This window comes from Musa acuminata, chromosome BXJ1-4 (genome assembly GCF_036884655.1).
Source record: "Musa acuminata AAA Group cultivar baxijiao chromosome BXJ1-4, Cavendish_Baxijiao_AAA, whole genome shotgun sequence".
NCBI lineage: Eukaryota > Viridiplantae > Streptophyta > Magnoliopsida > Zingiberales > Musaceae > Musa > Musa acuminata.
Genome location: NC_088330.1, coordinates 2,788,363 through 3,059,474, shown reverse-complemented (window position 1 = coordinate 3,059,474; position 271,112 = coordinate 2,788,363). Strand labels below are relative to the sequence as shown.

Here is a 271,112-nt window from a genome sequence, read left to right as displayed (position 1 = left end):
AAACAAGCAATCCTATCATTATTCGGGGAGAGATTATTTTTGACACTTACAATTTAACCTAATTAGGAGACAAAGCATGAGTTATATAAGTTGATAGAAATAATAGAAGATAAGAACAATAATTGAAGAAGCTTTATTGTAGAAATGAAATAGCTTTAGCTTTAATCTATTAACATGTTCCTTCTCCTATTTATACAAATTATGAGGGAAGATTTCCCTAACAGAATAGAGGATTTTCCTCAACAGAATGAGAAATTTCCTCATATAGTTAAGAAAATCTTATCTTCTATCATGCCCCCGTAAGATGGTGCTCCTGACAAGGATACCAATCTTGAATCGATGCAAAGAATTGTTTACAAGCGAGAGGCTTCATGAGTAAGATAAGTGTAGATCGCTGCTGCTGCTGCTACGATTGCTGTTGCTGTGATGGCACAGGCGTTCCCTTCATTCTCCTTAAATCTGCCGAATGTTGACAGATCAGCGCGAAGACTACCGCGGTGAGGAAGATGAGGGAGCCTCTAAGGAATGCAACGGCATTGGTCGCTAGCCGAAGGGTGAAGCTTCACTTTTCTTAGCGACGTTGGTCACTGGCCGAAGGCAAGAGCGAAGCTTCACTTTTCTCAACGACGTTGGTCGTGATCGGCTGCAACGGTAGAGAAGAAATCTACAGCAATGTTGCAGTGATGCTACTACAGCAAAGGAGGAAACTGCAACAAAGGAGGAAGCTGTAACAGAAGAGGAAGGAAAATAGCTACAACGAGGAAGAAAGGTGGGCAGTGCTGATGAGTAGCACTAGTGATGCCGTAGCGGAAGGGAACGGACGTTAGCGCAGACCAATGATGAATTGGCAGCGAGAAGAGAGCTTGCTCTAGGCAAGCGGCTCTAATACCATGATAGAAATAATAGAAGATAAGAACAATAATTGAAGAAGCTTTATTATAGAAATGAAATAGCTTTAGCTTGAATCTATAACATGTTCCTTCTCCTATTTATACAAATTAGGAGGGAGGATTTCCCTAACAGAATAGAGGATTTTCCTCAACAGAATGAGAAATTTCCTCATATAGTTAGGAAAATCTTATCTTTTATCATGCCCTCGCAAGATGGTGCTCCAGACAAGGATACCAATCTTGAATCGATGCAAAGAATTGTTTACAAGCGAGAGGCTTCATGAGTAAGATAAGTGTAGATCGCTGCTGTTGCTGCTACGATTGCTGTTGTTGTGATGGCACAGGCGTTCCCTTCATTCTCCTTAAGTCTGCCGAATGTTGACAGATCAGCGCGAAGACTACCGCGGTGAGGAAGATGAGGATTGACCACGGAGCCTCTAAGGAATGCAACGGCATTGGTCGCTAGCCGAAGGGTGAAGCTTCACTTTTCTTAGTGACGTTGGTCACTGGCCGAAGGCAAGAGTGAAGCTTCGCTTTTCTCAACGACGTTGGTCGTGGTCGGCTGCAACGGTAGAGAAGAAATCTACAGCAATGTTGCAGTGATGCTACTACAGCAAAAGAGGAAACTGCAACAGAGGAGGAAGCTGTAGCAGAAGAGGAAGGAAAATAGCTACAACGAGGAAGAAAGGTGGGGCAGTGCTGATGAGCAGCACTAGAGATGCCGTAGCGGAAGGGAACGGACGTTGGCGCAGAGTGGCAACACCAATGATGAATTGGCAGCGAGAAGAAAGCTTGAGGCAAGCGGCTCTGATACCATGATAGAAATAATAGAAGATAAGAACAATAATTGAAGAAGCTTTATTGTAGAAATGAAATAGCTTTAGCGTTAATCTATTAACATGTTCCTTCTCCTATTTATACAAATTATGAGGGAGGATTTCCCTAACAGAATAGAGGATTTTCCTCAACAGAATGAGAAATTTCCTCATATAGTTACTAAGGAGTAAGTTCAATGCCTTGCCAATGTGAAGTCCAGAAAGATTTATATAAGCAATTGTTAAGTTACTAATTTTCAAGTTAGATGTTAATTTAGAGTCAAGTGAGGCGTTTTTCAACTTCAGTTGAAAAATAATTCATTCTCATATGCTTCGAAAACTTAAAAACGTATAAGATTATATTACGAATATTCCCAATAAGATTTTTCAAAATATGTCAATTATTTATACGATAGACAGACGTTAGTTATAAAGATGATAGTATATTTTTCTCAAATTTAACTATGGTTATAGTATGTTGAATATGAAGATGATAGTGTTGCTAGTCGCATAATGATAAAGTGTCGATCATGTCATTATTCTTATATCAACAAATCATTTTTATTTAAGAGATTATTTTCAAAACTCAAACTTTAGATCGAAATAATTTTACCATTGAAATGACAGCAATTAGGAAACAAGGCATGAGCTTATGTTTCTTTCATATTGTTTGACAATGTATAATATACCACCACTCTCGTAAAAGAGCCGAAGCAAACTCTCACGACTTCCTCCGTTCCCACCAATCGAAAGCCCAAAAGGTCATTCGAAGCTTGTTCATTTGTTCCTTACCCACACCGGAAGGCAACGAGCAGTTTCTCTTCTCCTTTGTCGTCTTCCATGTATTGTCTCACGTCTGACTCGTCTTCTTTCCAATTGAAGTGTCAAAAGTTCACATGGAACCTCCACAGACATGGAGGAGTCTTCTTGACTTGGTGACTTGCTTTGGGCACTTTAACTTAGCATCCAAGATAATAATAAGCTTTGGGATCTAATGTTGCAGCATAGGTGGGGATTGGTTCTGATACAGCAACAGATATCAACAGTGAAGCGTGTCTTGATTCGAAGATCAATCATGTCTTTTTCGTGATCATTGGTAGCAAATGAACCCACCAATCTATTTGTCAGCTGTGTAGAATTTGATTAGTACAGACGGATATGCTAAGATATATATTGAAGCCGAACGACATCAAATGGTTGGCCATTGTTTGATTGGTAGAATGCACTCTGTCAATAAGAAGGACCACATCAATATGATATTGCTGGTAAGGGTTTGAATCGAAGCATTCTCAGATTAATAGTCTGAACAGAACATAAAAGTCAATATGATAAATTAAAAACAATTACTTGGGTCAAAAAAAAAAATTATTGTTGTGAATGATTTGAAGCGTCAAACTTGCAACCTAAAAATGCTTTAACTCGTCTTAATGTATCATACGATTAATTAAAGAGAAAATTTGCTTTTGAAGATAATTTAAATAGTATAATTAATTCAAAAGAGCCTATTTTAGAAATTTTTTTCTTTTTTATTGTAAAAATAAAAAAGAATTATTTCTAAGTAAATACGATTTATTAAAAAGAAGATTTGGTTTCGACTAGAAATATTAACTATAATTAAATGAAAATTTCATTTCAAAGACGTTAGATTTTTAGTTGTTTAAAAAAAATGATTATTAAAAAGAAAATTTATCAAGTATGATTAACTAAAAGAGTTGTTTTTAGAAAAACTTAAATTTTATTATTCAAAGGAAAGAAAAGAAGAAATTGCTTCCAAAGGAAAATATGATTTACTATAAAAGAAGAGTTACCTTTAAACAAGAGATTATCAAATATAATTAAATAAAAAGGTAAATTTAAAATATATAGTTAATAAAAAATGATATATACTTCCAAATAAATACGATTGATTTAAAAGAATTTTTTTTCAAACAAATAAAATTAATTGAAAAATAATTTCAAATAATTATTAATTTTTTAGTTGCTTCCAGAGAAAAGTATGATTGATCAAAAAGAAGAGTTGCTTGCGAAGAAAATTTTACCAAAAATAATTAACCAGAAAGAGTTATTTCTATGAAAATTAAGATTTTGTTATTAAAAACAAAAAGGAAAAATTGCTTCCAAAGTCAAATATGATTTACTAAAAAAAAAGAAGAGTAACCATTAAACAAAAGATTACTAAATATAATTAATTATAAAGTTTTTAAAAATATAAATAATTTAAAATTAATATATACATCTGAATAAATTTTTTTTGTCAAATATATTTAATAGAAAGAGTTATTTCTACAAACATTAAATTTTTATTATTAAAAAGTTGCTTCCGAAGGAAAAAATATGATATATTTAAAAAGAGTTACCTACCAATAAAATATAATTAAATATAATTAATTCAAAATTTATTTTCAACTATATTAAAAATATAATATTAAATTAATTTTATTTTTTAATATATTATTATTATTTATATTTAATTCAAAAAAATTAATATATTAAAAGCTCTTTTATTATTAAAACAAAAAAGGAAGAATTGCTTCCAATAATCAAATATGATTTATTAAAAAAGAAGAGTAATCTTTAAACAAAATACTATTAAATAATTAATTATATATATATTTTTAAAAAATAATGAATTTAAAATTGATATATACATCCAAATAAATAATTTTTTCGAGTTATTTCTATAAACATTATTTTTTATTATTAAAAAGTTGCTTCCAAAGGAAAATATGATCTATAAAAAATGAGCTACTTATTAATAAAATATTATTAAATATAATTAATTCAAATTTTTATTTTTTAAAAAATAAAGTTTTATTTTTGAGCCCTTTCAAACCTACGACCTTCACATTATTAGCATAACACTATGATCAACTTAGCTAATAGGCCATTTGATAAAATGTTATAATTAGGTTTTTATAAACATATACTATAACACATTACTCTTATTCACACTCATATCCTATATATATAACTAAAGTATGATATTATTTTTTAATTCTTTTACTACTATCAACAAGAGTATAGATAATCTTAAAAGTAAAATATACTAATTTACTAAATACAATTATAATATTTAACCAAAAGAAAAACATACCCATACAATATGTCCAAAAGTTATACAAATACAAATACTCATAGGTATACTTACTTCTCGACCCAATCACTTGGGTCAAATACTAGAATCTTTACCTACAAAATAGGATTTATAGTGAGTAATCACTTAGTAAGTATAAACTTTATGATTTTATTTATATAAGTATATATAATGTCATATTATGATATTTTAAAATCGTTGGTATAAGATATTTAATGGTAAACAGACTTCTTTAACAAACATAACCCTATAATATAATATATACAAAAATAAAAAAAAAGTAAATTTCTATGTTAAAATAATTCAAAATATTTATATGTATATATAGGAAACATAACAAATTCATTGACTTCTATATCTCATATCATAATATATACTTATACTCTCACACTAAGCGTTATTGTAATATATATGTTCACTCTCACACTGCATATCATAATATATATGTGTACTCTCACATCGTACATTATAATATATATGAGTACTCTTACATCGCACGTCACAGTATATACATGCATTGCATATAGTAATATATTTGTGTACTTCCCACACTACGCATCATAGAAAACAAGTATACTCCCACACCACACATGATAATTATATCATTTGAAACCCGTTTTCCATAATACATTATGAATATGATAATTTATACGATTATTATTTTACAGTAGTGTAAACATATACTTACCTAATGTAACTAAAAAATGAAGATGTTAGTAAAAGACTGATCCTTAATAATCGAGTATGTTAGAGAGTGGCTATAAAATTAGGAGCATAGGGTCATAAGATCCATTAATTATGATCCCTATATCTTGAATTGTTGATTTATTATAATTCAATAAAAAATATAAAATAGTTTTGATAAAACCCCTAATAAAATATACAATACTCAAACTAAAAATTTATTTAAATTTCATAATTAATTTTTCATTAATTCACTAATGAACTAGTTAATATCACTCAAACCATTACATAAATCTATGAAGAAATTTTATTTTATTATTTTAGCTGACTAAACAATCTTGAATTATCATGAAATTTTATAGAAAACTAGGAGACATATAAAACTAAATACACACCAATTTTTAGCTTAAAATAAAATCATTTGGAGGCTAAAAGACTCTCCTAATTCACTACTAACACCTATTATGTTCTGGCTAAACTATTTTAGAACTATCTAAACTTATAAGCATCAATGTACAGATATGGTATTCAGTCAATTCTAAATCTCATATAATACTAAGGGAATATTTTTAAAACATATCAAAAAGATAAAACATAATCATATCCCTGGGGTCAATTCAAAAAATAAAGAATTATAAGTACCTAAGGGACAATAATAACTCTATGCAATAATATCAAATTAAAGTTATACTAGAGGTTTTAGAATCATAAGAGATTCATACAAAATATATCAAAAAATTAAAGATAAATTCAAAATCTATGTTACTTAAAAATAACTAAAAAATTAGTTTATAATTTATAAAACTGAAACCCTAAATATAGTTGGGAAAGAAATGAGTTTTTCTTATATCAGGTTGGTAAAAAAATATGGTACAACTGCTTAAGAGATTACTGCAGGGGATACATTCCGGAGGCAATGTGAGATGTAAGGAGAAGTGCTGGGAAGCTGCGGCGGCTGTGTACCCCTATAGGAGTTCTTAAGAGTTCTTAAGCACTCCTACCATACATTCCGGAGGCCAAAATATGGTAGAAGTGCTTAAGAGACCAAGCACTTCTATCCTTTATGGTAGGAGTTGGATACATTGAAGGAAATGGAAATACTGTTAACTACAAAATTACTGCCATAACTATATTAAAGAAAGAAAATTCCATTAGCAGATCACTCATCTTTGATTCAAAGACGATGACAACCCTTCTTGATGGACTAATTCGAGTAAAAGACAATGACAACCTACACTGAGTTAAATCAGTTGGTCAGAAGCAATTCCACTAGCAAATCACTCATCTTTTAAACTGAATTAGCTTTGTCTCCACACGGAAAACAAATTTGCTTTCCGGTCGCCTGAGCACAAGGTAAAGTTTCTCTAGATAATTTCATCGAACAGCTGTTGGGCGCAGCTCGACAGAAACAAGCAAGATCGAAACGGAGTACAGAATTGAAACCAAGAAACGTATAAAGCATATCTAACCAATTTCCATGGAAGGCGGCATAAAGAGGAACCGGATTTGCTTGCAAAGACCCAGAAAACTTCTCGTGCTCTTGCGTGAGAAGTTCCGGGGAAGAAACTCCTCCCACCGTCCCATCTAATGGTGGTTCGCCACAGAAGCTTCTCCGAGCAAAAGCCACTCATGCGAAGGCACAGTGGCAGAGAATTGCTGTACATCGGATGATTAATCGTGCTAAAATTAGTGCTTCCATGCCTTACACATTAAACCTCAACACACCGAGGAATTCATTGTACATGAATTGGGAGCCATTACAAATAACTGATGATAGACATCAAATCCAGCCTGTTTCCAGCTCTCCAACTGCTGTTTGAATCCCACGGGTTTCCCGCCGCCAAATACGGGAAACGATAACCGCGACAGTTGTCCCCTTCTCCCGCCATCTTCTCCCCCCGCGTTATCTCTGTTCAGGAGAGAGCCGATCTCTCCCTTCCCCTCCTCCAATGGCGTCGCTGAGCCCCGGCGTCCTCCTAAGGCTGCTCCAAGACATCGACCGCTCCGACAACTCCCCTCGCCGCCCGCTCCACCACGCCCCCCTTGCTGTCCTCCAAGTCACCGGCATCGTCCCCGCCGTAGCCGGCTCCGACCTCTCCCCCGACCGGGGCTTCTACGTCAAGGTCTCCGATTCCTCCCACTGCGCCTACGTCTCCCTCCCTGCGGACCTCAACGACCTCATCCTGGCCGACCGCCTCCAGCTCGGCCAGCTCATCCATGTCCGCCGGCTCGAGCCCGCCTCCCCCGTTCCGGTCCTTCGCGAGTTCCGCCTCCTCGAGGGCCGCCACCCCTGTCTCCACGACACGGTCGACCTTACTCGGGGACCGTCTCGCCCGGCCGCTCCGAGCGCCACCCCTCCTCGGCCTCCGCCCGAGAAGAACAAGCGGCAGCTGCACCGCAGGAGCAACTCGTTCGCGGGAGACAGGAGCGGCGCGGCCGGCATGAGCTCTCCGTCCTTCACCGCCGTGAAAAGAGAGAGAAGGAGTTCGGACGTCCTGAACGAGCTGAAGAAGTTTAGCGTCGCGTGCATGGATGAAGACATTTACGACTCCGACGATTCGCGGATATCTTACCCCTCGTCTCCCGCGTCTTCCAGATTCTCATACACCTCCTCCTCCTCCTCCTCCTCCTTCTCCTCCTCCTCGTCATCTTCGTTCTCCTCCGCATCGTCGTCCTGCACAGTGAGGCCGAGGAAAAGCTGGGATGCCACGGGGAGGATTCCAGAGAGGAGAAGAGGGATGAAACCCTCAGTTCCGAGTCAGAGTGCCAGTGTAAGTTGTGATTCGCATTGCAAAGATTATTCAGCGTTAGTCATCTATTTCTTGTAGATACGATGGTTCTGCTCCATGACTTTGACAGGTTTCTCCGAATAGGTTGGCTCGGCATGTAAGCTTAACGCCACAAGATGATGCTTCTGGTGCCCTTTCAGCTTGCCCAACAAACACCCAGAGATCTGTCAAAGCACCTGTGGGTTCTGCTAAGCGGAAGCTCCCTGATTCAGATAAACCATGCACAGAATCCGATAAGATGGGCGTCATCTCCGCATTGCAACCTCCCAGCTTGATGAAGCATGCCAAGGTATTCTTTTCAGTGCATGCTTTCTTGTGAAAATGCGGGCAGCCTGCTCCAGCGTGAGTGGCTTTATGGTTCCACCTCTGCAGGTAGTGCTGAGGCAAAGGGACTCGACACTGCAGGCTGCCGTAGATGCGTTGCTAGAGGCATCTGCTGCAGAGAAGCTAAGTGAATGCTTCAGGTGAGTCGATGTTGGATTTCATTCCTGTTGATTCATCTTATACTGCGTAATGGTAATAGCGGCGACCGTCACATTTGATGTTCTTATTGTTGGCATTCGCAGCATGTACTCGGAGCTACAGTCGGGCAAGGATGGCGATCCACGACACACGGTCAATGGATCGTTGACTTTTCATCACAAGCTAGCGCAGACAAGATTAATCGCTGAAGCATTGTCGAGATCAAGCCAACCGAACTCATGCGGTTGCAACTCATCCAGCCCTGCTCCACTCACATCAGTGGCGAGAGTTGCGTCGGAGAGACAACACTGTGCCACTTCATGGATCAAAGCAGCTCTGGAGTCGGATCTCTCGCGACTCCCGGCGCAGCAAAAGACTGCTTCTGAGCCCCAGGAAGCACCTCCAAGCAATGCAGACGTGCTAAGCCCCACCACCCACTCTCACAGGCCAAAGAATACCGCTTCGTCCATGGGGAGCAACAGCCTGCTGCTGGCTTCGAGCGCGCTGCAGCACGAGTACAACAGATGGTTTCTCAGATACATCGACAAGTTCCTCGACTCCATCCAGGGCGAAACTGGATACGGTGCATGCGAGTTGGAGGTCGCCAGTTTGCTGTGCCAGCTGAAGCGAGTCGACGACTGGTTGAACGACGTCACCGGCAAGGAGGTAACCGAAGACGAAGCAGAAGCGTGCGAGAGAGTGAGAAGGAAGATCTACGGCATTCTGCTGCGGCATGTGGAGAGTGCTGCCATTGCTCTGGAAAGCATGAGCACGCCCGAGGGGGAAATGGACAGGGATCTCATGCTCTGTGGCTAGTGGGTTTCTTGAGCCTGGATGAGCCAAAACCAAGTGTTGATTGCGGATTTATACATTACTTTGTGTATCGTGGAAGCTTAGGAGGGAAAACTTTTGGCTTCGGTTTTCATGGTGTTCTGTTCCACTGTTTTCTAACTAGCTTTTTATGCATCTATTTTCCCAAATGTCAGATCGAACACTATCAAATTAATCCTATGACTAACGAATTAGAAAATGCTACTATGGCATATATATTATGTGGCCATATATGTCATTCTGCTAGGTTTATCTACATTGTTATCTTAATTATTGGTGAATGTACCAAATGCGTATGTCTAAAATAATTAAAACCTTTACTAATATGATAAGATAAAACTATATCTCTGTGAAATACTTATTATGAATATACAAAGTTAGGTTAGTAGTTAATATTAGCATTCACCTGAATATTTGTAAATATAATTGACACTTAATCGGATGGCATATATGACCAAATATGAATTTTGCCAATGACATCCAGGGATCACAATACTAAAATTTTGGGTGGGTGATGCACAAGAATCCAATAAATAATGTCATTTTAGAATGCTAAAGTTATTAGAGTGGAAGCTAAATAAATGAATGCTTGATTGTTTGAAAGTGGTAGTTAGCTTAGATAATAAAGATTTTGACAGATCCAAGGTGATAGGCTTAAATCCTACCAATCCATACAATGAAAGAGGCAAAAAAAAAAAAAAACTATGCATTCATATTATATGACTCAATTGCTTACACCCAATCAGATAGTCAAATGATTGTATAATCATACTAGAGCTTTAAATGCACAGGCTGTTATGTGAAGAGAAATCTGCAATCATGATAAGGAATTCAAGCAGCATTAATAAAGTTTTGTTAGCAACCCAAAACCTCTCAGGATTTTGAAAGGTATCTGATGCGTTTTTCCAATCAATAAGTTTTGGTACAAAGAGAGAGGAGAAAAAAAAAGCTTCCTCGAAAATGTAATTGAATTAACTAATTTATTGTTTCCCAACCTATTGAAGTATCAGAACATAAGCTCCCAATCTCCCTGAAAATAACATAACCTAATTTTGATCACTTAACAAAAAGGAAAGGAAAAGACCAACAAGGCCCTACAAACTTGCCCGGCGATCAACCATGTCTCTTCTCACATGATGGCGGTCAACCATCATCATGAAGATGGACTACCAAGACTGCAATAATAGACATGATTTCATACCATCTCAGTTCCAATCCAAACATACAAGGCAAAAGCACTGAGATTTAAGATAGATCCAAATTGCTTACATTGTGTATCAGTTTTCCTACATTGATGTATTAGTAGCGTCTTTACTTGAATCATTGTGTCCTTTCTTTTCCTGAAAAAGAAAATTGGGGTAGTTCATGAACTCGGAGGATAGAGCACATAGACATTGTTTACATAACCCAATGATAAATGGTTTGCAAAATCCATTGATATGAAAAAATGGCTTGTTCATGAAACATTATTGCCAAGTGACTGCTGGAGACGGACTTGCTGGACACGGTTCACAGTTTGAGAAAACAGCCTTTAAGGATCTGAGCTTTGTGCATAAATACTATGCAATTTTTTTGAGTTCTTTGTGTCCGTGCATGTTGTTGATGCTTATAGGAATAAAATTCTGTCATGGATTGCCCTGCTCAATTTGCAAGGGTTAATCCTTTGAAGGATATTTTGCTTCGGAAATGTGACAGTCCTGCTTAATTGCTCTGCAGTTCTCATTTTATCACACAAAAAAAAAAACAGAAGGAAAATGTACTCGACTGAACATATAGATAAGCTAATATGTTTTACGTCAGAAAGGGTGTTTTAACATAATGGTACTCTTAACAGAATGTCAGCAACAATAGACTGTGACCAGGCCTGCTTGATACCTGGTAGTCTATGTACAAATGACTGTGCTTTACCAGTTGATTCCATCTAAGAGAGAATCACACATTTTAACAAACCATTAAATACAACAGACAGTGACTAAAGATTGGAACCTATATAAGAAATTCCATGACCAGACAATCAAGACAAACAACATATCAATCTGCAATTACATCTTCTACCATAGAGGCCACACTCTTACAAATTATTTAAATGTCGATTTGTCTGACTATTCATATATTTCTTAGAAATCTAACTACTCATATCTTATTATTGTGCTAGATGCTTCCAAGTAAGTACAATTCCTTTTAGTTTCAATTCACACAAATAAGAATTTATGTCAAATATAATTGTTTGATTCAACATAAGCTTTCCAGTGATGACTGGGTTAAAGCACACTAACTGAAACTATTCAATAAATGATTAAATATTTTGGTGGATAATACACTTTCATCTGTCAAGTGCCACCAATTAAGGTATAAAAATTGGAAGAACCAGCAATACGCACATGTACAAGCCTCAAAATTATTCTGCAACTTTATTGCTAAAGAACAAGATGTAAGTTCCTAAGGTTGATTTGGACATACTGAATCAAAAAAGAGAAAACCAGACGGCAATTTAAGAGACAATATTCTTCGAATGTTATTGGCAACAGGTCAATATTAGATGAAGCTGGTATTCCATGGTAGAAACAAGTATTCAAAATTTACAGATAGACTTCACACCTAATTTCGGAAGAAGGCATGTAACTTCACTACCAAAACATTGATTTGAACAAATTGCCATAGAAATATGAAAAAAGTGGAAGACAAGGACAGTTACAAGGAAAGAGTTTGCTGTAATTAATGGTGTCATAACAATTCAACATAATACATCACTCAGGATATTTCAAGGAAAAAAGAGGATAAGCAGATGTACCTTTTTTAACAGACCTTTTGCATGCATGAGCTCATACAGTTTCTGCATAAGCATTTCTTCCTCCACCTTTCACATGAAAAGGAAAATTAATCAGTCAACCTTGTAGAATTAATTACTAAAAGTCAGTCAAGATATATAGTCTAGTAGAAGCAAGAAAAGATGAAGCACCTGGAGACGATGCAACTCATGTGACATTGAACGATATGCATCCATGAGGACATCACTTTGTTTCTCCAAATGCCTGAACAGCGTTAAATCACATCGAATTGATAATTCAAAAGAATACAATAGCAGCAAATATCCAACCATGCACCCCCAAACTTACTTGAACATCTCTGCCGAGTGCTTGGTGTCCATCTTGACAAAATGAAGCTAAGAATCCACTACAAAATATGCAGCGTGTATTAGACACATCTGAAACTCTAATAAAGGTCTAAAGATATTGTTAATAGAAAAAAAATCAACCATTTGGGTTTCTTTTTAACACACGGTGGGCTGATTAAAAGTGAAGGTAAAAGTGACCCATCATAAAGGATAAAGAAAAAGAAAAAATTGCAGTCGGAGAAGGTAACGTTTGGCATTTTATTCGAAGATTTACAAGAACATAAACAAACAAAACAGATTGGAACCGACTTGCTCTGCACAAATCTGTCGAGTATGCTCAGACGCTCTAGATCACAACACAAATTGAATCCAACCATTTGCATTAAGTAAGACAAGGTTAGAAGGGATCGATCGATGCCTTAAACCAAAATAAAGGGGAACGAAGAGGCGAGAAACACACGGAAAGACATCATATCAAGCAAAGAATTATGCAAAACAGGTGATCTAGAAGATTCGGATGCGAAAATACCTTCAAACAACGATTTGAGATCGGATGTGGAGCAACAAAAAAATCCTATTCAAGTGCTCCGAGGGAACTGTTGCAGCAGCGGGGACGGAAGAAAGCGAGGGTTTGCTCCCACGCCCAAAGAAACGAAGGGGAGGCGCGTATAAGTAGCGTGTGCGCCAAACCCGACTCTTATCTGGGGATGAGACCCACCGAAGATAACAGGTTTCGATGGAAAAGCCCCGACCCAACTTCTATGCGAGTTCGAACTCGCCCGTTAATATCGACGCCCTCGAGCCGTGCTGAACCTAAGCGGATTCTGATGTTGTGAATGGATCCGGATCACATTGGATCATATATGATCCTACCCGATAACGCAATAGGATCCGCGAACGCCAGATCGTGAATCACTGGATAACGAAGCAAGGCTTATCACAATCCGACGTGGCAAATGCTTGACTTCATCGTAGCATTTGTTCGATCGGCATTTAACATTTTTAGAACTTGACACTCAACCAATTTGAGTAAATATGATTTAATTAGTTTTATTCATGATCTAATGTATCAATCGTTGATAGAAATTAGATTGCTAGATTATTTTGAAATTAAAAAACATGCTTATGCAAAAAAAAATAAAATCTGCAATCTAAATGCATAATAAAATCGAAAAATTAATACCATATCTATATGCATGAAGAATAATCAAATTCTGACTACGACTATTTGATTGAAAATATCGATATTAATCAAGAATAATCTTCTACAAATATGAAGAATCGCTCAATCCAATTAAATCAAACTAATCATAAAATGCCATAGAAGTTAAAACCCTTGTTTTTTTCTTATTTTTTATAACCATTGGGCAGGATTTTTTTTCTTCCTTTAAAACATTAACAAAAGAAATAAAAGTCTATAGAACTTGATAAATTGATATATACATACATACGTACATATAAGAGGCAGCTATTTCTCATATTCGAGGACCAGTTTATTATGAAGGTGGTGCAGGCTATGCCTTTGGCTTTGGTTTTACTTCGACTTCGTTTACATTCCGCACAAAGATGGCATCGAGCTCATGACTGCATGTTTAAATATTCAAAGTGGTATCAGCAACATCAAAAGATCCAACATATTCCCAGAGGTGACGAAAAAGGTCTGATAAACTTACAGTGTGTCAGCCTCCTCAAATGTGTAGCTAGATGCTACGGCAAGCAGATGGCCGTCTCTGCTGAAAGATAATGCAGCAATGCTTGTTGGGTATTTTGAATACTATCAGAACAAATAAGTATTGTCAATTTTGAGTTGTTTCTAAACACCAATGTTAAAGGTTCGCCATTTCATGAAAAACTTCTTTTCTTATTGTTGCCATCTCATAGGTTAACATAACCGTCACAACCTCCCGTTGCAAACGTCCCTTAGCTGACCAAGACAAACCACAAAATATAAATGACAACATTATTGATATAAGTGCATTGACAGGATAAAACCAGCTAAGTCCGTGACAATACGTCAATCAATTCATCATTGTATAAGATTCATAAATAGATAGGACATACTTAATGCACGAGACTCTCATCAATACGTGATCTAACGAGGATTAGTATATACAGTTTGACCTTTAAATATTTAGAGAAATTATTTCCATAATTCAAACCTCGATCTGCCACAAAAGACGGATATTGATCATGCTAACATACTACATATATCCATCATGAGTATTATAGAGAGTTCACCACTGTATAAGATTCATGCTAGCACATCACATACTCGGTTCATCCTGAGTACAGTATTACAGAGTAAGAAACAAAGTAAGTTGAGATTACATAGAAGATTAGTGACAGCCAAGCAGAGCTGGGATCAAGGAGACCCCCCATGCTTGCGGTGACCTGGAGGGGTCGGCCGGGGGATATAAGGCATGAGAGGAATTCCATGTTCGATCGGTCCGGTTTTAATGGTTGCTTTCGAACTTGGAGCTGGATCGAAGCTGGGATAATCCTCCACGTTCATACTTGTTGAATCCTTTCTACTTCTGATGGCGCCGGCAATGTAGCTGTTAACCTGAGAAGGACGCATGCCTGTTAGGCCATGTGAATCAGGTGAAAAACCATTAAATGATCAAATTGGTTGACAACAACAAAACATCCTCAGAAGAGAGGAGATGCACCAGCAAGGAGTATAGTTATGTGCTCAGGTCGTTTGTTATACTTGTGAAGGAAAACCAAGTAAAATAAGTTTGCTGATTGAACAATGTAAAATGTTGTTCCTTTCTTAGAATAAAAAAGGAGCCTATGAACTCTTACAAGCCATTACTCTTCGGTTCCTAATCGACGTCGCACTATGTGGTATGTCATACGACAGAAAAAATCTGAGCTTGTGAGCTCTTACTAGTCATGACTCTTTAGTTAAGAGAATTCTTTTTCTTTTTATAGAATTATTGATTATCATATAAGCATAAAAACTATGAATATGTTATTGTTATACCAAAAACTTTAATGCCAGAATCAAAATCAAACAACGATAGATCAATGTTAGGAAGATTTTGATGTTATTAGAAAAATATTTATTTGATCTGTAAACTCATCGTCGTCTGATCCGAAAGCTATAATGATAACGATTTATAGGGAGAACCAGACTTATTTTCTTCTTTTTTCCTATCATTTGCAGGACCATAAGTACTGAATTAAAGACTAAGAAAGATTGAGAATAGATCTATAATATCAATTTATGATATTTCACCCATAAGATGTCCTACCTTTTATAGATGAGAGCATAGTGTCTAGGATGGTAATTAGGAGAGTCCCCATATCAAGATCCTAAAGAACTCTACCATAATTAAATTTTTTTTAATTGGTCGATAACCGTAATCAAAATCCAATCAGATCCATATTATATCTTACCTAATTAGATAGGTCCACATAATCTAACATTCTTCTACTTGGTTCATTAATTGATAAGACATAAAAAAATAAAATCAAAATAAATAAAACATAAGTTTATTTAAAAATAATTTTACCTAATTAAATTTAAAAATTTTTGAAAAGCATTTTATACATAGTCATGAATTTTAAAATAAGCTAATAAGTCTAATAAATATAATAATACTACATTAAGTCAGTTACCGATGCAAGTCATAACAATTGTATATTATACTTCCTTCTATATACCATAACATTGTTAATTTTTCTTTACGTAGTTTATAATGACCCATGTAATTTATCTTTTCAAGATAATCCTGTTATCACATTCAATTATAATATACATAAACATAAATGTAAACATCATAACATAAACAAATAACCTTAATTAAGTAAAGAAGAATATCAATATTAATATCCACCTAAACATGCATCATCATATTTTTTTATGGCTTGCTCATAAGCCTCATTCTAAAAACAAGTTCTTTAAATACTTTAGGTTACAAAACTTTAGTAAATGAATTAGCAATTATTAAGGTGGCACTTAGGTTCTCAATTGACATTTGTAATTTCTAGACTCTTGCTCTAACCATTAAGAAATTACCCCTCTAGTTAATATAAATATAAATCGTGAAATGAACTTCCTACTGCCAAGCCAATTTTCAAAATCAACATATGAATATATCATCATTTCGAGATGTCTAATCTCTTGTATGTGAGCATATAGTCTTTCGTCCTCTTCAAATATCTTATCACTTTCTTTATAGCTTTTCAATGTTTCATTCATGAGTTTGAGCATATAATATAATTCCAACTGCGTATACATAAGAAATATCATTCATTTGATTTATTTTTAAGTCATTCTTAGGACACTAGCTCTAACTTAATTTATCACCTTTGATAATAGGTATATCATTAGTTGAGCAAAATTGTATACTAAATCTCTCCAGAACTCGATCAATGTATCATTTCTAGAATAGATAAATCAATTGCAAATTACATCTGTAAATAACATGCATACGACAACAACATTCAGTGTTCCAGATTAAACATATACGCCTTGCATCATTAACCCAGCAGAATGGAACATTCTCTGTGCGATGGCACAGAGCACCACTTTGAATCATGTTTATGAAATGCCTCAAACTACCCTTTGGTGGGATAACACTACACCTAGCACTGAAGTCTAGTTGCTTTGAAATACAAGTCATACTTGCATTCATTTAAGTCATATTCCTAGTCTAGCATTAGAGTAATCAACACAAGCAGTGGATGAGTCGGTAATCTGTTGGCTATCATCAATCATTTCATCTGTTCCAGAACTAAAGTTACGGGCATGTTCCATAGTCAATTGAAGACAGTGCTCAAGCCACATATCACATACCTCCAGTTTCCTGTGGGTGATGACCGTCGTGACTCTTCCACCATGCATAGGCATGGCTGTTGTGCCTCCTTCATCAGTTGAGGCAGAGCCTGAAGATCCATTTAATGATATGTTCAGCAAAAGAGGAATCCGGTCAATATAAACACTCAGTGAAAAGTAAAACAAAGCTATAGCATCCAAGATAATAGTAACTCATCAATGTGTTCAGCACAAAAGGAATCTGATCAATCACCGAGTAAAGCAAAGCTATAGCATCTAAAAGAATAGTAATCTATAGATACAGCAACTGACGGATACAATAGCTACGATCAGACACTGACAGCCCGAGAAAAAAGTAAACGTGAACAAGGAGGATCAAGCTAATGAATTGAATACATCATTGTCCTTTTGGCATGCCAAAGTGAATTATAATCCCCAGATAACTGTGATACTCCATCAAGCAGTTCAGAAGCATGATAAGATCGTAGATAATTCAGACACTAGTGAGGCATACAAAGGTTACAAGTCGGAAAGACATGCTAATGTGCTCAACTTTGGTTCAGGCATCACAAACTTTGCTCGACAGATTATGACATCGAGTTTATAGTTATTTATATGCGATGGCTCTGGTCACTCTGTGAGTGCAGCGTCAACAGAAACACCAGAGTCAAAGAAAGATAAAAGGAATTTATGGATGGTTTTAAGTAACTACAGATTTTGAAGTTAGATTAATCATGCAACAATACAAATTTAATAACTTTACACAGAACCACAATGGCAGAAATGGATCAAAATGCCATTTTTCCATGTACTAAGACTAATCGATCACAAGTTCTCACAGCTACAAGTAACAAAACAGTTTATCTAAGAAAAAGGACAAAAAAAGGAAGAAAAATACCTGCAGCGATGGAGATGCTGATGCTGGAGGGAATGAAGAACGCAAGCACGGCCCCAGCGATCCAACCCATAGCAAAGAAGCGCAAAGATTTCATCTTTCTACCAAACTCTTCCGCTCACTCCTGCCTCTAAGCTTTGCTTCTTCCCAAATCCTGGACCAGGGGGATAACGAACCGGAGCAGCGAGCTTCACCCGCCACGGCTGGTTCCCGTCCATTTATTAGTCCTCACTCGGGGAGCCTGGCCGGGGAGGGGATTAAATGCGAAGAAGCGTGAGACGTCGAGCCGGCTTCGCGCAGAGATGAGAGTCGGTGTACGTCTGGGAAACAGGGCACGTCGATCTCGGTGGATTGCAGCCAAAGTCTCTGAGGACAGCAGTAATGGCTTCTGCTGCCTGTATGTGATGCGGGCTTCCTTTGCTTCTTCCCAAGAAAGTGTGAAAAGGATTCATTGTTGCAGCCATAATTGTTAGGGCTATGGGTTGGGCGCAACGCAAAACTCACAAATGCTAGCGTAGGAAATTAAAGTAACTGTTTGATTGGGCGCAAATAACGAGTCTATTTGCTCTCAAATAAAGCATTTATAATTAATAATTATATATATATAATGAATTGAATATATATATATATATATAATGACCTTGCAAGGATACATAAATACATTAAAACAAGTATTTATATTTATAGTATTTATATTTATAATAAAAAAAATCATATAATCATGTCAAGATAACTAGCTAATAACTCTATTTTGATCCTTCAGATCAAAATATTTAAATAAAAATTAATATAATATATTCAGGTTCATATAAATCAATCATACATATTATCCACTTTCAACGTTGGACTAATGGGATATTACAAATCAACCATAGATTATTTGAATATTATGACTTATCATTATTATTATATTTACGTTTGCCTATAATTAATATTTAAAATATTTATAAAATAATTTAAAATATTTAAATTGTTCTCATCTAGATTGATTTTGACAATAATTTAGAATCAATCGCATGTCTCTTCCATACCCTTCGTCACTAATACCCATGTATAAATGCAATAAAATAGTATATCTAGTGCAATGATACTTGTACATGCATGAAATAATTGTGAATGGTAGGTTTAGACAATCAACCGATTCTTCAATGCTCTTTGTTTAAATAAATATTGATTGACACAAACACACATTGATTTAGTTGGGGTCATTGCTGCCTTCCGTCAAACACTTGTATGATGGTGAGATTTCCAAAGTAGATGATGTTATCAAGGTTTTGGTCCAAAGTCTACTAGCGAAGAGCATGGGGGTGGGGGCAATCAGAGTCTCTTGTTCTCTCTCTGCAATGTTTTCATGGATTTAGTATGGTGGTGGTTTTAATATAATTCACATACAAAACTTTCCAAAGATTAAACCTTGTTTTTTTCAAAGAATATTACACTTATTAATACGTATATAAACAGAGACTACGATAAGAGAGTATAGAAAATATAATGGACTTAGAGGAAAGAAGAAAAACTTGACATTCAAATAATTTCAAACTATTGTTTATCTGAGCATAATGCTAAATGTAGAAAGAATTTTTTTTTTTTTTTGGAGCAATTGATGGACAAAAACCATGTGGACATTGAAAAATTAAGCAAATCGATTAGAAAAAATTCACATATAATTCATCAATTTGTCCATTCACAAATTGCATCTGGTCAAGGCTATAACAATCGTTCTAATCATAAATTACTATAACAATCATACAGAATTAACATTTGAAGTTTGGATGGATAGAATAGTTTGTAAATATAAAAACTATTCTTATTCTTGTATTTTGTAAAAAAAATTAATATCAAAATCTAAAATTAAATAACAATAGATTAAATTTTTAAAGTGTACATTTCAATACTATTCAGAAACCTTTTATTTAATATAAGGTTTTATCTAAACCGAAATATAATGAGAACTAGGCTTACCTTTTTCTATCTTGATATCTTTGACAGGATCAATATAAACGATGGATTAGGGACAAATGAGAAATGAGATAGAATATATAATCTCTCGTTAATTGATTTTACTAATCGTGCGTATCTCCAAAATGTTATATCTTTTTTTATATGAGAGTATAGAGTCTAGAATATATAATTAGGAAAGTCTTTGCCATCAAGATCAATTTCTAAAGAATTATACCAAAATAGCATATAGTGACACTGCACAGCCACCATAACCATCTCATATAGTGATATTTTACAACCATTGCAACCGTCACAGTCACCACAGGTAGTAGCATTGTATCGCCATCTCAATTATCAAAGATAGTGGCATTGCTATAATCGTGGCATGCATCAGTATTGTGCATACATAGTAAGGTTGTCACATCTTACAATGATTGCATTGAGCACACAATCATTGCTCACGACTAAGCTAATAACTATAAGGAAGACATCGCTCTTAGCAATACTATTACCAATAATAAGTTATTGACAATGATCCATCGATCAAACATGAAAAACCTCATATTATTTATAAGCAAGTGATATGATGAACTAAATAAAAAAATAGATCAACAATACAAATAAATTATTTATACATTATAAATAAAAATTGAATAATACCTTTCTGCAAGCAAAAGGTGTTAACGAATTGATTTAAAATATTTGATTTCATAAACGTGGTTCTAATATTAATTATAAACATAAAAATTATCATACTTCTATGCGAAAAATTTTAATGTCAAAATCTAAAAATCAAATAATATAATATTAAAATAATGATACGTCTTTCGATGCTATTTAAAAAGTTTTATCTGATCAGAGGGCATACTATCATCAGATCCAAAAGCTATAACAATACCAATCTGAAAGAAGAACTAGACTCGTATTCTTTTTTCTTCTTATCTTTCACAGGACCTCTATAAGTAATATACTAGGGATAAAAATGAGATGAGAGAATATTTGTCATATCTCATGAATCAATTTTATTAGTTATACTCGTCACTACAGGCGACAGCAAAGGGTTAAGAATAAGTAATTATATGAGTCTGACCCATCAAGGTTATCTCGTAAAAGATTATATTATAATTATATTTTTTTTTTTCTATTGATCAATAATCGTAATCAAAATTTAATCATATCCATAATATATATTACATAATTAGAAAAATCATATAATATAATATTACTCGATATTTTTCACAATCGAGTTAAATTTTTTCAAAATCCTTAAACTTAAACCTCAATGCACATATTTATGAATATATATATATATATATATATATATATATATATATATATATATATATCTAGAAGGAGTAAAAGTTTTTCATCATTTGTTAAAACCAAAGCTTTGTACCATAAGATGATAGAATGATTATAAAAATAATAATTATTAAGATATTTTAAAATAAATATATATGTCAATTATGCCCAAATGTGTGGTTACCTACGAGGATCCATCCCGAAAGCGAAAATAAGAGGTATTATCTATTATCCACGTGGATCGAGGCAAATCTAAGGTTCATTCTAATTATTAGCACCGAATCCAATTAATTTTCCTAAAACTATCCTTAGAGCTCTAAAGATACAAACTAAATATTTTCACGACCAAGAGAAGGAGCGATTGAAATGAAAACAAGAGCTTAACCTATAGACAATCAGAATTGTTGAGGATGGATAAAACTTTATTACCAAGCTTATTATTATTATTTTCAGACCAAAGAAATTCCACATAAGCTTTGTTGATTGATGTGTTTGATAATTTTGATTAAAATATGAGTTGACATAAAGCAAGGCAAAAGTAGGGAGGGATGCCATTGATATCAGTATTTATTAGGATAGATTTCTTTTTGTCAACCTTAAATTTTATTCAAAACTCTATCAACTATTTAATTTTGAGATCTTTTATGGCATTCTTTCAAAGGATACAGACTAAGAAAAGATACATCTGAGAAACATAATCTTCTTCAAAATGGATCTAAATTAATCCTTAGATTTTGACAATTAAGATGTTCGAATAATTTGTGATCCCCAATATCATAATTTGAATCAGGAAAATAATCTCACTATCAATAAAGAAAAAAAATTTACATCTCACATTGACTTTTGATGTTAACTTTCTCATACATCTACATTTCGAGACCATATGATAAAGTCGAGGAGATGATACGATCCATTAGCAATTTTACTTTAAATTCTCTAGTAATAAACATCACAATAGTTTATCTTCAAAATGAATCCTAATAATTCCATGAATTATATTCTCTTTAGGCACATAATCTACCCAATTTAAAGGGTAAGGTGTGTTTATTGTGGAGAATTAAGGTAAAATAACCATAGCTCAAACAATAAAAGTCGGCCTTTGTATTGATGGTAACCACCTTGCTTACCTGCCTCGTCATTGGAGCACTCATCGGAACCCCTTTGTGGGGTCCGCCCTGCGATGCCTCCGATAAAGCATTTTGGTCTGACGTTGCCGGGTAGAAACGGATAGACCCACCGCCTCTTGTTGTCGTGCCCTTCGTCGACGCTCTCTGCGCTGCCGCCGCTCGGTCTTCGCCGCCGATCCGCCTCTCCTCGCCATGGATCCCTCCATCATGAAGCTCCTCGAAGAGGACGAGGTGCTTCTTCTTCTTCTTCTTCTTCCTTGATTCCTTGGTTGCTTTCTAGGAACTTCCTTCTCGGTTCTCTCTGCCCTAAGAGCAAGAATTAGAAGGAAATTTGTGTGTTTGCTTCTTTGCAGGACGAGAGCATGCATTCCGGTGCCGACGTGGAGGCCTTGTCGGCGGCGCTGAACCGCGACATCGGAGGCGATCCCGCCGCGCTTGCCCGGCCCCCGGAGTCCGACACAGGTCAAGCCCTTGTTGTTATCTTTGTGGAAAACTCCTCTTTTTCTTAGTTTCTTTTGAACTGCATGAGCACACCGTTGTGAGCCTCTCTACCCCATGATTGATCCGGTACGCATACCATCTGTATGTTCTGGTGACCTGCATGCTACTCGGAGAGAAGGGGAAAACAATTCCCTTGCAAGATAAGTCTAGGCAATTGCACTCGCAGATACCGTGGCCCTAGGATTCCTTACTTAATTTTCATCGTATATTGTCATTCAAATGCTTCAACACAAAAAAAGGAACTGAATAGAGAACAGGGCGTCTATAATAGTACCTATATTGGGATAAGATGGGTGAATGTGGATGATACAGTACGGGGATCTGTTGCAAGCTGCACACTTTTATCTGACTGTGCCCAACCTGTGGATGAAATGGCAGCAGCGGTAGCCTTTCTATTCTCTGTAACATAACCAGGATGCGACTAAATGATAAGATCTTCTAATTAAAGTCATATTAATAACGTTGCTAGGATGTGTTATGATGTTGAAAGGAGTTGTATGAATAGGACTTTTGGAACAATGTGTACGAAACAATGGAACTGCAGACTTGTGGAGTGGTCTCTGGAGACAATGTTTAGTGAATAGCATGTAAATCGCAATGGAACAGTTAAATGGTAAACTACTGAAGCACAGATCTTTTATGATTTTTAATGACTAGGGTTGGTCCTGCAAGCACCATCCAACATGTATAAGAAATCTTGAAGACACTACTGACAAAGAATATGCTGCTTTCTGTAAGAATCTCAACAAATACACAGTAGCATTTGGATGTAAAGCACTTCTCTGCCATGTGGATTCATAAGCCTTGCTTTCTTTGGGCAGTGAAGGCTCTTTGGTAAGCTTGAAGAAAGCATCGAGTGCTTTTCATGGTCAATGCAATTAATTATTATTGTGTATTAGCTTAAAGAGCTTTGGGAGATGGAAGAAGGTGCTTACAACAAACTAAGGCTTGAATCTTGACAAGAGCGAGCATGAATGGAAGAAAAAGCCTTCCCAAAGAGAAACTCGAGGGGTTTTGCAAAGTTAGTCAAGGTACCACGCAACAAGGTCAGAGGACTGCGATGTTTAATCATTCGTGGATCTCTCCTTGCCAATTGTTCATTAGGAAAATGAGTGGGCTGCTAACATGGATCACTTCCTCCAGGGTGTTTATGCCTACATGTTGAGCCAGAATATTTTGTTACCTCTACATGCCTACTTATTGGCTCTCCTCTTGTTTTTGCTTCTGTATCAAAGCTTCTCAGTGATTTTTTTTGCAAATAATATTCTTCTCCTAGTTAAGTAGGCTGATGCTGCTCTTCTCTCCAATTTCCTTTTGCGTTGCCGTTTCTTTTTCTTTTTAACTTTTCTTGTCTTTGTAAATGCATGGGCATGGTGACTGGTAAGGAAAGAAAGATATAGTGAGGGAAAAGTGGAGTGAAGAAGGAGAAAGAGAAAAAAACAATGGATCATTCATGTGAAAACCACTTGACTTCTTTCGATCTATGTTATAAATGTCTCATGGACAGCAAGCTCAATATAGATATCTAACACTAAGATCAAAACTTTTATAATGCAAGGGGTTACTTTGCAGAATGCAGTGATGCACCCTGTTATTTCATGTGAATCTGACTTTTGAACGTGGTTGGCACTTGGTTGGATAATACAAACAAGAAAGATGGGAGGGACAAGGAGCCAACTATGAGTCTTATTTCTGGCTTCCTGTGTACGGTGATGTTGATTGAACATTGTTGATCCGACTTTGTGAGATGCAGCATGAGATCGTTATCCGTGTGGAGTATGACAATTAGATTAATTTGCAGTTTCTAAAAGCTTAGCCAAAGTCTATCACATGTTTCATCTCATTCAACTCATTTATAACACACTAATACTCAGACCTCTTTTGGTTAGCAACCCAATCCATAGTCAAATATCCTATAATTTGTCTTTCGCTATTTAAATCATATCCACTAAGGTTCCATTTTGGTTGTTTCGAATAAAGCCTAGGTTTAGGTTTGTCACATTTATCCTTTTTCCCCTTTTTTGTTTATTATTCTTTAGGAAAATTTTGTAAATGTTGTTTGGTCCTATTAGAGAATAATTGTGATTAGCATATCTATTTTAGGTAGGAATTTAATTTTGAGTGTCTTTAAAGATTAGGAGTCCAAGTTTCTGGAGACATACATGTCTTTTTAACTTAGGTTTCTACGGGATCTTGAGTTTCTTTGAAATATCAATTGTTCTCCCATTAATCTTCTTTAGTTGAAAATTTTAAATCGATAAGATTGGGCTCTTAAGGAGTCTAAATGAAGAGTATATGGTACGTATCAAACAAACCTTGTATTGTATCATTTGAGGTTAAATCTTTTTCGGATCAATTTAAGTGGTCATCTCTTTCTCCTCTATTTCTCTTTTACTTCTCTTTTTTTTTTCTTTTCTTCCTTCTTTTTTAAGTTTTTTCTTTGTCAAGGGCAAACCAAAGTAATTATTTCGAAAATCAAAGTATTGAATTTATATTTCCAAATGCTGCTTTTTCTAAACAGCAAACATAGACCTACTTTTTATGGAACAGCCATTTCTTTGTTTTTCTGTTGTATATCACTAACCGTTCCATTTTGGACCTATATACATTATTTGCATGCCATGCGCCTCCCCATTTAATATACAGAAATATCGATTGACTGAGAGCAGATAGCTTTTTTCTCCATATGAGCTGGTGGCCTTGACCAGCTAGCTATCCAGCTTCCTTCATAATGAATGCAGCTTAAGTATGTGTGCTTGAAATTTGCAATACACACAATTTTTCTTCACTATTGACATAAGTGTCTGTGGCCAATCATATTCTGGATCAGAAACACACTGTTTCGGCATTCCTTTTCTTCCATTTTGCTTCTTTTATTATGAGCATAAATTAAGCATTTGTATTTCTTTGGGTCACATCATGATAAAGATCTTGATAAGAGGATTTACATGAGTTAAAGTCAATAAAATCACAACAATTCTACACTTGCTGTATCTTCTGTGCTTCGTCACAACTTGAAGCAGTCATGTAGGTTATTTGAACAATTTTATTTAATTAATGTTTTAGAGTAATGAATATGCTTTGGAGCCAAATTCCTAATTTCTGGTGTTGGCCTAAATTTTGACAAGTGCTGTAGCAAAAAATAACACATGTTCATGCTCAATCACAAATGGTGTTAGCACATAACTGATACCATACTTTACTAGCCAAATAATCAGCACCTCAACAAAACCTTAGCACAAGCCATAAGGTAAAAAGTTAATGTTAGTCAATATAATTTTGCCAAGGGAAGAAAAGATATTTTCTGAACTTAAGAGGTTACCAATTTTTGCATTTGTTATGTGCCCACCATAGCTTTTTGGCAAATTTAACTTGTAGGTCACTTGTTTGAGTGATTTTCTTTTATGCTTTCATTTCTTTTGGTTTTTTGCTTTACTCTACAATCTATTAGCGAAAGATCTTTTTCAATTATTTAATCTGTAGATAAAATAAAATGCACTTCCAAGCAATTTTTTTTCCTTGTTATGTCTGACCAAGTATCACAGTCTCTTTTCTTGTTTTCTCTCAATTCTTTTCTTGCACTCCTGCTGCCTGGAAATGCCACTTTTCCATTGTCCTATCTGAACTGGAAATTAGTTTAGCCTAGGAAAAGCACCAAGAATGTTATCAGTAGGATAGTAGCTAAAAGAATGTTGATTTTGTCTACTATATTTCTTTTCTTCAAAGATATTTAATTGTCCATTTCCTAGTAAGTTGATAAGTCTACAAAAGAAAAGGTAGCTCAGTGCACGTGGCTCCTGCCAAGGAGGATTTGGGTGGGAACAATGTATGCAGAACCATAGTCATCAATATTGCAACGGAGCAACCTAACCTCTATGCATATTGATAACCCTAAAATCTCAGTTTCTACAATATATTGTAATGCCCGTCATGGTGACAGAATTACCTTTTAGACTGAAAAGCAAATGCAGATGTATTTTTCTTTTCTGTTGGGCCTTTTCTATTAGGAATTGATTTGTTTTTACCTACTCATGAGCTTATTAGGTGTATCGATGCTAGGGAGTAGTTCTGCATCAAAGCAAGTCCTTGGGCAGTGGCAAACTTCCAGTGAGGTAGAAAATGAGCAGCAAATCCAACAAAAAGAACAAAAACGTCACTTACAATCCTCAGAGCAGCATTCATCTGGAGGAGAATTGATTCAGGCAGGGTCTGTTTCTCAACCTCAAGATGAACAAATCAATAACCAACCACAACATGATTGTCCCACTATTCAACAAGAAGCATCTCATTCAGATGACCTCCAACGACAGCCAGAAGCCAATTTACTTGAAAAAGAACAGGTAAAGAAACCTGAGCAAAATACTATCCAAGCCTCAGACATAGTTGAGGGCCGAAAGCAAGAGGTTGCTCAGCATTCTGAGAACCAGCAGCAACACCTAACACAGCAGTCAAATAGTCAACAAATAGCTTCTGCTAACATAGCAAACATGGCTGTGCAGCATTCTGAGAACCAGCAGCAGCACATAGTGCAGCAGTCAAATAGTCAACAAATACCCACTTCTAACCAAGCAAATATGGCAATGAGGAGAACAAAAGCTGCTTCTTCCATACCATTCCATTTGCTGATTCCAATTTTACGGCCTCATCTTGACAAAGACAGATCTATGCAGCTACAGGCTATTTTCGCCAAACTTAGGGTAGGTCATCTCTGCCTTTATTTGTTGGCTTCTATTTTCTATTGGATTCTCTATAATGAGAGAGTTTTCCAAGACATGTATGCCTTGTCCAAAACAAGGAATTGCATGAGACACATTTTGATAATATTCTGGAGATGCAATAGGAAAATAAAGGTTGAAGGCACATATTTTACATATAAAATGGGAGAGCGAACTGTATGCAACTCATGTTATATAGACAATCCATGGAAGCATGCACTTATTTCCTTTTTCCTTTTCAATAAATCATCCAGTATTATGCATTTCTTGTCCAATATGCCCTTTTCTTCTCTTTCTAAGACTTATTTCAGTTGAAATACATGTTATGTGTCAGATTAAGTTGCTTCAAAATTTTGACTGATACCACATAGCTTCATATGTTTTGCCTTTTTACTATAAAATCTGAAATTAGCGTTTGCTGAAGCAAATGAGACTTGCATCTTAGAACCAGGAGAAACTTGATGAACTAACTTATAGAAGCCGAGTTACTTGTAAACTCAAATTGAAAATTGCAATTTTCTTTTTTTAGAATAATGAAGTCAGCAAAGAGGACTTCTTGAGAGTGATAAGGAACATTGTCGGGGATCAGATGCTTAGACAGGCAGCTCAAAAGGTCCAGGTGCAGGCAAGTATATTAAACATATTAAAGAAAGTTATGTAGTTGTATTTTGCTAGTATGGAAAGATATAGCCTCGTCATGTGTTTAATTTGACAACATGTTTTTTGTGTAATCTATCAACAGCTTCAGGCTCAGGCAGCTAGGGGAGCACAGACAAATACAAATTCTTTCTCATTACAGTCTCAAGCTTCCTCTCAGCAACTTGCTTCTAGTGTTCCTCCACAGATCACTGGGGCACAATCATTTCCAGCACTCCATTCCATACCATCATCTCAGAGTCTAAAAGTCACTGGATCACCTCCCCATCAACCTTATGTGCCCCCTTTGACATTTCAAGCGCAGCCTGGCACAGGTCTTACAGCTCCTGACAACAGCACTCAAAAGCCACGAGAAGTTGAGACTAAATCAGATGGAAAGGGTGCCCAGTCTGTACAAAAATACACCAGCAACACAAATATCACCAATCCAGAAAGAGATGTTTCAATGGTTTCATTACAACCAGTTAACAAGCAGCAGCATCATGCACAACTTCCACAATCATCTTTCTCGGTATCTGGAGCCACAAGTAGTTATAATACGCATGCATATCCCAGGCCATCTATGAGTTCCTCAACTTCTATTAGACCACAAAATCTAGATTCACATGCAAGACAAGTTTCAGTTACTCCAGGAGCTGTTTCAACACAATTAAGGCCAACCCAGTCAGTGAGTGTAATAAATGTGCCTAAATATGAGCAGAATCCTGCCAATGAAGCTAAGAGACAACAAGTTGGTTCAGTCACAGCCTCCCAGCATAACCCAATTGCATGGCAATTATCAGCAAACAAAGATCAGAAAGGTAACACTTTCCCATCAATGGCTGTAAAGCAGGAGCTTGTTGATCAGTCATCCGAACCCCCAAACAAGTCCCACTTTGCATCTTCCGAGAGCACTTTATTTGGTTCAGCACATGTTAATCAAGGAAATCATGCACTTGGATCTTCAAGTACAACAGGAACAACTCAGATCTCAGGTTCTGTGCCTAGCCAAGTGGATCAAATTGTGCAGGTTAGCTTTTGTAAATCCAATGCTATTTCATAAGCAACAACATCAATTTGAAATCTGTAATCTTAGTGCAGGTTGTTTTATGAAGAATTAAAAAGAAGACAAATAAGAATGATATTTAAAAGAACAAATTTAACTACTTATGGAAAAGAAGCCAAGATTTGTTGGAAATAGCAACATTTGGAATGCCATTCTAACTAATGAAATCCAAAAATCTTTTCTCAAGAAAAGTGTTGATATCCTAAATTTTCTTTTCAAAATCGTCTAATGCATAGTAGTTATACATTCTAATTCTTAATAATTGACTGCATGAAGAATGACCAGTTATATAGAGGTGCTTTTAAGGTGCACTGAGTTCTAGATTTTGAGCTTCACCCTAATATGGACTCACAGCTTTCAGTAAATTGCATGTCTGATGAATCTCTTTGGCAGGGTGCATAAAAAAGGTGAACTTTGAAATTGTTACATGTATCTAATGCTGTCTCGATTATTGACTTCCTTTTTTTTATGTAAAAGACAAAATTATATGTGTCAAAAGGAGTATGGTTCGACTGTTTGTGAAATGGAACCAAACTAGCACTTCATTTTCTAAAAAGTTGTTGCCAACTGGGTGGCTGAGTAAAGATACCACAGAATGCACATGCTGGGTGCAGTAGTATGTTAAACACATATGTAGTACCATTATATACTAACATCTGTCGCTAACATTATGTACCATTTTATGGCAACTGCTGAACCTCTTCTCTGGCAGTATGTTAGCATAAAGCTATCTTGGCAACATGTATTATCCTGTGAATCAGATGAAAAGACATTAGTGCTAGGTGATGCTGACCCTTTGATATCTTTGTTACCTATAATTTGACTTCCCCTGTGATTATGTAACACCAGTTGCACTCTCATATTTCGTCTGCAACTCCACCACTTGGCGGGGCTACTGCAAAAACTCCCTCAAAGAAACCATCTGTTGGGCAGAAGAAGCTATTTGAAGCACCAGGCTCATCTCCACCCATGCCCAGGTTGTCCTCATTTTTCACTTTTTTGATGTGATTCATTCAGCTTCATACACCTGTTTTAACTATGTTCCCAGAAAAAATTTTGACGAGTTCTTCTCAATTCTGCCATTAGTAAAAAGCAGAAGACATCTGGTACTTCTCTTGATCAAAGCATCGAACAACTGAATGATGTTACAGCTGTTAGTGGAGTTAATTTAAGGGTATCAAATTTTATTTATCTTTCTAATCATGGTTTTGGTATGTTAAACATAATAGTGATGGACTATCAGACTCTTAATCGTTGCTCATTCTTTGCTAGGAAGAGGAAGAACAGCTATTATCTGGGTTGAAGGAGGAGAGCCGGGCTTCAGAAGCAACTCGAAGGATTGTACAAGAAGAAGAAGAGAGGCTGCTTTTGCTGAAGGCCCCCCTTCAGAGAAAGCTATCTGATATCAGTTATTTTTTTGTCTCACAGTATAAATTTCTTCTTATTATTTTTAACCTAAGATAATTCTGACTAGAGATGCTTGTTGCAGTGCTGAAATGTGGTTTAAAGAATATAGGTGGTGATGTGGAGCGATGCCTGTCAATGGTGAGATATCTTTTATGATTCATTTTGGACATGATCTGTTTACTTAACTCACTCACCATTCCTCAGTGTGTGGAAGAACGGTTGAAGGGGTTGATATCTTATCTTATAAGACTGTCAAAACAGGTTAATCCTATTTGCCAAAAGTCTGGGCTGATTATTATTTTCCATGTTTTCTGTTCCTTGAGTTTACTTCCCTTTTCAGAGGGTTGACATTGAAAAATCGAGGCATCGGTTTGTCATCACTTCAGATGTCCGACGCCAGATTTTGTTAGCGAACCAAAAAACCAAGGAAGAGTGGGACAAAAAGCAGGCTGAAGAGTCTGAAAAGCTTCGTAAAGTAAATGAAGTGAGTAGACAGAATCTTTTTTTTTTGTGTTAGTATTTTGCTGGTTTTGTCTCAACTACACATCCTATTAAGTTCATCTTTTGAACCATATGCTTTGTTTCTTCTTCATTTGGATTTTTTTTCTTCATTGAGGTATTTAAAGATTAAATAATTGTTGTATATTTTTGTATATCTTGTCCAGCTAATAAGATACTTTTGTTTGAAAGTTAAAAGAACTTTCTGCAAAAAAAATCTTTCCTAGCAGTATTTTTAGTTTGTTTACTTTGCGCATGGACTTCACACTGTGTTGTTTAAGCAGTTTCAGACTTGTAAAACCTATCATGACCGACAAGTATGTAGTTGCAGATGGATGGAAACACAGGGGTTGATGCTGAAAAGGACAAAGAAGATGGTCGTCCAAAGGCCCTTAAGGTAGCATTGATCTTTAACAAAATTGTTGTGTGTTACCTTTTCCCCTTCAATTATTTGTCCTGTAAGCAGGCTAACAAGGAAGAGGATGACAAAATGAGAGCAACTGCTGCAAATGTTGCAGCCCGAGCTGCTGTTGGTGGAGATGATATGCTGTCGAAATGGCAACTCATGGCTGAACAAGCTCGGCAGAAACGCGAAGGACTCGATGGGGCACCTGGTAAAACTGCAAGCAGCAAACCATTACTGAGCTTAGGAAGAAGCTCGAGAGAAAAGCAAGAATCTGAAAAGAAAGGCTCTTCTGCTGTGTCTGCATCAGGTAAGTGTGTTACATACCTTTGCAATGTTCAGTATAAGGTCTTGTAGTATAAGCCCTTTACTACAGCTGAGACTAGGGATGTTAAGAGTTTGATTCGACCTGATATCGTCTAGTCTAGTTAGAATCATAAGTTGTTAGGAATGATTACATCAAATCCAATCATTCTGGAAAATGCAGAAGGATTGCATTGAGTTCAATTATTCACTATAATTTCCAGAAGATGTCAAGAATGATCATATTGATAATTTATTATTATTTTTAGAATGACATATCAAAAAGCATACATGTGATGAATTTTCATTTTATTATACTATAATTATAAAATGTAATGATAAATTATGGAGATCTTATATCCTCCCTCTTCTGTAAATTCACACTACAAGAAGGAAATATAATGCTACATGTTAATCAATCTTTGGGATATTCTATTTTTGATAATTGAATGCCATTATAGGTGCATTTAATATGCATTTCTCTATTACATTACCACTGTTAATTTATACAAGAAGGAGGAGACAAAATCTATGTAATTTATCATCACTTTTCATAATTATAAAAATAAAAAATAATGTTATCTATATATACATGATAGTATAATAAAATATAAAATCAATAATTACTAATATGTCATTCTGAAAATGATAATAAATTATTGATATAATCGTTGCTGATACCTATTCAAAATGATATTATATAATTAGATTTGATGTAATCCAAATGATAGTGAATGATTTTGACATAATCCTTTTTGACACTCCCCTCAAAGTGTATATCCATAACACCCAACTATCAAGTAAATAATGAAACTGGTTTGAACTAAGAGCCTTAGTAAAAAGAACAGCAAGTTGTTGAGTAGTATGCACAGCTTGAAATTTCTAATGAACCAGATGATAGTTAATCTCAATATATTTTGTTCATTATTGGTAGTATATGTTCAATCACCAAGTCTTCTAATAATTGTTTCAACCAAGTAATTTTGCAACAAGTTATTGTCATTGGTCTATATTCTGCTTCAACTGAAGAACGTAAGACGGTTATTTGCTTCTTAATCTTTGAAGAAATAGGAGATTGTCTGAGTAGACGGTTATTCGCTGCTTAATCTTTGATCCATTTGTTGCATTTGAGATCTCATATTTTGACCTGATTGGGTTCTATAGTGAGAGAAGTATTTCAATGCATAGCAAATGGCTTAACCTGATTGGGTTCATTGTGTTGTTAGTATGCTTTGCGCTCAAATGGCTTTAACTTGATTTCACTCTTAACTATATGCTTCAGGGGGTACAAGGAGATTTGGCAGGAAAAATGCACTGGAATCTCATCCGAAAGTGGCACGTAATGTTTCTCTCAAAGATGTGATTGCAGCCCTCGAGAGGGAACCTCAGATGTCAAAATCATCTTTGATCTACCGCCTGTACGAGAGACTGTCAAGTAATTCATCTGCAACATGATGAGCTCAAAGTTGCTTCCCTCCTCTTCTGACTCAGGCCTGGTCTTGGAAAGCAGCCGGTCAAGGTTGTTAGAACTCTGCCCCTTGGAACTCTTGGGATCAGCAAGCTTTGTTACTCCTAGGAAGATCCGTACCGAGAACATTGTTTGTTATTTTGTATAATTGTAAATGTAAGTTATGGCAATTAATCTGTAATGAAACTCTTCTTTGTTAGAAAAAATATCGGATGATGTTATTCTAATGGTCATGATTTCAATGGAAATCTTCGTGCAGAGAGAATACCTTTCGATAGGCTATTGCTCCAACAAACGGAGGCCAACATCCAATAAGATCATGGCCAAAAATGGTCAAACCAGGGACATGTCCACTCTTATCCCTCGCATACTCGATCGCCTCTGATTCAAGTTAAGACGATTTCTTTTGTGTTGAACTGGCATGAGCCCGTGCACCGTGCTTCTATCTCATCGTGGATGTTTGGACTTGTAATCTTGTCGTGTACAGAGAGCTCAATGGCAGAAACTATTCATAAAGCTTATCATTAGGGTTTGTTGTTGCTGTTGTCTTCAACAAGCAAATAAATTGTAGATGTCATATGATGCTTTGGTTGCATGCTGATAAGATACTTCGCCTCATCTGAGCTTCCATTTGAGCTCACCGATATGTCTCGGAAGAAAAATGATGCCAATTTTTCTTGCGTGGCGTGACTGTGCGTTACCATTTGGATACGTCTCAGAACACAACCCCTTGTACGACTGAGCTTCGTCAAACTTTAGGTTGTGATTCGGAGACGTAAATGTGAAAATGGACCATTAGAAGTCAAACTGTATTCCCTCTGAACCCACGGGATCAAGCCGAACCACTTTTGAAGTTGATCTGCCGAGTCAACGCGCCGACTTCCAGTTGGGCGGACATCCACCGGTGACGCGTCGAGTCACGTCGAAGTCAACCATGAGGTCACAAGGATTGGTGAGAGTTGGATCAATCTTCCATCAAGTGGTGTAGGTAGGATCTTATTGTACGCTTATGATGCTCAATAGATCCCTCTCTCATGCAAGCAATTAATCGTCCTTGGATCAACCCAGCCTAATAATCCAAAACCAATACGTTTCTAATATCATGTTAGATTTTTTTATCGTTGCTGTTCCTATCATCTGAGTTTCTTTTGTATTCTTATTAGGGCGTTTATTCTTTAGAAAAAAAAGATCTCATTTTAATTTTTTTTTGCAAACAATGTTCCCTTTTCATTTTCTCAAACAATAATACAATTAAAAAAAATATTCAAATCATCCCTCAAAAACTTTTCTTATGTTTTGTTTGTTATGATATTTTTAAAAACATTATAAAATCTACTTAAAAATAATATAAATAAGCTAAATAAAATTAAAATATATTAAAAAGTATTTTATATATCATATTATTTAAATAAAATATTTATAATAATTTAAGAACATTATAGTGTTTTGATCATTATAATAAAAATATTACAAAACCTGCTTAAAAATAATTTAAATGAACTCAATTAAACTAACTATAAACTCAAAAATATGATATCATAATAGCTTACCAATAATGATAACTAAAGAGATGATGTAATTTATAGTATATTTCAATATCATTTATAATATTTTCAACACTTGATAAAAATATCTGTAAATATTATTAAATGAATCAAATAAAAATACTATAACAGTACAAAACTGATTAAAAAAAGGAGAATTTTTTTAAAATAAGTTTTTTTAAAAAAATTAAAAATACTGTTTGAAAAAAAAAACCCAAAAGATCGAATTATTTGAAAAAAAAAAATCTAAAACGTAGATCTTTTCTGGTCAACGGGACAAGCCAACACGAAACCCGGTGGGTGGCAAGGGAAGTCGGCTTTGTCTCACACAACCTCTGTCTAATTAGTTCTGATCGTTCCGTCATTATAGTTCGTCTCTTTCTTTGTCTCTTCTTTTGATATTATATTCCCGTCTTTACGGAGGTTGACATGACGATGCATGGGATAATGGCAACTACATGGAATGACGCATCATCCCATGTATTTCAAAAGAAAGCATGGAAGGTATCTGATGCATTAAAATAATAGTGGGGAGGGGGAGAAGATGACTTCGATAAAGACTTAAACACCATCACATTAAGTATTCTAAACACGTAAAACATGACTCTATATAAAATTAGCAGAGCAAAACTACGAGACGGTCAAACATCGATTTCTTTATGTTCTTTTCTATTTCTTTTTTCTTCCTTAGGAAACGGACTTCTCCTTCCTTTCCCGACACGCACGTTCGTTGACCAGAGATTTGACTTGGAAGGTTGGTCGGTCGGTGTGGCCCCACCAGTTTCAGTCGGAGCGGTGCGGGGACCACTTGGGCGGAGCGGGGCTGAAGTGGGCGGAGACGACACGCGAGTCGAGCAGCTCGAGGATGGGCGGGAAGCTGACGCAGCGAGGTACCTTGTACTGGTTGATGGACGCCCCCCGGGATATGGCGTAGTCCATCAACTCCTCGAATGTGCCGCCCCGCACAACCCGTATTTCCAGCGGCCCGATCGAGCCGTCCGCCACCCGGCTCTGCCGGTACACCGAGTTCAGCGCCTCCTCCATCGCCAGGCAGCACCGCTTCAACACCCCATCCCGCACCAGCGCCTCCATGGCCGCCTCCGCCGCGGCCGGAGACGACGAGTCCTTGACCAGCAGCTCCCAGTATATGACGTAGTGCCCCGGGATTGCCTTCGTGTACGCGTGGCTCGTGTACTCGACCACGTTCGCTCGGTACGGCCGGAGCAGCGCCGACGCGCTCTCCACCGCCCGCTGCAGCTCCGCCTCGTCGGTCTTGTCGGACTCGATGCTCAGCAGCACGTTCTTCCGGCGGACGAACCGGAACTGCGGCGCCGCGTTGTAGAAGCCTGTCACACGCAGGATGTCCCCCACGCGGTACCGGTTCAGCCCGGCGTAGGTGGTGATCACCAGCTCGTACTCCTTCCCCACCTCCACGTCCGCCAGGTCCACCAGCTGTGCCTTGTCCCCCATCGAGAGGCCGTCGCCTCCGTGCGGCAGGAACTCGAAGTAGGCCATGTTGGGCATGATGGTGTAGGAGACCTCGGAGGGGTCGCAGATGGGCTTGAGGTTGAGGCCGAAGTAGCATTCGGACGACGCGTACATGGTGCACGCCATGGGGAGGCCCCCGCTGTAGTACTCCAGGGTGGGGATGTACTGCGCCATGGCGCCCGTCACGATCACGTCAAGGTACTTGGTGTTGGGCCAGATCCGGGTGACGATCCCGGACCACTCCCCCTTGGAGCACTCGGCGACGATGAACCGGGCGAGCTCAGGGTCCGGCTTGAGGAGCTCCGCGACTGAGTCGCGGACGGACGGGTCGGTAACCTTGACAGAGAGAGTCCCGGTGGCGATGTCCTGCGAGAGCTCCTGCCAGTTGAGCTGTAGGAAGCGGATAGCGCGGAGGAGGCCGGAGGCGAAGACGGCGCCCACTCGGAGGACGTCGAGACGCTGGAGGAGGCCGCAGAGCATCTGCACGTACATGCTCTGGAACGCGTCGGCACAGAGGATGGCGGCCGTCGGACTGGTGTACACGTTGTATGGGTCGTACGGGCGGCTCTTGAAGTGCTCGCTCTTGTAGTAGCTCGTCAACACCGGCCGCGCCGTTAGCCCGCCGGGGGTCTTGGTCTCCGATTTCACGAAGAGGAAGTAGAGTCCCTTCCCCTTGTCGAGCCCCGGCACGTAGCTGTTCCATTGCCAGAAGGCATTAAGATCAGATACAGATCAATGAATGCCTTTGAGACGGGTAAAATGGAAGATCACATTTACTCACAGGTTCATCACAGGCATGAGAAGGCTGTAAAGGAGCTGCCGGCGATCCAGCTCTTCTTTGATTGTGGGCATCAGCTTCCTCTCGCCAGCGGACGTCCCGGAGCTTTAGATGAAGCCAGACATGATCTCACGCATTTATACACCAACCAGTTCATTTAACTACGAGCAAACATGAAAGATCTGGTTTACCTGGTGAGGAACTCAGAGATGGGATGAGCGGAGAGGATAGCGGAGCGATCGCCATTAGCGATCCTCTGGATCTCCGGCTGCAAGTCCTCGTAGGTGACTACGGGGACCTTGGCCTTGAAGGTGACACGGTCGGCGGCGCCGCCGAGAAGGTACCTCTGGAGGTACTCGGTCTCGGCGTTGCGCATCAGGATCTCCGCCAGCACTGTCTCCTGCACCGCGTCGGCGTTCGCGGTCATCTCCTCGATGAACCTCAGCTTTGCCGCGTCGGCGTTCTCAGAGTCATTAACGTTGGCTGCCGGCCCGAGCTTTGCCGCGTCTGCGCTCGTAGCGGGCAGAACGGTCTCTACGGCCATTTCGCTCGTCTTCACAGGCGCTACTTGGTTGCAAGAAGCAGAGGAGGGGGGGGGGGGGAAGGAAGCTCGAGAGCTCAAGAGACGCAAGGGGAAGAGGGAACGATGAGCGTTGTGGGCAGCGCGAGGACCAATTTATAGGCGAAGCCCCAGACTTAGATGGACAAGGGTCCACCGGGAGGGGGAGAACGAACTGAGTCAGGGCGTGCAGGTCAGCAGCGCGACACTGTGGACCAGCGGTTGCGTCGGCTTCCGGACACCGCCCGACATCCGGGCCCAGTCGCGTCGGCCCCTGTCGCCGTCCGACTCGACACCGGCACACGTGACGCCCCGAGGCGAGCCCGGGCGGGCGGCGCAGCCCGGAACTGCGGCCGTGGTGACCAAGCTTCCCACGGTTTTGGATGTCCCTGGCGGAATCACTCCAAAGAAATCTTGGAAGGCGTTTCAAGTGCGGTTCCCTAGGTTGCCAACCATGTAACATCGTATATGAGAGTTCCCTGTGTCGCGTCCGGTAAGGGGGGAGCCTTCTTCTTGGCCGATCGGGACTTTTCTCTTAACCGATGTGATCATCTCGAGTAAATACGGTTCCTCTTGGCTCCATTTGTCTACGTTACTAGATGGGGGGAGCCTTCTTGACCCGATCTGATCATCTCGAGTGAATACGGCTCCTCTTGGCTCCATTTGTCCGTCCACATTACTAGATGGGGGAGCCTTCTTGGCCCGATCTAGCAAGGGCTTCTCCTTTAACCGATCTGATCATCTCGAGTGAATCCGGCTCCTCTTGGCTGTGAGGATGACAGGTGTGATATGATACATACTTTTTTATTATTTTATATTATATATATATATATATATATATATATATATATATATATATATATAATGATATCCATGGATTTGAATCATGATGAGATCGATTCACCTTTAAACATATACCCTAAATAATCATAATCATAAGTTACTCGAAAGAAACATCGAGATAGCTTGACATACTAGTGTGCTATATACTCATTCATATGATGGAGGCAACTGGTCTCATAGTTGCTCGTGTGGGGATATTAGGGCTATAGTGCTAGTACTAATTAGAAAATGAGTTCAACGATTAATCCACTCACGGAATGTTAGAAGGTTAATGATACCTCATTGTTAGACAACGATTCTATTATCCCAATGGTGTATTTGGTCCTTAAACTTGAGACATCAAGGATGTCCTGTATGAGTACTCCACTCTTTGATACCAGATTATAGGCTTGGAAGTTCTAGATCTAACACAACCGGTCATCGGGAGTGACAACCAAATTTTATGAGGACTATTAAGTGTCAATAGAGGATCATCCACTCTCGGTATCATGAGAGAAATATCCTATGCGTTCTTGCTCAAACAAATCCCTAGTCAAAGCCATTCAGATTGAGAGAGAAAAAGTTATTCAGGAGAATCTGATTAGAGCGAGACTCTAATAGAAACCATATAGGTCTAATACCACTATGCCCAGTATACGGTCTCTGAGATATTAAATGGATGAATGACTATAGGTACACGATAATTAAGGACAGATAGGACTAAAGGATTGGATTTTCCTATATTGTCTAGGGACTACAGCGTAGTGACATAATACGTCCACAATCGATGAGTCGAGTGAATTATTATGGAGATAATAATTCATTGAGCTAAACAGAGTTCTATCTCAATGAGTCAAGTGACTCACAACCAGCTCGATATTTGACATAGAGAGTCACACATATATGGTAGGTGTTGCGACGAGTAGAGGTTCGAACATGAGATATTCGTCGGAGCCCCTATCTTATTGGATGTCTAATAAGCCCCTGAATTATTTGATTCTATGAATGAGATATAATAAGAGCCAATAAGAGATTATCGGATAGAGATCCACTAATCTAAGAGGCTCTATAAATAGGAGATCTTTGACCGAGAGGGCATAATCCATTCGGGTTAAATTGACATGGGGCCTCTATAAATAGGAGGAAACCAAACACCCATAGACTAGATGTTTCTTAGTTGTCACCTCCTATTCTCTCTTCCATTCTTCTTCTTAGATAGCAGGTGTAGAGATTTAGGCAGCGATTTGAGGAGCATCGTCGCAGCCCTATTGTGTGGATCATCGCTAGAGAGAAGGACGCTTGACCTTTTTCATCATCTCCTACAGATCTGTAAGGATTCAAAGATATGTAATCTTTCTATATAACACAATAATATCCCCTATGGTTTTAAGTTTTATAAGTTTTGCATACCAATCTTCACACGACGATGAATACCTTGTTGAGAAATTTGGGTTTTTTATTTTTTCATTCTTCTGCTGCACATGTAATGTTATCCCTAAATTTTCCTACACCTTGAAGCGGAGAGAATGCAAGTTGAGTCGATCCCACACCTACAAAGGTGTGGAGTATGTTGGTTGATGCTTCTTCCCGTAACGCTCTTGCACCCTTTTTGGAGGACCATTGCTATGCATCATATCGAGCCATCCTTGTAGGACCTAACCTAATTTAGGCCTTGGATGGAAGTAAGCTGATCTATCATGAAGCTATTGGGGATCTAGATAGTAATTGGAGAATTGTTGCTCCTCGAATGATAATCAAACACTTGTAGAATATCGATGTTCAAATTAATAGAGCCTCTGATAATAGTCTTTCTCTCGGTCAAAGATCCCCAATTTAGTTCCTCCGATGTTCAAATTAATAGGGTGTTCAAAATATAGTAAAATTAAGAGAAAGACTATTTATAGTTTAAAATCTCTAATCGTCGGAGACTAGGACGGTTAGAGTAGTTGCTGATGACATAATATAACTGTCTTTAGGGTGGTAAATTCACCATTGAGATAGTCGATGAGATAATCTAATCACATATAAGGTGACAGTTTTGACCACTAAGATGGCATAAGTGTCATTGGAATGACTAGCTATTGTCGAAGTAGTTGGTGACAAATCCTAAATGTCTCTGAGGTGACGGTTTCGACCATCGACGTGACATAACTACTATTGGGATAACATAAGTATTATCGTAATGGTTAGTGATTGGCCTAACCACCCCTAGTTAGTCGTTTCGACCACTAAGGTGATGTAACTATCATTGAGATGATCGATATCATGATACATATGATTTCCTTATGCCATCCTCCTAATTTCCTAATAGGAAAAAATAGGGGTGCGTGCCGGTTCGCTAAGTTCACGGAGTTCATGATTACAACAGATCCACGCATTGAGTTCTACTAAACGTCATGCAAGATTTTTTTGAATCTTATGTTTTCCGTGCAAGCTTCTCAATCAATATTTGTCTGTATAACGTGATTGTCCATCGACAGAAGTTCAATCAACAAGTAATCTCCAGGCCATGACAGGGACCTTTGAACGACACAGCAGCCTTGGAACTCCTATGTGCATGCTACGTTGCCTCTGATATCACCATGCATTAGAAAGCTGATGAAGGTGCTCAACTTGGTCGCGTAGGAGATACAGTTGGAGTGCTTGGCTTCATTAGGAAAGCCGGACATCATGAAGTCCACGGCCACATCAAATCAAGGAGGTGATCCTTGACCGAGAGGCCACCTAATACGAAGAGAGAGAGGACGTCGTGTCCATCTCAAATGGCGAGGTCCATGGAAGTTAGGCACTTGCTATCCGTTCCTCAAACCGGTGTCCCAAAAGAAAGAACTACGACGTCAGATGCACTTTGCTGGTCCATGGCAGATAGCTCCGCGTCCATCTTTACTTGGTGAATTAAAGTCAAACACTTTGCTTGCTGTACTTCTCTCAATCAAAACCTCAACTCCAAGACAAAGCTGCCTTACAGTAGGGGCTGGGATAAGATCACAGCAATCTTTGACCCGAGCCATCTCTTAACATCAACTTGGCACGACAGATCTGACTTGTCAACGCTTGAGCTCTTAAACCTTCCCCCGCATTCCAGAGAAAGCTCACGGAAGTTTAGGAAGTCAACTCTACTTGCACAAGTAACACGAGACATCTCCATAAGTCATTTAATACACGCATTAGTGATATGCCTACACGGAGATGGAGAGAGAGAGAGAGAGCTGTGTGGTTTATCTTATATTGAGTTGGTAGCTCAACGACTGTACCTTTCCATGGCTCCTCCTCATCCTGAGCTTCGCTGTAGAGGTAGTCTGAGACCACGGTCCATGTCTACAGAAGGGTAAGACGCAACGATCCATGTAGCAGCAGGCAACATCCCCCGCATCACTTCCAAAAACACATCTGTCACCATAAATGCGACTTCAAATCCATGGCATCGACGCAAGGATCAATGGCCCTTACAGTAATTGTTTAATCATTCCAGCTCTTAATTGGTCTCCCCAGGTGGTGACCACCGCAGTCGCAGGCTTTGCCGGTGTCTTCAGTCACCAGCTGAGTCCCACTGTGTGTACGTGATGACAGATTGCAGCTGCTGCCTGCTGCTGCAGAGGATTCTCAAAATGAGAGCCAAAGCAGTGGCCTTTTTCGAGGGCAAAGTGATACTGCTATTTGAATATTTCAACTGAAGAGTTCAGATAAGCATACTTATAACAAGGGGTTGACTTTTAAGGCAATGGATCAAAAGTTTGTGGCACTAAATCTCATCCAACCTCTTTCTTATCTCCTTTTTACCAAGACATTCTCGCTCCCACTCGGACCAACCTGTTCCTGTCTCACCTGCACGAAACTTCAACTTTCCCCCGCTCAAACTGTGGGAGAACTTTGACTCACATGGTGGAATGCAGTGCGTTAATTAATGTTTAACCTGAGACTGACTTGTGATGATGACAGCCATTTGCAGGTCTAGATCTCTACATCCAGATGTTTGGTCTTATGGTCTCATATTCATAGTCAGAAAAGAAAATACAAGAAGAACAAAATTGGTGTGGTTAGCATGGTGGAAGAATGCACATTAAAGTATGTCTAATTGTTTAATCTGCCACTGACTGATACAGCTAAAGATGGTGTTTAGATGAATTCTTTCTCCTTCTTCCTCTGTGCTCCTGTTCTCCTGTCTTTGTTTATTTCTCCCTCTGTTTTCTTTTTCTTTTCTTAGTTGATTGAGGTTAGGCAAAATGAGTGACTTGTGATGATGACAGCCATTTGTAATTGGAGGTTACCTTTCTACATCCATCCAGAGGTTTGATCTTATAGAATCATCCACAGTCCAGTCAAAAATATAAAAAGGAAAATATAATAAGATACTTCATTGTTTGCTGTAGTATGCATGTTTTTGTATCTTTTTTTCCTTTGTATTTCTAGTTGGACATGTCAAAATCTCACATGTTTATCAAGAATTAAATCGATGTCGCAAATTGGCTCACAAATTTTGCTAGATAATATAAATTGAATAACATATCAAATGAGGATCCATTTTGAACTTTGAAGCTCATGGCTTAGGCTGTATTAAACAGTTCAAGTAATTTAGTTTTCTTTTCTTGCTAAATAAAAAACACACAAAGAACATAATGGATAAATTTTCTTGTGAATTCCTAACAGTTAATTCATGCTATCTGCATTGGTAGATCATGTGCCTTCAAGATCAATTTATAGAGTAAGCGTATGCATCATAGCTACTAGAATGGTTAGTCTGTTCTTTGAACTGCAAGAGCTCAACCCAAAGGATGTTTTGGATCATGTCTTGTGCTGGTTGTTGTATGAGTATATTTGCATTGAAACATTGGACTAATAGATGTTAGGTCAAGAAATCCAGCCCATCATTAAGTGGTCTTCTCCATCTCCACAAGTTTCACAACCATGGGTTTGGGTCTCCCACAATTCTTTTGAGGATGGGCAGGCCTGGGACTAACCAGTTTCTCTTTTCTCTTGTTTCCTCTCCTTGATTTTGGAGTCATGAAAATACACAAGGAAACAAGATAAACAAGACAAATGTCCAAAAAGAAAATTGGGAGAATATTATAAGGCTTGTATGAGATTCATTTAGCCAATGTTGGGATTGACCAGTAACTTGGAGCTTCTAGAGCCAGTATCCTATGGGATAAAATTCAAATATGAGAAGGAATCCTAATGAAAGAATAAAATTAGATTTTGATTCTTCTATAAATATCTCATGTATATTTATGTTTTGATGAGGTAAAACAAGATGTGTGGAATACTTTTAGTGATCTTGTGTTTCTCTTTAGGATGTCTAAAGAGAATATTTTATAGGATTGTTAGAGAAAATTAAAGAAAAAATATAATCATTTTTTAGAATTTATGTAAAAGAGTATATAAGTATATTGTGCTCGAGTAGAGACAACTCAAGAGTGTTGTAATTGATCTTACATGATGAAAGAAATTAGTTTTTTTTCATGAATATTGATGAGAATCATCGATCCACGTTAAGTCTTATATCGATTTATTTATTTATTATTATTATTATTATTTAAATATATATCTTTTGTCTTTGAGGTTCTTCTCTCGCCCCCAATACAATGGATTAAGCTCTTGAAGTCCAATAAACTCATACACGTTATGAGTATAAATATTTATAATCACGCCAATCCGATAGCTCATTGGATCTAAATCAAAAATTAGGATTCGATATTTTGGATGGTTGGCATCATCAGCATCTAATTGGAATTCTAGGACTGTCGATTGATCTTCAAAGTCTCATATCAACAAGATATTTGTGCAATGGATCATGATTTTAATATTGATTAGATCAGACAACTCCATGTCCCGAGAGCCAAAAAGATATAATATCAGAGACTTGGATTCACCAAATCCGGAAGGTGAACGGGTGGAAAAGACAGCAGATGGATAGATGATGGGCAGTTCTATTTTAGATCTTGTCATGATAACATGATGGGCCTGCCATTGTTATATCTCCAACAAAGCCAAAAGAAGGAGAGTTCTACAGGTCATCGGCCATCCTCAGCAACTTTTGTATTCTCCATGAGCTAAATAAACAATGTGATCCTCTTTCTATCTGAAACATTCTCGGTCTAATGGTACGACTCATGTTTTGTTGTTCAGAGCATTTGCTTTCATGTCTAAATGGATAAGAAAGGAAAAAGACGAGGAACAAAGATTCTGGTCAGTACATGAAAAAGGGAAAAGACATATGGGACGTACAAGTGGCCAGTGGTGGCACAACAGATATGATCTGATTCCTAGCAATCTTGATCTTGCTCGTGTGGAAGTGTAAGTAGAGGAAGACGTCGGGTTGTTTTCAGAGGAAGCTTTTGGAGATAGTAATGGAGGTCACCGTTTCTTTGGGCCACTGACAAAAAGAACAATGTGCTTTTAGTTGCTTTTGGGAAAACGATAAGAGTTACTACACCAAACACTGTCACTGAGAGACACAGCTGCTCCAGATCATGGGTTGGAGTGAGCAAAACTTCTACACCATCTCCACTAATAAATCAGGCAACCTTTTGTCTTGTTGTAAAGATCACTATACGTGTTTCAGCAAACATGGTTGGCATCTTGATCTTGTAGGTGATTCAGCTGCAACTTTCTCTTCATGACTGCTACTCTCATGAGAAGAAGATTTGATCGGCACGTATTATGTTCCTTCTCAGCTTTTGCCAACAGATTTTTCTTTTGCTCAGAAGCAAACGTTTCATGTTCATGGACCATTAAGAGTATCCATGGATCTACTGCTCTCTCCAGATTTGTATGAACCTGTGAGCGTATGAACAGCAAGCAAAGCTAGCGCAAAATATTGCTTGATCAATAATTCTTCGTCAAAAATACAATATAAGTATGAAGGACAAGTCACAAAACATGGTGATTTAGTAGCCTGCATACTCGTCCATGGCTTCCTTCTTCATCCCTACACGGAGAACTTTCTTAACAGTGAAAACTGAACTTTGGAGATGCAGCGAGTTACACTAAAGCCTGAGGCTCAGGTCAAGCTTTTGTTGCTGTGGAAGCTCAGACTCCATTTGGAAGCTCTCGGTCCAGCTCGAACGCGAAGCTTCGTCGACTGCGAACGGCGACCACGTCGCCTTGGTGTGATCAAAGCTGGCCGCCTCTGGCTCGCGGAATTGCTCGTGAACCATAGAATGTGGACGAACAACATTAAGGGAGTGGAGAAAGGGTACATGCAGGGGGGAAGCCGCCATCATCATCATCATCATCCTTTGTGGAGTGTTAGACCTCCGAGCTGCGCACCTCTCCCTCTTGTGGGCATTCTGATGCCCCCCCAAGGCCTGCGAGCTGAAGAACTTCCTCATGCAGTAGTTGCATGAGAACATCCTGTGGCTGGGTGGAGGTCTGGGCTGGGAGCTGGAAGAGCTTCTTCCACCGAGTGTCAGGTTCAGCCATTCTTCTCGTTCGTCACCAGCCATTGCACTGCCATCAGAAGCAGCCGGATCCCGTGGTGGCTTCTGACTGCTTGCTGCTGCCTCCTCTCCCACCTCACCCGGTTCCATCTGCAAGTGAACAGTCCTGTGCTCAAGAGAGGTGAGCTGTAGGGAGGCCACAGGGTGTGGGATGGGAAGGCATATAGGGTTTTTGGAGTTATCGTGGTGTCTCTTAAAAAGGAACCCGAACAAGGAATGAAGTGGGAATTATTGCACGACAAGATTCATCAGCCAGAAAAGGTGTGTCAGTGGATGCTTTAGTTTATATCTCTCTCTCTTTGCATCATTGGCCCACACTGTGGTGTTTATTATGCTACAGCCAATTCCTCTGTCATTCTCACTATGGCTTAGGGCAATTTTTCGGATTCTTTACTATTTTCTCGTCAGGTCTTCCCAGCTGACATTGGTTGTCTTCTCTGAAACCAACAGGGTAGGCAATCTAACATGCCCATCCACCTCCACATCTCGAAGCTACTGCAGATCTTTGGTACAGCTTATACGTACCTTCACCAGAAACATGTTTATGGTGCACAAGATGCCATCCATTAGAGGATATAGAAATCAGGAACTCAAATTGTGTCACTGCTTTTTGCTTGAATTGATGAAGCAGGAGAATGTCTTCTTGCAAGCCATAAACAACCATCATGTTCTTTTTCATCGGATGTCAACCATCTTATTTGATTATTATGATATCCTTTTCCAGCTTTTGCCAGCAAGATTTTACAGAATTTATGATCACAACACTGCTCTGGAAGATGGAGTGGCTTTCGGAGTGTTGGACAAACTCTTCACTACAAATCATCAAGTATCTCATCAAAAGTGTCTTCTTTTGGACTCCAAGGTGTGTCCACAAGGGTCATGTCATGTCTTTGGTGCTTTGACTGTGCAACAAGCTCTCATCGCAGGCAATGACCTGTGAGGAGATTGATGCCTGCCTTTACAGCATTATCATTGCTATCATCTGAAAATGTTAGGTCCCCGCAAAAGTATCAACAGTGACATAAAGTTAGGTCAGGCTTTTGGTCTTCATTAACATTCCTTCATCATGTTGCTTCTTCAGTGGAATACCTTGGTGGAGGTGCTTCGGCAAAACCTGCAGGTCCAACTAGTGGAGTATGTTTCAACAGATGTGCCTTAAGAACCACTTTATGATCTGCAAGTAGGGCTTCTTGCATTGGAATGAGATTGCTGGGAAGACCATATAAATAAGCTGCTGTGTGAGTCCATGCATATGTGTTGCTTTCTGCTGGCTGCAGATACAAGCTTTGATGCTGATGGTTGCCACTGGTGGAATTCTAATGGATTTGGATGGGTGACTCAGACAGTCTGATCTAGAGAGAGGAGACATTGATTCTCTTCCACACATTCCCCCCAGACACAGGCAGTCATAGAATGATGGTGTCACAGGAAATGTGTTGATGTCACTGGTACTGATCCATCTTGTTTGTCCACGCTGCTTGTGTTGAATTCTTGAAAAGCATTGAACATTGGAAGCATGTTGCCATCTCAGGAAGCTGGAGAAGATGCAATCAATTGGACAGAACCAGTGCCAGAGGAGTGAGAAATCTTTTACCAACTTCTGCAACTTAGAATGAAAAATCTGGACGCACAGTTATAACTTAGATAGGTGGTGCTTCTGCAGATATGATTTATGTGTACCTAAAATCTTTGCCCACCTGAATCAAATATGATTTATGTCACACACTAGCAATGTGGTACTTCAAATCCAATCAGGCTATGTTACAATATTCGCAACTCCTACTGATGTTAGGTTTTTGACACAGAATATTATAGAACAAATAAAGCTTCATTTACAATTGAATTGCCAGTATACACATAGCTTTTACATCATAAAATGCTCATTGATCAATTCAACGCTGCTGATGCCGAAAAAGGTATTATGGCTCTCTACATTGATCTATAAAGAAACTTGGCCTCCATAACCAGACTAAACATCCAAGAAATTTGATCTCTTTCATCACCTCTCAACCAGTAGAGCTTCAGCGATACCAGCAAACCAGTCAGCTGAATCAGATATTGAATCAGTTTACTTACAAGCAGGTAGTGTAGATTGGTAGTAACGACATTTTTATGAGACGCTAGTCTCTTCTCACTAGCTGCTTGCATGGAGATTGCTGTGGCACTTATCCATCATATAGCATATAATTGCTGGGATCAACTTGATGTAGTTCCTTTCATGTGTGGAAAGATGTTGGTCAGATAATTTTCTCAATCCAGGGTGTTTGTTTTGATTTCATAGGCTTCTACTCTAATATAAAAAAGCAGCCCTGAAATTCTATTTTCCCTGCTTTCTCCCTGTCACTGTAAACCAGACACAATAAGAACCAATTCCATTTCACTGTAACAAGAAATTGAATGAATAGTTTAAATAAATACTTCTCACTATTCACCAACAAAACTATCCGAGATTGAGATAAAAAGATTATAAGCAGAGAAAATTATAATTAAGCCTGCTAACTGCAAAATTCTTTGTTCAAATCAGAAATGAAATGTCAAAATGGCATTGGTTGTAGATTTGTGTAATGTCATCAGCAGTCTCAAATGGAGCCCTTAAAAGTGATTCTTCTAAAATTTAGATTGGACAGGTTTCGGCAGAGATCCATGGTCAATCTAGATCATAGGCACCTAAAAAATGAAGGAAGAAAATTCTAAATGAGGCATCGTACTTGAGTGTGGCTGTGGTTGTTCCAAGAGAAATGCATCCAATCTGGTGAGACTGTTGTATAAATAGCAATAAGACAAAACTTCCCTGAGCATGCAACTTCAGATATTTACTAATGCACAGACACAATAGGTGAAAGCCCTCTGGGGTTAATGGGATTACCGCTTGTTATTACTAGTGCATCTCTGCCTAGATACATTATATTTGAATGAACAATGAAAATGGGATCTCAATATTACCTCGTTGGATCCATGATCTCCTAACTGCTTGGCGAATATGACGCTCGTGCTGCTGCAGAAGTTCATCAACCTTGTGGGTTTGAGATAGCAAAGGCCCTGAGAACTCAACTCTGTCTTGATCATGGAAACCCTGAGATTTATCAAGAGAAGCTAAGTCACAGTTTAGACAATAAGGACTAGAAGGTGCTTGCAGACAAAAATGTTACATTTCATCAGCTATTGATCTACCTTGTAAAGGTCTTTTGATAACTCCTGAGAGTAGTATATATCAGAAGAGTCGAATGATTGTGGATGTTCTAAACGTGTCCAATTTTTCACAATTGCATGCTTGGCCAACTCAATTGATCCATGGCCTTTGGAACCAGCATGCACGTTGTGTGTACTCCCATTTACTTGTCCCTCAAAGTAAAGCTTATTTTTAACATTTTCAATAATGGATGGATCTCTTGCAAAAGAGAGACGAGTTTTTGAGTTACTTGTACCACAAGATCTACCATCTGCATGATCTTCTTGGGAGTTGCACTTAATGTTATGTCCATCATCTGGATGGGTGATTGATGGAATCGGCTGGAGATCTACAAATAGTCTAGTTTCACCATCTACTCTCAGATGATCTTTCTTTACATTATTTCTATCAATTCCAGTAACATTGATCCAAGACTCCTGAAAATTATACCAAACAACAGAGATTACGCACTCTCTAGCAAGTCAAGTCATAATAAATTTTTCTTCCTCCTACTGAGCTTTTTTAACAATAAGAAGGCAAAATACCTCTTTGCTATCTGCTATTTTACTGAGCCCTCCTGGTTCCTGTGAAGTTTTATTTGATCTCAATGGTCTCACTATGGCTTCTGATCCATGCCCTCTACCGGCAACTTTTCTCCTGAAATGACAAAAAACTGTGAAAATGATGGCAGAATGACCAGCGGTCACATGCTTCAACGGATAGATCTTCTTTAGAGAATCGGAAAGTCTCAGAACAGAAGAGTGAGCCTGACTTCAAGAACCTTTAGATCCAGTGATAAATGGATTAAATGCCATCAACAAACATGAAGGATATAGCTTCCTAAATAGTCCTCAAATAGACAGAGAGGAAGTGTTTTGATATGAATATGAAACTTCTACCTTTTGCAAAATCAAATAAACACTAATAACTCTGTGCAGCAGAAAATTTTATATAATATTTTTTAGCAGCTTAAAAAGGCTTGTACAGAGATCAAAAGAACAAATTAATCATCTTTATAGTTTATTCTAGATCTCACCAAGTGTGCAGATGGTTAAAAATTACCTGTGCAGCTCATCATAATTCTTTGTGTCAATCTCTTTGGTGGGTGGGTATTTTGGCAAATCTGAGGATTCACAGGCATAAGGTTTCGTTCTGAAATACTGTAAATCATATAAAGCAAACATAATAAGTAGAAGGTACAAAATGACTGAATAATTTCTATAGATCTAACTCAGAAAATTTGAAAATGAAAAATAAGGTGACTTATATTTAAGTCATCAAACAATTGATTGCTTTTCACAGAACAATTTACATTGAACAGTTACTCCAACAACTTAGATCTTAAGAAACATGTATGCATAAATATGACATGACTATTGCCAAGAAAATTGAAGTTTTTGAGTGATCCAGAATGGAGAGGCACTTTCTAGTTCCAACTATCCTGGTTTTCTGTTTTGCATAATTTATGACACTGCAACTTAAAATATCCTGGTCCTGCTTAATAATTTGTTGGGTCATTGCAACTCTGATGGAAGTCAACCAAAGTTGGATCTCCTGATTAACACTGTCCCCCCTAATCCTGGAAAGGGAAAAATTTTGAATTTGCAGGACAAGAGATGGAATAAAAATGTAATTAACATCTTTCACTTGTCACTAGGAAGTAGGAACAATCAAATGAGTTCAAGAAATATAAGAGATTCTATTAATTTAATTGTTAAAATACAGCTTGAACATTTTCTAAGTATACAGATGCACAATATTACATTTCTTAATTGGATCTCTTGCATTATTGCTTTCTTAGTTTACTATCCTGTCTTTACATATGATTCCATGGATGCCAATGATGATGTGAGACTCATAATCTGGACTCTGTTATCATGGTGGTATAATTCCAAACCAACAATCCAGAATCTACTCAGAAGAAAACAAGTTTGGTTGTGGCAGCTTTTATGTGGATTACTTTCAGGCAACCAAGTTTAATCTGACTTTACATGTTTTAATAGGGTTCACTTGAATGTACTGGATCAAAAGGTTAGAAAATAACACATTTAAGCAGATTACTTTAGACACTCCCAAACTTATGTTCAAGTATGCATACTAATCAAATCCACAAATTAAGCTCTACCTTCCCTTTTCCACTTCTTTATTGCCCGATGAGATGTAGTTTATTTTGTTGCAATATTTCACTTATGTTTCACTGATGGATTTATTTTAAAGTACATTAAATTTTAATCACCAAACTGACCTGGACATGAGCAAGTTGGATATAGGTTAACAATGCTATACTAATTACATATGAGATAAGATTGGGTTAAGAAATTTTAAGATAATTCATAATGAACCTGAACCAACCCTCCAAATTTCCCACCCTACACAGGATATCAACAAATTTGCTGCTGTACCACCATCCAATAGTTTTCACATAAGAGTTCCAGACATTAGTTCACAAAAACTAGCTAGAACCGTTCTGTGATCTTCAAAATGACTGAAATATATAGGTCAGAATTTGTTGCATACCAATGTCAACTAAAGGAGCATTACTATCAGAAAACATCTACAAGGTGGAGAGTACCAAGAAACATATAAAAAATTGTCTTGAAGTAGTAGCCTAGAGCTGAAGCAGATGGTCTCTGGTGGTACTCCACCTCCTTCCTTTCCTTCTTTTTGCACCTAATTATTAGCTATGATACAAAATGCTAGTTTCAAACGTCTACGTATGACTCAAAATTGCTATTTTTCTTTCTCTATGTACTCCATGTTATGATTCTACTCACATAATTATATTGACAGTTTTGTTTTTCATTTCATAACCAGATAAACATGCAAAGAGACACAATTTACATCAAGAAGCTTACAGAATAACATGGAAAGACCAATAACTGTAGGAGGACTCATGTAAAACAACTTTGAAATGCATACTCACTTCAGATGCAAGAGCACTTGAGGTAGTACCACGCTTATAAGGCTCAATAGACAGAAATTTTTCTAACAAGCTAAAGGTACTTGCTGGTAAATTTTTGAATGACTCCTGGAAACTACTCTTATAGCGATTATGAGGTTTGAAGATTGTAGCATGGGGCAACTTGGACTTCTTCCAGTACTCATCCGGAGGGGAACCACAAAGCCTGAAGATTTTATGTAATTGTTCAACCTGAAAATGAAGAATATTGGCACTTCAACATAGATGAATAAGTTATGAATAGTCTCTTAGCTATCAGAGTGCATGATAAAAATTATTTGCACAGAATTTTAGTGACAAATAGTTGAATTGATAGATAACTATGTAAGCAGCAATAAAGATGACAATTAACTTGCTCCATTAGATGTGCCTGTAGTATCCACGTCTTGAACTTGAAGTGGAATACTTTGATAATTATGAATCTTCTATGAACAATCATTCGAATCTAGTCCATAATATCATGCCATGAACACATTTCTTGGATGAAGAACTAGAAAACACCAGAGTTGTTTTTAGTAAAACAGTGTAATATCTTTGAATGTTTGATGCTGGAGACAGTTGCATTAATTACTTGATTATTTAAGAGTGTATATATATATGTGTGTGTGTGTGTGAGTTTCTTCATGTATTCATGCATAAGGAACTTTTTGCATGATCTTATAGAAAATAATTCCTAGTCTTTTTCACATCCTATGCAAATGTGACAGCTTCAAACTGTTTATTATTTGAACACCAGCAATGACTCCTAAGCTGCCTGGTGTAGAATTTATCTTGTAAGTAATAGCTCTTGATTCATCCTGAGAGTGCACCATTCACGTTCAAGTTTGACAAAAATGAATGTCATCTAAACCATCTAGCAGCCACTTCAAAAATTATGTCTAGGAAATAGTTTTAGTAAAGTGTACTTTCTGGAGCATCTATCTAAACTAGTTTGCTAAAATAATTCCCACGCTAGCTCCCCTCAGAGACAGTAGCCTTCTAGAAGATGGAAAAACTTTTTACAATATTTTTCTTCAGAAAAGAAAAAGCTACTGGTAACAGTATCTTATAAAGTAAACCCTCTTATCTGCAATGACATTTTCTTAAACTTACTTTCGCTTTCCCAAGTAGTGGTTTTCCATATAGAAAATGATCTGTCATAGTGATTCATGCAGTGAAAGAAGAAGCCCATGTACATTTTTCAAGATTCCAAGAATCATGCTAACATGTTATCAGAAGAAGAGCTAGACACAAAATTATTTTTTCACTTAAATGGGGGCTAATATTATTATCAGTTAATTTCTCCAACAGCATTTTGTTTATTAGCTTTCCCTGTGCACCCAAGGCAAAAAATTTCTTCCTACCAGAAAACTTTTCCTCCTATTTCATGCCACCTTAGTTTGCTACTTTGACTTCATATGTAAAAGGAATCTGTAATGGAACCCCACTTTCTCTTTCTGAATGATTATAAAACCGTAACTCCATAACCTACATGACAATAGACAACAACAGGAACCTACAAATCTGCAATATAGGAATGCCACATTCATTTCTCATCATTCTACTGGGCATGGCTTTATGACTAAAAACAGCTAACCATGTTTAGTTATAATCCTAGTAATTTTGTAATTACATTGTTTAAACCATTTTCTTTACTTTTTTTGTTAATAGCAATTAATAACTAATTGCAGTTTCTATAATGTGGACTGATGTACTTGTTCATCATATGATCCTTTTCTTTCTACCTTATGGTATAATAGGATCACGAAACAGTTGCATGGTCAAAGAAAAACAAGTCAATCACTGTAATGATTTTATGGGAAAATTTGAACATTAATTTACTACTGTTACAATTTTTTGGAGGAAATGCATTTAAGCTTTTACCTCAGTTCTTCCTTGCAAGATAGGCCTTCCAACAAACATTTCTGCAAATACACAACCAACACTCCACAAATCTACAGTTGCTTCGTAGTCAGTTGAACCCAACAGAAGTTCAGGCGGCCGGTACCATAGAGTCACAACACGGCTAGTTAGTGGTTGCTTGTGCCCAGGACTGTAAAAATTTGCAAGACCAAAATCAGCCATTTTCAGGACCCCCTCATTATTGACTAGAAGATTTGCTCCCTTTATGTCACGATGAATGATATTATGTAAGTGGCAATGTTCGAGTCCAGATAGCAACTGTCGCATGTAGCACTTGACCTGCAATTTATAGACAGAACATGGTTACATGTTCTAATATGTTCACATAGTTATTCAAAGGATATGAACAAACCTGTGATTCACTAAAGTTGATGTCAGGACAGGAAGAAAGTCCTGCAAGATCATGTTCCATATACTCAAATACAAGGTATAGACTGCACGATAACCGAGAGGTTATCAACCCTTCCAACTTCATGATATTTGGATGGTCAAGCATGCGCAGTATCTTTATTTCTCTTGCCATAAACCTGATACTCTCCGGATCAGAATTGTCAAAGCGCACCTTCTTCAATGCGACAATCTTCCCTGTGTCGAGATCACGTGCTCTAAATACAGTGCTATAGGTACCTTGTCCAATCTACACATGACGATAGAACAAATTTAGCAAAAAGAATAGTCAATAACAAATTAAATTTATGGTATAAAGGAATTCTTGATTTAATTATCGATAACCAATATTATGTTTAATCAAGCAATATTGAGCTTACAGACAACAGCCATTGGGAGTAGAATGTCTCAAGACCTCCAGACCAATAAGCCTCAGATTTATGTTTATAATAATGTTCACCTGAAGATGACTCAGTAATCGTATGTACGATGAAGATAATAAGTGCGTAAGCATCTTCTATTACAGTTCAGTACTTGATTGAAAATTAATCTTAACTAATTAAAAAGAAAAGTGTTGAATGAAAAATTGTCCTCATGAAGTAATTCAATCATTTATATCTGTCTCAGAAAAACAATATGCAAATCTTTAGTTAGGATTATTTCCCAAAATTAATTGAAAAACAATGAAACAGAATCTTACATGATCCAACATGGTTGTAGAAAACTGAAATATAAGCATTTTCTCTTTAGAAGAAGACAGCTATCATTGTTAACATCTTGATTATGCATTTCTTGAAGTGGCCCTCCTGTCCCTTATCCTTCTATTCTTTCCCTCTTTTTCTTGGCAGAAGCAAGAACATGAGTACATGCAATGAAATAAAAGTACAACTTGGAGCAGTAAGAGGTTCCTCCTTCGGTACCAATGATGAAAAGATTATCGGTAGTTAAGTCAATCTCATTTAGATTTTGATGACGCTCAGCACATCATGTAAACATATCACTCGAGATGCCTATGCAGCAATATTATTGAATTGCATTACTGAGACAATGGCTATCGTCCAAAAACAGAGAAACACAGATGCAGAAACACACGTAATTTTTGCGTTACCTTCTCCAATTTCTCAAAGGAGTCGGCTTTAAGAGGCACCCAACCTTGAATAGCTTCCCCAGCGACGGCACTGAGCCAAGAGGGCCATCCGGCAGCGACCTGCTCGCCTTCGATGTAACTGTGAAGATTGCCTAACCGAAACTTCTGCAACCTGGCACAGTCCTCGCTTGCCTTCCCATGTTCCTCCAATTCAATGCGGTCCTCCTCCTCCTTGCTCCCGCAATATCCTCGCCTGGAACTCCGTCCGCTCCGGTGCTTCCGCGAAGACGCCCGTTGGTCCCTTAGGATGCCGGCGGAGTCGACGGCCGGTGTCACCGAGACGGCCTCATTCGATGCGGCGCAGCCCATTGTTGCTGCTGGCGGCTAACGCATCGACCGGGCCTCCGGTGACCCGGGACGGCCTGGGATCGAGAAAAATGGGGGATGAATTGGGGAGGGCAAGGGAGCCCTGCGGATATGAGAATGAAAGAGATCACCCCACACCACCAGGCGAAGCAAAATTGGGTGGCCCGGAGATCCGACAGCGCTGTACGCACCTCTAAAAATAGAAAAAGATGAGATCTTTGCTACAAATCTCTACGATTCCTTCTGCACTGCGAGATTAGCGGTGCAGAACAGCAAAAAGAAAAGAAACACCGAAATCAACGCAGAAACGACGGAGAAAGGGAAGATACGGTGAATAATTATAGCCCTCGAGAGCAAGTATCTGAAAGGTGGCATTAAGCATTGCATTAGAGACCAATCTATTGGTTCCTTGTATTTGTTGATGCAGCTTTTGGCTGCTTTCCACATATGGCTGGCAAAATGGTGGAATAGGCACCGGAAAATATTCATGCCATTTGTGTCACGGCGAGGAGCAATCGAGACTGCATCATCATATTGTTTCGGTTTCCATGAGGAAAAGGAGGGGAGAGAGATAGAGATGGTAGATATGGTGACTCCACTAACCATGGGTCTCCTTCTATTAGATTATACATGAGACGAAGGATGTTGTCTCCGAGAACAGCAGCGCACATTCTCAAGTGTACAGTAATGGTCTGCTTGATCACCTCAAATGTTCTCATAATACTTCATTTGGGAGACCATGACAGAGGAACGACAGCCCCTACTCAAGTCATCATTGTCCTTCGGAGATGCCAAATCTTTGCTTAGTCTGCTCTCTGCTAGTTTCAGGCTTGAACCAAGATTCACTGAACCTTTTCGGTGGCCACAACCAGAAATCAAAACACCAGACAAGATTGCATCTCTGCAGATCAGTTGACCAAAAGTTCAATCAGCTGGAGAATCTACTGTCGTCGTGCAGGCATGGTAACAAGCAGCATGCCAGGGAAACTTCAAATTGAAGCTCTTCCCACATTGACCAAGTCAGGCAATAAGTGCACTCCATCAAGCAGTAGCTGTTCTCTACATTGGCTCAGTACAGAGTCTGCCACCCAGAATCACATTTAGGATGCACACCCATAGGGCTAGTCTGCAGCATCTCATTTGACAGGCCAAATTCCCTTCTCTGAGGCCATGGCAATGGCGCTCTTAATTCTCATAACTGCACTGTTGGCTACAGCAAGCTCATGAGGGTCACCCTCTTTAACAGTTACAGTCCTTGGAGCAGGTGAATAGCAGGCTCAAATGCTCCTCATGCATGAAATCAGTAAAGTGGGCATATCCCGGTGACCACTGCTGCATTGTAAACAGCATCCTTTCTTCTCCATGATCTTCTTAAATGCCTGCTGCAAGTCCTTAGATCTTCCAAAATTTGAAGTTCAAACTAGCGAGAGAAGAACAACAAATTTATTATCAATATAGACCGATGTCTGCATTCAGGAGCTCAATGCAACTTTCCAACCTGAAAATGATGCAACAAAAGAACATCATCAGAATGGCCGCATCTAAAATATCCGACAATTGAGAGCTCCAAAGAGTAATGTTTGTGTTAGTCACGTTACAGATTACCCATCTAGATTGAATCAAACAACAGTTCAAGCATGGATCTTCCTTGGAGATCTGATAACTGCACATGCTTTGGGACAATAAGCAAACCCCTCTGCAGCATAGAGTTTGTGAGATACTGATCCTTGAATGAGTACTACAGGGCAAAAGTCGAAGGTTCCCTCTCTTTGGATACCAAATTTGCATAGGGAAATGCTGCATCTTGCTTTTCTAATTTATGAACGAGCTTATCTTCATACAAATAGCTTTTCTATAGACAAATAGCCAGGTTCTTCCTCCAACATAAATGAACCACCTAAAATACTGGCTTAGAATCCTTCAATGGAAATTTTCGATCTCCATGACTGGTTTTATGATTTTATGTGATTTTGAAGAGGAGACCTTCTATCTACCATATTCCAAGTTCATGAACCTGCCACCACACACACACACACACAGTCAAGTTAATGAAGTTAAGAGAAAAACAGTGAAGTTAATGAAATTTTGAGAAATCTCTTTGATATCATCATTAAAACATCATCATTAAAACAAGAATATATCTGTTTTTTTAGATGTATGATTGTTGATTGCTAGATCTAATTGTTCTTTCCAACAATAATACATCTGTTTTTTTTTTATGCCATATTGACTGCTGGATCTAATTATTCTATAGCCCTAAATGTTAGGGATTGAATCGTATGTCCGAGGGACATCATTACGTGGCAAGCAATAATAATCATAAAATCATAAGTTTTAATTATTTTTAGTTATTGAGAATATTTAATTTTTTATTTATAATTTTTATAAAAATCTTTTACGTCTTCCTCCACCTCTCCTCATTCCATTAACATTAATAATTTAGTCTCCTAAGATATACTCATCTCATCTTAAGTGATTTATTTTCATCTTATCCTTTATCGAAGTGATATCTAGTTTGTTATGAATAAAAATATTTTTTTATATTTCTTAATAACTCTATATATCCATCTCAGTGTTCTTATCTCAATAATATAAATTTTTTATATATGTTATTTTTTATTACCCAGCACTTATATCCATAGAGCATTGTTCGTATCATAATTATCTCATATTATTTTTTTATAATCTCAAATATATTCGATGATTATATAAGACTCTTAATACTTTTCATCATTTTAACCATTTTATTTACCTATATGAATAATATCTTCATCAATTTCTTCATCTTATTGGATAATTGATTCAAGATACCTAAGACTTTTACTTAAAGAGATTTTTTGTCCATCCAACCTAACTATACTTTTTATCTATTCTTAGGTAACTAAAAATTTATTTATATATTTAATTTTACTTAATATAAAACTTTTAGCTTATAAGATTTACCTCTATGATTCAAGTTTATAATTAATTCCACTTAAGCTCTCATCAGCTAAAATAATATCATCAATAAATAACATACATTAGGTAGATCTATCATGTAAGTGATTAATAAGTTCATTCATTATCTGTGAAAAAGTAGAGACTTAATACATATCCTTGATATAATCCTATGTTAATAGGAAACTCACTAGATACTTTCTATAGTTGTAACACTAATAACTACGTCCTTATACATATCTTTAATAGCGTCAATATAATTAGTAGATATATCTCTATGAACTCCACTATAATAAATCTTTAGAAACTCTATCATAAACATTATCTAAGTCAATAAAAATCATAGTAAATCTTTATTTTCTCCCTATAATTTTTTATTAATTATCTTAATAAATAAATAGTTTCAATGATTGATCTTTCAAACATAAAATTAAATTGATTTTAAGATATATTTATTTTAAGTCTTATCTTACTTTCGATAATTTTTTCTAATATTTCATAATATACGACTTATGATTTTAATTTCTCTATAATTTAAATAATTTTATATGTTATTTTATTTTTATAAATTAGTATTAAGAAATTTTTTCTTCATTCATCAATCATCCTTTCAAATCTCATAATTTTGTTAAATAAATTAGTTAACCAATCTATTTCCTTATCTCATAGTTTTTTCATACTTCAATATGAATACCATCAGTCCCACACCCTTAACTATTTCATCTTCTTCTTCCATGTATCTTTTGCATCACAAGTTTTAATTTTATGAATAAATCTATGGTTATTAAGTCTACAACTATTATTTATTATTAAATCTAAGTCTTACATGATTTATTTATTAAATAATTTATAAAAATACTTTTTTTCAACTTTTCTTAATTTCGTTATTATTAATATGTATTCTTTGATCTTCAACTTTAGTGCATCTAATATTACATAAATCCTTACACATTCTTTTTTTAATCTTAACATTTTGATATATATCTTTTTAACACCCTTACCTATTTAGCATCATATCCAAGCATCATCACTTTGGAACGATGGTGAAGATACCTTACATCACTTTCAAGTAATGGCTTATTTCTATAATAAAATCGATTAAAATTTATATTCATGAGATTTGATATAATCTTAGATTGATCATCAATGACCTAACATAATCCTCCACCACCTTTATCATGCAGGTGGAGGATTATGTATTGAATCGAAATGTCCAACACTAGACCAAATTTCAACACCTTTAAACTATTTTAAACTATAGAACATTATTATCAATGAGTACATACAAGATGATGTTTTATAGATGATACAAACATAAAAGATAAATTATATGATCAAGGAAACTAAGAATGGAACGAAAAAGGACTGAAACTTCTATTATGTACAGAAATTTTCTAGTGCTTCAACTTAAGTTCGTCCATAGTATACATAGGAATAGTTGGAGGTTCACTAAGTGAGGGCTCGTCGAAGTGAACCTGTGCATACTCACTCACCATCCCTCGTCTCTCGGTCCAGAATATTTCCTTCCTCTCCTCTTCAGCCTTGTCCACGTTCTCCCAAGTCTTCATGCCAACATCTTCAGCTGCCTTCACTACCTTCCCAAGTGCACTGGAGATCCACGATGCTCCTGTTGACACAGCGGTTACTCATAATGACCGAGCCCGACCCTCTTATCCAGAGAAGCTACAGTTGCTGAGGCAGTGGATAGGAGTTGGTGCTGCTCGTCGAAGGCTTTGGCTCGCTGTAGTGCGTCCTTACCGAGAGCAAAGCCCTTGGCCAGCATGCTACGGACCACATCCTTTGCCTTCTTCACTGCTGCATTGGTAGGTGACAGATCCGATCCTTGGAAGTTGCAACCATAAACATACGTGTAACAGTTCAAATTTTAACACGAAAGAAGGATCACTTAATCAAACAATTACTGATTTTTTTCGGCATACATTATGTTTTAAGAGAAATTGGCTTTCAACATGAAATCCGATGTTCGTCACATTTTTTGCTTCATAGGTCTGAAATTTAGGGACATGGGTGGACAAATTGTGCTACAATATATCAATATCCTATTCTCAGCTTCAGCTGTTACAGAGAAGCATGATTATGAGAGACTTAGTTTTATCACAAATTTCAATTCACTGAGCTACATATATGCCTAGGAAATTGAGTGCCATAAATGACACTTTTTTTTCTTCTATCAAAAATAAAATACTAGGGACGGGAAAAAAATTATAAAATATTATTTTTTGGGTTGCAGTCATGTTCTCAAGCACACATCATTGTAAACAAAACAGAGAAATGGTAGAACTTACCAGCTTGTGTCGGTAAGCTTCAGGAGGCAACTTGTACTTCTCGACTGGTGTTACATTAACAGAAAGATCAACAATAGTTGCACCCTGTATTTGTATACAACAAACAGTTTACATAATTCCTGGATATGTGATTGAAAAAAACATGGGCAAAAACCATTTTGATTAAGTAAGATATGCACAAGAAAGTAGCAGTTTATGTCTAGAGTCAAGACTCCAACTCACCGTGAGAGGCATTGCAGTTTCAACTCCCTGTGAGTCTCTGAAAGTGACATAAGCAAGTTGAGAATTTTCTGAGTCACTGCCGTAATCACTTCCTTATTCCTAAATATACATATACGTGAGGTACAAATAGAGGATAAAAGAATGACCTTTGCATTTCAACATAATCAATGACTCCAGAGAAGCACAAAAATTCTTGAATATCCCTTTGAGATGCAGACAAGGATATGTTGCTAATTTTCACAGTTTTTACCTGCAAAAAAATTAAGGAGAAGAGCTCAGTTCCACAATAGCCATATACCTTACAATTTAGATGTCTCAAACATTGGTAACCTAATAATTCATCACATCTCAACATAGTGTGATCTGCTTAAGTCCAATTTTATTACAAGATGCAGCTCTAGTATGAGTTACACATTCAACAGCATATGCAATTAATTGACACAGAAACAGAAGTCATTAAAGGCAATGTAAACAAAACTACAAATTACAAGCTACAAGACAGAGAGTAAGGAGGTCCATAGTACACCTTTTGTCAAAAGGCTAGAGTAGTCAGTCTTCTGTTTGATGTTCTACAGATAGTGTAATGGCATTAGTTAGCTCTTGCAGCAACAATTGACATATCTGTCTTGTTGTAGCAAGTACCTCAACTACTGTATTCTATTCTCAGACACCTGATATAAAAGTTTATCAATTACCATAAATTCATTGCAGCTATAAGTATGATAATTATTAGTCACAATTGGAAATTGAATTTGATCTAAAATCACCACGAAGTTCCATAAGCAGTAGCCAAGATATATGACAAACGAATAATCCCCAAAAAGAGTAGCAGAAGCATCTCAAGCCGCATACTCTTTCCATGTGGTGTCTAATTGTGCTCAGTAGAGACATTTGACTGAACTATAACATGTTGACTAGCTCATTGATGAATCACACTGAACAGCCTAATCCCATGCTGCAAGAAATGAACTCCAGCATTCATTCAACAAGATCTTGATCTGCCCATTACAGAAAATATAGACAGTCGACATTAAGCCACCATCCAACAAACTACTGCATCTTTTCCCTTAACATTCTTCATAAATTTTCTCTTACATCAAATATCCCTTAGTGGTGTATCAGAACAGTAACTTCAAAGAGCTCAACATCCCTAATCAAACAATTCTAGACTGTGAAGTCGGGATCCTGTCATGCATTCGCACAACCACATTGCACATCGATCAAATCACTTCGGATCCACGACAAGCAACACCGGATCCGACAATGACTCGATCAGGAAACAAAAATAAGGATAAAGAATCGACGACCGGGAAGAATCGCTAAAGGGAAGGGCGAGAATGTGGCTGGATCAGATACTCACCGACACATTTTCCTGGATCTGGAGATCGAATTCGTCGGCGAAAAAAGAGCAGAGAGCAGAGAGAGAGAGAGATACCAAAATAATTTTGGTGAGGGGATTGGGTCCGGGAAAAGTTTCTGTTGCCCCGAGATTCGTGTACATCGTCTGATTGACGATGGATCTCTGGACACGAATTTTAAAGCACGCGCTCCCTATCGGCGCTTGTTAGAAGTCATCTGGGATCAAAAATTAGTGGTCGATTTGGCTGCACGATTTCCGCAATTACCGGTGGACGAGCTCCAGTTAGACGCCGCCACGTGTTATGGAACTGACCCAATAATACAGGCATTTCTACACATCCATGCTTGCAAATATCATATTTGCCCCTACATTTTCAATTATAATATAACATATACGTCCTGTTAAGATCCTCCACATATATGTTGATCCATTAATGCTCTTTCCAAAATACTCAAGTCAAACACTATCAATCACTCAATCACCGAAAAAGGATATACATAATAATAATAAAGCTAAGTTATTTTGATATTCTTATTATCATATTTGAGTTTCTAAAGATTCCTTATTCAAATCAAAGATATTAACAATATATCTACCTAAAATATATTTTTTATGAAAATTAAAAATATACTTATGTATTGAATAAATATGGTGATTAAGTAAGTATTTAAGGTTTTCTATGGATAATTGATTTATTAAGCCTTATAAAGTCACTCTTAGCTTCTCATATTTTTAATATAATATTAAAGGTTTTAGAAATTAATAAAGAAATATCGATAACCCTTGGATTACTTTAATTTGATTTAGCCCACATGTGGAAGAAGTCTATTGTCATCGATCGGATGGCTCGAATGCTTGAACCCAACTACATGCTCCGCGATCTATTTGTTTAAGTAGCTAACAATAGTGAAATAATCTTTATGAACCATACATCTTGATTTTTATATTTTTGTGGATCTTTCTAATGAGTTTAGTTGTAAAACAAAATTCTAATATATAGATAGAATATTCTCTTGAAAAGCTTTGTTCTCCTATTATTGATTAGGCTATCACGTGTTGAGCTATAATTGAAGTAAATAATTTATCTATCAAAAGTTTATTCTCTTGTCCTTTAGTTTACAAACGATAATCTTCTTTTCATAGTTGAATTAATAATCAAATAATTTATGATTTATTTAAGTAGAATATGTGTTATGAGAATAATGATGTGATCGACACCTCAGGGCCACGCGACTAATACTTGGACACTACATGATTGACATCTTAGTGTTATGAGATCGATACCTTAATCGACACCTCATAATCATGTAATCGATCCGCTATTCGATGTGACATAGTTATACTTCAGATTCGATGTGACATAGTTATACTTGAGATTAAATGCATTTGATATCGTGACACATTATTAAGTATAATAGTCTTGAAAATCTTTTATAAAAGACCGATAAGATACATATCTCATCTCTCTCAAACTTTTAAGATTTATAATATATTCATGTTTAAACTAACTTAAATATAAGGTACACTTTTGATATAGCTATTCAACACATTTTGAGATTAAATTGATACAGATCTAAAACAAAACCTTATATGATTATGAGTCGACATCCTATTTAAACAATCAAAATTTTTTTAATAATTTGTTTTATTGTAAACTTGAACCAAAACTTCATAGGTTAAAGGAATGACTTTTTTTTATTGTGTTTATTACCTTGTAAATGTCACATTTGTTTTAACACGAGGTTGTTAAGTGTCACTAACACAATGCAAGAGGATTTCAACCTAACCTCATATCTTTGAAGATATTGGCATCATGCACGGTTTTATTCTTACAAATAAACAAAGTGATCGTTTTGCTTAGGCAAAGTGATCAAAGGCTAAGACTAGCTCTTAGTGCCAAAGAAAGTGATTGATTTAGATGGCTAGCCTTTAGGTATCTCTCCTCCATGTTTGTGGGAGTATAATGAATTAAAATTTTCTAGTCCCAACTTTCATGTTCTCTAAAATAATAAAAAAGAGGTTTCTTTATCATATTTAATTCTTTTAGGATTCATTTAGTGATGTGAAAAGTTTGATGAGAATAAGAATAGGATTCATCAGTTTTTATTGGATTGCGGTGATTATTCCAAAAAACAAAGTAGTGATCGACGATATTATGATCTTATACATGAGACTAATAATAACCATATAATAGAAAATATTAACATGTGAAGAATAAAAACGCATCACATAATGTAAATACAAAACAATGTTAGTATATTAAACATAGTATAGAATATAAAAATGGAAACGCATATCACATGAATTAGGAAATTATTTGTTCTAATTGGTATTAGGACACTTTGAAATCTCATTATGATGATAAGTTTCTGGAACATTATAGATGATCTATTGGCTTTTTATATTTCTATGTATAAAGCATCAATTGATGATCATGGTTACTAATAATTCAAGTGTTTTTTATTGGATGAATTCTAACCTGAGGTGTGCATATCAAAGCATCATAAGATTTGGAGCAAGAACACCTGATGATGATGATGATGATGATGATGATGATGGAATCTGTCTTGGGAACAAAATCTAGTATCGAGCAACCTTCTATTGGCGTGCAGCTGTTGATCTCAGTCGAGTGGCTCAGAACAGAGCAGAGAACGTATCTGTGTCCCCCGACACAGCGTAGCCACTTAGTTTGCTTTCCTCTCTCTCTCTCTCTCTCTCACTCGCTCTCTCGCTTAGATTGTCGAATCGGATGGTCTTGAATTCGTGAACTTGACGAAAGTGCCCCCGGAAGAGGACAAACTCTGAGGAACCTCATGGTGTCTCCGTCATTTCTTCTGTGCTCCGCGAGGGGCTTTTTCTTGACCCGCTGCCATTCTGTCGCCAGGGGAGCTGAAATGGGATCCCTCTCATCTTGACTCTTGGCTCCAACCGAGGGATACACAACACGGTTGGTTCCTGTAGGCGAGGACGGGAGGAAGAGAGTAAAGGCTTTGTGGTCCAGGTGAGAGATCTGCCCAGTTTTATGCATGATTCGCCTAAAAAGTCGTTTCTTTGGTTGATTTTTTGGTTTTCTGGCGACGGGAGTTTGCGATTGTTCGTCTCTGTGTACCCTTCTTGAAGCTGATTTGTCTCGATTTGACATGGCGCACCGCACGCGTTGTGGAAAACGCTTGGGTCAAGGAATCATAGGGTTGCTTGGAGAAGAAAGTGGGTACTTGGGAATTAGACGTTTGAAATCAGCCAGAAGTTGGATGCTTTGAATTAGACAAAGATATCGGATTTTGCTCTATGATTTATCAGATGAGGATTGAAGGTTTCTTTTGTTCTCTTTACTTTTTTTTTTTTTTCTATGCTGATTGGAGTAGAAGAATTAGGACGGAATTGTTATAATAATTCACAATTAACAGAGTGAAGAACGAGTCCATGGAATTTTTTGCTTTGGCATGATCACCTGGATAATGGTTAGGTCTTTTAAGTGTAGTTCCCCGTGAAAATGAGTTTCGATATGAAAAAGGCCATTTTCATCCAAAAATTTCACATTTTATGTTCATCTGATTCATGTAAAGTGATCGATTCATTTGACTGAAACCAAAATGTCTCTCAAACTAAGCGAAATGCATAGCTCTGGATCCTTCAGGACATGCAATTGTAGAGTATGGTAGTGGCACTTGCTACTTTTGTGGTACTTCGGTGTGATCGAATTGTTTGTTCTTGTTCCTAAGACTTTGTATCTGAAAGACGGTTGGATGCATTTTCTAAACTAAAATGAAAAAGATGGTCATGAAACAGTTATTTTTCTTGCAGAACATAAGCAGGTCTTCTTCCAATCACTGACATAGATTTGCTTCTTTGCTGGGGAAGGATCCAAGCAAGAGAGAGTGAAATCTGTACTTTCTTGCTGACAGAATGTTGGTACCGAAGCAGTATCGTTGCACTCATTCAGCTTCATGCATCTGCATCAAAGGTCACCTGAGCGAGGATGCCATCTATCTTGTCTTCCGACATCTGAATTGGAATCCCAGATTGATTGCTCTGATGTCGTGTGTATGCAAATGGTTTGATGAGATCGCCAAGCGAATCCTGTGGAAAGAGTTCTGTCGATCAAGGGCCCCAAAAATGATGCTCGATCTACAATCCTGTGGAAGTCACAGTGTTGATGGAAGCTGGAAAGCACTCGGGAAGCTTCTCATCTATTGTTCAGGGTTCGGCCATAGGGGTGTCTTCAATATCACCCACATCCCAGGTCATTTTGTTTACAGGACTAGGTTTTCTAGGACTTCTGGAAAGAGCTTTCTCATCCCACAGTGCAGGACGGATGATTTGTATGTTTCGGATCCTTGTGAGCATCTTGATCAAGGAGATGATGGTGATGTTGGATTTTTTCGTGGTGTTTTCAAGTCATTTCCTATTTCAAGCGTCAGAAAGATGCTGATCGATAGGCAAGTCATACTCCATCCCACGGAGGTGTGTCCATATTGCAAGGCAAAATTGTGGAACATGCTGCAGGCAAAGATGATACCCAGGAGTGCTTGCATCAGGTTGGGTGCTTATGATGATAGCATCGAGTGTTATGTTTGTCTCAACGGCCACATGGTTGGAGCATGCACTCTCCTACCACTCTCTGATTCCGAGGAGGCATCTGATCTTGAGCAATGCTGAAAATTTAACCGAGGCTAGTTCTCTTCTTCATGAACTTATCTGTTTGCCCTGCTAAAAAATTTCTGGTGTTGATAATTGAAAATCCACAAATTCATAGGTGTATACATGTAATTATTTTGGATTAAGTTATCAAAATTCCCACTAACTCAATATGGAGAGAGAAACTCAACATTGGATTAGCTTTTAAAAGGGCCATAGATAAGCAGCTTGATACAGATGCAATTCAAGCTACTTGCATGTATTTTGTTGTTTGCTGTATTTTAATTTCAAATTGGATATTTGATGTGTTAAATTTTTCAGGGCATTACATCTGCTAACTCTTTTGGACTTTTATCTACTAGTTTGTCTTTTCTGATCTCTTCTTCCTCTTTTTTTTACAGGATCTTCAAGTTCAAAGACCAAAATTCTGTCTCTTGGTAGTGATTTTTGTTCTACTGGGTTAAAGCTAAAAGAAATGCTGGTTGGATGATCCATGGATTTCCTCTCATTTTATCACGTGCTGAGGAATCAAATCGAACAAGAGTTTTTGTGACTCTTAAGTATATGGCAAAGATGTTCTTGAGCCTCTCTTTCTAAGATTAGTGGAGCTAGGTCACTCTAGCTATCTCTGATATCTGAGCTATATGGCTTTTCCAGGTCAACGCGTGCAAACATCTGCTGCAAGTGTATCCAGTCGTTTCTGTCGAATCGCTGCCCAACTTTGAAGGATACTTACTTTTGAGCATGAAATGCTCTACAAGTTTATGTAGGAATCCAAGAATAGTTTATATCATTAATGTTGTCTCTCGTGCTCAGACAGAGAGGATTGAAAGATAAATTTCTTTGAATTCTGCAGCTAAGTATCACTCACTCTAAACTTCTGCTTTGTTTTGTTTGGTGATATTTCAGTAGCAGCATCAAGATTGAACTGTTCCTCTTGATCAAGTATTCTTTTGTGTTTTTTCTTTCACTGATCATTTCATTTCCTTTAGTCTGTGATATCTCTTTGGTCCAATCACTTTCCCTCTGTGCTTACATGTTGAAGAGTCAGTTGACAAGTAATTATCTATAGTTTACTATAAAGAACATAAATGGAAAAAAAAAAATCAAAATTGGTCATTTGTTCACTTCTCTTCCAACAAATAATATACTTCTGTAAAACAAAGTATTAGTTTTGCACATCAACAAGAAATTATACTGTATGACACTAAAAAGATTGTAATGTAACACATGAAGCCAACAGAGAGAATTATCAATTTGGAAAAGGAAAAAAGCATTAGCAAAACCATGAAGCAGTTTCCTACTCTTCCTTCATGTGTCCATTTTTTCACAAGATTATTGTTTTCTAAATGTTTTTCCCCTTTTCTTTTCCCTTTTTTAATGCAAGAGTAAAGTCTCATCGATTTTCTATAAAATTCCAAAAAAATATTATGGAAAATAAGGAAAACTTTGTGATTAGGCATGTCTAGATATAATGGGAGAGTGAAAAAAAGTCTCATGTTCTTCCGAAAAGGAGGAAAAAAACACCTCTGCATTTCAAGATAAGAAATAGAAAGTTTTATTTTCCTTTTCTCTGAATTCCTAATCTCAATCCAAACACTTCAGAATCACCCAAATTACCCAAAGTGAAGCTGATATGTTTGGACCTAAAGCTAGTCCACTTACAGCCATGAAACAGAACAAGCAAACATGGCCATTCCAGATTGCGGAATTCTCTCATAGCACAGCACTCCAATGGCATGTTCTTTATGTTCAAGGAAAGCAGAACGTTGCATCAGATTCGCTGCGTGCGACATACTGCTGCGGACAAAAGCTTTTTGATCTTTTGATGTGGACAAGACTTTGTTTCGTTGCTTCGAAGCATCACCATATGACCTGTGTTTGTCACCAAATGTTTGGGATGCCAGAAGAACATGTAATCGCACACTAATTGTATCTCTATCTGACCATTGTATCTGCACACGAGAGAGGAGGAAGGTAGGAGAGTGCACATATTGAACTTGAAGCCATGAGGAGGAAGAAAGGAGGAGATCAGAATTAGCCTCATGAAACAAATATAAAGAAGAACTTCTTAAGAGAATATGGTTGTCATGTAAACCTGCAAACTTATTTCACATGCAATGCAAAGACCACCAAATAGATCCATCCATGAATTGGCTGCACCAGTCACATATTTCAATCAGGAGGAAGCTCGAGCAATCTGGCAAACGGATATCCCCTTCAATCTCATCTACTTCTTCTGGTTCCTACCTCTTCGATCTACAGTAGTTTAATCTGAAAGCATTGAGTTGTCACAATGGCTCAAGATGAACAAATTTCCTCTGAAGGTGAGGAAATTGTATACCGATGAAGGTTACTTGAGATCATCAGTGAGAATAATCATACTAAAATCAAGCATTCAGATTTCAGAAAAGAAACAAATTTGTTTACTAACATTTCCATCATCCAATATATTGTGTTTGGCCTCATAAGTTTTAATGAGACACTCCAAGAAACACTGACATGCTCAATACCAAATGGGAAGAATATGAATGCTGAACTGATGCCTTGTCAGTAAACTTGATTATGAAGAGCTGGGCTCTTTTGGCACTTTGATCAGCTACTCCATTGCAATTGCTTCCTCTTCTTCTTTCTTTTCCTGTGATAGAAAATGCTTATGCCTGATTATACAATCTACTTCAGAATGATCTTTTTTCCCAGCTAATCTGCCGCGGCAATCGCAACCTCTAAGGCAAGTATTCCTCATACTGGCTTCTTTTTTCTCTTATTTTTAGGGAAATTTGTACTAATGAAAGGTGTAGAACTCTTCATTGAGGAGCAGATTTGGAAACTACAATTCTAAAAGATAAAGGCAAGTAGGTGTGACTTTGCCATTGAATCAGAAGAAACGAATCAAACAAATCCGCGGTAAGTTATTCGATGAATCTGTACACCCTGCATCTCAATTTGAGATCAGACTTACTAATGGCTCATGTTCTGCACCGCTTTTGACCCACCATGCCTCAATGTTATCGGTGATCAATTTAGGATCCTCATCAACCGAAGCTGGCACATTGAGATCAAGCATATCAGGCATCATAGAAGGGTGCTGTTGGATCACCATGGCCTGTTGACATGAAGAAGACCCTTCATAATTGGAGTTCGGCAGAAAATGAGATCTTTTGTGACCACCCAAAGCTTGGCCAGATGAGAAAACCTTGCAACAAATCGGACAGTTGTATTCCTTGACCTTCTTGGAAGCCTCAGAGCCGGTTCCAGTGCCAGCACGCCGACCGGAATCTTCATCGGTCTGTTTTGTTGCTGTGTATGCATTGCTCTCGATGCTGTTCTTGCAGGTGCTGCTACCATCCGTCCCTGCTTCGATGGAGGCTTTCATTCTCATGTGGCTCGAACGATGACCTCCGAAGGCTTGGTAAGAATGGAATGACTTGTTACAAATAAGACATTTGTATCGATTTTTCTGCTTCGGGGGCTTGTGGAAATCAATGTCTACAGGTTTTGTGCTTGATTTGGCATCATAAGCATCGAGTCGATCTGCATTGCAGTTCAAGCTCTTCTTCTTGAAACAAGTCGTCGATGCTTCATCGAAGTCATCACTGTCATAGGACTTTGGCATCTTGAGATCATCATCTTCAGCAAATCCGGCATCGGATGCATCGGATTCCAACTTCTTTAGCTCACTCCTCTCGTACACATTTCTTGAAGTAATCAGTTCTTCTTCCTGTCCATCCATGCCTTGGCACGCTGAATCGACAACCAGGTTCCTTTCGAAGGAGTCTTCGGCGGAGCTGACACTGCAGAAGGAGCCGACGCCCTTCGACAGCATCACAAGGCTCAGTGCTACGTCCTCCTGCTCTTTGTCGAACTCGTGTGGCGAAGAACTCCAACATGGGATCGACGTCACTCTTCTCGATCTCCTCCTCTTCCGGAGCACCGTCACCTCACCATAGGATTGGGTCTCGGAGAAGCCATCCCTCTCGTCTACTCCCTGATCTTGCTGCTCCATATCTTCCACCTCCTCCTGCGCTGCTCTGCTGTGAGAACCATCACAATGGCCCTTCCCACACTTGTTGCAGCCGTTATCAAGCGTCTCGCCGCCTCTCTCGGAGATCCTCCAAGTCCTCTTGGGATTCTCCCTTAGACCGTAACCGGTTCCAGCTGCAATTAAGCCTTTCCTGCTCTGTGGCTTCTCGCCCACCTCTTGAAGGGGGGAAATCAAGGACATGTGGGATCGCATATGCCCACCCAATGACCTTCCACAGGGGAAGCTCCTCCCACAGACCTTGCAAATGTGCGACTTCACTTCCTGCTGATCTGTTCCCATTGCCGAGAAGATAAAGCAGAAGAATGACCCAAGCCAATCGAGGAGCTCAAAGTGGATGCAGGAGCTGAACCAGATTCCCCCAGTTCTTGCCTTGTCGGATCAATCTTAGATCCCACGAACACAAAGATCTGTTCTTTGATCTCCAACCGAGCTCTTCTATGGATCATCAGCTCTGTCTCCTAGATCCTTTAGGACAAAAAGATATCAAATCTATCAGTCATGGGAAGGTTCCTCACCAAATTCAAGTCTTCATCGGATTACTCTCAGAAGACTAAATCTACAAAGCATCAAATGCTTGGGCAACTAATGAGGAGAAAAAGTGAAGCTCTTTCCGATTCTAGAGCAGGAACAGGATTGGGACACTTGAACACTGACTCAATCACGTCTGCTGCCGTTTACTACAAAGAAAAACCAGAAATACAACAAGAATCTAATAGAGAAATAGCAAGAGCAGAAAAGAAATCACACCATTTCCAGTTCTTTTGGAAGCGACAAGATTTCGGCCTTCCATCTGCAAGTATCTTTGATGATGGTCACTAAATTTCCCTCTAAAAGACCAAGGAAAACCAAGAAAAAAATCGAACCTTTGGGAGGTTCACTTCATGTTCCGATCGCTCTCTCGTCCTCCTCTTGATCTTTTCGGGCGACAAGTTGAGCGAAGAGGAGAGAGATCGCCATGCATGGAAGCAAAGTTGGAAACAGAGAGATAAAAAGGGGGGAGAACGAGAGAGAGGGACAGCACGTGTACTCGATCTCAGGATCCTGCGCGCCCGATCGGACGGATCAGGATTCGCCGCGTAGGATGATTGATCACTCTAAGGTGGTGGGATCCACTGCCATCACTAGCTTCCATGAAACAAATCCGTCCCCTGTTTTTGATGCAAGAGCTGAGGGGGATCGGCTGTTGTGTACAGTTCTTATAATGGCGTACGTGGCAGCCGGAGGGCCCTTCGTGGGTGTGTCGCGAGGGTCGGATGAAAGGAGAAGGCCGCGAGCCATGAAGTCAAACCATGTTCACGAGCATCACGGAGAGGGTATAGGATCCGTTTAAATGGATTTGAGCTCACACAGTCCATGGAGAGAATGTTTTACCAAGACAAAAGGGGAAGGCAGCTAATTATAGCGATAAGGATTTGCATGAAACATTGGATCGTTGGCATGTCCAGTGGATTGTTCTTTTGTCACTGGCGACACAAAGTTGCTTACGAGCCTAAACGTTTTTATGGAAGCACGTCTATTAAATTGATTTGATTTTAGCAACCCAGTTGCAAGATCTCCTTACATGATTAGTTATCGACATATATATTTATGTATGTTATCATTAACTTCGATTAAAATATTTTGTGCTAATGGTTCCGATTCAATAAGTAAATGGATCAGCACTTGAATCAGGTTTTAGAAGTCAGTAATACTGGTAATGGTGTATTTTGTGGTTTGATCCAAAATAAAAGGAGAAGACAGAAGGTACAGACAGTCTGGAGGGAAGACACAGTGATGCAGATGTCAAATATATAGATTCAAGAAATTTGGACATGTATATGTGTTCCTCACTGCCTTGTATGATCAGCTTATCTTTTGTAAGAACCTGTCTGTATTCAACCTTCCAAAACAAACAAAAGAAAAGAAACGAAAAAAGAAGAAGCAGAACTCTCTTTTTCTTCTAAATTTTTTTTCTTCTTATATTGGCTTTTCTCTCTTGATTTAATCTTGTTATTTCCTACTTTTCTTTTGCTCATACGTTCGGTAAATTGTGATGATATACCCTCATAAGTTGTTGTAGTCTCTTATCAAAAGGGACACAGTATTGAGCTGCACTCATTCTTCTGGCCATTTAACAGTTCCAAATCTCTTATCATGGCAGGTTTAAGAGTTTGCTATTTATTTGAATATTGGTAGGAAGACCAGATTGCTCTTTGGGGGCATGAGAGATCATAGTTTGGTTCAAGTCTGGGAAATAGAGGAAGACAATATAAGGCATATAGCAACCAAAATCTATTAGTATACAGCATGCCTACTTCAATGTACATATAAAGTATCTTAGTGAACTGTCATTCGTAAGAATGCTAATATGCTAACTGCTAGCTAGATAATTAAACACATACTTAACGACTTTGATTGAATGCCTCATGGAAGGTCGTAAAAAAAATTAAGTCAGTCAGAGTATAGGAGGTTGTCTGAGAAATACAATAATAATAATAATAATAATAATAATAATATCAAGTATACGAAGTTCTCTCGGGAAGGGTTGATGATGATGATGATGATGATGAGATGACGATAATAATAATAATATGGATTACTCAAACTCTGATCATCCGCCTTGCAAAGGAACAACTTACAATTGGTAAACAAGAATTTTCATCTGGATGAAATAAGTAGAATTCTTACACAACTGGTGACTGGTACTTTCCTTTCCAAACTGGGAAGAGCTTTACTTGAGAGTCGAGTTCCTCCGAGGCCCAAGAAAGCATGATAGCACAGGACAGAGCTTAGTGACTAATGCACAGAAGGTGGGCTTTCCACGTCACATATGTTGTTCCAGCGCCATTTATTTGTCTTCTGTCTAGAACTAGGTGCAAGAACTGCGAAGGAAAAAAAAAATATGAGCAAAAGATAAAGCAAAACCAATGGACAACTCAAATCAAAATAAGATTTTTTGTCAACTCTCTCTCTCACTCTCTCTCATTAATTTATTTTACCAGAGGGATCATGATGGACAAGGGATTAGGTCAGATGACTTCTCAATGTCAATGCTATAGAACTAAACTTGCTTTAATTCACAAAGAATAGCACTCGAAACTCATTCTGTCATCTTGAGGAGCAGGCTGAGTACAGAAGGCAAGGAAGAAATAATACACAAGCAAAAATATCTGCAGTTAGCGGCGTTTAAACGGAAAATTTCAAATTATGAACATATAAGAAAGTCAAATGGATTCAACTGCAGTAATCTGAATATGCTGCAATCCAAGCACAAATTATTGCATTTACCCCACAACAAACTTGAAATAACTCAAGGTTCATCTATCATAAGTGTATAGTACATAAAGAGTTCTCTAAAGTAAACTCAATCATAGACAACAGATAATCCAACAGTTGTTTCTGTTGAGTGCAATTAATGAGTCTCAGATTCGGTTCAACTCCATATATGAGCATTTTGTACGTTGTTTAATGTAACAAAAAAATAGTTCTTAAAAAGAAAAAAAATAATGTCACATGACATTTTTGGTGCATGTGGATGAAAATATTACATGTGATTTCTTCATAGCAGTAGTCTATCGTTAAGAATATTACAATTTCATTATAATAATTAAATTTTAAAGAATGGTAATCAAACAACTATCCATTATTTTTTGATAAAGTGGTTTACCTGATAAACAATCAGTACATAAACACGTATATAGCTACATACTACAGAGAATTTCTATGGGATGAAAGAAAATCTACAAATATTTAAAGCTATTTGATCAGTCAGAAATCGCTTGGCAAGAAGTTGAGAGATTCATAAGTTTATTTGGGCGGATCATTGCCAACTATAAAATTTTCATAGACTAAATATAAAAGAACTTCATAAAACAGGCAACTAAGACGAGATTTATACATACCATTACCATAAAATAATTATCGTAAATCAAGACCCTCATCCAGTCCAGCGGAGTTCATCATAACATTTGAATCAATTTGCTTGTCATACTTCTTCTTTCTCCGTGCTTCAAATTCTTCGAATCCTTTCATCTACATCACAATCAGAAAATTTATAAAGAAATTCAATATCATAAATGCACCAATTAACATAGGCTATGGGTGCTAACTTGCTGGAACTGATCCATTGATATTGGATTGTCATGAAGAGAAACATTCTGTAGAGCTTTGCAGTCTTTTAGAAGATTCTGAGGAAGCTGCCAAAACTACCCTAAATCAGTATATTAAGACTGATATATACATGCAGAAACATGCATGTGCCCAAGCATATGCAGATATGTAAATGGAAGCATTGTCCAATGGAGGAAAAAGCAAAAACTATATGAAAAAAAAATAATAGATTGTCGAAAAGAATGTTTCTAGAAGTTCCAATACAATGCCAAACATGCCATACACTGAAATCTCATAATTATGCCATAATATCTTATACCTGCCTTATGGTGTTGCTGTTTAAAGAAAGGAACTTCAAATGAAGAAGATTGCAGACTGAAGGAGGTAATTCTTCAATGAAGTTGCCTGCAAGCAATTCACAGAACATATTCTGTAAAGCATGAAATGTAATGGAGGTTAAAGTCACCTGAAAACATTTTGATATGGTTGCCTCCTTTACTAATAGAAGATTAGAACTGAAGAAAAAGCACACATTTTACTAGTCTATCCTAAGTACTCCAAATAAAAAATCCTGGTGAAGTTGAACCAGGTTTATAAGTGATGACAGGTTATATCGGTTTGGAAAGTTAACCAACTAATTTGTAACTTAAGCAGATAGAACCTGCAGAATCGTTACATTATAAAAGAGATCAACGTTATAAAACAAACACTTTCCAACAATGCATTGGCCAGTTATCAGAACTTGACTGAACTGAACATTGATCCAGACAAGTTTCAGTTCACTAGTTCATTAATTGAACCAATGGGTCAATTGGTTGGATTGTTGGTCTAGTATATTTTAAAATAAAATATAATTATGTATTATGTAAAAAAAAAACATAACAATAATATTGTAGAAATATCTTCTTATAATAGAAATATATAAGAGGATAAAAGTAAAATAGCAGCAGACACAATGAGAAGATGTGAAAGTAATGGATATAAATAGTATTTTTCTTCTCAATAAAAATGACTCAAATGCCCATAGGAAAAATTCAGATACCTCTTTCATAACAAATAAAGAGTTGAGGACATTTCAGTCTTTTAAGGCTCAAATGGTCTTAATTAGTGAACTGAAGTGGATGAGAATCTGTTTCCTGGTTTTTCTAGTCCAACCAACCAATCTGATCCAAGTTTTATCACTATGCAAGAAACCACTCGATCAAAAAGCTTTGTGCTGATACGGCAATATGATATAGATGTATATTATAGACATGCTACTCAAATCCATGTAGTATTGATGGTTGAAGATGGAGCAAATATGATTCGGATCCTGTTTCAAAGATTTTGCCAACCAAGCATTCTTCAATTATTACAATGGGATGCCTCAGCTCTAGTATGTGCTTCAGATAAAAGTATCCTATAGTCCAGAACTATGAGTATTCCGTACATCCAACCAGGAATATTGAACCTTATTTTTTCAGTTTCACAATGATTTCAAGATGAAGGATTTTCAAATGATAAATAATTAAGATAATATAGTCATTTGTCAAAAAAAGGAAAAAATGTAACATCTTTTGTGGCTTGCGAATTTTGTTGTTTGCAGCAACAAAAGTTCTTCCTTCAAAAAAGGCCAAATAGCAGTTAATGTAAATTTCTCATAAAAAAAAACAGTTTATACAACCATGTTTTAGAATGTTTTATAAACAATACTAGGATAATCAGATAGATATCATCACTCACGTATCTGAGGAAGTTCATATAGCAGGTAAATATTGAACTCCTATTGCAGACTAATCTCCTTCAGTCTTCGAAAGGCCCAACGATGGGGCAAGTGCATCGGAATCCAAATAAATCAATAAGCAGCAAAATATGTAGACTAAATTATAACAAAAATGACAAATTACATCTTCAATTTCATGAGCAAAAACCTGCATGATTAATCTATCCAATGAAAAAATAAAATACATAAATTTGATAAAAATGAGCAAATCAATAACAGTAAGTAATGAAAACTACCATTTGCCTGCAATTCTTCGAGGGCAACACAGCCTCCAATTGATTCTGGAAGGGACTTCAATTTGTTATCCGAGACATTTAGCAACAATAGCTGGAATCATCTGCAACATGTAAGTAAGTGCACCCACACCTAACATACTAAATAATTTCTGCCAATAAATGGTTCAAAGATGCACTCGAACACAGTGGCTTGATGGATATCTGAAATGAATAAAGCACTAAAGACACATCAATTTATAGAAACTTAGATGCTCGAACATTAGACAACACAAATCTTCACGATCATAGCACCTAAAATAGTTGCTCTAACCATGGCTGTAGAACTACTGTGTTAAATTTTGAAACAGAATTGTATGCTTGCTAACATCAACAAGGAGTTGACCCACTACAATCTTATCCTGAGGTTAAATGTGACCAAAGTAAAGATGTGGTGTGCCTATTTCTAGTCATGGAAACAAGAGGAGGTGGCAGAAAATGAACAATGTTAGTTTGAGGCTAAGACTTTGCCTGAGCTACTTGTTATACACCATAAACATCTAATCAGTGAAAAACCTTCAAAAAGATAGAATTCAAACAAGTTAGTGTAAGGACCTGATTTCATGTATCACTCCTCGCTACAGATGAATAGAACACTAGTTCTATTTACACTAATTTATTTGATATTGCATTAATGTTCAATTTTTTTTAGACAGATTTAGGTGCATCTTCTGCATAAGTACAAGTTGTGTTTCAATTGATGATGTGCTAACTATGGAAAAGCTCAATTACAAGAAATGCATCCTTTTCTATAGACTCTTACCAACTCCAAAAAGGTTATGCTTAATCCTGGATGGATAATTAAAAAGGGATAAAATTTCCATGCACAGTGATGTTTGCAAAAATAGAACCCACTAACAAGGTAAGATAAAAGGAAGAAGCAATAAAAAATAAAAGCCACCACTTGTAAGTGAAAGAAAATTATATTTATCAGATACATTTAAGTAGTTTTACAAGCACAGTAACCAATACAAGCAATAATGGAAACAAATTTCCTACTAGAACTAGATGGAAGCAAACCCAAGACTCTATTTCCTTAGTTTTACATAACTGCCAACTCCAATCTATATTTATTTGATTACAACTAGAAATTTATCATTCCTGAGATTGATGCCAACATAAATCATTTGAGAAAAAAGAGAAATAATATAAAAAATAATTTGTCCATGTTTTTGTTACCATAGTAAAGATTCAGGATACTGGCTTCCTTTGGATATAACAAGCCATCAAGCAATTGATAGACCTCACAACTGTAATTCTTTAGTTCATAACATGCCAATGCAGTGATCCCTATGGAATAATCTTCAATCAAGTTTCTTATTACACTAAAGGCAGAGGAACAGGAGTAACATATAGCCAAAAGATCTAGGATTAAAAAGATACTGCCAAGAAAACAAATAAAAAATAATTGGTCAGTATAGTTTTATGTACAATTGTGTGCTTTCTTCTTATAAATCTTGTACGTGCAGTTCAGTACCATCTTATCTTACTGTTCACATCTTGGAAGAAATACTTATAGCCAAGGTTTTCAATTTCGAATAATACCGTCCGGTATGGGCGGTACGTACCGGTCCATCAGTAGACCGGTACACGAACCGCTCGTTACCGGGTGGTATATATATATATGTGTGTGTGTGTGTGTCTGTGTGTGTGTGTGTGTGTGTGTGTATATGTGTATATGTGTATATATGTGTGTATATATATATGTATATATATATATATGTGTGTGTATATATATATATAAAAGGCGACGTCGCCTTTCCCTTCTCCCACACGGGGCAACGTCGCCTTTTATAAAAATATTTATATATAAAAAATCTTATATATATATATATATATATATATATATATATATATATATATATATATATATATATATATATATATATATATATATATATATATATATATATATTATTTATATTTATATATATTTATAGATAAATATTTATATATATATATATATATATAATTTTTTTTACTTATATATATATATATAGGTGACGTCGCCTCGTTTTTCTACGACATCGCCCCGCCTGGGGAGAAGAGAGAGGCAACATCGCCGAATTTTTATTTTATTATATATATACATATATATATATATATACATATACATATATATATACCGAATGGTATACCGTTCGGTATACTGTACTGTACCGTACCATACGGAGCGAATGTCGAAACTCCGATACGATATGGTATTTCAATCCTTGCTTATAGGTAATATATTGAATTAGCTTAATTGAGAAAACTTACATTACACAAATCCCCGATATTTTTAGGCAGGCAAGTTAATGAATTCCCTGTGATAGATAACTTCTCAAGCCTGTAAAGAGATCCCACTGCATACCAAAAAGAAGGTCATTAGTACAAAAAAGAAGGAAAAAAGGTTGACAATGAGAAACAAATATGAGTACAACCACAAACATTTTTGAAACAAGACTGGCTCAAACTAGCTGATAGCAAGGAATATTTTGATTTTAAAATCATAAAATAACTTACCATATAGGCTATATCCTAAAATTGCATAGAATATTAAGTCACTAGACGAATTTCGTCATTTACATTTAGATCATGTTATAACTCTAAAAGAGATAATTACATTCATCAGGCAAGTTAGTAACCCGATTGCCATCGAGTATGAGGACCTTCAAAGACTGAAGAACCCCAATTGTAGTTGGAAGGCTTTCGATCAGATTACCAGCCAAAACCTGAAAAAACACAAGTATTTAAAGGCCAAGGGAAGGTTTTTTTGCAGGTGAACACCATTCAATGTTTTAAAACAGGATAAGAACTGGAAGTTGGAAACTTTACTGCCTCAAAATTATCACATGAATGCACAAAATAAATGAGAACCAGAACTTCAAGATCTCACCAATCGCTGCATGTTAACCAATCTACTGATTTCTGGTGTCACCTCATCTGCAAAAGAAAGACTATGAGACAACTAAATTTTGGATGTTACATCAGCACTAGATTTTCCAACTTGGTAGCTTGGTTTAGTAAAATTTAACAACCATGACAAACCAACTCAACCATAAAGAAACAACATTCACAACATTCCCTACACAGCAATGATTAAGGATGTCTAGCAATGAAGCAATGGTTAATTATTTCTATTTACAATAAGCTAGACCACAATATAATAATTTATGCCTTGGTGCACAATTTTGCTACTCTAAAAGGAACTACATATTTAAATATTCAGACAAACAAAATTGATATTTTTCTTTGGAGAGAGTAACAAAGTTGATTTTTCTTAAAGCATAACCAAGTTGCTAAATCCTTCACAGTTTAAGTTTAATTAAGTGTGGTGCAATTATTTTCAGGTCTAGCATATCAAGTAGATCACAATTTGGTGAATCTACAAATGTCCATGTACCAAAGAGCTAATAGTACATTTTACTAGCTTGGAGAGGAACATTCTAAAAGCAAGAATAGTAGGAATAAACGAAATCTTAAATTTGTGATTTGGTCAATGTTTCAACAAGATGTGAGACTAAAAAGGCCAAACGAAACAGGAAATGTGTTTGACCTAGTTTTAGTTGAAGATAAAAGTAGCATAAAATAGAATAAATAAAGAAGTTACAAGATAGATAAAAAGATTGAGATATACTCCAGACACTTGACATAAAGAAACTTCTCATCCAAAGCACCAAACAATACTACTTTGGTAAGCATGCAGTAGTTTTAGAAAACCAATATTACAAGTTGAATATGATCTGATCCCAAAATCAAATCAGTCCACAATATGTACTTACGAAGCCTTATGATGGTCATTCCACATGTGCTAGCATGGACATGCACACTATTTTTTTTGACACAAATATACTGTACATTTCACTTAATTGAAACTTGACATGCATTCAGGACTTCTAGAAACAATGTCGTAAAATTTCCATCTAATGTGATTTCAATCAATTGTCATACATAAATCAGACAGCAAGTGCCTGAACTATGCATCATGAAATTATCAAAATTATGTGAATCTCTTGCAAAATGAATAAACAAGAAAATGAGGTTAAAAGATGCAAACATGATGCTAAGATATTAATATGTATGGTTTTATAAGAATAAAAGTATTCATGATAGATCAATACAATTTCAATAAATTCATTGAAGCAATTACAATTTAAAAACCCTGACTTACTTATTTTGTTGTTCGTTAAATCAAGTGTACGAACAAAACTATCCACCACAAGGACCTCACTTGGTAATGCCTGTAGAAGAAAGATAACTCAGTTTCTATCAGTATGGAACAACTAATTAGAAAGAAAGAAACAATACAAAAGTTATTAGGTGCAAAAGTACATGTAGTAAGATTCCTATCTCCTACATATGGCTTTCTTCATATAATCTTTCAAGTATGTATCCGTGTAAGTTTTAGGTAAATAAAGGACATCCGAGAAATACTTTTCCTCTCAAAGTCAACCTTGTTCCAGGAAAACATAATCGACATGAGAGCATCGAGCATTCCCAATTACATTAAGAAAAAAATCCGAAATCTCACCTATATTAGCACAAAACAAGCTGGCGAAAATTTCTGCAAAGCATTGACTTTGCATACGAAAAGAGAGAAATCGGAAGAATCTTCAAAGCATCCTAAGAAACAACTCGATTAAAGGCAATAAACCAAGCATCTAGTTCAAAATTAAAGATTAGGAAGGAAATATACTCTCAGTTTGGAGTCTCTCAGGGCAACGATGCCGGTCGATCTCCATCGAACGATCCGATTAGCGCTGGAATCGCCACCACTAATGCTATTACAGCACCCCATCAACGGATCCTTAATTCACTCGAATTCACGCCCAACAAAATGGAGTTCGTCAATTCGTAGACGAACAAGAACAAAGAAGAGATCCCCCCCTCCGCCGCTCGCAGTCTACGGTAGAGGGCAAAGAAGTATTCCCGTATCCGGCGACTTAAGGATCGAGGTTGTTAGCTAAATTTAGCCGTCATTTTCTTTAATCCCATCAGCAATTGGAAGCCTTTTTCGGATTCATCCCTCCGAAGCTTGGCTGGAAACAATCTTTCGAAAAGGTCCCCGTCGAGGGCCTTAACAGTAATTATCAATCTTATTGGGGGCTGGCGCTCATTGCAAGGCTTCCAGCTTTGCAGGAATAAAACTAATTTGTAATTTTGCATTTTACGGGGGTTTTGATGAAATTATATTTTACAATTAGAGACATTTTTTTGTCTTCAATTGAGTCCGAGTCGGCCCTCAACTCGGGCCCGAACTGACCGAACCCAACCTGAGCTATTGACGTTATGATAGATGAAAGATTGAGGGATAATGTTGGAGACTTCCACGATATAAAATATAAGTATTCGATTTTATCTCTATAATTAAAAAAATTAATATAGTGATTTAAATTTTAATAATCTAACAGTAGTTTTGTTTTTAACGATGATAAGTGGCCAATGTTAAAAATAATGATAATAAATTAATGAGCATAAAATAATCTAGATCATAGTATCAATCGATCTGATTCAATTATCTGTTTATAATATTTGTTTGATATTATTTTTTATCATTTATATATTATTTTTAATTAGTTTTAATATTTTAGATTCTTAATATATATTTTAAAATTATTTAATATATTTAAAAAAATTATTTAATCATGCAGTTCAGCAGTTCATCCAATTTCTCGAATCATTGATAGAAGATTCTCTTCGATTCATGATTTGTTCAGGCTTACAAGCAAACAACATTAGATATGGGATTAACATTGCATATATTTGACCCCTCGTGATCTGAAGTCTGATGCTTGTTCAGGTCTTTGCATCACCAAGTTTATGGTCACACTGCTTGACTGTGCATGCTGAAAGATGAATTGGATCCTCTGAAGGCTTTGTTCTCGACACTCTGTCATCTCACTGTTTGGTCGAAGAAGGATCATAAAGCAATTAACTATGGGCAGAAACTTCTGGTTGAATGAAACAAAATAATCACTTCACAAGCAACCTCACGGTGAAAGGAAACAGAAAAGTGCAACAATGAATGAACTTAATTTACATACACACTGATGCATAAAGGCATTCCAGGTCATAGAACTCAAAGCCATAAGAAGATCAAGTTAGAAATTGGAAGAAAACCAGAACATTTAAGTTACAGAAACCCGAAAAAGAAACTACCAATGATTCTTCTTCTTTCAGGATTGAACACATCAAGTATAAGAGATAAAAAGGTATCAGTTCTTTCATATAATGCAACAAAAGACACTCGACACAGTACAATAGGATTGGAGGCACGATAACAATGCAACCAGCATTCCCTGGCTAACTAGAAAATGAAAAGCAATAGGCCATCAGAGAAAATCCAGAAAGACAAATATTATGAAAGTCTTCAGTTCTAAACCTTAAATTTAACCTTATGATCTAATGTATTCCTCGCTCTTTTAGGCCACAGCAGGCATGTCCTTCAGCCATGGATCCAATGGCTTCCCAATTGAGTAAACGATGAAACCGATCTCCCTAAGCTTATCAGAGTCCACCACATTGCGTCCATCAAAGACAAAAGCAGGTTTCTGCATGTTCTGGTAGATCTTTGAGTAGTCCAGTTTCTTGAACTCATCCCACTCGGTCAGGATGCATACCCCGTGTGCTCCCTTGGTGGCCTCATAGGCATCCCAGGTCACAGTCACTTCCTTCACAGCTGTTGGGCTCATCGGCTGGAGGTGGATAGGGTGATCCCAGTCAAACTTGTTCATCGCAAGATCACGCTGGATCTGGTCCTCGGTCACTTGGGGATCATAGATGCTAATCTTGGCCTTATCACCCAAAAGGCCCTTGCAAACATCAATGGCTGGAGTCTCCCTTGTGTCTCCAGTGTCCTTCTTGAATGCAAACCCGAGTACAGCAATCTTTTTTCCAGCCACAGTATTGAACATGGAGGAGACCACACGGTTCACAAACCTGCTTTTTTGGTAGTCATTGATCTTGATAACTTGCTTCCAATAGTTGGCCACCTCCGGGAGACCATTGCACTCGCAGATGTAGACCAAGTTCAGGATGTCCTTCTGGAAGCAAGAGCCACCAAATCCAACACTTGCATTCAAGAACTTCGGCCCGATCCTGGAGTCCTTTCCAACAGCATAGGCCACCTCAGCCACATTTGCTCCTGTGGCCTCACAGAGTGCCGAAATGGCATTCACCGATGAGATCCTCTGAGCTAAGAAGGCATTAGCAGCAAGCTTGGAGAGTTCCGCAGACCACAGATTGGTTGTGATGATTCTATCCTGAGGGACCCAATTGGCATAGACTTCTTTCAGTGCTTGGACAGCCTTCTGGCCCTCCGGGGTTTCCCTGCCTCCAATTAGGACTCGGTCAGGGTTGAATAGGTCCTGAATTGCCGTACCCTCTGCAAGGAACTCTGGGTTGGAGAGGATCTGGTAGTTGATGCCTTTGCTGTTGTGGGTTAAGATCTTCTCGATAGCCTCAGCAGTCTTAACAGGGACAGTGGACTTCTCGACCACGATCTTGTCAGATTTTGAGACATCGGCAATCATGCGAGCTGCACTCTCCCAGTAGGTAAGATCAGCAGCCTTACCTGCACCAAGACCACGAGTTTTGGTTGGGGTGTTCACCGAGACAAAGATGATATCAGCCTCACAGACATGCTTCTCAACCTCAGTGCTAAAGAAGAGGTTCCTCCCTCGGCACTGCTTGACGACATCTTCAAGGCCTGGCTCATAGATCGGGAGCTGATCGCTGTTCCATGCAGCGATGCGAGTGACAGAAATGTCTACAACTACCACCTCGATGGAGGGGCATTTCAAAGCAATGACAGCCATGGTTGGGCCACCGACATAGCCGGCACCAATGCAGCAAATCTTCACCATATTTGTGTTCTAGATAGCCTGAACCAATTAAATGGACAGTAACAAGCAGTCAGAAAATTCAAGCATTTCCAGATCTAAATCATTCATATCGTTAATCCCCTTCAAGACATTAAGATGTATAAAAGGAATAAATCAAGAAATTGTGAAAATTACAGATCTGCAACTACCGTAATATTCCAAGTAAATAGAACTACAATTTCGTCCAATTTGAAGAGAATTAAACAATAGAGTTAGAACCGAAAAGAAGTCAAAATTTAGGGCATGGAAGGAAATAATCATGAAGATCTAAAGCTTAAATAGAAGATCCTGAGAACACATGACAGGAAGATAGATCAACCACTCAAGCAGCTAAAGATTAGCCATGCAAATCTGGAAATCGAAAATTCCGAAACCCTGCAGAATTAAGTCGATTAAGATCCAACCACATAACCCCAGCTGCTACGACGTCAACGTACGCACAGATCTACACTGAAAGTGTTGCGATGCGTCCAGATTACAACCCTAAAAGTTGAGATAGTCGCGTATCCGGTTCCTAGCATTCCCTTCCTAACAAATCCGATTAATTTCAGGATCGCCCTTCATTCTGCAGCTGTGAATAAACAAAATTGAAACAAAAGACATCCAAGGTATGCTAACTAGATCCACACAAGATGCAGAAACTGGCGACGATTGAGAACGCGGAAAAGAAACCCAGAAGGGCCAGCACAATCCATCAACAACAGAGATTTATCGATCGAACCAAACTCAAAACTTCATATCAGTAGAACACATTACCTTCTGAGACGAGACACAGTGGTATCCTGCCGAAGCAGAGGAAGATCTGAGAACAGAGAGAAAGAGCGGAAGTCCCAATGGAGAGAGGAGGAGGGGGTCTGCACCTCCTTAAATACCAAAAAGAGCCTTTCCTTCATCAGATCAACCCCTTCACTGAAGTCAAAGGCGACACATTGGTGAGCTGTGCCACTCCACAAGCACCGCAAGATCTACCAAACTTCACATTATTTAACACTCTGGAAAATTTAGGCATGTTTTTTTTTATTTCTTGACAAAATTCCTACAATATTCCAAAATCCAAAATTTTCACCAAAAAAAAAAAAAGTACAAGCATAAATTAAATAAAGAAAAGGACTGATTCTTCTGGCCAAAGTTGAGAGATTTGGAATAAAAATCTCCACTTGAAAATTTTAATCGAATTATAAAAAATTAAAATTTCGATTATATATAAAATTCGAATCTTAGCTTCATTATTTATTTTTAAAATAAAAAAATTAAAATCATGGTGAAAAATATAGAGAAAATTCCGAGAATGTCCATTGCAAAAGCTGGACCTTTTAACCCAACCCAACCCAACCAAAGGAAATAAAAGAAAATAAATAATAATTAACAAGCCTAAAAAAAATGTCAATTATGTTTTATATAAAAAAGAAAAGAAAAGAAAAAAAGGGGGTGGAGAAAGCTTAAGAAGCCAGGAATGACAACTGACCGCCAGCTCGAGCAATTTATGTGTGACAGAAAGAAAGCTAGCACGCAGGGCCATAGTTAAACAAGAAAAGGAAGGAAATTGACATCAAGAGACAGTTTCGTGGAATGGCGGCACCTAACTTTGGCAAAAGAAAGAAAAGAAAGCAGATGATTTATTTTTGTTTTCTCTCCAAACAAAAAAGATAATATATTACCTAAAAATCATATTACAGATAGTTCCTGCTCATCCAGGTAAAATAAATAAATAAATAAGGCATCCTCAGTTCAAATCTGATCAGATGAGGCCCTATTAAAGATATATGAATCACCCTCCACTTGATAAATAAGTTTAGGCTGGTATAGAGTTGAGCTATCATACAACTATCATACAACTCTATAAACAATCAAGAAAGTAGATGATATTGATCACGATATAAAGCACACTGCTACCAAAACTTTACCGATGAAGGCATAAAATACAGATAAAATAGAATAAGAAGATAAAAGAAGAGGGAAAAGAAGAAGCTAACAGAGGATTTTTTTTTTTTTTTTTTTGAGATTTTGATGTATTATGTAAAACTTCTATTTCAAAAGTCGCCTTCAGCATAAATTACTAACTCAAAATATTCAAACTATCTATCAAACTCAAACATACATATGAGTCATAGTCTATTAATTGTCACTATTGATCTTGATGAGATAATTAACATGTTTAATTTTATTTAGTTCAAATTAGTAGTCAAAATATTTAAACTAACGTTGACAATAGAATACTCATCAAACCCTTATAAGTAAATCTTAATTTTGTTCACTTCTGTATATAATTAATCAAGGTATTACACATATAATATTTTGATCTAATTGATAAATTATTATTAATTTTAATTTTAATATTTTTTAAGTTCGTGATCCAAGTTTATTTTTTTCCGAATGATTTTTAAAAAAAAATCTTATATTTTTAGTTTTTCAATAATAGTCATTAAAAATTACCTCTATAGTTTGACAGTCATTAATGTTGAAATTCTCGGCGAAATACAGCTAAATTAGACCGATTATTCAATCAAATTAGTCCGATTATTTTGATACCTTAAGTTTTTGAGATTTATGGTTATCCAATCAAATTATATCACATGAAAATTATTATTATTTCAATGTTTAATTAAAGTTATACGATTAGGTCTCTTTCAGATGTGAAGGTTTGCACTTGAGATGATATATCGAGAACTTATAAATACAATTTTGCTTTTTATGATCACCCAATTAAATCTTTAAGATATATGTTATATTTATATGCACCAACATCATCCGGCTGCTATCGGTAGTAAACAAATTATTATTGTTCTTACCCGTTGCTTGTGAGCCATTTGGTAGAATCTACGTCATAACACATTAATTGATCGGCCAAATGATCAATTTATTTTTTTTTTGGACTCGCTCTAACTTTAAATTATTTACAATAATTGGGTGTTTTTTTTTCTTAGTAGACTCCATCTTTAACGATATATCTTTTCATATTTTTACATGACTTTGATCTTTTAGTCAAAAATAGCAAGAGAATCAAGCTTTCGATAAATTAAGGATTGCCGAACCCCCTATTCTTTTTTTTCATATACCCAAAAATTGAAGTAAAACAATTATTTTTATTTTAAGACATATTGTATTTTCACGTTTAAGTTTCTAAACTAGTAAAAAATAAAAAAATATATTCTATTTATTTACCTTTTTAATAGAAAGAATTAAATAGTTGTTAGATTTTATAGTTCATAATTCATTGTAATACTCGATTTAGTCCTACATAAAAAATAGATTGACTTATAAATATCATATTAACACATTACTATTAATTTAAATTTAAATATTTTAAAATAAAATAATAAGTGATAGAAAATGTAAAATCAATGGATCATTCGCCACACCAATGTCATATAAGACCACACCAATGTTACCGAGTTATCACGCTATCTTATATATGAAATATTAGCAAAAATATTTTTGAAATCCCATAATATAGTTTGGGTCAATTACGAATTAATTTTTTTATAAAATATTCATAAGAATATTCTTGAAATACCATAAAATAGTTCGGGTCGATTATGAGTCGATTCACTCGTGGAATATTCATGGAATACTAAAAGTCAATTCGTAAAAATATTCCTAAATACCAAAATATATTTCAAGGTGATTATGAATCAGCTATGTAAAATATTTGTAAGAATATGTTTAAAATATCATAAAGTAGTTCAGGTTGGTTATAAACTACCTTCCCTTACGATCTTTATAAGATATTCTTCCTCCTTAAGGTTAGCATAAAAATATCATTAACTCTAAATTAAAAGAAGAGAATAAAAAGAGTAAAACTTGTATTAATTTAAGTATCGAATGGATCGACTTAGGCGACTCATCAACCTCGCACAGAAAATAAATATAGAGAAATCACACTCTATCTTAAATGACTCATCGCATGAGAATCAGGACTATATAACGCTGACATAAATATCAACAATATTTTTCCTAATAATATATATGATCATATCAAATCGAGTCATAAATAATGACATTCATAATTTATAACATCTATTTGTTAATTCTTTTATCATATTATGATCTGATTTTAGGATACGTTAGACTTTGATGATCATGAGATTCATAATTTATAATATGCATTTGTTATTTTTTTTATTATATTATGATCTGATTTTGTGAAGTGATAAAGAATTTGACGAGTATCATTAATAATTTAAGTTTAGATTTTTTTATAATAATTCCACCTCATGAGGTTGATAGGTTTATTTATTTTTTATTTTTTTGGTCCAATTCACCTCATTATAACTTTACGAGTAGGAAGCAATGCTATAAATTGACCGATTAACCCTCCGATAACTTCGTATCGATGGGAGTCCGATGCAAATGAACTGCCAACCATCGTCAATTCAAATAAAATGCGACACCGCCACAATTCAATTCGATGTACCAACCACATGCTGTCCACAGCTTTCTTGTACATGGAGCATGTGCAACAGCTGTGGCCCTCAATGCCACATGATCCCATAAGTTGAGCACAAGAACCACTACTTCCATTGTCAAATTCTACCTGCACAATGATTGATGACAATACATTTGATTTCAATTTTTTTTTATTTATAAAAAAACCTAAATACCTCTAAAAATAATATTTTTTTTAATAATTAATTAATTAGAAGAGTATTTTTAAAAATAAAAATAAAAATCAACTTTAGTGAAGGAGCTAAAATTAATTGAAGTTGGGAATTACACAGCAATTAATCAAGGTTACTTTTCTCATGAGAAGCTGAAGCTCATAGTTGACCAAAGGTCACTTGCATGTGAAAAATTAGACAATGTTTCAGTTTGTATGTTTCTTATGGCGACTGTGAATTGTGAAATATCTTAATTCTCAACTACTGAATTGTTTTGTGATTCTAAGAATGGCTCTTTTGTGGCTGACTGACTCCTCTAGCAATACAGTTTTAGTGTAAAGGTATATATAAACTCCTCAAGTTACATTATAAAATATTTAAGTTTTCTTGGAAAAAAAAAATATAAGCTACATGGAAATAATTTCTACCAAAAGAAATGCATTACAATGTATAATTTTCCTTTTTATTGACTTGTAATGCTTTTTTTTTTTTTTTTAACGATGAAGCTTCGTAGATCAAGAAAGGTAATGATAAGACCCTTAGAGTTTTATCATAAAAAAAAAGATAATCATTTTAAGAGGATCGACCTTTTAGGATTTGTCAAAAGACTGAATAATATTTTATTGATTATCGAAAAAAAATAAATACATCTCTATTTATAGAGTTTCACTAAGAATTCGGACTCTTAATAAATAATTATATATATATATATATATATATATATATATATATATATATATATATATATATATATATATATAGAGTTTCATCATATTTTTAATAAATAATTAAATATCAAATAAATCTCTATCCGATTTTTATTGAATTAGATCAATTCAATAAAATATTATTCAAAGCTTAAAAAATAAAAGAATCCTAATAATTAGATACTGCTTAAATCATCAGTTGCCACTAATTTGTAAAGCTTGGTGTGTCTTTTCTTTATGAAATTGCTATTTAGGTGGATCAGTTCCTATGATATCTCAGTTCATTTTATTTATAGCCCGGTGAAATCTTCCGAGTAAAAGATTTGTTAGTTATTCTCCTGCTATTTGTACCATTGATACCATCAAGAAAATTTCATTTTGTTATAGCTCGAACGATGTGATTTTGGTGACAAGTTGTCAGTTGCAGAATTCATGTTCTTTGTCTTTGATCTCAAATTCCTCTGTCACCATTCATCCAATAAGCTAAGTTGGTTGGAACGTAACCTTCTTTGTTTAGCTTCGAGAAGGCATGCAAGTCAAAAGAAATTAACTTCATGCTGCCCGAGTAAGACCTGACCATAAACACATTTTAATTAGCTGGAGATAGCAACAGAAAGATGCAGAGTAAGTGAGACTGAGGCATCCCATCAAGACGTCACCGGAACATCAGCCAGTGTTTTATAAGGAAACCTCGACTGCAGCAGAACTCCACGTCGAAGGAAGGAAACCGATAGAAGAAGAAGAAGAAGACATAATGACCACCTGTTTGTTATGTTTCGTTTATTTAGCTATGGTTTTTCTTTCTATAGTAAAATCAGATGATGGGAATTTTTAATTTTAATATACCCTTCCTTCTATACTTAGTATATTAAGTTGAAAAAAAATCATATAGTATATTAACGTATGATAGAGAATTCATACACATGTAATTGTTCAAACATTAGAAAGAATAATAATTTTTATTTATTATGTTAATAATTCAAGTTCACATTTCGTGTATTATTAACTTAAGCATCAAAGAGATCGGATCGAAAAACCTTTTGAACGTCGATCTTTCTCGATCTCATGTATCACTTCAAAGTCATCTTAGATTTATCTCAAATGCACATCGACTATCTGGAAGCTCTATCGAGATCATCATAAAGGTACCTTAGAGATTTTTGTGCATACGATTCTGGACGTTAATGATTTCTTTTTTCTCCTAACAACATATATTATCGAGATTTGAATAAAAATCCAGATAAAAATGTAAAACCCACAGTCTCTTTCGTCTAAACGCTTAATTTTGATCGACGGTAACAGGTCATCTTCTCTCGCTGCGAAGATTCCAAAGTTCCAAATCGGCAAGGCTGTTGGCCTATTTTGCCTTGGAATAGAAACGAAAAGGGCCCTTCGAAAGGCGTTTCCCTCCCAAGTCTTTTTTGCTTGCTCTTTCAATTTCGGAGACCAACGAGTGGCGATCGAGTCCCTTTATCTCGTCTCCAAACCCTATCATCTTCTTTCCCTTCTCCTCGGACTCTTCTCCCCTCCATCTCCGATCCGTCTCCGGGATGATGGCGGCGTCCCCGGATGACAGCCTGTGGCCGCGCGTCGGCCTGATCTACGACGAGAGGATGTGCCGCCACACGACGCCAGATGGCGAGGCCCACCCGGAGTGCCCTGAGCGGATCCGCGCCATCTGGAAGAAGCTCGAGTCCGAGGGAATTCCTCGGAGGTAACTGGATCTCCTTCTCCCGTTCTTTTCGTGTTCGAGATTCTTCTGGATGGCCATGGTGTCTCTGTTGTTCCGATTGGGACGTAACTCGGGTGGAGATCCTCCCCTTTCCTCTGGTAATTTGGTATGGGTTTCAAAACCCCTAGCCTGCAATTGTTTTCCTCTGTAAGTGGTAGTGTCTTGGAGGAGATTTCTCGGCCTTTAAGTTTTACTGTTAAAATCAGTTTAAGACAATTGCAAGATTAAGAGACGGCAAGTATCCACCTCAAAAGGGTCTTCGGTGCATCTGTGCGGGGCGTGAAGCCACTAGGATGAGCGTCATTTATCTCGAACTATGCTTTGTTGTTCCTTTTTAGCTGTGAATAATTTACGCTTCCGCAGTCTGCAAGCTGGTTTCGTACTCTGTGACGTGTACCTAAAAGATATAATTACCATTGGCTGCTTGTCGTTGCTAGCAACTCCTTTTAATCATCATGCTTCTGTATTGACTCAGAGTTTTTTCCATAAAAGAGTAATGAATGACTCGAGAATAAAATTTATTTAGTAATGCTTACTTTTGTATCACAATCACTTAGTGGTCATGTTTTGTGACCTCTGCTGAGCTCTTTTTTTGGTGTCTATAACATGTGAAAAATACTGGATAATCTCGATTGAACTTAGTGATGCTTTAATAAAGATCCTGGCAAATATGTCTCTGGACATGAATCGTGTAAAGTGCTGCTTCTTTGATTCTTCAATTTCTAACCTTTATTCAGATGGTCCATATTCTTTTCTTACTTTTATTTTCTAAAATTTCAGGTGTGTAGTCCTCAATGCTAAGAAAGTTGAGGACAAGTACTTAGCATCTGTTCATACCCAGAACCATATTAAATTGATTAAGAATATCAGCTCTAAGGAGTTTGACTCCCGACGTCAAAGGATTGCTTCAAAGTTCAACTCTATATATCTTAATGTGGGTTCATCTGAAGCTGCTTACCTTGCTGCAGGTTCAGTCATTGAAGTAATACGTCATATACTACTTAAAACTTTTGTGCTAATGCAATTCAAAGTTGATCTTTCCAAGAAATGTTATTTTTTGAAACAATTATGAAACATAAGTATGCTATTGAGAACATTATTTTGCTTGTAATCTAACAATATCTCTACTATCATAATATTGATGTTTACCTTCTTTTTCCGAATTTCAAATAGGCATCTGAGAAGGTTGCTAAAGGAGATCTTAATTCTGTGATTGCTATTGTTCGGCCACCTGGACATCATGCAGAATCCAATGAAGCTATGGGATTTTGCCTTTTTAACAATGTGGCAGTTGCAGTTAACTATCTATTGAATGAGAAGGTTTGTCACATCACTCATTTTCCTATTGTGTGACTTTATTTTCCCCGTAAAACAAAATTCTCATCTCCCTTGTTGCAGCCAGAGTTAGGCATAAAGAAAATACTAATTGTGGATTGGGATGTGCATCATGGGAATGGTACCCAAAAAATGTTCTATAAAGACCCTCGTGTGTTATTTTTCTCTGTTCATAGGTATAACATCATCTCTTGCTTTTGGCTTTATAGCACGTATATCATTACATTCATTTAAGTTCTAGTTATATATTTAACATGCCCATCAGTGACATGTTTTATTGCATGTTTTTGTTGTATAATGTTTGATATATCTTACTCATTCGTTCCATGGCACATCTGTTAGTTGTAGCATGCAATTAGCCTTGTTACAACTAATTAATATTTGTCAAGTTCACTTGTTGAGTTTTGTTAAAAGACAAATTGTAGTCCTCTATCAGAGCTTTGTCTTTTTAATCCTTTTTGGTCAAATAACTTTGTGGCTAGTTTCACCATTAATGCATTGATTAATTTTAGGCTTTTTGGTACCATTGTTAGTTTAGTGCCTTGAGAATTAGTCAGGCATCATCTTGAACTTGTTGTTTCATTTCCAAGATCTTATATTAATTGAGCGCATCAATTTTATTTCTAGATTTTATACACACACTTTGTAGAATGATATCTTTCTCAGGAAGTGTAAGCTTTTAACAAATTGTAGTATTTATCTTCACAGACCTAATTGAGCAATAGGCACAATATATAATAAATACCATATGGATTGAAAATCTTTATCTTTGTCCTATCTTTGAAATATGTCCTGAAATAGCATTTTAATATTTAACAATCTACTATTAATTGGATCACATAATTGTCATACAATGATGTTAGACCATCCTATAGATACTTCCAACTATGTTTAAATTTTATCCAATGGAAATCACCACAAATTTAAACAAGTCAGCCAATATGGACCATAAGAAGTTTCTATTGGGTACTTTGTGATACTTGTGTGATGGTTTCTGTTATGATTTTTCCTAGTTATTTTAGTAGACCAAAGTCGTATGTCAAAAGTTCATATAGATCTGTGTTAATTTTCAGTAGCTCAATTTTAACACCACACTGTTTCTTGAGTTAATTGGGTCAAATTTATACCCTAGTTTGAGTATACTACAGTTAGAAGCAAAAATTTGTTGATGTTGCCATAACATTATTAATTGGCTTATATTCACATGATGCAACCCTATTTATTGCTCCTTGTGGGAAAGATTCTGCTGATGCTTTGGGGACATCATCTTGTGCTCAAACTGAAACCATTGCTTTCTCTAGCTAGGGAACTGTCATATTCCTTTTTGACACATGTTCTAGTTCTCTAAAGTGATTAGGAAACTTTTTGAAACCCTCCTGATATGAACTAGTAAAATAGTATGGTGCTGAATGAAGTAGTATTTTGCTTTGGTTAATTATTTATTTTAATGCTTAAGCAGACCTAAGAACATTCATCTATATTTCTGCGTGGAAATTCCATCTATTGCTAATGGTATATTGAACCAATTCTTGTGTCGCACGTTTGTTCTTCGTATTATAAATTTCAGTTATCATTTAGCAATTTAGAAGGCAGCCAAAACTGAAAGCCACCTAATTTGGATTATTATCACTCTTGAAGATATATAGCATCTCATTGCTAATCGTTCTTAGTTTATTACAAAGCAGGTTTATATATGCACAATTATATGCGAACATAAGTAGAATATTCTTGTTTTAGGTTTGACTTTGGATGCTTCTATCCAAGTGGTGATGATGGCGCGTACTGTATGATTGGAGAAGGACCAGGTGCAGGGTACAATATCAACATTCCCTGGGAACATGGTCAATGCAGTGATGCAGACTACATTGCTGTTTGGGACCATGTATTGATTCCTATAGCCAAGGAATACAATCCTGACATTATTTTGGTTTCTGCTGGATTTGATGCAGGTTATCTTTGTTTTTGCTTGTTCAAAATTAGAATACAAGCTGCTATTTCATGTTCCATCATTTCCTTGTGCATAATCAACATACATATGAGTAACTCGGTTAATAAAGACATACATGCACTAGTTTCATACTTGGCGTTAGAAAAGATTAAGCTAGTGGAGACAAAGAAAGCAATCCAAAGTGTTTGACACTCATTTAGGAATGTTAAATACAATCATAGTACTGGGAGTCTGGGATAACATCTTATTAGCAAATATTGGAAGAGCTATGATTGATAACTTCTTTGTTCGGTGCAGCAACATGTTGTAGTTGAAAATGTATATTATTTGATATTTATCAAAGGCTATGAAGGGACTGATTCATTTATGGCAGGTTCTTCGAATTTCATGTTTAAGTAACTGTAATAAGCAACAACTTACTATATCATAGGGTCTTTGTGGCTTGTAGAGAAGTGTCTTCTGTTATATCAAATTCTTTAATAAGTTCAGTCCAGCATATTACCTTTTTGAATGCAACTCAAACTTGTGGCAGATCTTTGGATATAATAATTGGAGAGTTTCAAGGCGTATTTGAATTGTTTTGCGAGATTAAAGGTTGAAAGCTTTTTTACTAATTCTAGCAAATAGTTCTTTCCACCTAGGAATTAAGTAACTTTATTAGCTTGACAAACCTGCTAAAACCATAACACATAGAATCCAAAAATATATGCAAATGAATTCTTGATTAATTATTATAATTATTCATCTTTGCTTTACATTTCATACTTTATTCAATATGCTTTAATAAATTAAGCAAGGAAATGGAAAACTGCTGTATGGTTGCAAGCATTGCCGAGGACCTAAATAGTAAGAAAGTACTATTTGAAACTTAACTGTCAGAACTGAAGTGTGAATATTTTAATGGTTGCCTAATTCACTAGGTTAAAAACCTTAGATTTCGGGAAGCTATTTTTGGATGAAAATCATAATCAGTTAACTAAATTGTTTTTAGTTGTTAGTCATGGAGTTTTATCATCCTTTTTCTTTTCATGAAGGGATGTGATCCTTTACTTTCTCTCAAGCTAGTTGGTACTTTGTAACATTTGAAAAGAAAACTTATACAAGCTTTGTCATAGTTGTTTGTTGTTTGTATTTTTGCACCTAACATGTGGCTCCTACCATAAACTTCTTTGTGCATGTCACACAGTCGACCTTAGACTCAGTCACATCAGAGATTAGTGCACTATCCACGTCAATTGTAAAGATAAAGAGTCATCCATCCTCTGTTGAATAGAGGATGGTTGACTCTTTTCTGACATTACTATAGAAAAATTTTGTTAAATGAGGTCATTTCTATCTTACATTACTGCAGAAAGAATCATTCTTGATAATTAAATAGCTAATATCTACTCCAGTAGTTCAAGTATTTAAGCATTCTGCTGCTGTGACAGTTCAGAGGTCATCTGGTATGCAGGAAAGTTTTGTTAAATAAGGTCATCTCTTTTTGACATTACTGCTGAAAGAATGATTCTTGATAATTAAACAGGTAATATCTATTCCAGTAGTTCAAGTATTTGAGCATTCTGCTGCTACGGCAGTTCAGAGGCTAAAGCTCAGACTTATTTGACGCTCAATGTATGGTCATGCTTCATACAGACACAAAAGCCTAGCTGTTACTTTGCAGAGTTTCCTGCTTTTTGAATGCTCTTTTGTTTGCTGAAATTATTGTTTAATTAAATATGATAGTTCGATATCAGTTCATCCACTTTTTCCCACCTTGAGATTTTTGCTAATGTGCCTTGAACAGCCATTGATGATCCACTTGGTGGCTGCTGTGTCACACCACATGGGTATTCACTTTTACTGCAAAAGGTAAATAATTTGAACCACTGATTTGTTTCTTTTATTCTATCTGTTTGTGTTGATCCACCAACCTGGTTTGTGGAAACGGTGCCATTTCTTCATCTACATTGTTAAAAATTAATAATTCATTGTTGCTTCATATGTATTTCAACCCTTTTTATGAACTATACATTCTTTTTCTGATATTAACTGACATTATTAACTCATCGATTTCCTTGTTACTATTTAAGTTGATGCAATTTGCACAAGGAAAGATAGTAATGGTCCTCGAAGGCGGATATAATCTGAAGTCCATAGCTAATTCTGTTCTTGCTTGTGCAAAAGTGCTGTTGCAAGAAGAATCTGTTGGATCCATACAGACTGCAACATTCAAGTCCACATGGCGTGTCATAGAGGCGGTAATATGTTGTCACCCAATTTTATTTCTTTTGGTGCTCTTTTTATCTTTGGAAATACATGTTCTCTCACTGACAAATCAGTTTTGTTCAGGTTCGCCATGAACTTAAAGGGTACTGGCCTGTACTGGATGTCGAGTTACCTCAGAACTTATTGATTACCAATAGCAGACCTTGCCCAGCTGAGGTGCTTAATGTTTTCTTTCACAATTTTGCTTTCTGCTCTAATTTGATGCTGGCAAAATTCATGGATTGTCGATGTCTTTCCACAAATATTTAGTAAAATAGAGAGAGTTGACTTGAATCCATTCATCTGATATGCTGATTTGTGATGGTTAAATTTACTCTTAATCTTTCTCCAGCTTCTAAATTTACAATCTTTGGATACATGTAAAATTCTAGACTGAAACATATTTAAACTTTTTACTATCACCTTTTTTCCCACATGTTACTAATTTTTGTTAGTGTAAAGAAATATGAAGGTTGGGATTTGTTAGCAATGTTTTACAAGTTGATTGGATCAAAGCTCTTGCAATTGGATGGATATATAACATGAAAATGGAAAATAATCATTAATTCTCTTTGCAGTGTCCCAGTGACAATTTAGGCCAGAATTACTGACAGTCCTCTGTGGCCTTTTAACGATGTCATTGTCCAGAATACATGAATGCGCCTTTATACATGAATTATAGTTACCTTTTTAACTATAATTTAATCCTAAACTGTGACTTGGAGGGTGGTCTGACAATGGCATATTTTTACTTGGTTTTTAAATCTTAGGGAGCTTCAATATATCTAAGAGAAAACTCAAGAGTGCCTACTGGTATCCTGTTGGGAATTTTTTGTGGTACTCTCGTGATAATAGCATTATGCACCTTGGATGTACGCAAGCTTTTCACTGGTTTGAGCCTTCTTCAGCTTCATCTTTTTGAGTCTATCATCTTCATTTACATATAAATGAAAGCATGATATGCTGGAAAATATCATACCTCTGATGTCAGTTGGACGAGGCAAATGTTATTGCCTATGAAGTAAAAACTGTTGGGAAATCTTCACTAATACTTGGTTACATGAGATCTTGAACCGAGACTGAGAACTTGCTTATTAACTACCAACAACAGCAACAACGATAAGCCATGATGTCCCAATTATTGGGTTCAATACATCAATGTTTTCCCCTCATTGAACTCTGTATAAGGCTGCTTATTTTTTACCTATATTTCTTTCACATGTAGCCTCTATTCCCATTTTGCATTAAATGTTGTTTTGTCTATTGGTTTTTATCCCTAAAACTTAAAATTTCAGGTGACCTACTCTAGTTCTGAGTCTGATGTGGAAAATGATGAGGGAGCCGCTCGCACTATAAATTTTTCAGATTTTGTTGAGGATGATGTGCTTCTACCCCTTTCGAAACTGAAGATTGATGAAGGTAACCATGGGAAGGTAATTGCTTCAGATCAAGTTCAAGAAGAGGAAAGTTTGTCTGCATCTGAAGCATCTCATGATGCAGAGTTAGTGACATCTAATGAGATTGTTGATGGTTATATCACATGGAGATCACTATTATCAAAAGTTGAAGTTTGGTATGCCAGCTTTGGGTCAAATATGTGGATGCCAAGGTTCCTGTGCTATATAGAAGGTGGGAAGGTATGCAGATTTACTGTATGAGCAACCAAGGTAGCTATCCTTACATTTTGTATGATTGTGAGATACTTCTGATTTATTGTACTATTATAGCAAAGCCATTTTTTGTATTTGCTGAATTATGCATTACCTTTTGCTGGTGGAAACTAAATTTAGTTGTGTATTCTGTTTTTGGCATCCTTCTCTACTTTAGCAGGAAAAGAATGTTTGGTAAGGGAATCTCAGCAAGAGAGAATTTTTACAAGTAGATCATACCTTGAAGATAGTATGTGCAGCATTTCACGTGAAAATTTAAAACCATACTTATCCCTTTTTATGAACCAGCAAAACCAATTTAGTGTTGATATATTTTGTGCTTTTATTACCATCCTTTGGTAGTCATTTTTCTACTATGAAGAGGTTCAAGTGGAAGAACTGAAACTTTATTCTATGAGGCCTCTTTTCCTGAGATTGTCACTTGAGACTAGACTGGAATAATGTGCATTGTCTCTCAGCAAGAAATCCGCTAGATGAATTATTTGACAACTGCAATGGCTTGTCATTTGTTATCAAATGCATTGGTACATTTATTTGCAACATTCTTTTTCCTTCTTACACGTGAAGATAAGAAAACAAATCAGTGTGTTGGAACCTTTCTTAAATAATGTTGTATCTAACTCTTGCAAACTTTGATGTTATAAAATTAAGTTCAATAGTAAAAATGCAATGCTATTCTCTTATATGTTCTAATATTTTTTTTTCTACCATCATAACTTTCTGTAAGTTCCTAAAATGTTTCTTAGTTATGAGTTGTTTATCTTTTTCCTGTCACTCTTATAGGTGGAAGGCATGAGTGCACCATGCTGTGGATCGCTAGACAAAAGTTCACCAAAAGATGTCATTTGGAAAATTGTCCCTCATCGTTTACTCTTTGGAAGATCTCACACCCGCACATGGGGTGCAGGTGGTGTTGCTTTTCTTGATCCTGAAAGGAGCACAAGTGACAAAGCCTACTTATGCATGTATAGAATAACGTATGTTCCTACACTTCTTTTTTACATATTCAAAATTTTGTTGATTTTTCTTGCTCCACCTCGTGTTTTGTTTCACAATTCTATTTTACAGACTTGAGCAGTTCAACGATGTATTGCTTCAAGAAAATAGTTTGCACCAAGAAAATGGTATTATTAAACAGATGGCTTCTCCTTTACTAGATTTACACATCCTCGAATATGTTGCTAAAAACAAGTCTTTGCCTCTGAAAACCCTCAAGGTACCATGCTGGACTCTTGCTGCACTTCAAAAAAGCAATTGCATATCATTGTTAAAAAATTTGTATGAACTTGCTTAATTATGTGTAAGCTCACATATATAAGAAAAGTTGTTGTCGACGTTGCTGCAGGATGGATGGTACTCCACAGTTCTTTATTTGGGAAAAGAGGATGATCTTCCAATTTTAACAATGACGTATGCTTCTTGTTTTGCTACTTTTTGTTCTGCATGTTTTTGACATATGTTTTCATTCTGTCCAGAACGTTTACTTCATGAACAGAATACACCACTGTTTAGCTAGTTCTTATATATAATTTTTGATACTATCATGACACAAACTGAATGATCGCACACCTTGCCTTTTTTTCCCAGAAGTTTTTTTTTTTAATTGCAAAGGGTAATGGCTTATACTTTCAGTATCGTAACTCATAGATGAGAGACTATTTAGGGCAGTGTCAATCTCTCCCATTAGATAACCAAGATCTCTGAGTGACAATATTCAAAAAACATCCTAAACCTATTACACCACCATCATTGTCGACAATGTCCTCTCCCTTCATAACCAAAGGTCACTGCAAACAGAGGCCTCCTTGCTCATTGAAAGGCAACATTTTTAATAGTCTCATGCCTGAGGTATCAATGTATAGGCTGCCTGATGTTACATCATCTACTGGTTTTTTAGGTTTCGATCTATGCTTGAACCACATCACCACCCTTGTTGGAATGATGCAATGGCCAGATTGACATTAAGGCGCATTGTTTCTGAAATAAATCATTCTTTCCACATATCATTATGTCATTTTTTTTGAAGTTAGTGTTAAAGAACATAGAACAAATTCCATTTCTTCCAGTGAATAAAATCCTTGTGTTAGAGGTTGAGCTTTGGTGCAATTCCACCTGAACAAGTTATGGAATCTTCCAACAGGATTATTTACGATAAACATTCCAGCCCCTGAAATTGTGTCACTTTGTGTGACTTATCATCAAGTATGGCACAAAAGTGATTCTAAGATGTCAGCTGAAGGGGAACATTCAGTCTCTGGAATTGGGGTTGAAGTAGGACTTAATGACAGCATTATGTGTGAATGTTTTCCAAATTATATGCTAACTGAAGTTATTTTCAAATCCTTGACACTATGAATAAATATCATTCATATGCAGGTGCTCTGCATCAGATGTTGAGCGTTTTAAATCTGGAGAGCTACCAGCATCCGTTCCTGCAAAAGACTATATGAATACACTAGTGAATGGCCTGGTAGAAGGGAAGCAACTGACCAGGGAGGAGGCTGTTGCATATGTCAATGGTGCTGCCACCTGGAAATTATGAGCCTGATCCTGCTGCTTTTATCCTCTGAACTCCCTCAGTACCAGATCTTCTGGTAAAACAATTTCAAATTAGGAGATGCATATTTTGCCTAATTCTTCTATTTATGGTAAGTTACATCTTGTAAAATGCTGTTCTTCATTCCTACCTGAAGAATCTAACTCTGTGATTCCTAAGTAACCCAGGTGATGTATTATTGTTGAGTGTGTTACGTGATGAACTTAATCCTTGTTAGAAACACTAGGTATGCTATGTAGATAACTCAATTCTGCTGGCGTTGAAATGACAGAAAGATGTTAATGCCTCCCGTGATTCTGCAAGGCATGTGGAAGGCCGGCACTATAGATGCAACAGAAGCATAGGTTACTAGCAGCTTGTTGTCGCTGTTAAGAACTTTAGCTGATCTGTCGAAAGAGTTAGTGAATTAAATATCATGAACTAAGAGGATTGCAGTTTTTATATCAGGAAGTTGACTAAGCTGCAGTGAGGTTCGTCGACCACTCAATGCACGAGGATGGTCTAGGTAAAAGCCAACTACTCATGGGTAAATTGGCTGACATGAGATTCTTTTAGATTGATTGGGTTAGAAGAAAATGGTACTACTGTATCTCATGACATAAGTTGTGCTTGATACTTTGACGTCCTCGGTGAAAACATAGCACACAAAGTGAATGCATGAACACTTGGGGCAGATACGTTTGCATCCCATTGGGCTTGGACGGCCATGATGGGCGAATGCAAAAGAAGATGCTTTGGGTGCTGTTGGATCTTCATCCGGGAGAAAGCCGCTAGGTGCTTCAGGTCTCACAACTGGATTTCAGCATTAGGTTTTGCTGGATGGAAAAACATCTTTTCGCCATGTCTAAATGGCGGTGAGGTATTCGAATTTTATAATAAGTGTAGCATATTCGAATTTTATAATAAGTAGTGTTTTTTATATTGGGTTTTTCTATCTATGGATGCCTCTTTGAAGTTATTAGGCTAGTCCATAAAGCTAAACTAATATGCAAATGTGCATCATTTGAAAAGTTCAAACTTCCATCATGAGCAAAACTTAGTTCCAACAGTTGCTGAGTACTTTCTCCAGCTTTGGGGGGCAATTCCCTAAGTCACTCTTTACAAAGTCATTGTAGGGGACGTTTACATAGTCCCCACTCACCACCTGATGCATTGCCATTGGTTAAGACGAATTAAGAATTTGGTAGCTTCTCGACGACAAGACTACGCCATCCTCATCGATCCATTCTGGCCATCAATGGGACCAGCTTACAGCGTTTAATAGTCATCACCCAAATATCTTGGAAATAAAGGTCATCATCATAAACTTATTGGGTTTCATGATCTTCGAACGATTGAGATCTATGGTGCATTAGTTCTTTTGTTAATATTTATCTTGGCTCTCGCTATTATTTATACCTATTTCTTAGTTGGTCAGATTGATTTGAATATCAATCATGAATAATCCGAATAAAAACTTAATATCCTATATAGTACGGTTGATTGTACCTTAAATACACATAATATTTTTAGAAAATTGAAATCCTTGGTTCATTTGTATGCTACTCGATAAGAAGCAGGAATCCCATCTTAAAAAAAGAAGAAGCAGGGATTCGGGGGGGACAAAAAAAATAACAACCGCAATCTAAAGAAAAGTGGGACTTGGGAAGATCATGGATAAAGTGATTCACCACTTGTCGGTTCAGGATTAAAATCTTCATCCACATGGTTCATCAATATGACGGTTCTTTGTTGGAGACTGAAACCTAATGCTATTGACGTAATCCAGTTCGAATGTATGGTAGTTCACATTGTGTTTAGTTCTACCAGATTGCCGTAAGCTACCCACTTATACCTATTAGTTGTTTACCTGAAGAAGATGTGATGGGTAGTGTTGGTGAACCTTATGCCGTGGCCGATGAGTTTGTACTGCTTGGTCCGATTGGTGATGTTCAAGATCATCTCGAGGATAAGATCTTCGCTTGATCGGGTTGAGCTCGGGATCGATTGGGATGCACCTCTTCAGCGAGCTCGTCCGCCTTTGTCGCCGCCTGATTCCTGAACATCGACTTAGGTCGGGATGGGGAGATGAATCCCGACTTAGGTCCATCCAAAGATTAAGTTAGTGAAATTCTTTTTATCAAAAATCCTCTGCCCCTTGCCATATGTTGGCTGGCAAAGGACTTTTATTATAGTGCCTGAGAATTGACCATACGTGACTTTCGTACGACGGTCGACTCCATGAGCGATAAGTTTGTACCTTCGAATGTTCGTCTCCCGAGATGTGTGAAATGGTGTCATGCGATGTCGTCCCGAGTTTCCCGATGCAATCCTTGTCAGGGCAACACTGGTTCGTGCGGTCTTGGCATGAGAGGAGAGCGACGATCATTTTGAATTCATGGTGGCACATCTAATGTGGCGTCGCGTCTTCCTCTCGAGGTTCCGTGCTTGCATTAGCGTGGTGGGGGATCATGTCCACGTGAAAGAATCTATAATATGTCTTATCAAATTGATTACCCAAGTACATGATCCATTGCTTAGGTCATAATTTACATATTACCTCGTATAGACAGTTGATCAACCATTATAGATGTACGCACCAAAAAAAAAAAAAAAAAAAGGAAAAAGATAACCACAATGCAATCAACAAAAGTTAAAAGTCCAACTCCTGCTTAAAAAATAGTTACTTGAATGTAATTCTTTAGTGCAGATCAAGAATAAGGATAAAGAAAAAGATTGTTGCATTATATCCGTAACCTTGGCGTGGTCCAATGTCAACGTCATAAGATCGACCATCGTCTCGAGGATCGCAAACCAACCATGGTAGTCTCCCTCCTATATCTGAGGAGAAAGAACGAAAAAGATCACCTTAAATAGTGGAATCAAATCAAATAAAAAAAGTCGAATGAACCTTTGTAGACTACTTTTCAAGTGGATTAAGGAGTTCGAACTTGGCCCCCATTTTCATTTATTAACGCATACTCTTATTCCTACACTCCACCTGCGTTACCCACCTGCCAGAACCTCGGAACTAAAGGCCCCACCAAACTGGGTAGGGGATGATACAGTTTTTCTTGGATCCAACATGATCCATTCCGATTCAGATCCGGATTAATAGATGGGATAGTCTGGTTATATTTTAGGTTGGGTTGTGACTGAGAATTCTCAATCCAATTCAGATCTGGATTGGGGAATGATTTAAGCCTAAACCTTAATCCGATCCAATATCCAATAAGCCTAATCCGAAATTATATATATACATGTATGTAGTTTCCAAAGTGCTGCCGTATGTAATTATATACATGTATGTAATTTCCAAAGTGCTGCCGTATGTAATTATAATCAAAACTTCACAACCTATGAAGCCGTTGGTAATTGTGTACTCTCCATCTCGATAACTGACAAGTTGGGTTTGTTGCCCAAATAGGTGATCCGCTGCCGAACTCCATCTGTCGCAAGTTTAATAGGACAAAAACTTGATGAGGCACAAACGGCGTCGTTTGAGTTCTTTATCTGAAAGATCAGATGGAACTACAAAGTCAAATACAAAGTCAAAATCTGGATAGACTAGAGACGTCTTTGGTATAATGCAGATCCAGAAGCAGAACAACATCTAATATAAACTAAAGATCGAGACGGAAGCATGGTGCAAATCAAGAAGCATGATGAGACCGAACCGACATATCAAGTAAAATAATCCAATTCGAATAATGAATCGGGCCATGGAGCGTAAAGAAGACCCAAGTCGACTGCAAGGACAAAGAACAAGACCGGCATCTATTGCAGAATCAAGAAGCTCAAGGAAAAATAAACGAAAACTATTGCAAAATCAAGAAACGCAGGGAAAAAAAGAACCGACATATCGAGCACTAGGATCCATCGAAAGCTTATACGAGAGTGAAAAGGGAAAGAGGGGACCGATACGAGGTCGTAGAGGATGATGACCTGGTCGACTAAGAATGCCGCGGCGTCCCAGAAGTGGTGATCTTCCTCGGTCGCCGATACGTCCCACTCCCCGCTGCTAAACGAGGCAGGGACGAACTTGTTGCAGTATTTAATGACCTCAGCGAAGATAAATAACCAAAATCAAGAAGTATAAAGAAAAATACCAAAACCTATTGCAAAATCAAGAAGGAAATCCAGAATAGAAACACCACCTTCCGTCGAACCCGAAAATATCGAGAGACGGAGAGAAAGAGAACGGTCTGGTCGGCCTGGACGAACGCGGCGTCCCAGGCATCGACGTAGTCCTCCGCGGCCTCTCCGTCCTCGCGGGACTCGGCGCCGGCAGAGGCGGCGACAACGTTCTTGATGCTGTAGTCGATTACCCGTCGATGTCAGTCGACGTAATCGGGATGATCGCCTCTCTGCTCGCTTTCCAGAAGCCTAACGAGCCACTCGCTCTCTGTCTTTCCCGCCCCCCTCCCTCCCTTCCCAATAAGAGGAGAAATGGGATGAAATAGGATAAAGAAATTTTGAATACAACTTTCTAGATTCTTCCATGAAGAGCACGGACATTTATTATTATTATTATTATTACTATCTTTTTACTCGCCTACCCACGTCCTACCTGCCTCAGTGACCCACAAAAGGGCCCCACCAAATCACCAAGGTGAATAGCGGTGGACCGTGAGCCACATTGTTCTGTTTGTTGGCCTCAAGCCGAGATTTATCAACCCAACATTGATTTGAGGGTAAACCTAATCAACAAGCCTAAACCCGAAGGACTATACATGCATGTATTCATTTATACCTCTACGATTTCCCATTTCATTTATATTTGACTATATTTACATCTATGTATATGTACATATAATAAAATATTGAATTACCTTGACGGAGGGTCAATTTTCAACTTGTATTCATTTTCCTTCTGTTCTCACCTTGGAGGCAAAGGCACTATGTGACATAACGACAGCAAATCCACTTTTCATGATATCAAAAAATTACTGTAACATTAATACAAAGAAATTGTAACATAATTTTTTGTACTATGTTATAATGTTTTATATTATTAAAAATATTATAACGTAATATAAAACACAATATTTTTGTACTATAATATTTTCCTTCTAATATTGTTGAAAACAATCGAACGAAATATAAAAATATTATATTTATAATATTTTTATAAAATTTATATAAAGACACTGTATTACAGTATTATCGTAATATACTATAACATTTTCCTAATATTACTGAAAATATTATAATACAGTATAAATATTTACATTAAAATTTGAAAAATCTCATTCCCAATTTTCTCCAATGCCAAAAGTAGGGCCAAAGGATAGACGGGAGAGTGTGGAACAAGCAAGTTATTCAAGGAACATAATATCAAAGTCACTAACAAGCTAAGGAATCCCACTATTCTGCAGTGTAGGTTTACACATGATCGTGCCTTACTAGAAGAATTGTGTTGACTGTTTGTTCCTCTTCCAACCAGCTTGAACTTTCCATGCAAGAAGATTGTTCGAATTGTTAGAAAGAACTTGATAATGGTCATGATAGCAAAGGCAACTCAGGTGCAAGATTCTGCTTCTTGAATGTTAGGGCTTGGGTCTAGTGATAAACCAGTGACTCCATTGAATTCATCATCTAATTTCTCATTAAAGTGATCTCTTAGGAATTCCACAGCCATAAAGGTGAGGGCGGAGGCTGGGACATACCACATTATTCTCGGAACACTGCCTCTAAACATACCATTAAAGCCCTCAGCCATCCATATTCTTTTTAACGCATCCAGCCATCCGTTGTACCTGCCAAATGCATGCGGGGAACATATTCTTTTTAATGCTCTATGTAAATGTTAAAAAAGAGTTAAGAATGTACATTGCTTCATTCATTATCAGTAAATGAGGATACTGTCAACATTCTTGAAAACAAAGGATATTGAGATGGAGAAGATTGGTGTGTTTTTGGAGATCAAATGCAATATTCTAAAAGCATATATCAATTGTATGTTTGGTGCTGCTTCAGAAGTTATAGGTGCAGCAGGAATTAGTATCAGCTAATTTATTCTTATGACTCAAATGAAGTCTTGTACCTTATGGTCGATCCTTGCACTTGCAATCTTGTCTTGATCACATCCAAAGGAGTTGTAAGGTATGCACTAAATCCTGCAAAACCACTAGAGATATAAAAAATTTGCAGTATATGCCATAATGTCAGATGTTACCAGCTCTACCACACAGACTCATGAGCTTATGGAAAAAACTCACACACTATAGAATAGCAGTGGGAAGAAGACGTTCATTTCTTCCAGCAGATTTGAGATATCTTTCATTTTTTATACATGCAACATGAAGATTAGTAGCTTACCACCAGCTAATCCTCCTAAAACCAGACCTTCAAAAGAACTGCCAACATGCAGGTTACTATTGGGTAAAAAACTCTGCTTTCCATACTCCGTGAAATCTTTTAGTGCTTCATAAAAGGTTACCTGAAGGTGGCAAAACAAGTATTGGTAGGTAGACTTGAAAATTTTCACAGTAACATATACAAGGATGCCAGTAGTTTATAGAGTCATAAGCTAATGTGATGAGGCAAGGTCCGAAAAGCCTAAGGAACTCGGAGATAACGGAAACATAGTAGATGAAGAGCACAATTGCCTATGTAAAATTTTGGATAGAGGTGGATATTACTAGGTTGAACCAAAATCTGGCCAACAATTGGAACTCTAGCTATTACAGAAAGTAACCACATCATTAACAAGGCAATACCAATGGTGTTGGAAAATGTTAGATAGAGAGGCTACTCCAAACATACTACAAATGTAGAAATTGATCTACTTCAAACATAATGCAAAAGTTGAAATTCATCTATATGCTAAAACCAGAAAGTGTATATGGAAGAAACAACCCACATGGAGAACATAACCAGCATTTCACCATACTTACCATAAGACCAGCAAATGGCACATCCCTCGCAAGTGTAGACCAGTACCTAGAAAAACATTGGGACCATGAGAAGGAATTCAATCTACGCCAACATGTTTGACCAAAAGAAATTGTAAACTGACATGAGAAAGATAGTGGTATATAATGGAGAGAATCAATAAACATGCTCAGGTAGTATAGAATCTACTCGAACAACACACAAGCAACTTGGTCTGAACATGAAAACATGCATTTGTGTGTGTTTCCACACTTGCATGCATGAGTGTGACAAATTTAGACATATGCAAATGCCCTCTGAAATCAAAATAAAAATGTTAGAAAAAATAGTACCCGACATATAAACCTTTTAGACCATGTTGCTTCCAAATTGAATGGCCTGCTTGAAACATTCCATTATAATAACCATACATTCTCTCCCCTGGCTTCTGAGAAATGTTCTCTTTCATAATTGTTGATGCCCAAGATTTTCTAGTGCCTTGCACCTGCATACGTTGTTTCATGACTTCACATGGCACATAGACAAAAGAACCAAGTGTATCTCCTGAAATGGAATGAATAGAGATTAAAATTCTTCAAGGCAACTATTATGTTGCTATCTAATATCAAGTTGATAGTAAAAACTGGTAAACTACTTTCTTGAAATTTAATGAAGTCAGTTGTAAATAAGTTACATGTTATACTGTGCATGCCGGTTCTGGGGAGGATCGTCAACCACATACCATGTGAAATTTCAAGTTTAATAACATGTGTTGAAATCCATATGTGGCACAAATTATAAGCAAATTGTGTATCTGAGGCCATGAAAATCATCACAATATTCAACGAATATGCAGAAAGCAAAATTACAATATCATTGTTGTCAAATTATTACAAGGAATAGTGATTCCCTTGTTTTCTGGTCATAATTCTCTGATTATTCTCACTAGACTAACTCAATTGGCATGGAGATTATCTGCAATCAATGGTAATTAATTACATATGCATGGAAAAATAAACGTTAAGATAATGTGCACTTGCATAGGATAAGCTAACAATTAATAAGAAGAAAGTTTACATTCTTAAAATTTTCATAATTTTCCTTAACCTAGCAGTATTCAACCAAGTTTTGCATCTCACTGATTATCAAAAGGAATAGGAAAATTTAACATTTACAGCTAATTTAAAAAAGTCCTGTTAAATTGTGTAATCTGGCATCTAACAACTAGAGTTTATGAAACAAAGGGTCAATGAGAAAAGTGACATTCAGAAAGAATCTTGAGATTTTGCTATTTGAAATACTTGGATGGCACTACACTGTTGCTCACCGATTGCTCCCGCAATGAAGTGAGACCAATGACCACTAAGGCTAGGATTTACTTCTTCCAACCATTTCTTGGTAGATTCTATCACACCAAAGTAAGTTGCACCGGTTGCCAGTGATCCAGTCACACCTGGAGTGATTCCTCTGTAAAATCCTGGAAAAGAGAGTAAATTTAATGCACATGGGTGTTAATAAAATCATAATATTTCTTAGCCTACATCACACGATATTTCAATTTGTTAGGTAATCTTTTCCATGGTAGAAAATTTTTCTACATAAATCATCTAGTATTTTGACAAGTTACAGGCAAATAGTCTCTCTGGGACACACTGATGCGTTGAGATATGAATCACTACTACAATGAAGGCCTACCATTGTGAGCATCAGATTCATATTCCAAGGTACAAGGGCCATTTTTTTGAGAAATCACCAAAAAGCATGTACTTCTTCCATCAAGGGATAATAATGCATAATATCCAACATCTTACCATGCCAAAGATACAATGCACTGATTAGGTCATCAGTAACCAATGCATCCATTACAAGTAGATTAGGAGGTATTGCCAGGCATTTTATCACATTTTAGACCATTATTTTGTTAATAACAAACTAAGAGTTTCATCATATACCCCTTTAGTTGCTGTGTTACTCTATGCCATTTGTTTTGATAAAGACTGAACTTTTTATATACCATCATTTGAGAAAGCATACTAGCCTAGCCTAATGACACCTTTAATATACTTTGACAGTTAAAACATATAAACAAAAGTAACCAAGTTATGTGAAAATGGGAGAACCACATGAATAAAAAAATGATCAAGTGTTCGATTCATGGTTCACATTACCGGTCCGATCCGGTGTACCGACCGGCTATTAGTATGGTACATACAAGGTTATACCGAGCATACTGACACACGGTATACTGAGATGTACTGATGTACCACCCGTACCGATCCTCTATCGGACCGGTACATACCACCCACACCGACTAATATGCTTTGGTACGTCAAACCTTGGTTTGACCCGACATTAGACTTATCATATGAAGAACTGGTAACATACACTTCACCAAAGAGGTCAAGTGTCCATAAGAAACAGAGGGAAGAAAGCAATGAGCTGAAAGAGTGCAACAAATTAATGTGCCACTGTGAGCTCTGAGGATTAGGTGGGAGCTGACCTAGAATGCCCAGATGCTACATGTACCTTCTTAAACTAGAAATACATGTGACACATGACCTAGACATTTTGTATACATACAGAAATGCCTTCTAATAAAATGGTTTTATCCTACATAAAAAATAATCCAAACAGACAAACTGAAGCATCCTTTGTTGGTTGCAATAATTAAGAGGAAAAACAAAACCACCTTATACCACAAAAAGGAACTCAACTATGGAGTACATCAAATGGGTAGCAAGCATGATATACCTCTCAGGCCATCTGAAACCCAGACATTCCTGACCATTTGCAGTATGTTCTTCTGAGCCTGATTAAATCAAGTAATGAGGTTCAGAAACATATCCCAAAGAATTTAAATCTAAACTAAGCTGTTAAAGTTATACATGAGTGCTACTAATAACAGCCTGACTCTGCATTCTTGTTTTCAGAGTGTCAATCGGATGCATCATACCCTCTCCAAACCCACCAGCCAATGCTCCCCAAAAGAACTCCCTCCCATGTTCAAGAACCTAGATAATACAAGAAGGCTCATTTAGTCAAGAAGCCTGGATAAAGATACCAAAATAAGGACAATTACCATATATCTAGGGTAGCACAACTAGATAAGAGTCATGATTGCCTACTAATAGATTATAATGTGTGCCAAAATTTGAAAATTAATCGAATCTAATTCTAGCAGCATATACAAAGATCTCTCTGGTCCATCCACAAGCATGCTAATTGGGACCAAAGAGCTCCAAGCTATCACATGATTTGAGAGGGAATGACATGATGTTAAAGCACAAAAATGCAAGCACAGAACAAGAATTTTAAAATAAAAAATACCAAGATTTTCTAGAACCAATATAAGTTTTTAACTTCAAAACCAGTAAATCCACATTAAAAAAGAGATGAAATAATAAAATTGATTGTTTGTAACAATCTAAAATAAAAAACAACCTGTGTCCTTTTAAAATAAAAATGTATTGCTGGTCAGATTGAATGATACCAGACCATATGATCTGACACTAGTTGTTGGTCAGAATGAAACTACAAGTAGATATTCTGTTAGGTATACTGAGATAGATATGCTACTGCTAGGTATAACATGACTGAAGTAGATTATCGAAACTGGTACTAAGTTGAGACTTAGATCCTTAGCTGATAATCCCTTTGTTGAAAAATAAAGCATCTGGTACTAAACTTTAAGCATCCAATGATAAAATTTACGCATATAACTATCAATGTCTGTAAATTAGAAAATTCTCATGTTAAGATTTCTTATAACCAATATCAACAGTTAATATTAACAATATTAGAAGATTTAGAAATCTATGGAAACCCTAAAACTATGAAACTCTTCAAAAATCATAGTAAAAATTTTCAGACATAGAAGTATGTAAAAGCCATTTGGTTTCTTCCTCATGACGCATTGATTATATCCAAGTTCCATATATGGTAGCAGAAAGCTTCTTAAAACTTTAATTTGCACATGTCTCTCAGTAATCAACGAATTATTTTGTTGAGTCTATATAAAAATTTTCAAGAGGAACAAAATGTAATATTTAAACAAAGAAATTAATGCACTTTCTAATATTGCTCATGAAAACATGAGCAATGATAGCCAAGTTGGAAGGCCATTTGGCTATTCCTGTTCATTCCAATTGCAAGTCATTCCCAAGGAAGTTGGCATATATTTCAAATATCATCCACTCTGCAAGCATTCTTTACCTGGTTCAATGTAGGATCGCCAGACAAATTTTGAATCGCTTGCAAGCCCACATCCACTTGATTGACACTTGTGATAAATATGTGAAACAACCACTCTGCTAGCTAAAACCGTTACAGTGACATATTACCTGATCAAATACTATTATCGATTCCGCTAGTCATAATCATGACTCTGCCGAAGTAACAACTTTTTCAAATAAAAAACAAAGGATTTTCAATGCAAAGTGATTCCTTAAGCGGAAAAGATCAATTTATCACAAGATTAACATAATTTCTAGATCTGGAGAGGTCAAGCAGCAATTCAATCAAAAGAAACGGAGGGCTATGGGAGATCCAACCGGCACATGTACAATAGGAGGCGGCTGATAAGGGAAGCGAATACCTTGATGGTGCGCGCTTGCTCGGAGATGAGGGAAGCCTTGGCGAAGGTCTCCTTGTCGACGAAGACGGCCTTCTTGGCGAGGAGTTTCTGCATCGAGTCCGGATTCGCCCCCATCTCGGAGTCCCCGCCGCCCTTTTCCGCCATCCTTGATTTGCCGCCTGCGCCGAAAGCGCACGATTTCAAACCCTTAGGGGATGGACGTCAGATGTCATTCAAAGAAATGAAATCAATATGATTAACGAAAATAGGGATTAAAAAAATGACGCCCTATAATTAAGTTTTTACCCAGGTCGCCAATTTTTTTTCTTCGACTGGACGAAAATACCCCTCCACCACCGGCTACCCACCTTGAGCGGCGCCGACTTCCTCGCCACTGTCGCTGCCCCTCCTCCGCCGCCGCCGCCGCTTCCTCCCCTTCCCCCTTCTTCCCCGCCTCCCGCTCTTCCTCGTCGATGTGGGATAAGCGGGTAAAGCGGCGGCGGACGGCGAGAGGGACAACCGCGGAGGTCTCCGCCGCCGTCGCCGCTACTCCCACCGCGACGGAGGTCCTCTCCGCTTGCAGCGCCGCCCGCGGTTGCCTCCTCCCTCACCAAGGCCGCCTCCGCGGAGGCCCGCTGCTCCCACCGCGACGAGGAAGGGCGAGCGGCGGGGATGAGGGGGGGAGGTGGAGAACGGGGAAAGGAAGGGAGGAGGGGGCGGAGCGGGCCGGCGCCGACGCTGGAAGACCAGGGCCGAGGGGGGGGGGGGGGCGTGCAACGGCAGTCGCGAGGAGTGTGGGTGGCCGGTGGAGTATAGAGGGGTATTTTCGTACAATCGATGACAAAGGAGCGACCTCCGGTAAAAATGTATTATGGGGCGTCATAGGTTATAAGTCCGGATTTGTTTTAATGTAAAATGTCCAAAAATATATAACAAACGTCAGATGTATCGTCTCGAAATTTCAAAGCCTCAGTTTAGGGAACTTGTTCCTCAGGAGCAGCGAACAATTCTCTCCCCCGGATGTAGTGGATTTCTTCCATCCAACGGCCATCTGCCCTCCATAGCAAACGAACGGATAGATTCCATCACCACCAGCATAAAAGATCAACTGTCGTCGCAACTTTAAACCCTCCGACGAACGGAAGGGTTTTAGCCGCACCCTAAGAGCCGCAGCCGACGAAGGTAGCTAAACCTACTTCTCATCTCTTCCGATCCTTTTCCTCCTCCGTCGGCCCAACCGTAGGATCGATCCGTACGGTTGCTTCTTCATGATCATCTGTCATTTCTCGTGGTTGCGAACATTAAATGTTTTTAAGGTTTTTCTTGATTTGATATATTCGTTCATCAGTTTGTCGTCTATATTCTCCTTTCCCAATCTTTCTTTGTTGATGTATCGAGTTTGAGTGTGCGTTTTCAGTTTGGATTTCTCATGTAAACTTAGTCAGCTACAGGACAACACGAGGGTTTTCATTGGAGGTCTGCTTTATCTGTTGAGTGTCAGATTTGTACACAAGTCTGGCTCTTTTATGCGTTTAATTAATTTCTCCTTCTGTCCTCTGAATGGCGCTAACTCTACTTTTCCACTGCATGTGCAATCATAGTAGTATAATGGGTCTTATTGGATATTGGCGTTGTTTCTATGCTCAACATTTGTCCATTTGAGTTAATCCATACATGGATAGTTTAGAAAACTTTTTTACTTTCTTCTGAAGTTGAATATGATGCTTATATTTATTTGTCCGATTTATTTTAATGACAGATGTGTCTTCGCATATCAATAATTCATTTAGTTGAATCATCTCTTGGATATACAATGAGATGTGTTGGTATAACTAAATAAATTTTCTATGAGTAGTTGATGGCGCTATGTTTATTGTGTGTTCTTTTGTTGAGTAAGTTTAACTGCTTAACCAAAGGATTTGCTTAGCTACTTCACTTGTTCCAATTAACTTTAACAGTCTGATCTTATTATACTTGATTTGATCCTGGGTCATATGGGTAACGTATAAGCCTAAGGCCAATCCAGTATGTTAACTCAAAAATGTATCTTATATAGATTAACAATGCTTTAATAGAAAATACATATTGTCTGTGTTATGTTGCATAAAATATATTTTTCTAAAAGGATTTGTGAGAGCGTGATAGTCTTGATATTTTTACCTTAGAATTTGATTGTATAATTAATTTTCTTTTTTGATTTGAGTTATTTGCATTTGTGCAACGTGTCTTTTTAGTTGCTGTTTCCCACCATATTTATTTAAAATTATATTTTTTATCGATTGAATGCAAGTATTTAAGCATTCTTTAAGTGAATATTAGTTGATTAATTTTGACACAACATGGTTTCAAGCCATTACTTGTTTTGGCATTCATACTATACAAACCACAATATATTCTTGTATTACCTACTTTGACTCTGGAACCAACTTGAGGGTAAATAGATAGGTTCCAATTCTAATTTTCCTAGAGAAAGTAGTGGCATAAAAAATGACAAACAATTATGCAATTGATCTATAATCCATTTGCAGTGACCCAGATCTTTAATCTGGATATGCTATCAGATCTTTTCCTAGTCACCAACTAAAGGGAGTAGCGATGCATCTAGTCAGGTTGCATGTTTATAAACACATGCTCAACTTGGTTATCCTATGCCTGACCATAAATGTACACATCCCAGTTTGATGCAATCTGATTTCATATCAGATCGGGTCAAAATGTGATCCATTTACAGCTCCAACTTAAAGCCTTGATCAGGTAGTCCTATGGGCTTACAGTACCAGATTCTTATTTTTAGTTGTTCTTTTGTCCAAATGGAAGTTAACTTGCTGGTAGAGTTCCACCTACCAGACAACTTTAGACTGCATGGTAATTCATTTGAGGTTTGGTTTTCTAGAACATTTTACAATTGTTCCAACATGACAATTTAATAGCTGATTCTGGAGTCTGGAAGTTAAACAACTGTTGGTTCCTACTGTGTCTTGCCTCCTGAACCTACATTGGGCACGAAAAATTGGAAAACAATTTGTTCAGCTTGTTTGCATTCTTTCTTTTTTGTGTTGCATTATCATATTTTCTTCAGATGTTTTCCTGCCCTTGTTATTCTCAGGAGTGAAGAATGGCTTTTGCAAACAGAATCGGGAATCTCTTAAAGAAATCTATAACTTCCAGCCCATCATTGTATCAAGCAATACGATGCATGTCATCATCAAAAATTTTCATTGGAGGTTTGGCATGATACAACCAAGAACATCTTTCAAGTCTGGCAATTGATTTAATGCTGGTGCAACTTCTAATGTGATTACTACTTGCTTTGTAGGACTCTCAAATGGCATAGATGATCAGAGTTTAAGAGAAGCATTTACTAATTACGGTGAAGTTGTTGAAGGTAAGTGGTTATTTTTCTTTACTGAGAAAATAAATAATTTACTTTACAAGCAAACACACATGTTCTCCTGTGCAGCTAGAGTTATCATGGATAGGGAAACTGGACGGTCCAGAAGTTTTGGGTTTGTCACTTTTACATCTAATGAAGACGCCTCTGCTGCCATATCTGGCATGGATGGGAAGGTACATATATTGGACAGTTCATTTTGCTTACTGTTAGTTTTGTTTGCTATATGATGTTTATGTGTAATTTAATCAGGACGTAATCTTGTTGCAACAAGAAAGTGATAGACCTATTTAAGGGAAAATTATTGACTCATCGGCTTTACAAGTTCATGGAAATTTTTGGGTGTTGATATGGTGAATAGTGCATATAATATATCTCATCACATGGCTGCATAATCATTCTCTGCCAGTGTGTTGCTTTATTTAATCACCACTCCACATGATGCTGTTATCCTCTTGAATTGTTATCCCAATTTTTCCCCAAGAAATCCGAAATGTTCTCAATCTAATTAATTGGAGATTGTACTAGTTCCAGGTTAACTCGATAGAATGATTTTCATTTTTACTTGTAATTGGTAATTGTCAACATAGATTTTGAGTTCCATTCTTTTATGTTCTTCCATATATTAACTGTCAACATAGATTTTGAGTTCCGTTCTTTTATGTTCTTCCATATATTAACTGTCAACATAGATATTGGTAATTGTCAACATAGATTTTGAGAGAGAGTAATTTTATGAAAATTGTAGAAAGATGAAAAAGGAAATCCCAAATTGTACTTTACGTGGGACAAAAAATGGCCTACTTGAGATTTCATATGATCTTCTACAATAATGTTGTGTTAGGTAAAATTTTCCAAGATTCATTATCATGGGATTGTACTACTCGTCATTGAGCACTCTCTAGAAAAAGTGTAATTTGTGATTGACAAGTATCAAGGCTGAATAAAGTAACTGTAATTTTCTATCATTGGGAGCTATTCATGAAAGAATATATGTTTTTGCTGTTAAGCATAATGTTGTTTATCAATTTTCAAGATGGAAACGTTTAAAAATAGAGTTCTACAACTTTATGTCTAATATCAGTGATCACTCTTACAACTTCATCAGGATCTTCATGGTCGGATGATAAGGGTTAACTATGCCACAGAAAGAACAGGTGGATTTCGTGGTGGCTTTGGTGGTGGAAGCTATGGGGGTGATGGCTATGGTGGTGGTGGTGGTGGCAGTGGCGGTGGCGGTGGCAGTGGCTATGGCAATATGGGAGGCAGCTACAGTGGCAGCAGTGGTTCTGGTGGTGGCTATAGCAGTGGAGGTGGGTACGGTGGTGGAGGATATGGAGATGGTGGCTCAAATAATTATGGAGGGAGCTACAATACAGGCCCCGCTGGTGGCTATGATGGTACTGGTGGTGGGTATGATAATGCTAGTGTTGGTGGTAGTTATGGAGTTGCCATTGGTGGTGGTGGTGGCAGTTATGGTGGCCGCAACGGTGGTGTTGTTGCAGAAGGTGGCAGCAATGCTGATTATGGTCGTGGTACTGGGTATGATAATGCTAGTGTTGGTGGTAGTTATGGCATTGCCAATGGTGGTGGTGGTGGCAGTTATGGTGGCAGCAACGGTGGTGTTGTTGCAGAAGGTGGCAGCAATGCTGATTATGGTCGTGGTACCTATGGTGGTAGTGAATCCACAGGCTTCGGCAGCAGCTTCAGCAACAATGGTGGATATGGTAACAACAACCAATAGGATTTCAAGGACGACGATGATGTGCCTAATCTGTACGCGCACAAGCGAGGCTAATGGCCGAATAAGCAAGTGTATCTCAATAGTTGGAACACTAGTTGGGTGTCCCATGATCTTGGAAACAAGAGGATGAATACTTTGATCCATGTGGATAATTGGGATGCTCATATACTCTTGGATTTGGGTTCATCCTTGCTAACAAGACACCTTTTGATTCATGCCGGTAGTTGGGATTCTCATATTGCAAGGAAAGAGAAGTGCAATTGCACTCTGACGGTTAAGAGAAGTTGGATGGCTAACAAGTAGGAGGAACACTTTGTGATGCTTCTTATCCAGCATTCGATGGAAAAACATAATGATGAGCTGAAATATCCCGATTATTTGAAGTTGCTTCAACCAGTGAATCTGAATCTTCAATGCTGCATCCCGTCATATCTGTTCTATTCTTCCTTTTGACAGCGTTGATGACTCCGCATTGCTCCTATCAACCTTTTCTCATTCTTAAATTTTCTAGCATGTTTATTTCTATTTAATAATACAGTGAAAATTTGCCAATAGATACTGAAAACATGAAAACCTCATGCCTTAACTTGAAGAACATTATAAATCGATGACTGACTTCAAAAGTCCTTTCACTCTTGTAACTTCACATTCTATAGTTGATAAGTTGAGGAAGCCTCCATGCCAAGCAGACCTCCAATGAAAACCCTCGTGTTGTCCTATAGCTCACCAAGCTTACATGAGAAAAAATACCTTCTATTTGGAGGTGCGTCAGTTGCCGCTCTTCGGAAAATGCCGACTGTTGACCTTTTATATTGGCGATGATGGAATCCTATCCGTTCGTTTGCTATGGAGAGCAGATGGCCGTTTGATGGAAGAATTCTACCACCTGGGCGAGTGGGAGACACTTGTTTCGGCTCTTGTTTGCTGCTCCTGAGGAACAAGTTCCTTAAACTGAGGCTTTGAAATTTCGAGGGGATATATCTGACGTTTATTATATGAATTTTATCGTTATTTTCGCTAGTATTATCGATTTCAATTCTTTTAGTGACCTCAGACGTCCATCCGCGAAGGGGTTGAGATCGGACGCTTCCAGCGCAGGCGGGCAGAGCAACGATGGCGGAGAAGGGCGGCGGGGGCTCCGGGGGAGAGAGGTGGAAGGCGGCGATCATGAACCTCTCCGAGATGGGGGCGAATCTAGACGCGATGCAGAAACTCATGGCCAAGAAGGCCGTCTTCGTGGACGAGGAGACCTTCGTCAAGGCTTCCCTCATCTCCGAGCAAGCGCGCACCATCAAGGTATTCGCTCCCCTTATCAGCCGCCTCCTATTGTACATCTGTCGGTTCGATCTCCCATAACCCTCCGTTTGTTTTGATTGAATTGCCGCTTGACGTCTCTAGATCTAGAAATTATGTTAATCTTGTGAAAATTTGAGCTTTTTGGCTGAAGGAATCACTTTGCATTGAAAATCCTTTGTTTTTATTTTTTAGAAAGTTGTTACTTCGGCAGAGTCATGATTATGACTAGCGGAATCGATAATAGTATTTGATCAGGTAATATGTCACTGTGACGGTTTTAGCTAGCAGAGTGGTTGTTTCACATATTTATCACAAGTGTCAATCAAGTGGATGTGGGCTTGCAAGCGATTCGAAATTTGTCTGGCGATCCTACATTGAACCAGGTAAAGAATGCTTGCAGAGTGGATGATATTTGAAATATATGCCAACTTCCTTAGGAATGACTTGCAAATGGAATGAACAGGAATAGCCAAATGGCCTTCCAACTTGGCTATCATTGCTCATGTTTTCATGAGCAATATTAGAAAGTGCGTTAATTTCTTTGTTTAAATATTACATTTTGTTCCTCTTGAAAATTTTTATATACACTCAACAAAATAATTCGTTGATTACTGAGAGACATGTGCAAATTAAAGTTTTAAGAAGCTTTCTGCTACCATATATGGAACTTGGATATAATCAACGCGTCATGAGGAAGAAACCAAATGGCTTTTACCTAGTTACTTCTATGTCTGAAAATTTTTAATATGATTTTTGAAGAGTTTCATAGTTTTAGGGTTTCCATAGATTTCTAAATCTTCTAATATTGTTAATATTAACTGTTGATATTGGTTATAAGAAATCTTATCATGAGAATTTTCTAATTTTACAGAAATTGATAGTTATATGCCTAAATTTTATCATTGGATGCTTAAAGTTTACTACCAGATGCTTTATTTTTCAACAAAGGGATTATCAGCTAAGGATCTAAGTCTCAGCTTAGTACCAGTTTCAATAATCTACTTCAGTTATGTTATACCTAGCAGTAGTATATCCATCTCAGTATACCTAACAGAATATATACTTGTAGTTTCATTCTGACCAACAACTAGTGTCACAGATCATATGGTCTGGTACCATTCAGTCTAACCAGCAATACAGTTTTATTTTAAGAGGATACAGGTTACTTTTGATTTTGATTTTAGATTGTTACAAACAATCAATTTTATTATTTCATCTCTTTATTATGGTGGATTTTCTGGTTTTGAAGTTAAAACTTATGTTGGTTCTGGAAAACCTTGGTATTTTTTTTTTTAACTCTTGTTTTCTGCTTGCATTTTGTGCTTTAGCATCATGTTCTTCCCTCTCAAGTCATGTGATAGCTTGAAGCTCTTTGGTCTCAATTAGCATGCTTGTGGATGGAGCAAAGCAATCTTTCTAGAAGCTGGTAGAATCAGATTAGACGAATATGCAACTTTTCTTCTGGCACACATTATAATCTATTAGTAGGCAATCATGACTCTTATCTAGTTGTGCTACCCCAGATTAATGGTAATTGTCCTTATTTTGGTATCTTTATACAGGCTTCTCAACTAAATGTGCCTTCTTGTATTATGTAGGTTCTTGAACATAGAGTAGAGGCTTTGGAAAAAGAACTCGATGCTGCAATTGCAGCTGCAGCTCGTGCACGTTCTGACAAAAGACAGGCTGAGGCAGCTCAGCGGGCTGCTGAACTACATGCACAGGATCTTACAAGAGAACTCGAGAACACTACAAGTATGGATTTCCTTCTTTTTCTTTTCATCATTTAGTTGTGTAATTATAATTTAAATTGATTACATGCTTTATAATATATCTGCATATGAAGTTCCTTTCTTCTTTTTTCTTTCTTTGTTTGAGAAAGAGATATCCGCATCTGAAGTACACTAATCAATATTTATCACCGTAAGATGAATCAAGTCAAACAATGGTCCGAGTTTTTGGATCCTTTGGATACGATTTGAATTGGCAATGACATATCCATTTGTTTTTGCCCTTTTCTCCAGATGTGTTCAAGCTACACATGGAAGAATTGCGCTCTCAGAAAGAGGAGATATCAAAGAAAGAAAGTGAGATCAAACTATTGGAAGCTATAATACAGACGATAAGTAAAAATGGCGTAGATTCTGATGACTAAGTTTGTACTAGAGATTTGCTTAAGTGAGGAAAAGTTCTGCTTTCCTGTAGTCTTTTTTATTTTTTATTTATATTAATCCACCAGTTGCATTATTTAGGCTACCATGGTTTATCCTATATTTTCCTCTAGCATTTCCTATACTGTAGTTATCCTTGCATGGTTTCCTCTAGCTTTGTTGCCCTGTTTACCACTGCACCACCCTCTGTTACTCGAGTGGGCAAGGAAGGATGATGTTCCACTTCTTCTCTTGGAGGGATAGTGATTTCAATTCACTGGTGGAGGCAGAAGAAGCTAGAAAGTGATGAGTTGCATGACATCTTTGAGGTTGCATTCTATGAACAAATCAAGTTGGTCAGAGGTTGGAGGATTAAAGAAACATGAAATATGTGAGCTTGGAGATAACAAGTATATTCTGTTATTCCTTTAGAGAGTGAAAGGTGCATATAAGTAACCACTGGTGGATGGTGATTTGTGCATTCATAAGATTGTCATTATTATTGAACCTGAAAGACAGCCTTGATACATGGTTAAACCTTTTATGTGCCTCGATATATCATCACTCCTTTTTGGAAGAATTCAACTATGTCACCATCATGCATGATTTACTCTTCTGAAATATTATTTTTATAGAATTAGGTGAAATATATTCGATTCTTAATGCCGCTAATGCATGCTCATGCACCTATTGTGATAGAGTAATTTAAAAAGTCATCGTCTAGAGAGAGATAAGCAAGAGATTGTGCATCAAATATAATCTTGCATTCCTTTCAAGACCTGACTTGTATGCTGTTGATGAGCATGTATTATGATGTGACATCACAGAACAGAGATCTTGATGAAGAAAAATGATCAGAGACCAAGGATGTCTATTTTTTGGGGTATTTTGTCAAGTAATATCTCCAGTATTCCTACAAGATACAGAATAATTATGGGGTATTTTGTTGTCAGCAACTGCATCTCTGTCCTCTGTTGCCCTGACAAGCCCCACCCTGTAATAATTCCAAGGATTACAACGAATGAAATGCTTTCACGTCGCTTATGCTCTAATGTGGAACATGATGACCTTGCTGAGGGAGAAGATTCTCTGAGCACAATTCAGAGAGATTCCAATACCTTCTCGTCGTATCAGAGCGCATAGTGTTAACCCATCCAAAGTGAAAGGTAAGCATTTGTGTTTTAACTTCCATTTAACATTGGTAAAATTGTCCTCTATGCAGCACTTTAAAACAAAGCCTGCTTAAAAGCTTCGATGAGGTGCGTTATTTAATGGGTGCTGATTCTATGCAACTCTGCAAACATGATGGTGAGACTAAGATGTACTCACCAAGCATCACAAGCCTTGCACATCTTGATTCTTAGATAAAATCCTCAGGTTTTCTTTGTATATATATTCTTCACGAGAAAGAAAATATAATTAAACATGCAATGCTACTTTTACATTTCTTTGTTGATTCTTCTCTACAAATTCATAAACAACAAAATGCATTCAATACTCTACTTATTCCTGTTCTTTTTATGTATTTTTAGAATTTTTCAGCAGATCATTTGAGAATGATTGTAGAAAGTGTGGGCATTATGCTGTTTGTGTCTTCCACTGTGTCTATCATGAGGCTCGAGTCACAAGCCCTTTCTACTTGTACAAAAGCATGTATTAGTTGTTCCTCTGGTGGAAGACTTTTGTCTTTTCTGCAGCTGAGAAGCAGTTTTAGAGTGAATTGAAAGTGATTACTTGGTGTAGAGAGGTTCTTAGTGATTTCTCATGCCTTCATCATCATATGTAAATTTCTTGTCTGAAGCTCGTCGTGGCTTTTTTTTAACAGGTCTTCAACATCGAGCATGTCTTCAACAAACAAGGTCAGTAGATCTTTGTATTGAATTGGCCATTAATTTGACATGATCCTGCTGAGGTCCTCACAACTAGCAAAACATCGTGCACATCTACATACACTGCCCAAAACTTTGGAGTCATCGATCGATGAGAGCTTCTCCAAGTCTACCATGGCGCCGCCATCTGTAGCAGTAGCAGGGCGAGCAGGGGCGCCGCGAGGTTGTGCAGGATGACCCGAGCGCTGACAGGGGAAGAGTTGGGCAGGTAGGGGTACACATCCGGCGGCGGCAGCATGCACTCGTCGCCATTAAAGTAGACCTTCCGAGGGAACGCCCATCCTTGCTTGAACGTGAAGGCGTCGGCGTCCTTCCGGAGCAGCACCTCGGACTGCACGTTGCCATACGCGCCGGCCTCCATGAGCACATCATTGTAGTACTTCATCCCGTAGAACATGCCCGTGTCATCTGCAGAGAAGAAAGTATGTCTCAGACTCGTCCTTGGGCGAAACCTCCAAGGGGAACCCCTCTCGACTTACTGATGGAGCCGTAGGCGACGAGGGGCTTGTACTCGAAGCTGAAGACCTCGGTGACGTTGTCGAGGTTGGGGTGCTGAACCACGAGCGTCCATTGGGTGTAGTTCATGCGGTAGTTGAAGTTGGTGATGGCGACCTTGGCGCGCCAGTAATCCTTGTAGTTGAGCTTGACGTGCCAGTGGACGCGGACGGGGCACATGTGGTGGGTGCACTGCAGCAAGGGCGTGTTGTCCTTCTTGGGCGTGTTGATCCCCGGCGTGCTCAGTATCTTGGAGTCGCTCCTGTTCCAGGGTCGAGTGGGTGGAAGGATGGATGAGAGATTGGGGATCGGGGATTTGAAGACGGGGTGGGGAGGAGTATGTACGTACTTGACGCAGTTCTTGTTCTCGCAGCCGCAGGCGCAGGAGGGGCAAGGGATAATGGTGTCGTTGTAGAAGGACGAGAAGGAGACGCAGCAGGATGGGTGCTTGGAGGCCAGAAACTGTGAGTAGGTGCAGGTAACATTCCAGGTCACTGCATGGGAGCTCTAGAATCCATCAGTCTGCTGTAATCTAAAAGCTTAAATGAGTGGACGAGACATGAACTTACTGAGAGCTTGCGTCTTTCGACGCTTGTCGGCCGAGAGAAAGGTCGTGGAGGGCACCACCTTCGCAGGTCCGCAGGTGTAGCCGAGACCAGGGCCGAGCAAGGTGAAGTTATTGGGCAGCTTCACCGTCTTGTTGGAGGTGCCGGAGAGGCCGACGCTCACCTGGAAGGCGGAGACCGCGGCGGCCGGATCCTGGCCGTAGGACGCGACGACGCCTCCCTTGCAGCAGTTGGCTATCTGCTGGTTGTAAGGGACGCCGGGGAGCAAGTCGACGACGGCGGGCGTCCTCTTGCAGCAGTGGGGGATGTTGCCCTTGAACTTGGAGCAGTCTCCTTGCTCGGTGGCCTGAGCGCCCACCATGGACCAGATCACCTCCTTCTTCGCCCACGTCCACCCCATGGTCCACCCCGGGCTCATTATTTGCCGGTACATTTGGAAGTTGTTCATCGTCACCACCGCCTGCGGTCACAGAATCGATGTGTAACTTCAAACAAATAGGTAGAGATGAGCAGAAACTTACCACATATCCATCAGCCGTCCATGACATAACGTCCCACTTAATCGTGATGTTTCCGGTCGGGTCCAATGGATCATAAGCCACTGTTCCATGAATACCAAACAACATCGGAACCCAAGAAAGCTGATGCTCAACTCACCTCACAACTGTCTGAGATAAAAAACGAAACCTGCATGAGACGACAACAGCAGGACGACGGTAATGGAAAGAACACAACGCAGCTCGGTTCGGTTCAGCTCCATCCCCAGCAACCCACGTCGCCAAAATACCAGCTTGAGCGAAGGAAGCAGGAGGTGACTCGTTGGTCTTTATGGAGAAGAAGACCGGAGCGTCCATTGTTTGATCGCTCACCAACTGGTTTGTTGGCGAAGATAGGCGGACAGCAAAAATAAAAGACTTGTATCACTCTCAGATCTTCCCATTCCTTCTTCTTTCTCCCGTTTTCCTTCTATATTAATTCCTCTGTTCTGAAGCAATGTATTCGGTGAGGGGAGGAAGAAAGGGACGCGGGAAAACTGAAGAACACATCTCAACGGTTGGCTGTTCTTCGATAGAGACTTGAAGCATCTCAAGAATTCAATTAAGAGAGACAAAAAAAAAAAGGTGTATATATATATATATATAAATACAAAATCAAATCCATAGTGTTTCGCTCATTATTCCATCGCATGGCTGAGTGAACAGATCCAAGATCAGAGAAGCTGGTGATTGATACATGTGTGATCGAGCAGTGGTTGGACATTTCCACAGAATCCAAATGGCAATCCAATTTCTCCACCTTCAGATTGACCCTGCAGGAAGGCATGCTTTTGTATTGTTAGGGAAGGAGGAGTTGGCGGCAAGTAAGCAGTCCCTATCTGAAGGTTAATTCTACTTGGCTTCCAAGCCATGAAGAAGATGCCATTTTCTTCCTCTTCTTTTAGGAGACGACCAGCCTGTTCATCATATAATAATGAGGAGTATATATGTACTCCACTGTCTGCACTGATATTACGAAGAAAATAATAAATGGTGGAAAATTGTATGCTTATCTCGAGCTAAACTAATGATTTCGAGCATTGACTTCGATAATGTACGATCCAAGCAAAAGATCTCACAATTCTGGGCTTGTGATTACTGATCTGGAAGCAACTAGTTGTACTTAGTTGACCAATCATTTCATAAACACGACAAAGAATAGAGTTAGTTGCATTATAGGAAAAGAAGAGGGGAAAAAAAATTCCAAAATCTGCGCAGCCAATTCCACATCCACACATGAAGATTAGGATTGAGTTATAATAATTTAATAAATATATTATTTTTAATCTCAGAGGGTATGTATTTTAATCGATGATTCAGACTCAACGAAATTAAAAGATCAATTATCCCATCAAGTCATATCATGATAATATTGATATGAAAAAATAATTAATATAATTGAAAGAAAAAAAAATCTTAATATAAAAAGAATAAATGCAGACATTAATAGTTACACAAAAATCAGAATTAGCCGTATAAGATTGGCATGGTTCAGGCAGCATAAAATGCCATATGTATTATTTCACATAGATTGTGAGGAACTTCTAATAGATAATCTCATGATTATATGATATAAAATCAAATCCTAATTCACAACACTTATTTCCAAATTTCAATTTCTTGTCTTCCAAATAATCTTATTCTTTAAGTAATTTGAATCATATTATAACTCTAAAAAATATTTGCCAACCTATTAGAGTTCCAATTGGAAGTCCATTAGAGATTAGGAATTTTCGAAAAAAAAAAAATTCCTCTTTTAAGTGATCAAAAATATAAAAAAAAGATATATTAAAGATAATTATGTATTATACAGTATTATTCTAATTCATCTTATTTCATCATACTCTGGATATAATAAAATTTTATTACATTGTTGAATCGGATATGAACATTTGCATAAAAGAATGACGAAGGAAGATACGAGGGAACAAATACTAAAGTCTCTCCTATATTTCAAAGCATAAGATCGAAAAAATGGAACCACTATTCTAAGGAAAAGGTGTGTAAATATTTGTAACAGCTATATATTGCATCATCATCTGGCAGCAATACGACGGTAAATGAGATCTGATATCACTGATTCATCTAATCCTAGCAAGTCTCAACTAACTTAATTAGTAAATATTTATAGATTATCATAAGATCATATGTTTGCATCCTGTCTTCGTTATTTATATTTTACAATAAAAATTATAATCTTTAGTTTTAATAAATTTAATTTAAATTTGATTAACATCATCATCATTCTTTAATATCAATTTTTAAATAAAATTCTTGGTCCATAACTTGATGCTTCCGTCAAAACAAAGCTAGAACTCATATTATGATGGGATGGGTTTTCATGAGTGCATGAATCATAATTTTTAAATTAAAAATTAAAAATATATTTTAATATTTTAGATATCTATATTATGTAATGAATCTCATTTTATAGTTTAACATATATATATATATATATATATATATATAATATTATCAATTAATTTTCATCCAACATATAATCTTTGTGTGACATCCAAACCGGAAGAAGACAAAAGCTGCCACCCATTGGTTTACCCATGTGGACATGGGTCTAAGGTAAGCAACACGTTATCTCCTATCTTGTCACCCATATAAAAAAAAAGAATCAAGGGAAAATTGTTAGAGGTGGTTGAGGGTTGCCTCGTCTTAAAATATTTCATTGAATATTCTATCCTTTTACGACCAAGTATAAAAATATATTTTTAGCACAATCGAGGATCACTTTTTCACTACTCGTGTCCATATATACTTATCTTGAGTTATTAATTTGGGTATTGAATGGATTGGATTAGGAAACCTCTCCTGACCTCAATCTTCATGCAAGTGGTATCTCGGGAGTTTGATGTTTACACCTCAGAGGCATCGTAGATAATCTTGTGCACATGAGTTTGGATGACGTCAAGCTTACTAGGATGCTAATGATATCTTCTCGTAATATTTTTGGCAAGAAAGAGAGCCCAATATTATAAGAACACTCATCCATCAATCCTCTTAATGAATGCTCGATCGAAGAGGTTTTATCCTTGACCCATCATACTTTCACTTAAGGGGGGCAACAATGACGCCTTTCACACATCGATGCATCCACCTTATCGCAGACACTAATGAGATACTGGCATCTATGTAATGACTTAAGTCTCTTACCCCTAAGGACAGTCCCAAGCAATCTACTCATCCACTGAGATGTTCTAAAATCTCACTCAACAAGTAGATACTAATAGACATGATACAAATCGTCACTCCTCTTTTGTCCTAGTTGGTTTAACATGTGGTGCCACCAACTCAACTATAATCCACGACTCTGTCGCCACTAGCACCCATCGAGATTCCCTAACGTGATATGTTGCGACATCCTAGGAGTGTATGAGGCTTATTGAATCATTGGCCAAGGGGCTCTTCGATCATGGATTTTAGCGAATTGCACTGCCTTGAGATTCCTGCTTGAATCCAAGGCCTAATTAGCGGACTTGACAAAGAATTCTATGTAGATCCAACTATAGTAATTGAATCAATGTTTGGAGGAGATACGATGACAACTCCAACAATCAAAAGGGGAAGAGCTAGTTGACCCCACCTTGGGTCAATCACCATTCATCCAAAAAAATCCAAGAGAAATTGATTCCAACGAGCTTCCATCTCCTGCTTTGGAAACGTTTGATGGTTAGGCTGCTTTGTATACATTCTCAACTATGTTAAGAGGCTTAGCACGAGAATGGTACACTTGCTTGGATGCCCTTTCCATTTTCTCTTTAGCCTATTTGGTAAGGGAGTTCAAACTTCACTTAATGTCAATGACAACACTCCTTAGACTTTGTCATTTGATTCACCAATGAGATCCGAGGCATAATAGATACTTATCCATCACTCATAATACAAACATTCATGATATGACTTAGGCCTTCTCGTCTCTTTTAGTTATTGATAGAAAGACTACCAACAATTATACCTGAGATATTTTAAAAAGCCAATCTATCTATGTTTATTGAGAAAATGGTCTTGAACAAGAGTGAGAAATTATACAAGAGGTTGAAATAGGAGTTGCCATAATCAACCCTAACACCAAGGTCACCACAACGAAGGAGAAATGAACAACTCGAGTTACTTCGCCCAAGGTTCGAGATGATCCCCCTAAATATAATTAGAACTAAAGTTTTTCAATAGATAAAACAGAAGGGGCTTTTATATGATCCTTACTCAATGAATACCCTATTGATGAAAAGAGATAGATCTAAATACAACTGTTCTACCGAGATTATGGCTACAACACTAAATATTATCGCGACTTGAAAGAGTAATTTGAAGAACTCATACGTCAAGGACACCTTAGGCGGATCGATCGAAAGCATCGAAAACCCTCACCCTGATTTCATAGGTTGTTGGTGAGATAGATTGATGTTTTCATTAGTAGACCTGCCTCGAACTAACATTGAAAAATGTCTAAGGATAAAAGGTAGAGTATCTCAACCTAAATCATGATAATGCCTTAGTAGTTTATATGAGAATGATCAATACCTAAATAAAGAGAGTCATGATTAACACGGGTAATTATACTAATATCCTTTGCTTTGATACTTTATGAAAGCTTGGGTTATCAACTAATGACCTAACCTTAATAATCATTGACAGCTTCATCTTGTCTTTGGAGACTATGAACCTGTGTCACATTCAAATACGAGCTTTACTCTAAAACAATATTGAGTAAATTCGTGATGATAGATGTTTCCTCAACATATAATGCAATCAAAACCAACCCATACTAAACAGATTGAGGGTAATGGTGTTGACTTATCGTATGATGACAAAGTTTTCGACGAGGGCTAGCATCGAAGAGTTAAGAAGCAATACAAAAGAGTTGTGCTAGTGCTACATAATATTTATAAACCTTATAGCTTGTTGCAACAATTGTTCCTTAGGAATCAAATTCGAGTCAAATTGCTATATAGCATGAGAAATCATTATCTTAGAGGAATAAATGCATTAGAGAGGAATAAATGCAAACATCGAGAATGTTAGAGATGAATCCATCTCAATTAATCCATCTCAATTAGTAAGGAAGATTCAACAGTTAACGAGTTGGCTAGCAATGCTGAATCATTTTTTATCTCAATCCAACAATAACAATAGGTGTCTAACTTTCTCTTATGGATATTAAAGAACCCAAAGAGCTTTCTATATACCGAGGAGTGCTAGAATATATTTAAGAAGTTGAAGGGTCACCTTGCTAAGCTACTACATCTCACTTGCACTATCTCAGGTGAAATTCTAAGCCTCTACCACGTTATCATTGACCTAACTATCAACTCGATGTTGGTATAAGATAACTCAAGAGTTGAAAGACCCATCTATTATGTCAGTCATATTTTAAGTGGACCCAAGGAATGATAACCTTTATCAAGATGTTCAAATTTGTACTAGTTTTAGCGATAAGGAAGCTCCACCTTTATTTTCAAGCACATATTATATAGGTGACCATCGATTAGTTATCGAGATAGGTTTCCTCTTGGTTCGATGTCTCGAGTTAGTTGGTGAGATGGTTAGTAGAGTTAGAAGAATTTGACATTTGATATATCTCGATAACTGTCATAAAGGCCTAAGTATTAGCGAACTTTATCTTAGAACTAACTCCTCTTTTGTTCGAGATTGACAAGCACACTCTATTTGCATTGACATTTGTTCGTAGATGGCTCCACCACCTCAAATAAAGATAATGTCGATCTTATCCTGAAATGCATGGACAAACAAGTTTATGAGTAAGCTCTCTAGTTTGGATTTAAAATATCTAACAATGAAGCCGAATACGAGAAGAAGGCTTTGGTTTGCCCGAGAACTTCAACTTCAGGATTTATTCAGTTCTTATTCAAAATCTCCAATAACAAAACCTCTCCTAACCTTGGTCTTCATACAGTTAGCATCTCAAGAGCTCGATATTTTTATTTCAAATATACGTTGGTCAATCTCACGCATATACGTTTGGATCACATCGACCGAATAAGATGGCAATGATATTTTTTCTTAACATAAATAATCATTTAAATTTGGCTCAACTTTGAATCTCATACTTTTATTCTTTTTCATGATCATAACTAGCTGACCAATCTGATCAATCATTTTGTGTGATGTTCCACCGCAGAGGTAGAGCAAACAGTACTCAGCATTTGACCAGCCGTTGAGATCATATGACAATAGAGGCCAAGATTAGTGGCAGGTCAAGCAGCAACAATAAGAAGCAACAAATAAACTCATGGACTTCACACTTCTCTTCGTATAAGACTCTAATCAGATCAACACAACCTGTGATCAAAGATTTATTAAAACATATTCTTGTGTAAAAGATAAAGATAGTTAAATTGAGATGAAAATGCCATACTGATTTGACTCATAACTCAATAGTTTAAGCTGAACGCACGTGTGGATGCTATGCGGTCATGAATCCACATAAAAGGATGATGACCAGAGGCTGCAGTGGCGATGCAGCACTGCGTGTTCATTTGCTGTATGCACAGTATACTGAAAAAGGATAATATACGTATAGACTCATGAATCATATACATTTATTTTGTGCTCCTCAGCAGGCCACGTCTCGGTTACTCTGAGACCACGTGGCCAACGTCGTCTCCTCCCAAAATTCCAGAGACCGATAACACGTGTTTTGTACCACCACCTGTCTGGTGATTTAGTTGCTTCAGTAAACCTCCATTTCCCTGACCCAAAGTTGGATGAGCCGTATGCATGCGTTGTGCATGTCCATCTCCAAGGAAACAAAGTTGACGTGATTTGACAATGTACGTATGTCTTGTTTATGCACAATGTACGTATTATCTTGTTTATGTTTTAATATTTTTTAGATGATTCGTTTTGTAGGAATTGAAATTGAATCGTATGGTCCGATTTTGATTTGATTCGAAACTATCAAATCACTCATTCGATTCGATTTTAGATCGATTCGGTTCTTTAGGTTCAACTTTCCACTTTGCGATAGCCCCAACACAAATAGAGTGTTCCCCACCCGGAGGAGTGTGAGCATATCCAGCAGGAGACACGGATGGGACCTGTGAGCAGGAACTCATGGAGATGAGCAGAAGAAAACAACAACTCATGCCAACATGTAGAATGATAGCTCAAAATGATATTCTAAACCGGCTTATGTAGGAAATATTATTTCAAAATGCTCAAATGTAGAATCATAGCCATCTGTTTTGTCCTCAATCATCTGAAAATTTTCCCAACTCTACTTTGAGAGAAGGAAATCTACTCGAGTTGGGAGTTGAGAAAGCGCATCTTCTCGGCATCACGAACACATGGCTGTGATATTGTTAAGTTGATTTGACTCCTGTAGTAAACATGCCGTCCTCTCTGCGGTGGTGAGCGTCGTTAAAAAGGGGTGAATCTCCACCCCCTTGCCATCATGCTGTGGAAGGTTTGAGCACACGGTCTCTCTCCTACTACCACCTCTGGCCTTCAAGAACCATATGTCTTCTTGTTCTGGTTCCTTCACCTCAGGGATGTCGAGGTCCCGCCGTTGGAACGACTCCGGCGAGCTTGATGTCTTCGAGGCAGCACTCTACTTTTCTGGCGAGGTTACTGATGTAGATCTTGGACTTCAAAGAGCCTGGAGAACTGAGAGGAGGGGTTCGGATACACCCACGGAAGCCACACTCTTCCATCAGCCCCGAAAGGTTGAGAGTCAATTCAAAGACAAGAAGCACAAGCAACCCTGCTCCCCTGGTGGCAAGTTGGCCAACCTTGTGAGCTCCTTCTTCCACCAAGCAGCTTCAAAGAAGAAATCAAAGGCTGTCTCCCCTTCGCAGTCATTTAAGGAGGAGTACGCGGAGAGGCTCGCAAGGAGGAGGAGAAACAGCATCAACCATCCACAGATCATGAGAGGTAGAGACTACTCCAACTCTATCTTTTCTTCTGACAGAAGAAGTGGGACTGGAGTCTCTTCCCCTTACCCTATTGTCCCTTTAAGCTCGGAGCGAGAGAATTGGTATGATAAGAGGGTGGCGGGTGCGTTTCTGTTGGCCGAGAGATCGAAGCTCATTACTGATGGGTTTGCCGGGAACACATGGGTTGAGAAGGGAAGCTGTCGCATGCTACATAACAGGGAGGCTCATCAGTGGGCTGAGGCGTTCATAGAAAAGGAAGACAAGTGTAGGAGAAGAGAGGAGGAGGAGGAAGAGGACGATGGGGGGAGTGATTCCAGCTCAGACCTGTTTGAGCTGAAGAGCTATGACTTGGTGTTTTGATAGCTCAAGTGGACTTCGTTTCACTTTGTTGTTGAAACCATTTTCTGTTCTATGGATTGTCTCTATGTTGGATTTCTTTACTTCATATCTTCCCAGCTGGTCCTGCAGAATGTGATCGATCACTAACTTCCCAAAGTTCGTGTCTTCTACAGGTGTTGTAGAACTACCGCATCATCTTCCCAAATGGGATAACCAAAATGTCACAGTAAAGGACACAAGAAAAGAGAAATATATGAAAGCTTCCACAACTAAAATAAATCAACCCAAGTATTCCTCGACAGGCTTATGTTGAAAAATAGATCAAACCCATCCTCTTCCAATACTGCAGCACCTGCGCTGCTAGTACAAGTTTATTCAACTCCAATTGTAGTGTTATTCCACAGAATACAAGTATTTTTAAGCCAGTACAAGTCGCAAGAAGCATCCATGGCGAGCACCAAGAAAGAATGCTTCCAAGAGTCTCCTGACGGTCCATCTCCAAGCGAGCCCAACAGATTGCAGGGGGGTCAAGTACCATGATACTGTACTATCATGAAAGGCTCCCTGCTTAACTGTCCAAGAGAGAGTGGGGGCAATGCGGTGCTAATGCCACACATTTCGCTATGCTTTGATTGCTGTCCCAAGGATGATGCATCGCAGAAATGGCACAAGAGGAAAAGGCCAATGGCTGACATGTACTGCAAGGTTTTCCTATCAAGATGTGTATGAATCTTGATTGTATATCTCCAGCTACAGACCAGGGTGCAGGGGAACTCCAGGAACGAGCCATGTGGGAGCTCATGGTTGGTCCGAAGATTGCATGCTGATGTCATTCATTCACCACCTAACCTACACTGTATCCAATCTTTGGATAAGCAATGATGATAGACTCTTATCTTAACGATGCATGCATTCATCACAAGCATTTGTAGAGTATATATAAGAGCGGGAAAATAATCACGACTCGTTGTAGTCAACATGGTCAGAACGAGTTCCGGTCAATAATTGGGCTACGTGGACATCCTTCTGATTAAATTTATTATAAAAAAATATTATTTCACGAAATTTAACATCACTTATATTTTACTAAAAAATTTTCCTTTTGATTTCACCACTAAAAATTCACTCTACTTTGATCATTGTTTATTGTACTACTAAATTATTATGATTATAATTATTTATGATACAATTTTAAATTAAAATATTAATAGTCTATAAAACTTAAGTTGTTAGGGAAAGGTTGATAATATTTTGCCTCGAATGCGGCCTTCCACGTACCGTTATTGAAGTAGTTTGCATCGGGCGGTCGCGCGGGAAAGACCCAACGGCCGTCCAGGAATCGGAGGAAGCGGGCAACCGCCATGTTGTAATTTTTTTTCCTTTTTTTTTTTTTTGCTGTTAATTTCCTCCGTAGAACAGCAAGGATGGAGGATCAGAAATAGGAAGGCCAAGACAAAAGAAATCTAGGGTTGAGTTGGAGCGGGTGGTGGTTGGCGAAGGATGAAGACGAAGCGTCTCGCCACATCTCCGCCCTCTTCCTTCCTTCCCTGAGGAGAACCCTTTCCGTCTCCCGGCAGCTCAAGCCAACTAAAGAAAAAGTACCCCTTTTCTCTTCCTCCTCGACAAGTCGATCCTTTTTTCTTTTGGCACCGAAATCCGATCTCCGTATGCGAATTATTTCTTGTTTTGCGTTCTTAATCCGGTCTTTGTCGGTTCTTTAATCATGTAGAACTTCGTGTTGGATTTGCTTTTGGTTGATATGAATGTGATTCTTGAGCTCTTTGCCACCTGATTGCGAGGAAGAAGACGAAGAATTGTTTGGTTAATATGCATGCTTTTGATGGCTTTGACGTCCTCATTGCGTTCTGCCATCCGCAGGTTGGCGTAGACGGGCAGCCGCGAGGTGGGTGGCGTGCTCTGCGCTCGAACTCCATCCTCGCAGAATGGATTCCTCCCCTGTGACCGCTCCGCCACTCGACGACTCTTCTGTGCCATCTCCTCCCACGCCTGCCGCGCCTCCACCATCCGATTCCTTGTCCTCATCGCCTACTTCCGACTCATCGACGTCGCCGTCGTCACAGCCACCTTCCACATCCGAGTCGGATACTTCAACAACCAAAAACTCTCCACCTCCTCCGTCGTCCTCCTCTTCCCAGTCTCTTCCTTCATCCCCACCGCCATCGTCGCATAAATCCTCCTCCTCCTCCTCCTCTTCATCTCCATCACTGCCATCTGACTCAAGCTCGCCAACAACCCCGTCCTCGTCGGACGCATCGTCATCGCCAGCCTCAAGAAGCCCCTCCAAGTCGCTTCCTTCGCAGACATCGCCACCGAGCAAGGATTCAAGCACACATCGGACGAATGACTCTGACGCGAATCTGCCCCTCATTCTGGGGGTCACCGTAGGTCTTGGGATATTCATCATGTTGATGATCGTGTCTTTTGTGCTGTGCACTAAGAAGAAGAAGAAGAACCCCAACCATGTCATGCACTATTATGATGCTCCAGGGCCCAATGGTAATGTCGAGAAGCTCCCGAATAGAATCCGTTGCCTCAGGTATCCCTGAATCGATTTTGATGTGTTGTGTTGCAGGTGGCTTCTACAATGGCGGATCGCTTCCAAGATGGCAAAATGGAGCCCAAGGGATGGACTACGCTGGCAAGATGCCCCCACCTCCCGGAGCAGCAATGTCACCCGGAGGTGGTTGGCATCAGTCGCCACATCCACCCATGATGGCCAGCGGCGACATGAGCTCACTCTACTCTGGCTTCCATGGGCCTCCATTGCCGCCCCCTTCGCCTAATGTGGCCTTGGGCTTCAACCAGAGCACCTTCACCTACGACGAGATCGCAGCGGTGACAAATGGATTCTCTAGCGACAACCTCCTGGGGCAAGGCGGGTTCGGCTACGTGTACAAGGGTGTGCTCCCGAACGGGAAGGAGATTGCAGTGAAGCAGCTCAAGTCCGGCAGCGGGCAAGGGGAGAGGGAGTTCCAAGCAGAGGTTGAGATCATCAGCAGAGTCCACCATCGCCATCTGGTCTCGCTCGTCGGATACTGCATCGCAGGAGCGCAGCGGATGCTGGTCTACGAGTTCGTGCCCAACCAGACTCTGGAGTACCACCTGCATGGTAGCTGATAATGGAAGAACACTCAAGAATCATGTCAACTGTATACTTTTTGTAAATTTAGATTCGATCTGATGAATTGCTGTCTTCAATTCCAGGAAAGGATCTTCCAACAATGGATTGGCCTACGAGACTCAAGATCGCTATAGGATCAGCGAAAGGCCTCGCTTACTTGCACGAAGACTGTGAGTGCATTATCTTCTTCTCGTGTCCTCTTTCCCCTCTACTTGCAAGAAGTTTCCCAAATTTCTGTATGTCATCTTCGTGCAGGCCATCCTCGAATCATCCATCGCGATATCAAAGCTGCCAACATTCTCCTGGATAACAAATTCGAAGCCATGGTAACTCGAACCAACCTGTTCTCGTAGGTTGGTGTTCTCTTTCCTTGATAAATTGGAACAGAGTTTGATTTCCTAGTTTCGTCGAATCTCCAGGTTGCAGACTTCGGATTGGCCAAATTGTCTTCAGATACCAACACTCATGTCTCAACTCGAGTCATGGGAACGTTTGGGTATGAGATGTTCCATGGACTCATTGAACTCTTCTCCTCTGTTTCTCGAGTAGCTATCACAACAGCATGGTGATGCTCTTTGAACCATGTAGATACTTGGCACCTGAGTACGCATCGAGTGGGAAGCTGACGGAGAAGTCCGACGTCTTCTCCTTCGGCGTGATGCTTCTGGAGCTGATAACGGGACGAAGGCCCATTGACCTTACGGGAGATATGGAGGACAGCTTGGTCGAATGGGTCAGTCTCCGCCCCTTGTTTGAGACACTGCTCTCTGCTGTAATTGGTAATCTTCAACTCTGTTCGAGCAGGCGAGGCCTCTTCTGGCCCGCGCACTGGCCGACCAAAACTTCGACGAGCTCGTAGACCCGCGATTGGAGAACAACTACGACGTCGGGGAGATGTTGCGAATGGCCGCGAGCGCTGCTGCCAGCGTTCGGCACTCCGCAAGGCGGCGCCCGAAGATGAGCCAGGTAAGGCGCATCGACACAGCCATGAAATCCTTCATTCGTGATGGATGATCATGATGATGATTGCAATGGGAGCAGATTGTTCGAGGGTTGGAGGGCGATGTATCACTGGAGGACTTGAACGAGGGGGTGAAGCCTGGGCAGAGCACGATCTTCAACTCCAGCTCCGACTACGACTCCGCCTCCTACTCCTCCGACATGCGGCGGTTCAGGAAGCTCGCGCTGGAGAGCAATGACTACAGCAACGAATACAGCGGAACGGCGAGCGACTACGGGTTAAACCCATCCGAGTCGGGCAGCTCCGGCGAGATCAGCTCCGCCAGGGGCCAGAGAAAGAAATCTCAACCTACTCTCGGAACAACGTGGGAGGATTAACACATGGAATCAGCGAGCATGAGTTGGTTGAAATCATTGGGTTGATGTGTCAATGAGAACGATTTATCTACTAATTCATCAACAGTGGATTCGGATGTGTGATCTGATCCTGTTGCCAGCGGCTTGATCACACTCACAGTCGTGTCTGAGGTTAGGAAAAGGGCGAAGAATTTTCATTTTCTCACCTCCGTTCACCTCAAGATCATTTTCTTTTGCTCGAACATGTGACTTTGTTCTTCCTTTTTTTTTCTCTCTTTTTCCATCAAAAACATAATTATATCATCTCCAAAAAAAATCATGCTTAAATTGACTTAGCAAGTACGTGGATTAGCTTATGACATAATTAATTCATCGATAAAGCTTGTCCAAAACCATATGATTTCCGATTGGATGCGACATGGATAATCTCCGTAAGTTTCCAAGTGAACGTTCGGTACACCTATTGAATTTTTTATTGTTATATATAAAAATACAACTTAGTCAACAATACAAGCGCGTTTGTAGTCCAACGGTTAGGATAATTGCCTTCCAAGCAATAGACCCGGGTTCGACTCCCGGCAAACGCAGTTAATTTAAGTTCATTTTAACTTTGCAGTTTATTACTAATTGATCATTTGGTTTTGTTTACTATGACCAATACATAATTATCTAATAGTGCATGTTTCTGTGGCTGCATGAATTCACACGGCGAAAGGGCAAACTGAACCCGTTGCAGAAATGACATCAGCCATCGGAACATTGGAACGTTTGTGCTCGCTGAAACCACTACATTTGGAACAACCCGTCTCCGAATTCGCGCTACGTTAGCAGCAGCATCACCGCAACGTACTGGAAGAGCAGACCCATCACCGCAGGGGATCCGACGGCGCTTGGAAGGTAGCACCGCTCCCCGGACTGCATCGGACGGCCCTCAACTCTCGCCTGCACGGTGACCACCGGCACGCACGTCTCGGCCGATTGCGTCCACCCCGGCGACGCGCTCGCCTGCGAAGGAGCACTAATACATCAACCCACAGACGCTTAGAAATCTCAAGTTAGAGAGAGTTCTTCGAAGTTGGTCTTCCATTTGTTACCGTGTTGGAGATCGACGAGCTGGGCTTTGCGAGGCCGGCGTCGTAGTTCATGGTCTGGTCGGCGCGGTAGAGGCCGAAGGAGCGCTCGGAGGTGGGGCCGGACTTGAGGTCCTCGTCGTAGAGCGCGAAGATGTACGTCTCCACCGAGCGCCCGGGCATGAGCGGCGTCCCCGCCAGTGACCGGAGGTGGGCCACCAGGTTCCCGTTGAAGGCCATGGCGTTCTCCACCGTCGTCCCCACCTCGTCAGGGTCCCCTCGGTAGGGCCACCCCGTCTCCGCCACCACGATTTCAACCTCCGGGAACCCCAGACCGTCCAGCGCCGACCGCACGGCGTCCACCTGCGCGTCGAACATGTTGGTGTACGTGAGCTTCGACCCCGCGTCCAGGCGACCGGGGTTCGGCTGGAAGAGGCAGAACGCTAGCGTCTCCGGCCGCGGGTCGCTGCGGTACGCGAAGAAGGGATAGGGGTTGATCATGAAGGGTGACCCGGCATCGCGCAGGAAGCCCAGGACCCCGGTGAGGGAGGCGGCAAGGTCGGGGTGGAAGGCGCCGGAGGAAGGGGGGTCGGACTGGGCGAGCACGGCCATGGAGTGGACGGTGGAGACTTTGACGCTAGCTGCAGCGGCGGAAGCGGAGAGGGCGGTGCGGAGGTTCTGCATGGCGGGGAGGAGACCCGACGCGAGGGAGGGGTCGCCGGAGTTGATGGCCTCGTTGCCGACAGACACGACGGAGATAGAGGAGCTAGGGACGTAGGGGAGAACATTGACGGCAGCCCAGTTGGCGGCCGCGGACGGATCGGAGGCGAGGGAAGGGATGTCGGAGTTGGACACGCCGAGGACTAAGGAGATATCGGTGCCGGCGAGGGATTGTATGATGGCGGCATCGGCGCCGTAGAGGCGGAGCTTGGAGATGGTGGTAGACTGCAGGAGCTGCGCAGTGGCCGACGCCGGCGGGAGGTTGTCCGCCACCTGCCCGTAGTTGATTCCAATCATGGACTGCGACTCTGTCAAGACTGTAGTGTCAAGTCAAAAGTGGACTCCATTGATCAACAACAACTTACGAGACATTAACCAAACTATAATTACTTGCAGAGGAGAAGACATGAAAGAGTGCAACGAGGAGGAGGAGAAGTTTCCTCGTCTCCATCACCCCAGGGAAGGAGCAGAAGGTATATCTCAGATCTCTCCGCAACCTCCACTGTTGCGTTGCAATGACACTTTTCGCCGAGGTTTATGTACGTATCAGCAGGTAGCGTGTGCGTCCAGAACACATTACCGGAAGCTGGTGGCTCACAGAGAGGCGAGAACGAGAGGCAGCCGTGTCAGCCGGGGCGTGCCGGGCCACACTTGCCGCTTCCAATGCTCTCTTTACACACGTCGCAGAAAAATAGTATATGTTGCTGCGTTGCAATCACACATTACGTGTCGGCAAAGTTCGTCCATTCTGAAACAAGAATTATTAGGCATATAAAACTGAGTCTCCTCATTTTGCAGAGTTCCTCCCAATTTATAGAATATAAAATATTGCGGGTAAATTACCTAAAAAATTAATTTTTTTTCTCGTTGAGCATTCTATTTTTTGCATCTTATTTTCTAAAAAATTAAATTATCTTGACCTCTGCTTTATCGTGTTGCTTATGCCTCTACCTCTCGTTCGTTGTTGCTATCGTGCCCTCGCCCTTGAGCATGCTCTCATCTATCACCTTCGTCCTCATTCGTCATTATAGATGTACTAGCTACTAAGGCCTCATTGCAAGGTCCTCGTCCTTTATCTTTGTCATGATCCGCTATCGTTATTTTTCTCTTTTGTCTTCGTCTTCGAAGTCTCGGATAGTATCATCTTTAAAGAGAACATCTTTTATTTAAAATAAAAATAAAAGATGCTCTATGTTTGGGAATAAAATAAAAAGGAAATATTCTTCTAGAAAAAAAAAAGAACGTGAGGTTTTTTTGAAACTTTATCCAAATATTAATGCAGTTGACATTCGATCGAAGAGATGTATATACTGCAGCAGCAGAGGCATATTTGGACATTAAAGCTCGAAGAGAGCTTTAAAGCAGAGGCTGCCGTCACCTCCCAAGTGAACCAAGGCATGGTTCGTGGAAGGTACGGCACACATCACTTTCCATCCCCTCATCAAGAGAGAAAGAGATGATACAATAATGGAGGAAGGAGCTTTAATTGCAGCGGCAAATTATTCATGTGTTGAAAGATTAGATGATTGACCAAACAAGAACCACATGTAAGGAGTAGTTGATCGACGTGTGGCTCTACTCACCATTTTTAATCTTAAGGACCATTGAGTTCCTCCTGCAAGCTGTTCACCAACAACTGGGGAGCGATCAATGGAAGTAAAAGAGAAAGCCAGTCAGTGTTCGATTCATTAAGCCCGAGAAGTTGATGTTTAAAACACTAGAAATCGATGATTCAAGGCAATGTTTGATCAACGTGACAGAGGAGCCCCCTCGTTTTCACCATCTGCTTCATCGATTAGGGTGCTCAATGAGAACACTCCAACAAAGTCTAATCTCGCCTTGGATAGATTGAAGTAGCGGGGCAGTTTCTGCAGCTGAAGAGGAGTTATCACGACACCTCAGGAAAGGAAAGACCACGGTGCATGACAGGAACAACACGACGGAACACAAGCTCAGGCTGCTCAAACCAGTGGGAACTTGGAAGAAGTACAAGTAGAAGAGGAAGAGGAAGAGGAAGAGCAACATCCAAAAGGTTATGATTTCAACTCACTCTTAACTTTGATACCGATGCTGATGGGCACAGGGGATAGATATCTTAGTCGACAAGACTTCCATGGAAAGACTCGACTAACTTATTATTATTCTATTGATTCTTTCTTCGTTGAAACTAAATACATTCTTTCTTTGGAAGTTTCATTTCCATTCAAATATTTGGGAGCTATGATTGCTCCTAAGAGACTACCATTATTTGCATTTGATTCAACAATTTAAAATATGATAAATAAACGAGGTAATTTGGGAAGAGTAAAATATTAAATCAGTTCTCCACTCTTCCCCTGCACATTGGATGCCTAAACATAGTTTAAAAGGTAATGAAAGATTACTATTATTTTTCTGGGGGGCAAAAAGAACATAAAATCAAAGGCATGCCTTTGATTTCTTGGATTACAATTGCTGAATGTAGAGACGAGGGTGGCTTGGGCATTCATAATCTTGAGAAAAAAAAATAGATTACTCTTCAAGCAAAAGAGAATGTACTGATGATATTAATTTTTTTTATTTGTAATATTACTGATATGGCATATTTTGACTCTAGATGAATCATCAACAAACATCACCAAACGACAACCACAAACGCAACGCCACAGCCACGAATGCCACATGCTGCGAGAACCACGTGGTGCATGTCACGTCAAGTTTGGTACTAATACACTATGCGACTTGACTACCCCAAAAGCTCGGGGCAGTGTTGTCTGTTTTGGGACAGTGTCGTCTGATGCTGCTCAAGCACCCCCGAGGATGCCACCTCGTCAGGAGTTGTTCCGCCCCCATAGAGTCAATGGCCACGCCGAGGGGTAACCAACTCTCGCACGCTGATCCCGAGGGGGGGAGAAAAGACAAGGAAATCCGAACTAAACTGACTTGCTCGTCGGAGGGGTCAAAGTCGGGAGATACCCGACAAAGGCCATTTTGCAGGAAGGTAATCGCCGTCGAGCCGCAGGCATCTTCACGCCGAAGTTGTCATCCAGCATGTAGAGGAGGGTGGATCAGCGGATCGAGTCCCAACTAGTGCTAGCATATACCTCCCATCTCAAGGGCACGCCAACGAAAGAAGATTGCCAACTATCCCGAGAACGAAAGGACACATCTCGTCATAAACGACACTCAAGTTGACTGGCCTTGGAGTGTTAACCCCCAGTTGCTCGCGAGGACTCAACCGACCCTTTCGGCTCAACCCTCACCCAAAGCGCTTGAGAAACGCAGTCACGTCATCATCCAACTCATTCCATCAGAAGTTTCCGACGTCGGCCTACCGATGAGACCGTGCTGACTCATAGTCACGGTATCTTTGTTCACTAACAATTACTAAAGGCATTTGGTGATTTATCACTGTTAAACTGAACATAAGGTTCTCATGTTTTAAGGATTGGATTAATGGATCTCTCGGCACAAGGAAGGGCACGACTTGGCCAAACCGAGCTACTCTGGAAATTGGTTGATTTGGTTGCAGGTCAACTTTGGAAGTGGTTGCCAAACTCAACCAAGCATTCATTAGTGATAAAAGGATTATTTTTGGGAAGGAGAGAAGGAGTATCCAATTTGGAAACTGAGAGTGATGACATGATGAATCTAGTTAAGATTTTGAAGAAAGAACAAGTATGATCTCTTTGGGCATTACAAAATCGCATTAGCAATATCGAAGACCTCATATCCAACTTTCAACACAGAGTCATAGCTCATTCCTTGTTATCTATGTAAAAGTTGTGGACACGAATCAGATTCGGAGATCACATTGGCCTTCCTTTTTTATTTATCTTTTATTATAGGCGGCTCTCAAGTGCACGGATCTTGTAATCTTGATTTGATGTAAATTTGATGTTTCTTGAAAAGAAATATTATTCTATCGATTCAAGGTGCATAATCTTAAGACATTCTATTCTATTTATGCTCACATATTGCATGTAACGAAAAGGTCTTTAGGAATTAAATGTAGAACAAATTACTATTATAGATGCTTAAAATAATTATTAGGATTTGTAAGTATTTTGGGATTTCATCTCAAAAAAGGATAAGGACTCATAATACAAAGAGTTAATATAAATGGTATACATACAATATGTCATCTAAGATTTCTAGAAAATATGAGAAAGAATATATAAATTCTTCGAGATTTATATGAGAGTGTATATAAGGGGATTATACTTGAGTATAAATAACTAAAATATTTTATAATTGATCTCACACGATAGAGAATTTATATTTTTTTCATAGATATAAGCGAGAAATACTAAAATACGTCCAATATATTTTTGATTATTGATCTCTATGATTTTTTTTTAATGCTAAAAGCCTTCTCTCTTTTTGGGAGTGCACAAAATATTCTTCAGATCTCTCTTCACTAAAACTTAGAAATACATATGATATATAAAGAAGAACCAAACTCTAATTTATTATGAATTATTTTTCGTAAATAATTCATATGAGAACCAAACTCTAATTTATATGAGAGTGTTTAATGCTAAAAGCCTTCTCTCTTCAAGGTAAAGGGTTAGAGAGAGAGAGAGAGAGAAAAGGAAAATGAAAGAGACAGACAATAATGCATTCAGACCTTTCCGAACCCATTTTCTCCGAGTTTTCACAACAAGTATTATGAATTAAAAGAGATTGCTGCAAATATTCCGGTCATATGCTCGATTAGTAATCAAAACATAAACTAAAAGACATAAATTGCATAACTCGTATTTCCTGATAAGATAGATAGATAGATAGATAGATAGATCCTCGAAATAATAGTCGAATTTTTCGTAAACATAAACTATTTGGTGATCAAATGCCGCCATCCAAATCTCCATCGCAGCAACGGATGCCTATGCTGACCGACCTTTCTCTTTCTTCGTAATGGCATTGAATTGACTTTGTTGTGTCCACATACTTCAATTCTCTGTCCGTCACTTCTTAGCCTTAATTCGTGTCAGTTTTTACAGTAATGAATTATCTCTTTTCCATCTTCATTTCCTTTTAAAATTATTTTTTAATATTTCTAATTTTATCTTCGAGTGTAAGTAAATGTAATCAGAATCTTTTTTTCATCCAACATTATCGAGAGAAAATTAAATCTTAACCCTATAAAAAAAAACAACATGAATTAATAGAAAGCCATTAACTTTCTTGGTAAAAGTTAATTGTGTCATTTTCAGTATGAATTAATTGACTTCCTTCTACCGACCGCTTCCTATTGCTCGTTTTGGGTTCGCCTCCTCTGGAAGCCACCAACGACTCTGCTCTTCTCTCTCTGTTCCATGTTTCTTCTCGAAGCATTTCAGGTACGGTTCTCAGTCTCTCTTTGTCCCTTTATTATTATTATTTTTATGAACATCGATGTATAGATTTGGAGTTACACGAAGGAAGTTCATCGCATCTTTAAGATCGAGCTGTCTCGTATCTGCGTCCATTTTGGGAGGAGTTGTTGCATGGAGAATACAGGCTTCTTCTTTAGGTTCTGTGCTTCGCCTCACATGTGTAAATCCGAATGGGTTGGTCGAGAAACAAACCAAGGCCAAATCTTGCCATCTTTTCTTGCTCGTCATGCATGTCCAGAGATGAAGCTTCTCAGGGTTTCGTAGTTGGTAGAACGCCAAATTGGAAGAAAAGCAGAGTGCCTTTGGTCAACCCTTCTAAGAGAAGACAATACAATATTATAATTGTGTAGCGTTTAGTCAACATACTCTTCTTAGATGACCGAGTCTATGGATGGCCAAGTGTTTCATTCTGCTTCTATAACTCTTTTTTTTTTTTTTTTCTGGGGAAGGATTGAACTCAGAACAACTATTAGTTCTTTCTACCATCGAACTAATCTTCCTTATCACATACAACAAGCAACTGCGGTCTGCTACCCATTTCTGAAAGCTTTTGCTGCATAACCCAATTCCATCTTCCATATCACAGCAAAAGCATAACCCAATTCCATCTTCCATATCACATACAACAAGCGACTGCGGTCTGCGACACATCCGTTTCTGATATCCATTTCAGAAAGCCTCTGCTATAATCTCCTCAGACTACCCAATTCCATTGTTGATGAGATATAGCTGAGACAGTTGAAACAGGTAAAGAGTTTATTTTCTATGGCACCCACTGCGATCTAAGAGATCATCATGTCTTGTACTGATATGATATAGAACTGCATTAAGACTGTTGAGATCACAATTCTTTTCCACTCACGAATATAAACTTTGATTTTGTGTCTTAACATGAATCCACAAGTTCTCTTGAGCTATTAGCATTCTAATAAAGCATATTGTCTTCATCAGGTGGATCTCCGACTCGACTGCAAGAACAATCATGTTCAGGAAGAAGCACAATTCTCATGATAACCAGGAACACGATGCTAAGGATCAAGAACAAAAGGTAAGCAAACACATCTAAGCATATTGTCATCATAATCCTCTATCTAAACGACTCAAAAGTTTATGACTTCAGAGTATAATTTTGTGGATGGTATGTAGTTGATAATGATAAGCATTCCGGCATCACAGGTAAAAGAAATTGAGTATGCCGATTTCCAACCACCTACTAGAGTTTCAGATATTGACTCTTCATGTCTTTTATCAGAAATATGATTGTCTACTATTTATGAATTCAATCACAGTTCTATTTTTTGTTGAAATAAATTAGCTAATAAGCCAGTTTTTCGGTCATAGGATCAATGATCATGAGGTGCAAGCAGCCATTGGATCATATATAAGCTTTCATATATTAGTTGGATTTGCGGATTCCTCTATAAGCTTTCATATGTAAGTATTCTTCTGAACAGATCAAAGAGCTGAGAGCTGCGATTGGCCCTTTATCCGGAAGTAGCTTAACATTCTGCACCGATGCATGCCTGAGAAGATACTTGGAAGCTCGCAACTGGAACGTGGACAAGTCAAAGAAAATGTTGGAAGAAACACTCAAGTGGAGAACGACTTACAAGCCAGAGGAGATTCTTTGGGTGAGCTCCACTCTATCTTCTTCATTTCTCTTGGCAGCTTACTTGTCGAAGTAATACATTCTGATTCGTCCAGCATGAAGTCACCACTGAAAGCGAAACAGGGAAATTGTATAGAGCAAATTTTCATGATCGCGAGGGAAGGACAATTATAGTGATGAGACCAGCAAAACAGGTAGTTCGATTAATTATATATGTACACACTGATGTATGTGCAAGAACAGAGTTCTAACCGTGTTCAGGTTGCAGAACACATCCTCACATGACAACCAACTCAGGCATCTGGTGTATGTCCTAGAGAATGCTATCCTCAGTTTACCGGAGGATCAAGAGCAAATGGTGTGTCTGATAGACTTCACCGGGTGGTCATTGAGCAACTCGCCGATTAAGACTGCACGAGAGACTGCAAACATTTTGCAGTGTCACTACCCCGAGAGGCTTGCTGTTGGATTTCTCTACAACCCTCCAAGAATCTTTGAGACCTTTTGGAAGGTACTAATCTCACTCTCCAATGAACTTCCAAGAAACAAATTAACAAAAAAAAAAACAAACAAACAAACGAACGATTAATATGTTTCTGCTCATCGGCAGGTGGTGAAATATTTCCTGGATTCCAAAACCTTTCTAAAGGCGAAGTTCATTTACCCCAAGAACAAAGAGAGCATGGAGCTCCTGCGCAAGCACTTCGACCTTGACGTGTTACCTGTGGAATTTGGCGGGAGGAACCAAGTGCAGTATAACCATGAGGAGTTCTCCAAAATGATGATAGCAGAGGATGCTGTAAAAGCCAGCTTACGGAGTTTGGAGGAGAAACGCCACAGCCCGGCCTTGCTGCGCAAGCAAGCTAACAACTCATTACTCCAGTAGTCTAAGTGCTGCATGCCTTCAGAAGATTGTGTGCTTTTGAGTTATATCTCAACTTGTTAAACTTTTGACAAGAAGTCCAAATAATGCAAAGATGCAATGCATAATATGCCCTAATCATGACAGTCCACAACAATGCATTAAATCCAAACTATTAGAAGCAGAATAAGAATATCCTGTAAGTGTTTGCATCCACACCTATTTGCTATTTCTTAATAAACAAAAATTTGATTTTAGACACAGAATAAATTCTCCATTAGTGTTTGGTGCCCTCAGTAACAAAAAATTGATAATAGATGTAAATATGAAAGGTAACAGAGGGCAAAGATCTTTCAGTTCATCAGTCACTAGCCTGAGCAAGGAGCCAACTAGAATACTCGGTATGGCTTCCCCATGGTGCTCTTCAAGTACAAGCACCTGACCTGTACGTAAGAACATTGCAGAGTGAATAGTGATGCACAAAATTTGATGTACTCTCCACTCTATAATTGACAGAGTAAACAAACAGCGTTGAGATTATGATAATAAACACATGGTTGGAAATCTAAAGAAAGATGACACGGATAAAAAAAAAAAAAAAGTCATCGTGAACACCAAGATCCCAAGGCTATATAAGCTGCAAAGATGAAATTAACTTAGATCGGCGAAACACTTAATCCTACAAATACATGTTCAAAATGCAACAAAATTGTTGTTCGACTTTTCTATGGAACAAACCAAACTTGAATATTCTAACCACCCAAAAAAATAACAATTAGTGGGATATCAATTTTCTTATTTAAATCTGCAAATAAATTTTTATTAACATCATATCGAAAAAGGATTGTAGTACCATTAAAACAGAAAACCAAAATTGCTTATTTAATTGGAAATAGCACAAGACAATGGTAATTTTACATAAGCAAAAGCATACAGATTGTTTGATTAGTTTTGAAGCAGACTGAAACACAGATATAATAAAACCATCAAATAACATGCAATAATTCATTAAAGTTGTTGAAAAACGCACATTTTGCCAGTTCTTCTTCAGCAAAGACACAAGAAAATTGACGCTGAGTTGAACATTCTGAAAGATCTGCTTCTCCTCCATAGCACAGTTACCCACTGCAACACCCATGCAAAGAACCTTCTTAAGTTGAAATTTCACCATTGCTTTTGTCTCATTAACTTTTGCCTCCAAAGATTCCTGGTGAGTTACCAACGTGGGGAACTTCCCTGCATAACAAGCCACATGTACCCAGAGAAGTTCAAAATTAAATATATAGATGAACAGACTCCCTGCTTCAGGATATATACAAGGAGATTGGACAATGGAGTATGGAGATATGAATTCAATAAGAGTAACCAACACATACATGCACACGTGATAAAAATTCTTGAAAACCATAGCAACATTTCAAGGCCGACCTGATAGAGATTGGATCTACCTCAACTGTAATGCAAATAAAGGGCAATGGTAGAACAGTGGCAATCCAGCAGTTAAGAGCCTTGTTCTAATCCTTGTATTAAAACAGTATATTGAAAAGCACTAGGCGCTAAAAGGCGCCAACGTGCCAAAACACCTGAGGCGCTACGCACTTGCCGAATATTAAAATTAAGTTCCTACTCAACAGTGCACCTACCTAACATTGTTCATAAGTTCCTAACAATTTAACATAGTGCAGGAAACAGGAGATCATTTACAGAGAGAACAATCCCCTAACAATTAACAAAGTGCTCAAGCTGTTGTTGTTACCTATAGACTGAGAAAGAGAAGACGGAGAAGTAACTAGTTGGTGAAAAACACAGTGAACATTCTCATATATGATCACAGTGAGATCATAATGATCAATCACAAACAAAAACAATGTAATACTACATAGAATTATTTTTGGTTCTTATATGGAAACACCTAAAAGATTTCATTCCAATAAGCATATGAATCAAAAGAATTAATTCTCAAAGGGCCTAAAAGCTATTCTAGGGTTCAAACAAGTTAAATAATTACAAATACATGATTTTCAAACTTCCCAAAATTACAGCTAAAATGAATGATTACATTCTTCCATGTACGATACTATCCAAACATAACAATCCAATAAATGTTTATACAACGGCATCTTCTATACATAGTTTTAGATAATTTTATAAAATAACCACTTCCATATATGTACATGTGTGTAAAACAACCAGTTTAACTCACAAGAATAGACTGATCACCATTGTTTGACTATGTTAGTGGCAACATTAATATTCACTTTTTACAAACAAGAAACAATGAGAAAAATTAAAAAAATAATTATAATGATTAAAACTATGGTATGAATTTTTGTGACAAAGACACAGTTGAAGACATTGAACATGCAATAAGAGTTAAAAGCAATAATACTTGCCTGCCTTGTTAAGACCAGGTCCAAGGAGACGAGGAATCTGTTTGATGATAGCTTCTGATGCTAGGAAAGCATGGTACTTCTTAGCGAGTTTTTTAACCAACTTCTTATTTTTGTTCATCTTTTTTAAACTTTCAACATCCATGTAGTCGAGTCCTATCTTCTCAGCCTGGATGTGACAATGGAAAGAATTGATACAGCATGCTAAATAGAAGAGCGTGAACTAACAAGAATCAAAACCAGGCAAGCATCTTAATCTGATTACGAAGAAGAGAGTATGAATTATGAAAAAAAAGTCACATGAGTCTTTCATGTACATGAACAAGAATTTTAATCGATGTTGAAATAAGGTGGAAATATACTTAAAAGCATAATGACACATTGATTGTAATTATAGTTGGAAGAATGCAACACTCCAAATTTATAATAAAATGATGGGATAGACATCAGAATGACACATGTATAAGCATTTGATATGATTCATGGGGCTAAATGCAATAGTCCTTGAAAGTTGTAACTTTAATTAATAATTACTAACCCCTAACATTATCAAATAGATAGTTGATCACACTGGGATAGTAAAAGATGTCCGGGCATTTGTATCAATCATGAAGTGAGAATTGCAAAAATGACTTGTACAGCAGAGCATAAACATAGTGCTGATAATAGGACGGTTCACAATTATAGTAGTCCTGTAGTACAAACTAGAACTCTGATGGACTCGAATACTTTCCAGCAGGACCCTCTAAATAATTCCTATACCAAATAAATACACAAGAATTTACCTCCTCAACATGTTGAGCATCCCCAAGCATGCAAACCTTCATTTTGGGACGAGGAATGTGAGGTAACTTCACAGACCCACTGAATCTCTTGTCTTTTTGAGGGTCATAATTTTTTAGCCCAATTTGCAACTCTACTGTTTCAGTGAATTTGCGTTTCTTTTCCCGAGAATCACCAACAACCTGGGAGATTGCTTCTCTCAGAACATCACTTTGTAACTTGCTGCAACAGTAACAACATACTAAAAAGGTTAGTTACACATGATAAATACAATTAAACAAAAGTATGAAGATTCCCTAGTCACTGCAAAATGTAAATTAACTAGAACACAAGTAAAAAATGACAATTCAAAACAATTTCTGCAAAGTGGAAATAGGAGATTTCAAATGAAGAGTAGAATATGTCAATAAAGAAAACAAGATTCCCAAGGAACAACTGATGCAACAAGATAAATGGCTTATAAATTAGAAGAGTAGATATTAAATAACAAAAATGGAAATAAGTAAAATGACAATTCAAAACAATTTCTGCAAAATGGAAATAGGAGATTTCAAATTAAGAGCAGAATATGTTAACATGATTGTGAAATTGCATTGTAAATAAAGAAAACAAGATCACATAAGATAACGATTTCTCATGCTATGTAGCAATCTGACTCAAATCTGATTCCCAAGGAACAACTGATGCAACAAGCTATAAGGTTTATAAATTAGAAGAGTAGATATTAAATAACAAAAAAGAAAAAAAGAAACTGATACGAGGAAATGACACCTGGCAGGCTGTTGGCATCTCAATAACACATGATGACGGCCAACTCAACGACACATGATCACCTAAATGACGTGGTCGACACCTTGGCACCGCATTTAAGGACATTTGAATCGACAGATAAATCATTAATGACTCCGAGATATTCGGATTCGAGGCACAATTAAATACACAAGAATGATTGGATAACTTGGGTCACTGTGTTGAATCTCCAACTCTGATTCTTATGAACGCTCCCCCAATTCTCATGGAGACTTATGATACTATAAAGACCCCAGGTGCTCTGCCATTGGGCAACTTAACCATCTCTGATCTAATCAGACTCTTTAGATTCTGTAATAAACTGAATCTTCCGAAACTTATTGCTAACTTAAGCATTGAAAGGACTTTGTCGGGCATGCTCCCAGCGTAGTCTTTTAGGGTCTCGGTCAAAAGATTCAACGCTCTCACTCCTAATCAACCTGTGACATATACGGAAAAGGGCCACAGTTGAATACATATACGGAAAAGGGCCACAGTTGAATCTGAATCACCTTCCAGATCGAACAACCTAAATATGACATAAACAAAATCCTCAAACAACTAAAAAATGAAATCCACCAAGTGAGGACATTAAAAACATAAAAGGCCAAAGTTCTTTCTCCCAAAAATTGAATCAAAAAGTATTTGTTATAACAATAGTCTGCGTACAACCTAGTGAAAAGTCTGTTCAATGTGGTCAAACGATCATACTGGAATGTTATAGACGTGCTATCCATAAGAAATATTTCTTATTTCATACGTCAAATCAAATGTCGTGAACAGAAAACGAGCAACAGCTTATAAGAACCTAGTAATTGTTAATAGAGAATACACAACAAACTAAGGCAAAAGATGACCGTGTCCGCCTAAGAATCTCCTTTAATTTGTTTACGCATCTAAATGATATGGAAAAAGAGCAAATCACCCGCAATCTATTCATCTGTCTACATGCTGCAAAACTATAACGAGGCAAAAAATCGTTTACGCTACTCGTGAAATTCTCTAAAGCAACAATAAGTAGTACATTTCGGAATAAGACTGTATCAAGCTACAACAACAAGAACGCCGATCAAATAGGAAAAAAAGATAGCTTAATCAGAATCGACATTACCTCATTGTTCAGACGAATTTCTCTTCCCTCCTCAGACCTTCAAGAAATCATGACAACGTTAGCAGACGCTCCACGGAAACAAATCGGCAAGCAAAAATCAAAGAAAATAAATACGAAGTAATCACCACCATATCAGATCACGGATCTAGTATACAGATAACAGTTAACGAGGTGGAGGGATTGCCTGGAGCGGGAACTAGGGGAGAGGCGCAGGAGAAGACTCACCGAGTGTTCTGCGAGAGGAGAAGAGGAGGTTTGGCGGCGAAGGGAGCTACGAGCCGGGGCGATACCCATCCAACCTCTCTTATTTGAACCCTAGAGGCGTATGCATGACTGGCAATTTGGGAATTCGTTGGGCATCGTGTCGTTTCGGCGGAGCTCAGATCCTATCGGATTCGGGTCAGCGTAAATTGACTCGAGTTCATTACCCAACCTGCTTCCAAATGGGGATCGATCTTTGAAAGCTATAAACAAGTTTGAGTTGGGCCTTCAATGGGCTGCCCAAATTGGGCTTCATTTTGCCAAGGGGACTTCCAATAGCATTGTCTTAATCACATCTTAATTATGATTAGAATGCCGAAGGGCACTTGCAAGCAAGAGACCTCCTCATTCACAAAGGGCAGGCCACCACCTGGCTTCGATGTATAGAATGAATCCAACACGTCCTTAGCACTTCTCTTATATCGGAAGAACAATTGCTGGTCAGGTAGAGCGTGCTTTGTGCTGTCTACACGCCGTCCTTCGTGAGGTTGTACTGTGAGTGTAAATAATCACAATGAGGTACCGACTGAGATGCGTCAAACCCACTAATTAGTGCCATGAGGAGTTCGACATGATTGGAGCAAATTTAAAGCTGAACAATGCACGTATCATCAAAAGTTTAACCTAATCTTGCAAGCTTTACAACTTGTCAAATGATTCTAATGCAGGAAAATATGGTACTGGATTTGCAAGAGAAGATTTATTTAGACGATGATCTACCATGGCTAACAGTAGTAAGTCGAGATTCTCCAGTTGATCAACTATGTCAGTGAGTTAAGGACTGATGGGGATATATGTGATGAAGGTAGGTGCAACCAGACTCAAGCATAACTCAGACGCTTAGCTGTTTGTTCTCTTCTTCATATCAGAAGTCAACATGAAACAAGCAGACAGTAGTACGCAGATGCCAGTTTTGCTTATTTGTTTTCTCAGCTTACCTGCTGCAACTTGCAACGGGCAACATGATTGCACATACTATATCAGATTTGCACAGAGTTCTATTAAGTTGACTGCAATGTTACATCCTATTGCGCAACAAGTATAGAGAATTCCAAGGTCTCTGCCATCAAAATATTACGTGTATTATTAGAGAGCAAAGCCAACCAGAGAATGCATCGATACGGAGGAGGAAGAACATTCCACAGCAGAAGGATCCTATAGTTCAAGTGGAACTTGAACATGCGTTTTGGTACCGGAGAAGCGCATCCAAATCCAATTTGTACAGTTCGTGCATTAACGTGGGTGTTAGTATTTGCCTTGTTTGCTGGAGATCAACAAGACACTTTGTCTTTGCTGCATGCTCGGTTGACAATTCACTAGCAACACATATAACCAACCGAAGGCTGGACTTTAACAGGCAAGCGGTCAAATGGACTTTAACAACGAATCTACGGCGGCCTCTCTCACGTCTCCAGGAAACAAACAAGCTCCAAATCTTTTTCTGAAAGCGAAGGAGAGGGACTCGGGGAACCACCAAAAGCGAGAGACACTAGAGGCCGAGCCCCCTTAGCTTTCCCTACTCCCCCCGCTCGATTAGGTAGATTACGTGATTGGCTTGCCTCCGCTTGGCCGTCCCTGTGCAGACTTCGCACTCTTTCAGACATGGACTTCATGCAGCAAATTTCGACGTGATCGTCATACGTCCCACTCACGCTTTGTTGACTCAGCTCCCCCATACGTAGTTTAGTTGGAACAATGACATGCAGGCTTACTGAAACCTGAGCATTTCATCCATTTTGATGGTGAATACAGATTCTGAAGCTTTGATGTTTTCGACGATGCTCGAGTACTTGATCCAAGTGCTTTAAACAACTAGACAACTGTTGGAAGTATGCAAGCATCACGAGGATGATGACTGTGATAGTGATGAAGATGAGAGTGCGGGCAGAAACCACTTGTCTGTGCAGAAATTTAATGCCAATGCATCTTTCAGGAATATGATCACTAGTTTTTGGGTGCATTCGCCAGGAGCAGAGTTGGAATGCTGACGATAATTACTAGTAAAAGGGCGCCACAACCATTCACGTAGAAGGGCTAGAGAAACATTTAATTCGAAAAAACTTTGAGAAAATTCCATGATTATATTTGCGTTTGATGCTTAGAGATACTGTGTGAATGATACATACATAATAATCATATCCATGATGGCAAAGCTAGTGATCGATTCTCTTCATTTCTTTCTTCCGCTCAAGAGATACAGTGACAAGGAGCACCCGGTCATCTCCCTCGGGCATCTCAACTCAGCATTAGCTCGTCACCGGGCCTTCTTTTATCAGCATACTCGTCGAGTCAAATCTGTCCATCCAACGGCTGCCATGACTGCGGAAGACCGCACCACGTCCTGTGGAAGAAAAATTACCTTGCGGGTGTAGCGGCGTGCGCGGCGAAGACTTAATTGTGCGCATAAGACGACGGCAAAGCCTTCACTGGAACAGCGGCCACGAAAAGAGTCGGCAGTGTTCACACGAGTAAATGCTCCAAGAATATGAGGAGGACCAACGGAGCGTTCTCTGCGATCTGAAAGAAGGAATCTTCTCTTCACATCTCCACTTCGTTACGGTGGGGAGTAGACTTTCCTTTCTCTCTTTTGTTACTTGGAGAATAACATACTTCTTTTCTTCTTGTTTGATTTCATGGTCTTGTGATGCGATTTTTTCTCACTGTTGATGCTGATCTTTTCTGATAACAAAAGAGATGATTTTTGAACAGTGTTTAACTGCAAGTCATATTGCTTTTGACTACTCCTCAGTTGTGGGAGATCTCTTCGTTGTATCGCAGAAGGAAGCATCTGATCTGAGATGGATAAATCATCCCGCCAAGGGCCACCTGATGTACAGCGTCAATCATCTCTACAGGAAAGTGACCATCTTTCCTTCATCGACCAGTCTGAGATGATTTCTCTGGACCAGTTCACGGTAAACCAAATCATGGAATCACTTTATGAGGAGTTCCATGACCCCCTCCCGTCGCCAAACTACGCCTCTTGCCTTCCCTTCGAATCATCCAGGAGCAGCGACTTCAATAGCGCCAGCTGCTCATTCGCGGATGTTTCTTTTGGGAGACCCATCGTCGCTGTTACCGGAGGCGATGTCTCGGTTGAGCTGCCTCAAGCGTCCTCCAGCTTTCTCTCGTTTGATAACCAGGATTCATTGCATGATCCACCACAACTGTGTGTGAATTCTGCGAAAGGAGTTGTGGAGCCAACGAACGTGATCAGGAGTTTAATTCCTCGTGGCTCAACATGGAGAGAGAACACACGGGACTTCCAAAGACCGGAGAGGATAAGCATGGGGAGCAGGCCGCCATCTTGTGCTCAAGACCATGTCATTGCTGAGAGGAAGCGACGAGATCGACTCAAGCAGCAGTTCTTAGAATTATCCACAATCATCCCTGGATTAAAGAAGGTACAGATTCTTTTCATCCCTATTCTGCATGATTTGATTTGCTCGCATATCAACTCTCAGACGCATCATTTTAAGCTTCTTTGACATAAACAAATTATATACATCATATTCCTTCCATTAATCTGTAACTTCACAAAATATATGATTTATTGTCTTATCGTAATAGTATGATTCAATGTCACCTTAAAATTTTCCGAGGTATCACTCGAGTATTATTAGCTCTGATGCAGTTCAGCCATCTTTATCTGGCAGACTGACAAGGCCTCGCTGCTGGGAGATGCAATCAATTACATTAGGCAGCTAGAGGAGAAGGTGAAAACCTTGGAGGAGAAGGCTTCAGAGAAGACTGTTGCATCCACCAACCTCGTCGAGAAGTCCGAGCACCTCCGCGCCTGCCACCATATCTCAAGCTCCGAGGCAAACCCTTCCTCTCGTGCCTTTCCCAAGATCACAGCCAGTCTGGACGGGAACTCCTCCATCCTGGTGAGGATTCAGTGCGAGAAGAGAAAGGGGCTGTTTGTGAAGGTGCTGTCCGAGATCGAGAAGCACCACCTCTCCGTCGTCAACACCAGCGCCATGCCGTTTGCTGCCTCTTCTCTCAATATAGCAGTGACCGCGCAGGCAATGCATCTGACTCTTGATCTTCTGGATGGAACGCTAACGGCAATATGATTTCTGGTTTGGTTGTGTTCGGTGCAGATTGAAGAGGGATTCTCGACGACGGTGAAGGATCTTGTGAAGGATATAGACTCGGTTCTTAGCCAGTTCATCTGACGAAGAAAAGTACTGCCATCTCTCAGGTAGAAGAAAGAGAAAGATCTTTACTATCGCTCCAAGAGATGACTGATCTGCTGCAGCTTCTTTTAAGTTCTTCTTTCTCTTCATGCAGCTAATTTGTATATTAGCTTCGGTCTCATATGTACTTTAAACATCTAACGGTCACATATGTCATATTTGGGCCCAAAACCAGTTCAAAATCTGGCCCAAATAAACCGGCTTATGGCCCAATTGCTGTCCATAGGTTAAATCTCATCATTAATGGGTAAACAAGATCATGAGAACAGGCTAAGTTGGAGTATCCATAGTTTAAATCTCACTATTCTCAGTCTAATACAAATCAATCCACTAATTCCACTTAGATTGGCTACCCAAACTCCTACTTTTAGTATCATTGAATAATATTCATGACTTGATGGAGCTTGAGACCACAACTGTCTATTGGTTTTGTTGCTAGTAAGATTGATGCTTCATGTATTAGTTTTGGGATGCATATGCCATGCTCAAGTATTATTTTTATATTTGAAGTCAATTTGCTAAGAACTTTAAGTCTTCTTTTTTTATATGTGGAGGGATAAATTTTCTTTTGCTCTCCATATTTTGATTTGCTCAGATGTGAACGATATTAAAATTTTTTGACTGAAAATTTGTTTGAATAATGATAAAAAGTACAATATGTGTTTTGATTATGATTATTTATGAGTGCCAAGAAATGTTGAAGTCGAAAGATGGGGATGTCAAGAAATGTAGGCGTGAACTAAACACAGCTAAGTTTGACTTGTGCAACATCAATCACATTACTCGTATATAGAATAGAATATGTTGCAGTGTTCCAATCACCGGATCATTTTCCCACCAATTCATGTCAAGTTTGGGACTCGATTTTGGAGTCATCTGTTAAGAGTTTGACTATTGATGTTTTTCACATTGGTAACAATGAATTTTTATGGCCGGTGGTCAACGTTACCGAGTTGAGTTGGTGAGTATGAATATGAGATCATCTATTAGTCAGTATGAATACTGTCCCCTAGTCAAGCAAATCTATCTCATTTAGCTCACACTCCATGAATGAGAAATGTTAATGGAACAACAAAGGCAAAAACATAGTTCCTTTATATTAAGAGTAGCTAATGTATGTCCATTTAAGTCACTAATCCTTTCATAATTTTTATATGATCAATCTGTACATCCCATAACGATTTCGAATGAAAAATAAATGAATAAAGGATTACGTTACGTCACAAACTGTCTATGTAAAATTATGTTAAATCTCATGAACATAAGATATTGTGATTTTGTTATTATCCTATTTATTTGCATAGGAATACCAAAGCTAACTACTTGCAGCTGAGGTACTGACTTCATAAATTTGACTCTCCAACTAATATTCTGACCTCTTTAAAGAAGACAAGGCCATTGTTCCTAGTGACTGCAACATTGCTGGAACCAGTAAAACTTTGAAGTAGCAGCATCAAGGATTTAGGCAATACGCCCAGTTCATTGAATTCTTGAGCAGAGTTGGGATTCAATCAGCTTGTCACTTGGAAAAATGAGCATAAGCTTCACCAACCATATTTGACAACACAGAGAAAGCTCAACATTATCTGCTACTGCAGACATTTAAGCCAAACATCACACAGTTCCGAGGACCTCAATATGGTCAAACTTCTCCATATGGCATTTTTAGTGGTGCAAAAATCATCCTCCACAGTACCATATTGGATGATGATGGTGGTTCCTCGTCCATTTGCAAGATCATCGTTGCTTGTAGTGGAATTGGAAAGCAGGAAAGCTAGGCATGATGGTGATGGTGATGTGTTCATAAAGCCCAAGTTGTTTCCCTGTAGGAGAAATTGGAGGTCACAACCAATGCATCAAGGCAGTCACATCTCACCAATGTGATCTACCGTAGCAGTAGCACCAATTATTTCTTTGCCTTCAAGCTGCACCAAACGTACGTATAAATACCTCACTGACTTCATTGGTTATTCATGGAACCTACCATGATGGATTAGACTACACAAACAATTGTGACAGAGATCTTCTGTAGGATTTGTCTAAATACCCAAAGAAAGAAAATTACTACACCAGTATCAGTGTTCTTTGTATTGCCTCTGAAGTTACAGAATACTGACACTGTAATCATCTCATTCTGGCAATTAATATCTTTTATATTTCTACTGGTTAGCTTCCATGTTAGAGATGGAAACAAAAATTAAGCGACTAGATTTATTAATTAGATCGGTAGTAGCTAATATTTATCTCTACACAGTTTTTTTTTTATTCTTTTTTTCTGAAGAAGTTGTATCAAAATGAAATTGGTCTGAAGTCTCAAATACTAAGATCCAGTAAACTCTTCCCATTCTAATAATTCCTTCTTTGTTGTTGCTGTTCCCATCTGATTAAAGAATTAATTGCTTACTTGGTCAGCCTGAATTTTTCTTTTATTTATGCCAAATATATCCACAGTTCCCTCACTGGCTCATGTTATAGTTGGATGATCTGTGGTTGGTTGCATTCAGGATTTGTAAGAATTAAGAGAGAGGTTAAATAGTAGTAGAGAGAAGGAAGAAAGAACATGGAAAGAGAGAGAGAGAGAGAGAGAGCTTGAAAACCTTATGGAGGATTTGAGTTCACACTGTGTTCTTATTTCTATATAGTATAGAAAAGAGGATTAGCGGCCCCTCTGTTCCAGAGGAAAAGAAGAAGGCTTAACCTTCTGCTGTAGGTTGGTTCTCTTCTCTCTGCCATTTGTTTGCATTCTTTAGATAGCTTTTGGATGTCCACAATTAATTCCCAAGCACTAAACTATTCCTAATTTCTTTTTGCATGGATCTAAGCGTAAAAAAATAGCTCTGCATTATTTTTCTTTCATATCAAAAATCTCCAAGCTTTTAACTTAGCTCTTTGGATTTTTTTCCTGCCCTTTACTGGATTTTTAGTCTCAAATGTTTCATCTCTGTAGCACTTTGAGATCATACAGCCATGAGTTTGGTTTACTACTTTTTCTTTTCCTTGACTGGGACTTGTTTCCATCGATCATAGACCCATAATTTATGTCCTCAAACTCCCATTTTTACCTCCCAAATTTTGTACTCGAAAGAAATCAAGGGTCTTGAATTAGTTTCCACCTCACTGATCATTGATTCTTGATTCAGGCTCCTCTCCTATCTGATACAAAGAGGACAGTCCAATCATCATGGAAGCAGAAGCTCCAGCAGCAGCAGGAGATGGTATTCTGATGTGGTGAGGAGATCAAGATCAAGATAAAACAGAAGTGCAATCTTAAATGTTTATAGGGATAGAATAAGGCTCAGTTCTCTGCTCTTATTGAAAGGGGATGAACGGAGGCTTCTTCCACCAGTCGGGGTTCACGGATCAGTTCACTGCAGCACAGTTTGCAGCAGCTCTTGGGCAAGACTTCCAACGATCCCTGTCGTCCGCAAGCCACAACTCATTCCCTCGGGACCAACGACCAAAGAGACCTCTCGAAGCCAGCAGCTGGAGCTCTTGCACCACCGAGCAGAACTCATGCCTCGTCCCTAATGCCTCGTCTCCGACCATCCTTTCGTTCGGGAATCCGGACTCGTCCATCGACCAGAACGACGTCTATGGGGGTCTCGTCGGGGTGGTGAAGCCAAAGAGAGAGATGGATGCTTTACATCATCATGGATCCAAGAGGAGTTATGGCGCCATGGCCGAGCAGAGATCGAAGGCAGTGAGCAACGGGACCAGGTCAACCTATCACAACAAGGAGCACATCATTGCCGAGAGGAAGCGAAGGGAGAAGCTCACCCAGAGATTTATAGCCTTATCAGCCGTGGTGCCAGGCCTAAAGAAGGTTCCTTATCGGCTGAGCTTTTCCTTGCTTTGATCCCTCGTTTGAATCTGTTGATCATGAAAGAGCACCTCTTGTAGATGGACAAGGCTTCTGTTCTTGGTGATGCCATCAACTACCTGAAACGACTCGAGGAGAAGGTGAAGATGCTTGAAGACCAAGCTGCAAAGAGGACTGTCGAGTCTGCAGTTCTGGTTAAGAGATCTCGGCTCCGTGTTGATGTCGATAGTTCCTCCCGTGACGAGAGCTTGGATGGGCTCCCACAGATTGAAGCCAAGATGTCCGGGAAGACCGTCCTCGTCAAGATTCACTGCGACAACCGCAAAGGAGTGCTGGTGAAGGTACTCTCTGAGATCGAGAAGCTCCACTTATCTGTTGCCAACACAAGTGCGATAAGCTTCGTGGGTTCTTCTCTCGATATTACTGTCATGGCTCAGGTAAGTTCCAACTTGATTAGCATTAAGCTCTTGTCCTTCCATCATTATCTTCATGATTCTAAAAGTGCCTAAGAACAGAGAAACAATCTGTCTTCCTCGCTTTGGTTGCTCAAATCTAGTTGGGTGATTGCTAACAGGTTGAGGAGGGTTTCGACATGACGGTGAAGGATGTTGTGACACAGCTGAGTTCTGCTTTCAGACAGCTTACATGAAGAACTTGCTGTCATCACGCTGTTGTAGCAAAGAAAATTGGTAGAAGTCCTTTTTGTCATCAGTCTCAACAGTGCAAAAGCAGGCTAATGGTTTGCGAGCTTCAATTCTGTGTCAATTTGTACAATATGGTAGCGATATGCATTGTGTCCTATCACATATGGTTCTGAATCATGTGTTTATCTTCTCTTATCTTTTTGTTTCTCTTGGTTCTAACTTTTCTTTCCCTCGAGGAAGAGACTATATATATATATATATATATATATATATATATAAAAGACTGAATCGAGATGTATTGACCAATCGGTAAGTGGAGTGGAATTCGAGTCAGCTTTCCTATTTCTGGTCTCACAAATTCAAATCGACTCGAACCGAACGAACCCTCGATGCCACGTCATGTCGTGGATTGTGCAATCGCTTTTCGGTGTTGCAATCAACCCATCCATTTCACGATGAACGGCTGCGATCCTACGCGGAGGCGACCAGATCGCAAGCGAACGGAACATCAGGGACTCGTCCCCTTCCCCGCTCTCCTCTGCCGATTTTATCATCCCAAACACTGAAGATTTCCCATTTCTTTTTGGCGTTGGGAGGATCCCTAATCGCGATACCGAATCGGTCGGCTGCGAGTGCTATAAGGATCGGAGGGTTCGTGGGACGTTAGCCGTGGGGGACGGAACGCCCTACATCCAAGACGGTGGGAGGATCACTGGCTACATCATCCGGTGGGAGTTCTCGCCTCATATAATGTGTTTGAATTTATGATTTTAGATCAAAGAATGTCTCAAATATGTTGGAAATTTAGTCATTTATTTATGTATCTACCAAGTTCGTATACTGTTTTGCGATATGTCATGGCATGGTTGTGGTACTCATATGTGTTATATTGCTGTGTCATGCCAAAGCCCTCTTCGTTCTCCTTCGGTGCCTCTGATGATAAGTGGTACTGAGATGGATTTATTTCATATTTAGACCATCAAGGACGTGAAGAAATCTGATCATGTCTTTGAATTAGTCGTCTCTCCCTATATCTTTATGGTCTTTGTCTTACAACACCTTGGTGTTCATCAATTCTTGGTGTTGTGCCAGGTTAAGTTTTCAGAGAGGACATAATTATCTTTATTTTTTTTTGTCATTTTTCATCCCTTACGTTGATATTAAAACTGGTATGTTAAGGCGATTCTCATATCAGATGGCTGGTGCTCTGATGGCTTTCGATAGTGTAAACCACATTTACTTGAACTTAGTTAGACACTAAGGGCCACCCAGTGGTTTCTGGCCTTTTTGCTCGAGTGGAAGCTCTTTTTCGTGCTGCCTATTCTAATGAGAGATTTCTCCTCTTCTTTTGCTTCTCTGTTCCTAACTTTGTTATCTATTTTCCACTCGTATCTTTTTTTGTGATAATAGATGCTTAAGCATCTCGAACCCCAGCAATCACAGAAATTATAGGACTGTCATACCAAAGGTTGTGGTCTTCAATTCAGTGACTCTGTTGCAGAATTTGGAGTTTAGCATTAGCATTGGCTTTTGGATAAAAGGGAGGTAACGTTGTTCAGATCAATGAAGACATGTACAGATTCAAACTATTCTTGAAGATGGGTTTCTATTGAGAAGAGGCCTTCAGATGAACTGGAAGGGTCAGCTTCATCTAAGCACAAAATGAGACCAAAAAAATTCCCTGGCACATTTTGAGATACTAGGTTATCTTAATCTTTGAGAGGATTGCATGCACAACCATTCTTGAGTTGGGAAGTGTGTTAACAATTTTTCCTGTGATGTAAGTATAGTGTCCGAGTCTCATGCATATTGAATTACAATTAGCATGTTGATAGAAACAAGGATAATATATATATGTCACCCTCACTTAGTGATATGATTTTTAATGTCTATGCTTCATAAATATAATAAATGATATGCTCATGTTTACAACTTTTAAAGTTGAAATATATGGTTTCCAAAATATGTTATTCATAATGTTCTACCAAATATTGGATAAGTATACATAAGCATTAATATCTATTTTAATCATACTTTGTAGCAATGGTTCTTTGATGCAACAAGCCAAAGTGTGCTAGTGGATTTGAATATGAGGTTAAGTTATGGTAATAAGTATGTATATAGTAGCTAAAAGTTGTGGTTGAATTTTAACCGGTCGTAAATGAATCTCATGACTTGATTGAATTTGACCATAATTAAAGTAAAGAAGTTTGAATTTCAAACGCGGAAGATAATAAGCTACTTAAGCATGGATGAAGTAATGGAAAATTAAATAAAAATGTAAATCGATAAGGAGTACTATACTAGAAATATTAAGATACATAAGTGAGATTGAATTATGAGTTTAGACTCCTTATAAAATCAAATTAAACTTAATTGAATTGCTACAATCTTATAATTATATTAATAAAAAAAAACTTAAAATAAAATCTAATGGGATTGAACCTTAGTCTTTCCTTACTGTACCTAGGATTTTAGTTTTACATATTATAAATCAATCTTTGTAGTTACTTTTGAGTAACCTAGACTACGAATTTATATTTAATTTTTGGATATGTTTTGTATAAATCTCTTGTGGTTCTAAAGCCTCTAGTATGACTTTAATCTACAATTGGTGCATGGAGTTATGAGCGTTCTAATCTGAGGTACTCAGAATCTTTATTTTTTGAAAAGAGATTCTATTCAAGCTGAATTGACCCTCTTAGGGATATCATTAGGCTCTATCCTTTTGATATACTTTAAAAGGTTTCCTTAGGATTATGTGGGATTTGGAATTGAGTGAATACCACCAATGTGTACCAAGATATGAGATTTATAAGTTCACAAATAGTCCCAACCCATTTTTAGCATAATAGAATAGGTGTTGGTAGTTGAATTAGGAGAGCAATTTAACATCCAAATGATTTTGTTTTATGCTAAGAATTAATATATATTTAGTTTTATATGTCTCCTAGTTTTCTTCGTAATTTCATGATTATTCAAGATCGTTTGGTTAACTAAAATAGTGTAGTAAATTTTTTTACAAAATTATTTGATGGTTTGAGTGATACTAACTAGTTTATTTGATTATAAAGTGAATTGTTGAAAAATTAGTGGTGGAATTTAAATGAAATTTTCAGGTCGAGTATAGTTTATTTTATAAGGGATTTTATCAAAAAAGTTTATAAATTATTATTATTAATTATTATAAATCAATAATTCAATATGTATGGTTCTTAATTAAGACATCTCATGACTTTATGCTCCCAATTCGATAGATGTATCACTTCCTAGCACACTCGATTATTAAGGAACGTGATCTTTTACTGACATTTTTATTTTGAGTTAAATCAAATAACTATAAGTTTAATTCACTGTAAAATAGTGGGAATATAAGTTATCGTACTCATAATGCATTTTTGAAAGAATGTTACGAATGATATGATTGTCATGAGCTATGCATGAGCTAAATGTGAATGTATATATTTTATAAATATAAAAATATATGAATTGCAATAAAAATATATGGGTTAAGGTCCATTTTAGTCTTTGTGATTTTGGTTATGAACCTCTAAAGCCCTTATTTACTCGTGTCTAAAATAATCCCTACATTTTAAAAAACATAACATATAAGCTCCTCCCGTCAAGTTTGAGTTAACAGAGATTAGAGTCAACTTACGTGGCATACTGATTCATAATAAACCATTAATATAATAACATGTGTAATTTAGGGTTAAGGTCTATCTTAGCCCCTGTAGTTTTGGTCATGGACCTCTTAAGCCCTTATGGTTTACTTGTGTCTATATTTTTAAAAACATAGCGTATAAGCTCCTCCCTTCAAGTCTGAGTTAATATATGTTAGAGTCTGCTTACGTGACATGTTGACTCACAATAAACTATTAATATAATGACACATGTAATTTAAGTTTAAAAAAAACTGAGATATCCATCAATGGCGAAAGGTGGCGTTGTCATAGAAGTGACCACCAGTAGCAGCACCGAGCCGTTGTTGCCTAACAGGGCGTCTTACGCATGCAACCTCTCCCGCACTAACGATGAGTTTAATAGCTTCCGGATGTCACTTGCCAGCTCTAGGGCGCATGCCACCATGTTTCCTACCACGCAGTTGCCCGCCACCGCGAACAACACCTGCTCCGATCCTGACGAGTGCCACCATACCTTGTAAGCCGCTTCTCCCCCAAAGCACGACATCACGAAGATGAAGAGCAGTCGAAAGGAGCGGTTAAGCTGGTCCATGTAGCCCTCTCGCACCCGCTTGCTCTCCCTGACTAGCTTGTCGAGGAAGAGGAAGTGGTGGACGAAGGCGGAGAGGCAGAGGTAGGAGAGGCCGGAGGCGGAGGTGAGGGAGAGTTGGACTACCACATTGTAGGCGCAACGGGTGAGGGTGCAGGAGAGGACAAAGTGCGACACGATGAGGACGAAGACGCCTAAGAGGAGGAAGAGGGACCAGAAGACTACTGCGTGCCTAGCGTCGTATTGGTCACGCACATCCACCTGAGGTAGGACCGGAAACTCCCGAGCTCGTCGTCAGTGTCGTAGAGGCTGCATGCGTACGACGTCCTACTAGGCAGTAATGACTTGGTGTTGCTGGTGGTGGTCGCTTCTATGACAATGCCTCCCACCACTGATGGAGGTTTTGGTTTTTTTTTAAACTTAAATTACACATGTCATTAAATTAATCATTTATTATGAGTCAGCATGTCATGTAAGCAGACTCTATTGTCTGTTAACTCAGACTTGATAGGAGCGGCTTATATGTTAAATTTTTGAAAATGTAGGGGTTATTTTAGACACGAGGAAATCATAAGGGCTTAAAAGGTTCATGGCCAAAATCATAAGAGTTAAAATGAACCTTAACTTTAAATTACACGTGTCATTATATTAATGTTTTATTATGAGTTAGTATGCTACGTAAGCAGACTCTAACGTCTGTTAACTTAGACTTAACGGGAGAGGCTTATATACTACGTTTTTAAAAATGTAGAAGCTATTTTAGGCACGAGCAAACCATAAGGGCTTAAAAGGTCCATGACCAAAATTACAGAGGCTTAAATGGACCTTAATCCAAAATATATTGTATGTATACATATATGATGAGGTGCAGTGTAAGAGTGCATATGTTTTTTATGATGTGCGGTGTGAGAGTGCACGAAGATGTTATGACGTGTAATCCACGTATATGTCATGACGTGAAGTGTGGAAGTGCACGTATGTATCATAATATATAATGTGAGAGTGCACATATATATTATGACATGTAGTGTGGGAGTGCATGTATATATTACGATGACGTGCGGTGTGGGAAATTGGGAATACATGTATATGCTATGATATGGGGTGTAGAAGTCAAAGAATTTATTATATTTCCTACACGTGCAATATGTATTTTAAATTATTTCAATGTAGAATTTTACCTCTTTATTTTGTATATTCTATATTATATGATTATGCTTGTTAAAGAAGTCATAGGATGAGGTGTTTACCATTAAATATTTTATGTCGATGATTTTGAAATATTATATGCATGACATTATAAATATTCACTTAATTAAAACTATGAAGGTTTATACTTATTGAGTGATTACTCACTATATACCATATTTTGTAGATAAAAATACCAGTACCCTACCTAGGTGATTGTGTCGGAAGTGAGTACATGCAAGCTCATGCTAGTGCATATATGAATGATGACCTATGGGTATTTGTATATGTATAACTTTTAGACATTTTGTGTGGGTATGATTTTCTTTTGGTTAGAGGTTGTAATTATATATAGGCGTCAAATCATTATGTACAAAGGGAACCTTGTCATTTTGTTTAGTAAATTAGTATGTTTTACGTTAAAGATTACCTACACTCTTATTGATAGCAATAAAAGAACTGAAAAATGATATCCTACTTTAATCATACATGTAGGATATGAGTGAGACTAGAAATAAACAGTAAGCATTAGTAGTTCAATCACCTCTAAGATTCTTTATTGTGTTATCTTTTCTAGTTTCTTATTTTGCTAAAGTGCAACAACCGTGGACATTCATGAAAGGCATTCTTCATCTTAATCTTTTTACAACATGCATGTTTAGGAAAGTTTCTTGGTCATAAATGTATAGCTCAGATAAGTAAATGCTACTTTGTCATGACACAAAATTATGACCATAACTAGAAGATCTCCTTCTTTATCTTGGGTCTCATGTAATATTTTCTGTTAACTAGTATCAAGTTATGCCACAGCTTGAAATTGTGCTTGTAGAACCTGTATTCGGTCCAGATTAATTATACAATTAGACAAATTGCATAATTACCAGTAGTAAATTATCCTCAGTTAATCAGATTGCATAATTACCAGTAGTAAATTCTTGGTATCTACTTCAACATCATTCCACTATTGAGTCCTCCAACAAGGCAGGACATGGGAAAGGGTCAAGGCTATAACAACTCGATTAGTTTCAGAGTCGATGAAGATTTGAATTGGTTTATAAAGGTTAGATAAGTATACTATTATTAATATGAGATTAAGCATTATGCCATCAGGTGGGGTTGTGATAAATAATATCAGAGCCAAGCTAGTATTGAACATTGTGAGGAGCTCGAATAGGAAAGAGCTAGGCTTGGATAGTGTCCGAGGATATGTCACAACATGAAAATCTATAAAAATTTAATAAGTGTGCTACTATTAATTTGGGTTGGTTTAGTGGTGGATACTCAATAAGCCATCAGGATATTTCTTGGTACATGGTTTTGTTATTTAGCAGCTCTGTTCTTTTTGGTATGAATTCATTGACTGCACCTTGGGGTGATACAATTAATTGCTTATTGGTGTGAACTTTGCTGCATCTACTGGCAGTATAACTATAGTCAAATTTGATTATCTAGTTAAATATATGATTATCAAATTTAATATTATAATAAGAGTGGTCTCTGTTTGAGGCTATTGCATGCTGAGGATGAGGTAATTACAACTCTTCCATGCCTATTTTTCCCTCTCTTCCGCATGCTTGATAATAACAATCAATCAATGCAGCTGTATACCGGTTGAAGCTTCAAAATCCTAAAAGCTTGAATTCTCATTCTTATTGCCATTGATGCAACTGACACATTGTAATTAATATCTTTATTCATTTCAGATACAAAATTGTGTAGATCGGATCACACATGAGCAACACTACTCCCTAAGAAGATTTCAGGTGGTGGTCATCATCTTAGTTTGAGATCTGCCAAAAGTAAATAATCTCTGGTTACAAACAGTTTTCATGAGTTGGTCATCCAAACTTTAATGTGGATATCCTCAGCACTTTTTCTGTTACTCTTTCATTGTGCATGTCTCTTCTTCTGTTAGCATCCTAGCGCTTGCCCTTGCTAACATCATACTTCTTTATCGTGGTGGATTGGCAGGAGAGGACCATAACAAGATTTAGGTCAAAGAAGGATCTCTCCCAGTGTAAACTAAATATTGTCACCTCTGAGTTCTTGTCACATACACGCCTTCACAGCTCCCTGTTCTGGCGACTTACCTAAAGGTAGGGGAAGACGGCCCTGTGCAACCTCAGCTAGAGGACAGGCAGTTATATTGCAGAGCTCATCAGGTTCTTGCAAATATTCTGCATTCAGTGAAACAAGTGAGGCTCACAGACAATGGAGATGGCGTGTATTGATGTGCAACCTCACCAACTTCTTCCTTGTCTCATTACAGTGTTGTCGAGCTGTCTTGTGTGAGCTTACCTGGAGACCCCGTCGATGAACATGAAGCTGGCTGGTAGGAGAAGGTCCCTTGCTGGTTGTTGCGATCTTGCATTCATGCTGGGATATGGATGTCTGTGTCCAATGGACACAGATTGCTGCTCTGGTAACACGTTATACCAAAGTAAATTTCTGCATTTTATTTTATTTTATTTTTATCTTAATCTTATATTTTTATCTTCTGGCAGACAGCTAACTATACTCAATAAAAGTTTGCATGCGATGCATTATAGACGCTACGCAGACATGGTGTACAGTACCAAAGTCTACCTTGACCATGCATGCATTCCTACAATGTCAAACAGCGTGCGGCGCCATGATATATCCTTGTAACAAGAGACCCAAAATTGCGCTGTTTTGAACTATTTATGATGGTGACGACAGAGACAGTGTGCAAATTAACTGAGCACTAGAACACCATGATTTGGGAAGGAGGGCTTCTTTAATGGGCGTCGCCAGATTTCCGGTGACCCGGAGATCACGGGATTGTGTGCCCAAGACCAGGAGACAGGATGATCGCTGTTCGAGGCTGCCCTCAGTTGCCTCTCACTCACTCTCCCATCAACACTATTTATAGGAAGGCATGAGGAAGAAAGATAGAAACGGATAGGAAGCTGAGATCGTCTTTTCTTTCTTTCTGATAAGCTTCAGTTTGAGAGATATGGTCATACTACTGCAGCAGTAATAAGCGAGATGTGCGCGGTGAGTTGGCTTGGAAATAAAATGGAAATGGTGGCCATCTACTGCTTCATTGTCTCGAGGTGACAGTGTTTAAAATATTCTGCGGAATCCACTGTCTCGGTTTTGAAGAAGAGGACTCGTGCGGGCATGAGGGAGAGGTTATTATTTGAATGACGGTATAGTAAACGTGACACGTATTTCAGTCCTCCTGCCTTTGTACGAAATTCCCAACACCTTTTCTCGTTTCCGAAAGCATTACATAGGAACAACGATGAAAACAAAGTCCACCTGTACACCAACCCCACCCCTTGGAATCAATAAACCCCATTAATTCCAAGGACATTATTCGTGCTTATTTCTGGCAACCGGTTGGCATTAATTTGCTTCCCAACTAGTCACGACTTACGTACCCGTAAAAGCCCCCCCCCCCCCCCCCCGTCCACCCGTCATTCTTCAGTCTCCTCTGAGCTCGTCTCAGACAAGGGAAAGTGAGCGGGTGCAGGCAATGGCGTTGCTCCGCCGCCTTCCCCTCCTCCTCCTCCTCCTCCTCCTCTTTGAACTCGGGCCATTGGCTGCGGCAGCGGAGGACGGGTCGGATGTCGAGGCCCTCCTCTCCCTCAAAGCCGACTTCTCCGACGCCACCTCCGCCGTCCTATCCGCCTGGAACTCTTCCGCTGATGATGATCACTGCTCGTGGCCGGGCGTCTCCTGCGACCCCCTCCAGGGCTTCGTTGTCTCCCTTGACCTCACCGGTCTCAACCTCTCCGGCACGTTGTCCCCCGCCGTTGGCCGCCTTCGTCACCTCCTCAACCTCTCCGCCGCCTCCAACTCGCTCTCCGGCCCCATCCCCGCCGAGCTCTCCCGCCTATCCGACCTCCGCCACCTCAACCTCTCCAACAACCTCTTCAACGGTTCCTTCCCCTCCGCCCTCGCCCGCCTCAAGAATCTCCTCGTTCTCGACCTCTACAACAACAACCTCACCGGCCCCCTCCCCACCGAGGTCGCCGAGCTCCCCGAGCTCCGCCACCTCCACCTCGGCGGCAACTTCTTCACCGGTGTCATCCCCCCTGAGTTCGGCCGCTGGGAGTTCCTCGAGTACCTTGCTGTCTCCGGCAATGAGCTCGGCGGCCCGATACCACCGGAGCTGGGCAAACTCACCACCCTCCGTCAACTCTACCTTGGCTACTTCAACAGCTTCGAGGGCAGGATCCCACCGGAGATCGGCGGCCTCGCGGCGCTTGTCCGCCTCGACATGGCCAACTGCGGCCTCTCGGGCAAGATTCCTCCCGAACTTGGCAACCTCCAGAACCTCGATACGATCTTCCTCCAGGTGAACGGCCTCACCGGTGACCTGCCGCCGGAGATGGGCCGCCTCCGCAGCCTCAAGTCCATGGATCTCTCCAACAACGCCCTCGCCGGCGAGATTCCCGCCACATTCGCCGACCTCCAGAACCTGACCCTTCTCAACCTCTTCCGCAACAAGCTTCACGGATCGATCCCAGAGTTCATCGCCGACCTGCCGACGTTGGAGGTACTCCAGCTCTGGGAGAACAACTTCACCGGCGGTATTCCGCGGCGACTAGGCCAGAGTGGCCAGCTAGAGCTCCTCGACCTTTCGTCGAACAAGCTCACCGGTAACCTCCCCCCGGACCTCTGCTCCGGCAACAGGCTTCAAACCCTCATCGTCCTCGGGAACTTCCTCTTCGGCCCCATACCGGATACACTCGGCCGGTGCGAATCCCTCAGCCGCATCCGACTGGGTGAGAACTACCTCAATGGATCGATCCCCGACGGTCTGCTCAGCTTGCCCAGGCTCTCCCAGATCGAACTCCAGGACAATCTGCTCACAGGCGGGTTTCCAGACACCGGCGCCGCCCTCATCTCGCCGGACCTCGGCCAGATTAGCCTATCCAACAACCGGCTCTCGGGGCCGCTTCCACCGTCTGTCGGCAACTTCTCCGGCGTCCAGAAGCTTCTCTTGAACCAAAACCAGTTCTCCGGCCGCATCCCGCCAGAGATCGGGAGGCTGCAGCAGCTCTCTAAGGTGGATTTCAGCGGGAATCAGTTCTCCGGGCTGATATCGCCGGAGATTAGCCAGTGCAAGCTTCTAACCTTTGTGGACCTCAGCCGGAATGAGCTATCTGGCGAGATCCCATCGGAGATAACCGGGATGAGGATCTTGAACTACCTGAACTTATCCCGGAACCAGCTCGAGGGGAACATCCCGTCGTCCATCGCCACGATGCAGAGCCTCACGGCCATTGATTTCTCGTACAATAACCTCTCCGGCCTCGTCCCTGGCACCGGCCAGTTCAGTTACTTCAATGCGAGCTCCTTCGTCGGCAATCCCGACCTCTGCGGCCCATATCTCGGCCCTTGCAGCTCTGCGATTCAAGGCGATGGCTCCACTCACACAAGGGGGCCGCTCTCGGCCTCCTTCAAGCTGCTGCTAGTCACCGGTCTCCTCATCTGTTCCATTGCCTTCGCCGTGGCCGCCATCATCAAAGCGCGGTCTCTGAAGAAGGCCAGCGAGGCCCGAGCGTGGAAGCTCACGGCTTTCCAACGCCTCGAGTTCACCTGCGACGACGTCTTGGATTGCCTAAAGGAGGAGAACATCATCGGGAAAGGCGGGGCTGGCGTCGTGTACAAGGGTGTCATGCCCAACGGTGAACAGGTGGCGGTGAAGCGGCTCCCAGCGGCGATGAGCTGGGGCTCGTCGCGTGACCATGGATTCTCAGCCGAGATACAGACTCTCGGGAGGATCCGGCATCGCCACATCGTCAGACTACTAGGTTTCTGCTCGAACCACGAGACCAATCTCCTGGTCTACGAGTACATGCCCAATGGGAGCCTCGGCGAGGTTCTTCACGGGAAGAAGGGCGGCCATTTGCTCTGGCACACCCGTTACAAGATTGCTGTGGAGGCGGCGAAGGGCCTCTGCTATCTTCACCACGACTGCTCGCCGCTCATCCTGCACCGGGACGTGAAGTCCAACAACATCCTGCTCGATTCGGACTTCGAAGCCCATGTTGCAGATTTTGGTCTCGCCAAGTTCTTGCAGGACTCCGGTACCTCGGAGTGCATGTCCGCCATAGCCGGTTCCTATGGATACATTGCTCCAGGTACTTTCTAAATCTTCTGCTGTATCATCTGTAGCAATGCATGCAGATTCCATCGATGATCCACTCGTAGAAGTCTATAGACATCAATGCATGCAGAAAAGTTCTCCCATTCGGCCAACCTTCAAATAGTTTCATCAAGGATTTGCTACTGTTGTGTGGCTGCGGCAGTAGCTTTTCGTTAGCATGCTCTGTTTGTGTCGGCCAAGGCACTTTTCACACATTCTTTCAGGTTATAGATCAATCTGGGAACGACGAGCACCTGTCGTTCTTTCCTTTTGAGAACTCCAAGTAGCATTCCTTCAGGTCTTTTAACCCCTTCAGTGACATGGTTCACAGAATATGCATACACGCTAAAGGTGGACGAGAAGAGCGACGTCTACAGCTTCGGGGTGGTGCTTCTGGAGCTCGTGACCGGCAGGAAGCCGGTGGGCGAGTTCGGCGACGGCGTCGACATCGTGCAATGGGTGAGAAGGATGACGGACTCGAGCAAGGAGGGCGTGCTGAAGATTCTGGATCACAGGCTCCCCACAGTGCCTCTGGACGAAGTCATGCACGTCTTCTACGTCGCCATGCTGTGCGTCGAGGAACAGAGCGTGGGGCGCCCAACGATGAGGGAGGTCGTGCAGATACTCACGGATCTACCGAGGCCTGCGACGACACAGGGAGATGACTGTGAGGCGCCCATCAGGGAAGCACAGAGCTCATCATCACCACCACCAGATCTCCTCAGCATCTGAAACTTTTGCTCGTTGTTTTGGGTGCAGTGGCACCATCTTCTTTGTACATCCTTCAAATGGTGGGCTTTAGGGTTACTAGTCAATTTGGCTTCCGCTCCTTTCTTTGCCCTCAGAGCTGTTCACATACTGCAGGTGGTCATGGATATCATCGAGAAAGCGGTGCTAAATAAGATCATCAAAGCTTGGAAGGGCAAGCAATGGTAGACTGTGAGTGACTACTTCGATACAATTGTTGGCGTGTATGAATGTTTCGGTTGCGCTCTCCCTGGTGAGGACGGGGAGCTGCGATATGACGAGTCACAACTCGAAAGCTGACGTGGCCGATGATGAGTAGATTCCTTGTCGGGCGGGTCCCAGTGCGGAGTTAAGATCGGAATTAGATTTCGAATGCGGGTTGACGCATGTCGCGTCCGTCTTTGTCAACTCTCTGTCTGTATGCTTGTCAATACTGATCGAGACACTTATATTATAATGCAATGTACAATTAATTATCTATAAGACAAAGATTCATTCGGTTTCCATCGATACGAATACAATCTTACGTCTAAAGGTATAGACAGGTTCACATAATTTATAGTATACAAATACTATTGATTCAAACGAATAAGTTTTAAGGGTCGAAAAGATTAATTATTTTTAATTCTAAATTAAATTGTCGATGAACCGAACTCGAGTTAGATCATAATTTACTGGGGCTAAATAAGACAAAGTAGAAGCTAATTCTAGACCTAGAAATCCGATTGTATAACTGAATAACCATTTGTCTTTGGCACTTGTTATCTTCAAAGTCAATCGTTTGCTGGAAGATATGGTTTTAGTCCGAGGTAGATGCAGCAGTCGAGATCAACCCCGATTCAAGTGGTGATGAGAGACAAGAAGGATCTGGGAGAGAGCCAATCGTGCAGGAAGATACTACTATCGAGTTTATCTGGCATTTGATCTCTTTCTTGTTTTTAAATGGATAAAGAGAATTAAATTTAATTAAAATAAGGATCTAAATCTCTTTTATAATCATATAGAAAATAATTATAACTTTTAAAATTTAGTGAGAATTAAGATGTTACACCATGATAAAAATTATTCTAAAAATAATAAATCACTAGTGTTTGGGGAAAATATCGTTGATGTCTATGTTAATACGACGTGATCCTAATCCATATACGATAAGTCACCTAGGATAAAGTAAGATTTCTTCATAATTGTTTCTTATATAAAGATCGAGGTTGGAGGATCTCTCGAATCGATCTCTCCTATGCTTAAGGTAGTACTAAGTTCCATATTTCTTTTTTTCTCTCCTTTAATCTAGAGCTAAAGACGTATTTTTATCCTAATCTCGAGGAAAAAGAATATCTTATAAAGATCATGTAGAGAAGGTCATTTATAATTGATCCAAATTTTCTTATAGTTTTATGAGAATATTCCTATAAATATTTCGTAGGAGAGCTGGTTTGTAACTGATCCAAACTACCTTTTGGTATTTCGATAATATTCTTTTGAATATTTCGTAAGGGAGCTGATTCGTAATCGATCCAAACTAACTTATAGTATTTCGAGAATACTCATACAAATATTCTATGAGGGAATTGGTTCATAATCGACCCGATGGTATTCTAAGAATATTCATACGAATATTGAGAATAGAAGTTGATTTGTAATCGATCTGAATTGCCTTATGGTATTCTAGGAATATTTTTGTAATTTTTTTATAGAGAATGTAGCTCGACAACTCGACAACTTGACAACTCGGTAATTGACCCGAGTTGCCTTTTGGGCTTTCATCTTTATGGACAAAAGGGTATTGGCCTGATATAGCATTGCTATGGTGAATAATGATTAGCTGGTTTTATATTCCTTATCAACTAGTAAATTAGATGGATTATATATAATAAAAGTATATAAATATAGCCTTAACAATTAAGCTTTCTAGCTCTCATCTATGGCTCTATAAATAAATGAGTTTTATCATGGGAAAAAGTAAGAAAGAAAAAAATATAAAGACTTATTTATAAGAAATAAAAATTTTTAGTTTCTCTTGCTCTTTTTGTTAGGATCTTAACGACACTAAGAGATGTGGAAGGGGAGGAGAGGTGAATTAGTCATATAGTAAATTTTAATCAAATTTAAAGCCCAATTAAATTTTAATCAAATTTAACCAAATATTAATGTGAGTGTAGTGAATGATATTAAGTAAGCAATCAAAATTAAAAGTCACGAGCAAGAGATGAAATACAAATTAATTTATAGTGATTCAGTCTTCTCAACTTATGTTTATTCTTCATTCCTCTTCCCTCGAGGCCATCATCTTTTACTACCCACCTTCTTTTGAATGGGCGACGATCAATTACTTTTGTTACAACTTTTCTTCTTTTTATAGGCTTAGGAGAGATCCACCGCACTAACTCTTTTACAAGAGATCTCTCACCTCCTACAACTTAGTATCACAACTAAACTCAAAATGAAGAAAGAGACTCAAACAATCCCTAAAGAGAGAGCCACAACACTTCACAAATATATGAATTGATGCTCTATCAACTAAACTTAAGTGAGATATTTATAGGCTCTAAAAGACTTCAAGTATAGAATCAAAATTTTTAATCCTAAAAAATTTGAAGATACGGGTGTTGCTATCGTTGACATTGGGTGGTACTACCATCATAACTTTTGACGTCATAATTTTATACTCTAATAGTACTACCACCATAAAATTTGAAATGGACAGTATTACCGTGCCCTAAGTGGTACTACCGCTATCAAGCACAAAAAGTGTTTGCCAACTAACTCAAGCAATGCTATCGCTTGGGCTTGATAATACTATTGCCTAAACTTGCTTTAGGCCACTAGTTTAGCCATCTAATGGACCCAATTCAACCTAACTTTAAGCCCACCAGCTTTCTTGATAAGTTGGTATTTTTTTGCTATGTTGTCTTATCTTTTGGAACTTCGTACGAATCTCTATAATATCATTTTTTTCCTTTGATATATTGCTCATTTTATTGAAATATTAACTTTCCCATGACATCAATCTTCTAGCACAATACCTGAATATATAAAATGAAATCTGATATCCGATACGTCGACTAATTCTTTGGCTCGATATGCATTTTTTGATATGATAATTTCTCAATGCATGTCTTACTCTTCTACTCGATGGTTGGCCCTTCGGTAGTCAAAGTCCATAATCAAAATATTTTTTGCATCATTTATCTCAAGAGAATATTAGTCCAATAAACTCATCGATTAATTTTTTCATAGGAAAAAAATGAAAAAAGAAAAGTGTAGAGACTTGCCTACAAGAAATAAAAATTTTAGTTTCCCTCTTTTCATCTCTCAATTCTTTTTCTCGGACTCTCTCTATCTCATCTTTACTTTTTCTCATTATAAACCAATAAAATTTCAAGATAAAAGATAATGAGAGATTTGGAAGAAGAGAACAATACCATATTGGCCATCATCTCCGCGTAGCACAGTCACCCTTGTCATTCGCAAGGTAAAATAGGTGGCGGGCAACCCACATGCCCTCTTCATCGCTAGCAAGCCTACTCGTCGTTGATCATGGGTGAGGAAAGAGGAGACAATGGGTCTGATGAAAGGAGGCGACGATGATGCAGGGAAGCAAGCCCCGCTCATCATCGATCACAAGATAAGAAGGAGATGGTGATGTATCTGACGAAGGAAAAAGATAGTGGTAATACAAGGAGGCGAGCCCTCTTGGCCATGATTGAGGAAGGAGGTCGCGATGAATCCGACAAAGACATGAGTAAAATAAGATTTTCACGTAATAAGAAATGCTTTATAAAAATTTTTAGAACTTGAGTTGCTTAAAACTAAGATCAAACATCACATTTACGGAAGAATTAAAATAACATAAACAGTATAAGAGCGCACACGCTTACACGTACGTACGGAACGCACCATGTCAGTACAACGAAACAGAGTTCAGTCCGATACGGCTTATTGCACGCACTTGCATCTCTCATCACGTGCATGCATCCTCGGCGCATGCAACGTACGAACGCAGCTCGCACCGCTTGCAGAAGTGTAAGCAGATTCAGCACTCTGCTCATAACATGATGACACATTACGGACGCAGCAACACAACCAAAGCAGACAATGACGTATTACTAAGAAACAAAAGCATAATCTGCTTCCATCTGCCTTCTGCTTCAGTATGGCGTTTGCTTGCCCAGAAGAACAGAGAGGCAGAAGAAGAAGAAACAAGAGTTGCAAATGACTCGGTCCAAGAAAACCAGGATTCGATATTATAGTGATAGCTAAAAGTCTCCATCAAAGTAGAAAGGGGGCTTTGAACTTTCGAAGGTAAATCTCGTTGGTACCCTACAAAGACACTCTCTCCAGCCCACTTAGCTCCTGTTCCTTGTTTCAGTACACGGCTATTTTGTGACCCCTAGAGAACAGTACCTTTTCCGCAGACCTGAAAAGGAGAAGAAAGTACTCTATTCCCAAGATAAAAAAAGAGAAGTCATGTGAATCAGAGAGCACAGTGGAGGAATAGACATTTGTCTAACAACAAATGAGACCTTGCGGAGCTGCAGCAGTCTGGATTCCAGCCTGTGATGCTGTCACACACAGTGTCAGCTTCTCTTTCTTCAAACCTGTCCTTCAAACGTTTAAACTTACGATGAGCCAGATGCAGAGAGACAGCCTGAGTCGTCTTGTTCGCTTTGAGCTCCGAGTGATCAATCCCCTGCAACAGGAGCGGAAACACATGAGCTGATGCCTTTTTGCATTCATGTATATGTTCATTAGGAGGACTAGTGGAACAAACATTCCATCATTCACAGAGTACGCATCCAAAGCCTCCTTCACACTTTGTACTTTGTTCCAAGAAGTCATAAATTCTCACCATTATGAATAAAGATTATACCATTTGGTCCCTTTGGATCATTCAATGATGTGTGGTAAAAGCTAATGAGCAGCGGCAAGAGTGCATGGAATGGCGTGGGAATTGCCATGTGAAGCTGTCCTCTGCTTTGGTGTTACATCGCTGTCTATGTCGAAGACATTCTTGAAAAAGAAGAGTTGGATCTTATCAACAGCAGAAAGTGAATGAGAAGGTAAGAACAGCTAAGGGAGGCTTTCACTTTGTGTTGCATTTGTACCCTAATGATAGGCACCAGTGAAGTATGATTCCAAGAAGAAAAAGGGAGGTCCATGCTAAGGGCCAAACTCCAAGCTGCTTGCTTCGTCAGTGAAGTACTACGCCACTGATCTGATGATATCAGAGATTAAGCAGCACAATCGAGGTAGTGTCTGACATCATGATATCAGAGATTCCTTGTCAAAATTTCTTCAATCATACGATATACTTCTCTCTCTCCCTCTCTCTCATAGTCCAGCAAAACACTGCGAGTCAAAGAAAACCGCTGTTCTTAGCACTGGTAATCCACCTTAAATGCAGAGAGGAGGAAACCAAGGAAACCTTACGGAGATTCTCACGACTTACATGTTTTACCCTAGCAATTGTCGCCCGGTGAAGAGGATTCCACAATCTTTTGTCGCCTGTAAGGGTGGATGATTGAAAGCACGTGTTTCATGTCCCCTGGAACGAACCGCGCTTTTAGCCATGGCTTCAAGCTCTCCGACGAGGAAGAGGGGTCCTCCGGCACCCTCGCAGACCCACATAGTGGTGGCGCCGCCGTCGTAGTCACAAGATCGAATCTTGCGATGAATGGTCCCTCCCTCCCTCTATAAGCACATTGTCCCTGATGGGATTGGATGTCGGTGGGACGACGCTCTGCAACATCCCCTAGTTGGTTCTAGCCTCGCCTGTTATCCCGAGATGGATTGGTTTCGAGATGTCCCTCCTATACAAAGACCAATGTTAGAATATAGCTCTGCCTCTTAGACAAAGACCAATGTTAGAGCTTAACTCTGGATGTAGTTCTTTTTGTGATCAAGTGGGTCAGGACGGAGGAGATATAATCCGACCTCAATTATTGTGCTCTATTTTACCTTTTATAATAAATCTCTCAAGAAACAATATTTCACGTAACAAAGAACATATGTCAAGGCTTTCGCGTACCAAAAAATAATTATTACGCCAAGTGTCGAGCCTTGTGGTCTCTTCTACTTACTAATATGCCATGTCTCGACCTCATCTCCTAACACACAAAAATTCTCGTGTGTATCTGATTGTGTTTGAATTAGTTGACTTTCTGGAATGCCATGCCCACCAGGGTGCGGAGACATTCAACAGATTCGGAGTGACACACACAAACACGGAGCTGAAGTACAGCAGCATAAACACCATACGAAGAATTTGTCTGACGAAACTGTCTCAGCAGCCAGAACTAAAAATTTACAGGAGGCCACAGAATATTACAGGCATATTGGTCTTATTGACATCTTGGGATTGATCGAAACGTAAAGGTGATTTAGATCACATGAGATGCCACCTGAGATATCCTTTCATCCTCTAATAGTGTGTAAGGATCTATATAAGGTGGTGGCGATACTGGTACCTTGCTGGCGTCAGGCAGGAAACTTGGTCCAAGACACTGCAGGCAATACAGTAAGCACATCATTATTTACTTTCAAGTATAATGCACCAAATCAAAAAGGCATTTCAAGAATTGATCCAAAATCTTAAATCATGAACTGAATTACAATGGAATTATATGTTAGTATCAAGATATCATAATATCAAGCATTTACAGCAATGATATGATGTGTCTTATGATAATACAAATAAGTAGGATAGGTTCAAGATACAGCCCTTGGTTGTCCAAGTTAGCTCTTATATGCATCTGCATACTTGTATACATATAATTCAGAATGAAAGCGTTTACAATGAAGAATAAACTAGTTTTTCTTTCTCATTATCCTGCTCTGAAAGGGAGACATGGTGTTGACATGCCTTCAAAGCAGGAATGGAACCACATGCTGCTGGCTGAGCAAGCATGGCCCCTGGAATTAAAAAGATCCCCCATTATGGGAGAATGACAATAACCGTCTTTGTTGTCCCGCCAATTGGTGGCCCTAATGACCACTGATCACAGTAACTCTCTTTGTTGCCACTCGAATTGGTGGCCTTTATGACTACCAATCTGTCAGTGCCTATAGCATTGTTTACTACAGTAAATTTAGATGTCTAAACTTTACAATTTCTCTAACCATACAAGTCCTGATATGGGCTCCCTAGTTGTGTAGACCTGCCTACCATAGTTGAGTGTTATTTCTTTTTGAGAACTGACTTAGGCACTAAGAAATTTGCCAAGAAAGCCATACCTATTGACAGCTGGTGCAAATGAAATCCTACTTGAGAGTTTAAGAAAAGGTCTCAAAACTATATGAAACCGCAACGAATCTGCTTGATTTGATTTGAGATACTAAAGCAACCATACTAATCAAAGAGGGAAAACAAATTGATAGATTACAAGAAACAGGTGACCCAACCTTTTCCCTGTACTGTGTTTCGTTAATTTATAGTTCTTAGTATGTTATGGATCAAAGACAACAAGCTGTAAATCAGTCGCATCTAAGAGATTCATTTTTCTCAACCAAAAATATTAAATCAAATTTCTATTAGATGTATAATCGATGATTGTTCTCGTTATTTCTAGGAAAATCTCTCTTCTAAAAGTTACTTGTTTCTGTCTCGTTAATTAGCACAAAGCATTTATGCCACACTCGATGCCCCCCTAGATAATTTTGTCAGCCACTGCAATTACAATTAGATTATGTGGTTGATGTACTATCTGCTGCATACTTCTATAACATATTACTTGCTAGATTTTGAGCTTTCCAATACTTGGAATTCCTCAAAAAGGTTTTGAAACAACCAGTCAAGATTCCCATTTATTCTCTAATTGCATGCATAAATAGCATAATCTTGCAAAGTTGCAGAACAAAATGGAAAGGAAGAACAGGAAGAGATCAAGGTCTTACAATGTATAGACACAAAATGAAGCCAACGGTAATCAGGATCAGAGGCCAAAACCCCAGAAAGAATGTTCCACCGATAGTTAGCAGCAGTTTAGCCCTTGGAATTAGTCCCTGAGTGACAAAAACATGCATTATTATATACAATGATGGAAAATGGTATACAAATAAGCAGCATCAACAAACAACTTTCAAATGAAGATCAGCATTTTGGCAAAAAAGCTGCAAGTAAAAACAAGGAAAATACAAGGCTACAAGCAAAGATCAGTTCATGGATAATTGATGATACCATAGCAACATCAGATACAGTAAACATTGTCATAACTGATTTGCATGACAAATTTCAAGAACATAGTAGCTTAAATGGAGATGAAATCTAAGATGAATAATAGAAAACACATGAAATAATAGCAAGTTGATGGGACTAATTACAGATTACCCCCTATACTTGGACTCTCATAGTATCGCGATCCCTGTACCTAAAAAATTTACATTGGAATCCCCATAATTATAAAAGTGAAACAATTTACTCCATTTTTCTTAATATCGTTGGCTGCACTGATGAAAGACATAGCATATGACATCGCATGCTACATTGGTGTGAAACCTATAGACAAAAAAGTAATTTCAACGATGACGGGGCGCTGCTTCTATGACAATGTGTTGATGGCGTTGTTGTCGCTACGACCATTATGGCGTCGAAGCCTGTCAATAAGGACCTTAGGCACTCCTTTGTCTACATTGGTTACCCTAAGGTAAATGTCAACGACAATGTGTAGAGATCATCATGGTCGGGCCTGGCAAAATCTGAAACAGCTTCCTAATTAACTTCTCCATGGGCAAGTTTTTGTCTTTGGCAATCTCTTGGAGGAAACCATCGATTAGCTTGCCACTCTCAGCTTGGAGCTATGGGAGGCAGAGGACAACCTACCTCGAAGTCCATATTCTCGGTAGACCGAGACCTCTCACAACGAAGCTTCTCTTTGGGTGGACTTGCTGCTGGGATCTATCGTTGAAGCAGGAATTCCTCTAACATGGCCACCACTATATCGACCTCCTACAGCATACCACTCGAATTTGAATTGAGTGAAATCAGAAGGCCATCAACAGATGCCTCCTCTAGTTGCAGTCCAATTCACCTGGCCAATTCCATCTTCGATGATGTCGAAGCGTGGAGTATGTTGCAGCCTTAAGAAGCTTGGACAGAAAACTACATGAAACAGAGCCCTTTTTTGGTGGGGAGTAAGTTCACTATCTTTTCCATTAGCAACCTGTGCTTCATGGTGACTTCTTTGCGAGACTACAGAAGGAGTCATCAACTTCTAGTTCACTTTATTGATCATGATCAACACTACAGAGTTGTTGACATCTACCTTGGGACCGGAGAGTGAACCGGAGTGTCGGGCTTGTAGACAGATGGAGGCGAAGGAGGAGGAGCTTCAAAGGAGGTGGCAGAGGAACAGGCCAGCTTGTTTTAAAGGATAAGCAATGCAGTAGAGAGCAGGGTGGCACTCACAGATGCACCGAAAGATGGATTGGAACATGGTGGAGCCGATGGCGACACCCTCATCAGAGTGGTGGACACGAGAGTAGGCGTTAGAGTCGAAGCTACCAAGGTGGGGCACTTCAGGGCCGATGTGGATAAATGACTGTCCAGGGCCCTCGTCAACAGGCTCCGACACCCAGTAGCTGCGGCGACAGCGATGTCAATAGACAATCATCGCCACTAAAATTATCTTTTTGTCTATCAATTTTGTGACAATCCAGCACATGATGTTATTTGTTGTGTCTTCCGTTAGTGCAGCTAATGGTGTTGGGAAAGATGAGGTATTATTTCACTTTCATAATTATGAAGATCCCAATTTAAAATTTTTAAATAAAGAGACAACGATACTACGAGGGTCTAAGAACAGGAGATAATCTGTAATTAACCTCATTTTGATCGGTGAGTTATTTTTTTTTTTCAAAAGGGTAAGAATGATATTAATAAAAATGACAAAGATAATATAGCACAGACACAGTCGCGTAGGGACAAAAAGAAAATAGCAAAGGCCTATGAAAGCCAGCATTCAGAGACAAGAACCTAGCAACATTTAGGATCAGAGCACTGATCACTAAGAACATCGCCCAGGCTGCGTTGTTGACAAGTCAGTACAAATTCTGTAAAAAACATTACTCTTTCCTACTAAGCCATCGACGAATGATAAAAACCTAATTAATGATAGGGAATATGATGAGAGGGAAATGAGTCTTAACCTCGAGGCCCTCGCTGTTCAACGACATAGACCGTTCCCTCTGGTTCGATGTCGCCTTGTCGAAGGCTGCCCACGCCACATCGTTCCGTTTCGTCTGCCCCCTTCTTCTATCCGCACGGTTGCTGATCTCTTCCTCGGACTCCAACGACCCGATCGTCCCACCATCGCTGTCCTCCAACAGAGACGTCGGGTTCATGCCCCTCCGCTTCAGCTCCTTCATGAATAACGACTCCGGCGGCTCCTCCCCTGTTCCATCGCCCCCAAAAGAGGAAAAAGGGAAAACATTAAGCCACCTAAAACATGAAATTTCTGGAAATAGAATTCCGGCTGTCCGCGAACCATTTGGCACGCCGCCGTCCTTCTGGAGGCAGCAGCGGAGGGGGATGGTGGAGACCCGACGAGGGAGCGGGGCCAACAGCCGGAAGCGGAGTGTGGGCGAGAAGCTAGATCTGGCGAACTGGAAAGTTGCCATCTTTGCCTTGTTCTTTTCTTCGACGAGCGGAAGACATGGGGAGGATGCGGGCGGGCGAAGAAAGAGGGGTGGTTGCGAGGTCAGGTCACCTCCATAGGCGGTGAGCTCACTCGCAATAAAAATAAAAGACAGAGGAATGGCGAAAGGGTGTTAACGGATAAGAGCGAAGCGAGGAGGATTCCGCTCTGCCGTACTGACCCAATCACAAAACAGCCAGAAGCAGCACATGATCTGCTCTGTTGTGGTGGGTCCCCATGCATGCCATTAGACGGAGCCGAACGTCAATTCAGTGATATAAAGTGACCCGCAATATATGGGCTCCCAATCGGGGAGTCACCCTCCCCGCGACTGGACACGAGATGTGGGCCTCATGGGTGGGCCCACTGTCGGCGGCCATTGGCAGGGCACAGGGGAAAGTCTAGCTAGCTGACTTAGCTTCAACACAACCCTAACATCAACCGATCACACAGGCTACAAAGCTATCACGCGTCTTACCCACTAAAGACATTTGTGGATGTTGCAATATATGCACCTCTCTTGCTCTAGAGTTGCTTTGGCCTAAAATTCGGCACCCATTCCCACTCCACAAATGATGAAACGTAGCTCAAATCCTGCCATCAGATGTTCTTTAGATGTATCTGATGTCGCCATGTTGATTCACAAACATCAGGCAACATAGCACCTCAACCTGTAATTCTTCCCAAACAGCTTCTCATTCATTTCCATTTGTTTCTGCCAAACCGTCACATAGATCTTTGCCGAAGACCCTCTCATCCCCTATAAAATAACAAGGTGTCATATATAATAACAATCACTTGATGCGACAGTATATGCAGATTACTACATGATTAACTTTGATGCCCTGAAGTCGAATAACCAAAAAGGCATAAAGAAGATAAGGACGTCCAAATTGTACATAAATTCTAGACCAATATTTTCATCTACCTGTCACCGCGAAGCGTATTGATTCCTAATCCGGCTTGATCGCCTCACTGGAATCATGGCATCTTCATCTTTAGAGTCCTTAAGAGAAATTTTATGAAATGTTAGTTTCAACATGTTTTATTTATAACACTAACAGAATAGCAACTAACCACACATACTCTTTTAAAACGAATTAATCTGTAAGCTGTAAAACTTCCATAGAGGACTGAAGAAGGCAGTGTAAAGTTCTTTCTCGATCTTCTTCCTTCACAGCTTGAGGAGGATGCACAAGCTTGTTTCCCAGCCAGGGCTTATAGCCGATAGATAGACATCACCGTATCCTTTGCCGCTACCAGGAAATGAGCTAGAGTTGATCAGCACTGATGTTGATCTTGCATATGTAGGTCCAAACCTTCACTTCTGATTCAGATCGAAGGTCAACATGATGGTGGTCACAGTCACAATCAGAAACAAACTAATCACAGCTTGATTCAGAAGATCATCCCTTTGTACATTTCTTTATTCTTAGATGATTCAAGGCTATTATAATGATTATTATCTTCAACAGATCCACAAACACTTCCACCTAAACTCTCAGCCTCCATATACATAGTAAACTGTCAGTTCATGTCATCCCCTTGGTTATCAGCAGCCTCAAGTTCACCAACAAAATCATAACAGTTTTTGTGAACTTTTTCAGATACTTCTCTATTCTGATCTTTGGAGTTGATGTAGATTTTTGGTTCCTTGTTTTCTGACCCACTGCCGATCACCTTGACATCACTCTCATACTCTTCAGAACTATCATATTCTTCAATATGTTCTGAAACCACACTTTGGATTTCCCTCCTCCTCGACTCAAAATCTGCAGGAATATCTTCTTTCACATGTTCAGAGCCATTGCCCATTTCTGTCAACCCCTCAGTTGTTTCCTTCTCCATATTTTCTTCAGTTGCTGGCTCAATTACATGGTTTAGATTATCCTGCCCTCCAGTTAGCTCTGCTTCATTACTACTGACATCAAGATCTCGACCTGCATCCAATATTCTGTTAGCTTCTTCTTTATCGTTACCTGCATGAAGACCTTGATCCACATCTGAGGCTGTAGAGGTCGAAAGATCAATCAAACGAAAACCTTCTTCGGAAGGAGAAACAAGAACAGCAAAACTAGACATGTAATTGACCCACCAGTACTTGGAAGTACTTCCTAACACTAGGAGATTCTTATAAGCAAGTGCAGCCAATTAAGGACTTGGAAGTACCTCTCAAAATTCCTTTAAGCAAGAATGAAGGTGAAACCATTCCAGAATATCGTTAGTGTATATAGAGGCATGTGATTGCTAGAAAAACCAAGAGAAGTGGAGCAACTTTAGGCCTAGCACAAGTGTAAGGCACCACATCATTGCTTCTTTTTCTGCTCCTGGATTAAGGTCTGGCTTCTGGCTTCTCGAAGAGGCGGGGGATTCTTCCTCATTATGCTGACCCAAAGGTTCTGCTTCTTCAGAGACCTCCTCAAAAGAAAACAAGGGATCCAAAAGTTCATTATCAATATATATATATATATGTATGTATATATATATGTATATATATATATATATATGTATATATATGTATATATGTATATATATGTATATATGTATATATATATACATGTATATATATATGTATATATATATACATGTATATATATATGTATATATATATATACATGTATATATATATATGTATTTACCTATAACATATTTATTTAACATCACAATATATCCTCTTTTCACATGATATATTCTAACAAAATAAAAAGAAAAAAATCTAAAGCACCTGCGAACACATCCCCTTTGCTACATCCATAAAAACAAGTGGAAGAGCAGAAATTGACCATAGCATCTCTTGCAACAATTGAATAGAAGAGAAGAACGTGGCTGGAGGGTCGAAATTATAATAGATGATACAACTTGTCCATGATGAAACAATATCATGCATGATATGGTAATGCAGTCCTATGATACTTGTACACCACACACCTCTTCCCATTTCGTCTTGCTTGAGCCAATTGCATCATGGACTATCTCAAGGTCCCAGGCGATACAGGTCATCTCCCATGAAGTACTGCCCATCCATGTAAAGAGCAGTGTTAGGTGCATGGTATCCATCCATCACCACGAACTGCATGTCTTCTGATGGTTTCCAGTGCCTCTTCCTCTGATTTATGAACCAGTTGTTGATCTGCTTCAGATCAAGTCCAGTAGCTTCTGCTAACGCCACCTTCTGAGTCTCCTGTTCATGGTTACATCCTGTGAGACATTTGTTCTTGTCGACTGTGCCTCAACCATGAAAGGAGTAGCACTTACCGAAGGATATGGCCACTTGTAATGCAGCTCCCACCAGTTCAGCAACTGCTGCCGAGCGTCCTTCGGCAGCTTCCCTTTCTTCTTCTTCTTGGACAGCTCTTGCCTGAGGCTGCTCAAATATCCACTGTACTTCTTCAGAAGATGGTGCTTCAGCTCTCGGTCTTCAGCAGACGCCACGAGCTCAGGGGGTTCAGCATTGTCAGTGTTTCCATCTTGGTCATCTCCAGAGGAACAAACTCCAAACTTCTCAGCTGTATGATTGCAGTAAAACAAGCAAAGTCATCTAACGAGATAAATCTAACACTTATAAATTTGCTAGGAAAGATCTTCACTTCATCATGCGGAAGCCCAAATATACTGTTCTTGGACTTGAAATAACCTACACCGTGATGAAAACCTTTTCCTCAATGACTGCAGGAAATAACGGGCATTCTGATAAATGCATGAATTTATATGTGATAATATGTACCAATAAGAACCCAAGTTAGAAATGTAAGAAACCTTGATCTGTTGATGTCAAAAATCTTTTGACAGATCAAACCAAAACGATATGTTAATTGTATTTCCAACATCTAAGTGTGAGGGCCAAAACTGAGTGTTAGTAAATGGACATGTGCAAAGTGTATTTTCTTATTTCTTTGGGTTAAAGAACAGAAAATGAGTGGTGTAAATATACTTAACACATCTAATACATATGTAAGAAAAGAATTATGAATATGAAGTATATTAGTTCAAAATTAGGGATATATCCATCAATTAACTATACAGTTCTCATGTATAGCACGCGGTAACTTAGTACACGAAATCAATCTGCCAGGAAACCTTCAAAGGCACCCAATTGAGTGCTCAAGGTTAACTACCAAACTGTGGATTCATGCTAAAACAGATAGGTTGGTATGCATAATCATCAGAGGAATGATCTATTATGGTTTCGAAATGATTTTAGATAATTCTCACCCACCTACAAGAATCATAGTTTTACAAAATGAACTAAAATTCTTCGAAGATTTGTCTCATATTTTGTGCAACAAAATTTCGATAACAGGGTGGTTTTTCATTGACCTATGAGTTGCTCAAACGATCTCTCAAGGAGGAACATCTAGGTTTAGTAAAAGCTGGAACAAGAGGGAGATTTGATGGAGATTCAACCTTCATCTAGCAGAAGGATTATGTGGTCTAATTACTCAAAGCTACAAGTGTCGAACAACCTGTGATCACACACAGCATTTTGAATCTTGACCTCCATGTTGGAGATGGAGGAACAAAGAAAAACAAAATACTACGATACGAGTAAAAAAAATTCTTTCGACTCAAAAAATCTGATGTAGTATTTAAAAACAAGAGGATTGACAAGAACACTTACAAGATACCAAATGCACACACTCTATATATCTTGCTTTATAGGACCTAGTGATAACCACCTTATAACTACTAGATCTAGTTATTGAAATCACCCTATAACTATTAGATCATGATTGAAGTAGTTATTAAAATCACCCCTTGTAACTATTAGATCATGATAACTACTTAGATAACAATAAATCAAATCTAACACTCCAAACTCCAGAACTTGATCTTAATATCCATTGCATGTCCAATAAGAAGGCATTCTGTTGCATTTGCAACGCATTCTACCCACTGTATCTTAAATAAAGACAAGCAACTTTACTATAACGTGTTGTCGCTCCATTTGTAGGACGGAATTCTGAGGAAAAAAGGAAGTACTAGTAAGACAGGTCGTAGAAGTGAAAACCATTGGAAAACAAACAGAAGATTGATTAAAGAAGCATCCTATGCTCGCTATATATTACGGAACATGTACATGGCAAAGTCTAGAGAGAGAGAGAGAGAGAGAGAGAGAGACAAGATGGCTGTAATATAATACGAGGGGGAATGATGGAGCGATTTTTCTCGATGTAGGAGTCAAGGTGCCTCCTTGGAACCCTAAGATCACCCTCGTCAGCACTCAAAAAGCGAGCTTTATGGACACCAATCTCTGTCTTCTCTCATCCTCCGTATCCCTAAATATTCACAAAATATTCTACTACTATTTCGTATGTACAAGTCATATGCAAGAGATCCGCTATATTGGAAGGGAGCCGTCTCTAAAGAAGAAGCAACAGAGATCAAACTATTTAACTGTTTGGAATAGCTACTAACTCACCAATTTAGCTCAAGAACCTTTCTGCTAAAGACCATTATGCTATAGGCTTACAGAGATATTGTAAGACTCTGATAAGAACTGAGAAGAGCTGGTTGACTAATAATTAGATGAGAAACCATAGAAGATCTCTCGTTCCAGTCTTGCGTGAAAGAAGGGATTCTCCTCGTAAGATGCACGTACTTCGCCTTCTGACATACGGCAGAGGTGCACCTCGGCATTGCACCGTTGAAATCTTCGGTCAGTCCGAGGCCTCAGGCTGCTTTAATGCCGCTCATCTTCTCCATGAGGAGAGAGGCTTAACAGGACTGAAATCAAGTAAGCACCAAGTGTGCTGTACCTTCTATTTCATGGTTGTCTCACTTTAGCAAGATTTAAGGAGTGTGACTGTAATGGCGAGGGAAGCAAGAAGAATACAGGTGAACAAGTACCAATAGTAGCAAAGTGGTGCTTGCACTACCAGCGGACGAGATGCGAACGGAGCCGGTGGTGAGGGCAAGGGAATTGAGCTGAGATTCCATCATTCGGAGGAACTCCATGGCCTCTTGCAGTGGCCTCGTTAGCTCTGCCCTGTACTTGATGAGCATCTCATTGTATGCTTCCTGCAAGGAAACATTACTTAGATTTAGGCAACCAGAAATGTTGCAGAGGTCTAAGGATGTTAGTCACCATGAACTGATCGAGCTCCGGATCTGTCGGTGAGTCACGGCAGATAAAATTCGCCCGCTGTCTCATTTCTAACTCTTGAGCCACGGCCGAGAGCCGAGCTACGACCTCGGGCGGAGCTCCGACCTGTACCAAATGGTTAACAAGAGAGTGATCAGAAGTACGTTGTGAGGTTTTTAACTAGAAGTGGAGGTCGTGCCTTTTGGCAGTCAATGTAAGCAGCGAGGAGGCTGGAGTACTGAGGGTGGGAGACGATCTTGGCCTTGATGGCGTCCACATCGCTCGGGGGTAAGTGGGAGAAGGAGGAGGAGGCTCCGTCGTGTGTGGCTTGGAGATGGGAGTTCTGGTTGTAATTGTTGCTGAGGAGGGGTACCGGGCTTGGAATGCAGCGACCTTTAGCATCTCCCGAGGGAAGTCCAACCATTGCAACTGTAGCTGCATCGACTGCAGTTTTTTCTGCAGGAGAGGTGGTGCACATCAAGCCTCCCCATAGATTTGCCCCCAGCTGAGAAAATTCCTCCATTCTCCAGCGAAAAAGGGGCTTAAATTGGGATGAAACTCTGGAAAGAGAAAGTAAAGAGAAGGATGCGAGGAGACAAACCCTAGAGAAGCTTTCTAACAGCTAAAGGGAGAAGAGAGAAGAGGAGTGAAGTGGCCAAACGAGATGGGCAAACCATGAGAGAGGTAGAGAGGAAGAGGAAAGGCATGGAAGTGCAACTGTGAAACCGTGGTGGTTTGCTTGTTTCACGTCAAATCAATGTAGGTGATATAGGTTTGCAGCCGTGGTAGAGACTGAGATATACGACTCAAAACCAAACAGATCTTTACGACAGAAGCAGCAGAGTGGGAGAGAGAGATGAGCGAAGAACCAGGAACAGTTTGCAAGAGCCACAGCAAATCAACACCACGTGTGTGGGTCTCCGACGGGTTTCGTTACATTCCAAGTGGACATCGGTCCCTCTCTCTCTCTATTTCTCTCTCGTTCTTCTTGATCACCTTCGATCATGTCACATTAGCGGCGAACCAAAGCCATGGGCAGCCCCCGCTTCTTCCCTGTCGCCCTGACATATAAAGACATGCTGTTCTTTTGTTCGTCGTTGGAACGCGCGTAACTACGATCGAACGCTGCAAAATGGCCTATGTGTGACCGAGGTGTCACACACGACTCCTCTCTCTCTCTCTCGGAACTTGGCGACTATAACTTCTCTCCTTTCCTTCACATATTACTCCGATCACAAGACATCTCTGTCTTCCGACATGAAATATATAGGGTTTGACATTTGTTTGGACGATGACAACATTTCACTTTTAACACTGATCAGATGTACACCCTCAAAACTTTGATTAGTAGATAAATAAATTATCGTCCATTTTCATTATTCAGCTATATATATATATATATAATGTGATTAGGATTCAGACCACATAAATAATCTCATATTCAGACTGCATGCATTGCAAGGAGTGTTTTATACATGTTTTACATATATAATCTTGTAACTAAAAAATAGCATATGTATATATCACTATAAACTTTAACATAACATTTTTTTATATCCTTACAAATATTAGGATCTTTGGCATATACCGCTCTTATTAACATGCGTAAAACGCTCATATTAGCCATCACTAACTATTGTCATAAGTAAATGGTTTAAAATTTATAGATATATGAAATATAAATATTATCTTAAATATTCTTCATCATCATCACAATCCAGGATAGTTTCATTTGGTATTTTTAAACGATATTAATGTCATGCAAGTAAGTTTCTAATTTTATAATCATGTATATATATATAGTAGGTTTACATTTAAAGAGGTATATACGAAAATTATTCTTTTCAGTAACAAGTGCAAAGTTATCGTGAGCTTCAACTGCAATAGAGAGCGTAGGAATATGGCTGATTGATCGAAGAGGAGGGGACGACAGTTGGCATGGCAAGTCGAAGCTCAAGCAAAGAAGCCTAACCCCTAGTAATGAAGAATACGGAGGAATAGGAAGCTATTGCGTGGGGAATAAAGTTGAAGACATGATGATGTGAAAGCTGCATTCATTTCATATCTGATATGACATCTTGTCTATTCCACAAGCTAAGTCTTGCATCTTTTCTTGAATGGACTGCAAGAGTTGTTCTCCTCCTAATTTTAAGCTGGCAAAGGCTATATGGCTACCTTTCCATTCGTTTACGATGCCTGTAACAGTTCTTCGCATATGTACATGAATGCCTTACTAATCTACACGCTTTAATTTTCCTCTTACTGTCTTTTCCTTCTCATTACTATCGAAAAGATGGGATTTGTAGGGGTACATTAGAAGAGAGGAAGAAGATGATGGTTTCAGTCAATTTTCTTATTCAGTCTTTAATTACACTAGTCTCTCTTTTTTTTTCTTCAAAATTCCACTAATTGAAAACTCTAATTAGCAGCCTTTATTTCCAAAACTACTCATAATATTTCAAGATATTTACATTAATATTAAATAAAATACATTAACATCTATTGTTGTCGCAAAGTTTGGTACGTATAAGAAAGGAAGCTTACAAGTGGGAGGAGCTTCTCTACTTATCTTTTGAGGATTTGCTTAGGTCAGGAGTTACTTGGAAGGTCGATCGTCAATCTGATTTATCAAGACTATCCAATTTAATCTATATCATGATTCTTATAGCACTTGGGAAATCGATCTGACCCTATCGATCTTAAAGGAGAGTGACCTATGCATCTCCTGCAAGAAAAGACCCATCATATGCATGAACTTATCCGGTGGAAAATTAAATCACGTATTATCCAATATAGGTGGCTGCCGAATGTGATCAAACACGTGGTCATGAGAAAGAAAAAGCTGCGTCGTAGTTGAATACTTTCTTCCATCAACATTTTATTGATTGTTAACCGTAATCAAAATCTAATTATATTTATAATATATCTTATCTAATAAGATAAATCATATAATCTAACATTCTTTCACTTGATCAATTAATTATAAGATATAAAATAAATTTTAAATAAAAATAAAAATTTATATAAAATTTTTTATTTAATTGAATTTTAAAATTTTTTAAAAATATTTTATATATGTATACGAATTTTATGTAACAAGCAAGTCCAAAAAATATAATAATACCACATTAAATCTAACGACTATTGTGAGTATAATTTTAAAAAAATAAAAAATAATTATATGAACAAATCATAACTCAATAAGCATAATGATTGACCTACTAATCAAAACTTATCATAAATAAATATTTTACTTGAAACATATAAAATGTTAATGCATTATAGTAATTTTAGTAGTACCAAAAAAATACTCTATTTATAATATTATTGATATATAAAAATATAATATTTTTTATACCATGTTATAGTATTTTCGATAATATCAGAAAAAACTATAACACACTATAAAAATATTATAATATAATTTTTTTAGAATGATTAGAAACAATATAATACTATACAAAAATATTATAAACATATGAAAACATTATAACAGATTATGAAATTATTGTATTATTTTTTTTTTTTTACTATTTATAATATTTTTCTAATATTATAATTTGCTTATTATCATATTACACACAAAAGCCCATTTAGCACAGGCTCTCGTTTTACAAAGGTCGTCGCCAATCGAATCGTTCTCTTCATCCAATCCCTTCGTTTCGAAAGCTATCAATCCTCAAACTGGGGGTTTCCACTTTGCGTTGCGGCTTCGGGGAATAATCAGAAGGAAGAAATGAGCCACGGCGACGGGAAGGGCGACCAGAATCTGCGGCAGGAGAAGGCAGGCGGAGGCACCGAATGGGGGATGCTTCTCTTCGGATTACTTGGTACCACGTTCTCGGTAAAACTCATGTTTCCCCTCCTCCTCCTCTCTCTTTTTCACTCTTGATTCGCGGTTTATTCTGTGTTTTTGGCGTGTTGGGGGGTTCTGGAGATTTCTCGTTACTAGAATTATCAATGAAAGTTCTTTGATCAAGCTTTCTTTTTGTGGGTCTTGACACGGTATCCACCTTCTCAATGAATTGGCAGGTTTATCGGCTGTGGAGAACTATTAATTTGTTCTACACTCAGGTAAACTTAGTTCCTGCCCTTAGTTTATCGCAGGATGCGGCTGCTCATTATTTTAAATTGTAACTCATTTTTACCATCTTTTACTGTTCTAGGCATTCCTTTTCTGATAGATACATTTTTCACAAGCAATTTTGTGTTAAATGATGTTCTAGAAGATATAGAAGATTTCCTCAAAGAACGTAGTGCAGCCAACATGTTAACATTTCATTTTTTTAGTTGATTTAGAAGAATTACAGCCTTGTGGATGCCAAACCAAAAATATATTGGCTTTAATGCATAATCAAATTTGATGGAAGCATTTTTTATATTCATTTATTATGTGAAGCATTTTTACATAAATTTACCTTGTTGCGTCTTGTTACTTTGAACAACTACTTAGAATGAATAACAACACTAATAATACTTTCGTGTTTAATATCTCATCACATTAGTTGGTAATAATTGGTTGCTATCTAGTTGAACAAAAAAATTTAAATGCAACAATTTATATGATGCATTTAAACCTTGCAATATCAATATGTATTTATAACATTTTAAGTGGAGCAACAATTGTTCTAACAGCTGAATATCAAGAGGAAGTGTGCTTTCTGCAGTGTAGAAGGATTATATAATAACAAACTGATAGCTCATTTGATTATAATTTTTTTGTCTCTGAGATGAATGCCAAAAGAATGAACAAAAGCTAAGCCAAAATTGGAATGTCATATATGAGATTAGGATATCAGCTCATATCATCATTGATTGACTTAGTAGTCTATTCCATATATAAGGTTGATTCTATTGGAAAAAGAATTAAGTTGATTAGGTTGATTCCATTGAATCCAATAGGGATATACAGCTTTCAGATATTTTTTTTTGAACTTTTGACCTAGTCATTGTTTCTTCGGTTGTGGCAGAATCTTGGTAATTCTTGAAGAAAATAGTTATAAAATTTGAAGAAAAGTAAAGAATTCACTTGGAAGAATATTACCAAATGAGTTCATTGTCTTTAGGCTGAAAACTCAGAGAATTAATAAAAGAATATTATAGAGGTATCTAGGTCCATAGCTTCTTCATATGAAAGCTATCAAGATTATATAAAAGCTGGCCCAAACCCAGTGCATGAGACTCATGCCAATGCAAGATATACGGAGCGTTGGTGAACAAAATCTTGCTTCTTCAAGAGATTGTCTATTTATCTAATATATTAGTTGTTCATACTTTTATATCGGTTACATATTAAAATTAATAATTAAAAAACACCAACTTTATAGGATCAACTTACTTGTTTATGTGCAAAACTTTATAATGTAGTTCAAAACCAAAGCATTAGATAAGATAGTTAAAAGGTTTCGTACTGTGTAGTAACTTTTTTTATTTTGGTATTCCTTATGGTGCATTTGTATTCTGTTGTAAATTAATCCCTTACCTATAGATAAAGCTGACCAAAAATCTTGTGTGTATTTGTCAGTTTTGCCAAACCCAGTGAAACTGACCCAGGCTCCAGCTCATTGAGGTTGGAGTGCTCAGACAGTCAATCCATTCTGGCCAAGACTTCACAACTCATGTTGTATACCTCCAGTTTGTTTTATGTTTTCATCATAATTGCTGTGGCTGCATTACCCAAAGTCATTATACTACAAACAGAACCTAACCAAGGAGGTACCAAAGGGGAGGGGTATACACTAAATTACAGCATATGAAGTGCATCATGACAAATGAGAAATTTTTGGTTGCTAGAAGATGCACACCTTTTTATTTAATTGATCCATAGAGATCCTTGTATGAACCAAGATTCATGTCTAGTAAGCTTCAAGACTTGGTTATACCAGAAACAGCTGCTTTATAATTTCGTTAGGTTCTCGCTAAATTCTAGAATGTTCTTTCATGAAATTACTTATAATCATCAACTAGCAGTGTTGACTGTTCTTTCTAGAGGCTGATACCTTATCGTGTTCTCAGCTTTTTGACCAATGAGCTGATGCAAAAGCAGATGTCAGCTTTGGTATTGTTTCCTATTTGTCCAGAAGAATCGATTATTGCAGCATAGGCACCAAACTGTTGCCCATGCTGATCAAATTTCTCAACCTTTTTGTAGGATGACTCTCAGATTATGCCTGTGCCCTGTGGTTTAAGCCATTGTTGTATGTGCTGGATGGTGAAGACTACTTAGGTTGCTTGCTTCTATAAGCTTGGAGTTGAGTCTATATGAAGATGATTCATTAGCTTTTAGATTTATCTAAATGTATTCCAACATGTGATTTTATGGAATTTAAATATCTGCTCATAAGCATGCATTCTGTCCACTGGCAAATTCAAACAATCTTTACTAACAGTGCGGATTTCTTTATTGTTTTTCTTACGAGTTTTTGTGGTTATTTTCACTTCATCAGTTCAACAGATCACAATCAAGTTCGTCATGGTGGAAGACAACTAATAATTCAAATTTTGGAGGTTTTAGGGATTCAGCTTGGAGAAGATACAATCGTAGAATGGAGGAGGAATATGAGAAGGAAAAGGAGAGAGTGGTAAGTTCACTACATGATTTGCTAATGTTGATCAAAGCTTCCTATTGAATATAGTTATTTTAATTAAAATTCTTCACAAATAATAACCTAAGTCACTGTAATCGTAACTGTTTACTTCTTTCTAACAGCCAATTGACTTGTGCTTACCACCATGTTATTTTCAAATTTCTCTTGGTGTGCTCAGCTTGGACACGTTCTTGTCTGTTTCTAGAAGATAATTAAAAACTAAAGCTGAAATATTGATTCATTTTATTCTGGACCATCAAAAATTGCTTTTATAAATTTTTTTTCCAAAACGCTTCCTTTTGAAAGCTCAAATGATTGATTTTTTTATTACATACTTTGAGATTAAATAAGATGAATGTTTTTATACCTTACTTGCCCGACTAAGTTCAATACAAGGTTCTAACCTATATACTTTTAATGTATCTGAAGCAAGTGCAAACACAAATAAAAATGATAAATGAATTTTTTTTTTTTTTGTAATGCAAACACAAAGATAGGTGGATATAATATAGGGTTAAGGTCCATCTTAGCCCCTGTGGTTTTAGCTATGGACCACTTAAGCTCTTATAATTTACTCGTGTCTAAAATAACATTTATATTTTAAAAAACGTAGCATATAAGCCCCTCCCGTCAAATCTGAGTTAATAGACGTTAGAGTCTGCTTACGTGGCATGTTGACTTGTAATGAACCATTAATATAATTTCATGTGTAATTTAAGTTTAAAAAATGGTTAAGGTCCATTTTAACCCTTGTGGTTTTGGCTATGGACCACTTAAGCCCTCATGGTTTACTCATGTCTAAAATAACTCATACATTTTAAAAACATAGCATATAAGCGTCCCTCCTGTCAAGTCTGAATTAATAGATGTTAGAGTCTGCTTACGTGGTATACTGACTCATAATAAACTATTAATATAATGACACGTGTAGTTTAAGTTTAAAAAAGAGTTAAGGTCTATCTTGTCGAGGAAAAGGAAGCGGCGGAGGCAATAGCTGCAGATGAAGGAGAAGTCGAATGCGGAGGTGATGGAGAGCTGGATCATCATGTCGTAGGTGCGGCGGGTGGGGGCGCAGGAGAGGACGAAGTGAGAGGCGGTGGAGACGACAATGCTTAGGAGGCGGAAGAGGGACCAGGAGACCACTACCTGTCTAGCGTCGGACTGGTCGATGCACATTCACTTGAGATAGGATCGGAAGATCCTAAGCTTGTCGTTAATGAGGGAGAGGCTGTGTGCGTGCGATGCCCTGCTAGGCAGCAGCGGCTCAATGCTGCTACTGGTGGTCGCTTCCACGACGATGCCTCTTCCCACCATTGATGGTGATCTCAAATTTTTTTTTTAAACTTAAATTATATATGTCATTATATTAATGGTTTATTATGAGTCAGTATTCCATGTAAGCAGACTATAACGTTTGTTAACTCAGACTTGATGGGAGGAGCTTATATGCTATGTTTTTAAAAATATAAGAGTTATTTTAGACAGTAATAAACCATAGGGGTTTAAGTGGGCTATGGCCAGAACCACAGGGGCTAAAATGGACCTTAATTCTTTTCTATACTTAAATTACATGTGATATTATATTAATGGTTTATTGTGAATCAGTATGTCACGTAAGCAAACTCAAACATCTGTTAACTCAGACTTTATGGGAGAGGCTTATATGCTATGTTTTTTAAAATATAGGGGTTATTTTAGACGAGTAAATTATAAGGGCTTAAGGGGTCCATGGCTAAAACCACAGGGGCTAAAATGGACCTTAATCCTATAAAATATATAGGGATCTTGCACCGTGTATGGCGGTGCTGATAACTGATGGATTATCACCCTTGCTTGAGCCTTTATTGTCTTCTTGGGTTCTCACAAAGTAACTTATTCATAAAGAGAGAATTTCGTAGTCCATTATATGTAGTTCAATTTACTACATACGCAAAATGCTAGTCTTCTAGTTGCTACCTGTGCCAAATTTGATAAGGTATTCGCTGTATCACTTTATCCTACATAATTTTAGAGATCCATAGGAAAGTGTGAGGGATAAGCCTATTCTTTTTTTCAGAAAAGGACAAGCCTGCTCTTGATATGATATAAGAAGGATCAGATGTGAGTCCGAAATCTGAAAATGGAATTTATGTCAACCTCACTCTATATTTGCTGAATGTCCTGTTACTGGTTTTTTAAAGATTCAGAAAGAAAAATCTGCCTCCTACTTGCTACTTGTTTATGATAAGTTGGTTGCTTGAGTAAAGAAAACTACATATGTCCACACTACACAAGGGAGGGAGGAAAAATCTTGATTCGTGCTGATGTCTTGAGTTTGTTACGATGAAGTCAAAGCTTTCATAATGAACACGCTGAAGGATGTAGCTTTTCTTTTTGAGGTCATCTCTAGACCTTGCCTTCACTTGCTGTTACCTTTGACACAAGGTCCATCTGCACATGTATCGAATTAAGGATGATAAGAATAACTCTTTTTTAGTTTAACATTGCATCATTTAGTAACTCTGAATGATATTGGTGGTCCTTCGTACTATCAGCTAACTTGTCAGGTATACTAACTGGAACATGAGCATAGTAAGATGTTATTATTCATGCATCATCATTTTCATAGTATGTAGATAAGTAATGATTCATATATTTTAACTCTGTGTAGGAGCGTATTAGGCGCATGCAAAATATATTTTATAGAGAGAGAGATAAATATAAGAGGAGCTATGAGAATTGGAGGCACAGTGGTGATGGTGCACATGAATATACTCGACATGATTATTGGAATCATAAGACCGATACAGATACATCTTATGGATATCAAAGGACTCATTACAAAATCAGTTCTAGCCACAGTGGAAACAATTCAATGTCACACCATTACTCAGTCTTGGGCCTTGACTGGTATTAATTTTTAGTATTTTAACTCTTGCACATTTATCCTTACTTTATTTATCTTTCTTTCTGTGAACATTGTTTTTCCTAGTTTATATCAAACAGACTTCTTGCATGTGAAGTTGAATTTAGACTTATTAATTATGGTGAATTTTTTCTTCATTTTGGGTAAAGTTTCCAAAGTATGTGAAGGAGCTGACTTGTTACAATTTTCATGGTTTGAACATTTTGTCGGAAGGGATGACCAGCTAAGAAATGTCTCTGATAAATCCATTATTCTATCTAAACCATTGTAAGAGGGAATATAATTGCAGTATCCTTATTTCTCTGGATTAGAAGCTAAGACAAGTCATGACCCATGCAAATACAGCTGAACAGATATAAATTGGACACGCTAGAACTAAATGAACCTTCAGAACATGTCAGAATTGGTTGTACTTGTTCATTGGATTCCTTTAATAGTTTTGTCGTCATTCTTTTCTAGGTTCTATGGCTGGTAGGTATATTTTATTTGTGGCATCGTCAAGATTTTCTTGCATGTTTTGTAATAGTGATATGCAATCTAGACACCCGAGGATACTATTAGTGATTGTTGGTTCTTTCAAGAAAGATAGTAGTAGAATATAATGTAAAGATATTAGATTCTTGATGAGAAACCAATATTATATTTTCATTTGCCGAAGTTTTCATTTCATGCTGCCTTTTTTAGGTCTAGACCAGAACCATATTCGGATGCTGAGATTAAGGTACTTCCTTATCTGATTTTATTTTTTGTGGCTCCTGGTCTATCTTTTCAGTCACATAGTAATTTGCATGATATCAATAGTATTATGGTTTAGAACTTGGAAATAAGCACCATCATTTTGATTAAGGATCTACAGTGGTGTTTTCTCTTTCTAATGACATGATGCTTACAGACTTACGACAAAACTGCACTAGTTATCATCACAAGTAAACTGGCATATAACTACTATACATAATTGGATCTCATTCAGAGACCTTGTCCCATGTGAACACATGACAGCCAACAGAAATCACCTTGGATGTTATCGAATTATTCATGTCTTTAGTTGAATAACCAATAGTGTGTAGATGTGGATACTGTATTCATGCGTGGAGATCAACTAAAGACAATATGAACTTAAGCTGTTCTGTTTCGTACTTTCACGATGCAACATTTGTTTAACTTTGTCCCAAAATTTGTGAAAAATTACCTTTCTAATTTCACCACCCTACTTTTTAATCCAATAACACCTGTGATAATGACAACTATTAAATAGCTAGTTTAAAGGCATCAGATACTGCATAGCTAGTCTAAAACTGTAAACTAATGATCCTTTGCCTGGCACAGTCCTGTCAGTACTAGGTACTAGGTAGTTTTGCAGTTGTTTTCTAGTTAAAAAAGTTGTATGTCTGTATTATCGGGGAGTCTAATTCAGATTGTATGGTCACATGATAATGATTATGGCATACTATCCAAGTACCATATTACGTTTCTTCTCTATTTGTTGCAGAGAGCTTTCAGAGCAAAAGCAATAAAGTACCACCCTGATCAAAACCAAGATATTAGAGGTTATTACTTGCTTATGGGAATACTACTTGTCTAAAAACTTATTTTTGTCTCTTTGACGAAATAAAAGGCTTCATTCTTTTTCTGCAGAAGCTGCTGAGGCAAAGTTTAAAGAACTGATGACGTCCTACGAAGCTATAAAGACGGAGAGGCAAAATGGGAGTCCAAAGTGAGGTGCAATTTCAAGCCAGTAATGATCAACACTACCAAAATTCTGGAGCGTGCTGGTTTTATAAGCAAATTCTTCTTTTCTGAAAAGTAAAATTTAGAAGCTTAAATCAGTCCCGAACAAAAAGATACGTCCCTCTTTGGTAGAGGAGAGAATGTTATAAAGTTGATTTGGCAAGTTTCTTTGCCTTAAAAAAGTAGAAGCGGTGGATCTTGCAAAAGCAGTAGCCCTACGAGACGCTCTATTCACGTCCCTGTAAGTGTCGGTGATTTGGATGGCTCCAAAATTCTTCAACAGTTTGTGTTTGTTTTTTTGGGTCCTGTTTTAGTTGGTGTCTAATCTTGAGAGCACATTTCAAATATGCATTTAAGGGCCTAATATATATTTTAAATGTGAATTGATATTTGATATATTTTTTAAATCATATTTTTTTTAGATATTGAATTATAAATACTCAAATGCTGATATTATCATAGGATACTATTAATATTTGAGCAGTTGCTGGATGTTACTGATTTTTTAAAAAAATTTAAAAGTATTTTATGATATTTTTTAATTATATGATTATCATTATATAATAAAAGCTATATAATTTAATGAGAAATCATTTATGTGATGAAATTTTATTTTATTTTTAATATTATTTTAAATATTTTATTAATTATATGTCTGGATAATAAATTTTTTATAAGATTATAATACATTTTATTTATTTTATTTATTAATTTAAATTAAAAATATAGATTTATTTTTGAATAAATATTAGTATGATAAATTTATCATATAAAATTTAACGAATTTTTTAGATAATAAATACTAAAGTAATATATATTTAAAATATATTTTATTTATTTATTATTTGCCAATCGGAGGATTCCATTAACTGTACATTCACTCGCATAGTTCGCCTAAAATTTACTTTGACCGGACCCGTTAGTGTCCAATAACGCGACCGGACGAATCGGACTCCCTACAAAAGGCTTACGCATGCTCGTTCGAGCGACCGCACATCACAACAAAGTGACCCGCCTCGAAACTGGTCATCGAGGAGGATGCCCACCGTGGCCGCTCGATTTTCGTTGTGTGGCCTCATCCGGCGCTCATGGAGGAGCGCCTCGCCGGTCCTCCGCGCCCTGTCTTCCAATGCATCTGGAAACCTATGTCGCGGCGGCCTTCCCCGCTTCCATTCCCCGTCCCTTCCTACCTCCAAGGTGCCTAGTCTCTGATCTGGTAGCCGTGGCTGACGGCATTTCTTATAGACATTTCAGCGAGCAGTTGATGCTCTTGTTACATTATTGATGGGCTTCTCTTTTTTGGGTTCGTGGCAGGGAAATGCTGTACGGATCCAAGGTGACGAGTTCTGGCACATGACGAAGGTGCTACGCCTGGGACCAAATGATAGGTATGCCGGAATAGTATCAGTTTGTATGTGCGCAAAGTGTTTTTAAGTATGCCGGAAAAGATCAAGATGGTATGCTGTTTGGTTAAACAGCATGCTAGTTCTTTTGTAGTGTAGCTCATAGAGTTGGAACTGATACTTCTATTCTTCTAAATAGATACTCATTTTGTGGTTGCTCTACAGTGTCTGTCATAAATTAAGATCTTGATTACATGATAGCTTTCTGTTAGTCTGATTCTAAATGTTCTTGTTGGAGTAAAAGGGTAACTTTTGGTTCTTATGTCGCATTTAATGTCCCTTTTTTCCTCTTCTTTTATAATACGCAAGGGTGGAACTCTTTGATGGTAAAGGTGGTCTGGTTGAAGGCTGCATACAGAGTGTAAGTCGGACTGGATTAGATATAATTGCTCTACAGGAACCCCAAGTCGTTGATCCTCAGGGTGTTCAGTGGCATATATATGCAGCTTTTGGTAGGTCTTATTGATCAATTTGAGTTATCATTCTTATGTGTGTCTATTTAAATATGCTAAGCTGCAATTGTTTCAGGAACCTTGAAAGGTGGTCGGGCAGATTGGCTGGTTGAGAAATGCACTGTATGTTCTCTTCTGCTTGTGGGAATTCCAAGTTCTTGTTGAGTATTACAGGTACATTGGCTTATGTTCTCTGTTACCTTATGTTAAGGAACTGGGAGCGAGCAGTGTAACCCCCCTTTTGACAGAGCGATCTCATACGATTACAGAAAATCGGGTAGAAAGGTTGGAACGTGTTGTATTAGCTGCTGTTAAGCAATGTAATGATTTCTTGGGTTTGCATGTTGCTATATCTTTTCTGTTTCTTTTACATGTCAATGAAATGATTAGAATATCTTAGAATTGTGAAGCAGATATTTTAATTCTAATCCCTTTACTCAGCAGGATATGCTGTCTTTGTTTTTTCTTTTTCAATAGGTCAGAGACTACATCAAATGACTTTAAATCCTCCTAAGAAATTTCAGAAACTTTTACCGATGGTAAGTTCCTTTCCTTTTGAAGTCCAGAGATGGATTCTTTCCCATTGTACAATTCTCCTTCTACCTAACTCGGATGACAATGGCCTGCATGAGATAAGATACAATAAATAGTCTCTTGGCTCAAATGAGGACATTTATGTGTGCTTTTCCTTTACGTATTTGCTACTAAGGTAGACTGGTCTAATTATCCTTGTCTTGGACCATTTTATGGTTGGGATCTTTTCTAGCATAGTGCAAATTGGACTTAAACCTACAACATATTTCCAAAAAATAGAGGGTGAGAATAATTTATAGAAAATGTGGTTCAATTTCATGTTGTCTAATGAGAAGTTATAACATGTCTGTGGACTATGTAAATCAATGGAGTCTTCAATGGCATTGGAGTCACAATTAGAAATGAAGAAACTTAATCTAAGATTAAATGTGTAAGTGTTCCTAGTTGGAGCCACAGTTATAATTTTAGATTACCATTGTTGATTATTTATTCAGTATTAAAGATTTTTGAAATTTGATCACTCATGACAGTTCTCAGAAAAGGATAGTAATGATGATAGCTAGTCTATAAATTTTGATTTTAAAATCAGATTTGATGACCTTATGATGTCTTATGCAATCTCAATGTGTAATTTTTCAAGGAGTATCAAGATCTCACAGTAAAGCCAGAGGTTAAACATATATGCTTATGATATGCTGCTTCAACTCTCTTTTTTTTGCAGTACTAGGTTGCTCAATGCTGTTTTCTTCAGTAAATAGTTGAACATTGCTTCAGTTTCTGTCCAGTTATGCCTCTTCTTGATATGCTGTATAGGTTTCAAATTCAAAGTTCGCCTTTCTAGCTGTAGCAGAAGCAACTCCTCTAATGAATGTCCTATCCGAGTCAACTGTAGAAGACAGTGGACTTCTGATTGTTGGTCCAGAAGGGGGTTAGTAGTTCTTTCACTTCCTTGATACAAAACCTCCAATATGCCAGCCATGAATTACCCTTGCCCCACATCTCTCACAACCATATAATGCAAAAGAATATAATAATTATTGATGGGGATAGTCAGCATGAAGCAAATACATAGTTTGAGAATGAAAGCCAGTGGACATATTCCATTAAACAATTTGCAGTTTGGTTTTACAGGGATAACAGAGATTTAAAATTTTATGCTGCATTTCCAATTCTTTTCGATTTTAAAATGAGTCTAACTACACTAAGGAGATGAGTCTATTTATTCACAATTTTTCTATGAGCCAACTTAATGACATTTGGTTTATAAAACTCTTTCCTCCTTTTGGCAATTGAAACAAGTTGTCTTTAAGACATTAGCCTGTATTTTAGATGTAATGTTCATTGTTGTTGTGTGTCCTAATAAACACATATTGCAATTGCTTCTTATTTTCATCTCAGCATTTATCCATATCTCTTCTTCTTTATTAGTATATTTGAATCTTTTGTCCACCTCAATCTAAATTGCCTTCGTATGTTTAGGGTAGGTTTGAACAGTCAAACACTATCTTTCTTCTGCCATATGCTTTTGTTGCCAATCCTAGGACCTTAATAGTTAAGATAAAATACAAAAGTTGTCTAATTGTGAAGGAAGAAATGATTGACTAAGGTTGATAGGCTTATTTCTAGTTGGCATTTCATAGCTTCACGCAATACAGTAGAACGTTCTATTAAATATTGTTAACTAAGACTTATCTAGACAATTTTGGTAATTGCTTTTTCCAGACTTCACGAATGAAGAGGTGAAACTATTGATAGAAGCAGGTGCTACTGCTGTTGGCCTTGGTCCATGCCGGCTACGAGTTGAGACAGCTACTGTTGCACTCCTATCGACTCTTATGCTGTGGTCTGATGCACAAAAACTTCAATTTCCCTTGCAGTGGTAAGAAATTTCTGTCCATATCTTTCATATGCTATGAGACACGACTATAATATTAAGTTCTATTATACGTTGTTGCAGAACTTTTAGGTGGTGACTTCGTCTGATGATCTATTCATCATGAATAGGTGCAATCAAGTCGACCCTTTTGCACCATGCACAAAATGCCTCATCAGATCCTGATTAATGTGGGTAGTCTGCCATAAAAAGCTGCAGCTAAGCAAGCTGTGACATACAAAGGTTACCAAAATTGAATTTTGAGTAGATGTTTACTCGTGTTATTGAAAAAAATATGGTCTCTATTAAGTCGTTGATTAATGCATTATTGCACAATATGGTCACAAATCATACGTATCAATATCATGTATGAAATATGCAAATATATATATATATATATATGATGAATTTGGTTGGTATCATTACAAATATGTATCAAACTTAGAAGTATTCTTGGTCTCTTTTTTCTTGGAAAGCTTCAATAAAAGAAAATTTTTAATTCCATGGTGAGACTCTCTCTCTTAAGGATATTGCAAACGAGGATATGATATAAAATTGGATTGCCTTGAAGATATTATAAATCAAGGATAAGATAGAAACCTTGATTGTAGTTGAATTAATCTTAAATGTACACAATATTCTCCTCAATCCCCGATCAATTAATCCGTTCTACTTGAGAGACAAGAATAGATCTAATAACCGTGTGCGTTTAGCATGACAACGGTAATTAAAACGCTAACAAATCCATCCACCATTATGGACATGATCTATGGCGTTTTTTGGAACCCATCCTCGTCATAGCCAGCACACGAAGCCAGAGAAAAGGAAACAAATCATTGCCTTGTTTCTTATAATCCTAGCATATGTAATAGTAAATATATAAGAGAGAGAGAGAGAGAGAGAGAGAGAGAGGGTGACATGGGTGATCAACTGGTGGTGCTGTTAGATAAGTTGAAATCGAAGATGATCAAATCGGCGAAGAAGAAGAAGAAGCCAAAGGAGTACGCGAGGCTAGAGAAGAGCACGAGCGTTAGGATGGAGATCAAGAGCGTCAAAGCCCGTCAGATCATCACCAGAACGCTCAAAGCCGCCGACGAACCTGGCAAAATCTCCATCTCCTCCTAAATCCTACAGACGTTCATTTCTTCTTCTTGTTCTTTGTCCACAGACACTACTCAATCATACATCTGGAATGACAACCCTAAACTCTCTCTCTCTCTCTCTCTCTCTCTCTCTTGTGGAATTCATGGAACAGTCGTCACTCCTATATTCCTCCATAATGTACAGGAAAGCAGAAGTAGATTGTTATCTGCATTGAGGAATATGGACACGAGTGAAGGTTTTCATATGAAGAAATGAACTACGTCAAAATAATTACTAGGTCAAAATAATTTGTCCTACCGCTCATAGGTCCACTGCCACCCGTAACTCCTCCTTCCCCAAGTCCACCGCTCCGTCGCGTCCATGCGCAGACTGTCGCTCTCCGGCGTGAACGAGTGGGCCAGACTCCCCAGCACCCAGTCGAAGGTCTTGTAATCGCCGTGGTTGCTGCTGTAAAACCCCACCATGATGTCCGCCACTTCGTACTCCGCCAACTCCACGAACCTCACCTCCTCTGCTCGCCCGCCGCACTTGCTCATCCACTGATAGGTCCACCGCTAGCTAAAACTCCTCCTTCCCGAAGTCCACCACCCGCGGCTCCGCCGCGTCCAGGTGTAGACTGCCGCTCTCCGACGAGAACGCGTGGGCCAGGAGCCCCAGCACCCCATCAAAGGGCTTGCCGTCGTCATGGTCGCCGTTGTAAAACCCCACCTTGAAGTCTGCCACTTGGTACTTCGTCGATTCCACGAATCGCACCTCCTCCCCTCCTATGCTGCGGTGGGTGGCGAGCGAGCAAGTTAGAAAGATTTTAGGTTTACGTGCAAATGCATAGGTGTTGTCTAAACCATATTTCCTGACGAAATCTTTTGCGGCAAAACAATCTTTGTCCCTTCTTTGCAACAAACACATAGTGAACGCTTTCCTTTTTCTTTTTCTTTTTTTTTTGAATATAAATGGCATGATAAATAATTGAAAACACCATAAATTCTGTGACAGTGTCCCTCAAAGAGTTCGCTCGTTAATTAATCATCCAACTCGTATTGTTCTGCGTACACCAAACATCCCGATCGCCCTCAACTCAGTCGATTACATGAAAACAACAAGGCAGCACGAATTCTCAAGTCCGGAACACACACAACGATCAGCCTCGAATCACAGGAAGAGGGCTCCCGCTTTGCAGCAGTCATAAGCGCCATCGCATGTAGATCTCATGCGGCGGCTCGTAGTTGCTCCACCGGCATCTCGAATTCTTGGCCCACCGACCCACCATAGGCTTGTCCGGTGCCACCGCTGCTTCCGCCGCTGTTGCTCCCCCGGTATGCCCCCGACTGCTCCAATTCCAGCGGCGCCTGCTCCGACACCCGCCACACTTTCACCGACTTGTCGAGGCTGCCGCTGTACACGATCCACCTCGCGGCGGCGTAGCTGCCACCGTTCTCCTCGCTGCCGGCTTCCGTCTCCATCGCGAGGCACTTGACGGGGCTGGAGTGTCCGCTGAGCACAGACAGGCAGGTGTGTGCCGCGCCCTCGCGCCTCCACACGCAGATGGTCTTGTCCGCGGAGCCGCTCAGCAGGAGGCTCCCGGCCGCGGAAAGGCACAGCACTGCCATCTTGTGGCCTCGGAGTACCCCGCCGTGGGTCGGGTGGTGCTCCCCCTCCCAGAAATTGACGAGTCCATCTGAAGAGCCGCAGTAGACGATGGGCGCCGTGGGACTGACTACCAGCGAATTAACGGCGAACTCCTGCTTGAGGAGAGTCTCCACTAGCGTGTGCTTGGTGCCCTTCCCGTGCTTCTCCCTTCGCCACATCTTGACGGTGCCGTCAGCGGACCCGGTGAAGACGAGCCCGTCGAAGGCGGCCACTACGGAGTTAACGGCGTCGTCGTGGGCAACGACGGACTCCAGGCATTTGGAGTCGGAGATCCGCCACGCCTTGAAGGTCTTGTCCCAGGATCCGGAGTAAAGCAACCCCTGTTCCTCGTTTAGGCTGAGGCACGAGATGGCGTCGGAGTGGCGAATCCAGAGCGCACTGCGGTTGCGGCGGATCTCGACGTAGTTGGACGGGTTGAGAGAGCTCCGGAGGACGTCCTTGAGCCTGGGAAGAGTTCCGATCCTCTTGTGCACGGTGGCGTCCTTCGGGGACACCCTCCACGACCGGATCCTGCCATCCTGGTGTCCGGTGAATAAGCGGTCGGCCGCGATGACGATGGCCTTGACAAGCCCGCTGCTAGACTTGAACCCGGCGAAGTCCTTCTGGTTCTTCCACACGCGGATGTTCTTGCTATCGGAGCCCGTGTAGAGGAGGTCGCCGATGGCGGCGAGCGAGTAGATATGGCCCTCCTCCCGCACCAGGGAGCCTATGAGCCCCGTGCAGGGAAGCGCGGCGGCGTCAGCGGAGGCGGGGTCGCAGGGCGGATAAGGGGCGCTCTGATGCCAGGGGGACATGACGAAGGGGGAGCTGTCACCACTCGCGGCCGTGGGGTGGTCCGAGTAGTACCCGGAGCTGGCGGTGGCCGAGGAGCTGCTGTGCCGCGCGTAGTAGTCATCGTCAGCTGACGAATGGTGAATGAGCGGGTCCGAGTGCGGCATCGGCACGTTGGCGTGCATGGCTCCGTGCCCACTGCCACCGCTGCTGTCTTTTCCCTCCCCCATCAAGGGGAGAATGGCCGATGAACAAGTAAAGCTTTGGACGAGAAGAATGTATGAAGAAGAAATACGAAGAGAAGAGCAGCAGGCGGAGGCTGGGAGGAGCAAAGGTTGGAGAAGGGGGACGGGGTGTATATATAAATAAGAGAAAGGGAATAGGAAGGCAAAACATGACTGCGCCAACCTGCCGGAACGAGAGAGCGCAACGGAAGGGAAGATCCGCGGGGAATGCGCACGGCCGCAAAGGGGGGACGATGGGAACGTAGCCTGGCGTTCACTTCGTTCGCGGCCTTCACCACCCGTCCTTCCCATGCTTGAGAATTGGTCAACCAAAATTAGTGATGCACCGCTGGTTATACGTAGATTTTGTTGGGACAAAATTTATCAAAATATTATAAAAATATTTGAAATGCATTAAAGATCCATAAAAGGATAAATCAAATTAACTACTAGTTCTTAGATACATTAAAGACTCTTTTGATAAAGAATGGTTCATATTAAATGTAATGAATATAGTGTTTTGAGAACTATATAAACCTCATCTAACATAGAGAATTTTTTAGTAAAACATAGAATATTTTTTCTTGTTCTACTCTTCGATTGTATTGTAGCTCTATCTTTTCTCTCTATCTAATTCAATATTTAGTATCAAAGTCAAGTTAAACTATGGTCTTTTCCTCGAACATCATCCAACTCCAAATCTCTAGATTAATAAAAAAAAATATGATATATAGTGTATCGAAATGAAGGTCTCTATGAAAGTTTATAGAAGATAAATTTATTGAACTAAGTTCAATTGAAGGAGCAATGAATACAGAAGGAAGAAAATAACTTAAAGATAAAAGGAAGAACAAGAAAAAAAACTTTATTTATGATTTACCAAGGGCTTAATGCTATAATATTTGAAATCATTGCTCCAACAAATACTTGGGAAATGCTTCAAAAAGTATTTAATAAAGTGTATACGGTAAAAATGCTTCATCTATAAGTTCTATGAGCTGAGTTTGAAAAATTATAATAAGATACTCATGGTTTTACTTCTTAAAAATCATTTCTACTATTAATCAAATGAGACGAAATAGGAAACAAATAAGTGATCAAAGATTAATAAAAAAATACTAAGATATCTAGATCCAAAGTTTGATTTTATTTTTGTAATGATTGAATAATCTAAAGATTTAGAATAAATATATTTAGAATAACTAATAGGTTCTCTTCAAATTCATAAATAAAGGCTTACAAAAAGATGATAAGAAAAATCTATAAAGTAAGCATCACAAACTAAGCTTACTCTTGAAAATAAAAGTGAATCAAAATATAAAAGAAGAAGGTCATGGACAAAGAGGAATATATGACATAAATCAGATCAATCAATAATCTCAAACCAATAAAAGTGAGATCAATCAATAATCTCAAACCAATAAAAGTGATAGAAAAAATTCTAACCAAAGAGATTGAGATTATGGTAGTAGACGTGGCAGAAATTCTAAAAAATTAAAATACAATGTTATGTTTGCAAAAATAGAGATATTACTCCTTTGAATATTATTATAATCATAATAATAAAGGTGATAAATAAATTTTGTTAACAAAGAAAAGAAGAATAAAAATCAAGTTTTTCTAATGACTTATAATAATTTGAAAGAAAATAAGTGTATGACATAATATAGATATATAGAAACTTCAAACCACATGTGTGGTATCAAAGAATTATTTTTTGAAATAGATATAAATTATTCTCACAACATTACATTTAGTGAACCGTCTCAAAAACTAGTAAGCGGTAGAGGTAAATTTTTTTTTAGACTTAATAATGATAAATAAGTATACATTTCAGATATTTATTATGTTCTTGATATGAAAAATAATATTCCAAACTCGGGACAATTACTTAAAAAGTTATGATGAGAAATATGACTCTTTCAATTTGTGACAAGAATAAAACATTAATTTCACATATAAAAATGATAATAAATAAAATATTTTCTCTATATTTATATATATATATTTTTTTATCGATTAAATTATTTTAAAACTAATATTTAAGATAATTCTATATTATAACATCTTATATATGCTCACTTAAATATTGTGATTATGAAACTTCTAAAAAAATATAATATGATGACAAGATTACTAAGAATCGATCATTCATCAAATATAATATATGAGAAGTATGTGTTATGAGCAAGGAAAAAAAAAGTCACTCGTTTTAGTGCATTCAAATATTTGTGGATTTATTAGTCTAGTATTACTTGGAGGAAGTATATATTTTCTTACCTCTTCACTAATGATAATAGGAAAACTTGAGTTTATATGTAAAGATTTTTTTTTAAAAGTGTCGTGGTAAACAGTCTGGAGCAGTGGCCTCGGGGCCGACGCGACTCGGTTCGGGCCCGGAAGGCGAGATCCTCTCGGTGCGGCCCTCGGGTTCACCGAAGGGGTCGGTTACGGCGGTCCGATCAGGACGGGGTCAGTCGTCTCCACCGAAGGGGGCTCCTCGGCCGGGCACGCCCTCCGTCTGCAGTCCTGCACACAGGTCCGGTCGGGAGGCTCGACCCGACCCCTCCGACAATCGAGTCAGTAGATGGTGGAGGGGGTAGAAAGAAGAAGAGTTTGAGGTGTCTCCCTGGTGTGTTCTCTCCTCCGTCCTTCCCCTTCAGTCCCCCCTTGCTCGTTCAGAGCGCGAGGATATTTATAGGGAAGCTTGCTGTTGTTTGATGTGCCCGCTTGCAGGGGCAGACGGTGGCGTCTGACATTGGTTTGGCGTGGCGTGAAGAGCCAAGCCTGAGTGGGCGTTAATGCGCCTCGGGCTGTGTTTCGGTCCGTTTGATCGGGTGTCGTTGCGTCGTCCGAAGCGTGAGGCATCATCTGACGTCAGTTGGGTCTTATCATAATTACTATCCTCATCAAAAAGTAAATTCAAAGATTTTAAGAATTTAGTAGAAAGATAATATGTTATAAGATTAAATATTTAAAAATAAATAGGGATAGTGAATATATATTAAATAAATTTATTTTTTTATAGAAATAATAAAATTTTATATTAATTCACCATGTTGTATACACCTTAACAAAATGATATCAAAAAAATAGGACTATGCTCAATATGATCCGATACATATTAAAAGAAAGAAGAATTTTTAAAGAATTTTAGGGAGATGTTATTGCTTGTATAGTTTATTTGCTTAACAAGTTTTTTATACCAGAATAAGTACGACGCTTATAAAAACCAAGAGTTGATCATTTGAAAATTTTTGAAAGTATTGTATTTGCTAAGATACCAACGAAAAAAAATAAAAATTAAGGATAAAAGTCAAAAATATAAGAATTCCAGTTGTTATAAACTCTACAATCCTATCACAAAGTTGTGATTTCAAGAGATGTTAAGTTTGATTAATAACAAATTTGAAACTGAAAAAATAACGGGCAACATAAACAAATTATAATTTTAGAAGAGGATGATATAATTTAAGCATGCACCGAAATGGTTTTGCCTGAATCATCACCTAAATTGATTAGGTCACATGATTTAAGAAGTTCAATTATAAGAAAAACAAGAACGATTCAAAAGTTATATGATGTGACTGGAAGGAGTGATATTAATAATGATAATTTTTTTATTTTTTTATTTTACATGATATGATCTGTTAACCTGAAGTCTTTACCTACCTAAATTGATATTGCTGATTCCTCTTCCGCGCATCAAGTCTCCGTGGGTCTTATCTGAGTTCAGTCCAATTATTACAAAGCAATTGTCCATCTTGGGTACCATCTCACACGCCTGTAAGGAAATGTTCATTCTGGATGGATCCCATACAGTTTTACCGTGCCTTTAGAAGTGAATTTAGATCTTAATTCCTTTATTTCTCATTTGTTATGGGACTTCAATTTCTATTTGGAGCAAAGGAAGTTACATAAAGTCACGTGGTGGAATGCATGCATGATAAGCGAAATTGGAGTTTGGAAAGCTGAATAGAAGAACGTCCCCAGTAATTACGAAATAGCAGTCACCTAGTCATAGTTAATACAGTCTCCTAGAGAGAGGCAATGCGAGCGAGGCCAATCTGCAATTTGCAGCTACGTTTCACATGAGAACACGAGAAGAGCGTACAACCCTCAGGTCTCAAGCAGTCAGGCAACAGAGTCCACATTAAATAGATTAGGAGAATCAGGTAATCTGAACAAGGTGACAAAGGTTGCCTACGCAAAAATGTCTATAACACTCGGCATTACAGCCTAATATCGACAAAACCTTTTTTTTGTCTCTTGTCTTGTTGGGTGTCATTTGATATATCAAACAGCTACACCATTGCTCTGATAGCAAACCATGATGCATCAATCATAGCTGCAACGCAAATACAACTACAAATCTACTTTATTATGACCACGTTATTCGGAGTATCAAGCGCAGGCATCGGCAACATCCGAGAGGCACTGAAACAGCTGCTTCGGGGTTGAGAACATGGGCATGTGGTCGGCATCCTCCAGCACTCTCACCTCTTTCACTGGGTTGTTCTCGATCATCCACCGCTGAAATCCTTCCCTGATGATCTCATCCTGAGCGCACACCACGTAGATCTTCTCCACCGATCCGTATCTCGACGGGGAGAAGGGAGGCATGGACGCGAGGTCTTCGAGGAACACGGAAGAAGGCCTCACAAGGGTCCTCGCCAGCGTCAGATCCTTCCAAGCATTTCATGGTTGCACAACTGTCGTTCAGCCCTAGCAGTAGAATGAGTCGCAGAAGATGAATAGTGGTTGTGCATGCTTACGTACCTCGGGTGGGCTACGTGTGTAAAGCTTGGATAAGAACTCGGCGCCAAACAGCATGGAAGCGGGACCTTCGTCTTTGTCCTCGACCAAGCCAAATTGTGTGTCGCCCCAATTTAACATGGGTTTCTCCTCTTTATGCTGTACAGGAAATCAAGCCAGTTACTAATTCGAGTTACAGAGAGTGGAACTCTATATGTATGGTATTCGTACAGGAAAGCAAGCCAGTCAACGCGTTCCTAATTCGAGTCACAGAGAGTGGAACTTAATATGTATGGTAGTCGTTCAGGAAAGCAAGCCAGTCAATACGTTCCTAATTCGAGTCACACAGAGTGGAACTTAATATGTATGGTAGTCGTTCAGGGAATAATTCAATTTGGATTAACCTCGAGAGGGTTTATGTAAGGCCATGATCAGGGAAAAAAACAATGAATAAGACAAGTTGTGACGGAGAAATAAAAGACAGTGAGCTGAGACATGGACCCCGCAATGTCTGACGAAGGTAACGCCAGAAAATATAAGAAGCCATGGCAGCCAATGGGTGCATCCAAGGGGCGCAATGGAGGAGGACTGGTTTCGTCAACGCTCACAGTATCACGATGAAGTAGACGCCGCCCAGGTGGTTGCAACAGTATGACAGCTCAACCTACTGTTGTTCATTATACACTCACCAATAAAAAGTTATATATATATATATATATATATATATGTTTTACCCTAAAAATAATATATTGGATATCAGGGCTTATTTTTTTAGAATATATTTGTATCATAAGTTATCCATCTGTTTAGAAATTTAAATATTAAAAGATATTACATGGATGCATCATGTTTGGTAAAAATAAATAAACATAGAGAAAATAAGAAAATCACACATCATTCAAATAATGAATAAACAATATCTGAAATAGAAAAAGAGTGATATATGTCCATCTGGTCTAATTCAAAGCTTTTATAAAAATTTTAGAGTAGTTGGACTGGTTCTTGTATATGGTACATTATTTTTGGTATGACCCCAAAAATAATGTATTAGACTATATTTTTACCATAAGTTGTTTATCTATTTGGAAGCTCAAATGTCAAAAACCATTACATAGATCTAACATATTTTGATGAAAATAAAAAAATAGAGAAAATAGTAAAATCATAAACTATTCAAGTTATGAATAAATCAAATAAATATAAAAAAAAATTAAATTAGAAAAAAAAATATGATAGATGTCTACCTTGGACTAATGTAATACTTTTCTAAAAATTTCTAAGCATTTTGACTGGTCTTTATTTGCAATACACTACTTTTGTTTTGACACAAAAAAATATTATATCAAGTATCATGGCTTAATTTTTTTAGATCAAATTATTACCATAGTTTTTATTTATTTATTTAAAATTTAAATATTAAAAAACATTACATGAACCATATTTTTTGTGAAAATAAAAAAAATATGGAGAAAATAAGGAAACCATATACTGTTCAATATCCATTTGGATACAATTTAAAGCTTTATAAAGATTTTAGAGTATTTCAACTGTATACAGTACACTTTTTTTATTTAACCCAAAACATAATATATTGGTTATTTTATTTTTTTGGACTAAAATTTTATTATATATTATTTGTCTATTTAGAAGTTTAAATGTTAAAAAATATTATATGGATTGATCATGTTTTGGTAGAAATGAAATAAATTTAGAGAAAATAGAAAAATCATAGACGGTTCAGAATTTGAATAAATAAAAAAATATCAAAAAAGTTTTGAAATATAAAAATAGTGATAAATATCCATCAAGGTTTAATTCAAAGCTTTGAAAAAATTATAGAGCATTTGGACAAGTCCTTGTATACAATACATTATATTTGGTTTGATACTAAAATTAATACATCAGATATCAAGGCTTAATATTTTTGGATCAAATTTTTATCATAATTTTTTCATCTATTTAAAAGTTTAAATTTGAAAAAAAAAATTACACGGATCCAATGTTTTTGGTGGAAATAAAAACAAATTATAAGATGTTTAGATTCTGAATAAATTAAAAAATAGCAAAAAAATTAAATTAGACTATTTGGAGTAGTCCTTCTATACGAGAAACTACTAGTTTGATCACAAAAATAGTGTATAGGAGGATATCAAGGCTTAATTTTTTTTGGGCCAAACTTTTACTATAGGTTGTCCATCTATTTAGAAGTTCGAATATTAAAAAATATTATATGAATCCATCATATTTTTTTATGAAAAATAATATTTTAAAATTATAAAAATAATTAATTGTTCAGGTTCTAAATAAATCAAAAAATTAAATAAATAAATTTGAGTAAAGGTGATTGATATCCATCTTAGTTCAATTCATAGCTTTTATAAAATTTTTAAAATATTTGGATTAGTTCTTATATGTAATACACTGTTTTCGGTTTGACCCTAAAAACAATGTATTATAAACTAGACCTTTTTTTTTAATCAAAGTCAAATGTTGTATTCCAAAGTCAGGTGTATCGTACACGAAAGTCAAACATGGAAAAAATAGGTCAAACCAAAAATGTGATACTAGGAGTTATCCATCTATTTATGTGTTTTTTCTGATATTTTCTGTATAAATTTAACTTTTTAAGTGCCAAAATTAGTAAATAACCTATTTGTGAAAACTGAAAAAAAAAATGCTGATCATATGGGCCTTTCAAATTTATTTCTATATATATTATATTTTTTTAAAATTTATTTTTCTAAAAAATATTTAAATATTATTAGTATTATATTACTCTTGACTTTATAGTTAGATAAATTAGTTTTGAATTTATTATTTTTATTATTTGTGATATTTTAATATTTTTATTAAAATATTAATGCATCGATCATAGCAGCAACGCACGTACAACTATCTTCTTTACTATGCCCACAGTATTCGGTGGCTTGTAATAGTAAAACCCGGGAGGATCAAGCACAGGCATCGGCAACATCCGAGAGGCACTGAAACAGCTGCTTCGGGGTTGAGAACATGGGCATATGGTCAGCGTCCTCCAGCTCTCTTACCTCTTTCACTGGGTTGTTCTCGATCATCCAGCGCTGAAAACCTTCCGTGAGGATCTCATCCTGAGCGCACACCACGTAGATCTTCTCCACCGATCCGTAACCCGACTCGGAGAAGGGAGGCATGGACCCGAGGTCTTCAAGGAAGAAGGAAGAAGGCCTCATGAGGGTCCTCGCCAGCGTCAGATCCTTACCATTTCATGGTTTCACAACTGTTGTTCAGCCCTGACAGTAGTAGCATGGCTCGCAGAAGATGAATGGTTGTGCATACATACGTACCTCGGGTGGGCTACGTGCGTAAAGCTTGGATAAGAATTTGGGGCCGAATAGCAGGGAAACGGGACCTTTATCTTCGTCCCCGACCAAGCCAAATTGTGTGTCGCTCCAAAATAACATGGTTTTTTCCTTTTTAAGCTGTACAGGAAAGCACGCCAGCCAATAAAATTATGAACAGGTCTGACATGTGCGTCGGAATTCGATTAGCAATACCTTGTCGACGACGTAGGAGGGCGGGTTGACTGAATCCGGCATCAAGGCGGTGACGAAGACAGCGGCGGCGATCTTCTCAGGGAACCTGTCCATAGCCAGAGCTATGTTGAGGCCTCCGAGGCTGTGGCCTACCAGAATGACTCTCTCACCAGGTGGGAGGCACGCCAATATGTCCAGGAGCGGCAGTGAGTAGTCGGTGAATGTTCGCAGGTCCTGGAACCGCCGCTCGTCGACGCCGGAGGCCGCGAGGTCGGGCACCGTAACCTGGTACCCAGCGGACCTCAACTGGGTCGTCACCTTGTGCCAAGACCATGCTCCATGGCAAGCGCCATGGACGAGAATTATGTGCTTCTTGTTGCAGCTCCCGTGGCCCATTCCTTCTCCATGATTCATTTGGAGGTGCTATGGCAAATGATGCTTATAGATTGCTCCTCCTAATGATCATTATATACCCACTAATAATATTGGTAGAGCGATTAGGGACTAAAATAATGTTTAAGGCAAGTTGTCATGGAGGATGAGGGGCAGGAAAAGATAGTGACCTGACACGTAGAAGCAAGCAGAAAAGATAAGAAGGCAAGCAGAATAGATAAGAAACCATGGCGGCCAATGGATTCAAGTTGTTGCTTTCTCAGCTTTGCGAGTGGCGTCCTCGATAAGGATTGGTTTCGTCACCGCTCACGACATCACGATGAAGAAGACTTTCAACTTTGCGAGGTCCCCTTTTTTTATCTTATTGTTTCATTTTTTTATATCATTAAAATGCTGTTGACATACTCCCACCCTTTATACTGGAGGAGTCAGTGAGATTAACCAATTTAGTTATACTGTTTTTAATAATATTTTTGACACCTTAGTAAAAATATTGTAACTGTATATAACAACAAAATAACCGAGGAACAAAAACTCAAAAATAAAATATAATACTTTGTGTCACTTCAGTATATATTTTTATTAGTTTGAAAAGAATATGCAAAAAAACTATAGAAGCCTAAATGTCGAAAACTATTCAAGTGATGAAAATAAAAAAAATTAGAGAAAATAGTAAAATAATAAATTATTCAAGTTCTGAACAGATCAAATAAATATAAATAAAATAAAATTAGAAAAAAAATATGATAGATGTCTAGTCTAATGTAATACTTTCCTAAAAATTTCTAAGCATTTCAACTGGTCTTTATTTGCAATATATTACTTTTGGTTTGACGCAAAAAATATTATATCGAGTATCATGACCTAATTTGTTTAGATCAAATTATTACCATAGTTTTTTTTATTTATTTAAAAAATTAAATATTAAAAAACATTACATGAATCCATCATATTTTTTTGAAAAATTGAAAATATGGAGAAAATAGTTTATAAACCATATACTGTTCAGATTCTTAATAAATAAAAAATATATAAAAAAACTAAAATAAAAAAAAAGACTGATGCATGTCCATTTGGATCCAATTTAAAGTTTTATAAAGATTTTAGAGTATTTCAACCAGTCTTTGTATGCAATGCACTTTTTGATTTGACCCCAAAAAATAATATATTAGTTTTTTAAATATTTTTAGACTAAATTTTTATCATAGATTATTCATCTAAGCTCAAATATTAAAAAATATTATAGACGGTTCAGATTTTGAATAAATAAAAAAATATCAAAAAAATTTTAAAATATAAAAATAGTGATAGATATCCATCATTGTATTTGGTTTGATACTAAAAATAATGCATCCGATATCACCGATTAATATTCTTGGATCAAATTTTTATCATAAATTGTCCATCTATTTAAAAGTTTAAATTTGATAAAAATATTACATGGATCCAATATATATTGGTAGAAATAAAAAATTTAAATTAGAGTATTTGGACTAGTCCTTCTATACGAGACACTACTCTTAGTTTGATCCCAAAAATAGTGTATAGGATATCAAGGCTTAATTTTTTCAGACCAAATTTTTACCATAGGTTGTCCATCTATTTAGAAGTTCAAATATTAAAAAATATTATATGAATCCATCTTATTTTCATGAAAAAAATAAGAAATTATAAAAATCATAAAATATTCATGTTCTAAATAAATCAAAAAATAAAAAAAATAATAAATTTGAGAAAAGGTGATTGATGTCCATCTTAGTTCGATTCAAAGCTTTTATAAAACATTTAGAATACTTGGATTAGTTCAATACACTGTTTTCGGTTTGACCCTAAAAACAATGTATTATAAACTAGACATTTTTTTATCAAAGTCAAATGTCGTATTCCAAGTCAGGTGTTTCGTATACTAAAGTCAAACATGGAGAAAATAGGTCAAACCAAAAAAGCGATACTAGGAGTTATCCATCTATTTATGTTTTTTTGATATTTTCTGTATAAATTGAACTTTTTAAGTGTCAAAATTAGTAAATAAACTATTTTTAAAAACTAAAAATAAAAAATACTGATCATATAGGCCTTTCAAATTTATTTCTATGTATCTTAAATATTTTTAAATTTTATTTTCTAAAAATATAGAAATATTTTTTTTATTATTTTAATAAATTAAATGAATAAATATTAGTAAATTATTTAGTATAATTTATTTGAGCCGATTAAAGTTTTAGATTGTTTGAATCGGTTTAATTATATGGGTTGGTTTATTAAAAATTTAGGAAAAGAATATAACAGTTTTTAATAGGAGTATTTTAAAGAAAAATAGATAATAATTATTGGAGGGTTAATTTTATTATTTTAAAAAGTTAAAACTCTGGTGAGAATTTTTAAATATTGAAACGAGAAATATTTTTTTTTTAATTAGAAGATTCACGCAATGTGATCAGAGTTGGCGGGGAGAAATATCTACGACACTGTGCATTACAACCTAATTTTGACAGAACCTATTTGTTTTCTTGTCTTCTCAGCTGTCCATGATTTGATAACTGAAACAAATACACCGTTGCTGATAGCAAACCTTGATGCATCGATCATAGCAGTAACGCACGTCCAACTATCTTCTTTACTATGGCCACAGTATTCGTAAAACCCGGGAGGATCAAGCATAGGCATCGGCAACATCCGAGAGGCACTGAAACAGCTGCTTCGGGGTTGAGAACATGGGCATATGGTCGGCATCCTCCAGCACTCTCACCTCTTTCACTGGGTTGTTCTCGATCATCCAGCGCTGAAACCCTTCCCTGATGATCTCATCCTGAGCGCACACCACGTAGATCTTCTCCACCGATCCGTATCCCGACGGGGAGAAGGGAGGCATGGACGCGCGGTCTTCAAGGAACGCAGACGAAGGCCTCACAAGGGTCCTCGCCAGCGTCAGGTCCTTCCAAGCATTTCATGGTTGCACAACTGTTGTTCAGCCCTAGCAGTAGAATGACTCGCAGAAGATGAACAGTGGCTGTGCATGCATACGTACCTCGGGTGGGCTACGTGTGTAAAGCTTGGACAAGAACTCGGTGCCAAATAGCACGGAAGCGGGACCTTCGTCTTTGTCCCCGACCAAGCCAAATTGTGTGTCGCCCCAATTTAACATGGGTTTCTCCTCTTTATGCTGTACAGGAAAGCAAGCCAGTCATTACGTCACTAATTCGAGTTACAGAGAGTGGAACTTAATATGTAAGGTAGTCGTACAGGAAAGCAAGCCAGTCGACGCGTTCCTAATTCGAGTTACAGACGGTGGAACTTAGTATGGTATTCATGAAATTATAATAACAGGTCTGAAATGTGCATCATAATTCGAACAGCAATACCTTGTCGATGACGTAGGAGGGCGGGTTGACGGAATCGGGCATGAAGGCGGTGACGAAGACCGCGGCGGCGATCTTCTCGGGGAACCTGTCCATAGCCAGCGCTATGTTGAGGCCTCCGAGGCTGTGGCCTACCAGAATGACCCTCTCACCAGGTGGGAGGCAGGCCAATATGTCCAGGAGCGGCTGGGAGTAGTCGGTGAACGTTCGCAGGTCTTCCAACCGCCGCTCGTCGACGCCGGAGGCCGCGAGGTCCGGCACCGTAACCTGGTACCCAGCGGACCTCAACAGGGTCGTCACCTTGTACCAAGACCATGCTCCATGGCAAGCGCCATGGACGAGAATTATGTGCTTCTTGTTGCAGCTCCCGTCGCCCATACCTTCTACAGAACTCATTCGAAGGTGCTATGGCAACCGATGTTCTATGGATCGCTCCTCCTAATGTTCATTATGTACTCACCAATATAAGTTAGAGCATTAAAGTTGTTTACATTCATAGCGACAAGTTCATTGCATTGCATGGTATAAAACAAGTTAAATTAAAGTAAGATGGGAATAATTCAATTTGGATTAACATCGAGAGGGTCTATGTAAGGCCATGATCAGGGAAAAGAAATAATGAATAAGACAAGTTGGGACGGAGAAATAAAAGATAGTGAGCTGAGGCATGGACCCGAAATGTCTGACGAACGTAACGCCAGAAAACATAAGAAGCCATGGCAGGCAATAGGTGCATCCAAGGGGCGCAATGGACGAGGACTGGTTTCGTAACCGCTCACAGTATCACGATGAAGAAGACGCCGCCCAGGTGGCTGCAACTGTATGACATCTCATCCTACTGTTCATTATATACTCACCAATAATAAGTTTAATAAAGTTGTTTACAACAAATTCATTACATGGTATTAAACAAGTTAAATTAAAGTTTGATGGGAACAAATCAATTTGACTTAACATATTGAGAGGGTCTACATAAGGCCATGATCTGGGAAAAACAATAATGTTTATGACAAGTTGTCATAGAGGGTCAGGAGCAGTAAGAGATTGTGAGCTGAGACTTATGAAACCGTTTTATTATATATATATATATTTTTATTTATATATAAAGAGAGAGAGAGAGAGAGAGAGAGAGAGAGAGAGAGGGTTCTGTCGTCTACATTGGATCGATTGAATCGGCTTAGTTATAATATAATATCATTATAAAAATATTATAACTCCATATAACAACACAATAACTGAGAAATAAAGATTCAAAATAAGATACAAACTAACTTATAATCCTTTGTCTGACTTCAAATTGATATCCTTATTAGTTTAAAAGGAATATGAAAAAAAAATTATAGACCAATTATATTGTTTTTGCCACTGGTAGTAAAATTCTATAAGCTTATAAAAGAAATCATAATTGATTAACAAAGTTTGAAATATAATATAAACTACTAACTTATCCTTGATGAAGTTTAAAATTGACATTTTTAGTAGTTTAAAAATAAGAACATGAAAAGGCAGCTTAACCTCTACAGCAATTATATAGTATTTTTTAGCACCACTACAAAAAAACATTGTAGTTCATGAGTATGAACATGATAATAAATTAAATATAAGTATTATGACAATGAAAATTAAATGTTTATTATTATTTAGATATTTTATATATTTATCTTTTTCTTTTTATAAATGAATAATAGGGTTGAGAAATAACAAACACTTATGTATTAATCGATGAAACAATCGGGACAACAATTTTATTTTTTATGCTATTACATGTATAGAAATAAATCCATTTTATAAAGTGGCGTCTTGGTCAAAAATTTGAAATAAAATAATGATTATTTTGTGTTTTAAATTATTTTTAATTAAAAAAAAAGGTCAGGCCTAGAAGAACGTTTCAATAATTACAAAATAGTAGTCACCAAGCCATAATAAGGTCAACATAAGCACCTACAATCACAGCAAGCAAGCCAATCTGCTCAGTAAAGCAAGTTGGACTTGTAGGCTTCACCTCAGGTCTAGCCTAGAGTGAGAACAAGAGAAAAGTGACACAATCCTCTGGTATCCAGTAGTCAGGCAAGTTGGATTTCCATGACTCCTAACAAAACATATAATTTTTTTTTATTTTTAACAGAATCTTAAAATTTTAAAATAACAAAAATGACTTAAAATCTATTATCTTCTCTCTCCTTAAAATTATTATCTTCTCTCTTCTTTTTTTTTGTTTTACCCTAAAAATAATATATTGAATATCAGGGTTAACTTTTTTAGAATAAATTTTTATCACAAGTTATCCATCTGTTTAGAAATTTAAATATTAAAAGATATTACATGGATGCATCATGTTTGGTAAAACCAAATAAACATAGAGAAAATAAGAAAATCACACATTATTCAAATAATGAATAAAAAATATCAAAAAATATCTGAAATAGAAAAAGAGTGATATATGTCCATCTGGTCTAATTCAAAGCTTTTATAAAAATTTTAGAGTAGTTGGACTGGTTCTTGTATATGGTACATTATTTTTGGTATGACCCCAAAAATAATGTATTAGACTAAATTTTTACCATAAGTTGTTTATCTATTTGGAAGCTCAAATGTCAAAAACCATTACATATATCTAACATATTTTGATGAAAATAAAAAAAAATTAGAGAAAATAGTAAAATCATAAACTATTCAGGTTATGAATAAATCAAATAAATATAAATAAATTAAATTATAAAAAAAAAAATATGATAGATGTCTATCTTGGACTAATGTAATACTTTTCTAAAAATTTCTAAGCATTTCGACTGGTCTTTATTTGCAATACACTACTTTGGGTTTGACGCAAAAAAATATTATATCAAGTATCATGGCTTAATTTTTTTAGATCAAATGATTACCATATTTTTTTATTTATTTAAAATTTAAATATTAAAAAACATTACATGCACCATATTTTTGTGAAAAACAAAAAATATGGAGAAAATAAGGAAACCATATACTGTTCAATATCCATTTGGATCCAATTTAAAGCTTTATAAAGATTTTAGAGTATTTCAACTGTATGCAGTACACTTTTTCTATTTAACCCAAAACATAATATATTGGTTATTTTATTTTTTTGGACAAAAAATTTATTATTTATTATTCGTCTATTTAGAAGTTCAAATGTTAAAAAATATTATGTGGATTGATCATGTTTTGGTAGAAATGAAATAAATTTAGAGAAAATAGAAAAATCATAGACGGTTCAGAATTTGAATAAATAAAAAATATCAAAAAAGTTTAAAATATAAAAATAGTGATAGATATCCATCAAGGTCTAATTCAAAGCTTTGAAAAAATTATAGAGCATTTGGACAAGTCCTTGTATACAATACATTATATTTGGTTTGATACTAAAAATAATACATCATATATCAAGGCTTAATATTTTTGGATCAAATTTTTATCATAAATTGTTCATCTATTGAAAAGCTTAAATTTGAAAAAAATATTACATGGATCGAATATATTTTGGTGGAAATAAAAAAATAAAAATTATAAAATTATAAAATGTTTAGATTCTGAATAAATTAGAAAAATATAAAAATAGTGAATAGTCCTATACGAGACACTACTTTTTGTTTGATCACAAAAATAGTGAATAGGATATCAAGGCTTAATTTTTTTAGGGACAAACTTTTACCATAGGTTGTCCATCTATTTAGAAGCTCGAATATTAAAAAAATATTATATGAATCTATCATATTTTTTATGAAAAAAAAATATTTTAAAATTATAAAAATAATAAATTGTTCAGGTTCTAAATAAATAAAACAATAAAAAAATAAATTTGAGAAAAGGTGATTGATATCCATCTTAGTTCAATTCATAGCTTTTATAAAAAAATTAGAATATTTGGATTAGTTCTTATATGCAATACACTGTTTTCAGTTTGACCCTAAAAACAATGTATTATACTTTTTTTTTTATCACAGTCAAATGTTGTATTCCAAATTCAGGTGTATCGTACACGAAAGTCAAACATGGAGAAAAAAAAGTCAAACAAAAAAATGTGATACTAGGAGTTATCCATCTATTTATGTTTTTTTCTGATATTTTCTGTATAAATTTAACTTTTTAAGTGTCAAAATTAGTAAATAAACTATTTTTTAAAACTTAAAAATAAAAAAATACTGATCATATAGGCCTTTCAAATTTATTTCTATGTATCTTAAATACTTTTAAATTTTATATTCTAAAAATATATAATTATTATTATTATTATATTACTATTGACTTCATAGTTAGATAAATTAGTTTTAAATTCATTATTTTTATTATTTTTGATATTTTAATATTTTTATTAAAATATTAATGCATCGATCATAGCAGCAACGCACGTACAATTTATCTTCTTTACTATGGCCACAGTATTCGGTGGCTTGTAATAGTAAAACCCGGGAGGATCAAGCATAGGCATCGGCAACATCCGAGAGGCACTGAAACAGCTGCTTCGGGGTTGAGAACATGGGCATATGGTCAGCGTCCTCCAGCTCTCTCACCTCTTTCACTGGGTTGTTCTCGATCATCCAGCGCTGAAACCCTTCGCTGGCGATCTCATCCTGAGCGCACACGACGTAGACCTTCTCGACCGATCCGTAACCCGACTCGGAGAAGGGAGGCATGGACCCGAGGTCTTCAAGGAAGAAGGAAGAAGGCCTCATGAGGGTCCTCGCCAGCGTGAGATCCTTAAAAACCATTTCATGGTTTCACAACTGTTGTTCAGCCCTGACAGTAGCATGACTCGCAGAAGATGAATGGTTGTGCATGCATACGTACCTCGGGGGGGCTACGTGTGTAAAGCTTGGATAAGAATTTGGGGCCCAATAGCAAGGAAACGGGACCTTTATCTTCGTCCCCGACTAAGCCAAATTGTGTGTCGCTCCAAAATAACATGGTTTTTTCCTTTTTAAGCTGTACAGGAAAGCACGCCAGTCAATAAAATTATAAGAACAGGTCTGAAATGTGCATCAGAATTCGAACAGCGATACCTTGTCCATGACGTAGGAGGGCGGGTTGACTGAATCCGGCATCAAGGCGGTGACGAAGACGGCGGCGGCGATCTTCTCAGGGAACCTGTCCATAGCCAGAGCTATGTTGAGGCCTCCGAGGCTGTGGCCTACCAGAATGACCCTCTCACCAGGGGGGAGGCAGGCCAATATGTCCAGGAGCGGCTGGGAGTAGTGGATGAACGATCGCAGGTCCTGGAACCGCCGCTCGTCGACGCCGGAGGCCGCAAGGTCGGGCACCGTAACCTGGTACCCAGCGGACCTCAACTGGGTCGTCACCTTGTGCCAAGACCATGCTCCATGGCAAGCGCCATGGACGAGAATTATGTGCTTCTTGTTGCAGCTCCCGTCGCCCATTCCTTCTCCATAATTCATTTGGAGGTGCTATGGCAAGTAAAGAAGCTATTAATATGTCTCTCTCCTAGAGTATTTTCTTCAACAAAATAGAAAAATTTTCTCATATAATTAAGAAAATTATCTGCTATCAATAGGTTGCTCCTCCTAACGATCACTATATACCGACGAGGGGCAGGAAAAGGGAGTGAACGGACATGTAGAAGCAAGCAGAAAAGATAAGAAACCATGACGGCCAATGGAATCAAGTTGTTGCTTTCTAAGCTTTGCAAGTGGCGTCCTCGATAAGGATTGGTTTCGTCACCGCTCACGACATCACGATGGAGAAGACTTTCGACTTTGCCAGCGTTATGAGGTCCCCTTTTTTTTCCTATGGACCGATCTAACATTAAGGTCAGAAATCTTTTTAGCCTATCATATCGAGGGTGTTTTCGAATTAAAAAAAATTGAAACACTAATAAAAATAATAAAACGATGCATCAATGAAAAAAAAATCTAAGGTTTTTCTAGGAATTCACCCATTTACAAACTCAACCTTCTTTTTGGTTTTCCATTGGTAGACAATCTAACCATACAAATGCAAGGAGCGTTAACAATGGATAAGGTTCACAGATTTAATTTCGTTAATTCTCATGCTCGATAGATTATCCAGATATCAAAAATCATATCAAACCCAAAATAAATATTTAATATTTATTTGAATGAACTCTCACGAAATTAAATGGGTCCGTACCAAAAATATCACAGTGACTGACTAATGATGATGATGAGGGTAATAATGGCGATAAGACTCGGGTTGACGTCAGCTGCCCCAGATGATGCCTCACGCCTCTATTAACCTGATAGCACCTGGTCAACACAGACCGGAACGGCGACCGAGGCACGTTAACATCCTACTCAGGCTCGGTCCTTCACGCCACGCTAACGTCGATGTTAGACGTTACCAAGAGTACGATCCTGCTCCCTGCAAGCGGGCACATCAGGTAACGGTAACCTTCACTATAAAAACCCTCACGCTCCAAGGAAAGTGAGGAGGAGGAAAAATAACTAAAACCCCCTAAGACTATCTACTAACTTGATCGTCGGAGGGGTCAAGTCGAGTCTCCCGACCCGACCTATGTGCAGGCGCGAAGACAGAGCGCCTCTCACCGCTCGTCCAGGCGAGGAGCTCCCTCCCGGAGGAAACGACGATCCCGCCCTGATCGGACCACCGTAGTTGACCACCTCAGCAGTCTCAGGGGTCGTCCCAGGGAGATCCCCATTATCCGGACCCGAACCAAGCCGCGTCGACCCCGAGGCCACGGCTTAAAGTTGTTTACACCAACATTTTGGCGCTAGAAGGAGGGCCTAAATGTCAGGGGATCACCCAAGTGGCTCAGACGAGCTCGCAGCTGAGGGGTCACACCCAATCGGAGATCCGGGGGAACACCCCCCACGTGGAGAATCTCGAGATGAGCCTCCCGCCACGACTTCAGAGCGCTATTGGCGGATATTTAACGACCCGGGCCTGTCGCCGCCCGACGGCACCGCAGATGGCCCATCGCCCGTGTCGTCCGAAGCCTTTCAGGACCTCGCTCATCAAGTCCGAGCTCTTCCAGGTATGGTACAAACCATCATCTCGCTTGTCTCTCATCCGGCACACCCGCCTACGGTCCAACCACTGCGGCAACAGAAGCTGCCCGCTCGGGCTTACACGCCACCTCCTCAGCTCCCTACTTCGCCTCGGGCCCGATCGACCCCACTCGGGAACCGAGTAACGACAAACCCGAGGGGCCACCCAGAACCTGAGGCGCTGTCTTCGGATTCAACGGACTCCCTACGAGCCTAACTACGTTTTGTTAGTCAGCGACTCGACGAAGTGCAGGAGGAAGTTCGCAGGTTGAAGGGCGAGCTCGGGGCGGACACACCCCAGGGATCCCCGTTCACACCCGAAATACAAGATCAAACAATTCCCCCGAACTTCCGGCTCCCCTCTCTGGACTCATATGACGGCGCCACCAACCCAGCGGATCACGTGGCTGCCTTCCATACCCAAATGGCGCTGTATGGAACCTCTAACGCTTTGATGTGTAGGGTGTTTCCCACGACTCTGAGGGATCAGCCCGTGCGTGGTATTGCGGCCTGAAGACCGGGACGATTGCCTCCTTTGATCAGCTTGCCAAAGACTTTGAGTTTAGCTTCTTGGCCTATACCCGGCCAAAGTCATCCGTCGCGCTACTCCTCGGACTCAACCAAAAGGAGGACGAGCCCCTCTCCCATTTTGTGAATCGCTTTACAACATAAATTCGGGGGTTGTCGGATGCTCACCCCTCTCTGTTAATGCAGGCGTTTATGATAGGCCTGTGACCTTCCAAGTTCTTCTGGTCCCTCGTGGAGCGACCCCCCACCGCGGTACCGGAGATGCTCCAACGGGCTAACCAGTACATCGCGGTGGAGGCCTGGGTAGTCGGGAGACGGAAAGAGCCCAAAAGGGTCAGGCCGGAGCCACCCCATAGGCAACAGTCTTCCGCACCGAGGCGCAGGTCGGACCGGCCCTGACCCGCCGGCGTTGAGGTGTCATGTCCCTCGGGGAGGTAACAGTTTGACACTAACAGTGTAATCAACGCAAGGATCAAATCGAGCGCACAGGAAGGCCACCCCCTATTGGGAAATCTTGGGGGCGACATCACATGCGCAGCGGAAGAACAAGAAAATAAAAATCCCCGATTCCCAAAGAGATGTTCGTCGTCGTGCGAAGATTGGTGCACAAAATCCGCGAAACTTAAAACTGCATATAGAGTAGATTGTGTTACCTAAGGAGATCGTATATCCCTGTTTCCTCATAGATCTTTAGGAGAGGGTGAAGGAGGTCAAGCGTCCTCCTCTCTAGCGGTGATCCACACAGTAGGGCTGCGATGATGCTCTTCAAAACTCCAGGCCTACTCTGAGGTGGAGAGGGGTTGGAGAATAGGAGAGGCAAGCAAAGGCTCTAGCCTATGAGGCTCTGAATCCCTCCTATTTATAGAGGTCCCCTGTCAAATCCTAATGGATCCTCCCCTAGTGGGTATTGGATCTGCATCCAATAACCCAAGCTTTTTAGATTACTGGATCTCTATCCAATAATCTCTCATGGGCTCTTATTGGATCTCGTCCATGGGATCCAATAATTCAGGGGCTTATTGGATATCCAATAAGACAAGGGCTCCGTTGGATATCTCATATCCGAACCTCTACTCATCGCAATGCCTACCATATGTGTGTGACCCTCTATGCCCAATATCGAGCTGGCCGTGAGTCATTCCTATTAGAACTCCTTCTAAATCAGTGAATTATTATCTCTATAATAATTCACTCAACTCATCGACTACGGACGTACTAGGCCACTACGCCGTAGTCCCTAGACGATATAGGGGAATCCAATCCATTTGACTTGTCTGTCATCAGTTACCGTGTACCTATAGTCCCTCATCCATCTAATATCTTAGTGACCGTATATCGAACATGGTGCTGTCAGACCCATACGGTTTCTACTCGAGTCTCACTCTAATCGGATTCTCCCGGAGAAACCTTTCTCTCTCAACCCGAATGACCCTGGCCAGGGATTTGTCTGAGCAAGAACACATGGGATATTCCTCTCATGACGCCGAGAATGGATGATCATCTATCGACACTCAATAGCCCTCGTAAGGTCGACTACCACTCCCAATGACCAGCTGTATTGGATCTGGGACAACCAAACCTATAAGTCTGGTATCAGAGAGTGGAGCACTCAAACAGGACATCCTTGGTGTCTTAAGTCTAAGGACCAGATACACCACTAGGACTACGAAATCGCTGTCTGATAATAATGCATCATCAAACATCCAACATTCTATAAGCGGATCAATCAGTGAACTCATTCTCCAATGAGCACCTATATTGTATCCATAGTGTCCCTACACGAGCAGCTATGAGACCAGCTGCATCCATCATATGGATGGGTATATAGCACACCAGTCTATCCGGTTATCACGATGTCCCTCTCATGTAACCTATGACCGGGATTATTTAGGATCTGTGTTTAAAGGTGAATCGATATCATTATTATGATCTCATCACGATCCAATTCCCATTGCACAAATCCAAGGACATCACAATATATATGCATATATGCAATAGTTATAAAGTGATATATGCCAAAATATAATAAGCAAAAAGATTCTGTATAAGTCACACGTGCCATCACTCATGTGATTGGCTTGCTGGGCACCTATGACTAGCACCCACTGCCAAGAACATGGAACGTGCAGAATCTTAAGAGGTTTTTTGTAAGAACGAAATTAGGGAGGATCCCACTAGCACCCTGGGGAGTGGGCAACAGTCGGTGCCCTTCCCGTAAAGCACATCGCATCAGGTAGGTCAAACACCACCTCTGCGTGGCCTGCCCGTTTGAGTCGTGCTCCTCGGCTACATATTGCCCGAGACCACCACCTTTGCGCGGCCTGCCTGCTTGAGTCGTGCTCCTTAGCTGCATGTTGCCTGAGATCACCACCTTTGCGCGGCCTGCCCGTCTGAGTCATGCTCCTCGGTTACGTGTTACCCGAGACCATCACCTCTGCGCGGCCTGCCCGCCTGAGCCGTGCTCCTCGGCCTCATGTCGCTCGAGACCACCACCTCTACGCGGCCTGCCCGCTTGAGTCATGCTCCTCGGCTGCGTGTTGCCCGATACCATCTCCTCTGCGCGGCCTGCCCGCTTGAGTCATGCTCCTCGGCTGCGTGTTGCTCGAGACCACCACCTCTACGCGGCCTGCCCGCTTGAGTCATGCTCCTCGGCTGCGTGTTGCCTGAGACCACCACCTCTGCGCGGCCTGCCCGCTTGAGTCGTGCTACTCGGTTGCATGTTGCCCGAGACCACCACCTCTGCGCGGCCTGCCCGCTTGAGTCGTGCTTCTCGGTTGCATGTTGCCCGAGACCATCTCCTCTGCGCGGCCTGCCCACCTGAGTCGTGCTCCTCGGCCTCATGTCGCCCGAGACCACCACCTCTGCGTGGCCTGCCCGCCTGAGTTGTGCTCCTCGGTTGTGTGTTGCCCGAGACAACAACCTCTGCGTGGCCTGCCCGCCTGAGTCGTGCTCCTCGGCTGCGTGTTGCCCGAGACCACTACCTCTGCGCGGCCTGCCCGCCTGAGTCGTGCTCCTCGGCTGCATGTTGCCCGAGACCGCCACCTTTGCGTGGCTTGCCCGCTTGAGTCGTGCTCCTTGGCTGCATGTTGCCTGAGACTACAACCTCTGCGCGGCCTGCCCGCCTAAGTCGTGCTCCTCGGTTGTATGTTGCCCGAGACCATCACCTCTGCGCGGCCTGCCCGCCTGAGTCGTGCTCCTCGGTTGCATATTGCCCGAGACCATCACCTCTGCGTGGCCTGCCCGCCTGAGTCGTATGTTGCCCGAGACCACCGCCTCTGCGCGGCCTGCCCGCCTGAGCCGTGCTCCTCGACCTCATGACGCCCGAGACCACAACCTCTACGCGGCCTACCCGCCTAAGTCGTGCTCCTTGGCTGCATACTGCCCGAGACCAACACTGCACGCCCAACCCTCCTTGGTTACTAAACTCCACGATTCCCACACCCCTGGCAACCGCCCGACAGGGATAATCTCATAAAGGTGAAGCCATGCCTCGGACCCCCCTTTCTTTGCAACAACCGACGCATAGCTTCCTTCGGGGGGGGAATATGATAAGGGTAATAATGACGATAAGACTGGGGTTAACGTCAGCTACCTTAGATGACGCCTCGCACCTCTTTTAACTTGATAGCACTTGGTCAACACGGACCAGAACGGCGACCAAGGCACATTAACATCCTGCTTAGGCTCGGTCCTTCACGCCACGCCAACGTCGATGTCAGACGTTACCAGGAGTACGATCCTGCTCCCTACAAGCGGGCACATCAGGCAACGGTAACCTTCACTATAAAAACCCTCGCGCTTCAAGGAAAGTGAGGAGGAGGAAAAATAACTAAAACCCCCTAAGACTATCCACTGACTTGATCGTCGGAGGGGTCGGGTCGAGTCTCCCGACCCGACCTGTGTGCAGGCGCAAAGACAGAGCGCCTCTCACCGCGTGTCCAGGCGAGGAGCTCCCTCCCGGAGGAAACGGTGATCCTGCCCTGATCGGACCACCGCAGTCGACCACCTCAGCAGTCTCAAGGGTCATCCCAGGGAGATTCCCCATCATCCGGACCCGAACAAAGCCGTGTCGGTCCCGAGGCCACGGCTTAAAGTTGTTTACACCAACAGATGACATCGCGGATCATAAATAGAGTAGCTTGACCTCATTTGACCAGATTAAGATAACTACATTACGCATGAAACACATCTGCTGCTATCATTAGAATGGACAATGGACACGCCCGACCAATATTATTCCTAATTGCCACTCGGCATTACTAATGGGCAGACGTCAACGAACTTTATTCCTGGACGACCATCCCCATCGATTGGTCTGCGAAAAGGTAAGGGAGAAGGAAAAGGAGGCATCGATAAAAGTAGAAGTTAGGTGATGGAGAGACAGAAAAGTAAGAGGTAGCTAACACGTGATCAAGCACTGGCATCGACAACATCAGAGAGGCATTGGAAGAGCTGTTTCGGTGTTGAGAACATGGCCATATGGTCAGCATCCTCCATCTCCTTCACCACTTTCACTGGGTTATTCTTGATCATCCAGCGCTGAAACCCTTCGCTGATGCCTTCATCCTGAGCGCACACGACGTAGACCTTCTCGACCGACCCGTATCCTGACTCGGAGAAGGGCGGCATGGACACCAGGTCTTCGAGGAATAAGGAAGAAGGCCTCGCGAGGGTCATCGCCAGCGTGAGATCCTTCCGAGAAGCTCACGATTACTCAGCTGTTGTGTTCAGACATAGCAGTAGAATGACTCGCAGAACATGAACGGTGGTGCGTGTATACGTACCTCGGGTGGGCTGAGCTTGTAAAGCTTGGACAAAAACTTGGGACCAAACAGCATGGAAGTCGGGCCTCTCTCTCTGTCCTCGACGACCAACCCAAATTGAGTGTCAAGCCAATATGGCATGGTTTTCTCCTGTTTAAGCTGTCGGTGTAGCAGGCAAGTAGCAGAAGGCATACATCAGCGGGAACTGGGATTGCAGCCAGGACAAAGATGAGAAGGGTGACAGATCTTATCAGAACGGCGTACCTTGTCGAGGACGTAGGATGGCGGGTTGACGGAATCGGGCATGAAGGCGGCGACAAACACCGCGGCAGCGATCTTCTCGGGGAACCTGTCCATGGCCAGAGCAATATTCATGCCGCCGAGACTGTGGCCTACGAGGACGACCCTCTCACCAGGTGGAAGGGAAGCCACTACGTCCAACAGTGGTTGCGTGTAGTCGGTGAACGTGCGCAGGTCTTGGAACCGCCGCTCGTCGACGCCGGAGGCCGCGAGGTCCAACGCCGTGACCTGGTACCCCGCGGACCTCAACAGCGTCGTCACCTTGTGCCAAGACCATGGAGCCAGTAGAAGGGCCAAAGGGTGTAATCGAGATCGAAGACGACCAGCCTGGGCAGGACTTGGAATAGGCCGAGGGTCCGGAGAGCCCCCTCCTTTACCCTCTCGTCCTCCATCTACCTCTAAGGTAGAGAGAGAGAGCGAGACGATAGCAGCCCGCTCATTCTCAAGAGGAATCGAAATCTATTAGATCGTGTGACCACTAAAATTTTGGGCCATTGAAGCTCGTGTTTTCGGCCCATAATGTGTCCCGCTTTAATTCCGAGTTAACCCTAATTTATATACATTTACTTTCAAAAATTAACATCTTTTTGTATCTTTATTCCATTATATATATATATATATATATATATATATATATATATATATATATATATATATATATATATATATAAGAGCTAATCTTATGAGATAAGATATCCTCTAACTCCATTTGATGTTATATCAATGGATGTCCAATCTACACAACTGTATATTATGGTAATAAATATTAAATTATTATTATTATTATTATATATAAATTTGATTATTGATATTTATTTTGAAAGGTTGTTATTCGGAGAATTATTATTATATTTTTATTTTTATATTTATTTTTTTAGAGTAATCTCCTAATAGTATTGGTGTTGTGACTTAGTGGAATACATTCCTTTATCGCCAATTTGCTATAGAGAAATTCTAACATTTCATTACTCCTAGTTCAAGTAGGTAAGAGTTTGTTATTCACTTTTTTAGAGTGAATAACACTCGACAAATTTCTAAAACAAATCTAGCAAAAAGACAATTAAATAAGATATATAAGAAAGAATTCTCATCAAGATGACATATGGGGCACACATCAACGTAACAGTACAGCAAGGAAGATAAACCAAGTTGGTAGCCAGTTTCAAAATAATTTTCAGATTTTTTTTAATTTTTAAAGGAATATCAAGACTCCATATAATTTTTGAATATTGAAACATCCTTTGAGAATTTTTTTAAACTAAAATTTTTAAATGAATTAGGAAGAAATGTCTGCGACAATTACAACCTAATTTTGACAATACCTATTTATTTTATTGTCTTCTCAGCTGTCCATGATTTGATATACGAAACAAATACACGGTTGCTGATAGCACACCATGATGCATCGATCACAGCAGCAACGCACGAACAACTATCTTATTTACTATGGCCACAGTATTCGGTGGCTTGTAATAGTAAAACCCGGGAGGATCAAGCACAGGCATCGGCAACATCAGACAGGCAACATCGAGAGGGTCTATGTAAGGCCATGATCAGGGAAAAAAACAATTGAATAAGACAAGTTGTGACGGAGAAATAAAAGATAGTGAGCTGAGACATGGACCTCGCAATGTCTTGACGAAGGTACGCCAGAAAATATAAGAAGCCATGGCAGCCAATGGGTGCGTCCAAGGGGCGCAATGGACGAGGACTGGTTTCGGTACCGCTCACAGTATCACGATGAAGAAGACGCCGCCCAGGTGGTTGCAACAGTATGACAGATCAACCTACTGTTGTTCATTATGTACTCACCAATAATAAGTTATATATATATATATATATATATATATATATATATATATATATATATGTTTTACCCTAAAAATAATATATTGGATATCAGGGCTTAGTTTTTTAGAATAAATTTGTATCATAAGTTATCCATCTGTTTAGAAATTTAAATATTAAAAGATATTACATGGATGCATCATGTTTGGTAAAACCAAATAAACATAGAGAAAATAAGAAAATCACACATTATTCAAATAATGAATAAAAAATATCAAAAAAAATATCTGAAGTAGAAAAAGAGTGATATATGTCCATCTGGTCTAATTCAAAGCTTTTATAAAAATTTTAGAGTAGTTGGACTGGTTCTTGTATATGGTACATTATTTTTTGTATGACCCCAAAAATAATGTATTAGACTAAATTTTTACCATAAGTTGTTTATCTATTTGGAAGCTCAAATGTCAAAAACCATTACATATATCTAACATATTTTGATGAAAATAAAAAAAATTTAGAGAAAATAGTAAAATCATAAACTATTCAGGTTATGAATAAATCAAATAAATATAAATAAATTAAATTATAAAAAAATATGATAGATGTCTATCTTGGACTAATGTAATACTTTTCTAAAAATTTCTAAGCATTTCGACTGGTCTTTATTTGCAATACACTATTTTTGGTTTGACGCAAAAAAAATATTATATCAAGTATCATGGCTTAATTTTTTTAGATCAAATGATTACCATAGTTTTTTTATTTATTTAAAATTTAAATATCAAAAAACATTACATGCACCATATTTTTGTGAAAAACAAAAAATATGGAGAAAATAAGGAAACCATATACTGTTCAATATCCATTTGGATCCAATTTAAAGCTTTATAAAGATTTTAGAGTATTTCAACTGTATGCAGTACACTTTTTCTATTTAACCCAAAACATAATATATTGGTTATTTTATTTTTTGGACAAAAAATTTATTATTTATTATTCGTCTATTTAGAAGTTCAAATGTTAAAAAATATTATATGGATTGATCATGTTTTGGTAGAAATGAAATAAATTTAGAGAAAATAGAAAAATCATAGACGGTTCAGAATTTGAATAAATAAAAAATATCAAAAAAGTTTAAAATATAAAAATAGTGATAGATATCCATCAAGGTCTAATTCAAAGCTTTGAAAAAATTATAGAGCATTTGGACAAATCCTTGTATACAATACATTATATTTGGTTTGATACTAAAAATAATACATCATATATCAAGGCTTAATATTTTTGGATCAAATTTTTATCATAAATTGTTCATCTATTGAAAAGCTTAAATTTGGAAAAAAAATATTACATGGATCCAATATATTTTGGTGGAAATAAAAAAAATAAAAATTATAAAATTATTAGATTCTGAATAAATTAGAAAAATATCAAAAAAAATTAAATTAGAATATTTGGAGTAGTCCTACAATACGAGACACTACTTTTAGTTTGATCACAAAAATAGTGTATAGGATGTCAAGGCTTAATTTTTTTGGGCCAAACTTTTACCATAGGTTATCCATATATTTAGAAGTTCAAATATTAAAAAAAATATTATATGAATCCATCATATTTTTATGAAAAAATATAAAAAATATAAAAATAATAATAAATTGTTCAGGTTCTAAATAAATCAAAAAATAAAAAAAAATAATTTTGAGAAAAGGTGATTGATATCCATCTTAGTTCAATTCATAGCTTTTATAAAAATTTTTTGAATATTTGGATTAGTTCTTATATGTAATACACTGTTTTCCGTTTGACCCTAAAAACAATGTATTATAAAGTAGACCTTTTTTTTTTAATCAAAGTCAAATGCTGTATTCCAAAGTCAGGTGTATCGTACACGAAAGTCAAACATGGAGAAAATAGGTCAAACCAAAAATGTGAAACTAGGAGTTATCCATCTATTTGTGTTTTTTCTGATATTTTCTGTATAAATTTAACTTTTTAAGTGTCAAAATTAGTAAATAAACTATTTTTTAAAACTTAAAAATAAAAAAATACTGATCATATAGGCCTTTCAAATTTATTTCTATGTATCTTAAATACTTTTAAATTTTATATTCTAAAAATATATAAAAACTATTATTATTATATTACTATTGACTTTATAGTTAGATAAATTAGTTTTAAATTCATTATTTTTATTATTTTCGATATTTTAATATTTTTTATTAACATATTAATGCATCGATCATAGCAGCAACGCACGTACAATTTATCTTCTTTACTATGGCCACAGTATTCGGTGGCTTGTAATAGTAAAACCCGGGAGGATCAAGCATAGGCATCGGCAACATCCGAGAGGCACTGAAACAGCTGCTTCGGGGTTGAGAACATGGGCATATGGTCAGCGTCCTCCAGCTCTCTCACCTCTTTCACTGGGTTGTTCTCGATCATCCAGCGCTGAAAACCTTCCGTGAGGATCTCATCCTGAGCGCACACCACGTAGATCTTCTCCACCGATCCGTAACCCGACTCGGAGAAGGGAAGCATGGACCCGAGGTCTTCAAGGAAGAAGGAAGAAGGCCTCATGAGGGTCCTCGCCAGCGTCAGATCCTTACCATTTCATGGTTTCACAACTGTTGTTCAGCCCTGACAGTAGTAGCATGGCTCGCAGAAGATGAATGGTTGTGCATACATACGTACCTCGGGTGGGCTACGTGCGTAAAGCTTGGATAAGAATTTGGGGCCGAATAGAAGGGAAACGGGACCTTTATCTTCGTCCCCGACCAAGCCAAATTGTGTGTCGCTCCAAAATAACATGGGTTTTTCCTTTTTAAGCTGTACAGGAAAGCACGCCAGCCAATAAAATTATAAGAACAGGTCTGACATGTGCGTCGGAATTCGATTAGCAATACCTTGTCGACGACGTAGGAGGGCGGGTTGACTGAATCCGGCATCAAGGCGGTGACGAAGACCGCGGCGGCGATCTTCTCAGGGAACCTGTCCATAGCCAGAGCTATGTTGAGGCCTCCGAGGCTGTGGCCTACCAGAATGACCCTCTCACCAGGTGGGAGGCACCCCAATATGTCCAGGAGCGGCAGTGAGTAGTCGGTGAATGTTCGCAGGTCCTGGAACCGCCGCTCGTCGACGCCGGAGGCCGCGAGGTCGGGCACCGTAACCTGGTACCCAGCGGACCTCAACTGGGTCGTCACCTTGTGCCAAGACCATGCTCCATGGCAAGCGCCATGGACGAGAATTATGTGCTTCTTGTTGCAGCTCCCGTGGCCCATTCCTTCTCCATGATTCATTTGGAGGTGCTATGGCAAATGATGCTTATGGATTGCTCCTCCTAATGATCATTATATACCCACTAATAATATTGGTAGAGCGATTGGGGACTAAAATAATGTTTAAGACAAGTTGTCATGGAGGATGAGGGGCAGGAAAAGATAGTGACCTGACACGAAGAAGCAAGCAGAAAAGATAAGAAGGCAAGCAGAATAGATAAGAAACCATGGCGGCCAATGGATTCAAGTTGTTGCTTTCTCAGCTTTGCGAGTGGCGTCCTCGATAAGGATTGGTTTCGTCACCGCTCACCACATCACGATGAAGAAGGCTTTCAACTTTGCGAGCGTTATGAGGTGCCCTTTTTTTTTATCTTATTGTTTCATTTTTTTATATCCTTAAGATGCTGTTGACATACTCCCACCCTTTATATTGGAGTAGTCAGTGATACTAACCATTTTAGTTATACTGTTTTTAACTTAGAGATATAATATTTTTGACACCTTAGTAAAATTATTTTAACTGTCTATAACAACAAAATAACTGAGGAACAAAAACTCAAAAATAAAATATAATACTTTGTGTCACTTCAGTATATATTTTTATTAGTTTGAAAAGAATATGCAAAAAAACTATAGAAGGCCACTGATTTAAAAAAACACTATAAACATATAGAAAACAAACAAAACTTCAAATATAATACAAACTAACTTATCCTCCATAAGATTGGAAATAGATATTTTAGTGATTTTAAAATAAGAATATGCAAAAGAAACTTAACTTGTATGATAATTATAGTATTTTTAAGTCTATACAAAAATATTATAATTAAATCGATTCATCTTATCAGAAATCTTTTTAGCCTATCATATTTTTTTGAATTAAAAAAAATTAAAACACTTTTAAATAAAAAAATAAAAAGATGCATCAATGAAAAAAAATCTAAGGGTTTTCTAGGAATTCACCCATTTTACAAACTCAACCTTCTTTTTGGTTTTCCATTGGTAGACAATCGAGCGTTAGAATTCTCTAAAGTTAACAATGGATAAGGTTCACAGATTTAATTTTGTTAATTCTCATGCTCGATAAATTATCCAGATATCAAAAATCATATCAAACCCAAAATAAATATTTAATATTTATTTTAACTCTCACGAAATTAAATGGGTCCGTACCGAAAATATCACAATGAATGACTGATGATGACATCGCGGATCATAAATAGAGTAGCTTGACCTCATTTGACCAGATTAAGATAACTACATTACGCATGAAACACATTTGCGGCATTACTAATGGGCAGACGTAAACGAACTTTATTCCTGGACGGCCATTCCCATCGATTGGTCTGCGAAAAGGTAAAGGAGAAGAAAAAGGAGGTCTCGATGACAGTAGATGTTAGGTGATGGAGAGACAGAAAAGTAAGAGGTAGGTAACACGTGATCAAGCACTGGCATCGACAACATCAGAGAGGCATTGGAAGAGCTGATTCGGTGTTGAGAACATGGCCATATGGTCAGCATCCTCGATCTCCTTCACCACTTTCACTGGGTTATTCTTGATCATCCAGCGCTGAAACTCTTCGCTGATGCCTTCATCCTGAGCGCACACCACGTAGACCTTCTCGACCGACCCGTATCCAGACTCGTAGAAGGGCGGCATGGACACGAGGTCTTCGAGGAAAAAGGAAGAAGGCCTCGCGAGGGTCATCGCCAGCGTGAGATCCTTCCGAGAAGCTCACGATTACTCAGCTGTTCGTGTTCAGACATAGCAGTAGAATGACTCGCAGAACATGAACGGTGGTGCGTGTATACGTACCTCGGGTGGGCTGAGCTTGTAAAGCTTGGACAAAAACTTGGGACCAAACAGCATGGAAGTCGGGCCTCTCTCTCTGTCCCCGACGACTAACCCAAATTGAGTGTCAAGCCAATATGACATGGTTTTCTCCCGTTTAAGCTGTCGGTGTAGCAGGCAAGTAGCAGAAGGCATACATCAGCGGGAACTGGGATTGCAGCCAGGACAAAGATGAGAAGAGTGACAGATCTTAGCAGAACGGCGTACCTTGTCGAGGACGTAGGAGGGCGGGTTGACGGAATCGGGCATGAAGGCGGCGACAAACACCGCGGCAGCGATCTTCTCGGGGAACCTGTCCATGGCCAGAGCAATATTCATGCCTCCGAGGCTGTGGCCTACGAGGACGACCCTCTCACCAGGTGGAAGGGAAGCCACTACGTCCAACAGTGGTTGCGTGTAGTCGGTGAACGTGCGCAGGTCTTGGAAGCGCCGCTCGTCGACGCCGGAGGCCGCGAGGTCCAGCGCCGTGACCTGGTACCCCGCGGACCTCAACAGCGTCGTCACCTTGTGCCAAGACCATGCTCCATGGCAAGCGCCATGGACGAGAATTATGTGCTTCTTGTTGCCGCTTCCCTCGACCATGTCTCCTCCAATGCCTTTGCTCTCATCTTTGCCCGGTCAGGCCGAATTGATATATAAGAAACAATGTTTTGGGTGTTTTTCCCGAAAAGCATCCTTCGTTTACATCATTTATTAATAGTACTTGTTTCTTATATCTAATACGTAAAATCCTCCTAATCACTTTATTTTTTTATTATCCACCGATAAAGTTATAATATTTTTATACTTCATTTCGGTGTTTTCAGTAATACTACAAATACATTGTAACATAATATAAAAATATTATAATATAATATTTTATATTATATTATAATATTTTTTGAGTATTATTGAAAAAACTATAAACATCAAATCTATATAAAATACTGAAGCACAATATTTTTTAATATTATTAAAAATATTATAATATAATATAAAATATTATAATTAGACAAATTCAACCTACGGATTGGTTCATAGTAAAAGGAAGGAAAAAAATATTTTAAACATTAGGTAAAAAATACATCGTTAGGAAATTCGAGAATCTTCTCGTGAAAGATTTATATATATATATATATATATATATTCGAAAATCCCGTACAGTTGATTCATCTTTATTCAGTGATTAATACATTATTATACAATTATATTCATCCAGATCTAGTGACTAATATATAATTTACACGCATGATATTGACAGATACATGAATCAGCGCAACAATTCGAGAAAGGTTCCAATGAATTATCATACATCACATATTAAAAAGATTTGTTGGAGCCAAAAAAAAAAAAAGGTTCCTTATCGTGGTAAAAAGATTTGTCGTACTATTGATGATACTATTACTCTGTGGGAGTGTTACATTTACTTTCATTTACTATGTCGCCATCATGAAGACATTCCACGCCACCAGCGTCAGTAATAATTAGGACGCAGCATCCAGTCACAGTAACGTCCATTGGAAAAACATGAAAAATGCTTCTTCATGGATGGGTCGAACAACAACGCGCATCGAACGAGTCAAATATCTACAGGTGACTTTTGCTTAAATGTCAGGCCTCAACTGCTGAGCGCTCCACATATGGCTGACTTCCCTCCACGTATGACTGACTTCATTGATTGTTGGAGAGAGACGGGTGTCCTACCGCCAAGTTGAGTATTCTGTCAGGCCTCATGTGCTGAGTGCTCCACATATGGCTGACTTCATTGATAGGTGGAGAAATATAGGTATCCTACACCAAGTTGAGGAGGATTTCCACGTATGACTCTGACTTCACTGAGAGGTTGCGAAAGATAGGTGTCCTATACCAATCATTAAGACCACATGCACCATAAGGAGGATTTTGGGAAAGGAATACCAAAATCATGATCTAGTTGAGTCGTGCTTCTCGTTCTCTTCTTTTCTTGTCGTTCTTCTATCAACTCCCGAGCTTCCGCACCTTCTCATCAGCTGGTTTAATGTTTGGTGAGACAGACTGGTGAGAGAAGTTCCTTAGGCCCAATCTTAGCTTCTCGAGGTTTACTCCATTTTCCACATGGACGCTCGTTACTCCCATTTTAGAAATCTGAGAAGACATCAAGAGTTGGTATAAGAAAAAAAAAATTGAGAAAAGACAAAAGATTCTTAGTATTTATTTCTAGATCCATATATGCTGAATTGCAAAACATGAATAATCCCGCCAGAAATGAAGCAGATTGCAAGGTACATGTGACAGTCAACTCTCTTACTGTATAAACAATCTTGTGTACGGAGGATAAAATATTGCAAGGAAATGCATGCACAGCGAGTCAACGAAAACTTGGTAAAATATTGTGCAAGGTTTCTCCTCAAGTGATACACAGATGCAAAAGCAGAACAAAATTAGTAGGGTTCAAGATCAAGCTTTCCTAAAATATTGATGCATCATGATGGCAAAACCTATCTTCGCATTTGCTTCAATAATAATTGTAAGAAATCATGATCATGACAAGTTATGCTCCTTCCGTGAAGTATATTCCAAATTTGGCGATCATCTTTCTCATGTTTCCTGTGGTCAAGATCACTACCTGGTTTGGTTGTTCAAAACTTCGTGTTCTAGCAAGTTTTCTTAAAGTGTGCTAAGAGGAGTGACACTCCCTGATATCCAGGAATAATATCAAATTTGGACTCAGCAAGCTCTCCAGGAATTGCTTAAGATTTCCCTTAAAGAAGGGTCTCTGATCCCCATGTTGTCAGAGGTTCACACGAAAGACAGAAAAGCAAAGTTAAATTGGAAATAATTACCGCTTCAATATTCCTGTGCTCATCATCAAAGAAAAGCATTGATTTAAATGGTACGCCAGTTCTTCTTTGAATCCTCTGAAAATGTTCGGTCTTGTGAGTCCAACTGGAGAATATTTCCTGGACAAGCAAAGAAAAAGAATAGGACGACGTATCAGAAAATTGTACCAAATCATTCTAGTGCAAAAGAGAGCCATACTGTGTTAATGGTTCCAGCATTTCATTTGATTGCTATGTTGCATATTGTGATTCTTAAGGCAGTTTATTTCATATAAAAATAAGATGTCACTAATCTGAGTTCATTACCATGATCATCGACATAGCAATCTGACAGTAGGATCCTGTCATAGGATCAGCAGATCTCAGGCCCATCATGGGTCTTCTAAGTTCTAACATATCTAAATTTGTCAGTCTGCCATCTCTACTAAGGTGCTAGTAGTCAAATATTCAGAGAATGAAAGATCAAACTCTGAATTCACGATCTGAGAAGTGGTCAGTATTTGTAAGTGTAAGTTATAGACATCTGTTAAATGAACATTAACATGATCTTCAACTTCATCCTCGATATGTGACGTGGGCAGCTCAAGGCATACAACAACACAGCAGTAGTAACTGATGGTGAAGATTGCTTAAACTGCTACAAATCTCACAATACTCACAAGAGCCACAAAGAACCTAATTTTTTGCAAGTACCACCAAGACTAGGAAGTTTTAGCTATCCATACATGGAAAAGGGTGCATCGTGGAATTACAAAAATGATAGATTAATAATAACATAGAGATTAGATAATTCAACAGATAAAATAACAATAGAAGATGGACCATCAACATCTCATCTACTGGGTCTGGAATGGTATACGCTCAACATCCATTTTTATCTCACCAAACTTGCTGCATCAAGCAAACATAGGGATGCCCAGTTCACTGTGGAGAGAAAAATTGAAAGGGATGACGTTAGACAAAAGGGACCAAACCTTTTCTTAAAATCTAACATAGAGAAGGGTGAATTGTTATATATTTTTCAACACAACAAACAGCATCAAGTTGGCTGGTATAGGCATCCTCAGAAAAATTATATGAGAAGAGTAGAAAGAGATTACTCTACTTTGTGGACAGAGTACGTATGTTGGCATGATCTTGCCAAGCAGCTTCACATGAAGCCAATAACAAAAATAAATCAACAGATAGTTTGTCTTGTACCACCAAATGTACAGAAGGCCATTATCCGTAACATCTCTTGTTTTATATAACCACTCATTTTTGTGTCAGAACAAATAATTTTTGTAGGTAAATGGTAAAATTTTCAGCTAAAGATGCATGCAATGCATCTATTTATCAACCAACAAAAGGAGAATGTACACATGTAGACGTTTAAAACAACAGTATTGCTGTCTCACCTGGGCAACAAACATGGATTGGATGCCTAACTTCTGAAGAAATGTTTTAGCTATGTCGGGAGTTGGTGATCGAGAAGCAATCGCCACATTGATTCCTTTATCCTTGAGTGCATAGAGTATACCCTCAGCATGTGGGTAGAGAGATGGCATTTCCCTTTTGGAGCGGCATTCACTGGAAACTAAAAAATTTGAAAGTCAAATGTAATTCATCCCAATCTACAAATGCAATAAGAGTAGTTTCTTATACTTATACATGTAACTTGATCTTATCAGAATCTGCATCACATGAGTACAAATTCAACTATACTTCGCTTGCTAAACGCATAAACTAACAATGTACAAACACACTTGTCTTGTAAAGGACCTGTAGATATATTATAGAGCCATACAGAGTAAGAACTATGTACAAACTACTGTAGATGTTAAAACTCTTCTTTCTTGTAATGAAGTCTCATTGCAAGTTCAGTCTCTCTTACTTCTGAAAGAAGATCATGAATCATCCATCTGCTGTCCACAAAAAAAAATACTTACTGATGGTTCCTCAAAAGTCAAAGGTAGTTAAATGCAGCCTGTAGGCAAGGGAAACAAGATTTTGAAACCTATTATAATACAACTCAATTTATCACCTTTTGTTATTCTTGATAGTATTGACACCTTGTTTTTCACTTTCTGCTATAAGAAAAACATATTAAAGGAAACAGCATTAGCAGAGCCATCTGTACCAACCCTTCTCAATCATATTATTCTATAATTATACTAGAGATAAATGGTTCACCCACTTATATATGCCGTGAACCCTATTTACATAAGCATGGAGAGGAAATAGGACCTAGAAAACAAAGGGAAGAGGGATAGATAATGTACCTCTCTCAGTTAAGAGGCTGTGCAGCACATCCTATTCTACTTCAGATAAACTAAATATTAAACAGTCAACATTATTGTAGTTAAGTTCAAGCCATTAGTTGATGAGATCATAGCTTGCCATCACAACAAACCATAGGTGGACACTGAATTCAAATAAATGTCCCACTCGAAGCTGATGAAATAGACTATGGGTTACAATCTTAAAAAATAGAAAGTAAAACAAAAAATGTAAAAGATTATATCCATGAGCTAACAAACATGCCAAACCAGGAAGCCATAAAAAAGGATGTGCAAATACATAGTACCATTCACAAAAATCCATTAATTAAAACAATTATTTGCTAAATCATCTTATCTTGATGGTTTGCTTTTCTAGGCAATACTTTTTGGTTTATAGGTTTCTTGCCAACTCTTGGCAATTGATATGTTATTTATAGGTTCTTTGATCATCCAGGCTAAATAATCACTGTCTTATTTCTTTTCATCATTCCTCAAAATCAAGCATTAAAACAATCATTCATAGAGAAATCAAAGCTTATATTGTAAAAATTGATAGATTATCAAGACAAATGTGGATTATGCTGACCTTCATATAAGCAAACATAATCAAACTTTATAAAATATACAACATTATTATGAAGAGACAACAAATTGATATACTTAATACCCATATATTTCTATATACAGATGTCGCATGACATGCCAGTGCTGTTATTCATCACAAACAACGGAGGGAACATGTTTGATTAGTTCTGTAAAAAGAACTGGAAGCAAAACCAAGAACCTCCTTGTGCTTGCTATAAGATCATCTTATATTAGTGAAGAGGAACACTGATCCCTTCGTTGATTGCAAAAGCAAAGAAAACATGCCATCTTTCTAATGATCAAAATCAATTTGGGGTTGTCACCCAATTTCAAGATCAGCAAGAAGGATGAAGAGTTCTGGAAATGGCTTAGGCTGATCATGAGTAGCCATCTTAATTCTCACAATACACCACTACGACACTGACTTCCCGTCATTTCCTTCTACTTTATTATAACCAGCAGAAGTGAAGAAGTAGTGCCATTAATCTTCTTCGATCCCGATTCCATCAAAATCATTCTAGAATCGCATCAGAATGCCATGCCTAACCCAAAGGCCTCAACTTTAGCTCACACTTTGCAGCACTCATCCTATGATATGGTATCCATCCAAACTAACAAACAATTCTCTAATTACCATATCATAACTTCTTCCAATTTTTAGCCCGCTGTTGCAACGAATCAATAAAATGCATTTCTTTCAGAAATTTCTCACGCATAATAAAAGAGAACGTTTCCTCCATCAACCAAAAAAAATATCTATCTTTACATTAGGGATAATTAAACACAAGAGATAAGAAAGAGGCAATCGAGAGAGTATTATCGGGCATACGCTTCGAGCATCCGACGGAAACAGATAAAGCAGAACAAAGTTATGAAGCGAAATAATGAAGAAGCTAAGAATTAGAAAATACTCATTCAGGGATCGCCGCTCACCAGTAGAAGGACCAAAGGGTGTAATCGAGATCGAAGACGACCAGCCTAGGCAGGACTTGGAATAGGCCGAGGGTCCGGAGAGCCCCCTCCTTTACCCTCTCGTCCTTCTTCCCGCTCGACCTCTAAGGTAGAGAGAGAGAGAGAGCGAGAGGATAGCAGCCCGCTCATTCTCAAAGGAATCGAAATTTATTAGATCGTGTGACCACTAAAATTTTGGGTCATCGAAGCCCGGCATTTCGGCCCATAATGTGTCCCGCTTTAATTCCGAGTTAACCCTAATTTATATACATATACTTTCAAAAATTAACATTTTTTGCATATTTATTCCATTAAATTTCATCCTGACGAGGATAGTAATTATGATAAGACTCGGTTGACGTCAGATGACGGCTCACGCCTCGATCAACGTGACAGCATCTGGTCAAACGGATCAGAACGTCGGCGGAGATGCATTAATGCCCGCTCAGGCTTGGTTCTTCACTGCATTAATGCCGACTTTTGTGCAGGAGCGAAGCCGAATGTCCCCACGAGACGTGAAGGCGAGAAATTCCTGCTCAGAGGAGACAACAACATAGTCCCGACCACCGCACCCGACCGCCTCAACGGACTCGAAGGTCGTCTCGGAAAGATCCCCATCATTCGGACCCGAACCCAGCCGCGTCGGCCCCGAGGCCACGGCTTAAGGTTGTTTACACTAACACATCCAAAAAATAAATTAACTATCATTAGTTGTAACTAAAAATATAAACTACTTCTAGCAATCATATATATATATATATATATATATATATATATATATATATATATATCTTATGAGATAAGATATCCTCTAACTCCATTTGATGTTACATCATTGGATGTCCAATCTACACCACTGCATATTATGATAATAAATATTAAATTATGATTATATTATTATTATTATTTTATATAAATTTGATTATTGATATTTATTTTGAAAGTTTGTTATTCGGAGAATTATTATTATTATTATTATTTTATTTTTATTTTTTTAGAGTAATCTCATAATAGTATTGGTGTTGTGACTTAGTGGAATACATTCGTTTATCGCCAATTTGCTATAGAGAAATTCGAACATTTCATTACTCCTAGTTCAAGTAGATAAGAGTTTGTTGTTTACCATAATCCTTATCAGGACATTAAACCTCCCCCTAATCCTTTACCATAAGTTTGAGCAGATGCATTCTTCTGCAATCCCAAAGGAAGACTCTGTGTGGACCTCAGAAACCTCACTGCACCCATCAGATTCAGCTATGAATGCCCTCATATTCTCCAAGGAGTTTTCAACGCCATGAAAGATTATTTCTAGTACACTGGTCTTTGATAATGAGTAATGCTTTTATTGATAGTTATGTTGAATATATAGTCTTTAATAATGAGGATTTAATAATCTTACAGCAATGGCAAGATTGCGAGCAGCAGTACTGTTGATAGATTTGTTAATATGGACCCAACTTAGAACATTGACAACTTTAGCTATAGTAAAGATGATATTACAGATGCTTTAAAGGTCCATGGAGAGGCTGTGTTGAAGTTGAGATATTGGCCATCGCAGCTAAGAATGCTTTAAAAACCCATTCTTGCAAAAAAAGAAGAAGCTTTCATTAGTGTAGGAACCATCATATAAAAGAAATAGAGGGCTCTCCATAAATGATATTGCCACTAGTGGAGGAGCTGGCGGATTGTCCTCGGAAGCTTGAGTGAATGACAACATCTTCGAATAGGAAAAACCTTACACCAAAGGTAGATTGGGAGGAGGGGCGATTGCCAAATTTGTAGTCATTATATCTTCCAAAGGAACTATAATGATCAACCAAGTATGATAAGAGAAGAATTGAATTTGTCTAAGTGATTACCTTTATTAAGCCAAGCACCAGTCAGCCATGAAGAAAAGTCATCCAAAGTCTATAGACATTGGAAAGAAAAAAAAAAACACTCGACAAATTTCTCAAACAAATCTAGCAAAAAGATAATTAAATAAGATATATAAGAAAGAATTCTCATCAAGATGACAAATGAGGCACACATCAACGTAACAAAGATAAACCTAATTTTGACAATATCTATTTATTTTATTGTCTTCTCAGCTGTCCATGATTTGATATACGAAACAAATACACCGTTGCTGATAGCAAACCATGATGCATCGATCACAGCAGCAACGCACGTACAACTATCTTATTTACTATGGCCACAGTATTCGGTGGCTTGTAATAGTAAAACCCCGGAGGATCAAGCACAGGCATCGGCAACATCAGACAGGCATTGGAAGAGCTGCTTCGGGGTTGAGAACATGGGCATATGGTCGGCATCCTCGATCTCCTTCACCACTTTCACTGGGTTATTCTCGATCATCCAGCGCTGAAACCCTTCGCTTATGCCTTCATCCTGAGCGCACACGACGTAGACCTTCTCGACCGACCCGTATCCTGACTCGGAGAAGGGCGGCATGGACACCAGGTCTTCGAGGAATAAAGAAGAAGGCCTCGCGAGGGTCATCGCCAGCGTGAGATCCTTCCGAGAAGCTTACGATTACTCAAGTGTTGTGTTCAGCCATATCAGTAGAATGACTGGTGCGTGTATACGTACCTCGGGTGGGCTGAACTTGTAAAGCTTGGACAAAAACTTGGGACCAAACAGCATGGAAGTCGGGCCTCTCTCTCTGTCCCCGATGACTAACCCAAATTGAGTGTCAAGCCAATATGACATGGTTTTCTCCCGTTTAAGCTGTCGGTGTAGCAGGCAAGTAGCAGAAGGCATACATCAGCGGGAACTGGGATTGCAGCCAGGACAAAGATGAGAAGAGTGACAGATCTTAGCAGAACGGCGTACCTTGTCGAGGACGTAGGAGGGCGGGTTGACGGAATCGGGCATGAAGGCGGTGACAAACACCGCCGCAGCTATCTTCTCAGGGAACCTGTCCATGGCCAGAGCAATGTTCATGCCTCCGAGGCTGTGGCCTACGAGGACGACCCTCTCACCAGGTGGAAGGGAGGCCACTAAATCCAACAGTGGTTGCGTGTAGTCGGTGAACGTACGCAGGTCTTGGAACCGCCGTTCGTCGATGCCGGAGGCCGCGAGGTCCGGCGTCGTGACCCGGTACCCCGCGGACCTCAACAGCGTCGTCACCTTGTGCCAAGACCATGATCCATGGCAAGCGCCATGGACGAGAATTATGTGCTTCTTGTTGCCGCTGCCCTCGCCCATGCCTCCTCCAATGCCTTTGCGCTCGGGTTGCTCCATTCTAACGAATACTCATCTTTGCCGAGTCAGGACGAATTATATATACAAAAAAATTTTGGGTTTTTTTTTTTTCCCGAAAAGCATCCTCCGTTTACAAAAACTATTATTATATAATACAAAAATATTAAATAAGACAAGTTCAAAGACATATTTGTTTTCGAGAATCCCATACTGTTGATTCATCTTTATTCCGTGATTAATATATTATTATACAATTATATTCATCCGCTAATATATTATCTGTACGGATGAAATTGACAGACACAATGAATCAGCTCAACAATTGGAGGGAGGTTCCAATATATTATTATACGTCACATATTAAAAAGATTTATTGGAGCAAAAACAAAAAATTGTTGTCCTTATCGTATTAAAAGGATTCGTCATAATATCGATGATACTATTATTCTATGTGAGTGGTACACGCACTATCATTTACTATGTCGCGGTCATGGAATAAAATACACGCCACCAGCGTCAGTAATAATTAGGACTCTTACAATCGAGTCACTTCCATCAATCACCAGTGTTTCGGCCCATAATTTGTCCCGCTACATGTAGTCAGTCACTTCCATCAATCACCATTTACACATTATGGGAGTGTTTCTGCCCATAATGTAACTTTTTTTTTGTGTATTTATTCCATTAAATTCCATCCAGAAAAATGGATTAACTATGATTAGTTGTAAAGAATATTAATTTGTTGAACTAATATATCAATGTGATATTACAAATCAAAGTGTGTGCGTGTGTGTGTGAGAGAGACATTTTATACGGATTTATATGTTAAATTTGAATATAGAGGGATAAATTAATTTTATTGTAAAAAAATATTAATTTAAGGGACCAAAGTCTCACGTACAAACAGAAGAATAGAAACTAAAGTCTCTTTGTTGCTCGGAAGTTATTCTGCTTCACCAAGTACAGACTTAGTGAAGTTACAAAGCTTGGTAAGGATTTGGAGGCTTACGGAACAGCTTGAATTAAGATCAACTCAGGACGATTTCGACCTGAAATCACAAAAGTTGAAGTAGAAGTCCAATCATGACAGAGTTGATTTGACAGTTTCTAATACGTCCAAAATTGCTCAAGCTTTTGCTCATAATAAGGAACTAATTGGATGGATGTCTGCTAATGCCTCTTTCGTATCAGTTAAATTAATTAGGTAAAAACTCATTCCTGCAACAAAAACAAAAAAAGAAAAGCTTTCATTAGTGTAGAAAAAGAAAAATTACACTTGAAAATTTTTCGAAACAATTCTAACGTAATTGATAAAAATAATAGAAGATAAAAATAATTATTGAAAAAGTTTTTTTGAAAAAGTGAAGAAACTTCAATGCATTAACATAGTCCCTCTCCTATTTATACAGATTAGGAGAAAGAACTTCTCTCAATAGAATAGAAAGATTTCCTCATATGATTGGAGAAATCACAGGCGTTCCCTTCGTTCTCCTTAAATCCGTCCTTCGTTCTCCTTAAGTCCACCGACTGTTGGCAGATCAACGAAGACAGCGAAGGCTACCGCGGTGAGGAAGATGAGGAATGGTCGTGGAGCCTGTTAGGAATGTGGCTGCAGCAACGTTGATCGTTGGCCGAAGATAAGGGCGAAGCTTTACTTTTCTCAGCGGCGTTGGTCGCTAGCCAAAGGCAAGAACGAAGCTTCGCTGAGAAAATCTTATCTTCTATACAATTAAATAAGATATATATAAGAAGAAATCCTCATCAATATAACAAATGAGGCACACACATCAATCGTTGAACTTTGTGGAAAAAGTTTACTTATAGTCATCATGGTAGGTTAAAATATCTTTCAAATATCTACGATCACGGAGGATGTTTACCTGCAAGAGTGCAAACCCCATACCTATGATTTGGATACCAACACTAGGTGAAAAATTCTATACTAAGGATAGATTCCAAGAGTTATCACAAATTCGCTTCTCTCCTAAAGTTTATATCCAGATGACATCAACTCAAACTTAGTTTATTCATGCTGTTATTCGATCATAGTTAATTTAAAGAATGAAAGCTTATCAGGCCATAATTAATTTGGAGATGTTAATATTGTGTAAATGATCTATTAAATTTTATTAATAGCTTTGAGTTAAAAAAGGATATGTCGATTAAAGGTAAAAGGATTTAGAATTCATGATTAGATCAAGTTTCTTTTTTTAAGTATCTCGAAAAGGAAGAGTCATGAGAATCAATTGAAAGGGCAAATTATCTCCTATGCCCTTTATAAATCTTACAAAAAGTTAGACCCATAGCTTATTAATTGGTTTACATAGTATTTACAAGCATAGATGGTGTATTTTATATCTATCTTGATGTTCTAGACATATATAAGAATTTATCTCATGTTTTCTTGTATTGACCTCTATGGTTGAGAGATGATATCATCTTTTTAAAATAGTTAATCTAAATCTTGAAAATGAATGAGCACCTCTTATGAAATAAAACTTTTATCTTTGAGGAAATAATACTATTTAATTTACAAAGAGAAGAAGATAGTAAAAATTAGTATCTACAACAATCTATATAAGGCAAGTATCAAATTCTTTTATGAGAGAGGAAGCAATCACTAGAAACTTTTTTATTCATTTCCTAAATCAAGAATTTCCTAATTAGTTCTTTTACCATAGTATTATAATTTTTTTTCGAACAAGTGTATCTTAATATGAAGATAATTTTTCAACAACTAAGGCTATTCCTTATTATAAAATAAAAAAAATATAATAATATAATTAATTATTTAAATATTAACTATGAAAATTAAAAATTAAGATTTATATCATAAATGATATCCTCTTCATCTCCTATTTAAGTTAGATAGATAGACTTTCCTCCAATCACAATAGTAACAATTGGGAAGAGTCAAACAACAAGGAGGAAGGGCAGTGGTCATCACTTAGAGAAGAATTGTAAGTCATTGTTTTGGTTCTTTAAATTAAATTATAAATTATTCAATTTATCTTTCAATTTAAAAAGATTATGAATCTCAGAATTAATTAATGGTAAATTTTCAAAATTTAAAATCCATAATAATCTTACAATTTACTATGTCAACTTGAATTTTAATCATAATTAACAAACCTCACACAGTTTATATTTTTTTATTGATAAATTATTTTAGGTGCATTTAATAAGTCAAAATCATATCAATTATTTTTTAAGGTTCGTGTTTTATTGATAATTTTATAATTACTATGAACTTTAATTATGTTTAGCAAATTTGATTTAACAAATTTCAGACAGTTAATCTCTTTTTATTGATAGGCTGCTTTACATGGATCTAATTCATTCAAAGCATGTCAAGTATTTTTATCAAATTTAATTTTTAATTAGATTGAATTTAATTGATCGATTATGCTATACATTACAAAAATCCTTATTTTTAATGAAATAAATTATTCATCTTTCATTATATTTAAAAAAATAAAAATTTAGCGGTTGGACTACTATTGAGTCTAACCAGATTAATCCATGCTCTATTTAGTCTCAGGTCTAATTTAGCCTAAACTCGAGCTAAATATGACTCGAGTTAGGTCAATTTATAGCCTAACACAAATTAGATCCAACTCGAGTCCAATGCCCAACCCTTTGTGGCCTAACCAAATCGGTTCGGTTAATTTAGGTTGGACCCAATCGACTTCAGATTGATTCTAACCAATTCAAGTTGGTTCAAACCATTTTTTGATCCATCGATACTAATTTGAGCTAATTTTTGAGGATTTCAAATAGGTTTAAGTTGATTTTGGCCCAATGAATTGAGTCCAATTCAAAGTTATTTCAACTGAAATCAAATTGATCGAAGCCAATTTAGATTTATTCAGCCATGATTTAAGGGGTATAAAGGTTTCAACATTTCTCAATCTTTTGATTTAAGAACTTCAAATATTCTTTTTTGAAATCGTGCTAAGAGTTTTTAGAGATAGTTAAAAGAATCTTGTCATAGTAACAACAAGATGATGATGATACGATGGATGTAATCATAGTTATTATTTTATTATCAAAAATATTCAAACCATTATTGGTACGATAGTTTTCCTTTGTGATTAGTGGGTCGTTAAGCATGATAACTAATGATTTCATCATATAGGGATGGATGTGTTCCACAGACATCATTTTGAAAATATAATATTAATTTTTTTTATTATCTATTATCGGAAGAATAAATTATAATAATAAATATTACATGAATGATCTTGCTCAACATGCTAATGATATATTTTTGTTTTTATATTTAATTTTTGGATCAGCCTTCTAACAGTGCTAGTGGGGTGAGATTAGGTGAAGACATTCCCTTCTGCTCATTATACATTTTTATTTTATCCAGAAATTCTGCTGCTTGCTGACTTTTCATTCAACTTGATAGAGTTTGTTTATTACTTTATATATATATATATATATATATATATATATATATATATATATATATATATATATATATATACATTGCAAACTAAAACAAAGAGAAGTATATTGCAATTAAAGAGGCGCAAACATATGGACACTCATCTCTGAGTGAACCAAAGTTTCCAAGTCTCGTAGAAAATCCCATTCGCATGTACAAGATAGTTTATCCAACCGAGCAATAAGTATTAACTAATTTACATTGTTAGTCGTCCTCCCTCAACACATACGAAAATATATAATCTCCACAAAAAAAATGCTTCTTAACTATTCCCATCCTCTTCCTGCTCTATGGGTAGCGGAATGGAGCAGAGGATTGCCCTCGGCTACGGCCTTCTCATTTGCCTCGTGGTCCTGGTGAGCGCATATCTGTGGTACATCTATTCGCTCCTACAAAGAAACGTGCCCACGAACGTCCGGTTCGACCCTGGAGAGGCGGCGTCGTCCGACGTTGAGGCCGGCATCGATCAGGCAACGCTAGAGTGCTACCCGAAGATGGCGTACTCGCAGGCCAAGCTGGAGAAGGGCACCACCGCAACCTGTTGTTCCATATGCTTGGGTGACTACAGGGACGCCGACGTGCTGCAGATGCTGCCACAGTGCGGGCACCACTTCCACGTTGACTGCATCAACCGGTGGCTGACGTCGCACGCGTCCTGCCCCAATTGTCGCTCTTTGCCGGCGCCTGGTTCGTGATCACGCCTCTGCCGGAGGAGGTCGTGTCATCGACGTAGCCAACACAATTGCAGAGAACGTAATCATAGGTAAACATGCATACGTATAAATAGATAGGACGTCATTGTCTCATCTAATGATTAGTGTATTTTTGGCGTAGGATACTTTTGTAATATTTGTTTGGTCTATGGCGTATAGATACTGTTAAATGTGAGTTCAACTTAGCATACCATCACTTGTCAGCATGTAATACTTGTTTCATCTTTTTATGCGTTAAAATTGCTTAAGACGACCACCCCAACTCTTGTGGTAGGTGTAGGGGCTGTATACAAGAGCTTTAACCCCTTGTGGCATAGCGGGTTCATCAGTTTGCAAATGGATTCTCCTCCCTCAAAACATGTGGAAAACTCATCTTGACAAGGTTCATAACCATAGACATGATATTTCTTACCACATTCAAGATAGACTAAGGAGATGGATTGACATACTTGCGTATGTCAATAAGGGTCAACGAATCAGAATCCACATACACATGAGGTATTATTATAAGTTCATAGTAGTATCTTTTGGATTAATTAATGAACCGCTATTTTTATAGATCTCGTGAATAAAAATTTTCATTTATATCCAAACAAATTTATGATTATATTCATCGATGACATTCGGTATTTTAGGCTAGTTTTGAAAATTCTAAAGCAGGAGAAAATTTATACTAAGTTGAGCAAGTGTAACTTATGGATCAATGAGTTTATATTTCTTGGGCATGTCTGATCAAGCATTTCTATAGATCCATATAAAACTGAAGTAGTGATGCAGAGGAACAACCCTCAAATGTCTTTGAGATAAGGAGTGTCATAGGTGGATCGTGTATTATGGAAGATCTACATAATTCATTTTAGGAATGACAATTCTTTAACACGACTGGCAAAGAAAAATAAGATATTTATTCATGATGATAAGTGTTAGTGTTGCTTCCATTAACTAAAAGAGAGATTAATTGATGCTCCTATTCTAATGATTTGTTTAGTAGATAAAAGTTTTGTGGTGTGTAGTAACATCATGTTTATCATACAAACCTTTGTAGTCCGCAGATGATACCATTATTTCACAAAAATAATAAAAACATATCGCAAGGAATATAAGAATGTTGAGATGAATATGTGGAGTTACTATAAAAAATAAAAAAAATTATTCATCAACAACTAGGTAACGCATGAGAGAGAATCATTTAAGATAACAAGGACATGTGCTTAGGAGATCATTTGATGCAATAGTTAGAATAAGCGAAATGATTAGCATTAATAATAATAAAAGCAACAAAAAAAAGATCAAAAAAATCTTAACAAAAATTATAAAAAATTTAAATAATCTAAAATAAACTAAACATATGACTTTATATATATCTTAATAACGATAAAATATTAATTCAATTGATCCTAAATAGTTGAGACATACAATTTTATTATTGTTATTGTATAACTTAAGGAATAAACTTATACATGTCCACTTGTAGTACCATTCAAGATAAGAAGTCACGTGAAAAATGGAAGAAGAAACATCACAATAATTTTTTTAATTTATTTCCTAAATTAACAATATCCTATTAAAATATTTTACCATATTTATTTTTTTTTTCAAACAAGTTTATGTTATTGAGACAATTTATTGGCCATAAAGTCTATTCCTTAATTTGAATCAGCAAAAAATAATAATAATATAATTAATTATTTAAATATTAAATAGGAAATAAAAAAATAAAATTTGTATCATTAATGACATCCTTCTCCTCCCTAAAGATGGTTGGGAAGAGTTCGAAGATAAAGAGGAGCAAAGAACGGTAAGTCCTTCCTTTATGGTTGTCCAAGTTATTACGGAGAAATATGTCTCTATTTTGATAGGCGAATAATATTATTTCATATTATCTCTAAATGTCATTTAGAGAATAATAACTCATGTTATTGGGAGAGTGCACATTGGGAATTTTTAGGATATATTTATTTTTTTCAAAAAATAAATGGTAAAGAGATGGTTGGACTATGAGAATTTACTATCGACAATCAGAACTTGCATCGACTAAGCTACCTATCATACAAGTTCTTACTAACATATTTTTATTTTAATTTTAGACAGCTTCTCGATAGTATCCGAGAAAAAACACATGAAAATTCTATTTTGAATAAAATTGTTTTGATCTTTATATTACTTTAGATTTTGGTAGATTAAAAGATGGTCGGTCATATTCTGTGTTTGGCAGGATGTGATGATATTAACATCGAACCTTTTGTTGTTTAATTGCCGCAGCGGCGGACCCATGGAAATGCTCGCTAATCTTCCCTTCTTCAGCATACTTGGTAAGTAGTGGCCATGGTGACGGAGGATGGGGATTACCATTGCTATAGCAACTCCTCCGGAAACCAACCGTGGAACGATGGGTTATAGCCTCGCCACTTCCCTCGCGTTCTCGCTAGTGATCACCCGAGGGAGCAACGATGCCGACGTCGACGAGATGTGATGTGAGATGGAATTAGCTTTTGTAATTTCTTCTATGCTAATTATATTGCTTATGTTTGTTGGAAGTATTTTCATTAATTAAAAATATTTATGTGTGAGATGTGAGATGGACTATAAGAATTATCTTACATCGCTAAAGATTGAAATAAATAGTTATATATATATTGGGTTTGTTTCATAATTTAAAAATTTAAGATTTAGAGTTTAATTAGTGTCTGATATGATATATATGTTAATCCTAATTAATTTCACTCAGATTCACTTTTCTTCTTATTAGAAAAAAGAGACAATAATCTCAACTAAAAAATTGTTATAAAGGAGATGGGTTAAGAGAATTAATTCTCTCATATATTGAAAGAAATGTATTAAATATATCCTCAACCAAAAAGTTAAATTTCGGATTGAATTTGTGTCTTAACTGATTCGATTCAGAATTATTATGATTTAATTTTCTGACAAATATTCGGATAAATGATACATTACTAAATCTTTCTTTTACAACACAGTAGGCATATATATTTTATGCATGATTAGCAGATCATACAATATAAAGCTAATATTTTTATATAAAAGTGGCAGCCAAATATGTTGTTATAAAGATGAACAATGACAATCCATAATATTTTGTAGGACAATTTAAGCCGTTCTCAAGGTCAACCATGTTGGTTTATTTAAGTTGAAAGCTAATCATTATCATCAAGATTAGCAAAAATGTATTTTACGACAACATGCGAATATCATTTTAGACGATCTTATTTTTACCTAAATAAGAAAAAAATTTATAGAATATTTTAAATGTTTATGTGTCATGACTCAATAAGATGAAATAATTTATTTGTTAACTTGTTGTTGAGCTAGGATCATTATTCAAAATACATTTCATAAGGCTAAATCGAAGTGTTACTTAAAGAGTCTTATGTTTTCCTTAATGCCCAACATAGTCCATATCTTGCTCTTCCTAGATTAAAATCTAGAGATACATCATATTTTTATCCTCATATTAGGATTTTTTTTTATACTCGTAGAAAATTTTAAAATCTCCATCAATCTCAACAATTTCATGTCTTCCGAGTCATAAAATAATAATAATAATAATAATAATAATAATAAGTATAAAGAGTGGCTTTAGGATGATGGGGTTGCAATGGCTAGATCCATCACCTTCCTTAAGCCACCATCTTGTAAATTACTCGTTGGTAAATCTGAAACTTACATGCAGCTTGTCTTGAATGAGATTCCAACGATGCCAAGAGATGCAAGTTTGTCCATCATGGAAAGTTTCTTATGAACAAGTTTCCAGCGTAGGAAGGAAGGTTACTCTCTGACACCTTCCGTAAGTAAGCTACCCCGAGGAACATCCATTTTGATATTCAAAGAACAATATTCACATCTTTTTTCATAAAGTAAATCATATTTGGGTATCAAACTCGGAGTTTAAGGGGAGAAAACAATCATCATAATTTTTTTATTTATTTCCTAAATCAAGAATTCCCTAATCAGTATTTTACCTTAATATATTAATCTGTTTTCAGATATGTGTGTCAGATAATGTTTTTCAACCATCAAAACTAATCCTTTTTTGAATAAGAAGAAAATGCATTAGAATAATTAATTAATTTCTAATTATAAAAATTATAATAAAAAAAATTATAAATGACACCCTCCTCCGCTCCTATTTACGTCGAATATACTTCCCTCCATGCACTCTAATGGTGATCGGGAAGAGTGGAACGATAAAGAGGAATGGAGGAAAGGTGGCCATCATCACTTAACAAAAATTGTAAGTCCTCATTTTACTTCTTTAAATTAAGAATTACTCAATATATATGTTTCAATTCATAATTTTTCTTTGATGAATTTTGGAATTAACTAATGGTGAAGCTTTTGAACTTTCATATGCATGAAAAAGTATTTAATTCATGTGTTAATTCATAATTTTTTTTATAAATTTTTAAATTTTAAGATGCATGATAATTGTAGGCTTTTATTGATAGATTACGTTAGATGGATTTAATTAGATTTTAACTCGAAATCAAATCGATTCAAGCCAATTTAGACGAGCAGGTCGACCATGGGGTCTAATGGGTTTGGTACTACCCTATCTTTTGATTTAAGGAATTGAAATTATGCTATGGATTTTCTTTTAAATGGTTAAACATTTTTTTTTATCGTAATAATAATGAGATGATGATGATATGATATGATAGTGCTTATAGGACATCGTTTCCTACTAATAGAACAATTCTATCGGTCCATCAGCTAAGATTACCCCATTTCCGATTCTGAGATTTCTAGAATCGAAATCAAATCGGAGCTAAGTGGTTTCAGTTCCAATTCTACAAAAAAAAAGGAGCACTTTTGGTTTTGGTTCTTATAGTTTTATTATTAAAAAATTTAATTTAGAACAACAAAAAGATCATAATTTTAATTTGAATTTTCCATCAAAACTCACATAAATAGTAATGATATAAACCAAGTAACCCTTTTCAATTTAACTATGAACCCTTTTCAAGTTAATGAAGATTTATTTGTTTTACTTTGATCTAATTATTTTTCATAACTATTCCTAGAGTTACTAAAATAATTCTACTCGTTCACCAACTTGATTCCAAGATTGACAAGGTTGCGGATACTTCGTCTATTATAATTGTCATGTAAGTAAGTCAATGACTTAACTCTTTTAACTTCTCTCATTTTTTATTGATATCAACATCTAAATGTAAACAATTCATTCATAATATCTATTTAAAAACTAATTAATGTGTTTAGTTTTCATTGTCAAAGTAGTCATATTTGAACTCACTATCATTTTCATATATTTAATTAAAAATAAATATATTTAATTAAAAATAAATACTATATAAAGTGTTAAGTCATTAAAAACTTTCAAAATATCTTCTTTTTATAAATATTTTAATGCTGTGGATATAAATTTACTTGCATTGTATTATTTGTTGTAAAAATATTCAATAATATTTTATATTAAAAACTCTCATTAATCGATTCCTAAGTTGAATTCCATTGGGTGCGAACATCCGTTGGAAATTCATTTATATCTTTTTCTATTTAATTTATAAAATTTTGCTCACTCTTTCATTTCTTATGGATGAGTCCATCAAAATAAAATTACTTATTTTCTTAAGATGCTTGTTAAAGGTCTTCTTATATCCATCTCATTTTCTAAAATTGAAAATTCGAGAGTAATAACAGCAAATCACTCAAAATGAACCATCAGAATTTTGGATCTTCTTAAAATATAGCATGAAGACATCTGACCTAATTATTTTTATTGCTATATCAAAATTTTCCTCTTCTCTATGGTGAAATATTGACTGACTTTCTTAAATTGGCACAACCAGGCTTTCTTAAATATTGAGGTTGGAGACATTGAACTTTCACTTTTTAATTCTAGTGTTTGATGATGACTCGTGGTTCAACTTGATAGAGCTTCTTTATTATCTTTTTAGACAGTCGTTTTACTTTCCCCTTTCACTGTGCTTGATGAGCAGCGGCCACGGTGACGGGGCCTGGCGGTTTCTGTTGCATATACATCAACTCCACAACAAACCCACCGTCGGAAGGGATGACTGGCACAGGCGACGCTGTCCTCGTTTCCTTCATGATCATGCTGGTCATAATAACCTACTTCTGCACCGAATGGACGATCATGACCTTGAACCCGCAGTTCGGTCTTGAGCCGGTGGCGGCGCCGACCAACGTCGAGGTCGGTATCGACCAGGCTACGCTGATGCGCTACCCGAGGGTGACGTACTCGCAAGCCAACCTGGACGACAAGGGCACCACCGCTAGTTGTTGTTGCATATGTTTGTACGACTTCGAGGCTGCTGCCGCAGTGCGGACACCCCTTCCACCTCGACTGCGTCGACCCGTGGCTGCGGTCGCACTCGTCGTGCCCCATTTGCCGCTCCTTTGCGGCGCCTCGGGCCGAGGTCGTGTCATCGACGCAGCCAACACGGTCGCAGTGAACGTAAACATATATTTAATTTCATAAACGTGAAGATTATTGAAATTAAACTTGTTATGATATCGTAAAAAACGTGAAAAGTTATTGAAATTAAACTTATTATGATATCATAAAGAAATTCATTTTATCAAGGTAATGGATTCATTGCATCAACAAAAAAATATAAAAGTATAAACTAAATTAACTATTGATTCTTTAAAAGATTTTTTAAATAATTTATTTTAAATATAATTAATATAATATATAAATGAGGATTATATAAACTATATATGTTGGGTTATGAAATAAGAGTTTTTGAAGTTGTACGGTGAAAGATAGAAGATTTAGCATTGTGGTAGCTCTATCTCTTCCCCTTATCTATTTCAATATTTTGCATTAGAGCTCACGTTAAGCTATGACTTCTTTTCTAAGTACCGACCAACTCAAGATCCCTAGATTGATAAAAGAAAATTATGATATACGATGTATCCAAATGAAAATTTTTTCGAGGCTTTCAAGATATATAGAAGCTTATAGAAGATGAATTTGTTAAACCGAGTCCAGTAAATGAAAGAGCAATGATATAGAAGTAACACAATAACTTGAAGATGAAAGGAAGAAGGAGAAAAAAACTTTATTCACGATTTACCAAGGGCTTGATGATATAATGTTTAAGATTATCACTCCAGCAAATACTTCCAAAAGAGACTTGGAAAATGCTTAAAAGATCATTCTATAGTGTGGATAAGGTAAAAAAAGCTTCCAAGCTGAGTTTGAAAAATTATATAAGATCATTTCTATTATGATGAAATGGTGAATAAATAAGTGATCAAAGAGTAATAGAAAAAAATACTAAGATATCTAGATCCAAAGTTTGATTTATTGCTATAGCGATTGAAGGGTCTAAAGATTTATAACAAATATCTTTAGAACAATCAATGAGTTCTCTTAAAGTTCATGAACAAAGGCTTATAAAAAGAGGAGAAGAAAAATCTAGCATTGTAAACTAAGCTTACTCTTAAAATAGAAGTGAATCAAAATCTCAAAAAGGAAGAGGTTGCAGAAATCAAACTAATCAAGAATCTTAAAATAGTAAAGGTGATGGAGAAAATTCTAACCAAAGAGGCCAAGGTTATAGTTGAGGATGTGGCCGAGGCCATGGATGTGGTAGAAATTTTAAGAGGTTTGAAAAATAATGCCATGTTTGTATGGACACTGCTCATTTGAATATTATTATAATCCTAACAATCATGGTGATAAGACAAATTTTATTGAAAAAGAAAAGAACAAAATTAAGTTTGCTAATGACTTATGATAATTTGAAGGAAGATCAATCTATGACATGATATCTAGGTATAAGAGCTTCAAATCACATGTATGGTATCAAAGAACTATTTTTGAAAATGATTACAAGTTATTTCGGGAATATTACATTTGGTGATCTATCTCAAAAACTAGTAACGGGCAAAGGTAAATTTTTTCTTGGACTCAATAATGGCAAATAATTATGCATTTCATATGTTTATTTATTTTTTCTGATATAAAAAATAATATTCTAAGCTTGGAACAATTACTTGAAAAAGATTATAAAATTGAGATGAAATATATAGCACTTTCAATTCGTGATAAGAATAAAACATTAATAGAATGTTTCATTTGTGTTTATGTATTTTTGATTGATCAAATTATTTTAAAATTAATATTAAGGATATTTCTACATTATAACATCTTAAATATGTTCACTTAAACTTTGAGGCTTTAAAACTTATAGAAAAGTTTAATATGATGACAAGGATGCCAAGAATAGCAAGAATTGATTGCCCATCAAAGTTATATGAAGTATGTGTCATGGGCAAGCAAGAAAGAAAATATTTCAAATTAAGAAGTACAAAAAGAGCATGACATCGACTTGATCTAGTGCACTCAAATATTTGTGGCCCTATCAGTCCTATATCACTTAGAGGAAGTATATATTTTTTTACCTTCATTGATGATCATAGTGGCAAATCTTAGGTTTACATATTAAAGAAAAAAAAACAAATCTAAACAAATTCAAAGAATTTAAGGATTTGGTGGAAAGACAAAATGGTCGTAAGATTAAATGTTTAAGAATAGATAAGGATGATGAATACATATCAAATAAATTTAAAAAATTATAGAAATAATAAAATTTTACATCAATTTATTATGTTATATACACCTCAATAAAATGGTGTCTCAAAAAGAAAAAATAGGACTATACTTAATATGGTCTGATGTATGTTAAAATAAAGAAGAATTCCTAAAAAATTTTAGAGAGACACTATTGCTTATGTAGTTTATTTATTTAACATGTTTCTGACAATGCGAATTGATAATGTTACATTGGAAGAAGTATGGAGCTTACAAAAACCAGGAGTCGATCATTTAAGAATTTTTAAAAATATTACATTTACTAAGATACCAGAAGAAAAAAGAATAAAACTTGAGGATAAAAATTAGAAATACATCTTGTTAGATTGTGCTGAGAATTATAGTGGCTACAAACTCTATAATCCTATCACAAATAAAGTTGTGATGCCAGGATATATTGAGCTTAATGAATAATAAATTTAGAACTGGAAAAGTAATGAGTAGCATAAGAAAGTTATGACTTTAGAATATGACACCAAGTTAATAAGGAAAGTGAAAGTAAATCAATTAATCCAACTTATTATAAAAATCTAACTAGATGTTTAAGATATTTGATGTGCACTTGACCTAATATACTATTTGGAGTTGGTTTAACAAGTAGATACGGAAGCTCCTAAGACATCTTATTTGAATATCGTCAAAAGAATTTTATGAAATATTAAAGGGATAATTGAGTATAAAATATTTTATTCATTATCTAAAAGGTTGGAACTCATTGGATATAGTAACAATGATCAGGTTGGAAGCTACAATGATTGGAATAGCATAGTTGGATTTGTATTATATCTTATTTTGGTGAAGCTACATTCACATTGTCTTTCAAAAAATAATATATCGTTGCTCTATCAAGTTGTGAAGCAATATATAGTAACATCTTCTTTTATTTATCATGCAATATGACTAAGAAGATTATTTCCAAAACTTTATATGTTATAGGAGAAGTCAATCAAGATTTAGTGTTGATAAAAAATCAATTATTGCCTTAACTAAGAAACCAATCTATCATGAAAGATCGAAGCATATTGATATAATATTTCATTTTATGAGAGATAATATCGAAAACAAAGAAGTGGAGTTACTTCATGTCAAGACAATGAATAAGTGATCGATATACTTATAGAATCTTTCAAATTTGAAATATTTCAATAACTTCGAAAAAAAAAAAACTTGACATGTAAACAAGTTTATGGAGAGAGACTGTTTGAATTAAACTTGTGAATGTATCGTAAAAAGATTCATTGTATCAAGAGAGAAGTTTATTACAAACACATAATGACAAACCAAATTGACTATTAATTATTGGAAGGATTTATTTGAAAAGAGTAATTTAGTTCAAATATAATTAATATAATACATCTATGAGGACTATATAAATTCAATATATTGGGTGCACAGAGTTTTTAAAATTGTAAAGAATTTTGAGTGAAAGATATAATATTTTATTTTATTATAATTTTCTTTTATGATAGCTCTATCTCTTTCTTCTTATCTATTTAGTGATGCAGCAACAGGCACTCGGTGGCGTAGGATACTTGGTAATACTCGTCTGGCTTATGGTGTAGATACTGTAACTGAGAGAATTCAGGTACGCATAACCTTTACTAGCTAGGTCTCTTTTGCCGCTTCCAAGTAGTCGTGCCTCACTTTCACATGCTTTCTGTGAGTTTATCTTCCCCTCATTTCAAGTCAAACAAACATCTGCACATAAAATTACATTTAGAAGGCAAATGGCCATTAATTAGTTAATTAGGTTCGTGGATGGCTTGTTCTTGTTGTTGTTATACCGATTTCGTGGATTGGAAGGTTGATATTGAGACGACTTGACATCAAGAAAGCCGCCTCAGATGTTGAGCTGAGCTTAGAGATGACGTGCCCGTGTTTCACTTTTCCGTCTTCATTCCCCATTTTTCTTGGAGGCAGTCAACGTAGAGAAAAATATTGAGCAATTATGAGTTATATAAATTCAGTGATGACCATTGACTGTTCTCGTTCTTGAATGATGCACACCGTGGCCATGTGTTAAAAACTTGATGTGATGCAATGAGCTTGTTTAATCACTCAATTTGTCTTCTAGTTTAGGACCCCAAAAAAAAACCCAATCTGGAATACCATAAGAAAGGCACTAAACATTCAGTCAGCGTAATACTTGATGGCATATTATTGTACTCGAGACTTTGGTTTTGCTTGTCAAGGAAGAAATCAATTGTTTACATCAGATAAATATTCATTTTTGTTCTTCAGGCAGCCTGTGAAGCTTCCAGTGAGTAACCAGTGGTTGTGCACTTGTACACGACTCTTCACAGCTTTAGTTCCTCCATGTGTGCTTTTCCTTTCGCATCAAGAAACCAATCGTTTAAAGTCCACGCTAATGCCACAGACATGTTAGGCTAGCTATAACCTTTTTTCGTAAGATTGAGACAGCAGTGGACCGATCGGAAAGCTCGATCGCTAATCTTCCCCTCTTCACCATACTCGATGAGGAGCGGCCACGGTGACGGGGAGGATGGGGATTATGCGTGCATCTCTTGTGTTACCAACTCCACTGGAAACCAACCGTCGGAGCTGCTGAACGGGTTAGGCTACGGCCTCGGCATTTCCGTCATGATGATACTGGTGCTCACGGCCATACTCACGGCCTACTTCTGCGCCCGAAGAAGTAACGTGGCCACGAATCCGCAGTCAGGGAATGAAGCCGCGGCGCCTGCCGATGTCGAGGCCGGCATCGACGAGGCGACGCTGATGCTCTACCCGAAGATGGCGTACTCGCAAGCTAAGCTGGAAATGAAGGGCACCGCCGCGACGTGCTGTTCCATATGCTTGGCCGACTACAAGGGCACGGACGTGCTGCGGCTGCTGCCGGAGTGCGGGCACCTCTTCCACCTCGACTGCGTCGACCCGTGGCTGAAGTCGCACCCGTCGTGCCCCATGTGCCGCTCTTTACAGGCGCCCACCCCCATTGCCACGCCTATGGCGGAGGTTTGTCATTAACGCGGCCAATACAGTCGCAGTGAATGTATCATAGATAAATATAATACTAATATTAGTATAAAATCTATAATCATGCTATACGTGAAAAAATTTTTATGTCAAGATTGAAATCAAATAAAATTAGATCTAACAATATTACGATGCGTACCTTTCATTGTTGTTTAGAAGAATAAACCTTATCTGATATTAAACATGTATTGATGCTAATGTTAGCATAAAATCTTCGTCGAATATGAGATATCAATCTGCAAGGAAAATTAGATCTTTCTCCTCTCTTTCTAAATCTGCAAGGAGAACTAGATCCTAGAGAGAGAATGAGATTAGAGGCTTAAGAGAGAGAGATTAGGGATTAGGACATAATCTAACAACTAATCGATATTACATGGTCTCGTCCAAAATTAAATGTATGCAGCAGCAGGTATTAATTTGTTGGCGCAGTATACTTTATAATGTTGGTTGGCTGTATGGTGTAGCTACCGTTAAATGAGAATTAATTGGCTGAGCAGATCATCACGTGTTAAGTACTTGTATAGCTTTCGAAGAAGAGCATCATCGAGTTAATCGTTTGGGGCTTTTCCATGCTCCGAGTAATATTACTACTTGTATGCATCTACATTCTTTGATACAACACTTTGTCCACCGTTCATCGAGCCTAAGGCAAAGCAATCATCTCAGAGATCAAAAGAGGAGGCTGAACCATCGCTGGCTCGATTTATTTTAGTGTTCTTCGTCTTCCGGGCAACTTTGACTGAACTCGATCCTAAGATCTCATATTTTAGTGTTGGAAGTACTTTGCATGGGCCTAAGATCTCATATTACCCACTCAGGGCAATGGGTATGTATGTTTCTTCTGCCAGTAAGCAGGGAATTAGAATATCACTCTCATATTACTTTGCATGGGCCTAAGATCTCATATTACTCTCACACAAGCAAATTGAGATTATGATTGATCTTAATCTAGTACTATATTAGTGAATTAGAATGTCACTAATGTAATTGGAGGACTTATTCGATCCAGTATATATGTATGGGGTTTACTTGTTTTAGTTGTAAAGAAAATAAATGGGTTAATAAGATTTTTATATTGGCTATAGAACCAAATGACAATAAAAAAATAAATATTTATTTTTTAAATCCCAATGGATGATTTCTTAAACTAATTATATGATTGTGATTAGTCTATACTCGAAGATTAATTTAAGGATCGAATATCATGAGTTGAAAAATGAGAAGGAGATAGATGAAAGTTTGTATTTAAGATAAGATATAATCATTATGAGTTTTTAGTATTATCTTATAGGCTAATTAATGCACGACTGCTTTTATGGATCTGCCAAGTAAAGCTTTTCATCCATATCTAGACAAATATATGAACTTATCGATAACATCATAATATACTCTGAGATTAGGGTTGAATATGAACATCATCCCAAAATAATCTTGGACAATCTAAGATAGGAGAAACATTATTTTGAGTTGAGCAAGTGTGTGTTCTTACTCAATGGGTTTATGTTTCTTCGGTATATGAGGTTTCTATATAGATACATAGAAAATCTAAATAATGATAAATTAGTGTCTTGAATATCAATAATTTCACAGAGTTTACTCGATACTATAGAATATTTGTAAATGACTTTTCAAATATTCTAGATATTTGTTGACAGAGAAAAATATAGAATTTATTTTGGATGATAGGTGTCCCTAAACCCTTTTGTTGCTTTTCAAGTAGGGTATCTTTCAAAGTATTTTCAATAGAATTGATGGAGTTATCATATTCAATCAAAGGGGTAAATTAGCTTCTAAATTTATAGGTATTTTGCTTATGAAAGATATATGGATTATCAATTGGCATAGCCCCCAACACATGATATGTTTCATACATCAATGATCCTAAAATATATAAGAGATCTATCTCATGTTAGCTCATACCGCCACGAGATCACAACATATGTGGATGAGAGATGATGCTGTTTTTTCATAAGAGCAAATTCAAACTTTGAAAAGGAAGAAGTACATTATGAGAAATAAGATTATACCTCTAGTAAGATCAGCATCATTCATATTAAGAAGTCACTCAGAAAATGGAAGAGGATGCCAAAAATTGGTATTCATATTATTTTTATAAGGTAAATCAAATTTGGAGACTCAATTCTTGAAAAGGGAGGAAACAATCACCAAAAATTTTTATTGTTTTCTAAATCAAGAATTTCTTAATTAATATTTCACCATATTACACAAGTTTATTTTATTATGGTGATAAATTTTTTAACTACTAAGATTTTTCCTTATTTTGAATAAGCAAAAATATAATAATATAATTAAATATTGATTATGAAAATTAAGAATAAGGATTTATAGCATAAATGACCTCCTCTCTCATAAGTCAAAAGACTCTTCTCGGTGATCCGAAAAATTTAACGGCGAGGAGTAGAAGAGGAAGGATAGTGAAGGAT

The 271,112-nt window shown here is 38.2% G+C and overlaps 39 protein-coding genes, 2 long non-coding RNA genes and 1 other non-coding gene across 64 annotated transcripts; 18 read left to right on the top strand and 24 right to left on the bottom strand.

The window, feature by feature from the left end:
* The first annotated feature begins 6,656 nt into the window (after positions 1–6,656).
* On the top strand, positions 6,657–8,676 carry LOC135672305 (uncharacterized). Its single transcript, XM_065180766.1, has 2 exons — positions 6,657–8,254; positions 8,343–8,676. The coding sequence occupies exons 1-2, from the start codon at positions 7,433–7,435 to the stop codon at positions 8,589–8,591; spliced, it is 1,071 nt and encodes a 356-aa protein (XP_065036838.1). The 5' UTR covers positions 6,657–7,432; the 3' UTR covers positions 8,592–8,676.
* On the top strand, positions 8,594–9,550 carry LOC135672000 (uncharacterized). Its single transcript, XM_065180458.1, has 2 exons — positions 8,594–8,736; positions 8,839–9,550. The coding sequence occupies exons 1-2, from the start codon at positions 8,594–8,596 to the stop codon at positions 9,548–9,550; spliced, it is 855 nt and encodes a 284-aa protein (XP_065036530.1).
* A 5,385-nt stretch (positions 9,551–14,935) lies between these two features.
* On the bottom strand, positions 14,936–18,852 carry LOC103980179 (uncharacterized). Its single transcript, XM_009396481.3, has 3 exons — positions 18,362–18,852; positions 17,485–17,573; positions 14,936–15,243 (listed from the first exon to the last, which is right to left on the bottom strand). Exons 1-3 carry the CDS (start codon positions 18,453–18,455, stop codon positions 15,043–15,045), a joined length of 384 nt encoding a protein of 127 aa, XP_009394756.2. The 5' UTR covers positions 18,456–18,852; the 3' UTR covers positions 14,936–15,042.
* Positions 18,853–22,803: 3,951 nt separating this feature from the next.
* On the top strand, positions 22,804–33,952 carry LOC135641624 (transcription initiation factor TFIID subunit 4b-like). 3 transcript variants are annotated; one of them, XM_065157158.1, is made up of 15 exons: positions 22,804–22,959; positions 23,082–23,190; positions 27,274–27,569; positions 27,729–27,926; positions 28,474–28,569; positions 28,687–29,610; positions 30,496–30,623; positions 30,733–30,820; positions 30,919–31,054; positions 31,136–31,191; positions 31,258–31,314; positions 31,394–31,537; positions 31,883–31,948; positions 32,018–32,264; positions 33,540–33,952. In XM_065157158.1, exons 1-15 carry the CDS (start codon positions 22,921–22,923, stop codon positions 33,710–33,712), a joined length of 2,757 nt encoding a protein of 918 aa, XP_065013230.1. In that variant the 5' UTR covers positions 22,804–22,920; the 3' UTR covers positions 33,713–33,952. The 3 variants fall into 3 exon arrangements, with proteins under 3 accessions (XP_065013230.1, XP_065013222.1, XP_065013216.1); XM_065157150.1 differs by having other exon boundaries at positions 27,274–27,926; XM_065157144.1 differs by having other exon boundaries at positions 27,274–27,926; positions 31,877–31,948.
* Positions 33,953–35,818: 1,866 nt separating this feature from the next.
* On the bottom strand, positions 35,819–38,127 carry LOC135641618 (indole-3-acetic acid-amido synthetase GH3.8-like). Its single transcript, XM_065157133.1, has 3 exons — positions 37,727–38,127; positions 37,539–37,640; positions 35,819–37,451 (listed from the first exon to the last, which is right to left on the bottom strand). The coding sequence occupies exons 1-3, from the start codon at positions 38,077–38,079 to the stop codon at positions 36,053–36,055; spliced, it is 1,854 nt and encodes a 617-aa protein (XP_065013205.1). The 5' UTR covers positions 38,080–38,127; the 3' UTR covers positions 35,819–36,052.
* Positions 38,128–45,902: 7,775 nt separating this feature from the next.
* LOC135671999 (zinc finger protein 1-like) lies at positions 45,903–46,445 on the bottom strand. The gene has a single exon (XM_065180457.1). The coding sequence runs from the start codon at positions 46,443–46,445 to the stop codon at positions 45,903–45,905; it is 543 nt and encodes a 180-aa protein (XP_065036529.1).
* A 1,705-nt stretch (positions 46,446–48,150) lies between these two features.
* LOC135581640 (protein IMPAIRED IN BABA-INDUCED STERILITY 1-like) lies at positions 48,151–58,234 on the bottom strand. Its single transcript, XM_065157126.1, has 10 exons — positions 57,831–58,234; positions 55,881–57,723; positions 54,738–55,022; positions 54,347–54,664; positions 52,448–52,675; positions 50,587–50,684; positions 50,070–50,181; positions 49,527–49,961; positions 49,299–49,428; positions 48,151–48,698 (listed from the first exon to the last, which is right to left on the bottom strand). Exons 2-10 carry the CDS (start codon positions 56,226–56,228, stop codon positions 48,673–48,675), a joined length of 1,980 nt encoding a protein of 659 aa, XP_065013198.1. The 5' UTR covers positions 56,229–57,723; positions 57,831–58,234; the 3' UTR covers positions 48,151–48,672.
* Positions 58,235–60,437: 2,203 nt separating this feature from the next.
* On the bottom strand, positions 60,438–63,191 carry LOC108952547 (binding partner of ACD11 1-like). The gene is made up of 5 exons (XM_065180456.1): positions 63,051–63,191; positions 61,837–61,940; positions 61,691–61,727; positions 61,469–61,552; positions 60,438–61,004 (listed from the first exon to the last, which is right to left on the bottom strand). The coding sequence occupies exons 1-5, from the start codon at positions 63,189–63,191 to the stop codon at positions 60,972–60,974; spliced, it is 399 nt and encodes a 132-aa protein (XP_065036528.1). The 3' UTR covers positions 60,438–60,971.
* A 2,578-nt stretch (positions 63,192–65,769) lies between these two features.
* Positions 65,770–68,633, top strand: LOC135641605 (EID1-like F-box protein 2). 3 transcript variants are annotated; one of them, XM_065157123.1, is made up of 3 exons: positions 65,770–66,051; positions 66,912–67,722; positions 68,090–68,633. In XM_065157123.1, the coding sequence occupies exon 2, from the start codon at positions 66,957–66,959 to the stop codon at positions 67,707–67,709; it is 753 nt and encodes a 250-aa protein (XP_065013195.1). In that variant the 5' UTR covers positions 65,770–66,051; positions 66,912–66,956; the 3' UTR covers positions 67,710–67,722; positions 68,090–68,633. The 3 variants fall into 3 exon arrangements, with proteins under 3 accessions (XP_065013195.1, XP_065013184.1, XP_065013191.1); XM_065157112.1 differs by having other exon boundaries at positions 65,773–66,051; positions 66,855–67,722; XM_065157119.1 differs by lacking the exon at positions 65,770–66,051 and adding an exon at positions 66,075–66,363 and having other exon boundaries at positions 66,855–67,722.
* A 692-nt stretch (positions 68,634–69,325) lies between these two features.
* Positions 69,326–72,687, bottom strand: LOC103980486 (zinc finger protein ZAT4-like). Of its 2 annotated transcripts, XM_009396925.3 has the most exons (3): positions 72,597–72,685; positions 72,481–72,523; positions 69,326–72,198 (listed from the first exon to the last, which is right to left on the bottom strand). In XM_009396925.3, exon 3 carries the CDS (start codon positions 72,010–72,012, stop codon positions 70,630–70,632), a length of 1,383 nt encoding a protein of 460 aa, XP_009395200.2. In that variant the 5' UTR covers positions 72,013–72,198; positions 72,481–72,523; positions 72,597–72,685; the 3' UTR covers positions 69,326–70,629. The 2 variants fall into 2 exon arrangements, with proteins under 2 accessions (XP_009395200.2, XP_018680673.2); XM_018825128.2 differs by having other exon boundaries at positions 69,326–72,523; positions 72,597–72,687.
* A 1,597-nt stretch (positions 72,688–74,284) lies between these two features.
* On the bottom strand, positions 74,285–82,797 carry LOC135641594 (plant intracellular Ras-group-related LRR protein 7-like). 2 transcript variants are annotated; one of them, XM_065157094.1, is made up of 10 exons: positions 82,535–82,797; positions 82,010–82,079; positions 80,735–80,781; positions 80,462–80,570; positions 80,116–80,201; positions 77,821–77,911; positions 76,142–76,227; positions 75,822–75,908; positions 75,615–75,744; positions 74,285–74,594 (listed from the first exon to the last, which is right to left on the bottom strand). In XM_065157094.1, exons 1-9 carry the CDS (start codon positions 82,634–82,636, stop codon positions 75,631–75,633), a joined length of 792 nt encoding a protein of 263 aa, XP_065013166.1. In that variant the 5' UTR covers positions 82,637–82,797; the 3' UTR covers positions 74,285–74,594; positions 75,615–75,630. The 2 variants fall into 2 exon arrangements, with proteins under 2 accessions (XP_065013166.1, XP_065013172.1); XM_065157100.1 differs by having other exon boundaries at positions 75,621–75,744.
* Positions 82,798–84,036: 1,239 nt separating this feature from the next.
* LOC135641584 (UDP-glucose 6-dehydrogenase 4-like) lies at positions 84,037–86,674 on the bottom strand. Of its 5 annotated transcripts, none has more exons than XM_065157065.1 (3): positions 86,478–86,674; positions 86,126–86,292; positions 84,037–85,721 (listed from the first exon to the last, which is right to left on the bottom strand). In XM_065157065.1, the coding sequence occupies exon 3, from the start codon at positions 85,701–85,703 to the stop codon at positions 84,261–84,263; it is 1,443 nt and encodes a 480-aa protein (XP_065013137.1). In that variant the 5' UTR covers positions 85,704–85,721; positions 86,126–86,292; positions 86,478–86,674; the 3' UTR covers positions 84,037–84,260. The 5 variants fall into 5 exon arrangements, with proteins under 5 accessions (XP_065013137.1, XP_065013143.1, XP_065013152.1 ...); XM_065157071.1 differs by having other exon boundaries at positions 86,163–86,292; XM_065157080.1 differs by having other exon boundaries at positions 86,126–86,286.
* Positions 86,675–92,328: 5,654 nt separating this feature from the next.
* LOC135641577 (histone deacetylase 5-like) lies at positions 92,329–102,737 on the top strand. Of its 3 annotated transcripts, XM_065157048.1 has the most exons (14): positions 92,329–92,740; positions 93,539–93,740; positions 93,932–94,078; positions 94,157–94,269; positions 95,831–96,042; positions 97,828–97,892; positions 98,114–98,281; positions 98,373–98,465; positions 99,584–99,707; positions 99,789–99,925; positions 100,742–100,935; positions 101,027–101,174; positions 101,304–101,368; positions 102,335–102,737. In XM_065157048.1, the coding sequence occupies exons 1-14, from the start codon at positions 92,577–92,579 to the stop codon at positions 102,498–102,500; spliced, it is 1,998 nt and encodes a 665-aa protein (XP_065013120.1). In that variant the 5' UTR covers positions 92,329–92,576; the 3' UTR covers positions 102,501–102,737. The 3 variants fall into 3 exon arrangements, with proteins under 3 accessions (XP_065013120.1, XP_065013110.1, XP_065013126.1); XM_065157038.1 differs by having other exon boundaries at positions 92,331–92,740; positions 99,584–99,925; XM_065157054.1 differs by lacking the exon at positions 92,329–92,740 and having other exon boundaries at positions 93,558–93,726; positions 99,584–99,925.
* Positions 102,738–107,657: 4,920 nt separating this feature from the next.
* Positions 107,658–114,688, bottom strand: LOC135641558 (uncharacterized). 2 transcript variants are annotated; one of them, XM_065156999.1, is made up of 10 exons: positions 114,250–114,688; positions 113,965–114,122; positions 112,256–112,381; positions 112,122–112,179; positions 110,698–110,847; positions 109,724–109,934; positions 109,394–109,439; positions 108,816–108,936; positions 108,541–108,613; positions 107,658–108,253 (listed from the first exon to the last, which is right to left on the bottom strand). In XM_065156999.1, exons 2-10 carry the CDS (start codon positions 114,106–114,108, stop codon positions 108,016–108,018), a joined length of 1,167 nt encoding a protein of 388 aa, XP_065013071.1. In that variant the 5' UTR covers positions 114,109–114,122; positions 114,250–114,688; the 3' UTR covers positions 107,658–108,015. The 2 variants fall into 2 exon arrangements, with proteins under 2 accessions (XP_065013071.1, XP_065013078.1); XM_065157006.1 differs by having other exon boundaries at positions 114,312–114,688.
* A 295-nt stretch (positions 114,689–114,983) lies between these two features.
* On the top strand, positions 114,984–119,509 carry LOC103980188 (glycine-rich RNA-binding protein 2, mitochondrial). The gene is made up of 5 exons (XM_065157019.1): positions 114,984–115,125; positions 117,050–117,167; positions 117,260–117,328; positions 117,404–117,510; positions 118,443–119,509. The coding sequence occupies exons 2-5, from the start codon at positions 117,059–117,061 to the stop codon at positions 119,076–119,078; spliced, it is 921 nt and encodes a 306-aa protein (XP_065013091.1). The 5' UTR covers positions 114,984–115,125; positions 117,050–117,058; the 3' UTR covers positions 119,079–119,509.
* A 581-nt stretch (positions 119,510–120,090) lies between these two features.
* LOC103980189 (uncharacterized) lies at positions 120,091–122,657 on the top strand. Its single transcript, XM_009396500.3, has 3 exons — positions 120,091–120,374; positions 121,973–122,129; positions 122,399–122,657. The coding sequence occupies exons 1-3, from the start codon at positions 120,192–120,194 to the stop codon at positions 122,527–122,529; spliced, it is 471 nt and encodes a 156-aa protein (XP_009394775.2). The 5' UTR covers positions 120,091–120,191; the 3' UTR covers positions 122,530–122,657.
* Positions 122,658–124,370: 1,713 nt separating this feature from the next.
* On the bottom strand, positions 124,371–126,554 carry LOC103980190 (COBRA-like protein 4). 2 transcript variants are annotated; one of them, XM_009396503.3, is made up of 6 exons: positions 126,162–126,548; positions 125,996–126,075; positions 125,478–125,934; positions 125,258–125,402; positions 124,893–125,170; positions 124,371–124,821 (listed from the first exon to the last, which is right to left on the bottom strand). In XM_009396503.3, exons 1-6 carry the CDS (start codon positions 126,232–126,234, stop codon positions 124,523–124,525), a joined length of 1,332 nt encoding a protein of 443 aa, XP_009394778.2. In that variant the 5' UTR covers positions 126,235–126,548; the 3' UTR covers positions 124,371–124,522. The 2 variants fall into 2 exon arrangements, with proteins under 2 accessions (XP_009394778.2, XP_009394776.2); XM_009396501.3 differs by having other exon boundaries at positions 124,893–125,402; positions 126,162–126,554.
* Positions 126,555–135,714: 9,160 nt separating this feature from the next.
* LOC135672302 (proline-rich receptor-like protein kinase PERK7) lies at positions 135,715–138,957 on the top strand. Its single transcript, XM_065180764.1, has 9 exons — positions 135,715–135,854; positions 136,135–136,773; positions 136,850–137,386; positions 137,482–137,568; positions 137,654–137,724; positions 137,818–137,894; positions 137,987–138,131; positions 138,203–138,364; positions 138,440–138,957. The coding sequence occupies exons 2-9, from the start codon at positions 136,200–136,202 to the stop codon at positions 138,734–138,736; spliced, it is 1,950 nt and encodes a 649-aa protein (XP_065036836.1). The 5' UTR covers positions 135,715–135,854; positions 136,135–136,199; the 3' UTR covers positions 138,737–138,957.
* A 273-nt stretch (positions 138,958–139,230) lies between these two features.
* On the top strand, positions 139,231–139,302 carry TRNAG-UCC (transfer RNA glycine (anticodon UCC)). Its single transcript has one exon. It is a non-coding gene; the product is annotated as a tRNA-Gly (tRNA).
* A 113-nt stretch (positions 139,303–139,415) lies between these two features.
* LOC103980191 (glucan endo-1,3-beta-glucosidase 7) lies at positions 139,416–141,111 on the bottom strand. 2 transcript variants are annotated; one of them, XM_009396505.3, is made up of 3 exons: positions 140,896–141,111; positions 139,810–140,813; positions 139,416–139,720 (listed from the first exon to the last, which is right to left on the bottom strand). In XM_009396505.3, the coding sequence occupies exons 1-3, from the start codon at positions 140,954–140,956 to the stop codon at positions 139,535–139,537; spliced, it is 1,251 nt and encodes a 416-aa protein (XP_009394780.2). In that variant the 5' UTR covers positions 140,957–141,111; the 3' UTR covers positions 139,416–139,534. The 2 variants fall into 2 exon arrangements, with proteins under 2 accessions (XP_009394780.2, XP_009394779.2); XM_009396504.3 differs by having other exon boundaries at positions 139,810–140,822; positions 140,896–141,108.
* Positions 141,112–145,749: 4,638 nt separating this feature from the next.
* Positions 145,750–148,474, top strand: LOC135641537 (uncharacterized). Of its 2 annotated transcripts, none has more exons than XM_065156938.1 (6): positions 145,750–145,829; positions 146,817–146,913; positions 147,320–147,496; positions 147,570–147,668; positions 147,743–147,985; positions 148,085–148,474. In XM_065156938.1, exons 2-6 carry the CDS (start codon positions 146,848–146,850, stop codon positions 148,358–148,360), a joined length of 861 nt encoding a protein of 286 aa, XP_065013010.1. In that variant the 5' UTR covers positions 145,750–145,829; positions 146,817–146,847; the 3' UTR covers positions 148,361–148,474. The 2 variants fall into 2 exon arrangements, with proteins under 2 accessions (XP_065013010.1, XP_065013019.1); XM_065156947.1 differs by lacking the exon at positions 145,750–145,829 and adding an exon at positions 145,931–146,612.
* On the bottom strand, positions 148,192–153,785 carry LOC135581601 (large ribosomal subunit protein uL1-like). 2 transcript variants are annotated; one of them, XM_065156960.1, is made up of 7 exons: positions 153,635–153,785; positions 153,410–153,446; positions 151,512–151,731; positions 150,730–150,895; positions 149,367–149,572; positions 148,710–148,779; positions 148,192–148,324 (listed from the first exon to the last, which is right to left on the bottom strand). In XM_065156960.1, exons 2-6 carry the CDS (start codon positions 153,412–153,414, stop codon positions 148,726–148,728), a joined length of 651 nt encoding a protein of 216 aa, XP_065013032.1. In that variant the 5' UTR covers positions 153,415–153,446; positions 153,635–153,785; the 3' UTR covers positions 148,192–148,324; positions 148,710–148,725. The 2 variants fall into 2 exon arrangements, with proteins under 2 accessions (XP_065013032.1, XP_065013024.1); XM_065156952.1 differs by lacking the exon at positions 148,192–148,324 and having other exon boundaries at positions 148,478–148,779; positions 153,635–153,782.
* Positions 153,786–156,468: 2,683 nt separating this feature from the next.
* Positions 156,469–157,848, top strand: LOC135671997 (transcription factor bHLH18-like). The gene is made up of 3 exons (XM_065180455.1): positions 156,469–157,074; positions 157,327–157,695; positions 157,774–157,848. The coding sequence occupies exons 1-3, from the start codon at positions 156,469–156,471 to the stop codon at positions 157,846–157,848; spliced, it is 1,050 nt and encodes a 349-aa protein (XP_065036527.1).
* A 2,544-nt stretch (positions 157,849–160,392) lies between these two features.
* On the top strand, positions 160,393–162,675 carry LOC135672301 (transcription factor bHLH25-like). Its single transcript, XM_065180763.1, has 5 exons — positions 160,393–160,579; positions 161,010–161,097; positions 161,189–161,692; positions 161,770–162,126; positions 162,264–162,675. The coding sequence occupies exons 3-5, from the start codon at positions 161,192–161,194 to the stop codon at positions 162,336–162,338; spliced, it is 933 nt and encodes a 310-aa protein (XP_065036835.1). The 5' UTR covers positions 160,393–160,579; positions 161,010–161,097; positions 161,189–161,191; the 3' UTR covers positions 162,339–162,675.
* Positions 162,676–162,803: 128 nt separating this feature from the next.
* On the top strand, positions 162,804–170,821 carry LOC135672300 (uncharacterized). 3 transcript variants are annotated; one of them, XR_010512936.1, is made up of 5 exons: positions 162,804–163,061; positions 169,458–169,517; positions 169,726–169,949; positions 170,024–170,176; positions 170,259–170,821. It is a non-coding gene; the product is annotated as an uncharacterized LOC135672300 (long non-coding RNA). The 3 variants fall into 3 exon arrangements; XR_010512934.1 differs by having other exon boundaries at positions 169,458–169,553; XR_010512935.1 differs by having other exon boundaries at positions 162,805–163,061; positions 169,458–169,553; positions 169,726–169,916.
* Positions 170,822–171,201: 380 nt separating this feature from the next.
* LOC135641531 (leucine-rich repeat receptor-like serine/threonine-protein kinase BAM1) lies at positions 171,202–175,112 on the top strand. 2 transcript variants are annotated; one of them, XR_010497745.1, is made up of 3 exons: positions 171,202–173,873; positions 174,210–174,669; positions 174,743–175,112. XR_010497745.1 is itself a non-coding variant. In XM_065156929.1 (2 exons), exons 1-2 carry the CDS (start codon positions 171,257–171,259, stop codon positions 174,608–174,610), a joined length of 3,018 nt encoding a protein of 1,005 aa, XP_065013001.1. In that variant the 5' UTR covers positions 171,202–171,256; the 3' UTR covers positions 174,611–174,702. The 2 variants fall into 2 exon arrangements, 1 of the variants encoding a protein (XP_065013001.1); XM_065156929.1 differs by lacking the exon at positions 174,743–175,112 and having other exon boundaries at positions 174,210–174,702.
* Positions 175,113–180,852: 5,740 nt separating this feature from the next.
* LOC135641526 (uncharacterized) lies at positions 180,853–185,362 on the bottom strand. The gene is made up of 4 exons (XM_065156920.1): positions 185,107–185,362; positions 184,769–185,013; positions 182,519–182,626; positions 180,853–181,128 (listed from the first exon to the last, which is right to left on the bottom strand). Exons 1-4 carry the CDS (start codon positions 185,237–185,239, stop codon positions 181,006–181,008), a joined length of 609 nt encoding a protein of 202 aa, XP_065012992.1. The 5' UTR covers positions 185,240–185,362; the 3' UTR covers positions 180,853–181,005.
* Positions 185,363–188,064: 2,702 nt separating this feature from the next.
* On the bottom strand, positions 188,065–191,460 carry LOC135672299 (homeobox protein knotted-1-like 6). Its single transcript, XM_065180762.1, has 4 exons — positions 191,342–191,460; positions 191,133–191,274; positions 188,512–188,762; positions 188,065–188,437 (listed from the first exon to the last, which is right to left on the bottom strand). Exons 1-4 carry the CDS (start codon positions 191,405–191,407, stop codon positions 188,231–188,233), a joined length of 666 nt encoding a protein of 221 aa, XP_065036834.1. The 5' UTR covers positions 191,408–191,460; the 3' UTR covers positions 188,065–188,230.
* Positions 191,461–194,929: 3,469 nt separating this feature from the next.
* On the top strand, positions 194,930–202,954 carry LOC103980199 (uncharacterized). The gene is made up of 7 exons (XM_009396514.3): positions 194,930–195,182; positions 195,371–195,412; positions 197,785–197,919; positions 200,576–200,814; positions 201,515–201,551; positions 202,320–202,377; positions 202,466–202,954. Exons 1-7 carry the CDS (start codon positions 195,075–195,077, stop codon positions 202,546–202,548), a joined length of 702 nt encoding a protein of 233 aa, XP_009394789.3. The 5' UTR covers positions 194,930–195,074; the 3' UTR covers positions 202,549–202,954.
* Positions 202,955–203,534: 580 nt separating this feature from the next.
* LOC135672298 (uncharacterized) lies at positions 203,535–207,141 on the top strand. Its single transcript, XM_065180760.1, has 9 exons — positions 203,535–203,755; positions 203,873–203,946; positions 204,271–204,413; positions 204,490–204,536; positions 204,625–204,733; positions 204,891–204,952; positions 205,761–205,875; positions 206,670–206,826; positions 206,905–207,141. Coding segments are annotated over exons 1-9 (867 nt in total). The 5' UTR covers positions 203,535–203,596; the 3' UTR covers positions 206,906–207,141.
* Positions 207,142–208,906: 1,765 nt separating this feature from the next.
* On the bottom strand, positions 208,907–211,002 carry LOC135672297 (protein JINGUBANG-like). Its single transcript, XM_065180759.1, has one exon. The coding sequence runs from the start codon at positions 210,876–210,878 to the stop codon at positions 209,130–209,132; it is 1,749 nt and encodes a 582-aa protein (XP_065036831.1). The 5' UTR covers positions 210,879–211,002; the 3' UTR covers positions 208,907–209,129.
* Positions 211,003–214,811: 3,809 nt separating this feature from the next.
* On the bottom strand, positions 214,812–216,902 carry LOC135672296 (uncharacterized). Its single transcript, XR_010512933.1, has 2 exons — positions 215,346–216,902; positions 214,812–215,252 (listed from the first exon to the last, which is right to left on the bottom strand). It is a non-coding gene; the product is annotated as an uncharacterized LOC135672296 (long non-coding RNA).
* A 1,291-nt stretch (positions 216,903–218,193) lies between these two features.
* Positions 218,194–219,282, bottom strand: LOC135672295 (salicylic acid-binding protein 2-like). The gene is made up of 3 exons (XM_065180758.1): positions 218,855–219,282; positions 218,645–218,779; positions 218,194–218,554 (listed from the first exon to the last, which is right to left on the bottom strand). Exons 1-3 carry the CDS (start codon positions 219,245–219,247, stop codon positions 218,273–218,275), a joined length of 810 nt encoding a protein of 269 aa, XP_065036830.1. The 5' UTR covers positions 219,248–219,282; the 3' UTR covers positions 218,194–218,272.
* Positions 219,283–221,653: 2,371 nt separating this feature from the next.
* LOC135672293 (salicylic acid-binding protein 2-like) lies at positions 221,654–223,029 on the bottom strand. Its single transcript, XM_065180757.1, has 3 exons — positions 222,589–223,029; positions 222,255–222,389; positions 221,654–222,161 (listed from the first exon to the last, which is right to left on the bottom strand). The coding sequence occupies exons 1-3, from the start codon at positions 222,979–222,981 to the stop codon at positions 221,880–221,882; spliced, it is 810 nt and encodes a 269-aa protein (XP_065036829.1). The 5' UTR covers positions 222,982–223,029; the 3' UTR covers positions 221,654–221,879.
* Positions 223,030–226,938: 3,909 nt separating this feature from the next.
* LOC103974508 (methylesterase 3-like) lies at positions 226,939–228,094 on the bottom strand. Its single transcript, XM_009389360.3, has 3 exons — positions 227,604–228,094; positions 227,392–227,526; positions 226,939–227,300 (listed from the first exon to the last, which is right to left on the bottom strand). Exons 1-3 carry the CDS (start codon positions 227,994–227,996, stop codon positions 227,019–227,021), a joined length of 810 nt encoding a protein of 269 aa, XP_009387635.2. The 5' UTR covers positions 227,997–228,094; the 3' UTR covers positions 226,939–227,018.
* A 6,353-nt stretch (positions 228,095–234,447) lies between these two features.
* LOC135671996 (salicylic acid-binding protein 2-like) lies at positions 234,448–236,682 on the bottom strand. Its single transcript, XM_065180454.1, has 4 exons — positions 236,623–236,682; positions 235,142–235,636; positions 234,899–235,036; positions 234,448–234,806 (listed from the first exon to the last, which is right to left on the bottom strand). Exons 1-4 carry the CDS (start codon positions 236,680–236,682, stop codon positions 234,525–234,527), a joined length of 975 nt encoding a protein of 324 aa, XP_065036526.1. The 3' UTR covers positions 234,448–234,524.
* A 2,525-nt stretch (positions 236,683–239,207) lies between these two features.
* LOC135641512 (salicylic acid-binding protein 2-like) lies at positions 239,208–240,404 on the bottom strand. The gene is made up of 3 exons (XM_065156892.1): positions 239,872–240,404; positions 239,660–239,794; positions 239,208–239,569 (listed from the first exon to the last, which is right to left on the bottom strand). The coding sequence occupies exons 1-3, from the start codon at positions 240,262–240,264 to the stop codon at positions 239,288–239,290; spliced, it is 810 nt and encodes a 269-aa protein (XP_065012964.1). The 5' UTR covers positions 240,265–240,404; the 3' UTR covers positions 239,208–239,287.
* Positions 240,405–241,356: 952 nt separating this feature from the next.
* LOC135641504 (salicylic acid-binding protein 2-like) lies at positions 241,357–242,722 on the bottom strand. The gene is made up of 3 exons (XM_065156883.1): positions 242,303–242,722; positions 242,060–242,197; positions 241,357–241,966 (listed from the first exon to the last, which is right to left on the bottom strand). The coding sequence occupies exons 1-3, from the start codon at positions 242,675–242,677 to the stop codon at positions 241,685–241,687; spliced, it is 795 nt and encodes a 264-aa protein (XP_065012955.1). The 5' UTR covers positions 242,678–242,722; the 3' UTR covers positions 241,357–241,684.
* Positions 242,723–243,501: 779 nt separating this feature from the next.
* Positions 243,502–248,813, bottom strand: LOC135672292 (uncharacterized). 3 transcript variants are annotated; one of them, XM_065180756.1, is made up of 4 exons: positions 248,673–248,813; positions 246,291–246,469; positions 244,897–245,013; positions 243,502–244,198 (listed from the first exon to the last, which is right to left on the bottom strand). In XM_065180756.1, exons 2-4 carry the CDS (start codon positions 246,438–246,440, stop codon positions 244,052–244,054), a joined length of 414 nt encoding a protein of 137 aa, XP_065036828.1. In that variant the 5' UTR covers positions 246,441–246,469; positions 248,673–248,813; the 3' UTR covers positions 243,502–244,051. The 3 variants fall into 3 exon arrangements, 2 of the variants coding, with proteins under 2 accessions (XP_065036828.1, XP_065036827.1); XM_065180755.1 differs by having other exon boundaries at positions 246,291–246,462; XR_010512932.1 differs by lacking the exons at positions 243,502–244,198; positions 244,897–245,013 and adding an exon at positions 245,507–245,817.
* Positions 248,814–250,754: 1,941 nt separating this feature from the next.
* LOC135672291 (salicylic acid-binding protein 2-like) lies at positions 250,755–251,936 on the bottom strand. The gene is made up of 3 exons (XM_065180754.1): positions 251,526–251,936; positions 251,283–251,420; positions 250,755–251,207 (listed from the first exon to the last, which is right to left on the bottom strand). Exons 1-3 carry the CDS (start codon positions 251,934–251,936, stop codon positions 250,926–250,928), a joined length of 831 nt encoding a protein of 276 aa, XP_065036826.1. The 3' UTR covers positions 250,755–250,925.
* Positions 251,937–256,652: 4,716 nt separating this feature from the next.
* LOC135671995 (RING-H2 finger protein ATL70-like) lies at positions 256,653–257,045 on the top strand. The gene has a single exon (XM_065180453.1). The coding sequence runs from the start codon at positions 256,653–256,655 to the stop codon at positions 257,043–257,045; it is 393 nt and encodes a 130-aa protein (XP_065036525.1).
* Positions 257,046–268,026: 10,981 nt separating this feature from the next.
* Positions 268,027–269,026, top strand: LOC135672290 (RING-H2 finger protein ATL70-like). Its single transcript, XM_065180753.1, has one exon. It carries the CDS (start codon positions 268,147–268,149, stop codon positions 268,657–268,659), a length of 513 nt encoding a protein of 170 aa, XP_065036825.1. The 5' UTR covers positions 268,027–268,146; the 3' UTR covers positions 268,660–269,026.
* The last annotated feature ends 2,086 nt before the right edge of the window (positions 269,027–271,112 follow it).

Bases quoted from the DNA above. Each gene is read 5' to 3' on its own strand.
- LOC135672291 (XM_065180754.1), bottom strand. From the start codon at position 251,936: ATGGAGCAACCCGAGCGCAAAGGCATTGGAGGAGGCATGGGCGAGGGC. The intron at 251,421-251,525 runs GTACGCCGTTCT...CTACACCGACAG, and splicing joins CCTCCTACGTCCTCGACAAG to CTTAAACGGGAGAAAACCAT. The intron at 251,208-251,282 runs GTACGTATACAC...GCTTCTCGGAAG, and splicing joins ACAAGTTCAGCCCACCCGAG to GATCTCACGCTGGCGATGAC.
- LOC103980191 (XM_009396504.3), bottom strand. From the start codon at position 140,956: ATGGAGACGAGGAAACTTCTCCTCCTCCTCGTTGCACTCTTTCATGTC. The intron at 140,823-140,895 runs GTAATTATAGTT...TTGACACTACAG, and splicing joins TCATGTCTTCTCCTCTGCAA to TCTTGACAGAGTCGCAGTCC. The intron at 139,721-139,809 runs GTAACAAATGGA...GCTCCTTCGCAG, and splicing joins GCTCGTCGATCTCCAACACG to GCGAGCGCGTCGCCGGGGTG.
- LOC135671999 (XM_065180457.1), bottom strand. From the start codon at position 46,445: ATGGAACCGGGTGAGGTGGGAGAGGAGGCAGCAGCAAGCAGTCAGAAG.
- LOC103980486 (XM_018825128.2), bottom strand. From the start codon at position 72,012: ATGGGAACAGATCAGCAGGAAGTGAAGTCGCACATTTGCAAGGTCTGT.
- LOC135641537 (XM_065156938.1), top strand. From the start codon at position 146,848: ATGTTCAGGAAGAAGCACAATTCTCATGATAACCAGGAACACGATGCT. The intron at 146,914-147,319 runs GTAAGCAAACAC...TCTTCTGAACAG, and splicing joins CTAAGGATCAAGAACAAAAG to ATCAAAGAGCTGAGAGCTGC. The intron at 147,669-147,742 runs GTAGTTCGATTA...TTCAGGTTGCAG, and splicing joins TGATGAGACCAGCAAAACAG to AACACATCCTCACATGACAA.
- LOC135672301 (XM_065180763.1), top strand. From the start codon at position 161,192: ATGAACGGAGGCTTCTTCCACCAGTCGGGGTTCACGGATCAGTTCACT. The intron at 161,693-161,769 runs GTTCCTTATCGG...CACCTCTTGTAG, and splicing joins TGGTGCCAGGCCTAAAGAAG to ATGGACAAGGCTTCTGTTCT. The intron at 162,127-162,263 runs GTAAGTTCCAAC...GATTGCTAACAG, and splicing joins ATATTACTGTCATGGCTCAG to GTTGAGGAGGGTTTCGACAT.
- LOC135641558 (XM_065156999.1), bottom strand. From the start codon at position 114,108: ATGGCGGAAAAGGGCGGCGGGGACTCCGAGATGGGGGCGAATCCGGAC. The intron at 109,440-109,723 runs GTACTATTTTTT...ATGTTTTTCTAG, and splicing joins CTAAAAGGTTTATATGTCGG to GTACTGGTCTACACTTGCGA. The intron at 108,937-109,393 runs GTAAGTATGGTG...TGCCACCTTCAG, and splicing joins TGCCATTTGCTGGTCTTATG to GTAACCTTTTATGAAGCACT.
- LOC103980190 (XM_009396501.3), bottom strand. From the start codon at position 126,234: ATGGAGCTGAACCGAACCGAGCTGCGTTGTGTTCTTTCCATTACCGTC. The intron at 125,935-125,995 runs GTAAGTTTCTGC...CTGTGACCGCAG, and splicing joins GGACGGCTGATGGATATGTG to GCGGTGGTGACGATGAACAA. The intron at 124,822-124,892 runs GTAAGTCGAGAG...TCTTCTCTGCAG, and splicing joins CGTCGCCTACGGCTCCATCA to ATGACACGGGCATGTTCTAC.
- LOC135672302 (XM_065180764.1), top strand. From the start codon at position 136,200: ATGGATTCCTCCCCTGTGACCGCTCCGCCACTCGACGACTCTTCTGTG. The intron at 137,387-137,481 runs GTAGCTGATAAT...CTTCAATTCCAG, and splicing joins TCTGGAGTACCACCTGCATG to GAAAGGATCTTCCAACAATG. The intron at 137,725-137,817 runs GTAACTCGAACC...TCGAATCTCCAG, and splicing joins ATAACAAATTCGAAGCCATG to GTTGCAGACTTCGGATTGGC.
- LOC108952547 (XM_065180456.1), bottom strand. From the start codon at position 63,191: ATGTACACGAATCTCGGGGCAACAGAAACTTTTCCCGGACCCAATCCC. The intron at 61,941-63,050 runs GTGAGTATCTGA...ATTTTTTTGCAG, and splicing joins AGATCCAGGAAAATGTGTCG to GTAAAAACTGTGAAAATTAG. The intron at 61,005-61,468 runs GTAAGTTCTACC...GCAACTTCCAAG, and splicing joins AAGCTTACCGACACAAGCTG to GATCGGATCTGTCACCTACC.
- LOC135641584 (XM_065157065.1), bottom strand. From the start codon at position 85,703: ATGGTGAAGATTTGCTGCATTGGTGCCGGCTATGTCGGTGGCCCAACC.
- LOC135671995 (XM_065180453.1), top strand. From the start codon at position 256,653: ATGGAGCAGAGGATTGCCCTCGGCTACGGCCTTCTCATTTGCCTCGTG.
- LOC135672290 (XM_065180753.1), top strand. From the start codon at position 268,147: ATGAGGAGCGGCCACGGTGACGGGGAGGATGGGGATTATGCGTGCATC.
- LOC135641577 (XM_065157038.1), top strand. From the start codon at position 92,577: ATGATGGCGGCGTCCCCGGATGACAGCCTGTGGCCGCGCGTCGGCCTG. The intron at 94,079-94,156 runs GTTTGTCACATC...CCCTTGTTGCAG, and splicing joins ACTATCTATTGAATGAGAAG to CCAGAGTTAGGCATAAAGAA. The intron at 101,369-102,334 runs GTATGCTTCTTG...ATTCATATGCAG, and splicing joins CTTCCAATTTTAACAATGAC to GTGCTCTGCATCAGATGTTG.
- LOC135672295 (XM_065180758.1), bottom strand. From the start codon at position 219,247: ATGAATCATGGAGAAGGAATGGGCCACGGGAGCTGCAACAAGAAGCAC. The intron at 218,780-218,854 runs GTATTGCTAATC...TTTCCTGTACAG, and splicing joins CCTCCTACGTCGTCGACAAG to CTTAAAAAGGAAAAAACCAT. The intron at 218,555-218,644 runs GTACGTATGTAT...TGAAATGGTAAG, and splicing joins ACGCACGTAGCCCACCCGAG to GATCTGACGCTGGCGAGGAC.
- LOC135672292 (XM_065180756.1), bottom strand. From the start codon at position 246,440: ATGCCATCTCTCTACCCACATGCTGAGGGTATACTCTATGCACTCAAG. The intron at 245,014-246,290 runs GTGAGACAGCAA...TTGCTTGTCCAG, and splicing joins AATCCATGTTTGTTGCCCAG to GAAATATTCTCCAGTTGGAC. The intron at 244,199-244,896 runs GTAATTATTTCC...ATGTCTTCTCAG, and splicing joins AGCACAGGAATATTGAAGCG to ATTTCTAAAATGGGAGTAAC.
- LOC135641618 (XM_065157133.1), bottom strand. From the start codon at position 38,079: ATGGCCGTAGAGACCGTTCTGCCCGCTACGAGCGCAGACGCGGCAAAG. The intron at 37,641-37,726 runs GTAAACCAGATC...CTTCATCTAAAG, and splicing joins ATCTCTGAGTTCCTCACCAG to CTCCGGGACGTCCGCTGGCG. The intron at 37,452-37,538 runs GTGAGTAAATGT...GCAATGGAACAG, and splicing joins CTCATGCCTGTGATGAACCT to CTACGTGCCGGGGCTCGACA.
- LOC103980189 (XM_009396500.3), top strand. From the start codon at position 120,192: ATGGCGGAGAAGGGCGGCGGGGGCTCCGGGGGAGAGAGGTGGAAGGCG. The intron at 120,375-121,972 runs GTATTCGCTCCC...TGTATTATGTAG, and splicing joins AGCAAGCGCGCACCATCAAG to GTTCTTGAACATAGAGTAGA. The intron at 122,130-122,398 runs GTATGGATTTCC...CCTTTTCTCCAG, and splicing joins AGAACTCGAGAACACTACAA to ATGTGTTCAAGCTACACATG.
- LOC135641504 (XM_065156883.1), bottom strand. From the start codon at position 242,677: ATGGTCGAGGGAAGCGGCAACAAGAAGCACATAATTCTCGTCCATGGC. The intron at 242,198-242,302 runs GTACGCCGTTCT...CTACACCGACAG, and splicing joins CCTCCTACGTCCTCGACAAG to CTTAAACGGGAGAAAACCAT. The intron at 241,967-242,059 runs GTACGTATACAC...GCTTCTCGGAAG, and splicing joins ACAAGCTCAGCCCACCCGAG to GATCTCACGCTGGCGATGAC.
- LOC135641526 (XM_065156920.1), bottom strand. From the start codon at position 185,239: ATGGCAACTTTCCAGTTCGCCAGATCTAGCTTCTCGCCCACACTCCGC. The intron at 185,014-185,106 runs GTTCGCGGACAG...GCGATGGAACAG, and splicing joins GGACGGCGGCGTGCCAAATG to GGGAGGAGCCGCCGGAGTCG. The intron at 181,129-182,518 runs GTAAGACCTTGA...TATTGCCTGCAG, and splicing joins TCATTTTGTGTCTATACATT to TGTCTTGGACCAAGTTTCCT.
- LOC135671997 (XM_065180455.1), top strand. From the start codon at position 156,469: ATGGATAAATCATCCCGCCAAGGGCCACCTGATGTACAGCGTCAATCA. The intron at 157,075-157,326 runs GTACAGATTCTT...TTTATCTGGCAG, and splicing joins TCATCCCTGGATTAAAGAAG to ACTGACAAGGCCTCGCTGCT. The intron at 157,696-157,773 runs GCAATGCATCTG...TGTTCGGTGCAG, and splicing joins ATATAGCAGTGACCGCGCAG to ATTGAAGAGGGATTCTCGAC.
- LOC103974508 (XM_009389360.3), bottom strand. From the start codon at position 227,996: ATGAATTATGGAGAAGGAATGGGCGACGGGAGCTGCAACAAGAAGCAC. The intron at 227,527-227,603 runs GTATCGCTGTTC...TTTCCTGTACAG, and splicing joins CCTCCTACGTCATGGACAAG to CTTAAAAAGGAAAAAACCAT. The intron at 227,301-227,391 runs GTACGTATGCAT...ATGGTTTTTAAG, and splicing joins ACACACGTAGCCCCCCCGAG to GATCTCACGCTGGCGAGGAC.
- LOC135672000 (XM_065180458.1), top strand. From the start codon at position 8,594: ATGCGGGCAGCCTGCTCCAGCGTGAGTGGCTTTATGGTTCCACCTCTG. The intron at 8,737-8,838 runs GTGAGTCGATGT...TGGCATTCGCAG, and splicing joins AAGCTAAGTGAATGCTTCAG to CATGTACTCGGAGCTACAGT.
- LOC135581601 (XM_065156960.1), bottom strand. The intron at 149,573-150,729 runs GCAAGTATTATT...CTTGTTATGCAG, and splicing joins ACCTGGTCTTAACAAGGCAG to GGAAGTTCCCCACGTTGGTA. The intron at 148,780-149,366 runs GTGCGTTTTTCA...TCTTACGTACAG, and splicing joins TGAAGAAGAACTGGCAAAAT to GTCAGGTGCTTGTACTTGAA.
- LOC103980179 (XM_009396481.3), bottom strand. From the start codon at position 18,455: ATGAAATCTTTGCGCTTCTTTGCTATGGGTTGGATCGCTGGGGCCGTG. The intron at 17,574-18,361 runs GTATTTTTCTTC...ATGGATCTTCAG, and splicing joins CAGCATCTCCATCGCTGCAG to GCTCTGCCTCAACTGATGAA. The intron at 15,244-17,484 runs GTATGTGATATG...CGTCCTTCTCAG, and splicing joins TCACCCACAGGAAACTGGAG to GTTAACAGCTACATTGCCGG.
- LOC135672299 (XM_065180762.1), bottom strand. From the start codon at position 191,407: ATGAGACAGCGGGCGAATTTTATCTGCCGTGACTCACCGACAGATCCG. The intron at 188,763-191,132 runs GTAGTGCAAGCA...GCAATCATACAG, and splicing joins CGTTCGCATCTCGTCCGCTG to CTGAGAAGTTTGGAGTTTGT. The intron at 188,438-188,511 runs GTAAGTGCTACT...AACCATGAACAG, and splicing joins ACAAGTGGCCATATCCTTCG to GAGACTCAGAAGGTGGCGTT.
- LOC103980199 (XM_009396514.3), top strand. From the start codon at position 195,075: ATGAGCCACGGCGACGGGAAGGGCGACCAGAATCTGCGGCAGGAGAAG. The intron at 195,183-195,370 runs GTAAAACTCATG...ATGAATTGGCAG, and splicing joins TACTTGGTACCACGTTCTCG to GTTTATCGGCTGTGGAGAAC. The intron at 201,552-202,319 runs GTACTTCCTTAT...TATTTGTTGCAG, and splicing joins ATTCGGATGCTGAGATTAAG to AGAGCTTTCAGAGCAAAAGC.
- LOC103980188 (XM_065157019.1), top strand. From the start codon at position 117,059: ATGGCTTTTGCAAACAGAATCGGGAATCTCTTAAAGAAATCTATAACT. The intron at 117,168-117,259 runs GTTTGGCATGAT...CTTGCTTTGTAG, and splicing joins ATCAAAAATTTTCATTGGAG to GACTCTCAAATGGCATAGAT. The intron at 117,511-118,442 runs GTACATATATTG...CAACTTCATCAG, and splicing joins TATCTGGCATGGATGGGAAG to GATCTTCATGGTCGGATGAT.
- LOC135641512 (XM_065156892.1), bottom strand. From the start codon at position 240,264: ATGAATCATGGAGAAGGAATGGGCCACGGGAGCTGCAACAAGAAGCAC. The intron at 239,795-239,871 runs GTATTGCTAATC...TTTCCTGTACAG, and splicing joins CCTCCTACGTCGTCGACAAG to CTTAAAAAGGAAAAACCCAT. The intron at 239,570-239,659 runs GTACGTATGTAT...TGAAATGGTAAG, and splicing joins ACGCACGTAGCCCACCCGAG to GATCTGACGCTGGCGAGGAC.
- LOC135641531 (XM_065156929.1), top strand. From the start codon at position 171,257: ATGGCGTTGCTCCGCCGCCTTCCCCTCCTCCTCCTCCTCCTCCTCCTC. The intron at 173,874-174,209 runs GTACTTTCTAAA...CATGGTTCACAG, and splicing joins CTATGGATACATTGCTCCAG to AATATGCATACACGCTAAAG.
- LOC135581640 (XM_065157126.1), bottom strand. From the start codon at position 56,228: ATGGGCTGCGCCGCATCGAATGAGGCCGTCTCGGTGACACCGGCCGTC. The intron at 50,685-52,447 runs GTGAGTATGCAT...TATGATTTACAG, and splicing joins CAAGTGCTCTTGCATCTGAA to TATTTCAGAACGAAACCTTA. The intron at 49,429-49,526 runs GTAGATCAATAG...GATAAATCTCAG, and splicing joins TATCAAAAGACCTTTACAAG to GGTTTCCATGATCAAGACAG.
- LOC135672305 (XM_065180766.1), top strand. From the start codon at position 7,433: ATGGCGTCGCTGAGCCCCGGCGTCCTCCTAAGGCTGCTCCAAGACATC. The intron at 8,255-8,342 runs GTAAGTTGTGAT...TGACTTTGACAG, and splicing joins TTCCGAGTCAGAGTGCCAGT to GTTTCTCCGAATAGGTTGGC.
- LOC135672298 (XM_065180760.1), top strand. From the start codon at position 203,597: ATGCCCACCGTGGCCGCTCGATTTTCGTTGTGTGGCCTCATCCGGCGC. The intron at 203,947-204,270 runs GTATGCCGGAAT...ATAATACGCAAG, and splicing joins CGCCTGGGACCAAATGATAG to GGTGGAACTCTTTGATGGTA. The intron at 205,876-206,669 runs GTTAGTAGTTCT...TGCTTTTTCCAG, and splicing joins GATTGTTGGTCCAGAAGGGG to ACTTCACGAATGAAGAGGTG.
- LOC135672297 (XM_065180759.1), bottom strand. From the start codon at position 210,878: ATGGGAAGGACGGGTGGTGAAGGCCGCGAACGAAGTGAACGCCAGGCT.
- LOC135641594 (XM_065157094.1), bottom strand. From the start codon at position 82,636: ATGGGGTGCTGTAATAGCATTAGTGGTGGCGATTCCAGCGCTAATCGG. The intron at 80,202-80,461 runs GTAATTATCTCT...TTTGGTATGCAG, and splicing joins TACTAACTTGCCTGATGAAT to TGGGATCTCTTTACAGGCTT. The intron at 75,745-75,821 runs GTTAGCACCCAT...ATTGTGATGTAG, and splicing joins CAATGGATCAGTTCCAGCAA to ATGAAAGGATTCGAAGAATT.
- LOC135671996 (XM_065180454.1), bottom strand. From the start codon at position 236,682: ATGCCTGTGCTTGATCCTCCCGGGTTTTACTATTACAAGCCACCGAAT. The intron at 235,637-236,622 runs GTAAATAAGATA...ACGATCTAATAG, and splicing joins CACCGAATACTGTGGCCATA to ATTTCGATTCCTCTTGAGAA. The intron at 235,037-235,141 runs GTACGCCGTTCT...CTACACCGACAG, and splicing joins CATCCTACGTCCTCGACAAG to CTTAAACAGGAGAAAACCAT.
- LOC135672293 (XM_065180757.1), bottom strand. From the start codon at position 222,981: ATGAGTTCTGTAGAAGGTATGGGCGACGGGAGCTGCAACAAGAAGCAC. The intron at 222,390-222,588 runs GTATTGCTGTTC...TTTCCTGTACAG, and splicing joins CCTCCTACGTCATCGACAAG to CATAAAGAGGAGAAACCCAT. The intron at 222,162-222,254 runs GTACGTATGCAT...AATGCTTGGAAG, and splicing joins ACACACGTAGCCCACCCGAG to GACCTGACGCTGGCGAGGAC.
- LOC135641624 (XM_065157144.1), top strand. From the start codon at position 22,921: ATGGATCCCTCCATCATGAAGCTCCTCGAAGAGGACGAG. The intron at 23,191-27,273 runs GTCAAGCCCTTG...TGAGCTTATTAG, and splicing joins GCCCCCGGAGTCCGACACAG to GTGTATCGATGCTAGGGAGT. The intron at 30,624-30,732 runs GTTGTCCTCATT...TTCTGCCATTAG, and splicing joins TCATCTCCACCCATGCCCAG to TAAAAAGCAGAAGACATCTG.
- LOC135641605 (XM_065157123.1), top strand. From the start codon at position 66,957: ATGTTGGTACCGAAGCAGTATCGTTGCACTCATTCAGCTTCATGCATC.